This window comes from Pleurodeles waltl, chromosome 2_2 (assembly GCF_031143425.1).
Source record: "Pleurodeles waltl isolate 20211129_DDA chromosome 2_2, aPleWal1.hap1.20221129, whole genome shotgun sequence".
NCBI lineage: Eukaryota > Metazoa > Chordata > Amphibia > Caudata > Salamandridae > Pleurodeles > Pleurodeles waltl.
Genome location: NC_090439.1, coordinates 1,124,016,451 through 1,124,304,808, shown reverse-complemented (window position 1 = coordinate 1,124,304,808; position 288,358 = coordinate 1,124,016,451). Strand labels below are relative to the sequence as shown.

The window sequence follows — 288,358 nt, the reverse complement described above, 5'->3', positions numbered from 1 at the left end:
GTATATTTACATATATATGTGCTGTTTATAAATTGAAGCAGAATATTCTTTGTACATGTTCCTATTTCATTGCTGCAACCATTTTTAAATACGCACTTTCAGTTGTACACTTTTGACCTTTCCTTGCGAGCCTCAAGGAGTGGTTTAATAAATGTATTTCTCAGACTAAGAGTTGCATACCAGAAATTCTTTTCAGTGTGAGTGTTTCATCTCGGTCCATAGTGAAGCAAAACACATACCTACCTGTGTCATCCATAATGGACATAAATAGCTAGGTACTGGAACCAACTTAAAATCCTATATATCCCTGTCATATCCTACAGTTTGGAACAGTACAAATGCCAATGGTAACCTGTTGCACAGATACTTACTTATCACAGCAACTAATATTTAAAGCACACTGTGTCCTGCCTACATTAATTGTCACAGCTACACTAGACATCCTTCATCCTATGGCTAACACACCCTTTCCATTCTAAAGCAAACAGTACAGTTAATAAACTCTGTAACTCACCCCCTCGTGGCTGCTGTGCTGCCCTCAAGCGCACATCCAAATCCGGGTAGGCCACCGCCAGTATGGGGACCATAAGGGGGTCATGGTCCGACGGACACCCATTCCTCATTGGGAGGCCGTCCCCAACTGGGCCTCTGCGGTCTTCCGGGCCCAGCATCTTAGGTCCTCCCACCGCTTCCTGCAGTGGGTGCTCTGCCGGCTATGGACACCCAGGGTCTGCTCTTCCTTGGCGATAGCACGCCACAACCCTTTCTATTGATGGGCGCTGACCTGCATGGGAGACACAGAAGGAAAGGCACATTTATGTAGACCCACCAACCTACAACATTCTTAGGCCTACAAACTGTTCACATATCAGGAATGTACATTACTTCACACTTGCACAACATTCCTAGCAGTCATATCTGCAGCTACACCCTCCACTGGAATATCCTGCATACACATACTAACACACTTACATACCAATGTAGCGTCATAAATACTATAATGCGACCTACCTGCTGTTCTGGGGCCACATACAGCTTTGTGTACAGGGGTAGGACCCCATCCACAAGTTTCTGAAGTTCCTCCGTAGTGAAGGCGGGGGCCCTATCCCCTGTAACATGCGCCATCGTGGCTCTCAGGAACACGACACAGCAGCACACTCACTGGAGGTCTTGATGGCTGGAGACTCAGGCATCAAGTGAGATACACTGTAGAAAATGGCAATCACAGCCACAGCGGTCTGCACCGTCACCACCGCCGGTAATCGCCATTGGTCCCTGTATGCCATAGACATCAATGGTAACCAATGAGGAGTTGCACTGTGGTTCCAACTGCCTACCGCCATGACGGCATAAGCCGGCGGAATGAGCTCACTGACATCTGTCCCCTGCATGGAGGACAGGCAGCAGCCATTTTACACTGTTACTGTTACGAAAACATAACTTTCAATTTAAAGTGTCACTAATCATTTTCATCATGGACATGTCATAAGTTACAGTCTTGGATTGTGCACAATACAATCAGGCAGTATAAACTTTGAGAGTGCACAGAATCAGAAAATGACATTATGACTGATTGGAAAAAACTTACATAATGATGTTGACTGTACACTAGCAGTGGCAGACAACCATCTTTCTGATGTAATCCTTTGTAAAACCCACGTGCATTATACATGAGAATTATGACAGCTCTGCACTTGGAAGTCTGCTTTCTTTTGCAAAAAGTGGTAGCAGATGTGATTTTTTTTTAATGTTTAGTTATTGATTTATCAATGTTATTCGAGACATTACAGTAGATCATTTCACTGAGCGAACTGTCATCATCACAAACAGTGTCAATTCACATATAACTGGACATTGCATAGTCGGAGGTCTACCAAAGAGCATCCCTTGATATAAGCCTGTAAACAATTTTATAATCATCAAACATAACCATCATGTGAACAGCATAACATTACATTCGTGGGACTCTGTTGCAATGGGAAGAAAGCTCTGCTATTATTAGTGCAGGAAGAAGCATCCAGGGGCGAGGATTCTTGGGGGAAATGTGCAACGTAATCGGCCTTGGTGCATAAAGGGATTGGAGCAATTCTTGCTTCGATGGGCAACTTTCTTCTCAGGGCGGATGTAAATCATTTTTGGCATCCACGTTTAATACCAGAGGGTCCCAGGATTCCCCACCTTTACAGATAATTCCACAAATTTGAAGCCAACGAATATGATGTGCTTCTGCTTTGGCCCAAATTAGCAGGTCTTTTAACCATTGTGATATGGCCTAAGGGGCCGGGGATTTCCATGCCATAGCTATCCTATGTTTAAATAGTACAAAAGCCAAATCAATAAATCTGTGAAGGTATTTATCACCTCTCTTACGGGTGCGAAGACCCAAGAGACAAGAGGTAGGTGTGACAGGGAGAGGATGTGTGGTCAGGTCTGATACTATTTCAGTAACTGTGTGCCAGGTAGTTTGTAAAGCTGGACAATCCCATACCATGTGATAAAATTCTGCCAAGGGTAAGGTACAGCATGGGCAACCTGGGTTTTGTGCGGGAAACATACTTTGAATGCGATGAGGGTCCAGATAAGCATGATGTATACAATTAAATTGGGTGAAACTGAACCTAGCATTTCAGGATATCCCCTTTACAGTCTGCAAGGCCCCATTCCATTCCACGTCAGTCAGTGGTTGCTGCAACACTATGAGCCTGATTACAACTTTGGCGGAGGGGGTTAATCCGTCCCAAATGTGACGGATATCCCGCCCGCCGTATTACGAGTCCATTATATCCTATGGAACTCGTAATACAGTGGGCGGAATATCCGTCACATTTGGGATGGATTAACCCCCTCCACCAAAGTTGTAATCAGGCCCTATGTTCCACTTCTCACGCGCAGTCTGCATAAGGTTGGATTCAGGTGTATGTAGCGCAGTATATAAAGTGGTAATGGCATGGTGTGTTCCTTTGGTCAGCAAAATAGTGTGTAGTGCTGGTGATGTGGGTGGTTCTGTGTCCACTGTTTCCCAGAGGCCGCACATGACTTGCATTAATACATAGTAAGTGAGAATTTGCCCGTATCTAGTGATGATGTCTTAAAAACGACATAAGTGTGCCTTCCGAGAATAAATTTCCCAGCCGGGTAATCCCTTTTTCAGTCCATTGATCACGGTCAGAAGCTCGTGTTTTCCTTGTTATCCCGGGTATGTCCCAGACGGAAATCTCCAGTGAATATGGGATGTGTGAGCCTTTAAGATGTATGAAGTAGTGCCATCATATGTGTGCTACCTTCATTAGCTCCGTCATTGGTCTACGAGGGCAGCTAGAGTCTGTTAACCAAGTGTACAACGCAACATTTCCCAGTCGGGCCTGTATAGTGAGCGATTCCAGACATGTTGGTGAGAATAGCCAGGCCATCGGCCATTGCAGTTGAGCCGCTGCAAAATATAGCTCGAAATCTGGGGCACCCAGCCCACCCTGTGTCATTGGTCTCTGGAGTTTGGATAGGGCTACCCTACAGCGTCCATCCCGCTAGATCAAGTCAAGGAGCAAGCCATCAAGCGTTTTTTTTAAAAGACGCGTACTACCACCACAGGTAATGCTGAAAATAGATAAAGCAATCTGGGGAGGGTTAACATCTTGGATATCGCCACACGGCCAATCGGCGACAGTAGCAAAGAACGCCAGAAAGTGAGAAAATTACGGAGATTTGCAACTGTGAAAATTGTGTAAATTACCATCAAGAAGATCACGGGTCGTATGATAAACATTGACTCCTAAGTAATTGAAGGAGTCATAATTCCACTGCAAGTGTGAGTCAGCCATGATCTCTCTGTTGGCGGGAGGGTGTGAGGCCAGCAGAAATACACATGACTTGGGCCAATTAATCCGGAGACCCGAGGCCTCTCTGAAAGTCTCCAGGAGCTGTTCAAGCTCTTGAAGTGTGGTTCAGTCATCCTTGAGATAAATGAGAACATCATCTGCATAGAGAGACACAACATGGTACCCCCCCAAGTCTGGTATACCCCAGATCTCAGCTCAGTCACGCAGGTAACAGGCAAGGGGGTCCACGGTTAAGGCAAAGAGAAGCAGCGAGAGCGGGCAACCCTGTCATGTCCCCCTCTGTATAACAAAGCAATTAGAAATCACCTAACCCGTCTTCATCCTGGCTAGCGGTTCCGTGTACAACGTGTTGATCCATCTCAGAAGTCGCGGTCCGAATCCCATGGCTTCAATACTCGCAAAAAGGAAATCCCATCCCAGGGTATCAAAGGCTTTTTCTATCTCTAAGGAGACTGCCACCCGATCGAGGTCATCAGATGGGGTATTATGAATGATATGTAACAGGCACCGTATGTTAAGAAAAGTACTTTGGCCCGGAATGAAGCCTGACTGGTCATGATGGCCTAATTTCTGCATTAAAGGAAGTAATCGGTTAGCCAAGACCTTCCCCAATATCTTGCAGTCCAAATTTTGTAAAGATAGGGGTCGGTACGACCTAACATCTAAGGAATCTCGCCCCGGTTTAGGTAGCACCACTATTAAGGCCTCGAGTAGGGATTCTGGTAGGCGGCCCCGCTCAAATGCCTCATGACATACCTCTAAGAGTCACGGTGTAACAGCAGTGGAATAAGTAGCATAGTATTCGATTGGTAGGCCATCTGCGCCCGGTGTTTTTGTTATGAGCAATTTGCAAAATGGCTTCCTTGATCTCATCTAGCTGAATAGGTTCCTCCATAATATCCAGTTGAGTGTTGGAAAGCCTGGGGAGGGACACCCGCCTATAAACTCCTGCACACAACTCAGACTTGGGGTTGCAGGTTTCTCATAGAGCTTTTGATAATAATCCCAGAATGCATCGTTGATAGCCATTTGTGAAGTAACTATCTTGCCATCAGCTAGGTGAATCGCCATAGCCGGGGCACTATGGTGTTCTCCCCGGAAGAGCCAGGCAAGCAATTTGCCCGAGCAATCTCCCTGAGTATGTTGTAGAGCCAGCCGTGTACAAAAAATCATGATAGCCCAAGGTGGATTCGGCCTCGCTGCGGCGGAGACGATACTGACGAAGCCGCAAAGGTGACACAGTTCACCCAGTGACCTGTACTTATGTTTTACGGAGATCTCGCTCCACCGCAAAGAGGTCACGCAGCAGCTGCCGCCTAACCCCCCAGGTGGTCGCCATACAATGACCACAGATCACCACCTTATGTGCCTCCCTCTCAATGGCACGAGAGAAAGCAGAACCACGATTTGTTTCGAAGAAGTGTTGGATGCACTGTGATAGTGCAGCACTGAACGGGGGTCCAAAAGAGCCTCTGATTGGAGGCGCCAGTTGGGGATGACGGGTCATTGTGTGCCCCATGACAGAACTGCCACCAGAGGGTTATGGTCTGAGTCTGTTCGTGCTAGGTACTCCGACCGATTCAAAAGAGGGCCAGTGTGAGTGATGCCGAAATGGCTATCAATCCTGGTATGCAGGTCATGGACGGGAGGGTAGAACGAGTACTTGCATTCTTGTGGATGTCCCAGGCACCATATATCATGAAGATCCATATGGGTGCACCATCTTCTGAAGTGGTGGGAGATGCGGCTGCTTGTGGCAGAAGACAGCAGGGGATGGGAGCTGCAAGCCGAAGAGGCCTCCGATTCACATGTCTCGGATCCGGATGTTCACTTAATATCAGAGCGAAGAACAGAGAATGAGTTGGTTTGATGCTGTGCCACTGCCTCAACTGCTCAGGCCTGCTCCACAACTGCTTGATCACGATCACGGGCTTTCTGCGATGTTGTCGAGGTTCAGGTGTCACCCATGTATCTGCTTCCACCTCTGTTCCAAGTGTTGCAGCGAGACCCTTGGCGTACAGACTGGTCCACACATCCTCTGGTGTTTGAAAAACATGCGTCTTTTCATTGTCCATAACTTTAAGTTTTGCTAGGAAGATGGGAGAATATCTGATCTGCAATTCTCGCAACCGTTGTTTAACTTTGGTGTAAGAGCTAAGTCTGCATTGCACTTCCATAGTATAGTCTGGGTAGGCTGAGATTGTGGTGTTGTCAAAGTGCCAGGGACCATTAATGCGGAACAATTGAAGGATGAGATCACTGTCACGGAATTTCAATAGGTGAGCGATGAGGGTGTGGTGGCGCTCCCACCTTGGGAGGGTGTCCCAGGTTGCGGTGGGCTCTTTTAACGGAGAACGAGGGAGGTTTCTTATCTTTCAGCATGGTATGTAGGAGCCATACCTCCAGGAAAGGTTTGGCTCAGGGGAGCTCTGAACGTTTGGGGAAACCAATAAACCAAATGTTGTTATGCCACAAGCGTTCCCTCGCATCTTCCACCCTGCAGTGTAAAGGAGATATTTCTTCCTGCATGGTTGCTATTTTTGTTTCCATGGCCTGAAGAGTCGGTGGCAGAGTTTGTGTGACCAATTCTGCCTGGGTGACCATGTCCGCCAGCTTGTGATGGTCCGCTCCTAATAGGTTCACCTCCAGGGATACTGAGTAAATTTTGCCCTCCAGCAAGGTTTTGGTGCAGGATCTTTTCGAATTTCTCAGAGTTAAGTGTAGATTCAAGGTGTCGAAAGTGATCCACTTGTGGCAGTAGGTCTGATGTGGAGCTGTCTCCTGGCTGCAACATGTCCCCTGCCGCTTTGGTGGGACGTGTTTTACCCACGGCGTTTTTTCGGGTGGCGGAGAGCAATCGTCGATATGTCGTCACCACCAATTCGTTGTCAAGGTGCCTCTCTCCCTGATATGGGTATATTGAAGGGATAGCTCTGCCTCACAGTTCGTCCGTATTGTTCAAAGGAGCCCCACCAGGCTCTTGGGGTATGTGAGTTGGAAACCCACATGGCAGTGTTAGTTACTGTGAATCAGGACCATCTCAGCAAGGCAGGGTGGTAAACAAATGACTTTGAGTGCTTAGGTGCGCACATCCTCCGTATCACCTCAGTCACTGCAATGTCCCACGCATCATGAAGGATCTCCGGGTTAGGCAACCATCACTTCTACGGGCACCAGCATATCTCCTTAAGTGGTCATGCAACCTCATTCAATACACCAGGCACTCTCAATGTTCTCATCTCTGCTCCAGCGTCCCACTTCTGTCTCACACCATATTCCCCAACAAAGGCACTAGCCGCCTCCCAGGTCGTACGTTGTTTATATGGCTCCAATGAGTCACTGCTGCTGAAAGCGGCCGTGAGGCGTGACACACTCTGGAACTGTATTCCTCAAAGGGGGTGCTGATGGGCGTGCACTAACCTCCGTAGAAGCGTAATCCGTGTACACCGGCCATCACTGCACATAGCTCCTCCGATGGTCTACTTCTAATCTGCTGGCAGTCAGGCCCGCAGTACTATGCTTCCCTATGCAGTGCAGCCGTGACCCCTGGGCTCACGTAGAGCAACCGATGTCCCGCAATGGTCCAGTCCACCTTCACTGAGCCTTCAGCGGCCCCCCACCATCACTCTCGGGGCTCCACTGAACCCCGCACCACTCATGGGCTGCAGTGCAGATACTGCTGCACACGTGGTGTCCACAGCTCAAAGTCGAGCGAGCCCCGTTGTGCTGTTTTTGGCATCGCTGATGCCGTCAAAATATGGTTGGAGCTTATCTGGGTTCTATGGGTCTCCGCATTTCAATCACGGGACCCGTCAGTAACCATCAGCAGGATGACTACAGGGCCCAACGCGGAGCTCTCTAAGAAGCTTCCGACGCGGTTGCCATGTTGGCCACGCCCCGTGCCAAATGTGATGTTAATCCTTCATTTGTGACCATGTAGTAGGATGCATGAAATGTAATAGTTGTCCCTCTTGTGTTGACTGCCATATGTAGATACCGACCACTGTGGAGGGTGAGGCCTACACCTGTTGATTTAGCAATGATGGAAGAACGCCACATCCTCTACAACTATCGACTGAACCGTGCTACAATCAAGGACCTGTGCACCCAGTTGGAGTGTGATCTGCTGCCAGCCAATCAACAACCTACAGCCATTCCTCCAACTGTGCAGGTGCTATCCATCTTCCACTTCTTGGCCACGGGGTCATTCCAGGGGATAGTGGGAATGGGACCAGGCATGTCTCAACCAATGTTCAGCAATGTGTTGAGAGATGTCTTGTCTGCCTTAGTAAATCATATGGAAAGCTACATTCAATTTCCTGACACTGTAGATTTGCCCAGTGTGAAGGCTGGATTCTATTCAATGGGACGTATCCCTCATGTGATTGGGGCCATTGATGGCACCCACGTTGCATTAATACCACCCAAGGCTGATGAGCAAATGTACAGAAATCTTAAGTGCTTTCACTCAATCAATGTGCAGATGATCTGCTTAGCAGACCAGTAGATCTCCCAGGTGACTGCAATTTTTTCTGGGTCTGTACATGATTCATACATCCTCAGGAATAGCAATGTCCAACGGTGGATGGCGCTTCTACAAAGAGTGAGAGTCTACCTCATTGGTGACTATGATGAGTGTATGTGAAATTAGTGTTACCCTAGCCTTCCTACTCAGTCTGTATGTAACAAAGTGGATCGTAAATGTTAGTTTACTCTATCCACAGGTGATTCAGGTTATCCCAATCTCTCCTGGCTACAAACACTGGGGAGGAATCCAAGGACCAGGGCTGAAGAACAGTACAATGAGGCTCATGGGAGGACAACATTCGGTCTGTTGAAGGCAAGGTTCAGATGTCTACACATCTCTGGGAGTTACCTGCAGTACTCACCACAGCAGATGTGCCAGATTGTGGTGGCCTGCTGCATGCTCCATAATCTGGCACTTAGGAGGAATATCCCATTGCTGGAGGAGGAAGGAATTAGGGACAATCTGGTGGCAGAAGAGGGAGGGGATCTCAGTGACAAAGATGGGTATGAGGAAGATGTAGTCACAAGGACACACTTCAGCTAACATTCTGGGAGGTAGATCTTTACATTTCCCATTTCTCATTTTGGAGTAAAGGTTGGGTGTACTTCATTATCCATTTCTGGTATGAGTAGGTTTTGGTCTCATTTAGATATCAGATGAGGGCATGAAAGAAAGGTCTTTCAAGCAGCTCAACAATCCCACTGTGATGTGATCTAGTTCACCTGTCTGCGTTGCATATACTTCAGACATCCTATCTACTTATTTACACATTTGTGACTACTACATTCTGATATCATATGATCATATGCATAGGTGGCTGCTCATTGAAACTACAATTGATGTATATACTTTGCATCCAAAGGTGTGAGCTGTGTTGTACAACTACAATGAATGTGTATTACTCAGTTCATTACTGTTAGATGCATTGTTATTCTTGTTTCATATTACCTGAACAGGATTGGGGTCATATGATCAATAGCATTGGATAGTCTATCAATGTGTATACCTACATTGTAATTGGTTTAACCATCATAATTTGCAGGTACATACTGTTGCCAACTGTGCTATTTATATGTGATGTACCTTCTTTGTTATCGATTGGGGATGTGCTGTGGATGATGTGTGACTACTCTTCCCTCTCTGCTACCTAAGGACCAAGGGATGTGTGGGCAGTGACTTTGCAGCAGAGAACCGGATGTCAGGATGATACATTCACATCTTCACAGTGTATTAATACTCAATTTCTGTCACATGTCACACTTTTGTTGCACTGGTTGACTGACAACATTCTCAGTGACATCTTTGGATAACATGGATTGTTATTCACATCTACCTGATGTACTTTACAGGGGCTGCAAGATGAGTGCTATTTGTCATGCTTCAGTACTCAGGTGTAGTTATGAGGGGAATGTGCATTGTTAGGTGGCTAAAGGGTGATGCATTGTGAGAGTTGTTGTTGTACATGCATTAGGTGCATTTGGGTGTGCCGCATTTGGGATTAGTGTTAGTGGAATAGGGTGGGCATGCAGGGGATATGGATGCATGCATTACAGGCATAATTAATACAAGGGGATTATAGGTGACTTACCAGTTTCCAGTCCTCCGGAGATTCCAATGAGACCCTCAGGGTGCAGGATCGCCAAGACCTTCTCCTCCTATGATGTGATCTCAGGGGAGGAGGTGGGGGCCCACTGCGAGTTTTCATGATGGCGAGTTGCTGTCTGGATGCCATGGACCGAATCTTCCCTCTCAGGTCGTTCCACCTCTTCCGTATGTCCTCCTTTGTGCGTGGGTGGCTTCCCACTGAGTTCACCTTGTCAATGATCCTCTGGCATAACTCCATCTTCTTTGCCATGAACATTTGCTGGACTGTGCCCAAGACAACTGTGGCTCTACCCTGATGATTTCGTCCACTGTGGTCAATTCATCATCGGTGAAACGGGATGCTTTTGTCGGGACATGGTGAGTGTGATGTGTGTGTGCAGTACGATCTTCAGAGTGGTCGTGCAATGTATGGTAGTTGTTTGTCATAGCAAAGGATTGTGGGTGGTGTGTGTGTGTTTTATAGTGGTGTGGGGGGTATGGTGTCTGTATGTGTATCAGGTGTGGGGTATTCAAATTGACCAATGTGGTGGTGTGTTGTAGTGGAGGTTCCATTTCGCCCGCCGTGGTCCCGACAGCCCATAGATTACCGCTGTGCTCTGACCGCTGTGCTGATTTGTGGGTTGTATTGAGGAGCGCAGTCTTTTTCTGCCGTGGCAGTGTGGGTGGTGGGATCGCCTCTCTGCCGCCGTTGTTCAGCCTGGCGGTGTCGGATTTGTGGCTGTATTCTGGTGATTTTGTTTTTGTGTGTCGTAATAGAGCAGGTGGATTACGCCGCCACTGAGGTCTTTTGGTGGCCGCCAGAACGGCGTTCTTCAGGAAAGACCACCAATGTCATAATGAGGGCCTGTATGTTTCTTCATATAAAACACCTCAATAAAAACTAAGCTTATGTCAACATTTTGAACAATTTGCTAAAGAAAACTAGAACTCAGTTACAAATGCCGGTACACTTTGGGGAGCTGGCAAAGCAGTAATTAGAGGTATGATCATGAGAGACTCCTCTGTTTTCCAAAAACAATTAAGTACTGAGAGGTTATCCTTGGAAAAAGAGGTTATATCCCCTACGAACAGTTATAATAAAACAGAATCTCCCGAGATATTAAAGAAATTACTCTCAGTTAAACTTAAACTTAACAATCTATATACATTTTATGCTGAAAAATGTCTCTTTTTAATTCGCCAACGCAATTATGAAAGGGGGGAGAAAGCTGGAAATCTTTTAGCATATCAATTATGCCAACAAGAATCCTCCAGAACAATATCTGCAATTAAAAATTCTTCTGGTAGCTTATTTACTCTACACTCTGATATTTTTTTTAACTAAATGGCCTTTGGATCAAGATGGAAGCTTTGGTCATTGCAGGACACACTGAAGTGGACTTTGGCTGCTAGTAGGCAGATTTATGTAGAGGTTAACGGGCACTTTACGTCAGCATTTCTTAATATTTTTCATTACGCATTAATCGATTAATCGATCACATGTAAAAGCACAAAGAAGTAGCAATATTTCTTTGTTGCCAAAAAAATGTAAAGAGAAAATGTACAAATTCTGAATGTGCAGTAATTCTTCTATCAGACTCATACATGGAAACATTTTAAAGGTACTGTATCTGGTATGTATTCCATAATAATTGATAGATCCTTCTCAATCGATACGTCCGATAAATTCCAGATCTGTTATGAAACACTTTATACATTGTTACAGTGTACAGATACTAACGAGGAAGACAATTTTTTCATCAATTTAAATAGTCCAAGATTATCTCAAGAACAGAAAAATAGTCTTGAAGGGTAAATAACATTAGAATAAATTACAAAAGCTATTGATTGTTTAGCTACAAGTAATGTTCCCGGAGAAGATGGCTTTCCTAGTGAATTTTTTAAAATGAACAAAACCCACATAACCCCACTGTTACAAACTTTATTTAATGAAACATAAAAAAATGGACACTTCTCTTCAGAATTTTTGTGAGCACTTATCACTATTATTCTTAAGCCTGGCAAAGATCCACTAGAATGTTCTAGCTACAGACCTATTTCATTGTTAAATCCTGATATTAAATATTGGCAAAAATAATTGTGATTCATCTTAATTTAGTTATTACATCATATATTCATCCATCTCAAGTCGCTTTTGTCCCATCCCGTCCCTCTTCAAATTATCTTCAAACAATTTTACATTTACTCAGGCAACAAATAGAAGAAAATGTAATATTGTCCTTAGATGCAGAAAAGGCTTTTGATAGGGTGGAATGGTGATATTCATTCTGAACTATAGATAGAATGGCGTTTGCAACAGATTTTATTACTCTAACCAAAGGAATGTATCATTCTCTAACTGCTGCAATTATATGTAATGCATTTACATCTTCCTACTAAAAAAAAATCTGTGGTACCAGACAAGGATGTCTACTCTCTCCATTACTGTTTCTTCTTGCTTTAGAACCACTGGCTATTGAAATCAGACAAAATATCAATAAAAAAGGTATTGTAATCCCTACGGGAGAAGTAAAAGTTTTTTATTATGCCGACGATATATTACTGACACTTTCAGAACCAGATTCTTCAGCTAATACTCTGTTTTCCCTTCTGAATCACTTTTCGAAGTTTCCCGGGATAAAATTAATTGGTCTAAATGTGAAGCTCTACCAATGAATACAAGTACTACAATAGCCTCCCTAGGTAATTTTCCTTTTAAATGGAGATTACTCAACTTAAATATCTTGGGATTTTACTTAAGCCTGGGTTGAAGAATGTGGTGATGGACAACCTGAATCCTATTTAGATAAACTTAAACGGGATTTTATACAATGGTCACAGTTAAATCTTTCATTATGGGATAGAGTACAAATTATTATTAAAATGAATACAATTCCCAAATTTAACTATGTGTTCAACATGTTATCACTCCCTGTAACGTCCACTTTTTTCAAAAACACCTCGTCTTTGATATTTCATCTTATTTGGGGAGAAAATAAACCTCGCATAAGGAGCTCCAAACTACATTCATCCTCACTAAAAGGAGGCTTAAGACTTCCACATTTGGAAAATTATTGGGTGGCTTAACACCGCATTCAATATACATGTTATTCATGAATCGCAATACTCCTTTATAGATGAATTTTGAACAGTTTTTATTGAAAACTACTATTCCCATGGCCATATATTATACCAAAAATCCAAAATATTCACAATTTGCAAATCCAATTATTTATTCTTCTCAATTAGCATGGAAAAAAGCTCATAGAATAATAAAATGCAAGGCTTATATTCATTTCCACACTCCAATTTCAAATAATTCTGCTATTACGTACAAGGGTAAAGAGCTTAATTGGTACGTTTGGAGTAGCCGTAAAATAAGTATCACATCGGATTTATATACACAAAATAATTCCCTAAAATCATTCTCGCAACTGCAGGAAACATATTGGGGGTCATTCCGACCCTGGCGGTAATAGACCGCCAGGGCCGGGGACCGCGGATGCACCGCCAACAGGCTGGCGGTGCATCCCGGCCAATTCTACCGCCGCGGTCAGAAAAGGGAAACCGGCGGGCGGGCGGCCTTCTGGCGGTCGCCCGCCAGCCCAGCGGGAAACTCAGAATGACCGCCGCGGTCATTTGACCGCAGTGCGGTCATTCGGCGGCTCCCGCCAGGCGTGCGGTTACCGCCGCCGGCGGGAGTCAGAATGACCCCCATTGTCTTCCAAATTCCCCGATTAATCAATTTATTTTATTATCGTCCATTTTGAATTCTTTAACAGACTCATGTATGGACCTTATTATGCAATCATCTATTGCTCACTATATTCATACATGGAAACATTTTAAAGGTACTGTATCTGGTATATATTTCATAGTAATTGATAGATCCTTTTCAATCGATACGTCCGATAACTTAAAAACTTGGTGGTCCACACAACTCAATACTACCTTTGTGGACAAAGAATGGGCTAAACTTTTAGAAAATTATAATAAAGGCCTTCAAGACACACAATTTAAATGTAATTACTTTAAAATACTTTGGCCCTGATTCTAAGCTTGGCGGGCGGCGGAAGACCGTACCGCGGTCAAAAGACCGCGGCGGTCATTCTGGGTTTCCCACTGGGCTGGCGGGCGACCGCCAAAAGCCCGCCCACCAGCCCAGCGGGAAACACCCTTCCCACGAGGAAGCCGGCTCAGAATGGAGCCGGCGGAGTGGGAAGGTGCGACGGGTGCAGTTGCACCCGTCGCGAATTTCAGTGTCTGCAAAACAGACTCTGAAATTCTTTGTGGGGCCCCCAGGGGCCCCATGACACCCCATACCGCCATCCTGTTCCTGGCGGGTGAACCGCCAGGAACAGGATGGCGGTATGGGCTGTCAGAATCCCCATGGCGGCGCAGCAAGCTGCGCTGCCATGGCGGATTCTCATGGGCAGCGGAAAGTCGGCGTTACACCGCCGGCTTTCCGCTTCTGGCCGCGGCTGTACCGCCGCGGTCAGAATGCCCGGCGGAGCACCGCCAGCCTGTTTTTGCACCAGCTGGGTACCATATTTATGGAATGGTGCAAGCCGGTGCAAAGGGTAGGGTAGCGTAAAAAAAAAATGACGTTAGGAAGGTTAGAGTCAAAATAAATGACTCTAACCAGATTAGCGTAATTTTTTTACGCTAAGGGGCATATTTATACTCTGTTTGCACTGAATTAGCGTCATTTTTTTTACTCTAATTCGGTGCAAAACTAACTTCATATTTATATTTTGGTGCTAGACCCGTCTAGCGCCAAATTTATGGAGTTAAAGTCATTTTTTGGAAGAGGAAACCTACCTTGCCTTAATGAGATGCAAGGTAGGCGTTCCCGTGCAAAAAATGACTCTATGGCCTTAACGCCATATTTATACTCCCATGCAAAAATGGTGCAAGGGAGGGAGGAGGGGGCAAAAAATGATGCAAAGCTTCCTTTGTCCCATTTTTCAAAGCCTGGGTCATGGCAGGCGTTAGGGGACCTGTGGGCCTATTTCCATGGTGGAACACCATGGAATAAGCCCAAAGGTGAGCTCCCTAGGCCCCAGGGGCTCCCCTACCCACAACAGAGGGACTGCGGAGGATGGGGGACCCCATCCCAGGTAAGTACATGTAAGATTGCATCATTTTATTTTTGAAAGTGCCATAGGGGGCCCTGAAATGGGCCCCCATACATGGCACAGGGTGCAATGGCCATGCCCAGGGGACCCTTGTCCTCTGTGCTTGCCATTGGGGTGGTGGGCATGACTCCTGCCTTTTCTAAGGCAGGAGTCATGTGGCATGGTAGGTTTAGCACCATAAAATAACGCTAATCTGGTTAGAGTCATTTTTATTTTACTCTAACCTGCCTAAAGTCATTTTTTGGTGCTAAACCCCCTTCTTCTATACTGCCAGCCCCACCAGACTAAAGTATTTTTTTTTTACTCTAGCCTACCCTTTGCACCGGCTTGCACCATTCCATAAATATGGTGCCCGGCTGGTGCACAGAAATGGTGCAAGCTGGTGCTAAACTTTTTGGTGCAAAACTGAGTTAGTGCAGTTTTGCACCAAAAAGTATAAATAAGGGCCAATATTTTGTACGTTTGCGCCACTTTTGCATCAAAAAATGACGTTAATGCGGCGCAAAAAAAGTATAAATCAGGGCCTTGGTGCTAGACGGGTCTAGCACCAAAGTATAAATATGGAGTTAGTAACAAACTGATACATAATTTATTTAAAACTTGATTGAGTATTATTCTTTACTTTTGTACAATTAATATTTGCACAGGGTTTCGCCTTCTTTCTCCTTAATAATTATTTATTGTGACCTCTTATTTTCCCTTTTATTATTCAGCATCGAATGATTATGGACATTCATAATTGGTACAGTATGTTTTAATTATACGATGTGTGTTTTTTGCTTTAGTTAATATGTTTTTTGTATATTTGTTTTAAAAAATGTAATAAAGAATTGAAATACGAGGCTGTTGCATTAGAACGTTCATCTAGAATATCAAAAATTGTATAGTTATTTCAGGATACCCTGTACTAGTCACTGTATACAACATAAAGACAAGGTGTTCTAAAACATATCAATATACCTTTTGCATGTACACGTTCTCCCTTTCACTCCAAAATTACTTTCATGTGTCATATTTATACAATAATCAATTATTTCTCGTTCTCCTAAATTAACAAAAATCATTATCAATAATCTAATAGAAAGAGAGAATGTACTCGTACGTAAGATTAAATTGAACCTATCTAATAGCATCTAATAGCATCACTGCAGAATCCTTATAGTGGGTCATCTCAAAACAGGGCCATATATGCATTGATTATAAATATGATGCCTAACCTCATCTCACCAAATACTCTCCGAATACTAAAGACAACTGAAGCCATTCACCATCCTTAAATGTCTTCATGTAGGTCTATAGTAATTCGCATGTCCAACAAAGCTGCAGGATGTTAACAGTTTACAAATCAAAAAGCATGCACCTGTCTTTACAAACTTTCAACATGACTTTAATCATCTGAGAGTTGATCATGGGGGAATGCTGTAAACAAAGATGTTGGTGGACAAGAGGTCCAAGTAACTAAAGACCCATCAACAACAATCCCTCTTATTGTTAAAGTTGCCGCCCATGCTAAAAGAGTTAACGCAGTAACATGTAGCAATGCACTCTTGTTGTATTACATGGGCACCATCTTGAAGTATGTTTGTGGGTTGTCACAATCATTCTTTTATTGATTTTGAGTGTGCCACAGTGTAGACAAAGACTCTAGCATTATATTAAAAACTGCACCTCCCCACACAAGCCAATCCAACGTTCAAAAACTGAATTTACCCCCAACAGGTTACTGTACAACATTTAAACAAAAAGTCTTACACACACAACCGTCTAACGTACGGTAAACCCAGACAAAGCACATAGTGATAATGGACTCAAGTGAAACAAGCATTTGCAATGCAGTGGGTCTCGCATTTGCTCAAGTTAGAGCTATTAGCGTTGAAAATTCCTAACTGGACTTTTCTTGCCACATAAATTGAAAATAAAAAGTAAAACAGTTGACAGAAGGGAGCCGATTCAAAGCCCCACTGCCGCATGAGCGTGAGCGTAGGAGTCATTGGCTCCCTGTGTGAATTTCTAGAAAGGATCGCGGCTGGGATGAAAGGCAAACTGAAACCGGAGGAGGGGCCATCACACACTGTAACAGGAGGAAACGTGACGTAGCATGATGGCCAACAAAAATGTTCACTTAGTGAAGTCACCTGGGAGGGAACTCAGCACACAAAGGAGGGACATTTCACAAAATGCACCAATAAAAATGAAGCATTAAAGACAAGCACAACAAAGAATGAATAGCAAGAGTGGGTGTGGGTAAAAGCCCACAGAGAGATTACAACAGGCCAGAGCGCTTGTACGCTCGACCCTAAAAAGACAAAGAAAGAATGAAGGGAAGAGAAAAAAATAGTGAAAGAATGAATACCTCATTAAGAAAAATGAGAGGAACGAAAAAAGGAAAGAAATAATCACGTTTTTGCAAGTTTGATAGAGGAGGTAGCAAGAGGAAGAGGGAAATAAAAAAAGGAGAGGAGTAGAAATAAACAGTTGAAAGAAAGAGCAAAACTGTTAATGTGTGGATTTTAAGAGCTGGAAAGAGAAAAGTTGGGGAGAAAGAAAACATTGAGAGTAAACTGAGTAAAGGTAAGAACGGAGTGAGATAGGTGAAACAGACCCTCCCAAATAAAGATGGCAGCTAAAAATAGATTTAATTGGTTTCCCCACATCCTCAAACAGAAGTCAGAGTATGGAACAGCAGGGGGCACTGCAGAACAGCTTTAGGTGCATTAGCAGAGTTGTATGTGCACCCCAATACAGCAACACTGGGGCGCTTCAGATCAGGATGGGGGGGTATAAACAGAGGTGCGTCCCGGTCTAGTGCTGGAATAACAGGAAGGCAGCGGGTGAGGAAAGAGAAATGGAGCGCCGTGTCATTCCTGATATTGAAATAATGGGGCGCTGCAGGTTATGGGTGAGGTGCATTGACAGAGTTGTATGTGGGCTGCAGTACTAGAATAGTAACGAGCACACAAAGTCAGAAGTGAAGTATTTTAAAGGAGCTATGTGTGGAACCTAGTATTGGCATGCCAGTGCTCCCAAGTGTTAGCCTGGAGGTGTCCTGGTGAAGCAGCGAGTGGGGCCCAGCATGGGAGTGGCATTTCCTCTGAATCGCAGAAGCGAGGAGTCCTGAAGGGCGTGTGTGTGAGTCTTAGTACCAAGAAGAAATTTGCACTGAATGTTAGAATTGATGGATTCCGGCGGAGCTGTGGTGGTTCCCATCAATAGTGGCGTTGGATGTTAGACTTGAGGAACCCTGGCTGAGGTGTGTTTTGCTCTTTTGGGTCCAGTACTGGCTTGGCAGTGGGACTGAATATTAGAATTGAACTGCTGTAAAGGAACTGTATGTGAGTGAGGTCCAAGCATAGAAAAGGAAGTGACCTCACCAGGATAAAACTGAGGTGCACTGATAGAGCTGTGCCTGAGTCCCCAGTACTGGAATAGCAGACTGTACTGACTGGAAGAATCGAAGTGCTCCGGCAGACAGCGTGTGTGGGTTCCTGGCACTGGCACGGCTGAGGGATTGAAGCAAATACAGGTGATCCTCCATGCAGGCACACTTGGTATAGAAAATCCAAGCCAAGAAAGGGTGGGAACCAGGTAGCTGAAAGTGGGTGCAGAGAGCCCTTGAAGACCAAATGTGACCAAGATACCAGCCTGAGTTATAGCCTTGTTTACATCTAAGCGCAGAGCAAGAAGCTTCACTGGCCAGGAGCAGGAAACAAAGTTAAAAAAACGTCCCTACCAACCAGATAAACAGGACAAAGCATAATTATACAGTAGTTGGTCCCTGCTCCCACACAGAAGAACGAGGGACAAAGAGACATGCTGACCACTAGCAAGCAAGGATTTTTAAATGACACTAAAACTAACAAATGAAATAGCTGGAAGCCCACAGAAGAGGTAAACTTAAAAGTATACAAGAGGTCGTACGCTTATGCTCAACCTAAAAAATAAAGAGGCTTTTAAAATAACCTCATGAATTACTACGGTCATTCCCTATGATAGAAGTCGAGACGTCTTTCGTTAACGTTTCACATATTTAAAGAAGGGAGAGAGAAAAATAATATGAGATGAACCCTACATTGTTAGCATTTTATGTACTGTGAAGTAATAATGAATAATCCCAGGTAAAATTAAAATTACATCAGTGTAATTTGAGTAATTTTGGGCACTTCATGTTATGTTTATTTCAACAAACTCCTGAGATTATGCCACAGGTGTGTGTAAACAAAGAGAATGATTGGTAAGCGAGTGGCTGTTGTTCCCAGCACTTTTGTTTTTTTGTTGTCTGCGAAATGCACACATTTCTTCATAATGAATGATAGGATGCATTTTGCACTAAAATATAGCAATAATTGTCAGACTTGCATTTAGTGGAACTATGCATAACTTTCTTGAAATTTCACATACTTACACAAAAGCAAATGATGTGAATTTTGCACACCTCTATAATAAAGTAATAATCAGACAACAAACCACTCTAACATTCATTAGGTCATGATTATAGCTGTGAAGTTACCTGAAAGAAATGTGTTTGGGCTAAAACATAGCACTTTTGTACATGGGAGTTCAGATTTGTCCCCAGGTAGTCACTAGCTCTACAGGTCAGTGTACACTGCTGTCCTGTACCAGAACAGTGTGGTTCTTGTTTGGGTTACACTTCAAGGTAGCTGTGGGCCAAGAGCATGCACTGCTTGTATGGGCTTGTCCTGAGTGTTTTTATAGTATTTGTAGTTCACAATTATTTCTCACTGCTACTCTTCTCAGACTTTGAATGAGGCAATTTTCCAATGAAATGGAGTAACTTTGTGGCATTAGATCAAAGACATTAGCTCTGCCGGTACAGGTTGATAATGGGGCGTGGCACTGGCAACCGCTGCCCATATACCATATATTTCAGTGGAATCCTTTTAATAGCCCTGCATGGTGGGTGTTCTGCACCTGGGCATGCCTATTACTGTTGTTCTTATGCAAGTGGCATTTTGTCTAAATTGTCTTTTTCTCTTGTGTTTCTACACTGAAACATGGCAGCGTTTATTTTATGCCGATCCAATCGTACCTGCCCACGCCTTGTGGCTGGGCCCATATGTGGATTGAAAGATAACAGCACACAGCTGGTTTGGGAGATAAAGACCTTGGCTCAGCTGCACAGTGCCTCTAGTCACATGGTGCAGTGCCCTTCTCATCAACATCCTCTAAATCGTAAGTCCACATAACCTAGTGCGCATGGCCTTTGGTTGTGCATTGGGGGTACTGAGCCCTGCACATGGCCTTCTGCCATTCTCTGCACCCAGGCCCCAACCTCTAAAATAGCAGGCTGGTGGTGTGGGTGCTACAAATGCTGGAGTAGTTACACAAGGTCTTTGGCTGTTGGGAGCTGCCTTGTTTTGTTTTTCAATATCCCCATAATTGGATGTCCACTGTACCCACCCCAAATGGTCCCAAGTTTGGTCTTTACACTGAGTCAGAGTGTACGTTTTGGCCACACCCTGCACCTTGCCCCCATACATTTTAAACCTTGGGCCTGACATGATATCATATGTGATCTCAACTGTGTTTCCATCAATGATGTGAGATGTCACCACTGACATCATTAGTGAATGAGGACATGAGTAGCGTACAGCAGGGCTTGAGTTTTGGTATGCACAGTGTTGAAAATTGGGTTTTTGATTAGTTGGGGGGGGTGAAAACCCTTCTCAAACAACAACCACAATCCTTGCCAGGTTGGGCTACAAAAGTCACTACATTAACCTGTGATTAATGCTCTGGTAGATTGGCACAAAAGTGGACAGGCTTACCTTAGAGGCAATTGTGTTAAGTATTTATGGAGCACTCAAACAGTAATAAAGTGAAAAAACAACACAAGAAAAATCCCACACCGATTTAGAAACATATAGTAAAATTTAATAGATTAAATGAGACAAAAATGGGAACATTCTAATCAGGAGATGTGGATATATTCAATTTGAGAGGTTCAAGTAAAAATAGCGGCAAAGACTAAAAAGTGCTGACTGTGGGTATCTGATTGCACTAGACCAAACTCACAAGTTCAGGACCAGGTTAGTTCAGTTAAAAAAGTTACCTTCCCAAAATCTGGTGCGCAGAGTTCAAAACTTCAGGATTTCACAAGAGGAGCTCAACTGATGCCAGACAAGGGTCCAGGACATTGGGAGGCACCATTTGGGCACCAGGCACTCACTCCAGCAGAGCCCAGAGCATTGCTCCCTGCTCTCTGCTGCCCCTGTAATGACTCCAGAGGATCTACCCCTGCTCTCTGCTGTCCCTGCATGGACTCCAGAGCATGTACCCCGCTCTCTGCAGCCCCTGTAATGACTCCAGAGGATCTACCCCTGCTCTCTGCTGCCCCTGTATGGACTCCAGAGCATGTACCCGTGCATAGACTCCAGGGCGTGTACCCCTGCTCTTAGCTGCCCTTGCATGGACTCCAGAGCATGTAACCCCGCTCTCTGTAGCCCATGTATGGACTATGCACAGCATGAGCCCCTGTTCTCTGCTGCCCCTGTATAGACTCTGCACAGCATGAACCCCTGCGCTCTGCAGCCTCTGCATGGACTCCAGGGAAACTGTTTGAAGCCTGACAGCACCTTCCAGCCTTTCACTCTGGGACATGCCCAGATACAAGGGGCCTGATTCACATAGGGCCTCCGCACGCGTGTGGTAGTCTCCGCACTTGTGGGGGAGTCTCCGCACTTGGGGCAAAATGTCTGCAGTAAGAATTCTTCTTACGGGGATTCCACCCCAAGTGCAGAGACTCCCCCACGCCTGTGGGGCTTACGCCACGAGTGTGGAGGCCCTTTCTGAATCAGGCCCAAAGTGTCTTACATTGTATGGTGTAGATCACTCCAAAGATGGCAGGTGCCCACGTGAATCACTGCATCTTTCCACACACTTTTCTACTACACTCATGCATAGGTGCAGATGCTTGTTGTATTATTTGTACAGTCTGTGCAATTCACACAACACCAAAACACTTTACAACTAGCCTCCACTTGAGTCACACACCTTTTATCCACCCACACACCACCTTCAATGCTTAAGCATCCTGTCTGTGTGTCTATTGCTTGACATTCACGCATGGGCGCAGGAACAACACACAAAAAGAGCACAAATGTAAATCTGATGCATAACACCAAAGAAGTTGTACCCACACATTACAGACACACGGTGCCATCCATAGCCCTCCCCTGGAGCAGCGGGGAACACGTTTGCAGATGTACTTCTCCGCCTCATCAAAGCTAGCTCTAGATTATTACTTAAAGAAAGTTCTCTGCTCTCAATGCCTTAAACCTAAGCCTAAGATCAGATCTAGGCTATATAGACTTTTGGTATCATCAGAAGGCTGAGCTGAACTTTTATCTTTCAATAAACAAACTAGGCTTTCATGGGGCACAGCAAAGTATGCCAGCCCATGGCCTGTCCAGCTGACTGAACCCACCCTGAGCCCTGGGACCTTCTTCTTACCTGATCCAGCACTGAGATGCAACCACAAGGTTACAAATAGCACTTTACAAACCTACTGGATAAATAAACAAGAGGCTGTATGGTAAGCAAGACCCTTTCATGGGATACCATTTAATGAGCATTAGTCTATCAGAGGATGCCCTTTAATGAGCATGGGTGTATGATAAGGTGATCTTTAGTAAGCAGTAATCTACCATAAGATGATCTTTAATACGCACAATCCTGTCATAATGTGATATTTATTAAGCATTGGCCTATCATAAGATGCTATTTAAAAAGAAATAACATATCTAAGTATACTGTGTATTAGGCACGCGTCTATCATAAGATGATCTTTAGTAAGCATGAGCCTGTCATAAGATGCTATTTACTAAGTCTGTCAAAAGGTGATATTTATTAAGTATTTTCCTATCATTAGATGCTATTTAATAAACACTAGCCTATCATAAGATACTTCTTATTATGCATGAGCCTATCATAACATGCTATTTAATAAACATTAGCATATCATAAGATACTCTATATTAAGTGTAAGCCAATCATAACATGATCTTTAGTAAGCACAAACCTGTCAGAGGATATTTAATAAGCACATGCCTAGCATAAGATGCTTTTTATTAAGCATGAGCCTATCATAACGTGCTATTTACTAGGCACAAGCCTGTAATGAGATGATCTTTAGTAAGCATGAGCCTATCAACAGATGCTATTTACTAAGCATACATCTGTCATAAGATAATATTTATTAAGTACTAGCCTATCATAAGATGCTATTTAATAGGCACATGCCTAGCATAAGATACTTTTTATTGAGCACGAGCCTATCGTAACATGCTGTTTTCTAAGCACAAGCCTGCAATGAGATGATCTTTAATAAGCATGTGCCTATCAACAGATGCTCTTTACTAAGCATAAGTGTGTCATAAGACGATGTTTACTAAGTATTATCCTATCATAAGATGCTATTTAATAAGCACATGCATAGCATAAGATACTTTTTATTAAGCATGAGCCTATCATAACATGCTATTTTCTAAGCACACTCTTGACATGAGATGATCTTTAATAAGCAGAAGCCTATCATAAGATGATCTTTAATATGCATAATTGTATCGATTGATGCTGTTTAATAACACTTATTCTGTCATAAATTGCTCTTAAAGAATTATAAGCTCATTTCAACATGTTGAAGAACTATTGGTCTACATGCGCCCAAGCGTTAAAAAAAGGTGTAGCCTGTAGCAGCAGCTGTATATGAAGCACTTATCTGTGCTACAACAGCATGAGATTTAGGAATAATTATACTCTCTTAATAGCCTATGGTAGGGTGCTCTTGTTGAAGCATCAGCCCATCACACATCGCTCTTTAGGAAGCATCTGCCTATGGTAGGGTGCTCTTCTTGAAGCATCAGCCTATCAAGCATAGCTCTTTAATAAGCATCAGCGTATCGTAGGGTGCTCTTCTTGAATCATTAGCCTATCATGAATCGCTCTTTAAGAAGCATCTGCCTATCGTAGGGTTCTCTTCTTGAAGCATCAGCCTATCATGCATCGCTCTTTAATAAGCATCTGCCTATGGTAGGGTGCTCTTCTTCAAGCATCCGCCCATCACGCATCGCTCTTTAGGAAGCATCTGCCTATGGCAGGGTGCTCTTCTTGAAGCATCAGCCCATCACGCATCGCTCTTTAGGAAGCATCTGCCTATGGCAGGGTGCTCTTCTTGAAGCATCAGCCCATCACGCATCGCTCTTTAGGAAGCATCTGCCTATGGCAGGGTGCTCTTCTTGAAGCATCAGCCCATCACGCATCGCTCTTTAGGAAGCATCTGCCTATGGCAGGGTGCTCTTCTTCAAGCATCCGCCCATCACGCATCGCTCTTTAGGAAGCATCTGCCTATGGCAGGGTGCTCTTCTTGAAGCATCAGCCCATCACGCATCGCTCTTTAGGAAGCATCTGCCTATGGCAGGGTGCTCTTCTTGAAGCATCAGCCCATCACGCATCGCTCTTTAGGAAGCATCTGCCTATGGCAGGGTGCTCTTCTTGAAGCATCAGCCCATCACGCATCGCTCTTTAGGAAGCATCTGCCTATGGCAGGGTGCTCTTCTTGAAGCATCAGCCCATCACGCATCGCTCTTTAATAAGCATCTGCCTACGGCAGGGTGCTCTTCTTGAAGCATCAGCCCATCACGCATCGCTCTTTAGGAAGCATCTGCCTACGGTAGGGTGCTCTTCTTGAAGCATCAGCCCATCACACATCGCTCTTTAGGAAGCATCTGTCTATCGTAGGGTGCTCTTCTTAAAGCATTAGCCTATCACACATTTAAATGGTGTCTCCAGAATTGCCCTCAGTCTGGCTGCAGGGAAGACTGGTAATGGCAGCTCTCATGGGTAATGGGCTGACCTACCACATTTTCACGCATCACCATCAGCTTTTAAGAAGCGGGAAATGGCTTTGACAGTAGAGTGCTGGAATCTGACTCTTGGGTCGGTTTGTCTACAATGGTGTGTGTTTGTAGTGAATGCTTCTTGTGTGATGCTGAAACCTGCACTTGCACAGCTGCCCGCCTTTCTAAGCAGAGTTACATACAGAGGTATGAAATGTAGGTTGCGGTGGCCCGGAGCCAAGCCATACAATCAAATGCTGCATGGCACCTGCTCTCTGGACTTACGTTGGACAACCCTGATGGGATGGGGATATTTGTGAAGGCACAAAATGTGGGTTTATTATTTGTGAGTTCTAGTTAGATTTCCTTAATGTTTCCTGGATGTTTGGAAACAGTGTTTTTATCGGTGTTTATACGGCCCTCCCCAAAACAGCTGTGTAAAAAATGTTTCCTAGTGTATGTAAAACATGTTGCTATTTATTGCTAACCACGTTCAACAAGCATATTTTATTTTATTGTAGAATATACATTATTATAAGGTTGTTCTCTCCACTGCCAGCTTAAGCAATGGATTTCAGGCAGAGGTTGCTGAGCACAGTCCTGCGTTCTGCATGGATCTGTCCTTCTCACCTGGTGAAATGTTGTCACTATCAGCTGCTCACTGCTTCTCACTTTCTCACACACTTCCCCACACATGCTCACATCACCTCTGTCTCTCTCTGGACTCTGTTTTGCAACACGTTTTAATATACCTAGTTAAACATGAAATCAGGTACAAAAATACAATACAAACGTATTGCAATGAACAGATCTACCCCTATGTATTTCACTATCTACCGACCAAACAATTAGATTGTTAAAATCAACACCACACATTCCAGAAAGCAAAATGCTACTGTGTAAAACACAGGGCTACACATTGGGCCACCTGGGACCTATGAATGATGGTAAAATTCTACTTTGTCGTATGCATAGTGTTGTGTTACACTGTCAGTGCTCTACCAACCCACATGGCATTAACACAAATTCGACAGACGCACCCTTTTTCCACTGCGCGTTGAATGACTAATGGATGCATTATTTGGCATGTGTCCTGCTATTGACACTGACATGTGATGTCAGCTCTTGAGAATCCAGAGAGTTTGTGTCATCTGTTTACACTGGCAATGGCTAAATCCCTTTCGGTGGAGTTTTTCCAGCATTTCTGAGTTTAAACTGAAACCAGGGATGCCTAGATACAACCCAGTATGTGTTGTCATTGTTCCAGAGATTATAATCCTATTTTTGTTTCTGTCTGACACCATAATGAACCCCATAATGCTCGCCCAGGTGGATGATGCTGTAGGTAGCCATTGCAATGCATTAAAAAGAAGGGGCTTTAACAGCGGTGGCTCCTTGTCAGGGGCTACAGAGCACAGTACCCCTGCCTCGTCTGAGACCCCACATTCAGCACTTTGCCTCTCCAAGTCCCGACAGTCATTTCATTTGGCATTGTTCATTTTTTATGAACACTGCCAGTCAGCAGGCCAACCCCCCCAGCTGTCTCCAGGCTCGTGCTGAGAGGAAGAGGATTCCAGGGCGGTTGGGGCTGAGGCAGGATCCGGCTGCAGAGTGCTGTTAAAACACAACACTGCAGCTGGATGTCTGGACTGTGAATGTCTGAAGGGCGTGGTTCAACTACGGTCCCCTCGCATGGGCGGCTCCTCCATTAGGGCGGAGGAACGTCGCCCCTCCCCGCCAGCAGTGGAAAAACCTTTTCAGGAAAAAGATAATAAACTGTGTTTTTTATCTTTTTTTTTTAATGGGCAGGGCCACGTGGGTGAAGAGAACTTGAGGGGAGTGCACAGAGCACTCCCCTCAGAGTGCATGGTTGTTTGACCAGCCGTCTCGGGCCAGCCAAACACACATGCGCACAGGGCCCTCTTCAACCCAACAACACAGTTACCGGGCTGGAGAGAGCCTGCACAGACTCCCAGTCTGCCTGATTGGCTGGGCGCTCCCAGCCAATCCTGGCACTCCTCTGAGCAGCGTCAGGATTGGCCGCAGGGCAGGCTGTGAGCCTGTGCATGCAGCGAGGAGACGGAGGAGCAGTGGCAGAGCACGGCGTTCAGGTAAGTTTATTGTTATTTTAATTTTATTAATATTTTTCCCCTCCCGCCACCCCCCTTCTCCCCGCACGCGCTGCCCTGCCCCTATCAACACCCGCGAGCCGCCACTGCACATGGGCTCAATCCGTTTTATTTAGCAGACATACTAGACATGCCTCAGGCAGCACAGTACGTCTGCTAAAACGTGGCTGCCAGGGTGCATGTCATTGTCTCCCTGAGGCCAAAGAGAAGCCAAACGGACAGCAGGGACAGGAGCCTGAACACTGCCCCAGCTTCCTACAAGGGCTGTGCTTCCAGTCCTATCAAGAAGCTGGGAGAGGGACTGAGATGGGGCCTCCCCTTCAAACCTGACCCTGCTTCTCCCTCTGGCTCCTAGTTAGGTAGACAGTGCTGGTTCCAAAGTCTATCGCCGGATTCCAGTTCCACTGCTGCCATGGAACATCTGAGTTGCCAGCAAAAGAAGCAAGGTAAGTAAAAGAAAAAAATTGTTTCTCAGTTCATGTATGCATGTGTTTGTGAGTGTGTTTGAAAGGGAGTGAGTGATTGGAGATTTCGAGAGGAAGTGGAAGTGAGTCAGGGGTGTAGCTATCAATGGTGCAGCAAGTGCAGGGCCCAGAGGCAGTCGGTGAGTATGGGAGGGGAGTGTGTGTTAGTTTGTAAGTGAGAATGAGAACACGCAAGTATGAACACGTTTCTGTGTGAGCACCAGTGAGTGGAAGTGGTTGAGATTGAGCAAGTGAGAGAATGTGAGTAAGAATGAGTGAGGGGGAAGACAGTAACATTGAGAGAGAGTAAGAATGAGACAAATTTTGAAAAAATGGGTGAACTCCTGATTACGCCCCATTGCTTTCAAAGATCACCAATTGCCAACTAAACCTGGGTTTCCCCCTAAATAGGGCACTTGTGAATTAGGTAAAATCCTGGAGAGGAACTGAGACAGAAGATTCTAAATAGAGGTGTTGTTATGTAGGGGAAGTAAAGTGCCAAGGTACAGTGAGGAGCCACTAATTTCTTGCAGAAAACGTGCTGAGACTCTGAGGACCACCAAAGGAGAAACGACATAGGCAGAGAAACCATTTCGCACTAGTGCTGGGTAACTTTGCTCAATTTACACCAACTAGCTGGTGCAAAAAATCACATTTGCACAGGTCAATAGATGGAAACGAAGATTTTGCACATTCACGGTGCAAATGCTGGGCAAAATTACACAGTGCTGGACCAACATTGCCCAGCAGGGTGTCATTTATGTAACTCAGCAGTTTGGCTTCTAAGTCTGTGCTATGACTAGCCTGCTGTGACCTCCTGCCCCCTTTCAGGACATTCCATGGTACCCTCATTTTATTCTACGCTTTGACCTTGTATCTCAGGATCCCTGGGAGACGACCTACGTGTTATGGTATCCTTGACTCCTCTTCCCACCCTTACGCCCCCACCAGTGATATTCTATGTAGGAAGCGGGCTATGTAGTGTACCAAATGTAGGGGTATACTATGCAGATAGTACAGGCGACCCTTATTGGAGGACAGGGGTAAAAGTAATAATCGCAAAAGCTCTCTTTTGTGGTAGTGTGGGTGAGCAGTTAGGCTTTTCAGAGTGTAGAGCTAAGCATGTGTTGAACACACAGAATCAATAAATGAGGCACACACTTAAGAAGAAACTCGAGACAAATGTTTGTAGAAAAATGGTGTAGGAAGCTGACTCGGTATATACTATATCAAAATGAGAGATAGTGTGCACAGAGTCCAGGGGTTCCAGAGGCTTGACAGAGGCAATAATAGATCATACTAATGCTTTCTTTTGTGATAGTGTGGTCGAGCAGCTGGGCTTATCAGAGGGTAGTGCAAAGCATTTGCTGTACTCAGGCAATAAATGAGGCACACACTCAATGACTAACTCCAGGCCAATTGTTTTTATATAGCAAAAATATATTTTGTTACTTTATTTCTAGAACCAAAGGGGTCTTGTTGCAGGTAAGTACATTTGCAAGTAAGAATCAAGCATAAGTATCAAAGACACTTTGTTGAGATTTGGCAAAGAAACTGGTTTACAAGTAAGTAGCAATTTTCTATTTCAAAGGTTGACAGTGCAATTTTCAACACAGTCTTAGGGGGAGAAAAGTGTTAGTGTAGTTATGCGGTGAGTACTCGGCCTACAATTCCAGTTTCCGGGGGTTTGGATGTCAACAGGTCAAGGTTCAGGTTGACCACAAACGTACACCACCAGCAATATGGGGCCTGCCGGGTGCAGAGGTCAAAGTTGGTGTCGGATTTAGAATGGGATGCTAGGGAGACTGGGGGCACTCAGAAAAAGTTCTGCCAGCAGGTAAGTACCTGTGACTTCGGAGGGAAGACTTTGGGCTTTAGGGGAGCAACAGAGGGGCCACAGGTAAGCCCAAAAAACACACAACCTCAGCAGCACTGGGGCGGTCGGGTGCAGGGTGCAAACACAGCGTCGGGCTCCCAATGATTTTCAATAGAGGGACCCCGGGGCTCACAAAAGATTCTGCAGGCTGGGTCCAGGGAGTCGGTTCTGGAAAACCTCAGCCTGAACAAGGAGGAGGGCTGCCTGCTGAATGTTGCTGGACAAGTGGTCGGATTCCCCAAGGCCAGGGGCTGTGGGTGCAGGGGTACCTTTAGGCACCGGGAATCTTCGTCAGGTTCTCTCGCGGTCAGGAGGGGTCCTTCGGATGTAGGCTGCAGGCGCCATTGTGTTGGCCAGGAGGGGTCAATCCAGGGTGGACACTTTCTGTAGCAGGGTTTCTGAAGCTGCAGACAGGCTGGTAGGGCTTAGGCCAAGTCAGTTGGTGTCTGGGGTCTTCTCTAATGGGGGGTCGGCTTAGCAGCCCTTCGTCTTTCTTCTTGTCTTGAGGTCGCCAGGAATCTGATGAGCTAGGTTCAGGGGAGCCCTTAAATCCTAGATTTAGGGGCGTTACACAGGTCAGGGGGCAGTAGCCAATGGCTACTGTCCCTGAGGATGACTACATCCTTCTGGAGTCCACAGCCTTTGGGGAGGGGGACACAGTCCTAACCCAATTGGTTCCTGTCCTCCAAACCAGGAAGGAGGTTTCTGCAGGGAGGGGGTCACTTCAGCTCTCAGCTCTGGACACCTTCGGGTGGTCCTAGCTGGAGTGGTCACTCCTCCCTGTTTCACCTAATTTTCCCACCGGACTTGCCACCAAAAGTGGGGCTTTGTCCGGGGAGCAGATATCTCCACTAGCTAGAGTGCCCTGGTGCACTGTAACAACAGGCCTGAGCCTTTGAGTCTAATCTCCAAATGTTAGTTACTGCAGGTGGGTGTGAAGCACCTCCACCCAGAGCAGGCTTTGTTTCTGGCCTCAGACAGCACAAAGGCCCTCCCCTCATGAGGTCAGAATCTTGTCTGTTAGTGGCAGGGTGACACAGACTGGTCAGTCCTACACTAAAGTGATGGGTAAGATACAGGGGGCATCTCTAAGATACCCTCTGAGTGCATTTTACAATACATCTAACACTGGCATCAGTGTGGGTTTATTGTGCTGAGAAGTTTGATACCAAAGTTCCCAGACGTCAGTGAAGCCATCATGGAGCTGTGGAGTTCGTAATGTCAAACTCCCAGCCCATATACTCAACATGGCCACACTGCACTTACAATGTGTAAGAATGGATGTAGACACTGTAGGGGCATATTGCTCATGCAGCTATGCCCTCACCTTTGGTTTAGTGCACCCTGCCTTAGGGCTGTAAGGCCTACTAGAGGGGTGACTCACCTATGCCATAAGCAGTGGTTTGTGTGTATGGCACCCTGAGAGGGGTGCCATGTTGACTTTGCCTTTTTCTCCCCACCAGCACACACAGGCTGCAATGGCAGTGTGCATGTGTTTGGTGAGGGGTCCCTTAGGATGGCACAATACATGCTGCAGCCCTTGGGGACCCTCCCTGGTCACAGAGCCCTTGGTACCACTGGTACCTTTTATAAGCTGTGTGCTAGGGGTGTGCCAGTTGCGGAAACAATGGTACAGATTTCGGAAATAACATTGGTGCTGGGGCCTGGTTAGCAGGATCCCAGCACTCTTTCAGTCAAGTCAGCATCAATATCAGGCAAAAAGTAGGGGGTAACCATGCCAAAATGGGCACTTTCCTACAACTATTTCAACACCACAAAACTTAATGACTATAAGTACTGTTGCAATTGTATTGATTTAGCAAGTAAGTGACACTTTTATTCAAATGCGCGTTTACGCTGTAAAGGTTCCGAAGTACTTTTACTGCAAAGGAGTCCGTGCAAACAGTTCTCAGGGGGGTCCCCAGAGGATTGTAAAGTGCTAGTGGTGCAAGGTCACCAGCAAGACCAGCGTTATGGTTTTACCTGCCCTGGGACATCCAGGTGTAGTGGTGCTAGTCGAGTCGGGTGGCAGGCGCACCGCACAATTGGCAATAGAGGGCACCTAAAAAGGGAGTGCAAGGGAGGATTTGGGGACAAGTCCGGGAGCTCTCAATGAGGGTTCGCTCAGTGGGGGTCCTAGGAGGAAGGGAAAAGCCATTGGATGTTGTGGACCCAGGTGCTTCTGGTCTTTGTCGTTGGTACTCCTGAATCGAGATGCCCACTGCTGTTGGACGTATCTGCAAGAAGAATGACAAAACAGTGCTGCTGCCTGACTCTGGACAATGTCCTCTGCGATGCTGACATCCCTCGATGGCTGGTCTTTGGATGCAATGTTGGAATCCGGATTGGACTTCAACAAGCCTTGGTTGGCTCAAGAGGTCTGGTACCCCAGGTATTGGTGCAGCACAGCTCCAGTTGATCCTGATGTCTTTTCACTTGGTGGTGGGCAATGTTCCCTCTATTTTTTTTCTACTGTGTGCGGCAGTGTGAGGTCGATGTGCGCTGCAGCCAAGGATACGTGCGCCAAGAAATTGACCATTCACGCGAGTGCAGCGCATAACTAGCGAAGATCTTTGGCATTAGCCTCTCAATACCACTAAAGCAAAAAAGGGATATCATTGCTCCATGCAATAGGGCATCAAGGCAGTTTTGTGACCTGGTTGCACACCCCAAGGACATGACCTGTTACATGCCACCTACACCCCAGTTAGAGAAAACAGAAATCAGGAGGTTGAACCATTATGAAACTTTAATGAATAATCTCAGAGTGCTGCAGAGGACCCCGCACATCAAATACAGCCAGTTGTACAATTAGTTAACTTTTACAATTTGATGAACACACTGCTGATGAATGCCATGATGCCCCTGCCAAGATACAGGCTGAGAAATGTTCCTATCCCACCCACACATGTACTGTAGGAGGAGCCGCATCAGAGTTTAGACAAGTAGGGTGCCAACGTCTAAGTCAACCTTCCCATTTGAGAGGTAGGCCTTTGTCCTCATCAGCATATATAGGTGACTCTCCTCTAGTCTGTTTCTTAATTTGGACTTGATTGAGTTCATGAGGCTGAATCCTCGTTCGCAGTCTGCACTTGAAGCCTGGAAAGTTGCACAGATATCAACAAGCTGAGATACAACACTATATTGTGCAGCATTCCGCAGAGTGAAATTCACCATGTCTTGAAAGGGCCTAAACAATCCGTTTTTTATATGCGCTGCCGCCACATATTTATAATCTCTGTACTGCCAAACAACATCACCAGGGGTGTCACAATCACCCAGGACCAAGACCTTCTTATACTTCTCAACAAGTCTTTGTACATTCTCAGTCCCAAAATCAAACTGTGATTGTGTTGTTACTGTATGGAAATCAAAGCTTGTCCATTTCTTAAATTCATCTTCTGGGAACCTTTATTCCATGTGCTCACAAAGAAGTTTAATGAAAGATAATACCGGCTCACTATCATACTCCCGGTCCTCTCTGCACAAAGCCATCAGATCTCTTACTGTGTTGCTCCAAAAGACAGTGTCGCCCAAGTACTGTTCCTTTATTTGGGTAATTTTTACTCTTGCATACTGTACAGCTTCAATGGTGGTCAAAGAGCTTTTCTGAAACAACTTGCACAAAGATGCAAGTTCACCCAGAATGTCATTTAGTGCTGCAAAGGAAATATGGTAATTTGAGTCAGATAGTTTTTTGTAGCAATATTTAGCAATCAACTCTTTCATGATCAAATATTTGAGAGCAACCTCATAATTACGCAAGAGTGCACCAACAGCAAAATGCCTTGAAAGCCACCGCACCTCATTGAGTGGCCGAAAGGAGACCGCTTCACATTCAGTGACCAAAGCAATTTTGTCCAGATTGGACTTCCTTAAAGGTGAGCGGGAGAACACAGTGTAGAAAGTCCTCAGTAATGTTTCCATTTCCCTGATCATCAGCACTTTTTTCCAGGCATCATCAACTCCCAAATCTTCTCTGTGCGCAACACAGTGCTGCTCAACTAGATAGGGAATGGATTGTTTGAGGCGGGTAGCAACACCATTGTTCTTTCCCAGCATCACTGATGCACCATCTGATGTCAACATGACCATTTTCATAAGATCCAGTTTATTGGCAGTGTAGAAGTCTTTTACAGCTATGGTGATAGCCTCCGCATTGCTTTCACTCAGAGTTACAATTCCCCCAAACACTGTTTTGTGCTCTGTTGATGTTACAGATCGGAACGGAGGATGAGCATTTTTGTAATTGAAATATCTGTGCTCTCATCAATTATCAATGTGTGATACCGAGCACTGCGAAGTTCTGCCACTAAGTCAGAGCTTATAACGCTGTTGATGGCCTCCAAAAACTCAAAGACATAGTTCTTGCTCCTCCAGCTGTCTGGTATCTTCACATACAATGCGACCTGGTCATGGATGTCTTGAACAGATAACATTGATGTGTTCATTTTGACTGCTAGCAACACATTGTTGATGAGAATCTTTATCTCCTCAGGCAGGCATCTTTGACATTGAACCACTTCTAGTCTGTTTGCTGTGTCACTGGCGGTTTCCGTCAGCATGGTGCGACCTCCCAAACCCAGCCTGGCATTAGCACTTTTGTTTCTCAGTGTCACCAAAGCAGATTCACGAACTTTGCTACATAGATGGGGTTTCAAGTAGCCCAGCTTCCAGCCATCACTCCATTTCTTCCCAATAGAAAAGTCACCTGCGAGCTTTGCTTCTGCACATACTTTGCAAATCAGGCCTACTTCTGGATTGTATAGAAATAGCTCTCCCAGTTGTACGCAAACATTGCTCCTGGACTTCTGTGTCTCAGTCTCCACAATTTCTTTCAGCCATTCTTCTTTTAGCCCAAGACAGCATTTCTTCCTTTGTGGTGAAGCACTGCTCTCTGCAGAAGTCACAGCTTTGCGCTTGAACATTTTGGTGGCAATCAGTCTGAGCCTACTGAGCCGCAAAGCCTGCAAAAAAAAGGACATTATTTAAAGTGAGGAACATTATTTAAAGTTGGTTTTTATGCTATTGAATGCAATCTACCAGACAAGACTGAGCTATCTCGTGGAAAATGGAGCAAGTAATTACCTGGGCCTTTCTGTTTGATCTCACACCTGCCTGTAGATGTAACACTGTCTAAGATGTCTGCAATAGAAGAAAAGAAATTGTTACAGCATATGCTTGTGTTCAAGATGTACTACAAGGAGAAACAAATAAATATTTACCTGGTCTTTCTGCTTGTAGTAACGTCTGCCGTTTCTAACCAATGTTAGCACTGTCTAAGAAGCCTGCAAAAGAACAGAAAAAGGGTTGAAGAATGTTTTCATTTTATAATGTACTAGGTGCATCACAAGTGAAATCTACTAAATAATTACCTTGTCTTTCTGCTTGTACTCACATGCAACTTTTTGTAATATATGAGTAGTGCTGTCGGAGATGCCTGCAACAGAAGAAAAGGAGGGTAAGGTGGTTAAAGTAGGTTGTCAAATTCCACCTTACTAGGTGCACACAATAAAAATCTGCTACATTATTGCCTTGACTTTCTGCTTCTACTCACGTTTGCCTGTTCAAATTTGTGTAGCAGGGTCTAAGATGCCCGTACAAGAGGAAAAAATGATTAAAGAACCTGAATGTTTTATGTCTCAGTTGCACCATCAGGAAAAACTAGCAAATAATAACCTGCTCTTTCTGCTGCTACTCCGGTCTGCCCGTCCTCATCTATGACCAGTCCTGTCTGAGACGCCTGCAGCAAAAGAAAAGATGGTTAACAGTTGGTTACAGCATGTTGTCGTATTATAATGTGCCAGGTGACCCAGATGGGGGACCTACCAAATAATTACGTAGTCCTTATGCTTCTACACATGTCGGTCCATTCAAATCTATAACTTGCTTGGTCCGACAAACCTGTAATAGAAGCAAAGGTGTGGATCATGAACGTGATTTATGTAGAGACCCTTAATCCCACCTGGAACGTCTACAGAATTACCTGGTCTTCCGTGGTACTCACGCCTGGCCGTTCAAATCCAAATGTTGACCGGCTGTAATTGGAAAGAAGATATTTAGCATAGGTTACAGGAGTTACAAAAACATTATGCATGACAGTTCCAGAGCAATTGAGTAGTTACCTGGGCTTTCAGTTTAGATGAACTCTGGTTCCATTTTATCATCTGTTTGGAAACCTACATCATGCATAAGACCTTCGATGATGCGGCCTTTACAGGCCTCAAGTTATCTGCTCAGCCACTCGCTATGACTAATCGGATTTATAAGGGTGGGCCATTTTTAGTCCTACTGGCTCGTTCTGGCAAGCGGACAAAAAAAAGTGTTCTGTTCATTCAGACAGTGAATGAGCAATGAAGGTGCCTTTACGTCTTGTTGTTGTCTTGTCACATTTGCTGTGGGTTCAACGACAGAAGAAGCTTGTGTCTTCTTACAATTTGCTGCTTATTTTATCCTGGAGATTAATGGTTGCTTTTTTGCTCTGACTGCAACGTTAGAGGATTTAATAAAGTGTGCTGTGGAATTAAGTTTGCGACGAATTACCATAAAAAGAATCACTCCAATTCGGCACAGAGTCCTGCCTTTTACTTTTTTAATATACAGGCCCTGGGCACATGTAGTACACTTCACTAGGGACGTATAGGTAAATAAAATATGCCAATTGGGAATTAACCAAAGATACCATGATTAAGGGAGAGAGCATGTGAACTTTAGCACTGGTTAGCAGTGGGACTGTGCGCAGAGTCCTAAAACCAGCAAAAAAAGAGTAAAAAAAAGTGGAGGGAGGCAGGCAAAAAGTTGTGGGATGACCATCCGAAGGCTGTCAGGTCTAACATGTGTCCCCACCCCCCTCCCCCAGCTGAAAGTGGGGAGAGCTACCCGGCCCCCTGGGAGCTCTCATCACTAAGGCAGAAGAATCTGGTGGAACCATGAGCATTCACATTCTACATCCGTAAAGCTCTGACGTGAGTGACACTGCCTTCAGTTACATACCCGCAATAACACACCACCTTCTATTTTTTGCATTGATGACACACAACAATGTGATATAAAACACTGCAGTAATTAATGCTACTTCCAGATTCAATGTGCGTGGGCAGTAGAAGGTTAAAAACACAAATCTGGTTTCATTCTGAACAAATTGTCTCCCATGAAACCAGTGTAAAAAAAGATTAAATTCACATTACTCTACTTCTGCAGTCCATCCTCCACAAAACAATTATATGAAGAGGTTGGTGGTACTAATTAAATTGAGCAAGGGGGCGTTGCTACTGGGTGGAGTTAGAGACATGATGATACAAAGACATTTCTATAGAGTATTCATTTTGCCCTTCCATTGCCCTTGACCTGTGGGTGTAGTTTTTGCTATATCTTAAAGCTTAGTTTGCTAAAATGTGACAGGCGTCAAAGTATGAGGGCATGTTTATCACTTAAATAAATATGGCAATATACTATTTTATGACTCCATTTATTCTCAAAACACAAAATAAATATGAATAAATACCAATAAGATGGCCAAAAGCAAATATGTGAGTGTACCTATCTGAGTGTTATATGCCTTCACAGTTAGAAAGCAGTGCTTAATTTGTGCTTGTTGTTTCCAGTGCTGAGCACCGGCACTCATTTTTGGGGCCGGGACTTATTGTCCTGCCTCAAGCATTTGCTGCAAGCAAAAGACACATATGGGACAGACGCAGGAAAGGAAACAACAACCGCGTGTTTATTCTGCACAAGATGAGAACCCCTTCTGATGTGCAGTTCCCAGTTCACAGCGGGCTTCTTGTCCTTTTTAACTGTCGTTTTTCGTCCTGCTCAGCCGCAAAGAGTGACCCTGTTTTTGTGCTGTTTCTATTTTTTAAACGCAGCGCAGACGTCCTCTCTCCCACATGATGCAGGCAGCAACGTGACGTAGCAAAAATGTGCGCGCTTCACAAAGGGGCCTGCGCGGTGGGGCAAGGAAGGGTGCGCGTGCTCGCACCTTACAGGGAACATTGCTCATGGGTGATTTGCTGCGCTCTATAAATGTTTAATTGATTGATTGAGAAACACCCCACATCTTTTCACTGTCTTGTACATAGAACTTACTTGTTCTGTGTCTACCCATGATGCTGAAATGTGGAATTATATTTTATAGCACATAAATGAACATGTACATTTTCCAGACAACGATGACAATTCTCTCTAGCCTTGTCTTCACTATAATCGGAGAATGTTTGTGATTACAAGTAACAGAGGTCAGTATTTGTTAAAGTAACAAAGGCGTAATGTGTGGTAACTTTGCCAAAAGTGGGTCATTGAGAGGTGTAGGTTACAGCACAGTTTGAAGATCACATTGTGCATTAAGCTGTGAAACCGATTTCAAGAGGAAATTGGTACACTTCTTTAATTTGAAAAGGAGAGTACCTGCGCTTCTCAGTTCTGCTGCTATACAGTTCATGGGAAAGTACCAGCACTTCTCAGGAGCAAAAAGGTATTCTAAATAACGAGTACCTGCACTTCCATTTTTCAGTTTAAAGCACTGATACAGTGCTTACTACCCCTCCCCCGCTACCCCCCCCCCCCGCCTCAACCCCAGAAGTGGTTCGTGTTTACAGCTCTTTTAAAGAACAAACAGTTTTTTACTGTTTCATCTCATAAATAACGATGTGAAAATGTGTTCAGGGAGATGATTTTCTCCTTTGATGAAAATAAAAGTAGATGAAGGGACTAAACCTTTTAGCCAAACCATTATCTCTTTAAATAATTGCAGCACATTTTATATACTCCGATAAAAGGCAGTTTTTAAATGGATTTCCCCCAGGTACAATAATGTACATACTCTGAATCTTTTCTGCGCTAAAATTTGTATGTTAGTATCATACCAGTGATTTATTTTAAAAAAAATGAAGTCTGAAATGTTTTTTTCACGTATATATGTTGTCTGTATTTCCTTTGGCACCTTTGTGCAAAGCATTGAAGAAAGATAGCAGAGGCCGAGCGTGAAAGGTTGAGAAACAGCCTCATTATACTGGAAACCAGCACGAGATGGCAAACAGGTAATTATTTAAAAAAAATAGAGAGGCCAGACTGTGCAAGCTGTAAAATGAAAAATGGAATCCCAGAGGCCCTTTCTCCTCCCCTGAATCAATTTACATATATTTGCTTTAAATGTGTATCTCCACATTCTCCGTGGAAGCTGAATACTTGGCTTGCATATGAGAGATGCAATGGGGTTAGTTATGGTGTAAAATACGAGAAACCGCCGAAGGACTTGAAGATGATGTCACTCGCCTCCAGAGAGTTAGAGTTGGACACGACAGGGCCCTACAATAAAGGCCCATACGCCTAAAACATCCTGGAACACCACACTGAAACACTGCTGAGTCTCGTGTGCTCTCAGCACATTTTTCTTTCACAGATGCCTTCTGTGCCCCCGAGGCCCTCTAAATACACATAGACGTACCTGCTTAAATGCAGTGATCTATCCTCGGGTGGCTTCACTTTCGTTTTTCGTCCTGCTCAACAGAAGTCTTGGAAGATGTCCTTCCTGCTCGGCCGCGAAGAGTGACCCTGTCCTCGCGCTGTGTCTATTTTGTAAACGCAGCGCTGACTTCCTCTCTCCCGCATGATGCAGGGAGCGACTTGAGGTTGCAAGAACGTGGCAATGTGCGCGCTAGACAAAGGGGCCTGCGCGGTGGGGGAAGGAAGGGTGCGTGCGCGCTCGCGCACGCACCTCACAGGGAACATTGCTGGGGAGACGGGACTGGCTGCTTGGAACACAGTGACTTCCTCCTGGATGGCTGCTGCATCAGTGGACCCGGTGGTCAGCAGAACACTGAACCGGATGTTGCGGTCTGTGCCTGACCTCCAAGGGAGATGCTGATGGGCTGGTGAAGTGCTGGAGATGCTCCAAGGCTTTTGAAGTACCTGCAGCTGCAGGATGAGCCAGGATGTTGTGATTGTCGGGACAGAAGCAGGTAGGCAGGCAGGGTTTCACTCCAAAAGTCCACCAGTCAACCAAAGTTCTCATTTCTCCAGCTCTTCTTTGTCCTCTTTTTCTTGGTTCAGACAAATCTGTTCTTCTGGGGACAGGGGGCCACCTGAGTACTCAATTTAGGGGCATTTAGGGGAGTGTAGAGTAGTGGCCAATGGGCTACTTACCCTTGGGGTGACTGCAACCTCCAACCCTGTCCCAGAATTCCTAGTTCCACCAAAATCAAGATGGTGGAACCCTTCCTCGAGTGTCAACTTCGGGTAGCCCACCATAGGGGTGTGGCTAGCTCAAAGGTGGGACACGCCTACTCTCTCACTAATTTTCTCACCTGTCCTCGTGCCAAGTGAGTCTCAGGGCAGGGGAGCAGCCACTCCCAGGTCCAGGGAAGCGGGGTTGCATACCAAAGGTGGTAGGGTCTTTGAAGTCCCTGGCATGCAGATTCTCTAGCCATCCTGCTGGAGTAGGTGATAACACCTTCCTCCGTAGCAGGCATTGTTTCTGGCCTCTGAGAGCGTGGGCTCTCACCTCCAGGGAGTCAGATACATGTCTGTGGTGGCAGACCTGTGGAGCCCAGTCAGCCAGCACACTAGGCGTCTAGTAGGTTGCAGGGGGCACATCTAAGATACCCTCTGGGTGCATGTGATAGTAAACCCAAGGCTGGATTTATTAAGATGAGGTGTTTGATACCAAACACCATAGGTTTCAGTAAAGCCATTATGGAGCTGGTGATGACGAGCGTCCAGTACATACCTTGAGATGGCTTCCTTGTTCACTTCTAACATCCAGTAATCGAACTAGACATCACAGGGGCATATGTGCCCATGCAGATACGTCCTCACCTCAGATGTAATGCACCATGCCTTAGGGCCCCCTGGTCATGCTTGTGATGCTTGGCTTGTGTTTGCAGGCATGCTTAATAAATTCAGGCAAATCCGTGTCATGCTGTAGTTCTGGTTAAGGTTGTGACCCAACTGTTCCAAATGTATGGGTAGAACTGAACAACATACACGCCTATGAGAGGCCAGTGGAAGTAGGAGATGAGGGTGGGTGTTAGGGGGCGCAGGGATGGTCTTCGACAAGGATGGCAACAACTTGTCACCATGTTGGATGGGTGAGCATGAAGTGAGCTGCGGGAAACATGCCAAGCAGAGAGCCTGCGTCTCCAGCAAGCGGCTGGGGTATCTTCTCACCTCTTTCTGGCCTAGGGTTATAGTGAAGGCTTTAGTGGGATGAAAAAACTGGGGGCTCTCTCAAAGGGGCGTGGCCGATGTAATTAAGGGTGTGGCTTAAAAACACGTAAATTAAAAATCTGTGCTTAGCATAGTGTGCCACCCGACTGGGATTTTGCAGTGTCTTTCAGTCGTTGCATCCAGGTATATAAGACATGTAACATTACACCTACAACGAGCCAGAACCATTGGCTTTGTCAGTGGTTGTTGCCTAAGATAAATAAGACACAATGGCTTGTGTATAATACAGAAATGCTTCAGTTCTGAAATGATGAGACTCTGAAAGTACTGGAACAAGTCTCTTTGACGTTACATCCAAAGTAGTGAAGGGAATACTGCTGCAGAGTTAAGATTTTTTTCACCCCGAGGGTGAGGGCAAAATGGAGAGCCCGATAGGGACCCGTTTCAGTAACTGCTCTTTAGAACTGCCAATGCCGAGCACCGGCAGGACCCGGCCCACTTAAAGCCCTGGTAGTGAAGGCGGCCTTGCTTTCATTATAGTGCTGTTTTTGTTCCTATGTGAAGTGGAGGTCGGGTGGCAAGGGAGCCTTTACTCTAGTTTTGCATTTAGTTATATGCGGTATATAAAACTACCTCCAAACTACGATTAACCACAGACCTGACTGCCTGCACCTGCTGTGTTGGTTAGTTGTGGTCACTACACACTTGATGCACAATTGCTTTTGTCACTGTGTTTTCGTCATTGCCTCTGTATTTGCACACCCCCTTTACCCAGCGGTATTTCTCAACTACTGGAAACTAGCAAGTATTAGATTCCAATGGTGGTATTTTCATCCCCGGTGGTAATTACCAGTGGCAGATTTCACGGGCGGCCATGATGCGCGCGTGAAAGTGACATGGAATGTTTGCGGCCGCCGCAGTGATCTTGGCAGAGTGGTGAACGACATCCGGGCAAGGCACCATCATACCTCGAGTTTAGTGCCAGAGGCCGGTGGTGAGTGGCTTCCTCTGTCAGACACAGATCTTTTTATTACGCGTAATTATGACGTGTCTTCTTCGGTTCCGGTGGCAGTGCCATAGGGACATAGGCGGAGCGCCCTCGGTTGTGTCATAAGGTACTTTCATGCCCCTTCCTGCCACTCTTTCGCACAGGTGCACTTAATCTATGGAAAGATGAAACCTATAGCTACAAGGCACAGAGTCCTCGCTGACAGCGCTTTAAATATAAAAATAGAAGTGCAGGTACTCACTATTCAGAGTACCTCTCCGGTCCTGAGAAGTGCCGGTACTCTCCCATTAAATGTATTGCACCAGTGCTGAGAAGTGCAGGTACTCTCCCATTAAATGTATTGCAGCAGTGCTGAGAAGTGCCGGTACTCTCCCATTAAATGTATTGCAGCAGTGCTGAGAAGTGCTGGTACTCTCCCTGCCAAATTAAAGAAGTGCAGGTACTCAGTACCGGACAGTACCTGCACATTTAAAGCACTGCTCGCTGCCCACAAGCCACGTGCACCCGCAGAACTACCCCTCCAGCTTAGAAAAGTGCCAGTTACATGGTAATCAATATACACATGCTAAATGATTACAGGTAAACAATGATAATTAAAGGACATTATGATGAATACATTGGTTGGATTTTTTTTGCAGGCGCTCTAGCTCTTCGAAGTCGCCCTTGTCACAAGATGGCGCTATAAAAAATAAAAACATAAATAATCTCGTTCAAAACTGCCCTTTTAATCAAGACAAGGATGGCATGTTTCGACCCCACACAACAGACCGAGCCACTGGTAGACACCAGCCCGGTAGGAGTCAGTGCAGTGCTTACCCAAGAGGTAGGACCTGGCAAGGGGGCACTCACCCCCCCTGAAGGGACGCTCAAATAGAGAGGCCTGGTCATCGAGTGGACGTGAATCTATGCAGGAGTTCCTTCACAGCAGTAACAGACCACCAACCAGAGAACTAATCCACAGACGAACCAGAGTCTAAGAGACTATATGAGCGTGGTCTGAAGTTGAGGTTTCCCACTGAGTTGGGGAGGGATGTAGTGAGCCACCCCAGCCATCACTGTAGCTCGATGACCCGGATGTAATTTGCACGCACCCTTCGGCCAGGCGTGGCCAGAGGTTATAAATAAAAGGGTAGCAGACCGCTCGGGGTCTTTTTGGCATGTGTCACGTCATGTCTTTCTCCTGGTTTTGCACAGCGCACGTGGCAGGTCGTATCCTTGGGGCGAGCAGGGCCCCAAGTATTGGGCCGCAGTACAAGTAACACATTGCAGTACCCCCCTACTCTCAGCACCTCATTCAACCATAAACATGCGTGCACACGAGGACACTAGGACCGGCGGAGCTCCTCTAAGAGGGCCAGGACTATCAGCATACAATTGTTTCACCATTGACAAACTTTTCAAAGTTCTCAATTTTCTCCCCTTCGGCCTTTGTGAACTTTGCCCCAGCAGAGCTTTTCTGCACACAGATCATTTTCACTCTTATTAAACACTGCTAAACTGTAAAATGTATTGAGAACTTCCCTAGTGTACAATCTGAAGACTTTCTAATCAGAAGGTCCCCGTGCAACCAGTCTCCCCAACAGCCAGATTCACTGGGTGTCTCCAACGAGTAGCTCATGAGTTACTAGTAGCTCTTGAGCTACCCATAAGTAGCTCTCCTGTGTGCAGCACAGCATACAAAAACTGGAAAGTGTGCATTTAAAACTAACATGTAAACTTGTCTGATGTGGTTAGTATTCGAATAATATTCATAGTTCTGGATGATTTTCATTGAACATAAGTAGCTTTTACTACAGAAAGGACTGGAGACCCCTGCACTAGAGTCTTGCGCAGTTTCTTGCACAAGGCAATGCATAGGTACGTAAGGTGACGCAAATGATAGCGCTGATTACCTAAAGCGCACAAGAGTTTTTTTCTTTGTTGCACTGAAAATGACCAAAGCACGACCCAAGCTAAGGAGGCGTCTCTAAAAGGGGCGTGGCCTGTATAATTAAGGGCGTGTCTTAAAAACAAACTTTATTTTCGTGGGCGAAGGGCAAAACTTCACTTCCGTGCGTAAGAACATTTCTCAAGCAGGGGGATCCCTGAGGCTGGCACTAGGGTAAAGTTAAACCGGTGAACTCTGAGCTTTCTTACAACTGGTAATGTAGAAACACAAGTTTGGGACAATGGCGTCAGTGGCACGTGGCCAATCACGCGCGGAATCTTCACGCGCATTTTCGGAATTCTTCCAGGCCCGTGTGGGAGGGCCCAAAACACCACCAGGCACCTTCCAAAAAAGGCAACGCGCTTGAAAGAACGGCCTAACACTCGTAAACTCCCTGTGTCTTGAAGTACAGAGTTCATATTAAGCCGATGGCGTCGGCGCTTTAGAACCATCATATCTTCTCATCCGGCCAACACTTGGTTTACATTTCTTCCTGGTGCATCATTGGCCGGGCAGTGCTTCAGTTGTTAACAAAAACAATGCAGGAACCCAGAGTTTTTCAAAGGAGCTTCTCCTGCCGAGTGCTCACCTGCAGAAGTCACAGAAAGTTAAGGGGAGCAGACGTATACGCCCCCTTTTCAGGGTCTAGTGAAGGGTCTATTCACCTTGGGAGAACAGGGGGCCACATTTTTGGGGTTTGGTGTAGGGCAGCGATGCAAGTCATCTTGCTGTGCTCAACTACGTAAAGCGAGAGGGCAGAAATGCGCCATATTTATGCAATACGGTGCATTCGTGTCCTTTCCCCCTGCGCTGGTGCCGTGTTGGCAGCCTAGCACCAACGCAGGGTGCAAGGGCGCCCCCACTGCATGGAGCATTGGTTTTGTGCAGGAAGGAGCACAACCCCGAAAGTGTTTTTCCTCTTTTAATGTAGAAAGAGGAAAAAAACGAGGAGAAGAAAAAATATTTTTCCTCATTACGCCTCACCTGGGGTTTTGGCACTTCCCCAGGTTGATGTGATTTTGTAAAACTGGAGCAGCGTCAAACCCCATGAGTGTTGCGTAGGAAAAGCCACCACAGCACCCATGGCACACCTCCCTGGCGCAGGGAAACGCAACATAGCGACTTGCACTGCTTTGCATTATTCCATATCTATGAGGCCATGCAAAGCCACGCAAAGTGGCTCTGCATATCTTCATAGATATGAGTTTGTAGTCTGCGCAGCTGGAGCTAGATCGACGCAAACCAGTCATCTTTTTCAGGCCTAGCAGTGTGAAGTCAGCAGGATGGAGAGGTGGCAATCTGGTGGCAGACTCAAAGACTCAAAGCCGGATTCAGTTGTTTCATTGACTGAGGAGTCCTCAGGGAAAGATACAAAGGGCCTGATTTAAGGAAAGTGCCACTACACTGAGTGCAGCGCCACTTTCCTTGCGCCCCCTAAGTGCCCACTAATGCCACCATGTGTGCACCATATCTAAGATACTGTACACCATAGCAGTAGTTAGGGAACTAGCGTCAACATTTATGACACTAGTTCGGAGCTTTGCAGGTTTAGAGTAGAAAGTTTTGACGCTGATCCTGCAAAACCCATGGTGGCCCATTGTAAACAGTGGTGAGCCCCTTTTTAATGCCTGCTCTGAGGCTTTAAAAGTGCCAAAAAATGATGCAAAGAAATCTTTTAGTTTTTTTGTGCCATTTTTTGGCCCCCTAACGGGGGAGCGCCCCCTTTGCATACATTAAGCCTGGCGCAGGCATAATGTAGCACAAAGGGTTACAGAGTGGTGCAATGCATGCATTGCGGCACTTTGTAAATTTGCCGTGGTGATTTTGGGCTCGTTGGGCCACATTAGCGTTTATAAAATGGCGCTAATGTGGTGCAAGGAGGCGCTAGTGGCTCTTAAATCTGCTCCATTGTGTCCGTCAGTTGACTCGCAAGTTAAAAAAAGTTTATCCTTGGCTACATTTCCCCCTGATCTCTTTTCCTGTGACCCTAAACCCATCTCTGAAGCCCAAATTCAATGCCTGGGCTTCTTGTCCATCTCTTTAGCATGACAACCAGAAAAGCAAAGTATGTAGGACATTAGGCAAGAGTGCCTTTCTGCAAAAATGAATTGAAACCGAGTGGTCCATTGGTAGACAGTGGTGAGGGAGGGGTACTATTTATTAGATTCATTTGCTGCTCTTGATTTCATGTGGCATTGGCACTCTGGGTGGCATGGCAAGCCACGAAAGGAGCAGGCGTGCATTGTACTTGACTCTGCTGGGCTTCAAGTGCGGGTCCTCTCATCGCAAGCCCAACAGTTTCCGTTTCTGTCACCCTGGCCCAGGGAAGGGGCCTGAAAGGAATGATCCAGGTCTGATCCCAGTGCACACCTGGTTTTCCTGCCTTTAACATCCTGCGCTTGGTATCATACAGTACCGAGGGCATCACTCACATAATCTTAGGGGGCAGCAAACATATGAGATTGATAACACAATTTCAAGATTATCTCTAGGTTCATTTCCAATGATAGTTTTGCTGACATATTAAATCCCTTTAGTTAGTTTGTTGAGGACTTCTCAATATGTCCTCATGATCTCAGATTTCCTTTGTTTGGTACCTCTGCCTAGGAAGGTGAACACATCAACAAACAAACCCTTCCATACCTTTTATTTGTGTTTGCTAGATGCATGCCACACACACCAGTTACCCAGGCTTAGAAAGTAAGACGTACTCCCAAATACAGAGCTCAACTTCAGCATTTATTAGCTATGATTGGTGTTCCTTTGGGAGTCTTCTCTGTCACGGGCAGGGATATCTTAAGGTTTTTGGGGGCCCCGGTCAAACATATTTTGGGGGGCCCTGTTCAGAACAGCTTTGAATTTATAATCCAATTTCAGCTCGTTCATGCCCTCTTCGGCCAGGTCACTGACAGGTCACTGGTCCAAATTCTTAATCTGTTTACATCTAATATTCATGGATAGTGACGTGTGCTTTTGATATTGTAACACAGCAGCAGGTCAGTAATATTGCTGCAAATAATCTCTGCGACACCCTCAATTTTTTATATGTGAGGCCCTGTTTTGATCTAAAAGACATTTTTTGTGGATGTTGCATCAAACATAAACACATTTGTCTGCACAATGTCTGCAATAGGCTCACACATCACCCACATTAAAAATAAATTCAAGGAAGACAGTATTTTCAGCAGAGCTGTTTAATAATTTTTCAAGGTCGTCAGGACAAGACACTCTATAGAAAAGAGTTGGCTCTTTCAAGGGCCCCCCTGAAAGACTGGGGTCCTGAACCAGAGCCCAATTTATCCATGCATTAAAACGTCTCTGATCATGGGCAGGACCTGAGGATGGGTCCCCTCCAGTGTGACTGCCAAGGAGAAGGTGCGGGTGCCCAGTGATAGGACCTGGAGGAACAATGAGGGGCCCGATGTCTGCTATGTAAAGTGGGAAGGCCCCTTGCTAGACCCATCCATTGTATGGGGGTGGGAGATGTGGAGCTGGGCTAGGAACTGTTGGCTGGTGATGAGGTTTGCTCTCAGCCACACTCACATGGGTGAGCTCCTGAACTACTGGAACCTCTTTAGCAGGGTTAGATTAGGCACAAATTCTGGAGTGTGTGGTGCAGTTTGTTTACCCCTTTTGGAGTTGTGGGTCTTTGCTGTCAGATCATTGTCTTTTTGCTCCTAGCAATAAGCAAGCCAAATGTAAAAAAAGTAAATCACCTTGGTTAGTTGCGGACGTACTGGGACCCCAGCCCTGCTAGCAGGCATTCCTAGCACAGCAGTATACACAGGAAGCAAATCCCACAGTTCTCAATGTGAACACCTCACTCTAGGGCAAGTAGATTGTAAAATAAGGAACAATGTGAAACACCAAGGCTGATATTCCAAGTCCAAGTATTCTTTATTTCGGCTAAAAGCCATAAAAGTATCCAATAAGACAATATACCATATTCACAGAGTAAAATAAAGAAAAAGGATTAAAAAATTGCCATATAATACGGTGAGAGTCCCTACCACTTTCTTCTAAAATAAATTGTATGAGCACGTAAGTATAAAAACAGTGTGAAACAGTCAGTAAATTTTATAAAATTAGAAACCATTCTGCCTTAGTTCCACTTAAATATCTGCTTTGGCCAAGTGTCGTTTTAGGCTTTATCAATCAGTCAGCAAGGTTTTCTCTAGTTCTTATAACCCATGCACTTTGGAGATATCGTGCAACTGCAAAGACTATCTTGTTACTTGTATCGCCAGTATTCATAAGGATGTATTGTATTTCCTTATCCCCAGTGATCTACATAAAGGAATGATCCACTTCTTCCTAGGGACCAAATATCCAGGGCAGAAGAATACAAAGTGTGCAAGTGTCTCTGGTTGCTCGAGGCAGAAATGGCAGGAGCTCAAGTCATTATCCTCCTTACTCCACCTTGCGGTGAATGTCTTGAGCGGCAAAATCCCTAGTCTAAATTTAATAAAAAGGCTTTTAATGTGAGGAGGGTTTATATTGTCCATGTAGGCTTCAAACTTAGGGCTGCATTTATGGTCTAAAAACTGTAATGTCCTGCTACCTTGGTCCTTTTTGGACCAAGTCTGCACCAGAACCAACTCCCAGCAACACCGCCTTATGCGTATTTTTGCTTCCTTAGTTAGATAAAAAGGGTCTCTCCACACCTCCTCCATGTTAATGAATTGGCTCATATCTCTGATGTATTTAAACCAGGGAATTTTCAATGCGCCACCATTTGCTAGCAGCTCAGCTGCTGCTGCTTGATAGGTGGGCAGATGTTCAGATGTCCAAAGACAAACCCAATACATAAGTGGTCTCAGGACAATTTCATTGTGGATCTCATTTAGAGCTAAGTCAAATCTTAGGGGTGTGAGAGGAGTGCTCATCGGCAAATGCAAGAAGTTACGCATAAAGCGATTTTCTATTGTTGTCAAGCTTCTGGAGTTGCAGTGTTCCCATAACTCTACACCATAGATTGAGGCCACCACTGCCGCTGCCTTGTATACAGTAAAGGCAGGTGAGATTTCCCCTCCTGAGGTGTTTGCAATTTTCCTCTCTATCACTACTGACCTCTGCTGGAGGACAGACAGACTCTTTTCAATTTGTGCCGACCATTGTTGGTCGTCCGCTAGTCTGATCCCCAAATAATCAAATTGGTTAACTCTCTCTACCAATTGTCCTGCTATAGTCATTTTTCCCCTGAATGACTTGTGCGGACTAAAAGCCATAAACTTGGTCTTAGTTGGATTTATTTTAAGGCCCCTCTTGGCACAAAAGATAGAAAAGGCATCAAGTTCATTTTGGAGGCCCATTGGGGTTCTTGAAATCAGTAGAGTGTCGTCCGCAAACATGAGAATGGGGACCGGGACTCCTGCTAGCTTCGGGGCCTCATGGTTACAATGCGTCAGCTGATCTACCACACCGTTGATAAAGCGGTTTAAGAGAGTGGGAGCTAAGACACACCCCTGTCTGACCCCCCAGCAACGTGTATAGCTTCTGTCAGGTCTCCACCTTGAGACCAACGTACCTGGGCGTATGTTCCCTCATGGAGATGTTTTATCAGTCTCAGCAGTTCTTTATCAAGTTGATAGGACTCCAAGACATTCTACAACAAGTCCCGTGGGACCAGATCAAAGGCGGTCTTTAAATCAATAAAGGCCACATACAAGTGGCTCTTATTGAGTATCAGGTATTTCCAGCAGAGGAGGTTGAATCTAAACTCCTGGTCTATTGTGCTAACTCCTTTCCTGAATCCCACCTGGAAGTTGGAGAGGATCTGAAAATCTTCCATCCATGTCTGCAGTCTGGTCAGGACCTGCTTACAAAATACTTTTTGACTCACGTCAATTAAGCTTATTGGTCTGTAGTTAGTTGGTAATTCCCTTGTCCCCTTTTTAAACACAGGAACTATTATTGCTCCTTGCCATGTAGAGGGGAGCCCACCACCCCTCAAAATCACATTGCTCAGTGCATTTAGATATAAAGACCAAGTTCTGGGTCGGGATAGATACAGGTCACCTGGAATACCATCAAGACCAGGGGCCTTTCCTTTACGTAAAGTTTGAAGGGCCAGAGTAGTTTCTTTTATGGAAAAGGGGTCCAAATCAAAGTTGGATGAAGTAGCTACCCCGGAAGTTGGTGTATAGGAAGTAGAAGGCCCCTCTAGTGTTGATGAAGATACGTTGATGCAGCTAATCCGAACTGCTCTATACAGATTTCCAAAGTGTGACACCGAGGTTTCTGGCAAAATTGCTGGATAGCTCTCCACGTTTTGGGGATGTCTCTTTTCTGCCACCAGTTTCCAAAACAGTTTTGTATACCTCTCATGGAGAGCATCTACCAGGGCATTCCAATTTTTGGTTTCCCACTCTTTTTTAGCGTATTTCAATGTTATTTTATATGCAGTCCTAGTTGCTCTTATCTCCTGGAGACTCCCTACCTGTAGTGCCCCCAACAGCTGTAGTTTAGCCTTTCGGCAAGAACTAGAGAACCATCTCAGTGATCTATCCATGGTTTCTACCCATTTCCTTACTACCTGAAAGAATGGTCTTAACCGGTTGACCAAAATACCATGCAAATTAATCTGGTCAACCAGTGCAAAGTCAGTATGCTTCAGGGGAAGAAGAGTGGATATAACTACATTGTACATTGAAATTTGGAACTTCGCATCTTCCGCCACCGTTTCCCATCTCACATTTTTATAATCGTTTGTCGCTGTTAAAATATTATCCTTCACCCATTTAGTCAGTTTGCTACTGTTAAATGTGGAGGTTAAAAAGGATGTGCAGAGAGCCTGGTGGTCGCTATCGTCTCGTGGGGAGACAGCCATATCAATTAGAGAATTCCAGATAATTTTGTCTACTAGAATATAGTCTAAGTGGCTCGAATATAGTCCTTTTTTATATGTAGGCAAGGCCGGAGTATCCGACTTCGTATTCCCATTTACTACTCTTAGTCCAATAGTTTTTATTAGATTCTTGAATAGGACTAATGCTCCCCCTATTTTCTTTGTTATGACCTGGACCGGGCCTGATCTGTCCCAGGGGTCTGCAAACTGGGTTCCTACTTGCAGGTGATCATCCTTGTGACTCAACTGCATATTGCAATCCCCTGCAATGATTATGCATTAGGTAGGTGATTCAAAAGATCTGTGAGAGAATTCAGCAAAGCAATCTGTGTGCTTTGTGGGCCAGGTCTAATATAGATATTTACGATTACTATACGAGTAGGCCCCCTTGGACTGCTGAATTCCACCTCCACAGCTAGTATGTCCCTAGTGGGGCTAAATAGTTCCTTCACCTTGGGGAACAGATCGTGTTTTAGCCAAATTATCAATCCCCCTGATGCCCTCCCAGATGGCGAAGGGAGCGCAACCTTCTGAAAGGTCCAGTATCCTGCTCTATAAATCATTGAAGGGGCACATATCTCCTGTAAGAGAATGATGTGATGTTGATCTATAAAACTGCACCACTCTGGATTAGTTGTTTTTGATAGCACACCTACCACATTCCAGGATAAAAATGTGAATAGGGAATCATTGCCATCCCCTACATTTAACAATGTCTCATTAGCCTTTTTTATAGAGGATGCTACTTCACAGTCCCACCCTTCTGCTTGGCCACTACAATGTATTTCTACCTCTGCTCCCGCGATGCCCAATGACAGATTACTTGGGGCACAGGGTTCCATAACCCTTTTAATAGATACATTGTCCCTCCCTGCCTTCACTATGGGAGCTTTGCGTCAATCACCAGTTGAAATTGGACTACTCCTATGGCCCTGCCTTGAGGTACATGTACGTGGAAGCGGTATGTTGCTAGGGCTACCTCTAAAAAACAAATTAGCCATTAATGGCGGAATCGTTTGGGTAAGAGTTACTTGGGATAGGGTACCAGGTCTCAATCTTTGCTCAAGCGCTAGAAGACCCTTTATTCGACTCTGACTATTCAATTTCAACCCTATGAGGACCGTTTCTAGGCTGTCACTTGAATATCTCTGGACATTAACTATGTCGTCCCGTATAACGGACCTACATTTCTTTACTCCCCTTATCCAGTGGATTACTTTATTTTTGAGTGAATCCCCTTGTTCCTTAAGACCATGGTTTAACTTTGGAATGTTCATCATATATATATCATCCTGGCTGTGCTTAGTCTGGGTCAGCAAAATACTCCGTAGGGGGTGTCTATTGCTGCTGTCTAAGGGCTTGTTTCTGTGCGCCTCTTGGTTTACCCCTCTTATCATGTTGGCGTCACATTTGTTTGGGTTGGCCACTTCGGGGGCTACACAGCCTTCCGTTTGGCAATTTTGCAGTGCCACTCCAGCCCTCTTTCCCTTGAGTTTTCCTACAGTAGGTGTTTCAATTGACTGAGTTTGCATAGATAGAAAATTAAACTCAGGTTTGGGAGAGGATTTCCTTATGTCCCCAATTACAGCAGTTATACCGTCCAGCTTCTCATGTATCATACGACTCAAGGATTTAATATATTCTAGCAATTTCACTATTTCTACTCTTATTTGTGTTAGCTGGAACTCAACAGAGCGTTCCCCCTGGGTGACTAAGTGTGTTAATACCTCCTCAGCTTCCCTAGGTGCACTCTCATCTTTGCTAGGAGTTGTCAGAGAAACAAGGGGTAAGAAACAATTAAAACAGTATATAGGGTGTGACGTGCTGTCCTGCTGAATAGGCACGCTCAGTTCAGGGCACTCTACGGGGTAAGCAGGGGTTTCTGGTGTAGTAGACTCCAGGTGAGTCCCCCGTGGAGATTCTGACAGCAGCTCTCTGTTCGCGGGGATAAAGAAAGACTTTATGTCTTTGATTGCAACATCATTCCCTCTCTTGGAGGACTTGCAGGGTTTAGGGGCTAGAAAACTCTCTACTTCCTCTATTAGATGGTCAATTTGTTCCAATGTACAATTTTCAGCAGCATGTCAGGGTAGTTTCCTCGCCCCTCCCTTCCCAGTGGAATTACCACTAGCTTTCCTTTTCCCCATCCTAGTTGAATTAGATATAGTTTCTCAAAAATGGGTATGGGGAAGAAAAGGAAACCAAGAGAAAAGGCCCTGCCCTGTCTCTTCCTGTCAATGACGGGCAAAGGACGGGCCTGCCCTTGGCCTGGGCTTTGCCCGGGCACTGCCCGCGCGCGTCCCGCGAGGCGGGAGCGCGATTAAAGTTTTAAGGGGCTTAGGTCCCGCCCCCAGCCGCCACCAACAAGGTCCTGCGCTTTCCGCGAGGTGGGAGCGCGATGAAAGTTTTAAGGGACTTAGGTCCCACCCCCAGCCACCGCCAACAAGGTCCTGCGCTTCCCGCGAGGCGGGAGCGTGATGAAAGTTTTAAGCGGCTTAGGTCCCGCCCCCAGCCGCCGCCAGAGCTCGATGAAAGTTTTAAGGGGCTTAGGTCCCGCCCCCAGTCGTCACCAACAAGATCCTGTGCTTCCCGCGAGGCGGGAGTGCGATGAAAGTTTTAAGGGGCTTAGGTCCCGCCCCCAGACGCCGCCAACAAGGTCCTGCGCTTCCCCTGATATTCAGTACAGTAGAAAATTAGTTTCCATAAACACACAGGCCCTCATTATGACACTGGTGGTAAATTCCGCTTACTGCCATGGTGACGGCCACCAACATACCACTGTGGTGGCGAATATCCGTTCGCCATATTCTGACACACACACCAATCCGTCAGAATACGGCTACACACACAAATCCGCCAGCCGAAAGGTCAGTGTTAAACTGTCAGTACCAACACCCACACCGTTACGCTAACAAAACAACAGCCACTACATCATGACCCACAAATCACCACGGCGTACATTCAATGGCGGTAAACCATTGGCGGTACACACCGGCGCGCTCAGAATGGACACCCAAATACTAAACTGCACAACACTGGCCAATACCAAAAACACACACCTGACATTCATACACACACCACACCCTCCCACCCAAAGCACTATAAAGCACACACCCACATCACACACAACCCTTTACGAATACAAATTATTGCCACCAGACTGACACCAAGACCACTGTGACAACTAGACACACACACCACATATACCCATACATCCCTCATGCACCCCACTTCACACACCCAACCACAGTACCCAACACCCACACACTTAAACACACCACACACCACCCATGTCCCCACAACGGCACCCCTGTTTCACAGATGAGGACTTGCGAGTCATGGTGGAGGAAAAAGTCAGGGTAGAGCCACAGCTGTTTGGAGCACAGGTGCAGCAAATATCCATTGCCAGGAAGATGGAGCTATGGCGGAGAATCGTGGACAGAATGAACGCCGTGGGACAGCATCCAAGAACAAGGGACGATATCAGGAAGAGGTGGAACGACCTACGAGGGAAGATACGTTCTATAGCAGCAAGGCACCAGCTCGCCATATAGAGGACTGACGGTGGACCCCCACCTCCTCCCTCACAGCTCACAGCATGGGAGGAGCAAGTCTTGACAATACTGCATCCTGAGGGACTCACTGGAGTAGCCGGAGGACTGGACACTGGTGAGTTAACATTTACCACTTATCACCCCCCATACCTGCATGCCATCTCACCCCCTCTCCCTCACTCCCATCACTCAACTCCATCCCACTCACTGCACCTACACATATGACAAACCCCAATGCCCAGCCCTGCATGCTATACCAGTGCATGGACAGCCCTATCAGCCCTGCATGGACACCCATCACTAAAGCATGTGCAACATAGGGGAACTAACAATCCCACAATACATCAACATACACAAACCAAGGTGGCAGGACAACAGCAACGATAGAGGGGAAGCTAGGGATGTACAGTATGTCACAGGCATGAAGCATAATACATCACTTACATCCCCACAGGTGCCCCAGCCAATCTCAGCGGAGAGGAGATACCACGACAAACCAGTCCCCCAACAGATGATGCCCCCAGTGATGACAGTAACTCTGGACTTCAGGATCTGGATTAACAACTTGGCCCATCAGGGACCACTGGACAGACAGTCACCCCAGCCCACTCACAGTCCACCACAGAGCCTCCCCCATCAGTATCCAACACCACAGCACCCTCCCAGCATCCCCAGACCTTTGTCCCCAGGACACATCAATCAGCAGTGTGCCCACCTGTACAGGGACCCCAGTCCACACCTCACAGCCAAGACAATCAGGGTCCTGGGGTCAGTGGCAGTGGGCACACTGTTTAGGGGACAGAGGCACAGGGGAACAGGAACACCGGGAGGATGGCTATGCACCAGGGGGAGGACAGGCCCAGGGAACCAACTCTCTAGGAGGCACTCACCAGATCCTGGGTGCCTACCAACAATCCCAGGACACGATGGCCCAGATTCTTGACAACATGCAGGAGAACAAGCGGCTGCAGGAGGAACACCATCAGGAGATCAGGGAGGACTTGCAGGCTCTCACCTCCACCATGATCTCCATAGCAGGGGAACTGGCAGACATGACCAACATCATAAGGGAATCAACAGCACACCGGCGGGCCCCTACCACTAGCCAGTCTTTTGACCAGCCCTCCACTTCCACTGCAGTTAGTGGGCAGGGGGCCCCGTAACAGGACCCACAGGCTACCAGCACCCCTCCCCCTGCAGAAGGTGAACCACCCCGTAAATGCTCCCTGGGACCCAGACAAAAGCCAGAGACACTTGCCAAGACCAAGACTACCGCCAGGAAATGAGACTCTCCTGATTGCCCCCCTTGTGTCCCACCCTGTCACCTTGTCCACTTGGAACTGCTTTTGCTCCCCTTCCTATGGCCCCTTGGACACTGGACCGGTGCTACAAACAGACTGGAACAATACCCTGGACCTTCCTCTACCATCACCCCATTCCATTGCACTTTACCCTCAATTTTATAGCACTACAATAAACCCCCTTGAGCACAACTTGACTGATAGTACTTTGGCCCATATTTACACTCTTTTCATATCACCAACATCTGTAAAATGACAAGCCATAGGTGACAGTGAGTTGAGATGCAAAGGAAGCGAATGCCATCATGCTGCTGTCACACAGATGCAATCAATAGTCAGAACAATGATCAGTTCCACTGTCTCACCTGTGTCACTGGAAGTATTGACTTATAACTGTTCTGTTGTCCACATCCTCATACTCTGCCTCCTCGTCTTCACTGTCCTCAGGGTCCACTGCTTCCACAGGGGCATCTCCAGTCTCCTCCTCCTGCAGAAAAGGCACATGGCGTCTGAGGGCCAGGTTGTGCAACATGCAGCATGCCACTACTATTTGGCAGACATTCCCGGGTGAGGCTGAAGGTCTGCTCGATTATTCTTCTGGTTCGCCCATGTGCCTCATTATAACAGTTCTCAACCCCTGTTCTGGCATTCCTCACAGGGGTCAGGAGCCACAATAGGTTTGGGTATCCAGAGTCACCTGCAAGTATTGAAGGACTAACATTAGCCTTACACAATGGTATGGGGTTAACTCCTGAAGGCATACACTGACATACAGTGGGTGGGGACTCAGGCTCACCTATTAGCCACACCCTGTGCCTCTGTGGTTGGTCCATCACATTTGGGATGCTGCTATTCCTCAGGACAAAGACGTCACGCACCGACCCAGGATACTTGGCAGTGATGTGGGAGATGTACCGGTCCGCCAGGCACACCATTTGCACATTCAGTGAGTGCAACTCTTCTGATTCCTGAACACCTGTTCATTCTGTTCATTCTGGTGGGGGGGCGGCAAACACAATATGTGTACAGAGAATCGCCCCAATAGTATTGGGGATATGCCCCATTGCATAGAATCCTGCCTTCACAGTGGCCAAATCATCCTCCTGGGGGAAAACAATGTAGCTGCACATGTGTTTAACCAGGGCAGACAAAATCCTTGCCAGCACGATTGAGAACATTGGCTGTGACATTCCTGCTGCCAAACCCACTGTCACTTGGAAAGAACCAGTTGCCAGGAAATGGAGCACTGATAGCACTTTCACAAGAGGGGGGATCCCAGTGGGATGAAGGATGTCTGATATCAGGTCAGGCTCCAATTGGGCACACAGCTCTGTGATTGTGGCCCTGTCCCGTCTATAGGTGAGTATTATGTGCCTCTCCTCCAGTGTAGCCAAGTCCACAAGGGGTCTGTACATGGGGGTTGTCTTCTCCTCCTATTCATCTGCAACTGTAGGTATCTAAGGGACACAAGAGAGAGTAGGCTGTCACAATGTGAACAATGGAACCACCACCTCAGTGTACATACAGCATCAATGTGATGGGACAGTGGGAATGGCAATGTATGTCCAATTTTAGGCAATGACGCAGTTATGGTTTATCTGATCGTTGTCCACCACCATGAAATGGTGACCGTCTGTCCTGTATCTTGGGACAGGTGGAAGTGAGGTAATTCCGCCGACGTTGGGCCTTGTAGCGGAAGGCAGTCTTGCGCTGCCGTGCAATTCCTCATTGGCTAATATGAGGCTCTATGCAGTACAGTGGCCAATGGGGATCAGTGCCGGTGGTGACGGTGTACACCGCCGCAGACGTGACCGCCATTTCTAACTAAATCCTCACTTTTTTCCTGACTTTCCACAGGACAACACCTACACTGCATGTGCCTCTGTGACCTGTGTCTGGAACCTACCATGGCCGGTGTGACCAGGAAAAGGGCCGTTGCCTTCACTTCGGAGGAGTTGGAGCGACTAGTGGATGGGTTCCTACCCCAGTATGGACTTCTGTATGGGCCTCCGGACCAACAGGTGAGTACCCCCTCTGCACGATACTTGTGGGAAGGATGCATGGAAATGTGTGCGCAAGCATTGTGTAATCAGGGAGGAGGAATGTCTGGTGGTAGTGTACATGGTGGGCGCAGGACGATGTGTCTGCCAATGGTGATGGAAATGTAATTGGTGGGCTATGTGTGTGACAGGCTGGATTGTATGTGTAATGGTGTCCTCCTGTCTGCATTCCCTCTGCAGGTAAGCATCCATCAAAAGAAGGGATTATGGCATGCCATTGCCAAGGACGTGCGGACCCCAGGGGTCTACAGCAGGTGCAGCACCCACTGCAGGAAACGGTGGGAGGACCTGAGACGCTGGGCACGGAACACTGTGGAGGCCCAGCTGGGGAGGGCATCCCAACGAGGAAGGGGTGCCTGTTGGAACCTGATGGCCCGCATACTGGTGGTGGCCTACCCAGATCTGGATGGGTGCTTGAGGGCATTACAGCAGCCACAAGGGGGTGAGTACAGTGGGCGTTACTACAATAAGTGGTAGGTGGCATGGGATCCGGTTGGTGCATATGAGTCAGTGGGCGTCCCTTAATACCAGGCCTGGCATTGCAGCGTGATCCAGCTCAAGGGTAATGGGTGTATGGCAAATGCAGGTAACGTAGCTCATTTGCATTCCAAGTCAGTCAGGGCTTTTCTGGGTCCCAGGAGGTGTGCAGTTGGCAGTGTTTGGCCCTCATCTTGCTTTTGCATCTAGCCAAATCAGTGCCAGTGCAATGCATAGTGCTTAATCCTGATCCCTGTGTGTGATGGTGCTGTGTATGCCAACTGTGGTGTTGGTGTTGTAATTGACCCAGTGTTCCCTTTCTCTCTCTCTCTCCCCCTTTTTTCTTCTGTCATCCTGTCCATGTGTGCATTAGCATTATCTGGCAGAGGAGCAAGCACATAGGCGACAGAGGGAGCTGCATCCCACAGGACCCAGGAGGCAGAGGCATCCCACAGGACCCAGGAGGCAGAGGCCACCGACGCCGAGGGAACCAGTGGGATGGAGGGCGAGGGGAGCACCACGGCGGAGACAGGAGGTGACAACACAGATTCAGATACCACCTCCGATAGAAGCTCCCTGGTGGTGGCGGACACCTCTGTGACCACCCCAGCTGCAGGTACAGCCTCCACCCCTGTACCAGCCGCACCCTCCCAGTAGCCCCTCAGCGAGTTGCCCATGCCTGCTCACCCAGGAAGGTGGGCATCTCCTTCGCCCCAGGCACCTCAGGCCCTGCCCCAGTGAGCCCTGCTGCACTGAGTGAGGAGGCTATTGACCTCTTGAGATCCATCTCTGTAGGGCAGTCAACCATTGTGAATGCCAGCCAGGGGCTGGCATCCCAGATGCAGCAATGCAATACATTCTTGAGGGCATCCACAGTGGATTGGCACCCCAGCAGAAATTGATTCAGGCTCTAGCCTCCTCTCTGATGGCAGCCATTGTCCCTGTTCCTACCGTCCCACCTCCAACTACTACTTCCCAGTCCCAGTCTCCTCAACCCCAACCCATCCCATGCACACATACAGACGAGCATGCATACAAGACAACACACAAGAGTGGCACAGTCAAACACAGGCACCACACTTCAGTCCACAAGCACTCACGCAAACAACAGACAGTTGCACACAACCACATCCACTGTCTCCAATGTCTTCCCCTCCTCCTCCTCCACCTCCCTCACAGTCATGTCCACACTCACACCTGCATGCACTGGTTCAACAGCCACCAATAGCATCACCACACCAAGCAGCACACACACCTCACTGGCAGTCACCTCCACAACATCCCCTGTGTCCTCTCCCACCCTGTCTGTCCCCCCTCCTAAAGGACACAAACGCAGGCACTCAGACACCGAACAGCCATCCACCTCACATCAGCACACCACCCATGCACCCGCACCCAAATCCAGCAGACATACTCCTCCAACAACCACTCTCTCACCCTCCACTCCCATTCCTCCTCCCTCATCCTGCCCCACCGTCCATAAGAAGCTTTTCCTTGCCCAGCTAGACCTGTTCTCCCCCCCTTCCTCCCCCGTCCAGCCCGTAAGAGCAGGGTCCCAATTACCAAGCCCAGCACCTCAGCCAAACAGTCCACGGGGACAGTGGAGGCACCTCCTAGTCGTGGAGGCAAGACAGTGAAGGATCCCACTCGAACAGCCAGGAAGGGAAAGGATCACACTCTAGCAGCCAGGATGGGTAAGGATCCCACTCCACCAGCCAGGAAGGGGAAGGATCCCACTCCATCAAGCAGGAAGGGGAAGGAACCCTCACCTCCTGCCATGAAGGGGAAGAAGCCCTCACCTCCAGCTGAGGCACAGCAGCCCTCTCCTCCTACAGAGGCTGCCCAGGAGGCACCTTCCACAGCTGAGACACAGCAGCCCTCACCTCCTGCAGAAGCTGCCCAGGAGGCACATTCGCCAACTGAGACACTGCAGGCCTCAACTCCAGCAGAGGCTGGCAGGGTACCACCACCAGTGGTCATGGAGCCCTCACCTCCAGCTGAGAGGGTGCAGCCCTCACCTCCAGCAGCAGACATAACGGCCACCCTCCAAGGACTGCTGTACAAGGAGCCCCCTCCAGAACCATTGGGCAAGTTCCCCACCTCAGAGACTGTGACCTTGCACTCCCCAGCATTGGGAAATGGGCATGGAGCACCCTCCAGAACCAATGGGCAAGTTCCCCACCTCAGAGACTGTGACCTTGCACTCCCCAGCAAAGAGAAATGGGCATGGGTCCCCCTCCAGAACCAGTGGGCAAGTTCCCCACCTCAGAGACTGTGACCTTGTACCCCCCAGCAAAGAGAAATGGGCATGGAGCACCCTCCAGAACCAGTGGACAAGTCCCTGACTTCGGCTGAGGTGCACCCCCAACCCCCCTTCCCCCTCAGGTGCCTGCTCACTTCAATGATGATGCCCCTATACAGTTCTGTGAGGATGTTGTCAGGAAACAAGTTGGGCCTTGGACTGTGCCCTGTGGCCATGTGAGCCCGTAATACCTTGGAATGGGCATTGGCCCTTTGTGGTCAATTGTACATATATTTTTGTTTCCAAATTGGTTTATGTGGTGGCTTTTGCCTTGCCAATCATTTTCAGTACTTCCGTACTCTAGTCCTTGTATTATTATGCTGTGCTTCATGTGCCATTGGTTTTCCTCTGCAGCTGGTTGTGTGTATGGTGTGTGTCACTCTTCATTTCCTCCCGCCCTCCCTTGTGTGCTAGGCAGCTCTATTCACCATCGTCGTCTTCGTCAGCGTTGGTGTTCCAGGTGAAGCATGGCGTAGAAGAGCATCGGGAAGACTTGCAATTCTGGTTCCACGGCGGCGTTCTTCTCTGTGTCTCTGATGGTGAGTCTTTGATCTTCTGTGCAGTGTTTCCGCCAGGCTTTTGATGATGTTGGTTCTGCCCCGGAAATTGAGGCGGATTGCAGTGTCATGATATGGTGGGTGATACCTTGTCTTCCGCCTGGCTGTTGATGGCTACCGCCGTGGTGCGTGGTGTTAATGCCCTGACGGATGGTGTGGTACATTGGCTGTCTATGGGAGTTATCACCTCCATGGTCATAATTTGGCGGTAATTACCGCCAGCCTTTTGGCAGTATTTACGCCACTTTATCACTCACCGCCAATGTCATAATGACCACCACAGTCTGCAAGTCAAACATACACAGATAACCAATATAAAACACTGGCCATTCTGACTATGCACCTGCAGGCATTCCACCCCCTAAATAAAGAGAGCTAAAAAACACTATGCTTTCCCATCAGTAGATCGACCAGACTCTCCCACTCAAAAGAAGCACTGCATTGACTTTGCCGATGTTGTGCAGCACCAGTCAAAAAATAAAAGAAGTTGTGATGATGCAGCAGCCCTGCTGATGGCTGTGTCGCTTTGTAAGCGCAACCATGAGTGATGGTGGGTGCATATGCATGCGTCGCCACGCGTACACACACCTACAAAGTGACACAGGTATCTTTTTTTTATATATATATTGATCCAAGATGGATTAGTAAATGTAAAAACAGTAAATCTGATTAGCGTGAAAGTGCATTTGTAAGGTGGAGTGGCCCAGCAGCACATGAGGACTAGCGCTAGAAACACATGCGCTTTGATAGAGTGCTGAAAAAAAAAAAAAAAGTAGTTCCCTAAATGCAAGCAGTACAAGGATGCAAGTAAACCAATCAACAGGACAGTAAAGAGGGTATGCTCCAGGGGAGGGACAACCAGAAGAAGAGGACTTGAGTTAGAATTGTATATTTTACCCCATTATATATATTTGTTTTTCCCAATGTCAGTTGAATTGGAGTTAGAATGGTAAATCTGAACCCTACCCCCCCAAATAGATGTACAGTAACCAATTTTGGCTGAATGTGTGTTTAAATAGTAAACCTTACCTTTCCCTACAAAAATATATCATATTTTACTGGAAATTAAGGTTTATTTTAACCATTTGGTTTACAGTTTGATGGATGCATAAGACATTATTTCATATTTTTACAGTTTTTTAAATAAACATTATTGTTAAGCTATTTAATTTCCTTTTTAGTTTCAGATAAAGAGATACTTTAAAAATATTGCTATTTTTTAAAATTGATCTATGTTTTGTAAATTAAATATTTTTAATGTGAAAGGTTACATTATTTTTGTTTATTTGTAATTTAGAATGCATATATATTTTTTAAATAATTCAGAATAAATTAATGGTATTTATGTAAAATAAATTTAACAAGTGTTGCAACTTTTTAAAATGTAAAACTAAAGTTAATTGTAATTAAATATATTCAGTTCGATTATAGATGTGTTTACACTATATTTAGGTTTTTGATATTTTGTATTAATTCTAATGTTAATTTTAAAAGAGGATATTATTATAATCTATATATTTGTTTCAGATTTTTTCAACTTTAGTTATTTCTGTAGGACAATATTTTTGGAGCTGGTGTTATTTTAAGTATAAGCATTTTAGAAATCAATAGTTTGACCTCTTTATGTTGATAAGTTGATATTTTTGTAATCAATATTCTCTACAATCAGACTCAAGTTGCACTGCAGGAGCATTGACATTTAAAGACAGGAAGACAGGAAAAGATTTGTAGTATTTCTATGGTATGAGTCTTGTATTTAATATTGTGAACAATATACCTGCTGACACTCTCTATGTTTCCAACTCTCTGTTCTTGAGTGAAACATAAGAATATTCCGAAACTGAAACATAATTAAAATTGATAGGATAACTCCAAACAGCCCTCTGTTATTAGAAGTTATTTGCTAAAGGGAGCTACCATCAATATTATGTGATAACATTCTGTTACTATGATTGCATTCAATGCAACTGGTTAATAACTGTAAAATGGAATGTGTTAATTACATAAAGTTTGCCTACATAACCATCAATTAAGTACTCATTCCACTTAATATCTTCATATATATGTGTTCTAATAACAATATAAAATCTGTGTGATAGAAGATCCACTGACTCCTCTTGTAAAAACAAAGTAAGTGCAATATTCTATATCCTTAAATGGGTGTTGCTCTAGAGTCCATCTTTGTCTCCAGAGATATATTTTGTTGACCTACAATAATAACAGGTTGCAAGGATTGAAACTTCTAAACCACAGGTCTCTGCTACAGCAACTACGTATCCCAACTGCATAGCAAGGATACTAAGGTGCAAGAGGAACTTATACTCCAATCATTCAAGACATCTGCAACAATGTGCAAGTTTCATAAAAGTCCTGTGGTTCAAAGGGACATGTACTCTTTCTTGCCTACTCTGAGGTGTTTAGCGTTAACACCTCCATCTGGGACACATGGCTTCTGTCCAGGCCGTGTACCCCAGCACCCGCTTCTGAAGATGCTCATGTTGAGGATATTCGGAGTAGCACGTCTCCACATGCAGATAGATAAGGGAATCTGAGCACAGGCATGGTGGAGGATCAGCCACCATTCAGTGTCACTCATCTACCACTATGTCTGGCAGAGTCATCTCCATGAAAAACCAACATGGGTATGGTGGCAGGCTTTCATGGATTGGAAATTATGCTGTCTCTAACATAATGGAAACATGTCCCCAGAATATGAGAAAGAACACTTTGGTAGGTATTGCTAATGCAGTTTGGAAATACATCTATTGAGCAGACATTTGATGACTGACATTCTGCCAGCAGTGACAAGAATTGCAAGATTTTCCACCACAGGTGTTGGAAATGGCCTCTTTGCAGGGTCATCCCCAAACTTTTCGCCTTCTTCCTCTTCTTTCTCTGACCTCATTTTTGCTGGCTTTAGGATTCTGAACATTTTACCACTGCTAACCAGTGCTAAAGTGCATGTGCTCGCTCCCTAAAAACATGGTAACATTGGCTCATATCCAACTGGCATATTTGAGTTTCTTGTAAGTCCTTAGTAAAGTGCATTACATGTGCCCAGGGCCTGTAAATTGAATGCTTCTTGTGGGCTGCAGCACTGGTTGTGCATCCCACATAAGCAGGCCCCTTAATTATGTCTCAGGCCTGCCATTGCAAGGCCTGTGGGTGCAGTTTCACAGCCACTTCGACTTGGCATTTAAAAGTACTTGCCAAGCCTTAAACTCACCTTTTCCTACATGAAAGTCACCCCTAAGGTGGGTCCTAGGTAACCCATAGGGCAGGGTGTTATATAAGTAAGAGGCAGGACATGTACCTCTGTGTACTATATGACCTGGTAGTGGAAAACTCCTAAATTTGTTTTCCACTACTGTGAGGCCTGCAACTTTCATAGGATAGCATTAAGGCTACGCCCATATACTAGCTGAAGGTAGATTCTGATCAGAAAGGGGTAAATAGGTAATGTTTTGTATGGCTAGAATAGTAATAGAAAATCCTGCTTACTGGTGAAGTTGGATTTTATATTACTATTTTAGAAATGCCACTTTTAAAAAGTGAGCATTTCTGAGCACCTAAAATTAATCTGTGCCTTACAGCCTGCCTTAACACAATGGACTGCCAATCCCCCTACTGGGTCCCTGGCAGACAGACCTGTACTGAACGGGGAACTTCAAAACCACTCTTTGAAGTCTCCCCCACTTCAAAGGCATTTTTTGGTATATAAACTGGGTCCCTGACCCCACCAACTCAGACACTTCTGGATCTGAACCTGCAACCTGTCAAGAGGAACTGCCTGGCTGCCCAAAGGACTCATCTGGACTGGTTTGCTGTGTCGGACTGCTGCCTTCCTGTTGCCCTGCTGCCCTGCTTCCCTGCTGCCCTCTGACTTTGCTGAGAAGTGCTCTCCAAGGACTTGGATTGAGCTTGCCTCCTGTTTTCTGAAGTCTCAGGACCAAAAAGAGTTCATCTCTTCAAGGAAACTACTTGAGTGCTGAAAATCGACATACAGCCTGCCGGAAACGATGCACAGCCTGCCCTGTGATGAGGAAATCGCAACACGGCCAAACCGGAACGATGCAGCCGGACTTCCCGAGTGAAGATCGATGCAGCGCCTGCGTTGCGACCGGAAATTCGACGCACATCCCTGTCGGATCGACGCACAGCCGAGCCGGAATGAAGCAGCCTGACTTCCTGAGTGAGGAATCGACACAGCGCCTGCCGTGCACCAGAAAATTCAACGAATCACCTACTGGATCGATACATCGCCTGTGACTTTGTACTGCACGCCCAGGATTTTCCCCGCATCGTCCCTGGGCATCAAAAGATCCCCGCATCGCAGTGAGGAACCAAGACTGCTCACAGGAAATCGGCGCAAAGCCCCTTGCAGCGTGGATAGAAATGACGCACCGTCTGTGTCGTGCCAAAAATCCAACGCGCACCCTATTTTTCCACGCATCCCCTCCTCTGCAGTCTCTGCGCATGTTAATTTTGACGCAAAGCAGGTACTTTGTGAAACCAAGAGGCAACTGTTGATTTCTAAGATTTAACACTATTTTTAATCTTGCAAAAGTGATATCTCAACTTGTGCCTATTGAATCTTTATTGTTTTGATCTTAATTTAACCAGATAAATATTGTATATTTTTCTGAACCTGTGTGGTGTATTTTTGTGGTGTTTTCACTGTGTTGTTGCATGATTTATTGCAAAAATACTTTACACATTCCCTTTTAAGTAAAGCCTGACTGCTCAGTGCCAAACTACCAGAGGGTGGGCACAGGATAATTTGGATTGTGTGTGACTTACCCTGACTAGGACTGTAGTCCCTATTTGGACAAAGGTGAATACCTCTGCCAACTAGAGACCCCATTTCTAACAACAGGTTTCTCCCCAAAGTTGCGTTTCCAAAAGAGGATACTGTAAATTTTGTGTGGACACCTCCTCTGCCATGATGGAACATTCTAGATATGGTGGATTTTATACTATCACCTTGGAGGAGGCGGTGACTCCTCTATATTGGTGAACAGAAGGTCGAAAGTCAAATTATAATTCAGAACATAAGTAGGGAGGCAACAAAGACACATGCTGTTTCCTAGAGGTTGCAAGACTTCAACATTCAGCCAATCAGCAATCAGGGCACCAATTTTTGAAAATGATTTATAACACCACAGAAAGCCTGTTGTTTCCACAGATTTCAATGGTGGGATTTTTTGCTCTTTCCATAAAAATCAATTGTATGATTGATTGATCTGGCTTCAGAATCTTTGACAGACGGTCTCTGCCCCACAAGCCTGAGCGCTGGATCCTTTGCAGGGACTTCTGTTTATTTGTTTTAATATCGATAACTTTGGCAACCCGCCAGGGGTAGAGATATTAATGCCCCACTATCACCAACACCTCCGAGCTGGAACCTTTGCAGAGAATCTGTTTTCCTAATATTTCTCATATTCCCCCCTACGCTGCTTAAGTAGGTGAGTGTAAAATAATTCTGCTGCTCTTGTGAAGTTGGAAAGTTTGCAACGTCGCACGCATTTGTTGGAGATTTTTCGATTCTTCTGCAAAAAGTCATTTTGCATGGCTCTTTTCTCCCTCAAACATGTTTTGGGGTGTTTTTGCTCTTTGAAAAACAAAGTTCACTAACTTTGTGAAGACACAAAAGTTAGCACATCTTTAAACATATGCCCTAAAGATGTCAAGGTTTCACCCTCCTCTTAGGAAAGGCCTTACACACAGCCACACACTCTAGGGATGAGAGTTACTTGATAGCTGTGGCAAGCAGTTGTATTCCAACTCATTTCCTTGACCCTAAATTCATTTTTTTCGTACTTTTAAGGCCCTCCTGGGCCTGCTGTTTATGGGTGCAGAAGCGCTTTCCTGCAACATCCCTTGGTGCACTCGTTTAAGAAGCAAAATATACAGGAGAAAAGTTCCCAGACAAAGCAACGCTGCTGAAAGGAGTTTAAGTTGCATAATGGCAGAAAGTGTGTTTTTCCGATTTAAATCACTCTAACGTGTAGCCCTTCGCCCTGCTCCTTGTTGTACAAACACCTTGATTGACGGATTGCTAGTAAAAGCCGCTAAAGCAAACACTGTCCTGGGGCAGCCATCAGTGTCTGTACAGGAGCTAAGCACAGGGAGCAGCTGACACCCAGCTGCACTCTGCCTCCAGCCACTCCCTCTTCTGCTCACTGGCTGCAGTGACACACAGACGTGCAGTGCTCAGCAAGCCTTTGACACTTGAACTACCGCACCTGCAAAGTTTCTTAATGGCATTGCCAGTTAGCTGAGCCGATTCATGAAAAAGTATCGATATTACGTTTACGTGGATTTTTCATGTACAGAGAGTACAAGTACAATGGAGTGTGCCCTATTTGTACTTTTACTAATACACAGTTGGATGTTTTGGCTTTGACACATAAAGCTATATAAGGTCATAGTAGTACTCCAGTAGTACTCCTGTAGTACTCCTATAGAACTCCTATAGTCCTCCTGTAGAACTTCTGGAAAACTCCTAAAATACTCCTGTAGAACTTCTATAGTACTCCTATGGTATTCATATACAACTCCTATAGTTCTCCTATAGTGCTCCTGTAGAACTCCTGTAGAACTCCAGCAGAACTCCTGTACAACTCTTATAGTACTACTGTAGTACTCCTGTAGTGCTCCTATAGAACTCCCTTAGTACTCCTGTTGGACTCCTGTAGAACTCCTATAGTACTCCTGTAGTACTCCTGTGGAACTCCTATAGTATTCCTGTAGTGCTCCTGTGAAACTCTTGTAGAAGTCCTGTAGTACTCCTGAAGTACTCCTATAGCACTCTTGTACCACACCTGTAGTACTCAGAAAGGCTTTTGTGGCGCGGACCCTATGAGTTCAACTGCATGAGATTGTACGTCAGTGTGTGGTTAGTTTGTAATTGACACAACACAGGTGGTTATGAGGGTGATGAAGGGAAGGGCACCCTGCTTCTGAGGAGCTCCTGCATGTATCAGGGTCTAACGAAACTAAGGCCCTCATTACGACCCTGGCGGTCTTAAGACCACCAGGGTGGCAGTCGGACTGCGCCAATGCGGCTGTCCGACCGTCACATTACGACCACGGAGGTAGTGCCTCGGTCAGACCGCCATCACCACCACTTTACCTCCATAGGACGGTGTGGCTGTGCTGGTGGTCCTAATCTGCCAGGGCACCGCTGCCCTGGAGATTACGACTCCCTTCTCTGGCAGCGGTTTCATGGCGGTAGCACCGCAATGAAACGGCTGGCAGAGATGGGGTGCAGGGGGCCCCAGAGGGTGGCCTGCACTGCCCATGTACTTGGCCTGGGCAATGCAGGGGCCTCCTTGGCCAAAGCTGTTTTGCAAACCGTGAACTTTGCGACGGGTGCTGGTGCACCCTATGCACTGCAGCATTGCCGCCAGCTCGATTACGAGTAGGTGACAATGCTGTAGGCCGTTTTCTGCTGAACCTGCGGGAAACTCGTAATGGGGCCGGCGGGAAGGCGGCCGCACTGGCAGCAACCTACCTGTCGGGACTTCGGCAGACGGGCTTTTCTGTCCACCGAAGTCGTAATGACCCCTTAAGGCTTGATTAGCCGATCCACTCAATAGTAAAATCCGGTCAGGTCTTCTGGATATCCACAATTAACATGTATGAAATAAATTTGCATATGATGAATTTTAAATGAGATAGTTTTCTCATTCGCTGGCCACTCTGAAAGCTTGACTGTACTATACCCATTGGTCAACTGACCCCATGTAATGAGGAAACGCCCCCTTGGGGATCGCTCCGGAGCACGTTCATGTCACATGGAGGCAGCACAAGTGTCTGTGGCCCCATCTGCAATCATCCGGGACACTTATAATTTGGCTCCTGGTCCCCTTTTTAAAGATGCACATTTATTTTAGTACTAGGAGAAAAATAAGCTTTGGACATGTACCACGTGATATTAACTGGAAGGAGCTTCTGTTTAGAAAGTAGTGGCTGACTGTTGATGCTCTTTGGCGACCTTGGACCAGTCTCAGTTGGGCAGCAGTGATCTCTTTTGGAAAGTGAGAATCTTTTGACCACCACATAAAGAGGGCTGGAAGCACCAGAAACCAAGGGTCTATATTGTCAATAACCCGAAAAGCACAAAAGCCATTAGGTGTTGAGATGAGTGAAGGCTTCAGCACCGTGTGCTTGGGACTTTTTTGTATCAATTATTTTATGAGGCTTTAACACGTTATTGCAGCACAAAACACTTCACGTAGCCCATTTCAGAACCAACAACATACAAATTAAAAAAAACAAGCATTGGCAAACCCAATAGTTCGTGCCTTAGTGACCTATTGGTCTTGTCAATGATTTTGGGCCATGCTGCACAGGACCCCTGATGCTATGCAGCATGACTAAAGTTAAAAAAAAAATAGTAACTCTTTTACACGAGTGCTACCTCATTTTGTAGGTGCGTGCACCATGCATGCAGGTGCACTGTTTTTTTTTCTTTTTTAGTACCAATCCGAGTTGGATTCGTAACTAAACATAAAATAAATCAAGTAAAGTGTTTTTTAAAGCATGCACAGGGTGGGAAATGAGGAAGCAACCTGTGGGAGGGCGGGGACAGCTGAAAGCCAAAGTAACACGGTTAGCCAGAGCAGCGCTGGGGATGGCGGGAGGGATGGGAAAGCAACACAGAGGGTGTGGGTGGGGGGGAAAGGACACAGTGTGTGGGGCGGCAACAGGGAGAGGGACACGGCAAACTCAATAGGTACAGGACAGGGAGAAGCACTTGTGTAACAGGGAGCAAGGGGAGTGCAGGGGGGAATACACAAAGGAAACGAATCAAAAACATGCACTCTCATGGTGTGCTTAGCACAACAGAAGAAAAAAAGAGCTTGAAAGCAAGCAGTGGAAGCAGAGATGCTAGCCAATCAAAGTGACGGTAAAGAAGCAATGCTTCGTAGGACAGACAACCACAAGATTGCCAATTGGAACACGAATAAGAAGCAGTCAAATGAGAGTGACAAGGAAAGCAACCAGTGGTAAGCAAGAAACAAGCACCAAGCCCCTCTATGTTAATGGCAAGCCACAGTATGCCTAAAACTCACAGCGCATGGCTATCTGGTCAGCTCATCCTAAAATGACAACATATAATACAACTTTGGAAACTGCTGCAAACTGATAACACCAATGATGTTGTGATGTTTTTCTCTTTGAGTCATAATATGTGTGGAAGTTGGTTATGTTGCTGAGGCATAGTGGGGGCACAGGAGTCACTGATCGGAACTCATAATAGAAAACCTCTCAGCAGCATCATCCCCTTCAAATAACAGTAGTCTACCTTGCATTGTAACTCTCTGTTGTCTTCAGCTGTCATTGGATATTTCACAAAATTGTAGCCAGTAGGAAGGGTCTTCAGACAGCTCTTTTCATGAAACTAGAGGAACTGGCCGAATTAGACCTCTTCTCTTGGCGCACTTTAGACTTTGGGAACTGTATTTTCATATTTTCAATAAACTGCATCTCAGGGAAAACAAGGTTTTGCCCTCATACAGTACCTTGACTTTGTCTGACTGCATCACACCTGCACTTCTATGTCTGTTTGCTCTTTGTGCAGTGCCTGACACTGCCACATCCTCTTCCATTTCCAGATTATTTTCAGGGAACTGCAGAACCTTCTGATCTTAAGACCGCCAGACTCGCGGTGGCAGTGGACGGCCACACTCCAAGCGGTCCGACTACCAGGGTCGTCATTTCTGCCAGGGGACCACCGCCACCACACCAGGAACATGGTTCCCGACGGGGTGATGGGGGGCGGAGTCACGGTCAGCCAGGGCGGAGCTGAGTTCAGCGCCGCTATGCTGATCATGAATCCACATTCCACCAGCCTTTTCATGGCAGGAAAGCCAGTGCTGAGGGCCCCCCACCCAGTACCCTCGGAATGCACACTGTCTGCCATAGCAGACAGTGTGCATTCTGAGGGTGCTAAGAGCACTCTCTGTGCGACGGCAGTGGCCTCAGTTTCATGAGGAGCCAAGGCCAATCCCGGCGCATGGTTTCCACTGGGCTGACCAGCAGAAACCTCAGATTTCTGAGTTTTCCGCTGGTCAGCCGGTTGGAAAACTTGTAATAGGGCCAAGGTGAGACCACCTGCTATGTGGCAGTCTCCTCCCACAGGGTTGGCAGGCCTGCAGTCAGCCCCCCAACCTCGTAAGGATGCCCTGAGTTTACTGTTGATCTTCTTTATTTTGCCAATCCACTTTTTTCGGTCTTTGCTGTTACCACCCGGTGTAACTAGTGTCTTTTCTGCCTTTGCCATTGTAGGGCCACTTCAAAGACACCATCTTCTTTCCAAGGGTGCTTGATGTCCTATTAGGAGCCTCCAAGGAAGGCATAAACATGCTTCCTCCTTTCTATGGTTAAACAGCTCACCTCATCATCTACAGTTTGGCACCAGTTAATATAACATTTTGGGCCACATTTACAGACACTTTGCATCAGGTTTCTTTTTTAACACAAAGCCGACGTAAAGTGTTGGGCTGTTATTTACAATCCAACGCAAATCATGATCTGCGTTGGATTCTAACTGAAAGTAATGCTACTCAGCTCAGTGCGCTGCCTTACGTTACTTGGTGTCAAGAGCATGGGCATTCCTGTGCACCCACCAATGGATTTTGATGTAAATCCACATCTACAAAGGTTTTTAGACATGGATTTGTGTATGATGATGTAAAATATTTTTATTTTTCCTTGTTTTTGCCTCTTTGCATGCTCCATGGCATAGCAGCCTACAGTGTGCCAGTTCAGGAGGAGAGCAAAACAGCAGCAGTTCTTTGTAGATATGATACTGTTCTGCTCTATGTGGTATTGTGTATATTGTTTTGTGTGTCTTGTGTTTATGTTATGTTCATTTATTTATTGTGTTTGTATTGGTATGTTCCTTATCCCCCACCCCCATCATTGTGCTGTTTCAGTAGAATGGATGGTCCTGGGCATTCCATTCTGAGAGAGCATCTGTGGGGGCAGGAGCTTGGACACTGTCTTTGTGCATGGAGTTTCTTTCTTCTGGATTTAAGCTGTAATAAACCTGTTACAGTTTCAGTTTACGGACTTCGCTTCTTTTTTCCTTCTGTGGATTAATGATTCCCACCACACTCTATCATGTTCACACAAAGCAGTGCAGCAGCTTCACTTGCTGTGCTGTGTTATGTGATTTATTTTTAAGTCTGGGCCTCTATCTTTTCTGTGTACTCGTAACGCCTGTTAGGTGTCTTCACAGAACGCAATATTTGGAATGCTCATGGGAGAACTTGAAAGTGGACGGTCACTTGCTGAACGGATTTCTAGTGCTTACCTAGAAATACAACTATCTCCCTTGATTCGTGTGGATGGACAGTTGCCACATCATGAAATTAATTATACGGACCAGAGGTGCAAATTATAATTGACATGGGAGCATGGTACACTATCATTTTAAAAAATGCACATAAGAAATTACACAAGTTGGATGACCAGCTACACTGATCACTTTGGCAATTATGTGATTCTGCTGCTGCAGTGTTTTCTACACAATCTTGGATTATTAACATTTGCCACATAATTGAGCAGATGCTGCCTGATTTGCTGATTTTCCTATAAACATTTTTTTTTAGCTCAAACAAATCAAAAGTTGCCTAACAAAAAATGCCCCATGTAGTTCTGAGCAGAGACAGATCCTTTACAAGGGTTAAAAGAACATCTTCCAGGTGTTGATTGGAGCATTCAGGTGGTAAACTGGCAATGAAGAGATGGCAAAATAACAAAGTTATAGATTGTGCCATATTATGCTGCATAACTTGTCTTTTCTTGCCACTTAATTCATGTTATCCATGGTGCATAAATTGGTACTCTACAGTATCCCTGGTTGAGTGCTAAATTTGAGTATAGAAGAAGAAAGTGAGAGGTGAAAGTATGTGATACGAAGAAGTATTGGGTTGGCTGCAACTGATGTGGTGACCTATCAAGCCGGACTATGTGCAAATCTTTCTGTGAGCTCAGTGAGTGGAAGTTGGGAGTTGAATGCGTCGCAGATTAAGAAAAAAATCAATAGTGGATTTTAGTGGAAAACTAGGCGGGTAAGATTTCATAGGAAATCACATTGGAGGAGTGGAGCAATGCAGGCAAGATACCACATTAAACCATAGAGTTGGTTAACTCCAGTCATTTTAGTGTGTAAGGAGAATGGTGAATTGAGGTTGTACATGGACCTGAACAGTTCTCCTTTATTGAACGTGCAAAGACGCTTTCTATGTTGGCAAGTGCCATCATGTTTGTCACCCTTGTTTTAGCTAGAGCATACCACAGGTAGTATCAAATGAGAAGTCAAGACTTTTGACACGGGGATCATCACATCTAGAGAATACGAACAAATCAAATCCACATCATGCTAAATCTACTAAGATACCACAAAGAGATTGTTTCATTCCAGGAAAACATTCAGGTTATTACAATGCTTTAGGTGAGTTTACGCATGAAAAAGATTAGTTTTACACAAATGGTCACCTCAGAATACTGAATTTAGGAAACAGAAAAGAATTTATAAAGACAAATGCTGGGGAGATCTGTTGGGAGTAATAGAAACAAGAAATATGAAGACATTTTGGAAGTTAATACAGGAAGGTTTGGGTAGGGCACAGTGGACTATGAACTGTGTGGTGGAAGAAGATGCTTGGGAAAAACGTTTGGAAGAAATATATGGAAAAAGGGTATAAATGGTAAAGAAGAGAACATTCCCTTGGCCTGGTTTAAAAAAGCAGTTTGGGTCCCTCTTCGCAGCAAGTAACATCAGATGGATCACAGCGAGCTTAATATTGATTAGAGTAGCTGGCCCGGATAATCTCTATGCTGTAGTAACACAGACCCGGACAAACTGATGGGCTGAATTTTTTGCTTAAATGTTTGACGGCATTTTAGACACAGGTGATTTTCCAGAAAAGTGGAAAGGAGCTATCATTAGGCCCATTTATAAATGGGGGGAAATGCAATCCCCTAACAATTATAGAACAGTGTGGTTTTAAGGAGGGTCATTCTACCATTGATCACTACTTTTCCCTCTGGACTATTGCGCAGAAGTCAGTAGAGCAGAGGGGTAGTTTGCATTGTTGCTTTGTTGACTTCCGGTTGACGTTTGATCTAGTTGATCGGAAATGTTTATGGGTAATCCTGATGAAATATGGTATACCTAGGATCTTTTAGCTATGATTCAAGAACTTCCTCGCCATAACTGGGTTCAGGTTATTATAGACACAGAGGGGACCCTAACAAAGAAAATATACATCGAAAATGGGTTGAGACAGGGGTGTGTATTGGCACCCCTATTGTTTTCCATATTTATAGCAGATCTACCATCAGTTTTGGTGGTGGATAGCTGTGCAAGTTAAATATATATGTTGCTAAAAGTGAGCTCAGGATAATGAGCAAGGGATTGTCTCGGAAGTATGGTCAACAATATTTCGAGGGGAAAAAAATCTGTCCATATTATGCCCACCTCATGGCAGAATGAAACTTGGTTTGCGCATGCAGATATTCTACCGACTTGCCAGCTTAGAAGTAAATTGTTACGGCTAAGGATCGGAATTAACCCCTGTCACATTAATGAGAAAATGCAAATGACGATGATAAATCCAGGAGGGATTTGTACATGTGAGTTAAATACTAAATGTGATATCTTGCACATTTTATTGGACTGTCTAAAGGTTTTAACTTTACGCAAAATTATTTTACGTCCAATTTTTGTACAGTATGATATTCAACACTGCATGCAAGCACTTGAATTGTTAACGGAAATGCACACCTTGGATATTGCGTGCGCTATTGGGAGGTTTATAATTGCAGTAAAAAATGCCTTTATGTATACAGAAGCTAACAGGTTTTATGATACATGTATTTATATATCCTACTTTTAGTCTCTGTTTGTAAAATCTTTTAAAGTAGTGGGTTATTTTATATACTTATTTATGTTATTGGTTTAATGGGCAAAAGTCTAAATAAATTTATTTTTGACTGACTTACAAAATACTGAATCTCAAAGAAAGGGTGCAAGATGGCTTTTTCTGGATGGTTAGAGGTTGAGATGTGGATTTGGAAATATAAAGGATGTAGGAGGAGCCACAAGTCAGTGAATCCAAAAACAACTCCTCTAAAACCAGTGGCATTTCCCTCAGTTCCTCTACAAATGTAGGACATCTATATAATATAATTAGGCTATTTACTTGTTACTAACTGTTACAAATGAGGTCTCTAGTTGGCAGTGGTTTGCACCCTGTCCAAGTAGCAACCCTCACACTAGTCAGGGTAAGGGAGCCACACACCTAAGATAACCACTGCTCACACCCTTGGTAGCTTGGCACAAGCAGTCAGGTTTATCTCCGAGGCAATGTGTAAAGTATTCGTACACAACCAGAGTAACACAGTGAAAACACCACAAAAATACTTCACACCAGTTTAGAAAAATAGCCAATATTTATCTGAGTAAAACATGACCAAACTGGCAAGAATCCAACATACACAAGCAAGGATATGAATTTTCAAAGATTAAATCTTAGTAAAGCGCTTAGAAACACAATAGCTCCAACTGGGGCTATCACAACGTCTTGACAGTCTGATCACAGAGTCGTCCGGACCCCAGTTACAGTACCTTGAAAAATGAGAAAACAAAGACTTTGTACAGAGTTGGGGAGGTGAAGCATCCTTGGAGCCGACGTGGCATTGGTTCCTTACTGCTACCAGGGAGGTGAGGCATTGTTTCCTTACTGCTAGGCAAGGGAGATGAGGCGTCAGTTCCTTACAGTTGCAGGGAAGTTGATACGGTGTCGGGCGCAAGGCATCTGTTCCTTTCGACAAGGTGGGGTCAATGAATCCAGCAGGTCAAGAAGCGAGACGTCAACTTTGCGGTGTCACGATCACACTACGGGGCCACAGGTGCTGCAGCGGAGTCTGATGTCATGGACATCGATGACAGGGCACTCAGAACTCACGCTTTGGTGGGACAGCTGCACCGGTTCTGAAATCGCTCTGGAGTTGATGTGCTTGATTGTTCTTGGTTACACCAGAACTCACTCCCAAGGGCCCAGGAACTGGATTTGGCACCACTTGGCAAGTCATGACTCTCAGCAAGAGCGCCCAGGTGCTGGCAGACGAAGTCTTTGATGTCACTGAGACTTCTTAACAGGAGCCAAGCTCAGTCCAAGCCTTTGGAAAACCTTTGGAAGTAGGATGTAGAAAGCAAAGTCCAGTCCTTTCACTCGCAGGACAGAAGCAGCAAGCAGCAGGCCAGCACAGCAAAGCAACAGGCAGAGTGGCAGTCCCTTCTATGCATCCAGCTCTTCTTCCTGGCAGGATGTCCTCAGTCCAGAAGGATTCTAACTATGTGGTATCGGAAGCCCAGTACTTATAACAATTTCTGTCTTTGAATTAGGCAAACTTCAAAGAGAAGTCTCTGTAATGCACTGGGACCAGACACACTCCAGGTGGTTGGAGGCTGCTTTGTGTAAGAACAGGCACAGCCCTATTCAGTTGCAAATGTCAGCTCCTCCCACCACTGTAGCTCAGGAAGACCCATCAGGAAATGCAGGGCACACCTCAACTCCCTTTGTGTGACTGTCTAGAGTGAATTCACAAACAACCCAACTATCATCCTGACCAAGCGTGTATTCCACAGACTGGCAGAGGCACAGGATGGTTAAGTAAGAAAATGTCCACTTTCTAAAAGTGTCATTTTCAAACTTACAATTTAAAAGCCAACTTCACCAAAATATATATTTTTTAATTGTGAGACCCCAAACTCCATATTTCTATCTGCTCCCAATGGGGAATTACACTACATTTCAAGGCAATCCCCGTGTTACCCTATGGGAGAGATAGTCCTTGCAATAGTATAAACTGAATTTAGCAGTATTTCACTAACAGGAAAGATAGTCCTTACAATAGTGCAAACTGAATTTTTCACAATTTCACTATCAGGACATGTAAAAAACACCAGTACATGTCTTACCTTCTAATTGCATTGCACTCTGTCCATGGGGCTGCCTTGGGCTTACCTTAGAGGTGACACATGTAGTAAAAGTGAAGGTATGGGCCTGGCAAGTGGGTGCACATGCCAGGTCGAAATGGCAGTTGAAAACTTCCCACACAGACACTACAGTGGCAGGTCTGAGACATGTTTACACTGCTACTCATTTGGGTGGCACAATCAGTGCTGCAGGCCCACTAGTACCATTTGATTTACAGGCCCTGGTCACACATGGTGCACTAAACTAGGGACTTACTAGCGAATCAAAATATGCCAAACATGGATAAACTAATCACCAATACATTTTAGAGAAAGAGCATATGCACTTTAGCACTGGTTAGCAGTGGTAAAGTGCCCAGAGTCCTAAAGCCTACGAAAACAGGTCAGAAAAAATACTAGAAAGTAGGCAAAAGTTTGGGGATAACCCTTCAAAAAGGGCCAGGTCCAACACTAACAAAATTGTAGGTATGCTGTAGGATTGTTAGCAGGGTGGCCTTCCCCATCGGGTCATTACAGACACTGTTTCCAGTTCTAGGCCTTTGTGTCATAGCCTAATGCATTCTGGGTGTTGTAATTGTTTTTAGTTTCCATTGAACTAATTAGACCAGGGATACTCAAAGTACGGCCCTTAGTTGCAGCCCCCTGGTAAACAGCAGTACTGGGCTGCTGTTCACTTGACAAAGCAGGAACATTCAGAAAGTTGTGAAATGGCCATATTTTATTGATATGTTCAACTAAATAGCCTAGACAACTTATCATTAGGAACACCTTTAGTTTTAAAGACCTCTTGCACTAAACATTTAAAAGCGTGATAAACTCTGTAAACTTCAAAAAAGTGTATTTTATTAACATGGATGAGCATTTTACCTTACTAGATCAGATTATATCAGTGCATTGAGAGGCATTAATTAGAAGTGATCAGTTTCAAACATGAACTTAGAAACATTCACGCCACCCCTATTAAAAAAACAATGCCATCAGTCAACTAAGAAGGTTTTGTACAGCACACATCCCGCCCTTGTGTATTTCAAGGGGCTCCTATGTGTGAAGGAAAAAGGAAGCAAAGTGAAATTAACCAATTGCTAGGATCACACAGTTTGCTCAAATGGGAAGCCAGGACTAATTTTGCAGTTCAGTCACTAGGTGAGTATCGCTTTCCCTCTCATGTTTTGTTGTCCACACCATGCATCTGCTTTGCGCCCCTACACCTACCTTTCATCACCCTGAACATCACCCTGCTGGCATTGGTGCGGCCCTCAGGCATGCCACAGACAGTATTTTGTGGCCCCCAGGGAAATGTTTGCGAATATCCATGAATTTGACTAACACACTTTAAATCAATGATTTGTAGATGAAATGTTCATGACTGCAGTAGAGGGTATGTGAATTTCACACAATTTTCTTAGAATAATTATGCAAAATTTTGGGGGAAAGTATGAGAAGTTGCATGAACAAATCCATCATGTAGTGCTATATTGTAGCGCAAAATGCTCCCTTATGTCCATTTTTTACATGAGGATACGTTTCATACTAAACAAATAGAGCAAGAAAGAAAAGTGGCATGAACAACAGCTGCTCTAATTCTTTGTGCTGTCCCTGCACACCTGTGCTAGTATTTTGAAACAAATGGCAGTGTAATAACACAATGTGATATAATGGCGTAGTTTCATAGGTTTGTGTAACAAGGGTAAATTCCTGAAATTACTTGAATGACAGTATAATTTAAGTTTTGCCCGTGCCTAGACTGGAGACAGTGGCTGTAATGACCTGAAATAAAGTGGTCACCCTAATTTGGTAGATTATTTCTCCAAGTGTCTGGAGGTCAGGTCTGGAAGAAAGAATTTTGTACCAGAATAGACGCTGGGTTTCAAGAAAATGTGTTGTGTGTGGCATGGAAGGGTAACATTATATCATCCTGAATTGAATGGCCAAGTTGAAAGTATGAACAGAGTACTTACGGAAGCTCTTCAGTAGTCTGTAGAAGCTTGAGTATGTAGGAGAAGGATGTTGCAAATACACTTAAATAGACTGTAGGACTAGAGCGTCAACTTTTTAATTATTGAGAGGAAGGGGTGGCGCAATAATTTTGTGTGTGTTCGTGTGAGCATGTACGTGTCTGTGTGTAGGAAGCAGGTTTTTCTATTTGTAGGTGTGGCAGGATGCAGGCACTTTTGTGTCTCGAGGTGGAGAAAGGCACTTCTCTCTGTGAGTACTTAAGTGAGGCAGAAGGTAGGCACTGCTCTATGGGTGAGTGCTCTTTTGGTGTGCATATGTGTCTGTGTGATAGTAGGCAGGTTTTGGTCTCTGTGGGTAAGGTAGTGACCTTCTAGAACAGACTGCGACCTATGGGTGTGTTGATGTAGGAGGTTGGCACTGCTTGCTGTGGTTGTGTGCGGTTACAGGACACAGGCACTGCTCTGTGTGTGTTTAGCATAATTTGGTAGAAGGCACTGCTCTGTGAGTGTCAGCATGTGTGATAGGAGGCAGGTAGTGCTCTGTTGGTGTTTGAGTGTGGTCGGAATTAGAAGACAGAAACTGCTTTTTATGGGTGTGTTGATGGAAGATGCTGGCAGTGCACTCTGTGGTTGTTTTTCTGCCTCCTATTACTCTTCAGCACCTGAGGAAAGAAGTTTGAGTGACACCTTTCCTGCCCTTTCCTGCAGCTGCTGCTTTATTAGATGACACTGCGAGGCAGAGATCACAGTAAAGTTGGAGTGTTTGGCCATTTGTTAACGTTTTAAGACTCTGCAAAGGCCCAGCCGTGATATATAATTCGTGTAAAATAGTTGCTTTCATCATTAACAAAGCCTTTCTGTTTTTGTGTTTTTAATTCTCAGGTCGGTCACCGGGCACTGTATTACACATTTTAAAGTGCCTTCTCCTAATATTTAATGGTTTAAGTCGGAAACAGAAACTTTATGAGCTTAGGTGATTTCCTACAGGGACATGAACATCCCATCTTAGCCTAATAGCATCCCTTGTGATTACTGCAGCATTAAAGGGACAATGAAAGTGGAGGTGGATGGTGGATGGTAAGGGGCTGGGCCAAGGCCAACTGAGAGATTGGGCACATGAGAGAGCAATGGCAGCAACATGGATAATCAGGGCTGGAAGGGGGTGAGTTGCAGAATGTCTGGTTAGGTGGAGCTGGTAATGGAGAGCATCCCTCTCTAAAGACTGTCACAGATGTATCCCGAACAGTGTTCCTCACCTGATACTCCCACCTCAGAAATATTCTCTTGACATTAAAAGGGGAACATCAGTTTTTTTTAGATTACCATTTAGGAAGAGACTTGGAAAAGAGCACATCTTACAAGACCCTGTAAAGCTCAGGAGAGACAAGGAGGCCCCCGACACAGGCCCGGCTGGACACATGGGCCCAGCTCTAGAGGTGGGTGAGACAACGAATTCGGTGGAAGAGCCAAGTGTTTCGCTTGCCTCTAGGAGCCTGGGAATGAGCGCAGTCCTGAAACGTTTGTCATCCAAACTCTGCAACAAATCTCATGTAAGATGAGACAAAGGGGGTTATTCCAACTTTGGAGGAGGTGTTAATCCCTCCCAAAAGTGACGGAAAAGTGACGGATTTACCACCAGCCGTATTACGACTCCATTATATCCTATGGAACTCGTAATACGGCTGGTGGTATATCCGTCACTTTACCGTCACTTTTGGGACGGATTAACACCTCCTCCAAAGTTGGAATAACCCCCAAAATCTCTTTGACACAAAAAATGTGCCTTTCTTTAACTTAGTACACCAGATTATATCACTGGACTGAGAGACATTTATTAAAAGTGATACTTTTTCAATATCAACAGAAACTTTCATGCCCTCAATTGTTATGTGGGCCCTATGTGTGGCTTAGATTCTTAGTACAGGTGGAGCACCATTATAGTAAACTAAATCAAAGAGAGAAAGTTTTTGTATAGTACACAACGTGTATTTGAAGGTGCCCTCTGATGTGATCACGAAAAAAAGAGGCTCAGGGAATAAATATTCATTTAGGCTCACACAGTTCGGTCAAGCAGGGAAGTGGGGACTGATCCCAGGTGTTCTCGTTTCACATTGTGCTATTCTGCCACTAGATGGGTATCTCATTCTCCTGTGGTGCATGAAAGCTTAATGTTCTGTCTTCCATTCTTGGCAAATGACATTGTACCATGGGCACAGGCAGAAGCCAAATGAAAGTTCTGCTTGTTTTGGGAGGAACTTGAGCTGAGCCAGACATCTGGCTGGAGCCCTCAGTGGCTGTCCACCTTCACCAATGTCCTGCTGAAGGCAGCCCTCGCCCTCCAAGAGCAGGTCTCTATTGGCCCCAGGCTCACCTCTTGGTGGGGAAATGCCCAAAGAGATAACTGGCCGGTCTGCTCCGCTACCAGGTACAGAAGGTGAGGGCCAGCCTTTATCTCATCTAGTCAGAACTTCCCAGGTTTCAGTGCAGGCCAGTAGAAGCGCTGGCATTAGTGTGTATCTGCTCTCCCCGGGCACCCATGTGGGCGCTGGCACAGTCCATCTCCAGGGCGGTCAACCAGACACTCAGGGTAGAGGAGGAATGCGCACAAGTATTGCTTTAGGTTGATGGGATGAGGAAAGCTTAGCAAAGGGAGTAGACAGGAAGTTAAAATACCCTTCAAGTCTACGTGCAATGTATGCACAGATGGTATCCTTTGAACCATGGTGCAGACATGTTGAAGCCAATATGATGCCATCTGGGGCTTGTAGGCCACCTCCGAAGCCACGAACTGGGCCTGCAGCGGCCCACCCGAGTGCACTGGTGGCCCGTCCAAATCACAACAGCTGGGTGTGGGTAGTGTGTAGGAGGCCGCGTTGTGAGTGAGTGTATAGGAAGCAGCGTTGTGAGTGAGTGTGTAGGAGGCAGCGTTCCGAGTGAGTGTGTAGGAGGCAGCGTTCCGAGTGAGTGTGGTAGGAGGCCGCGTTGTGAGTGAGTGTGGTAGGAGGCCGCGTTGTGAGTGAGTGTGTAGGAGGCAGCGTTGTGAGTGAGTGTGGTAGTCGGCAGCGTTGTGAGTGAGTGTGTAGGAGGCAGCGTTGTGAGTGAGTGTGGTAGTAGGCAGCGTTGTGAGTGAGTGTGTAGGAGGCAGCGTTGTGAGTGAGTGTGGTAGGAGGCCGCGTTGTGAGTGAGTGTGTAGGAGGCAGCGATGTGAGTGAGTGTGGTGAGAGGCCTGCACTGTTCTGTTGGTGTTTGTGTGTGTCAGGTGGCAGAAAGCAGGCGGTTAAGAGACAGGCACTGCTCCCTGTGGTGTGTGTTCTGTTGATGTCTGTGGGTGTGTGTTCGGTTGGTGTCTGTGGGTGTGTGTTCTGTTGGTGTCTGTGTGCGTCAGGCGGTGCAGAGGCAGGCACTGCTCCTGCGGGTGTGTGTTCTGTTGGTGTCTGTGTGCGTCAGGCGGTGCAGAGGCAGGCACTGCTCCCTGCGGGTGTGTGTTCTGTTGGTGTTTGTGTGTATCAGGCGGTGCAGAGGTGGCACTGCTCTCTGTGGGTGTGTGTCAGGCGGTACAGAGGCAGGCACTGCTCCCTGTGGTGTGTGTTCTGTTGGTGTTTGTGTGTGTCAGGCGGTGAAGAGGCGGGCACTGCTCCCTGCGGGTGTGTGTTCTGTTGGTGTTTGTGTGTGTCAGGGGGTGCAGAGGCGGGCACTGCTCCCTGCGGGTGTGTGTTCTGTTGGTGTCTGTGTGCGTCAGGCGGTGCAGAGGCGGGCACTGCTCTCTGTGGGTGTGTGTCAGGCGGTACAGAGGCAGGCACTGCTCCCTGTGGTGTGTGTTCTGTTGGTGTTTGTGTGTGTCAGGCGGTGCAGAGGCAGGCACTGCTCCCTGCGGTGTGTGTTCGGTTGGTGTTTGTGTGTGTCAGGCGGTGCAGAGGCAGGCACTGCTCCCTGCGGGTGTGTGTTCTGTTGGTGTTTGTGTATGTCAGGCGGTGCAGAGGCAGGCACTGCTCCCTGTGGGTGTGTGTCGTGTGCTCTGTTGGTGTGCGTATGTTTGTGGTAGGAAGCAGCTCTGCTCCCCGCGGACACTGGAGGGGCAGCCATTACTCTATTAGACTGGCACTACTATCTGGGTGTGGAGAAGCCAGGCACTGCATTCTGTGACTCTGAATAGAGGCAATGTAGTCATATTCACGGTGGCCAGACATAGACTGCTTGACACGGGCTGCTTTTCGTTCGCGATTACAGAGAACTTTGCTTCTGACGTGAACGGTGGTGGTTTTCGCGACATTAGAAGGATGAAATGCTAAGTCGTCCCTGGCTTCCCGCAAGTGGCCCGTAACGTGTGGAGCGATGTCAGTGCCATGCTTTGCTCGGAAGAAGTAAGCGCTGCAGAAACAGGCACTGCCCCCTGGGTGTGGTCACAGGCAGGAGCAGGCGCTTCTGCTTGGAGATGCAGGGAGTTTGGGGTGTGTGGGTGGGAGGGTCCGGCCCGTCTGGGAGGGGTGTGGGAGCTGCCGGTGATATTTAAGGGCGGGAGAAGGGAAGGGGCTGGTGCATTGCCCCAGAGCACACAGTCTGGTCGCGCTGCAGCCGAGGATCCCTGGGACCGGGCACGGGACACCTGCAGAGCTCGGTAAGGGGGTGTGTGGCGGGCCGGGGGCACTATTGTCACTGCGGGTGCACCAGGAGGCGTGCTTGTGAGGGATGGGAGCGGTTCTTCTACAGCCTAAGCGGCTTCACACTGTATTTCGTTCTGTTTCGTTTTTTTAACTCCGTGTTCTTCTCAGTTTCACCTTTTCCTACTTTATTTCTTCCTTCTTCTGATTCGTTCTTTCTTTCTAATTCTTTATCTCCTTTCTTGCTTGCTTTTTTCACTTTATTTGCATCCCTCTTTAATTCTGTATTCTTTCTTTCGATCTCGCCTCTATTTTCTCCCGTTTCTTTCTTTCATCCCACGCCTTATTTATTCTCTCTGCATCCTGAGCGGATAGCGCCGGCTGGTGACGTCTCTTGGGGGATTCCCCACCAGTATGAACGGACCCCAGAGCCCCCTGAGAGGTGGTTCCTGTTTAGCGCCGGCTGGTAATGGGTTAGTCTTGGATGAACATTGTCCTGGTTGGTGTTGGATCAGTACTGTCAGGTGATGGTCCTGGCTGGTGATGGATTAGTCTTGGCTGCTTGATTAGTACTACCTGGTGATTGGCAGTCCCAGCAGGTGATGAGATAGTCTTGGCTGGTGATGGGCTAGTCCTGGCTGGTGATGGGTTAGTCCTGGCTGGTGATGGGTTAGTCCTGGCTCGTGATAGTGATGAGTTACACCTGCCTGGTGATGGGTTAGGCCTGGCTGGTGATTGGTTTAGGCCTGGTTGGTGAAGGATTAGGTCTGGCTGGTTATGGGCTAGGCCAGGTTGGTGATGGGTTTTGGCCTGGTTGGTGGTGATTGTTTTAGGCATGGTCGGTGGTGATGGGTTTAGGCCTGGTTGGTTTTGGTGCGTTTAGGCCTGGCTTGTGATGGATTAGACCAGGCTGGTGATGGGCTAGGCCTGTCTGATGATGGGTTAGCCTGGCTGTGATCGGCTAATCCTGGCTGGTGATTGGCTAGTGATGGCTAGTGATGGGTTAGTCCTAGTTGGTGAAGAGTTACTCCTGGCTGGTGATGGGATAGTCCTGGCTAGTGATGGGCTAGTCATAGCTGATGACAGATGAGTCCTGGTTGATGATGGGTTAGTCCTGGTTGGTGATGGGATAGTCCTGTCTGGTGAAAGGTTAGTCCTGACAGGGACAGGTGATGAGATGGTCGTGGGTGATCCTGCAGTAGTTCTGGTTGTCAGTTTGGTAGGTCTGGCTGGTGATGGGCTTGTCCTGGCTGGTGATGGGCTAGGCCTGGCTGGTGATGGGATAGACCTGGCCGGTGACGGGTTAGTCCTGATTGGTGATACATTAGTCTTGGTTGGTGATGGGCTAGTTCCGGTTGGGGTGATGGGTTTAGGCCTGGCTGGTGATGAGTAAGCTCTGGCCGGTAATGGGTTAGTCCTGAGTGGTGATGGGCTCGTACTGTCTGGTGAAAGGTTAGTCCTGGCAGGTGATGGGGCAGCCCTAGTTGGTGACGGGATAGGGCTAGCTGCTGCTGAATTGGTTCTGGCTGGTGTTGTTATTCCTCCCTTGTAATGTTAGTCCTGGCTGGTGATGGGTTAGACCTGGCTGGTGATGTGATACCCCTTGTTGACTGTAGTTCTGGGTGGTGATAGGTTAGACATTGCTAGTGACTGACTGAGTTACAACCCGTATGTTTAACCAGTCTCTAGTTGTGAACAGCACGCACCATAGGCTGTTTTTATTTTTAAGAGTAGCTTCACTATCTCAGAAAACAGCACAGCAACAAATGAAGACTATATTTGCTTAGATACAGCACCGTATGTGTCTTTGCTTACAAACTGCACTGTAATCGTTGTTCACAACAGCAGTACAGCCTGTCTATACTAACAGGCAGCACTGTAGTATGTGTCTGTTTACACACTGCACTGTGCTTACAAACAGCACGTGCAGTCTCTGCTAACATGCAGCACTGCAGTATGTGTCTATTTACACACTGCACTGTGCTTACTTACAAACAGCACATGCGGCCTGTCTCTACTAACATGCAGCACTGTAGTATGTGTCTATTTACACACTGCACTGTGCTTACAAACAGCACGCGCAGCCTGTCTCTGCTAACACCCAGCACTGCATTATGTGTCTATTTACACACTGCACTGTGTTTACAAACAGCACGCGCAGCCTGCCTCTGCTAACCTGCAGAACTGCAGTATGTGTCTATTTACACACTGCACTGCGCTTACTTACAAACCGCACGTGCAGCCTGCCTCTGCTAACATGCCGCACTGCAGTATGTCTCTATTTACACACTGCACTATGCTTACTTACAAACAGCACATGCAGCGTGTCTCTGCTAGCATGCAGCACTACAGTCCCTGTCTCTGATTACAAGCCGCAGTGCAGTCAGTCCTTGCTAACAAACAGCGTGAGTAGTTTGTTTCTGCTTATGAACAGCACTACAGCCTCTCCCTGCTAACATACAGCACTGGAGTCGGTCTCTATTTACAAACAGCATGAGTAGTTTGTCTCTGCCTGCACTATCCTTCCTAACAAACAGCGCATGCAGTGTTTCTTTGCTTACAGACAACGTGTAACGTTCCCTTCGTGCAGACAGCAGGTGCAGTCTGTCTCTCCTTACAAACAGCACTTCAACCCGTTTATAACAGCACCTGTAGTCTTTGCTTACAAATAGGACATGCGGCGGTGCTTGCTTACAAACGGCGCAGGCAGTCTGTATCTGCTTACAAACAGCACAGGAAGTCTGTCTCTGCTTACAAACAGCACAGGAAGTCCGTCCCTGCTAACAAACAGCACAGGCAGTCCGTCCCTGCTAACAAACAGCACAGGCAGTCTGTCTCTGCTTACAAACAGCACAGGCAGTCTGTCTCAGCACAGGCAGTCAGTCTCTGCTTACAAACAGCACAGGCAGTCTGTGTCTGCTTACAAACAGCACAGGCAGTGTGTCTCAGCACAGGCAGTCAGTCTCTGCTTACAAACAGCACAGGCAGTCTGTGTCTGCTTACAAACAGCACAGGCAGTCTGTGTCTGCTTACAAACAGCACAGGCAGTCTGTGTCTACTTACAAACAGCACAGGTAGTCTGTCTCAGCACAGGCAGTCTGTCCCTGCTTACAAACAGCACAGGCGGTCTGCGTCTGCTTACAAACAGCACAGGCAGTCTGTCTCAGCACAGGCAGTCAGTCTCTGCTTACAAACAGCACAGGCCGTCTGTGTCTGCTTACAAACAGCACAGGCCGTCTGTGTCTGCTTACAAACAGCACAGGCATTCTGTGTCTGCTTAAAAACAGCACAGGCAGTGTGTGTCTGCTTACAAACAGCACAGGCAGTGTGTCTCAGCACAGGCAGTCAGTCTCTGCTTAAAAACAGCACAGGCAGTCTGTGTCTGCTTACAAACAGCACAGGCAGTCTGTGTCTACTTACAAACAGCACAAGCAGTCTGCGTCTGCTTACAAACAGCACAGGCAGTCTGTCTCAGCACAGGCAGTCAGTCTCTGCTTACAAACAGCACAGGCCGTCTGTGTCTGCTTACAAACAGCACAGGCATTCTGTGTCTGCTTAAAAACAGCACAGGCAGTGTGTGTCTGCTTACAAACAGCACAGGCAGTGTGTCTCAGCACAGGCAGTCAGTCTCTGCTTAAAAACAGCACAGGCAGTCTGTGTCTGCTTACAAACAGCACAGGCAGTCTGTGTCTACTTACAAACAGCACAAGCAGTCTGTGTCTACTTACAAACAGCACAGGCAGTCTGTCCCTGCTTACAAACAGCACAGGAGGTCTGCGTCTGCTTACAAACAGCACAGGCAGTCTGTCCTAGCACAGGCAGTCTGTGTCTGCTTACAAACAGCACAGAAGTCTTTATCTTCTTACAAACAGCACAGGCAGTCTGTGTCTGCTTACAAACAGCACAGGCGGTCTGTGTCTGCTTACAAACAGCACAGGTGGTCTGCGTCTGCTTACAAACCGCACAGGCAGTCTGTCCCTGCTTACAAACAGCACAGGCAGTCTGTGTCTGCTTACAAACAACACAGGGATCATGTCTCTGCTTACAAACAGAACATGCACAGTGCCTCTGCTTAGACACAGCACCCAGGCCGTGACAGGTGGCCCGCTCGTGCTTCCCATCCACTTTTTGGCCCCTCCACTGACGCCGACGGACGTGCCCCGGCTGCACACAGTACATGCACCGTCATGCAGACACGCTTTCAACGCTCTTAGAAGATTCTCTGATTGGCGCTTGCTTCGCCTGCAGCGTCTGCAGGTCGATTTTCGGGGCTTCCTTTAATTTCGTTTCCTCTGCGTGAAACTCCAGCCCAGGCCCTGTCGGCAGCCTCGCCTTCAGGTATGGCCTCATTGGCAAGTAGACCCTGCCCCGCAATGCCAGGGCATGATGTACCCACTCAGCCCCACCGCTGCACCGGAAATACAAACCTGCCCTGTCCAAATGTCCACACCAGCCCCCACTGCAGGAGGCCGCAACAAGAACTAGAGCAAGGGGGGCTCAACTTGCTAGCAAGGAGCCCACAGCCTGTGGCACATCGGGAAATGCCAGGGTGGCCGAGTGGTCCTCGGCCCGGCAGCTCCTAGTTTATAAGCACACTCCAAGAATGAGGAATACACGAAGGCATGCCCCCACATGATCAGGGGCTCCCCATCGCCCCCAAACACACACTTCTGAGATTTATCACTCTCAAAGCCTTCTTATTTAATGGCTTGTGATTGCTTTATTTCCCCCATCGTGAGTTTGTCCCTCCCCTGGAGCATGGACGTGTCACTGTGGCCCTACACTACTCATTTTTTTGGCGCTACTTTTTTACTTTAATTAAGCACTCTATGAAAGTGTGTGTGTTTTCCAGCTGTTTCTATCATGTGCTTCTTTGCTCCCTCGTCTCCGTGTTGCTGTGTCTTGTCATCTGCATCTGTGTTCCCTTGGTCTCCGTTTTTCTCTACCTTTACTTGTGCTTCTCTGCCCTCATTCCCCATCCCTGGTCTCTGTGTTGCTCTGTCTCACTGTGCGCTTCTCTGCCCGACCTGTGTTGCTCGCCTCTTCTCTGTGTTGCTCTGTCTCACTGTGCGCTTCTCTGCCCGACCTGTGTTGCTCACCTCTTCTCTGTGTTGCTGTCTCACTGTGCGCTTCTCTGCCCCGACCTGTTGCTCACCACTTCTCTGTGTTGCTGTCTCACTGTGCGCTTCTCTGCCCGACCTGTGTTGCTTGCCTCTTCTCTGTGTTGCTCTGTCTCACTGTGCGCTTCTCTGCCCTGACCTGTGTTGCTTGCCTCTTCTCTGTGTTGCTGTCTCACTGTGCGCTTCTCTGCCCGACCTGTGTTGCTTGCCTCTTCTCTGTGTTGCTCTGTCTCACTGTGCGCTTCTCTGCCCTGACCTGTGTTGCTTGCCTCTTCTCTGTGTTGCTGTCTCACTGTGCGCTTCTCTGCCCGACCTGTGTTGCTTGCCTCTTCTCTGTGTTGCTCTGTCTCACTGTGCGCTTCTCTGCCCTGACCTGTGTTGCTTGCCTCTTCTCTGTGTTGCTGTCTCACTGTGCGCTTCTCTGCCCGACCTGTGTTGCTCACCTCTTCTCTGTGTTGCTGTCTCACTGTGCGCTTCTCTGCCCGACCTGTGTTGCTCGCCTCTTCTCTGTGTTGCTCTGTCTCACTGTGCGCTTCTCTGCCCGACCTGTGTTGCTCACCTCTTCTCTGTGTTGCTGTCTCACTGTGCGCTTCTCTGCCCCGACCTGTTGCTCACCACTTCTCTGTGTTGCTGTCTCACTGTGCGCTTCTCTGCCCGACCTGTGTTGCTTGCCTCTTCTCTGTGTTGCTCTGTCTCACTGTGCGCTTCTCTGCCCTGACCTGTGTTGCTTGCCTCTTCTCTGTGTTGCTGTCTCACTGTGCGCTTCTCTGCCCGACCTGTGTTGCTTGCCTCTTCTCTGTGTTGCTCTGTCTCACTGTGCGCTTCTCTGCCCTGACCTGTGTTGCTTGCCTCTTCTCTGTGTTGCTGTCTCACTGTGCGCTTCTCTGCCCGACCTGTGTTGCTTGCCTCTTCTCTGTGTTGCTCTGTCTCACTGTGCGCTTCTCTGCCCTGACCTGTGTTGCTTGCCTCTTCTCTGTGTTGCTGTCTCACTGTGCGCTTCTCTGCCCCGACCTGTTGCTCACCACTTCTCTGTGTTGCTGTCTCACTGTGCGCTTCTCTGCCCTGACCTGTGTTGCTTGCCTCTTCTCTGTGTTGCTCTGTCTCACTGTGCGCTTCTCTGCCCTGACCTGTGTTGCTTCCCTCTTCTCTGTGTTGCTGTCTCACTGTGTTCTTCTCTGCCCTGACCTGTGTTGCTTGCCTCTTCTCTGTGTTGCTCTGTCTCACTGTGCGCTTCTCTGCCCTGATCTGTGTTGCTTGCCTCTTCTCTGTGTTGCTCTGTCTCACTGTGCGCTTCTCTGCCCTGACCTGTGTTGCTTGCCTCTTCTCTGTGTTGCTCTGTCTCACTGTGCGCTTCTCTGCCCGACCTGTGTTGCTTGCCTCTTCTCTGTGTTGCTCTGTCTCACTGTGCGCTTCTCTGCCCTGACCTGTGTTGCTCGCCTCTTCTCTGTGTTGCTGTCTCACTGTGCGCTTCTCTGCCCTGACCTGTGTTGCTTGCCTCTTCTCTGTGTTGCTGTCTCACTGTGCGCTTCTCTGCCCTGATCTGTGTTGCTCACCTCTTCTCTGTGTTGCTGTCTCACTGTGCGCTTCTCTGCCCCGACCTGTTGCTCACCTCTTCTCTGTGTTGCTGTCTCACTGTGCGCTTCTCTGCCCTGATCTGTGTTGCTTGCCTCTTCTCTGTGTTGCTGTCTCACTGTGCGCTTCTCTGCCCCGACCTGTGTTGCTTCCCTCTTCTCTGTGTTGCTCTGTCTCACTGTGCGCTTCTCTGCCCTGATCTGTGTTGCTTGCCTCTTCTCTGTGTTGCTGTCTCACTGTGCGCTTCTCTGCCCCGACCTGTGTTGCTTCCCTCTTCTCTGTGTTGCTCTGTCTCACTGTGCGCTTCTCTGCCCTGATCTGTGTTGCTTGCCTCTTCTCTGTGTTGCTCTGTCTCACTGTGCGCTTCTCTGCCCTGATCTGTGTTGCTTGCCTCTTCTCTGTGTTGCTGTCTCACTGTGCGCTTCTCTGCCCTGATCTGTGTTGCTTGCCTCTTCTCTGTGTTGCTGTCTCACTGTGTTCTTCTCTGCCCTGACCTGTGTTGCTTCCCTCTTCTCTGTGTTGCTTTGTCCCTCCATGCGCTTCTGTGCTCCCTGTCTCCATTCTGCTCTGTTTTGCTCTGTGCTTCTGTGCTCCACCCTGTGTTGCTTCCCCCACCTTCGTCCTCTGTTTTGCTTCCGCACCCCTCAATGGCCTTTTTTTGTTTTTAGTTACAGATCCAACTCGGATCAGTAACTAAAGCCTTTGAACTCTTGTTGGCGCATCCATGCCAGGTGCCTGCATCAGGGATGCTGGGCAGGGTGGCTAAAACCCTTTGTCAAAGCCAATTGTTGTCAAAGGTGAGATGCACTGACTTAGCCAATGCTTGTTTGTTTATTGTTGCAAAAGGATATTCTCCCCCCAGGCCTGACTGTTCCATTGAAAATTCTTGAAGGCATTACCTTGAGATAACCAAACACTGCCAAGTCCCACTTCCTGAGACACATCCGAAGATACAAAATGAGAGTACAAGGAAATGATCTCACAGATACCACCTTCTAGAATATTCATCCATGCTATTACAACATCCTGATTCAGTAATTGTGCACTTCCAGCCTCCGAAACCAGCTGCCTCTCAATCACACACTGACTGCATCGTGGCCTTTGACCCTGTGCTTTGCTCTGCTCCCTTTTGGCCAGGTTTAGGCTTGATAAATATGACCTACATTGTTTGCTTGGAGTACTTGCCAAGCAATGTCACTCTGGTTGGCTGGTGAAGCATTATTACATCACAACTGCTAGAAGTCTTCATTAGCAGTGATGGCCTATCTGTAAGCATTCTGATTGGCCAGGACATAGGTGGCTTGCTCTGATTGGTGACTGACATTTCTGGATGGCAGCAGGTTTTTCAAACTTTACCAGCTCAACCCCCAGACGCTGGTGCAAGAAGAGGAGCACCAGGACACCCTTTAATGGGAAGTTGCACACATTATAAATTATTTTCATTCATTCTTAAACTCGGCCACCAGAACCCCACTCTTGCGTCATCTGGTGGGGTGCAATCTATATAGCGCCGTCTATGCTCAAAAGAATCAACCATTTGGAATTCTAATATATTGTGGACAGACTTTAGCAAATACAGAAAAGCCCCGAAGACAATTTCTTCCTCTAAGTCAGTTGACTGAAAGTAAGAGTGTGCAAAAACCTTTTTTCTCCAGCAACGTTCCTGATTGATTTTTGCCATTAGCAAAGTTTGAAACGAATTCTGGTTTTTGCCATTAGCAAGGGTTGCAACGAATCCTGGTTTATCCTCACGGTCTCACCTGGGTAAATAGTTTTTCATCATCCTGAGATCATTGGAACCCAGCTGAGCTGGAAAATATATCCATAATTTTTCTCCGCAAGCTTACCTTCTGCACAGCTTTTCTATGTACAGTGGCAAATATTTTTGTTATATGTTTACTTTTTACAAAGCTTTTCAATACACGACTGTGCACCAAAAGAACACTGTTCTCACGAAAAGTAAATGCAAACACATGTTGCAGGTAAATAGTAATATAGGAAATATAATCTGTTACAAAAGTGGTGATTTTCACATGGACGTTGCAGCACAAAAAGCTCGCAAGCTTCACAAAGTTGCATAATTTTCGATAGACCTTTGCAAAGAATAATTTGCAAATTCACACAACCCCGTCTAAAAAATGTCTAATTGCCTAGGATTCTCATCCTCCGCTTTCACTTCCAGGTGCTTCTCCAAAAGTACTCTAAAACTGTTGAAACACACTGTAAGCGAAATACATATCCAATAAATAAAATTAACTATAAACAAGACAGATGTACAATACCAACAAGCATTGGTAATGCCAACATGTCTGGCTTAAAAGGAATCTTGCATGGTAATGTGAAGCATAACAGGTAGATAACATAGGAATGGATATACACTTGTGTCGGGGCAAAGAACTGATGATTCTCAAATAATTGTCTGGTGACAGCTGCACTGTCAAGCCGGGCCATAAAAATCAGACATTTTGGTTGGTCCCTAGCTGGTAAATATCTACCAATCAGAATAGCAGATGGAAGAATATGTGAGCTTCATCATGGTCCAAACTCACATATCACTACGCCTTATTTACATAGCATCTGACTGTGAAGATCCAACATGCCGGATTCAAATAACAAACTGCTTCGGTAGCATATGTTTTTCAAACCAAAATATGCAATATCTATTGCTTTTTTGGACCACTTTGCCCACATCCATAATTTTCTTGAAAGAAATTAAAAGGAAAGACTGTTTTCTCCCAAACACCCTGCATCATATCATGGAAGGGGATAAAACAATTTGACGTGATGAAAGAACCTTAGGATAGATTACAATTCCTAAAATCGGTGCTGTGTCACCAATAAATAATTTAGGGCCGGATGTATCATGCATTTTTGCATTCACAAGCGCAAAAATGCATTTTGCTATGTATGAAGTCCAATTTGCGATTCGGTAACTTGTTACTGAATCGCAAATTGGAATTGCAACTACATACCGATTCAGTATTAGGAAGGGGCGTGTCAAGGGCGTCCCTTCCTAATACCAAATCTCAGCGGTATGTAGGAATGTTTTGTGACCTAAATGCAGTTGCAAATTATTTGCATTTTACCACATACGTGAAGTAGGTGGTAACCCATTCGCAAACAGGAAGGGGTCCCTAAGGGACCCCTTCCCCTTTGTGAATGCATGCAAAAACATTTTTTAGAAGCAGACAGTGGTCCCACGCGTGGCCGGCTTTAGCGCTGGTGGCGCCCTGTGTGACAGTCTTTTTTGGTGCCCTCATCCACATGACCACCTCCTCAGATTTCCTCACTATCACCCTGCAAATGTGCCCCTCATCTCTCCAAAGGCCCCCTTTCACATAAATTAATTTGTTTGTTAAAGGGCTTGTAAAGGCTATCCACATAAATTATAATTCTGTTCTTTGCAGCAGGAATATTAACCCTCTACGCTACTTTATGGCGAGTCAAAGCTGCCATTAGACAAAACTCCTATCTCTCTCCCTAGCAGGAACATTAATCACAAGAGGTACCTTGAAATGTTAAATGCTTCCTGAAGGCTGGACGCACAAGTCCCAAGTTTGGTAAGTTATTGCTAAACACAGGGCCCCCCAGTCCAGGTCAGCACCTGGTGCGGCCGCACTGCCTTAAAGCTAGCCCTGGTCCCATGGACCACTGCCTACTCTTACAAAATGAAAAGAAAACTTTTCATTTTTCTTTTTTAAATGCATCCTGTTTTCCTTTAAGGAAAACGGGCTGCACTTAAAAAAAAAGATTGCTTTATTTTAAAAAAAGCAATCACAGACATGTTGGTCTCCGGAGCCCAGCAGGCCAGCATCCCTGTGATTATAGCCATTCGCAATGGGTCGCAAATTGTGACCTACCGCGTGAATATTAATGAGGTAGGTCAATTTGCGAGCCATTGGGAATCTCTAAAAGAAACTCCTGGGGTTTCATACATTCAAATAGGGATTACGTAATTGCGATTCGCAGATAATCGCAATTACGTAATCACTATTTGGAAAAATGATACATCTGGCCCCTAATTTGCACCTGAAAGAAGTCCTCACTTGTTCACATGCTCACTTTATGTTCAGCCTTTCAACCACAGTCATCCCGTCCAATGGACAATGGATAGTTTATGTCGCAGGAGCGTTCTTTTTTGTCATTGTTACTGCTGAAACTAGGAGAAAAATAATGGCGGCAACCTTAGCACCAAAAAAAATTAAGCCTGGTTTCTTTCATGTAGCGCTCCCCAAATCTAGTACCATGAAAAAACACAACTGAAAAAAATAATTGGAAATACTACCAACATGTCAAGGGTCTGCACTCTCAGAGCAGTGATATCTAAATGAGGTGGCCCTCCTCAGCAGTTATTAACAGGGATGGATTAGGGCCCTTTGACTCAAATTTAGTCAGTAACTACGGGTAAGAGCCCTTCCCTCTGGTTAATATTGCTCATGTAACATTAAAAGGTTTGTCAGCCTTAGTGGTCTCTGTGACTCATGGGCTTCTTACCTTTTAATCTCCATGCTCTGTAAATACAAAGAGCATCTCTTGACCACTGTAACATTTTCTTCTGGTCAGCAGGATTATGGTACAACCACTTACCCTCTTTGGTCAGTGGGACAAGCGGGTTGGAGCCAGGGGAGGGAATGAAGGGGTGTCTGCTGGGAGAAGGCATTTTTGTAAGGATGAGTGGAGCTTTCTGCCATTTCACAAATGCTTCTGAAAAGCAAATCAGTTCACCCATGTACCTTGTAAAATCTCATATGTGAACATCACTGCTTAGTTATATATGTTACATATGCTAACATGCGCATTGAAAAGGTAATAATAATCCTTTTTACTGCCCAAAACTCCCTGAACAAATTATACTCCATTTTGCCAAAGTCCTATTGGTTCCAGCTTTCAGTCCTGCAACATGACATAAGCGAGCTGATTCAAAGCGCCACGGCCGCAGTGAGCGTGGGCACGAAGGAGAGACACAAAAGGAAAAAGAAGTTCGCTCGCAGTCAAATGTTTTGGCAAAAGTGCAATTATCCATGTGACAGGGCAGTCTGCAAGGCGGTAACAAAACCACCCCAAGGAGGGACATACGTAAAGCATTTACCAATGATAACAAAGGATTTTTGAAAGGCAAGCCCATGAACGAGCGAAAGTGATGGGTGCGCAGTGGGCGTGGTTAAAAGCCCACAATACAACAGGGCAAAGCGCTTGCCCGCTCCACCTAAAAAAGGGGCACCCTACACAGGTTTGGGATTTTTCAAGATTCCTGACCATTCCCCCTATTTGCTGAGAATAAGATCAGAGGGCAGATCATTCTCTTTTAAAGCCAGGAGACTCTGGCATGTCCTCTCTACAAGTCTCTCTGTTAAATCTGAGTCCGCCTCGCCTTCTCTACACAGTTGAGCCAGACTGTTGTCCACACTACACGAGACCTAACACCACCTGCGTGGTCTCCTGCTGTTTCTTAGTATGGTGGTGGGAGAAACTTCAGCAGGGGCATAAATGAAAAATACTTTTAAAGTGTAGACATTTTCGCGGGTGGAATAAACACGTTGTCGTTCGCTTATTTTAAAAAATTACCACCGACCTGAAAACCGGGTTTATGGGCTTCAGATCGGCATCTTCTGCGGGGGGTGCGTATATAACAATAGGTGGCATGTGGGGTTGGGTCAGTTCGCCCTACCCCACCCACCCACCACACCCAGCAGGGACAAGTGGAAGCCCCGAGGCCCCCCCCCCCCGATAGGGAAGGGTCATTAAGGACAGGTTCTCCGTCCTTATTTACAGGTATCTCTAAGATCTGCCCGCCAAGAAACAGGGCGGGCATCAATGAGGGGTCAGGAACCTCGCCCTGCCTCGGATCACACGGCAACTACACGTATTCGTCATTAAATGGTGCCTTCGCGGACAACCTATGCTCAGGTGAGGGGAACTTATATGGTTTTAAAGGGCCAGGCCGGGTCTGAGCCTGTAACACAGGAATGCGCCTTGACGCAGTGGGGCGAGGCGTGTCCGAGGAAAGCACTTGATGGCGAACACATACCATGTTAATGAGATTAATTCACCCCTCGGCAGGTTAAATAACATAGTCATTAGAGAGAGGAAACTCTGAGAGGGCGTCTGTGAATGTGGGGGTGTGACGACACCCCGACACCGGCCTTTAAAAGACAGACCGGCTGTGATGATAAAACCTCACCCCCATGGGTCCTGTCAATCAAAAAGGGGGCGGGGGAGGTAAGCGCTGAAATGTTGGAGCTGAAAGGTCATGACAAAACACAGACTCAAAGCTTCAGATAAGATAAGCACCGCCCGACAAGAGTAACCCCCCTGCACCCAGGGCCGGGGTTACGCACTTGTCACAGCGGGAGGGGGGGGGGGGGTATGGGTTAAAGCTGGAACTGTAAATTGCTCCCCCTATCATCTCAGCGTGATAGTTTTGCAGCCCGCAGCTGAGGGCCATACCGGTTCTTAAATGCCCTCTCCCTGAATATTAGACGTTACCCCGCAAACTTTTATTCTGCCTTTAATCCAAGGACTTTACTCCTCCGACATTTATTCCGCAGTTTGATTTAAAAGAAAGATAACTGCCCTTACAACACACGTCTTTACCGGTCATTATAGACCCTGTGCGTTAATGGACCTGTCACCATTTGTAATGCAGTGAACATATGGAGTTTCTCTTCTTATGACCGAGCTCATCCCATCAACCTCAGAAGGATAAAGATCTGAGCTGGGTCCCACCAGACCAGATCTGTGAGCTAGGAAAGAAGTAACTGTGCGGTGCAGCGGGGCCATTATCCCTAAAGCGGACACCCCTCAGCATCCCGGCGGTGGGGCCTCAGTGAAACCTGGAGAGGTCAGAGAGCTGGCTGCCTCCTCAGACCTCAGCCCGGACTGGTCGGTGGTGGCAGAGGTCCAGACCAGTGATGCTGGTGCACCTTCATGGAAACTTCCGGGCCCTGCAGCCAAGGCCCGAGGGACGCTTGTGTAACGGGATCTGTGCTCACGACACACACAACCATTATTAGTAAGCGTCTTAAGTGAGGGAGACCTTGTCTGGTCGCATCCTCCGTGACTTGCTCCAGCACCGAGACATCTCTCTTCCGGTACGACATGTCGTGACAGGTGTGTGCTCCCTTCTGGGCTCAGAGTGCGGTGGATCTCACACTACTGGTTTCAGGGACGTAAGATCACATCAACATTTGCCCCAATTTCTTTCAATCTAGGAATATACCTCACATAGCCCCTAGAAGCCTTCGATGCTGGTGGGTTTTTAAGTCTACATATCCTAATATCTGGAATGCGCCTCCTCTGAGAGGGCGGTCGGAGTACACGCCCTGGTACTCAGTGCCTGTTCAGACTCCCCCCCCCCCCCTTATCTTCCTGCAAACCTGTATTGATTCGGGTAAAGCGCTGCCCCTCGGCTCGCCCTTCCTCCTGTTTGGACTCCCAGCATCTGTGTACCTGTTATGTCTACAATAACTTCTCACTGGTTTCCCGTCTGTGAAGCGCCCCCACTTTCCGGTAACCTGACATGAGGTCTGCACGAGCAGTGGAGGGAGGGCCGGAGGCTGATCCGCTGGTGTGATGGGACAGGGGGCCTTTGTTAAACCTCACTCTGACGTCACTGCACTGAAGTGTTCTTACTGATACTTCCCAATGACATGCCTTGACAAGCGGCACAGGGATGTCTACGAGGCTTTCCGAATGTCGTACACCTGGAGGAGTGACCACCGGACTCTGACTGCCTTACAGCTGGAGGAGTGACCACAGGACTCTGTCTCACACCTGGAGCAGTGACCCCAGGACTCTGTCTGTCTTACACCTGGAGGAGTGACCACAGGACTCTGTCTCACACCTGCAGGAGTGACCACAGGACTCTGTCTCACACCTGCAGGAGTGACCACAGGACTCTGCCTCACACCTGGAGGAGTGACCACAGGACTCTGTCTCACACCTGCAGGAGTGACCACAGGACTCTTAGTTATGGCACACCCATGGTGGCATCAGGGAGGCGCTGAGGGGCACCAGAAAAGTAGTGCTTCACTGGGTGCAGTGCCACTTTTGTTAAATCTGGCCCTGACTGTCTTACTCCAGGGGACAGTGCGGCAGGACTCAGCGGGTGTCTTACTCCAGGGGACAGTGCAGGGCTCACTGGGTGCCTTACTCTAGGGAACGGTGTAGCAGGACTCACTGGGTGCCTTACTTCAGGGTGCAGTGCTGCAGGACTCACTGGGTCTCTTGCTCCAGGTAACAGTGCAGCAGGACTCACTGACTGTCTTACTCCAGCTAACAGAACTCACTGTCTTACTCCAGGGGACAGTGCAACAGGATTCACTGTGTTACTTCAAGTAACAGTGCAGCAGGGCTCACTGTCTTACGCCAGGTAACAGTGCGGCAGGTCTCACTGGGTGTCTTACTCCAGGGGACAGCGCGGCAGGACTCACTGGGTGTCTTACTCCAGGGGACAGTGCAGCAGGACTCACTGGGTGTCTTACTCCAGGGGACACTGCAGCAGGTCTCACTGGGTGTCTTACTCCAGGGTGTCTTACTCCAGGGGACAGGGCAGCAGGACTCACTGGGTGTCTCACTCCAGGGGACAGTGCAGCAGGACTCACTGAGGGACAGTGCAGCAGGACTCACTGGGTGTCTTTTTCCAGGGGACAGTGCAGCAGGTCTCACTGGGTGCCTTACTCCAGGGGACAGTGCGGCAGGACTCACTGGGTGTCTTACTCCAGGGAACAGTGCAGCAGGACTCATGGGTGTCTTACTCCAGGAGACAGTGCTGCAGGTCTCACTGGGTGTCTCACTCCAGGGGACAGTGCAGCAGGACTCACTGGGGGACAGTGCAGCAGGACTCACTGGGTGTCTTACTCCAGGGGACAATGCAGCAGGTCTCACTGGGTGTTTACTCCAGGGAACAGTGCAGCAGGACTCACTGGGTGTCTTACTCCAGGGGACAATGCAGCAGGTCTCACTGGGTGTTTACTCCAGGGGACAGTGCAGCAGGACTCACTGGGTGTCTTGCTCCAGGGAACAGTGCAGCAGGTCTCACTGGGTGTCTTACTCCAGGGTGTCTTACTCCAGGGGACAGTGCGGCAGGTCTCACTGGGTGTCTTACTCCAGGGGACAGTGCGGCAGGTCTCACTGGGTGTCTCACTCCAGGGGACAGTGCAGCAGGACTCACTGGGGGACAGTGCAGCAGGACTCACTGGGAGTCTTACTCCAGGGGACAGTGCTGCAGGACTCACTGGGTGTCTTACTCCAGGGGACAGTACAGCAGGACTCACTGGGTGTCTTACTCCAGGGGACAGTGCAGCAGGACTCACTGGGTGTCTTACTCCAGTGAACAGTGCAGCAGGTCTCACTGGGTGTCTTACTCCAGGGGACAGTGCAGCAGGACTCACTGGGTGTCTTAGTGCAGGGGACAGTGCAGCAGGTCTCACTGGGTGTCTTACTCCAGGGTGTCTTACTCCAGGGGACAGTGCGGCAGGTCTCACTGGGTGTCTTACTCTAGGGGACAGTGCAGCAGGTCTCACTGGGTGTCTTACTCCAGGCTGTCTTACTCCAGGGGACAGTGCAGCAGGTCTCACTGGGTGTCTTACTCCAGGGGACAGTGCGGCAGGTCTCACTGGGTGTCTTTCTCCAGGGGACAGTGTAGCAGGACTCACTGGGTGTCTTACTCCAGGGGGACAGTGTAGCAGGACTCACTGGGTGTCTTACTCCAGGGGACAGTGCAGCAGGACTCACTGGGTGTCTTACTCCAGGGAACAGTGCAGCAAGACTCACTGGGTGTCTTACTCCAGGGAACAGTGCAGCAGGACTCACTGGGTCTCTTACTCCAGGGAACAGTGCAGCAGGACTCACTGGGTGTACCTACTCCAGGGGACAGTGCTGCAGGATTCACTGGGTGTCTTACTCCAGGGGACAGCGTGGCAGGACTCACTGGGTGTCTTACTCCAAGGGACAGTACATGACTCACTGGGTGTCTCACTCCAGGGGACAGTGCATGACTCACTGGGTGCCTTACTCCAGGGAGCAGTGCTGCAGGACTCACTGGGTGTCTTACTCCAGGACTCACTGGGTGTCTTACGCCAGGGGACAGTGCAGCAGGACTCACTGGGTGTCTTACTCCAGGGAGCAGTGCTGCAGGACTCACTGGGTGTCTTACTCCAGGGTGCAGTGCTGCAGGACTCCCTGGGTGTCTTATGCCAGAGGACAGTGTGGCAGGACTCACTGGGTGTCTTACTCCAGGGTGCAGTGCTGCAGGACTCATTGGGTGTCTTACTCTAGGGAACGGTGCAGCAGGTCTCACTGGGTGTCTTACTCCAGGGGACAGTGCAGCAGGGCTCACTGGGTGTCTTACTCCAGGTAACAGTGCTGCAGGACTCACTGGGTGTCTCACTCCAGGGGACAGTGCAGCAGGACTCACTGGGTGTCTTACTCCAGTGGACAGTGCAGCAGGTCTCACTGGGGGTCTTACTCCAGGGGACAGTGCAGCAGGACTCACTGGGTGTCTTACTCCAGGTAACAGTGCTGCAGGACTCACTGGGTGTCTCACTCCAGGGGACAGTGCAGCAGGACTCACTGGGTGTCTTACTCCAGGGGACAGTGCAGCGGGACTCACTGGGTGTCTTACTCCAGGGGACAGTGCAGCAGGTCTCACTGGGTGTCTTACTCCAATCAATCAATCAATCAAGGCATTTATAGAGCGCGCTACTCACCCATGAGGGTCTCAAGGCGCTGGGGGGGGGGAGGGGGTTACTGCTGCTCGAAGAACCAGGTCTTGAGGCGCTTCCTGAAGGCGAGGTGGTCCTGGGTAGTCCTGAGGTGGACAGGAAGGGAGTTCCATGTCTTTGCTGCCCGGTAGGAGAAGGGTTTACCTCCAGCGGTGGTTCTGCGGATGCGAGGGACGGTGGCGAGAGCGAGGCTGGTTGAGTGAAGTTGACGGGTGGGCGTGTAGAAGGCGAGGCGACTGTTGAGGTATTCGGACCCTTATTGTGGAGGGCTTTGTGTGCGTGGGTGAGGAGCCTGAAGGTGATCATTTTGTTGACGGGGAGCCAGTGCAGGTGTTTCAGGTGGGCGGATATGTGGCTGTGGCGGGGTACGTCAAGGATGAGGCGTGCAGAGGCGTTTTGAATGCGCTGAAGACGTTTCTGAAGTTTTGCGGTGGTTCCTGCGTATAGGGTGTTCCCGTAGTCCAGGCGGCTTGTGACGAGGGCATGGGTAACAGTTTTTCTGGTATCGGCGGGGATCCAGCGGAAGATCTTTCGGAGCATTCGAAGGGTGTGGAAGCAAGAAGACGAGATGGCGTTGACTTGCTTGGTCATGGTGAGAAGGGGGTCCAGGATGAATCCGAGGTTGCGTGCGTGGTCTGAGGGGGTTGGTGCGGTGCCCAGGGCCGTAGGCCACCAAGAGTCGTCCCAGGCGGACAGGGAGTTTCCGAGGATGAGGACCTCCGTCTTGTCTGAGTTCAGTTTCAGGCGGCTGAGCTTCATCCATTGTGCAACGTCTTTCATTCCATCCTGCAGGTTGGCTTTGGCGGTGGCTGGGTCTTTGGTGAGGGAGAGTATCAGGTGGGTGTCGTAGGCGTAGGAGATGATGTTGATGTTGTGTTTGCAAGCGATGTTGGCGAGGGGGCTCATGTAGATATTGAAGAGCGTAGGGCTGAGCGAGGAGCCTTGTGGGACGCTGCAGATGATCTCGGTGGGTTCTGAGCGGAAGGGCGGGAGGTAGACTCTTTGGGTTCGGTCCGAGAGGAACAAGATGATGCAGTTCAGGGCCTATCCTTGGATACCATTGGAGCGGAGGCGGGTTATTAGGGTACGTGGCAGACGGTGTCGAAGGCAGCCGAGAGGTCAAGGAGGATGAGGGCGGTTGTTTCTCCGTTGTCCATCAGGGTTCTGATGTCGTCGGTGACTGCGATGAGGGCGGTTTCCGTGCTGTGGTTGGCCCGAAAGCCAGACTGGGAGGGGTCGAGCAAGTTGTTGTCTTCGAGGAAGTTGGTCAGTTGCTTGTTGACGGCCTTCTCGATGACCTTGGCCGGGAAGGGGAGGAGCGAGATGGGGCGGAAGTCCTTCAGGTCGTTGGGGTCCGCCGTAGGTTTTTTCAGGAGAGCGTTGACTTCCGTGAGTTTCCAGCTCTCGGGGAAGGTGGCAGAGGCAAACGGGCTGTTGATGATGCTCTGGAGGTAGGGGGCGATGATGGCATCAGCTTTGTTGAAGATGTGATGGGGGCACGGGTCCGATGGGGCGCCGGAGTGGATGGTGTTCATGGTGGTTCTCGTCTCTTCGGAGCTGATGGGGGTCCAGGTGTTGAGGGTGATGGTTGGGGCTGTGAGTTCAGTGGTGGTCGTCGGGATCTGGGGTCCGAAGCTGTCGTGTAGGTCGGTGATCTTTCGAAGGAAGAAAGTAGCGAGGGAGTTGCAGAGATCTTGAGAGGGCGTGATGGTGTTGGAGCTGGCGTTAGGATTGGAGAGCTCTTTGACGATGTTGAAGAGTTCTTTGCTGTTGTGGGTGTTCTTGTCCAGTCTCTCTTTGAAAGATGCCCTTTTGGTGGAGGGGATCAGCTGGTGGTGTTCACGGGTGGCGATCTTGAGGGCTGACATGTTCTCTGCAGTGTGTTCTTTGCGCCAGGTTTTTTCGAGGGTGCAGCAGGTTTTTTCGGATTCTTTGAGGGCGTCTGTGAACCAAGGAGGTTTCCTGATGTCGGTCTGTCTTGGGAGGTTTCTGAGGGGGCGAGGTTGTCGGCGCAGTTGGTGATCCACTGTGTGAGGTTGAGGGCTGCGTTGTTGGCATCAGGGGTGATGGCAGGTTGGTTATGGTTGAGAGTGGAAAGTAGCTGTTCTGTGGAGATTTTGTTCCAGGGTCTGCGGTGCTAAGTTGTGTGCGAAGGTGGTGGGTCTTGCGTCTGAAGGTGAAGTAGACACATCTGTGGTTGGTCAAGTGTATCTCGGAGAAGTGGTTGAAGGATACGTGGTTGCTGGCGGAGAAGATGGGGTTGAGCGTGTGGCCGGCGGTGTAGGTGGGGGTGTTCACCAGTTGCTTGAGTCCAAGGTAGGCGAGGTTGTCGAGCAAGGTGGCGGTGTTGGCGTCGTTGTTCTTCTCCAGGTGGAAGTTCAGGTCCCCGAGGAGGACGTAGTCAGGCGAGGCTAGGGCGTGCGGGGTGATGAAGTCTGTGATGGATTCGCTGAAAAGGGCGCGTGGGCCAGGGGGCCTGTAGACGAGAGTGCCTCTGAGGGTGGTCCTGGGGTCGGTGTGGATCTGGAAGTGCATGTGTTCGGCGGCGAGGAGGGTGTCTTCGGTGGAGGTGGTGACGTTGATGGAGCTTTTGTAGATGATGGAGATTCCTCCTCCGATTTGGTTGGCGCGGTCTTTCCTGGCAATCTTGTAGCCATCTGTGATGGCTAGGGCGATGTCGGGAGCCGATGAGGCGTTCATCCAGGTTTCTGTGATGAAGGCGACGTCGGGTGCGGTTGAGTCCAAGAGGTCCCATAGTTCAATGGCGTGCTTGTGGACGGAGCATGCGTTGAGGAGGATGCACTTGACGTGGTTGTTGGAGCGTAGGCCGGTGGACGGATTGTAGGCGCGGTGGAAGGTATACTTGCAGGTTTGACAGGCGAAGGGTCCATGAGTGGGTTTGGGGCTGGCTTGGTAGCAGGTGGTAGTTCGTCCGGGGTTGAGTGCGTGGAGGGAGGCAGCGTCGTATCTGAGCTGGGGTTTTGGGAGCACTGGGGGCCAGGGGTTCTGGCACTGGGCGCGGTCCATGCGCGGACGGGCGCAGACGGGCTCGCCTTTGGCGCGCCCACTGTGCGCGTCTGCTGCGCGCCATAAGAGGGAAAGGGGGAGGAGGGGTCAGCTGGGAGGCGGGAGGGAGAGTAGCGAATGGAAGCGGGGCGGGGCCGCAAGGGAAGCAGCGGCGGGAAAGCGGGAAGGCAGGAGGCGGGAGAGCGGGGGGCAGGGAAGCATCTGGAGAGCGGAACGGGAGGGAAAAAAGAAAAAAGAGAGTGCAACAGGAGAGCCAAAAGAGAGAAAGCGCAGCAGGAGGGGCACAGGAGAAAGCGGTCACAACAGGAGAGGCAAAGGAGAAGAACAACGCACAACAGGAGAGGCAAAGGAGAGAAAGTGGAGTCACAACAGGAGAGGCAGAGGTGAAAAACAAAGCGGATTCACAACAGGAGAGGCAGAGGTGAAAAACAAAGTGGATTCACAACAGGAGAGGCAGAGGAGAAAAGAACGGAGTCACAATGGGTGATGCAAAGGAGAAAAACAAAGCACAGCAGGAGAGGCAAAGGAGGAAGGAGCGAAAAAGGAGAAGGACGAGAGCGGAGCAGAACAAAAGAACCTAGGACTTACCAGAAAAGTGTCAGGGGCCTGGGCAGGTGGAGCTGCAGCGGCGGGGAAGCGACCTACCCGAGGGTCAAGGGTCGGAGCAGTGCTGCAGGGCTCACTGGGTGTCTTACTCCAGGGGACAGTGCAGCAGGTCTCACTGGGTGTCCTACTCCAGAGGACAGTGCAGCAGGTCTCACTGGGTGTCCTACTCCAGAGGACAGTGCAGCAGGGCTCACTGGGTGTCTTACTCCAGGGGACAGTGCAGCAGGACTCACTGGGTGTCTTACTCCAGGGGACAGTGCAGCAGGACTCACTGGGAGTCTTACTCCAGGGGACAGTGCAGCAGGTCTCACTGGGTGTCTTACTCCAGGGGACAGTGCAGCAGGGCTCACTGGGTGTCTTACTCCAGGGGACAGTGCAGCAGGACTCACTGGGTGTCTTACTCCAGGGGACAGTGCAGCAGGTCTCACTGGGTGTCCTACTCCAGGGGACAGTGCAGCAGGGCTCACTGGGTGTCTTACTCCAGGGGGCAGTGCAGCAGGGCTCACTGGGTGTCTTACTCCAGGGGACAGTGCAGCAGGTCTCACTGGGTGTCTTACTCCAGGGTGCAGTGCTGCAGGACTCACTGGGAGTCTTACTCCAGGGGACAGTGCAGCAGGTCTCACTGGGTGTCCTACTCCAGGGGACAGTGCAGGAGGGCTCACTGGGTGTCTTACTCCAGGGGACAGTGCAGCAGGACTCACTGGGTGTCTTAGTGCAGGGGACAGTGCAGCAGGACTCACTGGGTGTCTTACTCCAGGGTGTCTTACTCCAGGGGACAGTGTGGCAGGTCTCCCCGGGTGTCTTACTCCAGGGGACAGTGTAGCAGGACTCACTGGGTGTCTTACTCCAGGGGACAGTGCAGCAGGACTCACTGGGTGTCTTACTCCAGGGTGTCTTACTCCAGGGAACAGTGCAGAAAGACTCACTGGGTGTCTTACTCCAGGGGACAGTGCAGCAGGACTCACTGGGTGTCCTACTCTAGGGGACAGTGCAGCAGGACTCACTGGGTGTCTTAGTGCAGGGGACAGTGCAGCAGGACTCACTGGGTGTCCTACTCTAGGGGACAGTGCAGCAGGACTCACTGGGTGTCTTAGTGCAGGGGACAGTGCAGCAGGACTCACTGGGTGTCTTACTCCAGGGTGTCTTACTCCAGGGGACAGTGTGGCAGGACTCACTGGGTGTCTTACTCCAGGGTGCAGTGCTGCAGGTCTCACTGGTGTCTTACTCCAGGGTGCCGTGCTGCAGGTCTCACTGGGTGTCTTACTCCAGGGGACAGTGCAGCAGGACTCACTGGGTGTTTTACTCCAGGGGACAGTGCGGCAGGACTCACTGGGTGTCTTACTCCAGGGTGCCGTGCTGCAGGTCTCACTGGGTGTCTTACTCCAGGGGACAGTGCAGCAGGACTCACTGGGTGTTTTACTCCAGGGGACAGTGCGGCAGGACTCACTGAGTGTCTCACTCCAAGGGACAGTGCTGCAGGTCTCACTGGGTGTCTTACTCCAGGGGACAGTGTGGCAGGCCTCACTGGGTGTCTTACTCCAGGGAGCAGTGCTGCAGGTCTCACTGGGTGTCTCACTCCAGGGGACAGTGTAGCAGGACTCACTGGGTGTCTCACTCCAGGGGACAGTGCAGCAGGGCTCACTGGGTGTCTTACTCCAGGGGACAGTGCAGCAGGACTCACTGGGTGTCTTACTCCAGGGTGCCGTGCTGCAGGTCTCACTGGTGTCTTACTCCAAGGGACAGTGCAGCAGGACTCACTGGATGTTTTACTCCAGGGTGCCGTGCTGCAGGACTCACTGGGTGTCTCACTCCAAGGGACAGTGCTGCAGGACTCACTGGGTGTCTTACTCCAGGGTGCCGTGCTGCAGGACTCACTGGGTGTCTCACTCCAAGGGACAGTGCAGCAGGACTCACTGGGTGTTTTACTCCAGGGGACAGTGCAGCAGGGCTCACTGGGTGTCTTACTCCAGGGGACAGTGTAGCAGGGCTCACTGGTGTCTTACTCCAGGGTGCCGTGCTGCAGGACTCACTGGGTGTCTCACTCCAAGGGACAGTGCAGCAGGACTCACTGGGTGTTTTACTCCAAGGCGCGGTCACTAACGTACACGGGGGGGAGCAGAAACCTCTGCAGCCCAGTGGACAGTGGGGACTGGTCACTCACCCTTGACCCCAGCCAATTGCAAATTTTGAGAACCATTAAATTGATTAATTTGCTGCAAAAGAGAGCGCCCAGTTCCTCTGGCTGCACGCATCATGCAAACAGCGATAGTTTACCAGCTCCAGCATTCCATGTTCGCTGTGTTTAAGCAGCATTTTGGGGATTTACATTCCGAGATCATGGTTCCGCAGTTAAGCGGCTCCTCGCTGCTGACACGTCGGGGTCAGAGGGTCATACAGCAATATATGTCTCCCATCACCTGCAGGAGACGGAAGAACGAGAGCCCAGAGGCAGGTGTCTCTGAGGCTGGAGATGAAAACGTCCCGGGCGAACTCAGGTCAGATTGTGTTTAACATCGATCATTTCTGTACTCTAAATGTTCGAACCTCGGCAGGGAAAAGGAGTCCTTAATTTGGTTCAAAAGGTTTGTAACTAAAGTGAGTTCTCGGGGAGAGGCGACATTCCTCTATAGTATGCCCTTCTGAAGGACCAGTTGAAACTGGAGATTGGAGAATAGTCCATCACTCCAGTTGGGCCCAGTTTACAGGCCACACCCACCTGCCCGCCTCGGCCCCACCCCCATGAGTGCTGTCACCTTTCGCAGACAAGAACCCCGGCCTATAGTTTGTCTGGAATCTTCTTAATTATTTTAACAGGGCGCCTCTGTCTCGGAGCTATATAACTCCGAGGGAATCGTTTAGACAAATGAAAACATTTCAGATGTTTTCGTCTCGTAATTACTACATTACGTTTATGTTTCAGGGGAGGAGAGGTATCCGGATTTTGATGTTTTTCCTGTTCTTTAAGGTATCTTGGCAGGCACATACCAGTGAGACCAGTAAAATACTGGTCAGGTGGCAACCAAAGCCCAACTCTGTCTTCAGCACATGGCTGACACCGCCCCAGCCAGCCCAGATGGTTTCTCAGAGGCAACACCCAGTCAGAGAATCCCCGATTTCTAGGGGGACCAGGCGTCCCGGATTTGCCGGGACAGTCCCGGTTTGGCCGTCCGTCCCCGCATTTTTCGCTAAATTCAGCGTTTGTCTCGGCTTTTGGAGATGTGTGACTTAACAAGATTTGATGTATCCTAGTGAAAGATTATGGTACCAGCCTTTTCAGAAATCAATTTAATTAGCACTTATAATATTAAGGCCCAGATTCTGAGAGGTGACACGGAGGGAGCAGGAGAACGCCATGTTTACAGAGATATGTCTCTCTCCTCCCATCTCCCTAGCACCGGCGCTGATTTCAGCTCCCGTGCATCACGCACAAGTCTCAGCGCTATAGTGCTAGCGTGTATGCTTGAGTCTGGCATAGCTTTTGTTTAGGAAGAGTATCCTTGCTTTGTAAAATACTATGCTTAGACCAGTGAAAAAGCTTTTCCTACTTTGTATGCGTGCTGTACAGTGCAACGCGCATGCAAAGTCGGAAAAGCATGCAGAAATGAAAACATTTCACAGTTTAACGCCTGCTTTTCAGCTGCATTAATTATTAGTGCTAAACACTTTCTACTGATATTTGAGAATAGGGTTTAGCATCAAAAGCATGGGTGGTAGCACGGGTACTCCTATGTACCACCCATGTAACGCCCCTTGACACAAAGTAATGGAAATCAGTGTTTTATGCTGTTTTGCGTTAGTGTTCCATTCAAACTGACACAAATCGGTTTATCATTACAAAAGTAACGCTAACATAACCCTAAGCCTTTTGAGAATCTGAGCCTTAGTGTAAAAGTTGTATTTAATTTGTTCCCACTTAGCGTCTCGATGTCTGTGTTTTCTAACTCAGTGAACTGAATCTTTTAAGTTAGTCTGTGCCTCTCGGTCGTTGAGACGTTGTAGTCCTGTCTCTAATTTTGTGAAGTGTCCAAGTTTTTTTATTTAGAAATCTAGGGACCACCCTGCATATCTGCCAGAGCAAACCGTGAGAAGCAGACATACAAGGGGGGGATTTAGTAACATTTTGCGCTGGGTTTGCGTCCTGAAATGACGCAAATCATTACAAAATGTTTTTTTTTTATTATTTACCGTGCTGGAAAATGACTAAAAGTAACCCCAACTAGTGCAAAACAAACCCTGCTTTGTATTATTTAGCATCAAGGCGGTGTTACATGGGCGTTCCCATGCCGCCACTGACCCTTCTTGATGCAACATGTGAGGCAGGGTTTTACTTGAAAAAATAATGCCTTTTAAAACCAGGTGTTAAATGTTGTCATTTCTCCTTTCTTCTCCTACTTTGTATGCAAGCTGAACTGTGCAGCACACATATGCAGGAAACGTTTTAAAGTGTGTCTAAGCATAGCATTGTGTACCAGAAGGGAACCCCTTTTTATAAAACCAATGCTAGACTCGCGCACACGCCCTCGCACTGTGCCACTGTGCGCTAAAGTGTGTGTCCGGCGCCAAGGAGAGGGGAGGAGATATCTCTGTAGAGAAGGCGCTCTCTCACTCCCTGTCTCGCATCAAAGCGCTGCATTTTTGGCTCTGCCTGACAGGTTGCTACATCTGCCCCAGAGAATCTCAAAAGTGATAACGAAACTGGCAGAAAGTGCGGGAGCATGGGAGGCAGCCGCACGCCCCCCCAGTGTGGGTGTGGAGATCTTCCTGCAGCTCCCAGGGTACAGCTGCAGCTATCTAACCCGCCTCTGATAAGGGATGGGGCGGGCCTGGCTGGAAGGGGGGGCCAGACCGGGTCTGGACAGGTTTAAACTACTTGGAAGGCGTGCACACCCCGGTGGAAAGACGTGTTGCAGGGCCTGATGTGTTCGGCCCCATGGTTACTGTACACAAAACACATGCCACGGACTGCGAGCTGCACCTTGGCCCCGGCAGGGAGGGCCCGGCCCAGATATCTGGGGAGTGCGCCCGCCGGGCAGTTCAAAGTTTGCTGTGAAAAGAGGGCGCGGGGACGACCTTTGCTGTAGTTTTGTGCTTCATCAGCGATCAAGTATCTTCCCACGAAAACTTTGGTTTTAAAAATGAAGGTTCCCGGATGGCGACGAGGAAGTGTTTACTGCAATGACATTTTCTGAATTTCCTGCCATTTTAAAATGTATTCTAATGTCTATAAAACTTGAAACATGCCACAGGGCTACCCGAGAGCTGTACAACTTTTATTTCTTCTAAGATACAAAACAATGCAAATCTCCAAAATAAAACAAGCACATTAAAATTAATCCAGAACGAAACCGTTTAAAACAGAGCTAAACGCGTGGTAGGCATTTCTTTTAACCCCTATGGTGTTTTGCTTATGGATACCGGCCAGCGCAGGCTTCTTTGCATGTGATTGGCTCTTCGGCTGTTGACGCAGATGGCTATAAAACTATGGAATGGAATGCTACCCAGAGGTGCGCCCAGTGGGTAAAAGGGTTGGCTCAAGTATTTATGTGCATACCGTTTTAGCTTCTTGATGAACAAGGTACTAAACTGACAGCAGAGACGGCATCATCCCTCTCGTCTCCGTTCATTCCATCAACATGGGAAGGATGAAACGCCAAGCCGGCTCTAGCGAATTCCAAACCTGTAATGTTTAAGTTACATGCTGTGTGCTGCAGTAGGTGCATTAACCCAGTGAGCCATCAAGCTCCTGCCTTTAACTGAAGCATGTACTTGTGGCCTGAGGACATACAGCAAGGCGCCTTGTGATCGCCCACATGCTAAAATACCGTCCGATGCAGGTCAGTGACAGGTTTCATCGGTGTAGTCTCCAAGCTGAAGGGGGTGTAAGACACTGCACCATGCACCGAAGTTGGAAAATAAATTTATTATTGAACTATTATGTAAATCTGCATTTGGGAGTGATATTACAATACGTACGGAGGCCTGAGAAACCACAGGTGCAAGGGTCAGTCTAAAAGGTAACCTATTTTGGTGCCCTAATTCCTCTGCAGCCATCCAGGGAGATCTAGGTAGGCCACCTCACCAACTGATAGTCGTGGCATGCTTCATCATAGGTGATCTATCCATGCCAAGGTTAAGTGAGGATCACACTGGTGAACTCCACTGCTAGTCTGGAGTTCAGATAAAGTATGCTGGATATAGAAGGGATCCGGATATTAGTGTAAAAATATCTCAGAGTATTCCCATCAGCCATTCCTTTTAATAACTAGGTACCCTAGATATAATGAAAAAAAACATAAAAAGAGATAACTGTGGATGTGGGATCAATTCCAGTGTCTTATCCATCCACTTCTATCTCGCCAACATGTTTCGGCCTTACTCTCTGTCAGTACTCCTCATCGTCCTTCGTCAGGGCTTCTCTAGATAAGTATCCCTGCCTAGTAAACATTCATCCCTTGCATCATGCTAAGGAATGTGAACATTGAACCTACCTAGTTTTGGTTACTACCCCAACACTGCACCCTGGACATGATGAGGGGGCACCACCGGGTAGTCACACACTCGTCAAGGGTATGCAACGCCCGTACACCCACTGGTACTCTTCTGTCCGTTAGTACCCAAGATCTAGGTGCACAAGCAAAACACCTTTCAGTGGAAGCAAGGGCTCATTAGCGAGAGTATTTAAATCTAAACAATAAATAGGTACTGATATACAGTACTGCTTGCAACTGTACAGTGCTCATACCGAATGGGCACTCACAGCACATTTTAGGCAAATTTTAATGTTCTGCGTGCAATTTTGCCACAACATTTGCCATCTGCTTCCCTCGCTGAGTTCCCGCCCCAGTGCTTTAAATGGAAATATAAAAGTGCAGGTACTCACTATTTAAAGTACCTCTGCTTCTGAGAAGTGCCTGTACTTCCCAAATAAATGTATTGCAGCAATGCTGAGAAGTGCACTTACTCTCCTTTTCAAATTAAAGAAGTGCAAGTACTCAGTACTGGAGAGTACCTGCCCATTTAAAGCACTGCCCACACCGCCTCCATAGCAAGCAGGAGGTGTGGAGCGCCGGGACTTCTCACAACTGTGACCCGTATACTTCAGCCGTGTAGCCAGCGCGCTGTACATGTTTCAGCAAACCACGGACTTGATTCACAAAGGTAAACTTCCACTTTTGTGTAAGTTTACACTTGCTGTTGTAACTTTACCACTATTTTAGTATTCACAAACAAGAAGGGTGCAACATTGCACCAATCAAACCCACGTTGGACACGGCCTGCGGCCCGCGGCTAGGCTCTTCACCCAACCCTCTATAATCACCCAACCCTGAGTCCTCTACCCCTCAGTTTCTGCCTTTCTGCTCATTTTTTTGCGTTCTGTTTGTCCATCTCTGCCCACTTCTTGCCTCTATTGCCACTTCAGCTGAAGTGTCATTCTGCAAGTCTCCTGTGTTGTGAAATCGAGTGAGTAGCAGTCAGCTTAACAATAAACCGGCCATCTTGCCAGGGTGCCTGCTTGCCTGAAAGACATCAAAGGCGCACAACTGGTTAATCTGCAAATGTAAAGGGGGCTTGAGAGCCCATGCTGGTCTAATTGATCAAATCACATGAAGTTTTATGATGACAAAGATTTATTATTTTCCAGCTGTAGTGCAATAGAGTTTCCAGCTGAGGTGAGAAGTGTGCGCTTTTCCTGGCAGTAATATAAAAATAAATGATCACCTACAGTTTGGGTTTTACTAAAATTTATTTTTGGAAGTACCATTTCACTTGAAACCTTGTTGCACATTTGGTAGCAGTATATCTTATACTGTGTGTATCGCAAGTTTAACATGATGGCTTACATGTTCTCAGTGCTTTCTGTCAAAGGCTGAGCCCTGGAAGCACTAACAATATACAAGCCACTATTTTCGACTGCACCAACCAATATTTTATTCTGTGGCTTTCTGGATACACATACTGACCTCTGCATTATGAGGTTTCACAATGTACAGTAGTGCACTGACCACTGATTAATTTAACATTTTTAGCTGAATTTTTGATTTACTCTGTGAGTTATTTGATATGTATGTACTTGGAGGTGAAAGACCAAAAAACGTATAGAATTTTTTTCAGCCACACCATTGCCATGCCCCCATTGCAGGCAGCATCACATTTCCACACTTTGCCTACTAATTGTAGCCCTTTTGGACTATCTGGGTCCGCGGGGAGAGCCTCAAGGCACTTCCCCTTGGTCCCAGCCAGCTCCTGCCTCCTACGGGAGCTGGCATTGCCCCAGGAAGCAGGGAGCTGCTTTAAATAGCAGCTCCCTGCTTGCTAGAGCAATGTTTTCATCTGTCTTCCCTACACGCTTATTTGCATGCAGGGAAGGCAGGTGAAAACTCCAGTTTCTGACAGCAGGAAATGTTTGACAGGTCCTGCTGTCAGAAAGTGCACTTTGTTTGCTTTTGCTTAGTGGAGGTAGTCAGCTCCCACCAAGCAAAAGCAAACAGCTATGTCCCGGGGGCGGGCACCCTGAGACATAGCAGGAGCCGGCCCTGGGGGGTGGCAGTCCCCAGGGCCATCAGTGGCTCAATGAAGATGTTCACGCAGCCCCTCCAACATGTGTTGCCCCGGGGAGGTGGTGGTCCCCGAGGCCGCAGGGGGTCCAAAATGTACCCCCTTTCTATTTTTTTAGAATATTTGCCCCAGGGAGGTGATGGTCTCCATGGCTGTGGGAGGTGGGTGCACATATTTCAAGAAATGCCCTGGAAAGCGTAATCTGCATACCGACAGCTAGCTTTCTGCCAAATTTGGTGCAATCTCATCAAGCAATTCGGGCTGTAGTCATGCTCAAAATTCCTACGGGAATTAACATGGGAAACACAACTTTTTTGACCCTCCCTTTTTCTCGGTCCCCGCTTGATGAATCACCCAGAGACTTTTCATGCACAAAAAGAATTACTGAGGCACTTCTTTAGGAAAATTTTGTGAAGATTCGTCAAACACTGCAAAGATATAGGCAAGTCAAAAAATGTTTTTTGTATGGAAACAAGGCCCTAATATATATTTATATATATGTTTCTGATTAAAAGCCTTCCTTCTTCTCCACCTTCACAAGTCGCTGGCGGTCAAGCGGGCGCAGGACCTGCTAATCCACTACCAAACTTCTCGACTGTATCTGCCTCCAAGAAAAGGGCCTGCATTCCAGGATGTTGCTTTTCGCAAATCTTTCTTACAGCTCACACATCATCCTTGTAGCATTCCTCAGAGCCACATACTGTGTGAAACAAACTCAGTGACCTTTAGAAAACACACCGAGCGTGTTGTGAACATAGAAAAAATACTAAATTGCTATCCATACTTCCACGCGTGAAAATTCATAATATATTTACTGTGACAAAAATATCAATATAATGTACAATTAAAAGTTATTCATAACACAAAATGCATATGTGTCATATTCATAAACAATACCAAGTGGCAGAAGAAACACATAAAAGAAATTAGTATGATAAGTAAATTGTGGAAAACCGACGGGAAAAGGAATGTAATCAAAATTTCATAAGTCCAGCGATCTAAGGTAAATTACTTGAGCAGTAATCAGAAAAAACATTGAAAATTCATCTTTGTGGCACCAAGACCCCAATACTAAAAACTTTTTTGAGAAGCAAATCTCTGTTGAAATCAAATGCCAAACAACTTCTTAATATTCAAGATGGACACTAACATTAATTATTGCCAATAACAATGAATAGTTCAATTACCCAGACAAAATTGTACAATCAGGGTGTCTATAAGATAATAGGCATATGAAACATATATTATGAAAACATTTGAGCATCAATCCAAAGACCATTCAAGTCAACCTATATGGACATTTAGTTCCTTCTCCATGCTGAGGCCGCCAGGATGTTTACTGCCAAGTCTGATTATGTACTCTGATTCCAGCTGTCTCAAGGTGCGTTCTCTGTCCCCTCTTCTTGGATTCAGGGGAACCCTGTCAATGCCTAAAATTGAAATATTTTCATTACTAGGCTCATGGAACCTGTGCCAATGTCTAGTATATATACATCTCTCTCTCTCTCTCTCTCTCTCTCTCTCTCTCTCTCTCTCTCTCTCTCTCTCTCTCTCTCTATATATATATATATATATATATATATCACAAAAGAACAGTCCTGTGTTTCTTCCAGCGCTTGACTATCGAGGTTGGTGCTCAGTAAATGGGCACAGGACCCATTTCATATCCACTCCAAAAGAAATTAAAACTCTGGCACTCCATGCAAATTACTGGCCTTTGTTTATTCCAAAAATTCCATTGAACCAAACATAGGGCGACACGTTTCAACCATCACGGTCTTCTTCCTTGGCCCTTTTTACAAACATACAACAAAAGATGTGGCCCCTCCTACTTTCTATATATCCACTAGTCCATAAACATAGAAAAAAATCATTTTTTTTGTTTTTTGTAACTATAACAAAATTCATGATTATAATATTATATTTTTAGATATCCATCACACATAACCTAACCCATTTGAGTAATACTAATATGTAATAAACAGTATTACAAATAATTGGATGAGCCACTCTATAAACCAATAAATCATCAAATTAGAATTAATTTAGGCCTTTTAAAATAAAAAATAACCTAATCTGAAACTGTTACAATTTTCACATGCCTTTATACCATCTGACTAACCAATGTGAATAAAAAGTTCTTCATCCTTGTTCAATCCCCAAGGATGGCGGCTATTCAGCTGAATAATGTATTCTGACTCCAATCTCCTTAATTGTTTTTCTCTGTCCCCTCCTCTTGGAGTACCCAGAACCCTGTCAATACCAAAGAATTTCATCTTTTCTACTTTGCCCTCATGCTTCAGATTGCAGTGTCGCGCTACTGGATAAGCAGCATCTTTATTCAATATTGCTCTCCAGTGCTCAAGGATACGTTTTTTCAGAGGAAAGATTGTGATTCCAACATACTGCAATCCATATGGACATTCTATTATATAAATAGGGAAGTCTGAGCTGCAATTTATATATTTATTTATATTTACTCTCCTACCCGTAGGTAGCTCATATTGCTTACGATTTGAACTATATCTGCACGCTTTGCACTTGGCACATTTATAGAAACCTTGATGTTTATCTAAGAAGGTTCCTTTTGTCTTCCTTATATAACTATGTACGAGAATATCTCTCAGAGAGCTGCTTCTTTTGTAAGTTATCATTGGAGTAGGACTGACTAGCTGACCAATTATTCTGTCAGCCTTAATGAGGTGCCAATATTTCATAAGGATCTTTTTAACTTCTGAAGAATATGCATTAAATATTGTCACAAATCTCGGGGTATTGATGCCCTTTCCTCTCTTTCTTGGAACCAATAATTCGGCCCTTTGAAATTCTTCTGTCTTACGGCATGCATTCTTCACTATTTTATGTGGATATCCTCTGGATCTAAATCTCTGTATCATTGTCAATTATTCTCTTTCAAAACTTTGTGGGGTACTACAGTTTCTCTTGGCTCTTAACAATTCCCCATAGGGTATACTCCATTTGACATTGGGTGGGTGGTGACTTGAGGCGTGTAGAATACTATTCCCAGATGTACTTTTTCTGAACAGTTTAGAGTGAAGCGTACCATTCTCTACACTAACCTCTACATCTAAAAATTCCATCACCTGTTTATGTGTTTTGTACGAAAAATGCAAATTCAGATCCTTGTTTGGTAACGAATTCAGGAAATCATATAATATTGATTCTGGACCTTCCCATATCATAAATATATCATCAATATATCGTGTCCAAAAAATAATATGTTGGAACCATTTCACATTTTCATCTGACATCACCAATTGTGTTTCCCACCACCCCATAAATAGACAGGCATAACTGGGAGCAAAGCAGCTTCCCATCGCCGTCCCAGTTGTTTGTCTATACCATTGATCCTCATATATAAAGAAATTGTTTTCCAGACAAAACCTTAACATACTCAGAAGCAGTTCAGAGTGTTCCAAAAATCTAATCGGTTTATCCCTGAAAAAGTGTCGACATGCCTGCATTCCCTTCTCATGTGGGATACAGGTATATAACGATACTACATCTATAGTTACCATGATATAATTAGTTTGCCAAGGAATGTCCTGTATTTTTGTCAGAAAATCTGTAGTATCTCTGCAATATGAATTTAAATTAAATACATATGAACTCAAAAAGTAATCTAAATAAATGGAAGCCTTCTCCAATAAGCTACCTCTTGCTGACATTATGGGTCGACCTGGAGGGTTTTCAATATCCTTGTGAATCTTAGGTAACAAATAGAAGCAAGGTGCTACTGGTTTCCGTACCAGTAAAAACTTGTACTCATCATCTAAAAGCAGACCTCTGCTGACTCCTTCAAAGAGCAAATCATGGAACCTATTTATAGAATGTCGGTAACCTAACATTGTAGATACCTCATAACAGCCTGGATTGAGCAATTGTCTCTTAGCTTCCTGTTGATATTTGGTAGCGTCCCACAACACTACATTGCCCCCCTGATCCGCTGGTTTTATAACAAATGAGGTTGCTTTTTTAAGGGATGCTAATGCAGTTGGTTGGCCTGCTGTTAAATTTTGTGCAAAAACATCCTTTGTCCTCTTCCACAATTTAAACAACTCGAAGGTCACTGCTTCATGAAAAGCGTTGATGTTATCATGCGGTAAAACTGGATTACATCTCGATTTAGCTTTAAAACTACTACCACTGGCACAGTCTGTTTGTAAGTCTACATCATCTAATAATTCAATATCTGTTGCCCATGTCCTCTCTCCTATTTCCAATTCTCGTAGGGCAGCTAAACCTTCTATATCACTGATCGTTAGTACCAGAGCAACCTCTGAAATGTCCACTTCTATTGTATGTATTACGGTTCCATCCTTCTGTTGTGCAAAGATTTCCATTAACTTCAATTTTCTTATTAGATGAAAAATATAAATTCGTGTTTTTATATAATTGAAGTTGGCTGTCGGGCAGAACGATAACCCGAATTCCAATACCGATTGTTCATCCTGTGATAAAGTATGAGATGAAATGTTGACTACTGTCAACTCTCTATCCTTCATTATTTCTTCCTCCTGTTCTGTCGTACATTTTTGCCAGCCAACTTTTTGCTTTCTTGTTGACCTACCCCCTCTCCTGGTCTTTTGTTTCTCCGCTTTCGCCCCTGAACTTTTTATTCACATTGGTTAGTAAGATGGTATAAAGGCATGTGAAAATTGTAACAGTTTCAGATTAGGTTATTTTTTTATTTTAAAAGGCCTAAATTAATTCTAATTTGATGATTTATTGGTTTATAGAGTGGTTCATCCAATTATTTGTAATACTGTTTATTACATATTAGTATTACTCAAATGGGTTAGGTTATGTGTGACGGATATCTAAAAATATAATATTATAATCATGAATTTTGTTATAGTTACAAAAAAAAGAACTTTTTCTATGTTTATGGACTAGTGGATATATAGAAAGTAGGAGGGGCCACATCTTTTGTTGTATGTTTGTAAGAAGGGCCAAGGAAGAAGACCGTGATGGTTGAAACGTGTCACCCTATGTTTGGTTCAATGGAATTTTTGGAATAAACAAAGGCCAGTAATTTGCATGGAGTGCCAGAGTTTGAATTTATTTTGGAGTGGATATATATATATATATATATATATATATATATATATATATATATATATATATATATATATAGCGGTCGCCACTAGGTAGTTATAGTTGGGACCTAGTTTCTATAGAAAAAGCATTTTTTGTTTTGCCAATAATTTTCAAAATGTATACTTTGCTAAATTCAGCTTCTGTCTAAAAAGTTTCATGGTGATCCATCTAGCGAGGGCCGAGAAAAAGGGGGGGGGTCCCAAAACACTTTTTCCACGTTCATTTTTTCATAGGCCATTTAGACACGCCTACAGTCCGAACCGCTGAATGGAATTACACCAAATTTGGCACAAAGCTAGATTCTCTTCCGCAGATCACGCTTTTTGTGATTTGGTGCTAATCCGATATATAGGGATGCAGATCCTCCTCGGATCCAGACCTGTGATTCCATCTTCAGATTTGCGAATCCAGGGGAAAAGCCGTTATTAGTATTTGTAACCCGAGATTGTTAAAATGGTATTGTAACCTCGGGTTACAAATACTAATAACGGACGCTCTCGACTTATCAAGGTCGGCTTCTCACTGCATACTACATGCTTTGCATTCGATGTGTATTTGGCACCATAATTTATTTGGAGGACATAGGAAACCTACATTGAAGTGCATTGACTGGGCGCTTAGGATTATGGAATTGACCTTGAGGAAGTCTTATTGACGAAACACGTGTCGGCTGTACTCTCATTTGAAGATATACGAAAGCGAACACATTAAACAACCTTCTTGATGAACCTATCTGCAGTGCCATTCGTTTCTGTACAAGATAACAAAGGAGGCCCTTTGATTAAAATGCGTGTGTCACTTTAACACCTCCATTGAGCAGGCTTTAAAAATGACGCAAAAAAAGGAGCAGTGAAATCTTGTAAATTTCACTGCGCCATTTTTGCGGGCTTCCTAACCCCGGAACACCCCCTTTGCACACATTATGCCTGGCGCAGGCATAATGGGGCGCAAGGGGTTGCATAGTAGTGCAATGCATTTGTAAATGTGGCGTGGCAAAAATTGCTTCCTTGAGCCACAGCAACGTAAAAAAATGACGCTAATGTGGCTTAAGGAGGCGCTAGGGTCTTGTAAATCTGGCCTCAGGTTTGGAAAAAGTATTTCGAGGAGATAGTGGTGAATTGTTTAATTTATTGTGTTTTTCACCGTTTAAAGTAAATGTGCCTGACTTCGGCGCTGTTATCTGTGTTGCTTGACTCTGTATAAACCCGAGGGTGCACAGGTGCTTTCCGTGTTCTTTAAACATCCTGAAAATACCATAAAAAGAAACAAGCGTTTTTTTTAGATTCAGTGTGTCTTTTTCAAGGAGATGGCCAGCGTACGGTTACCAGATGGCTTCATGGCACTAGGCCACAATGTCTCCAGCCATAAAATGTTTTTTTTTTTCAAACCTTTGTTTTCAGGTGTTGGGGCTTAAATGAACTGAACCAAGACTACATCTCCCAGAAAGCACTGTTTTGTAAATTGAACTCTCTAACATAGCGTCATATGCTAGCCCTAATTTTTGGGAAGCTAATGGTTTGCAGCAAAGATGACTATTTCAGAGCAGATTTGCTCTAAATCATCACCATGTAGATTTTTTGTTAAAATACTGTAACTCCACGCGTGTTGTAAAGTGCTCACTCACTTACAGGTTTTGTGGCGCTGTACAACAGCGGTTTATTGTTACTCAGCTGTGTAGTACTTTTAAAGTCGCATGCGCGCCACATACCGTATCAGGCTTAGGTGCCATGTGGCCCAATGCCAGGAGGGACACTTTCACCCAGTGCTGAACTTTATCCAATAGCGCTTTGCTCTCTGGGATTTGTAGTCTCCAGTGCTCTCAAGCTTCTCAGGCCTTCCACGATAAACCTACCCAGCCAATATGTTTGCTTTGCATTCTGGGGCTGGTAGTCCTGATTTTATAACGGTATAATCAGGACAAGTTGCAGAATTAAAAGCAAAACTTGGGCTTTTTCGAGTTATTCACTCATGGCCCTGGGAAACATCAGGGGCCATATTTATACTTTTTGACGCAAAACTGCGCTAACGCAGTTTTGCGTCAAAAAAATTAGCGCTGGCTAACGCCATTCTGAAGCGCCATGCGGGCGCCGTATTTAATCAATGACGTTAGCCAGCGTTAACCGCCGGCGCTGCCTGGTGTGCGTGGAAAAAAACGACGTACACCAGGCAGCGCCGGCGTAGGGGGATATGGGGCTTGGGCGTCAAGAAATGGGGCAAGTCAGGTTGAGGCAATTTTTTCGCCTCAACCCGATTTGTGCCATTTTTTTTCACTCCCAACCCCCATGCCCAATGGCCATGCCCAGGGGACTTCTGTCCCCTGGGCATGGTCATTGGGCATAGTATAGTGGCATGTAGGGGGGCACAAATCAGGCCCCCCTATGCCACAAAAAAAAACAAAAAAAAAACACTTACCTGAACTTACCTTAATGTCCCTGGGATGGGTCCCTCCAGCCTTGGGTGTCCTCCTGGGGTGGGCAAGGGTGACAGGGGGTGTCCCTGGGGGCATGGGAGGGCACCTCTGGGCTCCTTCCGAGCCCACAGGTCCCTTAACGCCTGCCTTTTGCAGGCGCTAAAAAACGGCGCAAAAGCGGCCGTACGTCATTTTTTTTGACCCGCCCACTCCCGGGTGTGAATTTTGCCCGGGAGTATAAATCCGACGCACATGCCTCGGAGTCGATTTTTTAGACGTGAACGCCTACCTTGCATCTCATTAACGCAAAGTAGGTGTCCACGCTAAAAAAGGACGCAAACTCCATGGACTTTGGCGCTAGACGCGTCTAACGCCAAAGTATAAATATGGAGTTAGTTTTGCGTCGAAATTGCGTCAAAAAAAACCACGCAATTCCGGCGCAAACGGAGTATAAATATGCCCCCAGGACTCTGAGTTCCACCTTTATAATTATAATAATAGATTTCAAATCCAGCATGCTTGGTGCAGTTGGCTGAAAGCGAGGCCGTTGGACTCACCCCGCACCTCACTGAAGGTTGCCTGTATTACCATCAGAAGCATCTTTCCTGACGGTTCCAGGTGGACAGTTGGAAAGGAGCAGGGCCAAGGTTCAGTTGCATAAACTGATGGGCTCTCTAAAGGGGGATAGGGGTAAAAAAAAACATGGAGTGGATTGTGGACAAAAAAGAGGACTGGAGTGCAGTCCGAGTAAGTACCGTTGGTTGACATGAATTCAGGCATTCCCTCACCACTTTTTTAGCTTGTGTAAGCAAAAGCTGGGACTGGCAGGGTATGCCACTTGGCAGCCATGACCAGGGCTCTGAAAGCTGGTACCGAATGCAAAACAAGCAGAGGTTACATTAGGACAAGTTAGCAGACTAGATTTAACCACTGTGGTGGAAGCCAAGGAAACAGATCGGAAGACAATAGGCGACGACTTAATTAAATGGACTGACGTATTTCATTATTCCGTGGTGTTATATAGCACCACGTAACATCGTGGCCTTTACGCAGCGCTTCCAAAGAAATACACACTAAACAGAATTACAGGAAGTCTGAGGAGGGTGTGCAGCCGGTTGTGGGGACTTGTCTGAAAACGGCATTCTTCTGCGACACACCACGCAGTGGTCTGTGCTATTATATTACACACGTTGGAGATTTGGAGAGGTCTGTGTCTAGTGGCACACACCTCGGAGAGGTCTGTATCTGTGACACACACCAAGGAGAGGTCTGTATCTGTGACACACACCTCGGAGAGGTCTGTGTCTGTGACACACACCAAGGAGAGGTCTGTGTCTCATTAAAGACACGCTGGAGAGGTCTGTGTCTAGTGACACACACCTCGGAGAGGTCTGTGCCTAGTGACACGCTGGAGAGGTCTGTGTCTAGTGGCACACACCTCGGAGAGGTCTGTGACTAGTGGCACCCTCCTCGGAGAGGTCTGTATCTGTGACACACACCTCGGAGAGGTCTGTATCTGTGACACACCTCGGAGAGGTCTGTGTCTGTGACACACCTCGGAGAGGTCTGTATCTGTGACACACACCTCGGAGAGGTCTGTGTCTCATTAAACACACGTTGGAGAGGTCTGTGTCTAGCGGCACACACCTCGGAGAGGTCTGTATCTGTGACACACACCTCGGAGAGGTCTGTATCTGTGACACACCTCGGAGAGGTCTGTATCTGTGACACACACCTCGGAGAGGTCTGTGTCTCATTAAACACACGTTGGAGAGGTCTGTGTCTAGTGGCACACACCTCGGAGAGGTCTGTGCCTAGTGACACGCTGGAGAGGTCTGTGTCTAGTGGCACACACCTCGGAGAGGTCTGTGACTAGGGGCACACACCTCGGAGAGGTCTGTGACTAGTGACACACACATTGGAGAGGTCTGTATCTCATTAAACACACCTCGGAGAGGTCTGTATCTGTGACACACACCTTGGAGAGGTCTGTGCCTAGTGACACGCACCTCGGAGAGGTCTGTGCCTAGTGACACGCGGGAGAGGTCTGTGTCTAGTAGCACACAGCTTGGAGAGGTCTGTATCTCATTAAACACACCTCGGAGAGGTCTGTATCTGTGACACACATCTTGGAGAGGTCTGTGCCTAGTGACACGCACCTCGGAGAGGTCTGTGTCTAGTGACACGCGGGAGAGGTCTGTGTCTAGTGGCACACAGCTCGGAGAGGTCTGTATCTCATTAAACACACCTCAGAGAGGTCTGTATTATGACACACACCTTGGAGAGGTTTGTGTCTAGTGACACGAGGGAGAGGTCTGTGACTAGTGGCACACAGCTCGGAGAGGTCTGTGACTAGTGACACACACCTCGGAGAGGTCTGTGTCTCATTAAACACACGTTGGAGAGGTCTGTGACTAGTGACACGCACCTCGGAGAGGTCTGTGGTTCTGCTGACTGCTCAGTATTCAAGAGTTGGTCTGAACTGAAGGGAGTTGAAATGTAGCAAAGCTGGAGACTTATGCGTTCCAGAGTTTGGTGCCCCGTACCCCGAGTTTCTGCGTCCATGTTTGAGTCTTTTGAAGAGGCTCAGTGTGGGTAGATGGGTGGAGGGTGGCCCTTAGTACCTAACTGGTAGTAAAATTAACTCAAGGTTGGTGTGGGCGACCTGCAGGCCTCGAGGGAATGCAATGAGAAGGAATGAATAAGTGAGGGGGATACTCTGGACTCTTTAGTCCCCTGTGGGACTCTATTTGTGAACTACTAGTCCTATGCAGAGTTATCTTCTGAATTATGAGATTATTTTTTTTCTTTTGTTCTGTAACTCTTTTTAGAGGTGATGATGATGGTGGATCGATACCACACAATTGTGGGCCATTGTCTTTGACATCATAAGTATAAACTATTTTTTTGTTTATTTGCTTTTATCCAGCAGGGTGACTACCTATACATGTGTCCTGACGAATGCCCAGAACCACTTGATAGAATCAAAAAGTGGGCCGAAACGTGTTCACCTGGTTCCTTAATTTGATTAAAGTTATTCACTCCACTATGAGTTCTAATCTGCCTAATGGGGACATGTAATAAAACTCTCTATCAGTCCACCGTAAGGTAGTTTTATACCCTTTCCCCACAATCAATGCACACTCAGCGCACCCCATCCATACCCAGCTCTCAAAGTGATAGGTACTGCCTCTGTTTTACAAAACACTGCTAAGAGCTCCTCCCTTCTCCGGCAGCTTGCTTGCAGAAGGAAGTGACTCTCAGTCAGCGGAGGGACCCAGTGATGAAGCATGCCACATAAGGGTGGATGAGGGTCTTCGTTCTAAAAAGAAAATGTTTTTTATTCTAATATGACTTACAGAAACTAACCACCTTTACGACTGATAACATTTTTGACCATGCACAACCTTTTAGTTTTTTTTGCATAGTTGTTTTGGGATAGTAATGCACATTTTGGAGTTTAAACTTCCCCTCACACCCTCAAGAGCAGATTCTTCCCCTTTAGTCACCTCTTGGGTTCCCATGTGTGGGCCTTTGTGTAGAGTTACTGCCCTGCCTGTGTCAAATAACTGCACTGTCGTATTCAGCCACACCTGCGTGGGTCACTGCAGGAATCCCAAACATATTTTGGATACACCCAGGCTGTCCCCTCCCCATGAAAACACGCAGAATGCTCTGTGTCAATGCCTCAGGGTGGTGAAAACACTGAGCTCTGTGGGTGGGTGGTATCTGGGCTGGCGGGCCCATCTGTGTTTTCTTTCTCCCTGTTTGATTTTGCTGCAGTTGGGTGTTTTAGCTGGAGGTGGGCTGCTGACAGATTCCACAGACCAGCATGCCACAGAAGCATTCAGCACATTAAGGGCAGAGGCTAGTGTCAGAGGGGGTGCTTGGGGTGTGACACTCCCCAAATAAATGCGTTATTGGATTCCTAGTTGGGTCTGGGAATCTCTGAGTCGTATCTGCTATGTCTGTGTTGGTTTTTCTGGTCATCCTGATTTCACTAAGAGGTTTTAACTTGTCCATTTGTTTGGATCAGGAACTTAAATATATAGTGACAGGCTTACTAAAGAAATAGCTAATCTGCACCCATAGAAGTACTTGTTGAATGGAAGTTTACTACTTTTGGCTGTCGGAGGCTTGGAAAGCTGCACCAGTCTCAGGTTGCCAGGGGTACCAGGCATAATGTATGCAAAGGGGCGTTCCCCAATCTATGAGATTTCCTTACGCCAATTTCTATGGCACTTTTAACGCCTGCTCAAGAGCAGGCATTAAAAGGGGGCTTCCATTCTTTAGAATGGGGCCAAATGTACTCTGCAGGAGTGGCGCCAATATTATGGCTCCTGCAGAGTACATCAATAGTGTCATGAAAAATGATGCTATTGCCCCCTTCCCTGCGCTGTGGTGCACTGTATTTTAAATACGTGCACACATGGGGGCGATAGGAGGGTGCTAAGGGGCGCAGGAAAAGTGGCACTGCACTTGGTGGTAAACTTTTTCACGCAAAACTGCATTAGCGCAGTTTTGCGTGAAAAAGTATAAATCTGGGCCTCGGGTTTCTTCTTTCAGTGCATGGCCAATCCAAGCACATCTCCCGGGGGGCAGGGACATGTGAATAAACTGAAGGACAGCATACATTAAATGTGATTACACTGGACTGCATCTACCGTCATGCACCGGAGGGGGGACACGCTTTGTCTTCACTGCAGTCACATAAGAACCCCCTACGGAAGGAATAGATATTCTTTTATGGTGAATGGCAAAACCACGAAACACGTGTCAGGGGATTCCAAGACTGACTCAGAAAGTACCTAAATGCTAAAACAATTGAATTGTGAGTAAACCGAACAGCAAAAAAAATGAATTGTGAGTGATCCCAACTGCGTGGACCAAAATGCGTTACGTGGGGGCTGGTGCAGTACGTCAGAGTGTGAACCACACCCCTGAAATCCGAGGTGCACACTTACACACTCAGGGGAGTTTGTTTACCGCGCCAGAAACAGGCACTTTCTTCCTCTCAGGTCTAGAACTCCCGTTAACTTAACAGGTTTGTGTTTCAAAGTTTTTCCTGTGTACACCTCTGGAATCTTTTTTTATTTTTTCCAAAATTTCAGATTTAGTAAACTTTGCAAAGTTTATATCGTGAGAAAGATATGCTGCAAAAGGAGGTTTTGCGGGAAAACTTAACAAAAAACAATTTCTCAGGAGAAAATTAGGTGGCAGAAAAAAGGTTTTGAAAGAAATAAGAACTTTTTGACAAGACTGTTTACTCACACAGGCAACATTTTGTGCAGTGTGCAAAGCATTAAAAAAATTTCAGACTAAATATTAAAAAGTCATATTATGCCACGGCCATGTTTTTGAAGTCTAAATATTTCCCTGCTGAAAACGGAAGCCCAACTGACAGGGCCCTGACTTCACATCAGAGAGATCAGTGCACCCGATCACCAGCACCAAGAATGGATTGGGAAGGGTCCTTTACAGTGAATTATCTAAATCAGGCCCATGTGTTTGTGCTTTAGGCCACGTCATAAAATGAGTTATTCGGTTAATTAATTGGCCTCCCCTCCTGTCTTTTCCATTTCCAGAAACCCGCCCTCGAAGTTCTCGGTGCCTTCCGAGTCTGCAGGGGAGCTCCTTTGATTGCGGCGCAGCACCAGGTACATCATCTCATCAAGCGCCAAGAAGCCTGGAGGTGGCACCCAGTGATTCCATCTGTCGATCACAAGACAAGAGAAGCCACAACGAAAAGGTGAGGCAAAGGGCTGGAGAGTGCGTAGGAGATGGTAGTTTAAGGTGTCGTGGAGTGTGGCACCAAAACTGAGGTGAAAGAACCATCCAAGGCAGTGGCTGCTGTCATCAGCACCAAACACCAGTGCTAAGCATCAGCACCAAACATCAGGGGTAAGAATCAGCACCAAACACCAAGGCTAAGCATCAGCACCAAACATCAGCGCTAAGAATCAGCACCAAACACCAGTGCTAAGCATCAGCACCAAACACCAGAACTGAGCATCAGTACCGAGCATCAGCGCTAAGCATCATCACCAAACATCAGTACAAAGAATCAGCACCAAACACCAGAACTGAGCATCAGCACCAAACATCAGCGCTAAGCATCATCACCAAACATCAGCGCTAAGCATCAATACCAAACACTCGGGCTAAGAATCAGCACCAAACACCAGAACTGAGCATCAATACCGAGCATCAGCGCTAAGCATCATCACCAAACATCAGTACAAAGAATCAGCACCAAACACCAGAACTGAGCATCAGTACCAATCATCAGCGCTCAGCATAATCACCAAACATCAGTACAAAGAATCAGCATCAAACATCAGCGCTAAGAATCAGCACCAAACATCAGCTCTAAGCATCAATACCAAACACTAGGGCTGAGAATCAGCACCGAACATCTGTGCTAAGAATCAGGACCAAACACCAGTGCTGAGCATCAGCGCTAAGCATCAGCATCAAACACCAGTGCTAAGAATCAGCACCAAACATCAGCGCTAAGAATCAGCACCAAACATCAGCGCTAAGCATCAATACCAAACACTAGGGCTAACAATCAGCACTGAACATCTGTGCAAAGAATCAGGACAAAACACCAGTGCTGAGCATCAGCGCAAAGCATCAGCATCAAACACCAGTGCTAAGAATCAGCACCAAACACCAGTGCCAAGCATCAGCATTGAACACCAGTGCTGAGCATCAGCACCGAACATCAGTGCTAAGCACCAGCACCAAACATCAGTGCAAAGCACCAGCACCACGCATCAGTGCAAAGCACCAGCACCACACATCAGTGCAAAGCACCAGCACCACACATCAGTGCAAAGCACCAGCACCACACATCAGTGCTAAGCATCAGCACCAAACACCAAGGCTAAGCATCAGCACCAAACACCAAAACTAAGCATCAGCACCAAACATCAGTGCTAAGCATCAGCACTAAACACCAGTGCCAAGCATCGAACACCAGTGCTGAGCATCAGCACCCACGAAACATCAGTGCTAAGCACCAGCACCAAACATCAGTGCAAAGCACCAGCACCACACATCAGTGCTAAGCATCAGCACCAAACACCAAGGCTAAGCATCAGCACCAAACATCAGTGCTAAGCATCAGCACTAAACGTTAGTGCTAAGCATCAGTGCCAAACATCAGTGCTAAGCATCAGCACTAAACGTTAGTGTTAAGCATCAGTGCCAAACATCAGTGCTAAGCACCAGCCCCAAGCACCAAGGCTCAGCATCAGCACCAAATATCAGTGCTATGCATCAGCATCAAATAGTGCTAGGCATCAGCACCCACCAAACATCAGCGCTAAGCATCCACATCAAACACCAGGGCTAACCATCAGCACCAAACATCAATGCTAAGTAGCAGCACCAAATATCAATGCTAAGCACCAGCCCCAAACACCAAGGCTCAGCATCAGCACCAAATATCAATGCTAAGCACCAGCCCCAAACACCAAGGCTCAGCATCAGCACCAAATATCAGTGCTACGCATCAGCATCAAACACTAGTGCTAGGCATCAGCACCCACCAAACATCAATGCTAAGCATCCACATCAAACACCAGAGCTAATCATCAGCACCAAACTTCAATGCTAAGCATCAGCATCAAACACTAGGGCTAAGCATCAGCATCAAACAAAGCAAGACAGCATTAGCACAAAACATCACAGCTACGCATGTGTGTTAAACATAATGAATACTAACAACTCAACACTAAAACCAACATTAGAACAATCAGACAACGCAAAGCATCAACACTGCACAAAGCAAGTCAACAGTAACACAACATGTCCCAACTAAGCATCAAGACTATACATCAGCACTAAGCATCAGCAACGCACATCAGCACTAAGCATCAGCAATGCACATCAGTACTAAGCATCAGCAACGCACATCAGTACTAAGCATCAGTAACGCACATCAGTACTAAGCATCAGCATGTAACAAAGCATTAGCACAACACATCACAACTAAACATCGGCACTATACATCCTAAGTAAGAATCAACACTAACAAAACCAGTGCGCATTTGTGCAATCAAAACTAACAATCATCACCAAGCACAGATGCTATGCATAAGGCATATACATAAGCACTAAACACTATGAAGCAAAACTGAGCACAACACTAAACATCAGTGCTTAGCATGAGCACCAAACATTATCACAAAATCATTAGTACTAAACATAGCTGTTAAGCACCAGCATTAAACACAAGCATTAGGCCAGTGCGATGACTAAAGGGTTGAATCATAAGACATTTAAAAGCTATTCTTCTGCACGCCTAGCTACAATTATCGTTCACGTCAAGCCTCCCTGTGACTATTTTTGGTTTGTTTCGCACTCGAGGATGATTATACTATTAGAACTAAGTATTGATAAACAGAAGAACTGACTTCCCTGACTTGGCTCATTTTTGACAGCCAAGAGGTAAAGGATGAGACTGGGCATCTCAGTGCCAGATTTTCCTCCTGCATGCCTTGTGCTATCAGCCGGCCACGGTAAGGGAGCTATGTAGTAATAGGGTCTGCTCCGTTCCTCTCTTTCCTTTCTACTTTGATGAACTCCTCTCGCTATTCCACTTCCTTTCTTTAGTTCCTCCTTTGGGGTATCCCTTTCCTATAACCGCTTACATCTCTTCTAAATTGCTCCTGTGCACTTGCTTTTCTCCTTCCTCTATCAGGCATCTGTTCTTCTGTTCCATTCAGCGTCAGACTTTCCACTGCTTATATCATTCTGCCTTTTATCACATTACTTTTTTACTCCTTTGTCATTTCTCAGTCCCAACTCTATATAATCTCCCCTGAATCTCTTCTCTGGCCCCTTCACACCTTCAAGCATCCCACCTCTACTCTGCTTGTATTTCCTCTTTCCATTCTCCAGGTCTTCTCTGCAGTTACTGCCACGCCTGATCTCCTGCGAGAAACGTTGCTTCCTTCTGCTCCCCACTAGTCGTGTCTTATGGCTCACTTTCCAACCTGCCCTAACTTGTCGCTCTTTGGCACAAACTCCCCATGCGTGCAGACCCGAAAACTAGGGGAACAAGATGGATGGACAGAACGCTGGTGCACTGCATACTGTGCAAGACTGGGCAGGATGATTTCACCTCATGTTATTAGCAGGTTGGAGGCCAGGCGGGCAGGGGTATCAGGTCATCTTGCTCATCACCAGCTCTGACCTTTCTCTTAGCTGGGTGAGCAAGCTGTGAATGGGCTCAGAGTCTCTGACTCTGACAGACAGGCTCTTACTTGGCCGTTCCCCCTCCCAAACTGAAGGACTGCCCGGCTGTTCCACTCGCAGACCAGACAAGGTGGCTTTATCTGATAATTTCACTCCCAGACACTCACTGAAAACATCCAGACCCCTGGGGGTTCTGCTTGACATGGTGATGGTTGGGTTAGAGGTGGTGTAAGTATCCTCCAGGCATAACATGCTGGTTGTTTCAGGTGAGACAGGATATTCTCAGACATGAACAGGCACAACCATGGAGATAGCCTGGAGGGAAAGAGTGAAAATGTGGAATGACGCCTTGAAAGGCACCTTTCAATTAATGCTCCCAAGCTTTGCAATTCACTCACAATCAATGTTAGCTCAGTCCCTAAACCAAATGCATTGAACAAACAGTTGGACATGTAATTCTTACATAGTGTCTTCATTGACTTGTCGGTCTCCTCTCTCTTTGCTTCTTTCTCACCTGGGATCTTGTGAGGTCCACAGTAGGAATGGGCAAACTCCAAACTTAGCAGAGTTGAACTTCATACTTTGCACATTTTTGCAAATTCTGTGGACTTTAAAAACTTAATCTACAAAAAACTATCTTGCAAAAACTGTCTTTCCAAGATAATTTTCCTCCGAAACATAGTTGTTTTGAAGAATGTTCTAAAAAAACTACTTTTAGTGGAAGTTGTTCCCTGCTTTTCTTTTTGTCTAACTTAGCAAACTTCGCGAAGTTCACAAACATTAAAACGTTTTAACCAACTTTCTGAAGTTGCAGAGGAAAAGCCTTTGATTCATATCATTCATATCCTCTCCAGAATGTGTATTTCACAGCTCTTAAAGCATCCCCTGCCTCCCGGCCTAGCCTACTACATATACAGACATATGAAACTAAATGAGTAAATGAAACTTATTCATCCTTCTTCCTGTCACACTGTTTCTAAGAAACAGCTAAAAAGACTAATTTAGGACAAATTGAAAATAATTGTAATGACTGACACCTTGGATTCCAAAATGAAGAGCTCTGATATAATGAAAATGGATTAGGGCTACCCAAGCCCTTTCCCACTGAAGGCAAACATATGGCAAAGCATATGAACTACCAAGTTCATAATGCAATGGGAAATGACAAGACAAAAAGGATAATTGAAATCCATCCCTACCAGAGGTGCACAGCAGAAAGATCCTCGAGTGTGCTGATTTGAGGGAATGCACACTCACATTTTAATACTTTTTTCTTTGTATTCTGGATCTTGTAGTTTTATTTTTAAAAGCAAGACCACCAGTGCCACAGTCATAATTAAATAACAGGACTGGAAGGTCACCTCCCACTACACATGGGGCAACTTCAAGCCAACACAAAGCCAGGTTTGGCTCATGCCTCAAGTGGGGAACCTTGAGGCAAAACTAGGGCTAGATGAGGCACTTATGTTTCCTTATTCAAGGCTGCAATAGAAATTATAAAATACAGCACCCGAGACACTTCCAGTGTGGTGAAAAGAATTGATTGTATTCAAAATGAGTAGCTGACTCCAGCGCCAAGCTGAGACACCCCCTTCGCTTTGGAGCATGGCGACGGATCAGCTACACAGACGGAATATGAATATATATATATATATATATATATATCCTACTGGTGGTTGCCACTAGGTGGTTATAGTTAGAACCATTTTTACCGTAGGCGGACAGTTTATTATTTTGTCAATAACTTTGGCGCCACATGATGAATCTTCACAAAATTTACAACACTTATACTTTGGTCAGTTCGGCTGACATCTAGAAAGTTTTGGGGTGATCTATCAAAAAAATGGGGGTTCCAAAACAATTTTCCCCCATTCTATGTCAATGGAATTTTTCACATTTTTGAACACGACTACAGGCCGAACGAACAGCTGAACGGAATTACACCAAATTGTGCAGAAAGCTACATCTTGGTTCCAAAAGAACGCTTTTTGTGATTTGGTGTAAATTTGTTCAGTAGTTTTGGAAAAATTAAGAGTTTAAAAAATACGGATACATAGGGACGTGGATCCTCCGCGGTTCCAACTTTCCCCATGCTGATGTCTGATTGGCTGCCAGCACTTCAAGCAGGAAGTGCTGGCAGCCACTTGGGACTCAGCTTCAGCCGAGCAGCAGAAAAAAAGTTAAAAAGAGAAAAAGGGCCAGGGTAGGGACACCCTGACCCCTTGGCTTTAGTGTTGGGGACCCTAAGGTTTTTTTAAAAACATCGGAAAACCAGCAGATCTGGAGCCACAGATTTTTCCGATGTTTTTTTTTTTTACAAAAACGTCAGCTTCCCGGTCGAGGTCCTGGGGTCATGCAAAAAAAATAAGGAAAGAGGTGCACAGCGCTCCCCTCCTGGGCTTGGGACTGCCACCTCCCTGAGGCGATTATTAGATTGCATGCAGGGGGTTCATGCACCCCCCCCTATGCCCCGGGGACTACCACCTCCTCTGGGCAAAATGCTTTAGTTAATTGCGGGGGGCCCACATACACCCCGGTGACCACCATCTCCTAGGGCCAAATTTCAGTAATATTTGGGGGCGAGCGGCCCCTGCTGCAGCCCTGAGGACTGCCACCTCCCCGGGGCACAATAGTAATGACATGTTGGGGTCAGCCCAGTCTCCCTGCAGCCACAGGGACCACCACCTCCCCGGGGTAAAGATTTAGTTGTTTGCGGGGGCTGGCAGCCCCTCCCCACAGCCCCAGGGACCACCACCTCCCCAGGGCTCTACTAAATGTAATGCGGGGGCCGCCTGCATGCCCCCCCCCTGCATCCCTGGGAACCGCCACCTCCCGAGACTTCTACCACATGTAATGGGGAGGGGCTGCCTGGTCCCCCTGTAGACCCAGGGACCACCACTTCCCTGGGCTCAAATTAAATTTAATGCGGGGGCCACCATCCGTCCCGCAGCCCTGGGACCACCACCTCCCCGGGGCTTCAATCAAATGTAATGCAGGGGGGCCGTCTGGGCCTCCCAGGGACCACCACCTCCCCTGGGCTTAAATTAAATGTAATGCAGTGGGCCACCTGGGCCGGCCAACACCCTGAGGACTGCCACTTCCCCTGGGCTCTAACAAAATGTAATGTGGGGGACCATCCGACCACCCCTCACCCTCAGCAGCACCGCGGATCACCACCTCCTTTCAGGTTGCGGCTGGATATCTATATTTCTTTCTCCTTTAATATCTCCGAAAATACTGAATATATTTATACCAAATTACAGAAAGCACAAGTTCTGGACCAAGATCTAGCTTTCTGACAAATTTGGTGTAATTCTGTCTAGCGGTTTAGGCTGCAGTCGTGTCTAAAATACCCATGGAAAACTGAATGGGGTAACATGTTTTGGTAGCCCCTCTTTTTCTTGGACCTGGCTGACAAATCACCCTGAAGCTTTCAAGACAGCAGCTGATGTGAGTAGCGTACAAATTTTAAAAAATTTGTGAAGATTCCTTAAACAGTGCCAAAGTTATTAGAAAAACAAAAATTGTGTTACCTCAGAAACTAGAGTGACTGACTGTTCCCACCCTTTTCTATGTGCAGTTCTTTCACGAACTCTGTAAACTATATTCCTTTTGTTGTTCTGTTTGTGTATCTGTGTTACATTGTATCGTTGGCACATTGAGCAAGGACAGGTCAGCAGGTTCAGGGGTCACACAGCAGGATGAAGGGGATGGCAGCCCCCAGGTGCCCAGGTGCTGGGGCAGCCACAGTGTCGGGCACCAGAGGCCTTGGCCACGCAGGCGTGCCTCTGTGTTCACAAAAAGCATGAGAAGACCATGTCCAGGGTGTGGACAGGGCTCGGTGTGTAAACACAGCCCGGGCTAGGTCTTTTCATGCAGTGCCAAGAGGCCTGGCACCTCCCCTGCCAGCTGGTGCATGAGGGGAGCTGACTTACCCCTGCAGGTGTACACCTACATGCACAATACATGTTGTACTTTTATGTAATTCACCAAGAATCTCAGAGGTACTCCAGGCTCCACAATACCTGGGGGTCTCCTATCTTTTCTTACTATGTTCTGTAGAAATGTTAGTCCAGCTCCTCTGGCAGAGAGCATGGCAAGGCAGGGGTGTGATACATGCCTTCCACCTGCTTGTGTGCCAAACATCTCACAAAATGGCCTCTCCACTCTCATGGGATGGAACAAAAGCAATGAAAGCTGAGTGCACTTATTTCTGAACCTGGTGAATAGGAGAACGAATTCTATTGTGGGTTCTTCATTCCTGCACTTTTTGGCACCTGGGTGTGTCTCTTTGCAACAAGGAAGCAGAAAAGAAAAATGTGCCATAAGTGTTTGTTGTGACTTGCTCGGGTTGCTGCCGTGCTCACAGGCAGAAGATGTTATGCGGTAAACATATGATGGTGATGCTAACCCGCACAAACATATTTTATATTTACTGGGCAGTTTTTATAGCAGGACTCCAGTTACCCTATCACTCAGGGTGACATCCAGAACTGTGTTGTGTTGAGAGTCTTTTATCCTAAGAGACACAAGATGATGTTTGGAAATCACAAAAGGTGCAGCACCTGAAAGCAGCCATTTCTGGTGTGGGATGTCATGGTGAACTTGTACCTCTAGCTTCCCTGAGTGGTGTTAGGTACAGTGACCAGAAATAGGTATTTACCTGTAACATTAGTTCTGCAGCATTTCAACATGGCCGGCTGGTCGGTGGAGACATGGGACACTGTCCTCCACAAGGGCCAATAACAGACCATACAAGGCTTTGAAACAGAAGGGTCGCACACTAATGTGGGAAAAGTTGCCTTCCTGGAACAATATGTGCCTTGCCTGAGGAACCTTCCCTGATTCAGTCTTCTTGGGTACGCCCAGCAGTCAGGATGGATCTCGGGTTTAACCTTCCCCAGCTCTAGGTTGGGAAATACTTCATTGCTGCTAATCCGAGGTGGAATCGATTTCCTGAGAAGTGAAAGCCACTTGCCTCTAAAGTATAGATCTTCTGTGATGTGATATTTCTGGGACTGATAGCTCTTGAAGTTTGTCTCTTCTGGCTTCGGGATGTGATGAGAAGCGTAGCAATACTTTGATTCTTAAATAGATCTTGTGTAGGAACACGGTGGCTTGGGGGCATTTCTCAGATTTAGGCCTTTTGAATATTCAAAACCATTGGGGACATTGAAATCCCCATTCCTCGCTGGCATCAAGAAATATTGAAGAGCTATACGTTGTGAAGGAATCTTTGAGGGGGACAGGGGAAAGAAAGGGGACATTACATGTTGTAGCAATAATTTGTACACGTGGCCGTGCCCAGAGTTACAGTTTTTGAATAGTTGCTTTCTGGCTCTCTGAGGTCTTAAGCCCTGCTTGACCGTAGAGAAGACGGGTGAAGAGGAAATAGGCAAAGGAGCCCATGTAGAAGGAAAGGAAAGTAAATAATGTATTCATGCGAATCTATACATGCGAATCTATTTGCAGATTCACAGCTATTAAGTGTTACCAGTATCTGGCTCAAAGATGCCATGGGGCATTCCAGAGCTGTACATTGTAAGGAACCCTTGGATGGGGATGGGACAGTTACTTCCCTGTAGCAATAGCTCTCAGGCAGAGCTGTTCTCCGATATGTATCGCTTGATTATTTCCTATTGTGTGTCTCACTCAGGTCAAGGACCTGTCTGACCACACGCACTACCCAAGAGCTCAAACCAGGTAATGGAACTTATGGTGTGGGAAAGGAAAGTTATTTACATATAACAATCACTTTCAGGCATGGATCTGCTCTTCAGAGTAACAAGGGCTGGATTATTTCACACAGCCTTGCTCACAAACTTCTGGACAGTGCTTGGTGGCAATGAATATCAGAGGTCTGTTAATTAATGGAGGAACTAAAACACCAGGAAACAGAAACTGAAGGTAAGTAATGTAGCTTTCAGGAGAAGAACTCTTCTCAGCTTGAAGAACTCTTCTGAGGTTGAAGATCTCTTCTCATCTTGAAGATCTCTTCTCAGCTTGAAGATGAAGATCTCTTCTCATCTTGAAGATCTCTTCTCAGCTTGAAGAACTCTTCTCAGCTTGAAGAACTCTTGAAAGGTTCGTGCTGTCCAGGTCACCAAGGTCTGGTGCCAGCAGCTTAGAACAGGTGAAGAAACCCATGGAGAGGAAATCAACAGTTACTTACCTCTAACAACATATTTATTTATATTTAGTTGTATATTTATAGAATTTAGATAGTGACTCACAAACGCAGAGGGCTAAATGTATATATGAACTTGCATGAATGAGGGTACTTTTCAACGAGTCAATATAAACGGGGACAGAAGTAATTGAATTCAATAGACAGGGTAGTGTAGTCAGGGGCGCATCTTCAGGGGAATGTTTGGGGTGTTACACCCCCTAATAAATGTATTTTCTGGTAAATAGCTGGGTTCGGGTGCTTTCAGTCAGCTACAGTGAGGTGTCTGTCGGATTTCACCAGGAAGTTTTACATAAACACAGGCAAAACACACACTCTCTCTCCCTGTTTTGAAAGCCTTCAAAAAATGTGGTTTATTTAATAAAATATTGTGTTTTCTCTCTTAGTTCCCCCACCAATCCGCACTCCTCTCCCTTTGCTCTGTTCCTTAAGCCCCTCTAATGTGTTCTGTGTGCCATATAATGCATTTTAACATTATATGCCAGCGTGATTGTTGGAAAATCTGCAGCTCACATACCCCCCCTCAAGTCTTACTGACCAAGCTGCGCCCCAGAGTGTAATCCTAAATTCACAGCTCTCGACTGTTCCACCCCCCAGGATGGAATCTCCCCGCTCAGTGGCCTGCCCCCCTGGACGCGTCCCCGGCCGCCCCCCAGCTGTCCCCACGCACTGGGACAGAGTTCAGCCAGAGAGAGAGAGAGGTGCCTTTCCTCTGGGCAAACAAGCCTCAGTTTGCTCGGGCCGAGTAACACGATTTGTTTCACGCTGGATGCAAGATGACTGCGACCTCTGAACCGCCGGGGTTAACCACTTCCTGCCTGGAAAACGCAGAGCGAATGGCACGCGTTTTAGGACTTTTAGATGGAATTTGGGAGGAAGAGAGGGTGCGGCAGATTTCCCGACATTACATCCTTGCCAAGCAATGTGCAAAGCGCACAGGATCGCTTGGAATTCATAAAGGAGGTGAAACTATCACCCCAGACTACATGTCCTGGCAAACAGCGTCACCCACAGCCTCCCACCGGCACATGCGTGGCTATCACCGGCTGTAGCTAGCTGCTGACTATGACACATACCGACAACTTACCTGGGCCAGAAACACCTGTCCTCCCTCCTACTACCAAGTAGCTCTAACAATCCATCACCTCCAACTACGATATACGAGATAAAGTATCCCCTGTTGTACATTTTAAAGATATTGCAGGTCACCGAGGAGCTCCATGACTATATAGAGGAACAAGGCTGAAGAGGGAGTTCCTTTGAAAGGTTATGGAACTCCGAGGTGACTTGTAATATCCTTATTGTGTACGCCAGGGGGTACTTTATTCCAGATAATACATGGTACACCATCACATTTCCCACAAACCAATTGAACCCTTGGTTCGTAGCTCTTTTATATGAAAGAGACAGCGTGTTTACAAGCATGAGGAATACAAATAGAAACTCTAGTGAAAGATCAAACACATCAAAAACCTTTTAGATATTTGTTGGAAAAAGATATTAGAAACAGTTCAGTACAAATCATTTAAAAAAAAAAAAAGCTGCAGTAGCTCGGAATTTGTAGAAAAGTTTCTAACTTTGCTATAATTATCTAAGAAGTGCAAAAAATGAACATGTTCTTTCTGCTTGTCACTGTTAGACAAATAGATCAGAAGAAAGAAAAACAACACCCATCTGTAGGATGTAATCAATCAGTCCACTATAACTATCTCATATCAATCGGACATGCATGTAATGTGTATAGAGGTCTGCTGCACATGCCTTGTGGCTAACATATTCCTTGCCTGCAGGTCCGTGCCTGACCATTACCTGACAACATATGCTTGAGAATCTATATTGAGGATCACACGTGGAAGGTCTGTGACTCAGTCCATTCTGAGAGATCTCAGTCTCTCAGCTGTCTGTTTATGCCACAGATCCCCCAAAATCCATTTGAACTCCGAGTTGACCATCTGCTACAGCCAAGCATATACATTTGGACCCAGAATATAAAAAAATGATAACGATAATGGTAGAACCCATGGATTGCATCATAGATTCCAGCATACAACATACATGATCTGTGCATCTGTCTCTCAGCCCTCTCCATCCATCAGTCTGTCCCAAGATAAGGTCAGAGCACCTTGCTGGTCACTCATGCACAACACAAAAGTGCTCTCCGCCTAGGTTCAACACAAAGACAATACACTTCTAACCACCCACTCAGTGTGGGGTTCTACTAGTGTGTGTAAGTGCCTCAGTATCCCACATTGATGGAGTAAGCGCTATACAAATGCTGCAATTCAATGCAATACATGGATTGGTTAGCAACTCACTTGGATTCACACCACCCAGGTACCATACTGCCTGCCCCATCAGTGTCAGTCCACACCCCCCCCGTCTCCGTGAAAGAAGATGTCCATGGATAAGAAACAGGCAACTTTCAAGCAAACCATCATTGCTACAGCAGATGGAGCCCACTGGAGTTCAGGCAGATATTGCTTCATGTCTGGTAGTGCTTTGGTGTCGAATGTGCATGCGTGGCTCGTGCATGCACACGTGTCCATGCAACCAGTTCATGTTTATGCAAGTGAGATGACGAGCAATCTTAAGGCCTCTCTCCGGTCCATCCACTCTGCAAGGTTTGTTGCGTGAGATGAACACCTTAGACCTTTATGGTCCCCAGCTTTCCCCGTGACCGTCACGCCCCTCTATGTCTTCCTCCTCTACCTTTCAGCTCTGTGTGCCCTCGTGTAGATGGGAAGGTGGATAGCAGTTAGCCTCTTAGGTAGAGTACGGAGTTGACATAGCTGCCAATGGGTCCAAACCATGTGTGGCATGCTCAGCCACTCCTGGCCTTTGCTCCAAAGTCAGTGTGGAGTCTAAAGTGAAACATCAGTGGCCAGTGCAAAATATGTATGTACCTGTGTCACGATGAAAGCATCAAAGGATAACAACGGAGTCCTTGGGTCCAAGGCAGGAGTTAAGTATTGAAATATGGTCTCCACCTGCTGGACCTGTGACCCTGAGAGCTGGACCACTGTGGTCTAGTCGGAGAAAGAGCTGAAGCGTCCTGGCAGCGGATTCTGGAGGATCGATGGAGGTGGGACCTAAATGAGAGGTGAGGCTCCCCAGCTAAGAAGCACCCCGGAAGCAATGTTCTTAGCAGAGGAGAGGGGAATACCAAGAGAAGACAAGTACCTCGCCACCCTTCCATCCTCAGCCTTTGAGGACAGAGACTGCAGAAGAAGAGACAGGATCACGAAGGAAAAAATTGTCCAGATCATCCGGCATCAGAAGACAGACATCCTCTGATGTAAGAAACAGAAACCCTCTCCGCAAAAATTACAGTTAGACCAGGATAGGAGGTAAGAGATCCTGCAAGCGAAGAAAGGACCACAACTAGAAAATAAATTAATAAACGTTATAGGAGATGGACCCCTTCATCAGGGAATGATATGATGACAGCGACGAGAGGAAGCCAACGTGATTCCAACATGAAGCCTTCCTCGGCTAGCACAGGTAAATGTCCTTGTCTTGGATTCTTGGTTTGGGTCTACTCCTGTTTTAGTATATGGGGGCAACAGATAGATGTCCATCCCCAGGGATTCATATACTGAAGAAAGAACAGTGAACACCTACGATGAGTGAGGAATCTTATGTGTTATTGGCAACAAATGTCCTGCCTCAGGGACTTCCATGCCGGGAGATGGCTGGAATACATTTTTTATGACTCGTGGGGAAATACCAGCATGATTGAGATAGCAGAAGGTTTGTGATAAACCCAGCCAGACTGTCCCCCAAAGTTATGTGGGACATTGTTAGCATCCAGGCATCATGAACCTGCTCTTCACTAGACAACAGGAATAAATGATGAAGAGATGAACTCCTTGAATGAAATCTTGGAAGACGGAGCCTGGGTGGAGAAGCGGGCTTTATGTCCTCCCACGGCTACCGGGATCCTTGACCAGCTTTGAGCCTACGTTGAGGATTCTTACCCAGAAGATGCCTAGATACAGCACATGCTCTTTAACAGATGTCCCAGAGAGCACAGGAAACTATACTGGCCTCACTGTGGGCTATGAATACTCTGTAGAAATAGTCCCATTTATTAAATTCTTCTATTGCTGAATTTAGGACAACCAATCATTGATCAGTCATGCGTGTGCAGTCTCCTTGTCTCCAGCCTGCGCAGCAGTTTCTGGCCTGGATTTCTAGCACGCGAGCCAGGTATGGTTGGTCCACAAAGATCAGTCCTTCCTGCACCAGTTTCTGTACATGTGTGAACCTGAGTCAATCTCTTTAAATGAACCATGCAGTAAATATAGGGCTTGTACAAAGCGTAGAGTAAATATAGAGATTGGCTGAAGCTTTGAGTAAATATATGGTGCAACAGAGGCAGCCACTAGCCATTCAGCACTCACCTGACACCTGATAGGTTCTCTGGGTCAAGGAAGGGTCCCTGCTACACCTGGAGTAGATTTCCCTGCAGAGTTGCCAAGCGCATGAGCCTCAGTGCAGAGAGCACCAAGGTCTGAAATGCTGAGAGTCCTGAAGTAAAACTACTACATGGCTTACAGAATCCCACTGTGTTGGAGATAACACCACCTGACTGCTAATAAGGAATTCCTGCAGGATATCTTACTTCAGCATGAATTTCTGCTCATCGCTTCTTGGCCGGTGCCTTGGAATTCCTGCAGAAGCTTGCAGGGAAGGCAGAGACCACCCTTCCATTCCAGCAGTTACTGCAGGATCTCACATTGGATGGATGAACACTTCTGATACGTGCCAATTATTACTAACACACTGTATGGGAAGTACTTGTAGGACTCCAAAGCGCAGGAATGACACTGCGGACCTGCTATGCTTCGAAGGTACATTTCTGCGGGTTTCTCCTGGATATTGAAGCACACGAGGCAACACAGATAGATTTCTGTGTTCCTGCAGAATCTCAGAAGGTGTAAGGAGATCTACTTCAAATAGGGGTATCTACAGATTATAAAGCCTCACCATATAAAAGGAACTGAAAACCCTATTCCCGTAGCGCAGGATTCTGTGGGTCTCTCCAGGGCCTCATGGAGCACATGACAACAACTCCCATACTTTCAAGGGCTCCTTTAGAATCTCACACACACAATGTGATGGCAGCAATGCTTGCAAATACTCTAAGCTACTGGTAATTGCTCTAGGTAGCATTCCAAACCATGCTTTTTCACCCACTGTGCCACTCTAGACAGAGACCCATCTTATGTATATCAAGATACACCGTGCTCTTCATGGGGACAGTCCAGTCCAGACTGATTTTGGTCATGTTAGGCCTCACCAGTGAGGTCCAGCATGGACCCTTTGCCACAGCGAGCAAGGGACCCAGGTCTGGGCATTCGCATGGCTACTTAGGGAGTTACATAAACACACAGAAGGTGATGGGACGCATGCTTGCACCGGCAGTCACTCTGTGCACTATTCTAACCCTTCCTTTTTCAGAGTGCAGACTGGGTGAAATCCCTATCCTGCTGTCCTATTACTTAAAGGGCCCGCTCTTCCGCAGTGCCACAACTATGCCAGGGGTCATATGAGATGTGGGGAACATTCTACAGAATCTGGTGCCCACATCGGTCCTGTTGCACAGTTCAATCTGTAGCACAGGAGCGTGCCAACATCCACACGTGCTGTGCCAGGAAGTGTCGCAAGCCCTTGTCGAGCAAATTTCTTCGCACGCCCTGTGTCCAGTCACTGGTGAGACAGGGTGTGCGATGCCATCCTCCGTGCGAAGCCAGTGCTTGCTTTTAATTGTGTAATGGGAGTGAGATCATAGCTGGCAATGCAGCCTAGGGTGTGGAAAGAACAAAACATATCTGCTTCCCACTAGCACCAAGGAGCCTGGGCGTAGTGTTAAGGTCGCTGGCCCCTGGTTTCGCGTCAGTGGACCTGAATTTACATTACAGCGCACTTGGCAAAAAGGTACAACACCTCTGTATACTACTCAACTCTCAGTTGTGGCTTTCTACAAATTCTCTGCTGTGAATATCTAGTCTAGTCTTGTCCACTCCTGGGAGATGCTCTGCAGTGGTCGAGATGATTTATGACAATCCTATTCGTCACAGAAGGTAAGCCGTCAGAGACAAGGCCCCAGAATGGGACCATCTTCTCTTGCTCTGGTAGTACACTGATGGTATGTTGTTGGTCTGCTGTACATCTCTCTTATTGCCCTTCATTGACAGAATAGGTGAAGGACATTATTACCTGAGGGGCCTGATGTCCAACATGTTCAAATTTCTTCCGTGACCATAAGCCTACATTAACACTGTCTCTGCAAATGTCCCTCTTGTCTTCAAGAGATACATCTTCCAAAGTCCATAGACAGTCAACCCTCATGGTCTCCGGACCCAACCTCCATGGTGTACATGACGCAGCACGCCACTGCTTCATTGCTAGGCTTTGCTCTAGATAAGTCCTGGTTCATACGTGAGTCCATTGTCTGAAAATGAAAGATCTCACACGGAACGCCCCAAAAACATCTTCTCTGAGAGCATGCTATTAAAATTATCCCAATAATGCAATGACCTGGGAGAAAACACTTCTCAGATCTTCACAAATTCCTTTAATTTTCAAAGAGGGTTTAGGAAGCACTCACATGCGGACACATATACAGGAGGCCATCAGACGCAGCTGCTTCTGGCATCCAGACTACACTGCTCCTTGCTTGTTAGTTACTGGACTCTGTCTTCTAAAGGACCACCATCGTCTTATGCTGGTGATTGTATCTGAAGCTCCACACACACATATATATATATATATATATATACACACACACACATATATATATATATATATATATATATATATACACAATGCCAGAATGTGCTCCAAAAATGGACCCGCTCCCCGAGGAGGGTGGAACGTTAACCGACGGAGCGTGCGCGTAATAATTCCAAATCCATGCAAACAAAATTATGCTCACTCAGGAACAAAGATGCAAAGATTTTATCAACCAGACGCGTTTCAGCCGTCACCGTGATCAAGGCCACGATGATGGCCAAAGCGCGTCTGGTTTATACACCACAGTGCTCCTGCAAGCACTGCACAGCCACAGCCCACATCTGTGTCCCCCAAAACAGCACCACCTGCAGGTCCAGGCTGACAAGTTGCCTTTCTGTGTTGGCATTATCTGCAATTCCCGAGCTTTTCCCCAGAACCATGAGTAGAAGCAAGCCCTGGTAAATGGCGTGGGGCATATTTACAAGCCCTCGCGCCACCGGTGCTTCACTTTTTGTGACGCACCAGCAGCCCAGCGTGCAGACCCATATCTACAATGCCATGGAAAGCCACTTTGTGAGGATTTTCATGGCCTTGTAGATATTGTGTAAGGCAACACAGCACAAGTCACTGTGTTGCCTTACACCGTGTCAGGGAGATGTACCATGGGCGTTGTGGTGGGTGTTCCCACGCAACACCCATGGATTTTTACGCATTCCCAGTTTAACAAGAATCTGTAAACCTGGGAATGCGTCAAAACTGTGCGCCTCCCCGGGACAGGCGTAACAAGGAGAAATATCTTTATTTCTCCTTGTTTATTACTCTTTCCATGTGTGCTGCAGAATGGAAAATGCCACTCTGGGTTGTTTTTGTGCAGGAAATTGTCTCTTCCTGCACAAAAACAATCCTGCTGACAATGCAGACACCGTTGCACGATGGTGCAAGGTTCCCTGCGTTGGCGCTAGGCAACAATTTGTGCGCCAGCGCGGGGAGAAGGACAGAAAAGCACCATAACTTGTAAATACAGTACATTTCTGCCCTGCGTCACGATGCTTGTTAATATACCACTGTGTCTTTAAAAGGGGCGTTGGCCAGAGGTTACACACATTGCCTGCAATTACTGAGTACATATTATTTCTAGATACACAGAAGTTTGGAAGCTATGGCATTTCCAGCTGTGTGAAAGAAGACACCTGCTGTAGCCACACAGGCCCCGCCCTAGGATGTTATTGTTTGTTCCACACAGGTCTCCTGGACACAGAAGAGGGCTGGGCTGTCCAGTGTGATACACCGTACCAGTACCCAGCCCTACAAATATTTCCCATCTTAAAACACACACGTAATACAATGAGATAGAGGGGTCATCTGTTTGTCTGCTGTTGTGCCAGGAAACGACCGGTTAGTTTTTATGCAACAACTAAACAGTTTTTAGATTTAGCCTACAGACATCTCCAGCAGCCTGTTGTCGGAAGACTTGTGGACAAAACCAATCCTTAGAGTGTGCTTTGGGTAAGCCCATTGCTTATCATTGGTTGAGTTTCTTGCCAAACTCATTTGCTTGCGTTATATTCAATGGTTTTCCTTCATCTTTTTGTGTTTGTCCCTCCGGTGGAGCATAGTTTCTTCACCGTCCTTTTGGTTGGATGACTTGTATCCTTCCACTGCTTACATTCGGGGAACTATTTTTAACTTTGCTTTTAGCACTCCAAGGCAATGGTTGTGTTTTCTCATTCGCTCCCCGTCCTCTGTTTGCTGCTTCCCCATTTACTCCCCTGCGCACAGACTGGGCATTCTCAGTGTTGCTGTCCCACCTCACAGCTCGTCGGTTGCTTACCTTACCCTCCTTAGTCTTCCCCGCTCAGCTTTTTTTTTGTAATAATCCTCCTCTATTTCTCCCATGCTCCTCCGCTTCATCATCGCCCTAATCACCCTCATTTGCAGCAATTATAGGACCTCACCACCTCCACTCCTCCGTTGTCCCACTCACCTCAAGGTCCTGTTTCCCACTCAACTTTATTTTTTCAATTTATTACTCCAGGATGAGCATCCATAGTAACCAGAACTGTTCAGCAACAGCTTTTTTCCCTTTTTTTGATGCTGAATAACATTGGCGAAAAGCACTGCCAAAGCCAAATAGTCTGCATTGACAAAGTAAAAAAGCGAGACCTGTTGGCTTTGCCAGTGCTTGTCTTTGGCTGGTGTTATTTATGAACATAGATGTTGAATCTCCAGAATAAAATGGGTAGCAGAAGTGACATCATACCATATTTGACCCTTTGTCTTGCCCTGAGCCCCTTGTATGCTGCTGAAGGGCTAAGAGAAATGTAACTGATTACAAGTGGGACCCTTGCTTGCATTGCCCCTCTTTGTAACCCCTTGCACCACTTTATGCCTGCGCCAGGTATAACGTATGCAAGGCGGGCATCCAGCACTAGGGGCGCGAAAAAATGGCGCAAACAAATCTAAGAGATTTCTTTGCATCATTTTTATTTGCATTTTTTAACGCCTGCTAAGGGCAGGCGTTAAAATGACCCTCCCATTGTGTTTAATGGGCCTCTGGGTGCTTTGCAGGATTAGCGTCATTATTTTTACGCTAATCCTGCAAAGCGCCGAACTAGCGTAAAAAATGATGACGCTAGTTCCCATGACTACCGCCATGGTGTGCCGTATTTTAAATACGGGGTGCACATGGTGGCGTTAGGGGGGCGCTAAGGGGCGCAAGAAAAGTGGCTCTGCGCTTTTCATTATTCTGCCCCTAGATCTGCGGAGGTACTGCCGAGCCTGTCATTCCAGAGTGGCCGGTAGCAGGTTCGTGCACAGTGAACGGACAATAGGAACACATGGAGGCAGGAAGCCTGGTGGGGTGGGCAGGGTTAAAGACCGGAGACTGGTAGCTAATCAAGCGAAGATGAAAAGGGGAATAAATAACGTGATCTGAACCAAAGTCAGAATTGTGTGAAATGACTGTGCCACGTTGTGTGTAGATGCAAACCTGTGTATCATAGAGACCATATCAATAGCAGATGCCCTCTATGCAGACGATGGTCAGACAGCATTGGTGTTCAGTGCTCTCAAGCTCAGGCAGACCGCATCACTGAAGCAGTTCAGGAAGGACCTCAAGACCTGGCTCTTCGACTGAGCGGCACGCCCACCTACAGCGCCTTGAGACCCTATGGGTGATTAGCAGCACTACACAAATCCTTGATTGATTGATTGAGGGCATATTCCCTCCCTGAGTAGGCCTTTTACACTCTAAAGAGGGAAGCACCTTGAATCCAGTTCTATATATACCACTAAATTATATTTAATTATATTCCAAGTGGCCCTCCCCTAATTCTGCCATCATAAAACTGCATGACAGGGAAACAATGTGTTGTTGGAGAGCATGTTTACATGGGAGGGGTATTTACTGATGGAACCAGAAAAATACTGGAGGTAATGTCATTCAGTCATACATATAGCACCTTTACTCGTCTGTGCTACTGCTGTGTGCAGTCACGTTTACCTTTTATTGTCATAGTATTTGTGTTATGTAAACATGCCAATATTGTACAGAGTATTTTATGGTATGAATTATAAGTTTTTGTGCAGTGCACCACTGCTTTGGGGACCTAAGTTCATGGGTAACAGTGACATACGCTCTCTACCCTGCAGTGGTTTGGTGTGTTTTCAATTTTAATAGAAAACCATTGATCCAGTCTCCCTTTGGGATCCGGGCATCGTGTTGCATTTTTGTCTTCTGTATACTTTGGGGTGTAAGATTTACTTTACTACCATTTAATCCTAGAAAGAGAAATAAAGTAGAATGGAACATATGGAGGACATAGGACGGATGAAGGACCGATTCATAAACTGCATCGTGCAGTACGTAAAGTATTACTACAGCAGTACTACTCATGTACTACAAAATACTATTCACAAACCTACAGCTGGAGAGTTCTGCTTCACCTCTCCTTTCTGGTTGGAGATCTTCGTCAAGGTGGCGGAATTTTCCGCACCACACTTAGACATTTGTTTTTAGATTTATGTCTATTCCGCACACTTAGATACATGTTTTAAGATGTATGTTTTGTCCGCACACTTAGATACATGTTTTGGTAGTAAATGTGGGAGGGAGACAGGGGAATGATTGGGAAATGGGAGATATTTACTACCAGACTTAAGGATCAGAAAATGAGCCACTTCACGGTGCTTCTAAAAGTTTAAGAGCTCTTGTTTATTAGTAAAGGACTACAGATCCCAGCGTGCAAAGTGCTACTAAGTAAAATAAAAACACACAGGACATGCTGAAGGAGTAACAGATGATAAGAGGCCCACGCAGCAAGGAAGCAATGGTTTTAAAATGGAAATAAAAAGGCAGTGGCCTCAGGTGGAGGTTGGCGTGTGAGACAGGAGGAACCCTAAGTGTGCCAGCCTGCACGGGCAATGCTGATGTAAACTCATCACTACACGTCCTTGGAGGGTTGGGAAAATGTAGTCATAAATGACAAGAACAACAATAATAATAATCATCTTTCATATAGCGCTTCATCGCCCACAGCTGTTGCTTCTAAGCTCTGTAAATGTGATAGAATGAATTACCCAATGCAATGACAACACTGGCACGTCTCCCTATTTCCAGTGCCCCTTAAGCACTCCCATGTCCTGTTCCTTATGTGATGTGTTTTAACAAGATGTCCCAGCTGATTGTTGGGAAATCAGAAGCTCACACCCCCTCTGCCCCCCATTCACCCCAAACATGCTGACCGAGCTACACTCCTGAGGAGAAGGAGCAAATCACAAACAAATGAAATGATGAGGGCAGAGGCCATCAAATGAAACCCACAAGCAAGACATTTCTGCGCCGTGGAGACTTCCAGATGTCCCACCGGACCTGTGGAGGAGGGGGAGGGGCAGGTCAGACATTAAATTGTTGGCACAGTGGGGAGGGGCCTGGTTCCAAAATAGAAGTTTATCTTAAAAAATGCAAGGCTTGGCCTCGTGCGGAGGCGAGACATTCTGACAGCATTTAAGAGCGCAAAGAGAAACATTCTTTCACATAAGCGAACATTTTAAAAAAAGGGCATGATCGTGAATTGTAGCCGGATATAAAGACAGCAGGGTGTGGGTGAGGCTGTACTGAGGGTTGCATGCTAAAGCTGGAGATCACGCGAGGCTTCAAGGAGCTATGCATGCCTTGGTGACAGATCCCCGTTCTGTGGACTGTTTCACCGCCAGGCCCTGCTTCGACCTCGGTGTTAAAAGGAGTGCAGTACTGGTCATTGACGCTCTAGAATTTCGTGGTACAAGAATATTGAAAGGTCAGGTCATATAGGGAAGTATAGATTTAATATTCTTAACTCTGCATCTACGTATCTTGAAGGTACGTGTACACCATAGGTACATATATCTGGCGTTAGATATAGAAAATGCGGTAAATATATCTTGCGTCAGGTTTAGAAAATCTAGACTTATTTATCTGTGGATATTTTTTTCGATATGTTGTCCCCGATATTGTGTCCCATTGGTACTCTGGGGTCGATACCCAGGGTGCACACCGCTAGGATGCTTTAGCAGACCTGGGGATGCTCGCTTCCCAAGCCATGCCAGCCACCTCCAGGCTTCAGCCTTCTTCAGTGGTGGAAAATCCAGTTGATCACTGTAAGAAAGTAGCCTCTTTCTAGCCTTGTTACCCCCACTTTTGGCCTGTTTGTGAGTATATGTCAGGGTGTTTTCACTGTCTCACTGGGATCCTGCTAGCCAGGGCCCAGTGCTCATAGTGAAAACCCTATGCTGTCAGTGTGTTTGTTATGTGTCACTGGGACCCTGCTAGCCAGGACCCCAGTGCTCATAGGTTTGTGGCCTATATGTGTTCGCTGTGTGATGCCTAACTGTCTCACTGAGGCTCTGCTAACCAGAACCTCAGTGTTTATGCTCTCTCTGTCTTTAAAATTGTCACTGCAGGCTAGTGACTAATTTTACCAATTCTGATTGACACACTGGAACACCCTTATAATTCCCTAGTATATGGTGCCTAGGTACCCAGGGTATTGGGGTTCCAGGAGATCCCTATGGGCTGCAGCATTTCTTTTGCCACCCATAGGGAGCTCAGACAATTCTTACACAGGCCTGCCAGTGCAGCCTGAGTGAAATAATGTCCACATTATTTCACAGCCATTTTACACTGCACTTAAGTAACTTATAAGTCACCTTAGTGAAGGTTAGGTGCAAAGTTACTTAGTGTGAGGGCACCCTGGCACTAGCCAAGGTGCCCCTCACATCGTTCAGGGCAAATTCCCCGGACTTTGTGAGTGCGGGGACACCATTGCACGCGTGCACTACACATAGGTCAATACCTATGTGTAGCTTCACAATGGTAACTCCGAACATGGCCATGTAACATGTCTAAGATCATGGAATTGTCACCCCAGTACCATTCTGGTATTGGGGGGACAATTCCATGATCCCCCGGGCCTCTAGCACAGAACCCGGGTACTGCCAAACTGCCTTTTAGGGGTCTCCACTGCAGCTGCTGCTGCCAACCCCTCAGACAGGTTTCTGCCCTCCTGGGATCTGGGAAGCCCAGTCCCAGGAAGGCAGAACAAAGGATTTCCTCTGAGAGAGGGTGTTACACCCTCTCCCTTTGGAAATAGGTGTGAAGGGCTGGGGAGGAGTAGCCTCCCCCAGCCTCTGGAATTGCTTTGATGGGCACAGATGGTGCCCATCTCTGCATAAGCCAGTCTACAACAGTTCAGGGATCCCCCAGCCCTGCTCTGGCACGAAACTGGACAAAGGAAAGGGGAGTGACCACTCCCCTGACCTGCACCTCCCAGGGGAGATGCCCAGAGCTCCTCCATTGTGTCCCAGACCTCTGCCATCTTGGATTCAGAGGTGCTGGGGCACAAGGGAATGCTCTGAGTGGCTAGTGCCAGCAGGTGACGTCAGAGACCTCCTCTGATAGGCTCTTACCTCTCTTGGTAGCCAAACCTCCTGTCTTGGTAGCCAAACCTCTTTTTCTGGCTATTTAGGGTCTCTCCTCTGGGGTATTCTTCAGATAACGAATGCTAGAGCTCACCAGAGTTCCTCTGCACTTCCCTCTTCGACTTCTACCAAGGATCGACCGCTGACTGCTCCAGGGCGCCTGCAAAACAGCAACAAAGTAGCACGACGACTACCAGCAACCTTGTAGCGCCTAATCCTGCCGACTTTCTCGACTGCTTCCTGGTGGTACATGCTCTGAGGGCTGTCTGCCTTCACCCTGCACTGGAAATCCCGAAGAAATCTCCTGTGGGTTGACGGAGTCTTCCCCCTGCTCAAGCAGGCACCAAACTTCTGCATCACCAGTCCTCTGGGTCCTCTCTCATCGTGACAAGCGTGGTCCCTGGCACACAGGAGCTGCATCCAAGAGACTCTCACAGTCCAGTGATTCTTCAGTCCAAGTTTGGTGGAGGTAAGTCCTTGCCTCCCCACGCCAGACGACATTCCTGTGTTCTGCATGATCTGCAGCTGCTCCGGCTTCTATGCACTTTTCCAAGACTTCCTTGGTGCACAGCCTAGCCTGGGTCCCCACCACTCCGTCCTGCAGTGCCCAGCTCCCTGAGTTGGCATCCGACATCGTGGGACCCTCTTTTTTAACTCTGATTCCTCTCTGGTTCACAAGTCTTCTAAGTGCCTGCTCCGGTACTTCTGCAGGCACTGCCTGCTCCTGTGGGGGCTCTCTGAGTTGCTGAGTGCCCCCTCTGTCTCCTCCTCCAAGTGGCGATATCCTGGTCCCTCCTGGGCCCCTGCAGCACCCAAAAACCTCTACCGCGAGCTTTGCAGCTAGCAAGGCTTGTTTGCGGTATTTCTGCATGGGAACACATCTGCAATCTTCAGCGTACTGTGGGACATCTTCCATCCAAAGGAGAAGTTCCTAGCTCTCTTCGTTGTTGCAGAATTCCAAGCTTCTTCCATCTGGAGGCAGCTTCCTTGTTTCTGTGTTTCCATTGGGAGGAACTCCAAGGTTTTCCTTAGAAACCGGATCAGAGAGAAGCTAGTTCCTGCCACAGATACAATCCAGAGGCAGAAACTTTATTGTCAGATTTTAGCCCCAGATTTTTAACTACTGTAGCAAGTTTGGGTGCCTGAGACAGTTTTCTTGGCCACAAATCCTTAGACCGGCCTTCTATAGCTTGTCCAGATAATAGCACCTGTGTTTTGTCTGCATTCCATTTCCAGCAGCTCTTCTTCATTCACTCAACCACAGGGAGCATGAAGCCATTTCTGGCTTTAGAGCACGTAACTGATGGCACCCCACCTTGCACCGAGCTCAGGGAGGGGCGCTGCATTTTAAAAAAACGTATGGGTTTTAGAGCACCTGCTGCAGAGCTCCTTGTGTATCCAGCAATTTTCAGGCAACAATAAAAATGTCAAGATAACTCTGGTGATTAATGTACCTGCTGAAACAAAGCAGGAGTTTTTTCTGGTATCAAATGATGTGCACCATGGAGATGACAGAATTGTACTTTATGTAGATAGCTCAGTGGGTTACTGATTTAGTAGAGAGATCCTGTTGTTACTTGCAGTTCACAGGTTACAATCCGTCTAGTATAGCAGAGTGAAGTAGAAACTCTCATCAAAGCTGTGCATGCAAAGTGCCCAGCACATGTTTAGAACTTTATGCTTTTCCCAGCCTTTTGTTATCCTAATGTTTCTAAAAAAGGGTTTGTTTGGGTAGAAATAAAATCTTATTAGTAAAACAAACTCCAACCACTGTGTAATCTTGTGAATCCAGAGGTTATACTTCTCCAGAACAAGCACTCATTAAATATACTGCCTATCAGTATAGATGGCAAGAGACCTTGTAGTCCTGTTTGTCGCATGCAACATCTGCTATACATTGATTTCCCCACTTGTATGAATCATTGCCTCTGTATAATGTGTGTGTAATATGAAGTGCTCTGACACCTTACACTTGTAGGTGTAGTGCTGTAAAGGAAAATAAATACATGTGAGAGAGGGGAAATGAGAGAAAGGAGCTATGGACAGATGAGGGCACCACTGGAGGGCGATAGTGAGGGAATCCTTGGAGAAGGAGGTCACGGTGGGGACACATCAAAAATTGTCAAATCATACACCACCAGCGTTGAAGGTAGCTCTTGCAGGTGAGTTGGTCGACTCCGGCCTTCCTCTTCAAGGAAAGGATGCGCTTGGTATCATCGGCATACTACACTGGCTGCATGCCGTAAGATTCAATATGGATGCTACTGGGGCACATTACAAATCATAGCGCTTGATGAGTGTCTGCGGAACACCATAATAAGTGCTTTGGGTGCCGATATGAAAGGTTCAAGGTATACAGACTGCTCTCCGTCCGACAGGAACAACTGAGCCCATTGCAGAGCTCATCCGCGAACCCCATCCTCCGCCGGCCGCCGAAGTGCCAACGGGAAACCGCTTCAAAGGCTAAACATCTAAAAACCACTGACAAAGCCAACAGTCCTGGATGGTTTAGGTGCATGGCCACCGTTGTGTTGTACATCTGGATGCAATACCAGAATGCTCAGAGAGGAACCAGAATAACGGGCCATTGTTTTTTTTTTTCTTCTCTGCTTTATCCCTTTCTCCCTATTTTTCCATCTTCCTCTTCTTCTGTTTTTAGGTCGAGCGCGCAAGCACTGCTTTTCCGATGTGTTGTTTTCTATTTAGGCTTTTAACCACGCCCACTGCACGCCCATCACTATCGCTCGTTCATGGGCTTGCCTTTCAAAAATCCTTTGTTGTCATTGGTAATTGCTTGACTTTTGTCCCTCCTTGGGGGGGTTTTGTTACCACCTTGGACACTGACCCTGTTACATAGACAATTGCACTTTTTCTGATACGTTTAACTGTAAGCGAACTTCTTTTTCCTTTTGTGTGTCTCCTTCACGCTCATTGTAGCTGTGGCGCTTTGAATCGGCTTGCTTATGTGAAACTGTTTTACTTTTCATCTTCAATTTATGTGGCAAAAAAAGTCCGGTTAGGAGTTTACAACGATAATTATTAGCTCTAACTCGAGCAAATGAAAAACCCATTGCATTGCAAATGCTTGTTTACCCCTGGTGTGTTTTTCTCCCTCTTGAACTAGATTAAAGTTTGATGAGGAAAAATAAGTGCTAGTCCCCAAAAAAAGAGTGCTGTGTGCGCCAACAGCAAACATCGGGTCAAATTAAGCACTGCCCCCGGGGTTGGGTATTTGTTGCATGCAAGCTCTGTCCCTTTAGAGACGAGTGCTTACTCAGGCCTCTTAGAGTTGAGTGCAGCCGCCACCCCTCAGAGATGTACGCTGAGTCTGCCCCCATGTGGCGGGTGCAGGTTTTGTCCACTAGGGCTAGGCACAGTGTCTGTCCCCCTATTGTGCGGTGACTCTGTCCCCTGAGTGTTGTATGCTGACTCTGTCCCCTAAGAGTTGGTTGCGGGCCGTCCCTCTAAGAGCTGGGTGCAGACTCTGTCCTCTAAGCGCTTGAGCTGAGCTACAGATATCACACACTGGCGTTGTCCTAGCCTGTGGGTGACATCACCTAGGCAGCTCAGTCTTGTACAATTGGCACTCTGCTGCCAAGATTTACAGCCCTCCTGGCCCTGACATGATGTATCCTTCACACATGTGTGATGTGATCTGTGACCCGTGGGGCCAGGCCAAGCCGGAGGGGACACCCTGCCTTACTGTTGCCCCTAGCTGAGGCATGCCTACCTCTGCCCCCCCTGAGAGCACCATATATACAGGAGCAGCCCTACGGAGCGGTTGGACTGCACCCCTGCAGGCAACGAGCTGTCCCCCAGGAGTGAGCACACTGTACAGAGGAAGGCCTGGCAACCAGAGAAGGGGTTCGTCTCGAGATTCAAGGGGCGCAACCGAGGTAAGTCCACACTAGGGGGGAAGAAAGGATCATCCCAGTGGGTGAGTTCCCTATGGCCGCATTGATCAGGGACTTTATATTAGTTCACTGGACCATATGTTTTCTTTCAGTAAACGAGTGCATTCTGGGCGTTGTAGTCTTTGTTTCAGTACTATCTCTGGCATCTATGCAGCGATGTGACAGCCCTACAGGGGGCAGATATCTGTGTGTCACTTTTAGGTGGGTTTGTCGTGGTGGGAGGACCATTTTTCGTCTTTCATCCTTCTGAAGTTGATAACACCAGTACCAGTGAATTAGGTGATACTAATGACTTAGTCACTTTGAAAGTGGTGCTATATGACATATTTGTAAAAGTTAAGACTTCGTAGAACAAAGTATTGCAGCCTTTAAGAACTCTAATAACAAATTAAGAGTTGATGTTTGGAAAATAATCAAATGTTAATTTCCTTTCACATTGAAAATCTTAGTCTGGCCAAATACAAAATAGTTTTAATAAAAGGATATTTAGACAAAATAAGTTGATCAAAACATGCCTGACGTTCCCAAAAGACATTAGGTAAACACTTTAAAAGGTAAAACTCTTAATCCTCCAGTTTATTGATCCTTCAAATCCAAGGCAGCTCCGAAGGCACCTGTAAAAATTAATTTGGCTGGCTCTAATTTGTTAGTATGTGTAGGCTTCAGTTCCTGTTGTTGGGTTTGCCCCTACCCTTTGTCCCGCCCCAGGAGTATGGGCTCATTACTTGTGTCTTTCTGCTGCTCCATTTTCAGGCACTACTTTTTTCTTCTTATTTCAGCACGCTACAAGAGTGCATGTGTTTTCCAGCTGCCTCCCACGTGTACACCTCCCTCTCTGCTACGCTCTCTTGTGTTGCCCCTTGTGCTTCCCCCAGTCCTCGTGTGCTCATCCCACCCTTTTGCGTTGCTTTCTCTCTCGCTTGCTCCTCCCCCCACCTGCACTCTATCTCTCTCTCTCTCTCTGTTTGCTCTCCCTCTGTGTTCCTTCTAGCACCCTCTGTCTTTCTTCCCCCACCTTCTCCTGTACCCCCGCCACTTGTGTTGCCTCCCCCTTCAGTGTTGCACCCTTTCATTGCCTCCACCTCCCATGTGTTGCTTCCTCCCACCTGTGATACTTTTTCTGTCTATTAGTCCAACTTGGATTGGCAAACAGAAAAAGGCCTGTGTGTCAGTTGGTATGCTTAGTGCGCCCACCTACAGAAAGATGCCTGTCACATATAGCTTTTTTTCTTTTTTTAAAACCATGCTGTGCAGCACTGGGATACTGTACAGCATGGCTAGAAACCATTGGCAAAGTAAATAGGTCCCAAAGGTGAGACCTATTGCATTTGCCCATGCTTGTTCCTTACTTGTTTATCCTTTCCAGGATCAATCCTGAGTTGCTTTTGATATTCCCCTTGCCTTGCTATTCTTTTCTCTTTCCCTTCCCTCATAGTTCCCCCAAGTGCCCAATAGGAGACATGGAAATACATAATAAAACTCTGTAAATAAATAAATGTACTCTTAAAAACATTCGTATTGAGAACATATTGCAGGCAGGCGTGCTATTCCAACAGTTAGTACGCAACATGAGGTGGTTAAATCAGGGAGAGAGGTGGGGGCAGGTTATCACTACTAATGTCCTATGAACTGTACAAAGGACTAGTTTCTCTTGAAGGGAGTTTAGTGGGGACACAAGTCTGGGTGAGCCTTACAAACCTCTCTGGTATGGGTAAGTTCTAGGGCGGGTAAAAAGATTACACTCCACCGGAGGAGTTTGCAGAGTTTTGCCCATTCGCGTTCTGCTTGGAGTACAGAGTTCAGGCAAAACTCTGCCGAGCGTCATGTGGAGAATTTTTTTCTGGGTCATGGTTCACCAGTGTTAAGTTGCTGAGCATGAACGAAAATTTGCGTCCCCTAGCGCAATTTTTGAACGCTTCCCGGTGAGATTGCTCAACATAGGCAGTTGCGGCAGTTCAGGGCCGTTCCCGTTGAGAAAGCTGCCGCTCGAGTAGAAAATCTATTCCAACAGCAGAAGGAAGCGGCGCCCCCTGGCATGCCGCGTGGTGCAGTTTGAACAGATTTTACTGCGCGGTACAAGTTTCTGGTGCTAAATAGCATTAGCAGCATGATGTGCCCGATTGCGCCCTCTCGCGTACTCTCTGTGTAACTTTGCAGAACTCCGAGGAGTGAAACTCCGTGAGTTCCGCCCAGGCCTCTTGAGTTCTTATTAGCATGAGTTTCTTTTATTTAGGGGTCAGGCGTCTGCAGTAGCACAGGGGGTAAGTAAGCGTAAGCCGCCGCGTGGAGGGGTGCATTGGCACTTCTGATGGTGGGTCTGTGGATGGGCGAGTCCCTGCTCAGCCGGCTGTGAACTATGAACAGCTGGGAGGAAGGAATACTCTGTTCTGCCTGGAGCTTGCTGACAGTACTAAAGTACAGCGTGGCCTGGAGCAACCATAAAATCATGCTACTGTGAATATTGTCATTATAAGATATACACAGTTTATCTTTTACACGCTTTTAGGTCTGGCTTGACAGCACAGCTGTCGACAACATGTATTAGAATTCCTTTAAAGTAAACAAAGAGCGCCTTTGGCTGCCATGCTTCTCTCGCCTCATGATCCTGGCTCTTTGTTATGACCTTTCACCTGCCAGGAAATGCTTCTGTTGCAATGCATCTGAAGGTATGTGCAATTCTCACGCTGTTTGTCACTTCAGTTCTTTATCTGCTATATGCAGGGCCACTGGACTTACACAGCATGAGGGCCAAATTATGCATCAGGGTTGGGTAAATTATGCAGCAGGAAAAGGCAAATATTAGGGCTTCATGCGGCACATTTATTGAGAGTATTACTTCATTCTTCTGTTATTTTTAAGATTGTAAACACTATCTAGGCATTGGTTGCACCTCAGTAGCACCAGTTTAACATTCAAATATATCAAAAAGCAACAGAAAGGTGAACAGTCAACCTTTACAAAGTGCCTTCCACTGCGTTTTTAGTAACTTTTCAACCGTTTGATCTAGAAACAATTTTTTTGTTAAAATCTGCAGATTATGTGGCAGGTGCAGGATTATGTGGCAAACGTGGCAAATCTATAATTATTTGAAAAATACTGCAGTCGCAAATTCACCTAATTCCAGTGGCTCTGCCTGTATGCTTTCTGTACAAAAAGCAATCCTTGTTTTTTCCGAGCATTGACAAAGCGAATAAGGCAGGATTTAATACGATAAACAGCATCTGTGCATGCAGCTTGCATGAATAGCATTATTGAATGCCTGTGTTTACCTACATTGGCACGTCAAATCCAGACCTATTGGCTTTGCTAAAGATTGTTTCTATTGTGTTGCTATTTATAGACCAGGACATCTGTGAGAGATTAATGGAGGGCTGTACAACAAGGCGAGGAAACAATATGAGATTGCGTACAAAACCTTTACAGCAGAGCAAGGTGAATCACATCTGAATGGGGAGGGGGCAATGCCTGATTTGTAAAAAAAATAAAAAAATTATCCGGGCCCTCATCAGGAGGCTACTATAGCTCACCCCACCCATTGCCCCTGCCAGTGGATGCTGCACTGAGCTCCCGAACTCACTCATATTTCAGGTGCTCACTGGGCTGTGCCGGCAGAAAGCACAGATATTACAATAGTTTGCAAGCTGACTGAGTTAATTGAACTGCAGCAGGGAATGTTCACAGGGACCAGAAATGCAGGGCGGTGCCTTGATTTTTAGAGAATGCGAGGCCCCCAAGGCGAGCTGTCAATCAAACAGGGTTAAAGGGCGCGCGAGAAATGGTAAAAATGCACTTTGGAAACTTGTCACCTGAGCGCCCCCTGGTGTCTTCGCTGTGTATAGTTTAGTTGTCCCAAGTACTAACCCTCCAGCAGCAGGAGTGAGAAGAGGGGCGGGGCTGATGGGGGTGTCGAGAACCCCCTTTCCGGTGGAGTTCATTCTTTCCAACACAGTCAGGCAGCACACACGACCCCTGTCTTATGATGGCGGTTTAGGGAGATTTAAGGGTCCGTCCCTTGGGTTTTCTGTCAGACTATCCTACGAAGCACTATGCAGGGGCGGAGCATGGCCGGTAAGGGGGTGGGTGTGAGATTCGGAGTTTCCCAACAATCATGCTGGCATAAAATGTTAAAGTAAATTACACCAGAAGCAGGATGCAAGTGAAGGGCTAAAGGGGCAGTGGGAAGGGACAGGAATGCGGATTGGTAGGAGTAGAAGAGAGAAAACACAATATTTTGAAAAATAACCAACATTTTTGAGGACTTCCAGAACAGGGTGTGTGAGAGCGTGTGTGTGTGTTGGTCTCCATTTATGTATAAATTCCTGGTGAAATCTGACCGACACCTCACCGTACCGATTGTAAGCAGCTGTACCCAACTATTTATCAGAAAGAACATTTATTAGGGGGGATGTAACACCCCAAACAGACCTGGAAGCTACATCCCTGGCAATAAAGGTTACATAAATACATCCCACTGGGTGTAGCTTTTTTATTATTAATTTCAGTGACACACCATTTTTCTAAACGATATTTAGGATCCAATATTTATGTCAACCTCTACTCACGCATAGCCTATGTCTGGGGTGTACTCTTGGTGAACCCTCGACCCACAGTCAGGGGTGGTTCTAGGATTTTTATGGGCCTGGGCAGAAAGGGCATGTGTGTGACCCCTCTAATTTGCATAAAATGTGACACATTCAGGCTGCTTGCATTTCAAGAGGCGACCCTGCTCCAGTAGCTGTTTTGTACAAACCCTCCTGGGCTACAGCCCTCCCCCTCAACCTCTTACAAGAACCCCTTTTACTACTCATAAAGGGCTGAAGGGGTGAGAGTTATTTATCACCTGAGAGGAATACATCTTTTGGGGCATTAAACTGCTGGACCATGAGTGTCCCCTGGTGCCTCTGTAAGGGCAGCAGATTAGGAGGCCTGGTTGCAGGAGATACCTGAAGAATGTGTCTCTGTCAAGTGGGACCACAGGTTTGGGGCCCCTCCTCTAGGCCTGACTCCCTACACCATAGCAACAAGGCCCAGGGGATGCCCCCCCCTCCTGTGGGCACAACTGCAACAAGACATGTTGCCGACATATACATGAGCATGTGGACCAGTATGCTGTGGCATGGCTGTGGTGTACTGGTGTGGGGCCCCATGTTTGTGGGCTGAGTGTGGGCCCTGGGCAGCTGCCTGCACTGCTCATCCATAGTGCCTTCCGTGCCCGCAGAGGTGCTCAACTTTAGCCCACGAGGACTACATCCTTGCCACATTATCAGGGTAGCCACTATGTCGATAACTCTCACTTGGTTTCTTTGCTAGTAAATTCATTCCATGTGGATATCCTGAAACCCTGGCATGGATTCGCCCCTCAGGAAGCAAAGCAACATACCCTGGAAGGGATCGCTCAATACCTAATGTCTAAATGAAGGAGGTGCACCTCCTGGCTACGCACCCTATATGCAGTTACTTAACTTATTTTTATGCCCTTCTTACATGAGTAAGTTAAAAGGATAAGGCGGGGGTTCTCAAAATACATTGTCATAATCTGCCCCCCCCAGATAAACTCAAATTTACTCCCCTATTTTAAATTTATAAGATGAAGCCAACAAAATCTTTCCTCATTCCAGACTATGTAAAAAAGATCAAATAGTGGAAAATCAGTTGTGCTCAATTTTTGCCCAGCTCCAACTCATTACGTAACACCGACTACATTACGTTTGGAGCTAAACCGATTTTCTCAATTCTATAATGAATTTGCTCTATTTGGAACTGGGGTAAAACTGATGTAACCAATATCTGTTGCTGTTTCAGCAGAGAGGCCTGGGGTTAAACTTCTCATGGTGGGTTGGATCTGGGTTAGGAAGCTTGAACTTGCACCAATATCTAAACCTGGGCCTGATTTATATATTGTTGAAGGGGTTACTCCATCACAACAGTGACGGATATCGCGTCCGCCAAAATCTAAATCCCACTGGATATAATTCTACAGCACAACTCATCAGGTCTCCTGTTGCTGGGCAGAGTGATCTGTATGAATACTTGTGCTTTGAGGCATAAAAGTGAGACTCCTTGAGGCCCAGCCGGCAGCTCACAGATCTCTGGGCAGGAATGTCTCAGCTTCTTGGCGCAGACCATCTCTCACCACATTCGCTTTCTAAACCCAGGGCTGAACTTCTAACTCCTGTCAAAGGGGCTTTGTTACACAGTGTGTTCTAATTCCAGCGGGGAAATGTCAGGCCTGTTTGGGTCCAGTCACTTTTTAATTAAAAAGATTATTAAGCGCTTAGTGACGGGAGGAGAGGGAGCGAGCATGGTGTCCCTGCTGCCAGCCCTGCTCTCCCTCATGGTTCTGTCTCAGAAGAACCATGTAAGGGCTACAAGGCACTGTTTGGCATCGGTCCATTCCTGGGTCTTAATTTGAGCAAGAACAACCAGAGCTCATAGTGCTTTGAGGTGAAGGTGGTGTGTACAGCCACATATGCTGCTGAAGGTGGCTGGGTAAGGTCCTCCACGCACATAGCTGAGGCCGCAAAGGCCTAATAAAAAGTCAAAAACATACTATTCTGAAAAATAACGGAATGTTTGCCTCCATGGTGGGTATGTAGACACCATTTTGTGGGCAGAGCTTTGCAGATGACATCACATGGGTAGACTTTTCTCCCACCAGAGTAGGGTAATGGAAGTGAGGGTCTCTAAAAGAGGTGTGGCCACAGAAGCATAACTAATCACTTTTTCTAAAAAGGTAAGGCCTATGTAATTAAAATGTGACTTAAAACATCTAAACTAAATTCTGCACTTCATCCAGCATGTCAACCAACCAGTATTTGAGTGCCACTCTGAGTTTTCTGATATTTCATTCAAACATATTGCACAACTGACATGGCCTAAAACAAGTCAGACCTATTGGCTTTGCCAATGCTTTTTTAGCAGTGTCCAATAAATTAATAATTATGATTATGTTGTGAATAATTAGGATTGAAAATGCTTCAATTGTACAAACAGTAGGCTGTGAAGTAAACATTCCTAAGATCTGTGGAAAGTTTAGTGCCTCAATCACTTTAGTCATGTGGTTCACTCCACTTTCCTCTGCAGTTTGTCACTCTGTTAGACACACCCTTTAAGCACTACATTTTCTGCTCCTTTGGCACTGTCCATATTTTGACATCTGTACACCTCATTCACTCGCTTTCTCTGCAAATCACAATTACAATTGCTGTTTATGTGGCCACCGTACTGTGCACTCTGCAGAGAGGCCAAGGATTGGATGTGCATGTAGTCAGATTTCTTTTATGAGCCACTGACATTCACTGTGGGAAATTCGCACTGATCAAACTCAACTCCAGAGCGCCCCACGGTGCTCAGTCGCGAAAAACCCACCCTCAACCAAAAGTCACCCACCCGCCGCCTCGAGTCACATGTTCCTTTAAAAAAAAACTTCAGAATCAAAATATCTTGAAACTTCAGAATCAAAATATCTTGAAAAACAAACACTTTTATGTCATGCAAGATGTGTGAAAGGAAAACAGGAGCTGCATCGCTGATGTCGATTGCATTAAGGGTTTTTTACAATCCTTGTTGAGACCTCGAAAACTGTTTTTGTCTTTTCAAGTTAGAAATAAGATATGTTTTGAAGTCAGTTTTTAAGTTCTGCCTGGTCTCAGACACGTCCCAATCAAAGCCCTGCTTGGATTTCTTAGGACTGCTACTGTAAGCGAGGAAGGGCTCTGTAACTGTGATGTCACCAGCCACATTACACCCACAAAGTGACTGCCACATACACACTGAAAGCCCTAAAACGTTCTCTGTGATGTGTTGCAGTTTGCTGAGCGCTGGGCCCGGGTGGTGGTCATGTGTGTGGGCCTTCGCTGTGAAGATTACATCTGAAGCCTATTACGTCTAGATGTATGTGTATGCAGGGACGTAGCTTGTTAAGTAAGACTGGAGGTGTGGGGGGTGAGTTTCAGATTTTCCAACAATCAGACTGGCATATAATGTTAAAATACATTATAAGTCAAGCAGGGTGCGCCAGAGGTGCTTTAGGTGCATAAGGAGAGGACTGTGGATAGTGGGATTTCTGATAAAACACAGTATTTTGTAAAATACATCTCATTTTTGAAGAGTTTCAAAACAGAGAGGGAGAGAACGTGCGTGTGTGTGTTTGTCTGTGTGTATGTAAAAACATCCTGGTGAAATCCTACTGACCCTCACCATACCCGACTGAAAGCACTGCACCCAACTATTTACCAGAAAATACATTTATTAGGGGGTGTAACACCCCAGAAGCTCCCTCGAAGCCAAGCCCCTGTGAATATAGTATTACTGTAACACAAACCTAAGCAAAACGTAGCAGAGTTTAAGAATGTCTCAACTTTAAAGGAATTTGTCAAGGGGTTTAACAGTGCAGTTTCTTGGTACATATTTAGGGAGAAATGTTGTTATAGTCTAGTGTCAACTGTGTGACCAGAGAACCTAAAATGCAAGCACAGTTACCTCGACTTGAGCAAACTGTAATCTTGGGAAAATCTCAACGTAGCACTATGCTGGCATTACCTTCTACTAAAGTTGGAAATACTTCAGGCATAAACATCTAGTGTTAAAAGGGAGGCATATACACATAGACAGGAGTAAAAACTGTATTACTTGTGGCATTGCCTTTTAAAATTTCAGCTATCTTCTCTTTTTGAGCCACAAATACAGATTGCCTCAGATCACACGGCTGGACTAGCAACACGATGCTAAGATGCACGATTGTAGGAGGCTGGCCTGGCTTGTAGTGGGTACCAGAGGTACTTACACCTTGGGCCAGGTCCAGTTATCCCTTATTAGTGTAGAAGAGGTGTTTCTAGCAGCTTAGACTGATAGAAGGTAGCTATGGCAAAGCAGCTTATGCTGAACTAGGAGACATGTAAAGCTCCTACTATACCACTGGTGTCATATGCACAATATCATAAGAAAACACAATACACAGAGTTACTAAAAATAAAGGTACTTTATTTTTATGACAATATGCCACAAGTATCTCAGTGAGTACCCTCAGTAAGAAGATAAGTTATATACGCAAGATATATGTACACAAACCAAACTTATGCAGGTAATAGCAAGAAAAGTAATGCAAGCAGTGTAAAGTTACAATAGATTGCAAGAGGAGCACATAGGTATAGGGGCAACACAAACCATATACTCCAAAAGTGGAATGCGAATCACAAATGGACCCCAAACCTATGTGAGCTTGTAGAGGGTCGCTAGGACTGTAAGAAAACAGCGAGGGTTAGAAAAATAGCCCACCCCAAGACCCTGAAAGGTAGGTGTAAAGTGCACCTACTACCCCTAGAGAGCACAGAAGTCGTGATAGGGAGTTTCTGCAGGAAGAACAAACGCCAGCAATGCAACAGCAGTGGATTTCCGGACCTGAGTACCTGTAAGACAAGGGGTCCAAGTCCAATAGTCGCGACAGTGTCGAGAGTGGGCAGGAGCCCAGGAAATGCCAGCTGAGGGTGCAAGGAAGCTGCCACCTGTTCGAAGAAGCTTGGAGTTCTGCAAGAAAGAAGAGAGCTAGAAACTTTTCCTTTGGAGGATGGATGTCCCACATCGCGATGAAGCTTGCAGAGGTGTTCCCACACAGAAAGACCGAAAACAAGCCTTGCTAGCTGCAAGGGTCACAGTAGAGGTTTTTGGGTGCTGCTGTGGCCCAGGAGGGACCAGGATGTCGCCACTTGGAGGAGGAGAGAGAGGAGGCACCCAGGAAGTCAGGTAGACCTCACAGAAGCAGGCAGCACCCTCAGAAGTACCTCAACAGGCACTTGGAAGAAGAGTGAACCGGAGTCCACGCGAAGTCACAAAAGGGAGTCCCACGACGCCGGAGGACAACTTAGAAGGTTGTGCACTGCAGGTTAGAGTGCTGGGGACCCAGGCTTGGCTGTGCACAAAGAAAATACTGGAAGAGTGCACAGGAGCCGAAGCAGCTGCAAATCACGCGGTACCCAGCAATGCAGTCTAGCGTGGGGAGGCAAGGACTTACCTCCACCAAACTTGGACTGAAGAGTCACTGGACTGTGGTAGTCACTTGGACAGAGTTGCTGAGTTCCAGGGACCACGCTCGTCGTGCTGAGAGGGGACCCAGAGGACCAGTGATGCAGTCTTTTGGTGCCTGCGGTTGCAGGGGGAAGATTCCGTCGACCCACGGGAGATTTCTTCAGAGCTCCTGGTGCAGAGAGGAGGCAGGCTACCCCCAGAGCATGCACCACCTGGAAACAGTCGAGAAAGCTGTCAGGATGAAGCGATACAAGGTTGCTAGCAGTTGTCTTGCTACTTTGTTGCGGTTTTGCAGGCGTCCTGAGCAGTCAGCGGTCGATCCTTTGGCAGAAGGTGAAGAGGGAGATGCAGAGGAACTCTGATGAGCTCTTGCATTCGTTATCTGGTGAGATCCCCAAAGCAGAGACCCTACATAGCCAGAAAAGGAGGTTTGGCTACCTAGGAAGGAGGATTGGCTACCAAGAGAGGTAAGAGCCTATCAGAAGGAGCCTCTGACGTCACCTGCTGGCACTGGCCACTCAGAGCAGTCCAGTGTGCCACAGACACCTCTGTTTCCAAGATGGCTGAGGTCTGGGACACACTGGAGGAGCTCTGGGCACCTCCCATGGGAGGTGCAGGTCAGGGGAGTGGTCACTCCCCTTTCCTTTGTCCAGTTTCGCGCCATAGCACGGCTGGGGGATCCCTGAACAGGTGTAGACTGGCTTATGCAGAGATGGGCACCATCTGTGCCCATCAAAGCATTTCCAGAGGCTGGGGGAGGCTACTCCTCCCCAGCCCTCACACCTATTTCCAAAGGGAGAGGGTGTTACAGCCTCTCTCAGAGGAAGTCCTTTGTTCTGCCTTCCTGGGCCAGGGCTGCCTGGACCCCAGGAGGGCAGAAACCTGTCTGAGGGGTTGGCAGCAGCAGCAGCTGCAGTGGAGACCCCGGAAAGGCAGTTTGGCAGTACCCGGGTTCTGTGCTAGAGACCCGGGGGATCATGGAATTGTCCCCCCAATGCCAGAATGGCATTGGGGTGACAATTCCATGATCTTAGACATGTTACATGGCCATGTTCGGAGTTACCATTGTGACGCTGTACATAGGTAGTGACCTATGTACAGTGCACGCGTGTAATGGTGTCCCCGCACTCACAAAGTCCGGGGAATTTGCCCTGAGCGATGTGGGGGCACCTTGGCTAGTGCCAGGGTGCCTGCACACTAAGTAACTTTGCACCCAACTTTCACTTCACCAGGAGAAGGTTAGACATATAGGTGACGTATAAGTTACTTAAGTGCATTGGTAAATGGCTGTGAAATATCGTGGATGTTATTTCACTCAGGCTGCACTGGCAGGCCTGTGTAAGACTTGTCAGAGCTCCCTATGGGTGGCAAAAGAAATGCTACAGCCCATAGGGATCTCCTGGAACCCGAATTCCCTGGGTACCTCAGTACCATATACTAGGGAATTATATGGGTGTACCAGTATGCCAATGTGAATTGGTAAATTTAGTCACTAGCCTGTTAGTGACAAATTTGGAAAGCAGAGAGAGCATAACCACTGAGGTTCTGGTTAGCAGTGCCTCAGTGAGACAGTTAGGCATCACACAGGGAACACATACAAGGCACATACTTATGAGTACTGGGGCCCTGTCTGGCAGGGTCCCAGTGACACATAGACTAAAACAACATATATACAGTGAAATATGGGGGTAACATGCCAGGCAAGATGGTACTTTCCTACAACGACTGCCCTCCTGCTCGTGCTTCGACACACAGAAGTTGTAATATTGAACACTCTAGGGGCCAGGAGGTTAGGATGACCAGATTTTGAGGAGCAAAAACCAGGACAGGTCAGACATAAAAGAAGGACTAAAGACGTTACTCTCATTAGGGTCGAGCCTGTGTAGCATGCGCTTGCGTATCGCTTGCGTGACGCTGTAGTAGTTAGAAAAGGGCTTGGAGCCCCGCCCATGTCACATCAGTGTCTTTCATTGGTTCGTGGGTTTGCCTTTTAAAATCTGCTTGCTTTCATTAGTGGAAGGCATGCATTTGTCATGCCTTTTCCGGTGGTTAGCCCTCCTCGAGCACAGCGACCAAGTACTGAAAACATACGAGGCTCGCTGTTTTCCGTCCGGTTTTTGGACTACTTTTTCTCTTTTTTCACAGCGCAATCTCGCTTGTGTAGCAGCGTTTTTTTTCTATTTAATGAGGCAAGAAAAGTCCGGTTGGGAGTTTGCAACAGCTAATAGCTCTAACTCGGAGAAATGCGAGACCAGTTGCATTGCAAATGCTTGTTTTTATATGTGGCCGTTTTTTTGCGTAGCTTTGTGAATGTGTGCCTAATATGTGTGTGTTTATTGATATATATAAAAATACACACACACATACATACATACACACATTTACAAGACTACATATATAAAATTAGCTATGGCTTGACCTCCCACCCTTCACCCCCAACCCACGCCCACCAACCTCTCTTTGCTCCCCACTCAGTCTCTCTGCTGGGAGCAGGCAAGGGACTGTGTTGCCTGACAGAAACAGATACATTACTTTAATTATTTCATACTTTGTAATGCGTCCTTCACCTATGCTTCCCTAGATGATCTGACCTTTGTCCCAAAAACCGGGACATTTATTTAATAATCTGGCCTTTGTCCCAAAAACCGGGACATTTATTTAAAATTAAGAGAAGCTTCAGGACACCGGGACAGTCCTCTAAAAACCGGGACTGTCCGGGGAAATCCGGGACGTCTGGTCACCCTACAGGAGGTCGAACTTCATAAAGCGACTAAAGGAAGTTACAAAATGGCCGTCCTTGTTCTGAGTGAGGTCAAAAAGGCTCTGAGGTGTGATCCATCCTCTATGCCTCGCATGAACTTCAGGAAAATGTTTTTTATCTTGCTTGATCTTAATTCTAGTGGGTCAGATTCTCTAGTTTACTAAGCCCAACTTTGAAAGACACAGATGTTCAAGATCACACTATGTGGTTCATTGGAGAAGCCAGGATTCTGGGCCCAAAGCTAATAATTTTGCCACTAGACCTCTAATCTGACTAGTAATCTCTCACGTGACCCAGCTAGATATCAGACGTGTCTCATTTCCTGTGATAGTTGTGCAACCCGCGGCCCACAGCATCTTCATATTGTTCACTGCTTGTGTTGTGTAACCTGCCAAGCCCTATCGTGGGAATTTAAACAAGCACACATTGCCTTCCAGTGCTTCAGGCATTAGTTTGACAGCTCAACTCCACTGGAGACTTTGTGCCATTAAAAACACTGCTTTACCCTGTAATGCCACTGGGTAGTGATAGTTAGGTCTGTGTTTCCATAGGAAAAGCATTTTTGTTTTCATAATAATTATAGATCCGTTTCACAAAACTTTCCAGAAAAAAGTCGAATCCACCTCAGCTACTTCCTAGTAGGTTTCGGGGTGATTCGTCAAGCGGGGGCTTGTTAAAAGGGGGGTCCCAAAACATGCTTTCCCCATTAAAGTTTTCCATCAGAAAATTGAACAGCAAAACCGCAAAAACTCTTGAACGGAATTGCATCAAATTTGGCAGAAAGTTAGAGCTTTGTCCAGAAAGCATGCTTTTGTGATTTGGTATAAATCTGCTCAGTAGCTTTTGATCAATTAAGGTTAAAAAACTTTGTTATTTCACGTTGCGGAGGATGGGGCGGCAGCCATCTTGGGACTCGGGACTCAGCCCAGAGTCCTACAACTTTAACAATAAAAATAAGGGGGCAGGGTATGGATACCCCTGCCCCTCTAGTCCTGGTTGGAGGTCAAAATGTTCTTTTTTTTACACAAATTTGCAGAGGATCACAAATATGTGGCACAATAAAAATAAATCTTTGCAGGTTAGTGAGCTGCAAAAATAAAATCTCCCCAGAGTGGCCCAGGCCATGAGTGGTGGTGCAACTGACAATTTAAGGGAGGGGGGACTCTTGACCCTCCTCCCCGAGCCCCTTGTAGGCTCCGGGAACCCCATTCCCAGGGGCTGACATAATTAGAAAGGGAAGGAGAAGTGGGGCTCCGACCTTGGAGCCTGAAAAGGCCCCAGACACCCAATCCCCCAGAGTCAGCTCACTAATAGTGTCCCAGGAGCCCACTCCCAGGACACAGTAGTTTCAGCTACTCCTGGGAAATCCGGGACATCTGGTCACCCTACAGGAGGTCGAACTTCATAAAGCGACTAAAGGAAGTTACAAAATGGCCGTCCTCATTCTGAGTGAGGTCAGAAAGGCTCTGAGGTGTGATCCATTCTCTATGCCTCGCATGAACTTCGGGAAAATGTTTTTTATTTTGCTTGAGCTTAATTCTAGCAGGTCAAATTCTCTTGTTTACTAAGCCCAACTTTGAAAGACACAGATGTTCAAGATCACCCTATGGGGTCCATTGGAGAAGCCAGGATTCTGGGCCCAAAGCTGATAATTTTGCCACTAGACCTCTAATCTGACTAGTAATCTCTCATGTGACCCAGCTAGATATCAGACGTGTCTCGTTTCCTGTGATAGTTGTGCAACCCGCGGCCCAAAGCATCTTCATATTGTTCACTGCTTGTGTTGTGTAACTTGCCAAGCCCTATCGTGGGAATTTAAACAAGCACACATTGCCTTCCAGTAGGAGCTTTAAAAATGCTCCTGGTGGGAGGGAGCAGACATATGTTTCCCTGCTTATGCTCTTGCGGGCAGGGAAACTCGGATTGCTCCAACCTAGTGGGAGCAAGCTAAAACAGCTGCTCCCGCTGGGCAGGTGCAGTGCTGGCTCCCGCTGCACCCAGGTTGGAGCAGCGGGATATATTTATACTATTAGGAGCAGCAGGAGTATATTTATACTTTTTAGCGCTGCATTTGTGCCGTTTTTTTACGTAAAATCTGCGCAAACTTACAAAATACAATTGTATTTTGTAAGTTTGCGCTGATTTTGCATAAAAAAACAACATAAATGCGGCGCTAAAAAAGTATAAATATGGGCCATAGTGTTTTGTGCATGCCCTTGGTGGGCACTGGGGTACCCACATAAGGCCTTGGGGCATGGGGTCCCTGGGGCCTCCAGAGGCTTGGGGGGGGCACATTCCATCTCCCCTTAGTTGATTAAAATGGCCCTAAAGAAGTGGTCCCCAGGGCCCGCAAAGGCTTGGGGTGGGGAGCTGCATGCTGCCAGGGATTGTCAGGTCCTGAGCAGCAGAGATGGAGGGTGAGAAATGAGACTACTGAGACATGGGCAACAGAAAAGAGTGTGCTGGTCACTTGGCAAGGCACAGCCAGAGATGTTTTTTCCAAGCGAAAACACAGACTGAAACAGGCACTGTCCAAGCAAATAGGTCTGGGATAGTTTGCAAGTGTAGGAAGCTGGCTCGGTATATACTATATCTGTAGGAAGTTGGCTCTGTATATACTATCTCAAAGGGAGAGATAGTGTGCACAGAGTCCAAGGGCTCCCCTTAGAGGTAAGATAGTGGCAAAATTAAATAATTCTAATGCTCTATTTTGTGGTAGTGTGGTCGAGCAGTAGGCTTATCAGAGGGTAGTGTTAAGCATTTGTTGTACACACACAGGCAATAAGTGAGGAACACACACTCAAGGACTTAACTCCAGGCCAATTGTTTTTATATAGAAAAATATATTTTCTTAATTTATTTTTAGAACCACAAGTTCAAGATTTGAAGTAAATACATAAAATGCAAGGTACTCCACACAGGTAAGTTAGGAACTGTGAATTAGAGCAATAGCATAGACAGTTTTAGTAAAAATAGCAATAAGCTATTTTAAAAGTGGACACAGTGCAAAAATAAACAGTTCCTGGGAGAGGTAAGTAATGGTTAGTTTGTTAGGTAAGTAAGACACTTACAAGTCTAAGTTCCTGGGCATAGGCAGCCCAACATTGGGGGTTCAAGGCAACCTCAAAGTTTCCACACCAGCAGCACAGGGCCGGTCCGGTGCAGAGGTCAAAGAGGAGCCCAAAACACATAGGCGCCTATGAGGAACAGGGGGGCTCCGGTAACCATGCCAAGGACGCATTTCCTTACAATATCAAAATGAGATATAGGGGGTCATTACGACCCTGGCGGCCGGCGGTATGTTGGCGGTAACACCGCCAACAGGCTGGTGGTGTTCCGCCAGCAATTATGACCGTGGCAGAATTGCCACGGCCATACCGCCGGCCCCTCCATTTTCCCGCCAGGATTCCGCCTGGCGGTCATAATCCCCAGGGCAGCGGTGCAAGCACCGCTGCCCTGGGGATTATGAGTCCCCGACCGCCGGCCTGTCCGTGGCGGTACACACCGCCATTGAAAGGCCGGCGGTAAGGGGACTTGGGGTGCCCCTGGGGGCCCCTGCACTGCCCATGCACTTGGCATGGGCAGTGCAGGGGCCCCCAGGCATAGCCCCATCGCGCATTTCACTGCCCGAAATCGGGCAGTGAAATGTGCGACGGGTGCTACTGCACCCGCTGCACATCAGCATTGCCGCCGGCTCTATTACGAGCCGGCTGCAATGTTGATGTGACATTTCCGCTGGGCCAGCGGACAGTAACACTGTTACCGTCCCCTGGGCCAGTGGAAATGTCATAATAGGGAGACAGGAATACCGCCGGCAATGGCAGTATTCTGTCTTCCGCGGCCTCAGCGGTCTTTTCAAAAGACCGCCAAGGTCGTAATGACCCCCATAGTGTGCACAGAGTCCAGGGGTTCCCCAAGAGGCTTGACAGAGGCATTAATAGATAATACTGATGCTCTATTTGTGGTAGTGTGGTCGAGCAGTTAGGCTTATCAGAGGGTAGTGTTAAGCATTTGTTGTATACACACAGGCAATAAGTGAGAACACACACTCAGGCCCGTATTTATACTTTTTGACGCTAAACTGCGCTAACGCAGTTTAGCATCAAAAAATTTTGCGCCGGCTAACGCCATTCTGAAGCGCCATGCGGGCGCCGTATTTATTGAATGGCGTTAGCCGGCGCAAGCAGACCGGCGCTGCCTGGTGTGCGTGGAAAAAAACCACGTACACCAGGCAGCGCCGGCGTTGGGAAAAATGGCGCTAGGGCGTCTTAAAAATGGTGCAAGTCAGGTTGACGCAAAAAATCGCCTCCACCCGATTTGCGCCATTTTTAACGACGCCCAGACGCCATTTACATGGCTCCTGTCTTAGTAAAGACAGGAGTCATGCCCCCTTGCCCAATGGCCATGCCCAGGGGACTTATGTCCCCTGGGCATGGTCATTGGGCATTGAGGCATGTAGGGGGGCACAAATCAGGCCCCCCTATGCCAAAAAAATAAATAAATAAATAAAAAATTATACTTACCTGAATGTCCCTGGGGTGGATCCCTCCATCCTTGGGTGTCCTCCTGGGGTGGGCAAGGGTGGCAGGGGGGGTCCCTGGGGGCATGGGAGGGCAGCTGTGGGCTCATTTTGAGCCCACAGGTCCCTTAACGCCTGCCCTGACCCAGGCGCAAAAATCCGGTGCAAATGCGGGGTTTTTTGCCCCGCCCACTCCCGGGCGTCATTTTTGCCCGGGAGTATAAATACGACGCATTTGCGGCGCAGTCATTTTTTTAGACGGGAACGCCTACCTTGCATCTCATTAACGCAAGGAAGGCGTTCACACAAAAAAATGACGCTCTTTCCTCATACTTTGGCGCTAGACGCGTCTAACGCCAAAGTATAAATATGGCGTTAGTTTTGCGCCGAATTTGCGTCGAAAAAAACGACGCTAATTCGGCGCAAACGGAGTATAAATATGCCCCTCAATGACTTAACTCCAGGCCAATAGGTTTTTATATAGAAAAATATTATTTTCTTAATTTATTTTAGAACCACAAGATTCAGATTGCAGGTAAGTACATTAAATGTAAGGTATTTTGCATAGGTATAGTTGGAACTTTGAATCAAAACAGTAATGTACACAGTTATTCATAAAATGGCAATAAGCTATTTTAAAAGTGGACACTGCAATTTCAACAGTTCATGGGGGAGTTAAGAACAGTTTGGTTAACACGGTAAGTAAAGCACTTACAAGTTCAGTCTCTGGGACATAGGTAGCCCACCGTTGGGGGTTCAAGGCAACCCCAAACACCCAGCAACGGCAACACAGGGCCGTTCAGGTGCAGAGGTCAAAGAGGAGCCAAAATAACATGGGCGCCTATGGAGACAGGGGGTGCTCCGGTTCCAGTCTGCTGTCAGGTAAGTACCCACGTCCTCGGAGAGCAGACCAGGGTTGTTTAGTAGAGCACTGGGGGGGGGGGGCAAGTAGGCACACTATGCACACCCTCAGAGGCACAGGGGCCGCCGGGTGCAATGTGCAACCAGGGCGTCAGGTTTGTAATAGGATTTAATGGAGGGACCCAGGGGTCACGCAGACATTGCAGGCAGGGCACGGGGGCTTCTCGGGCCAGCCACCAACTGGGCAAGAGTGAGGGCTACCTACTGGTCACTGCTGCACTGGTGGTCGGTTTCTCACGGGCCTGGGGGCTGTGGGTGCAGTGCTTCTCCAGGCTTCGGATATCATCGTCCTGGGCAGTCGCGGTCAGGGGGGTCCTCTGGGTTCCCTCTGCAGGCATCGTCGTAGGGGTGCAGAGAGGTTGTCCCCGGGTGGACACGTCATCGGAGTCACCTGGGGATCCTCTCTGGGTTATTGGTTTCTCTGGACACCGGCCAGGGGCGTCGGGTGCAGAGTGGTGGGGACTCACGCTTCTGGAGTAAGGTGCGAGTCCCCTTTAAAGATGGATTCTTCTTTCTTGGTTGGACAGGTCTGCTGTCCACAGGAGTTCTTGATCCTTCTTAGGTGCAGGGGAGTCTTCTGAGTCAGCAGAGGTCACTGGGCCCGCAGGATGCATCACTGGTGCAGGTTCTCTGAAGTTTGAGACAGGCCGGTAGGGCTGGGGCAAAGCAGTTGGCGTCTTCCTTCTTCTCTGCGGGTTTTTCAGCTAGGCAGTCCTCCTTCTTTGTAGGTCATCAGGAATCTGAAGACCTGGGTTCAGGGTCGCCCCTAAATACTGAATTTAGGGCTGTGTTAGGGCCACAGGGCAGTAGCCAATAGCTACTGTCCGTGAGGGTGGCTACACCCTCCTTGTGCTCCCTCCCTTTGGGGAGGGGAGCACATCCCCTATCCCTATTGGGCTAAATCATCCCAAACAAGATGGAGGATTTTCCAAGGACGTGGTCACTTCAACTCTGGTCACCTTAGGGGTGGACCTGGCTGAGGGGGTGACTCCTCCTTGTTTTTCTCATTATCCCTCTGGACTTGCCGCCAAAAGTGGGGGGTTGTCCAGGGGGTGGGCATATCCACTGGCTGGTGTGCCCTGGGGCATTGTAACACCAGGCCTGAGCCTTTAAGGCCCACCACCAGGTGTTACAGTTCCTGCAGGGGGGAGGTGTGAAGCACCTCCACCCAGTGCGGGCTTTGTTTCTGGTCTCAGAGAGCACAAAGGCTCTCACCGCATGGGGTCAGAAACTCATCTCTCAGTGGCAGGCTGGCACAGACCAGTCAGTTCTGCACTGAAGGATTGAGTTAAATACAGGGGGCATCTCTAAGAAGCCCTCTGTGTGCATTTTTTAATCAATCAAACACTGGCATCAGTGTGGGTTTATTATTCTGAGAAGTTTGATACCAAACTTCCCAGTGTTCAGTGCAGCCATTATGGAGCTGTGGAGTTTGTTTTGACAAACTCCCAGACCATATACTTAATATGTCCACACTGTACTTACAATGTCTAAGAATAGACTTAGACACTGTAGGGGCATAGTGCTCATACAGCCATGCCCTCACCTGTGGTATAGTGCACCCTGCCTTAGGGCTGTAAGGCCTGCTAGGGGGGTGACTTACCTATGCCATAGGCAGCATTTTGTGTGCACACTCTCAGTCAAGTCAGCATCAATATCAGACAAAAAGTGGGGGGGTAACTGCAACAGGGAGCCATTTTCCTACAGCAAGCCTTTTAGCTTTGCATATACTTGTCATTTGGCAAGACACAGCTAGAGATGCTATCTCCATGCAAAAACAAGGACTGAAACAAGCATTGACAAAGCCAATACCTCTGGCATGGGTCACCAGCCTTTTGATTTTGTCAATGCTTGTTTTGTTTTATCATGGTATTGCAAAACGTTATTGTTGGGGGAAAGTGCCAGGCCCCAATCATTTTTTTTTCCAATGACTGAAAGCAGAAATATTTTTGGCCCCAAAAAGTACACAGGCAGAGGTGCAGACGCCTTCAGGAGTCGCTTCAGACACCTTCAGGAGTCGCCTTCGCCCACTGAGCCACAAATAGGTGACAGACAGTCAGTGTGCACTCTCCCCCTGAGTGCAGCCCTCTGTAGGAGGCAGAGAGTCCCACGGACACCCCCATGCTTCATGGGGCAGGTTGGTATGGTCTCTCACTGCTTCCGCCTGCAGGGGATCTCTGCCCCCCTTGACAGGGCCGGCCTGGGGCCGCGTGCACCGAAAGGTAGCCGCTCGTCTTGCACTGATGCGTTGCTTCCAGGGCACGCGTGAGTCCCGAGGGCAGTGCTTAGATGGTGATGGGGCTTACAACCCCGGTCTGTGCCAGGAGCACCTTGATAAAAATGCGCCCTTATCACAATACGCCCTCAGGTATTCCAATAAGTGAGTTATTTCTCTGACCCACATGGTAAAGGTGTCCGTGGCACACTGGCACAGGTAAAGGAACCGGGCCTGGACTCCATCTGCGCTCTGAGCAGCTCTTGTCCCACGATCTTCCGCCGCACGTATTGTGCAGATAAAGACCTCGGAGCCTTCCCAAAGACATAGGTATACATCTCCCCGACCAGTCCAGCCCCTACCTGGGACATGGTGGACTGGAAGGCATGCGTCTGTTATGGTCCAATCACTTCCGGGGTAAACCGGTCTTGTTTACATGTGTTGCCCCTCTGAGTAGGCCAAAATTGCAAAAACAGGGAGCTCTGCCAAGCTGCCCAGGTCCATGCGTGACGTGCTGCTCCATTCCAGGTTTTTTCTTTGAATACTAGGAATTGTATTCTTGTTTTCCCAGGAATAGAACTCCCAGAATGCATAAAAATCCTGGAGTGGAGCAGCCCATAATGATCTGGGAAACCTGTCAGATATAAACAAGCACTGTGTTGTATTGCAAAATGGCATTGGCGTTGTAGAAATAGAAATGGGCTGCCTGCCTGCTCTGGGTGTTAATGACAACCCCTGTTATAGGCAGAGGGCTGAGCCAGGGACAGTCACAAAAGACCCTCTGACAGGAACAAGAGTCTTAGCCCGGAGCTAAGAACAGCAGGCCCAACCCAAGACTGGTGTGGAGAAGTTGGACAAACTCCTTCTGACGCAAACTCTACAAAGTACTGGATCGCATTGTAAACCCCAGGGTGAGGGAAATTACTGCAAACCACTGGCAAACAAAACCAACTGTTCAAACACAGCACAGGTATGGAAGCCATCCCACTGCCTCATTGGCCCATGAGTATATTCACCAGCCAATCAGGGGTGGCGGCGCCTCCGGTGCCCACGCGGCGGTTCAGCCATCATGCCTGGCGTGGGTGTTTGTGTTGGCAACCCTGTGGCAGCGCTCCCTGCCAGCCGCTGGTGTTTGCCCGGGTACTCACAACTGTATGTGTTGGCCCGGATCCAGACCCTTCTCCCTGGCACTGGTGTTGGTAAAACCCAGTGAAGGGCAAGTGTCCCAGTTTGGAGGCCCCAAGACCCATCATCTCAGAGGAGCCCCAAGTCCCTGGCATTGACTCTCGTGTTATATGAAAGGATATTTTGTTCTCAGGGGTGCCACGCCTGTGACGACGGATGTTCTTTTCACATTATAACAAGCACGTTCTAATCTCACGGCTGATGTTTTGTAACCACACTCGTGAGTCAGGTTGTGCTATTTCCACAATAACAGAAACCTTAAAGCACCCTAAGTGACGTAAATTACATCGAGATGTAGAAAAGTACAATTTACCGGCAAATGGCGCCGGCACTTCGTCTGCCAGTTTCCTTAAGCACTTGATGCACACGTTCTATATGGTCCCCGGTTTTATCGTTTCCTATACAGATCTGTGATTTCCCGATCATTGTCTGTTCTTTGCCTGCATTGATTGTGTTACTTTGTTCTGTTTGTGCACCCTTCGATGCCGCCCCCCCTCCCCCCCTATCCAACCTCCTTGCCTAAGTCCCACTTCGTGGCCTGGGACTCTAAGAGCATGTTTCGCCTCTAAGTGCTTTTCTGCTGGAGTCACATGTATGTGAGCATTTTTATCTTTCGAACTCACCTCTGCTCCCCCTTTCAGGCGGGACCTCCTCTCCTCACAAGGCCTCAGTTTGTCTTGGATCCTCTCGGATCAAGAGACGCAGACACACAGAGAGACAGAAACAGAGACAGAAGGGGGTACATGTTGGGAGCCCAATAATGCAATGATTGGGTCTGACGTGAAAATAAGCAGAACCCAGTCTTTTTGTAAATATCACTAATTTGATAAAGTTCTGTAAAAAATATTTTTCCCCAAAACTTTTTTCAAGCACTTAGTTAAATACTTGGCTTGTGCTATTTTGTTTCCTGCAATAGAAAAGACCAATATTATTCATGATTGTTGAGAAGATTGGGGATCCTTTTATTGCGCTAACGGAAGAGATTTGTTAAGCTGCTGTCTGCAAGGTGCAGCCGATACTGGCCTCTGATTGGCAGCTGGAAAGTTCAGTTTCTGTTTACATTTGCTTACCTTTCATAAATAGGATGCTAATTAAACGCAGGGAATACATGAAGCCCGGCAGCATCGTCTTATGCTATCATTGTCTAAATAACTGAGGTGCTTAGAGGCTAACTAGCTGGTAGAAATACATTAGACTTAGAAGGCTAAGAATTAAACATGTGGGCATGAGGTATGGGAAAAAATATGGGTTTTTAGTGCAGTGGAATCAATCTCTAAACATCCTCTGTCTACACCTTCCCACCGAAGCTCGACTTGGACATGTATGCATCCAAAAACACATGCACACACGTACACATAGAGCGTGCATGAGCATGCCTGCATGCGCACAGATCGATGTTCACTTGCACATACACATATTCACACACGCATGGATATGCTCACCCAGGCAAATGCACACACATGCAGGACACCTCAGTTGGAACCACGGAGAAAAGACAAGGCACGCAAGTAATTTTTATTGGATAAGCGTAATCTCGCGTAGACCCCCCTAATATTGGCATACCGGTAAATCTTGCGACAAATACTTGCACTCTGGAGAAAAAAGACTACTTGACTTCTCGCACCTGTAGAAAGGACTAAAACTCAGGCTTGCAGGCTCCAAGGTTCATGATAACTTGCGGTGTCCCATGCACTGTAATAATATATCAAGGAGTCCTATACAAGGAGCTAGTTTTTAGGTTTGGGTTAGCAGTACAGCTGTCAAACAGACCTTACAACATACATTCCGTGGGCTTTGGGTCCTCATCTCTTAACCAATGGCTTTCTTCAACAAGCCTCTTTCAGCCATTGGCTTGAGACATTGAAAACACTTCTTGACTCACCCAGTGTAGTATTTACTTCTCACCTCATGCCATTGGCTGTTTGGATGTATCCTTCTGCGCCCACTGGAGAACTTACATTGAACTACAGAGAAACTACTTTACAACAACACACCTACGTAGCTGCTGGTTTCCCATGCGTAACTCCAGAGCAATGGTTTTGCCAATGCAAGTTTTCTGTCAGCCTTCCTAAAACAGCCCTTGGGCGGCATGAGGAACTACTTTACAGCAACATATCTACATAGCTGCTGGTTCCCCATGTGTAACTCCAGAGCTATGGTTTTGCCAATCCTTGTTTTATACCTTCCTAAAACATCCCTTGGTCGGCAGGGTAATACTACCTGTGGGACCTTTTGGTGACCACTTCTACAAATCCTGCAGAAACTTCTCGAACCCAGGAGTCAGGCCAGCATAGCTGGATGGCGCTTTATCCACCCTCAATGTTGCTGTGATTGTGGAACAAGCCTCAGCTTGGCCTGGGTCAGCCGAGGTACCTGAGTCTGCCAGGAACACAGAGTCCTTGAGCCCAGGATGACTGCTGGGTGACAGGAGCCGCCATGCCGGCCCCGGGGCCTGATTGCCTCACTGGTTCTTGTTCGAGCCAGCGCTCCCTGCTTGGTATTGTGTGTGGGGGGTGCCATCAGAGGGCCTGTCTCACGTCTCGGTCTGTCCTACACCCCATCCCTCCCTCAGGCGCCTCGCATTCCTGGGCCTGCGGCTTCTAGCCGCTGTCACTCCAGGCGTCGAGAGAGCGCTTCCTGCAGCGGGCGGTGGCCCCGCACCTGCCCACTCCTGCATTCCAAGCCGCGCTTACGCGCTGATGGAGGATGCCGCGCCCCGGGGAGGGCGTGACTCGGTGGGGTACCCTTCACTCGCTGTCGTCAGCACTGAATGTGGAGGCCTGCCAAGACTCACACAACCCACAACCACACACACTCCAGGCAGAGCCGCAGGAAGGGCGCCCAACACAGCTCCTTGTCAGGGAGCTGGGAGGGTCATGGGGGAACAGGGCTCCCCTACTTGCAGGGTGGGAAGCCAAGGGCTGTACCCCCGTCCAGGCACAGGGGATGGCCTGTTGATACCCAGTGACGTCCTTGGAAGACAGCCCTGGGCTTCATCATGCGTGGGGGTCACGCCACACTCCTTGGCTAAGAGCTGGCGCTTTGACCTCTGACGCACTACCTCAAATGACCTTTTACAGCTATGGGACCATGAATGCTTCAAGGGCAGCCTGGCCCCTCTGCTGGTGGTGCCCGAGGCAGCTGCATAGCATTGACTGGCGTGGAACCGGCCCTGGACAGTGGGTGTCACTCATTGCTAGAGTGACACGCTTGGATGGCTCCGGATGCACTCATGGCCAATGGGTCTCACTCACAACGTTTGTTTCTCTCCCTAGTGAACATCACAGTTTCACAAGTGGTTGCAAAGCTGTCAGAGGAAATCCGTTAGACCCTCTTTCTAACGGTACATTTTTCGCTCATTTACAGGCTGTCTCTTTCATGGGCTACGGGTCTCACTCACTTGAAAGCAGTCCCTTCACTGCGAGGGGAGACAACACATGAAATAACTGTCACTGAACAAATCCCTCACTCGATAGGACACGTCATTTTCATGGGTGTGTTCAGAGCTTAATTTGTGCTTGTTGTTTCCGGTGCTGAGCACCTGCACTTATTTTTGAGGGCCGGGGCTTATTCTTCTGCCTCAAGCATTTGCTGCGAGCAAAATACACATATGGGAAAGACGGAGGAAGGAAAAAACGAAAAAGCATCACAATGAGAGAAAGTAGAAAGCTGCAAGAGTGAGCTGAAAGGCAGGGAGTGGCTGTAAATGGATTAAAGAGGCCCAATATGGCTTCAGGATTACGCTGCCTCAGTATTCCGTGATCGCACATTTAATTGCAGCAGCCGCATGTTTAAGAGGAGGGCTTTGGGCACCCGCACATTTTCATTTACAAATTAAGCACTGTGTGTAATACACGTCTTGCGCACCTGAAGGCAGCCATATCTGCTGTATTGGCAATTGTCAGTTCCACTGTAAGGCAATGTTTTTATTAGGCATTTCTGTCTCACACATTGGAGGCGGCTGTTTATCGTTTTTAATTGGAAGATTGTTCAATGCACAGATTTTGCTATTTAAAAGAGGCATCCAGCGTCGATGGAGCCACATTGGATGCCTGCATACTGCAGCACACTTCCTGCACAAAAACAATCCTGCCTGTAACTCACGCACTCTTGCCCCCTGGCATAAGAGTGCCTGCGTTGGCGCTAGGCAGCCACCAGTTCGCCAACGCAGACAGACAGCAGGAATATAACATCACAAAATAAAATGAAGGACGGAGTGTTGAAAACCCCCAGTTACAGATCTGGGTTAAATCCATCATTCTTTTGCTCTCCTTGTCATCCCAGTTTGGACCCAGCCATATGCAAATCAGTCTTGACCTTGCTCCCCATGGGAACAGTCCAGCCTGAACTGCCAGGCCAGGTCCTCCCGAAACTCAAACCAATCAACCAGGGACCGGTTTTGGGGTACCATCCTTCATCAGGCAGGCTAGCTTGAATCCAGTGGCATAGTGACCCCAGAACCCCCATCTGGGCAATCCCGTCGCACTTAGGGTAACAAAAACAAACAAACACAAACAATGGAAGGAATGCAGAACTAATCAAACATTCACCCCCCAGTCACGGATCTGGGTTTAATCCATCAATTCTTTTGCTTACCACACCACCCCAGTTTGGACCCAGCCAAATGCAAATCAGTCTTGACCCTGTTCCCTATGGGAGCAATCTAGTCCAAACTGCCAGGCCAGGTCCTCCCTGGACCAGAAACAAGCATCCTGGGACCGGTTTCGGGGTATCACCCCTCATCAGCCAGGCTAGCTTGAATCTGGTGGTGCATCGAGCAAGGGACCCACGTCTGGGCATACCCTTGCCACTTAGGGCGCACAAAGCAACATCACAAAATAAAGCACATATCTGTGACTGGAGGTGAGTGTTTGAAAACATTCAGAACTCTGCCCATCATCCTTTTGTGTTGCTTGAGAGCAGGAATGCGCCATATCACGGTAAAGATGCTGCATTCCTGCCCTCTCCATTTGACGCAGAAAGTTGTCTTGCTGTGTTGAGTCAAACTTCGATAAATCTGGAACTTTATTTCCTGAAGGATATTGAAATAAAATGTATGCAGAGAATACTTATTTACCCCTAGACCGCGGGTTGCAGGGCAAGAGCCACATTACATCAGAGCTTGAGGGACATTTCAAAGGAAACTCAGGGCAAGAAAACCACATCAACAAAACATGGAGCAAGGCCTCTACAGTATTCTAGCATGTGAGAATCTCTTTATAGAGTACTAGTCAGTTCCATCTCCCACCTGTCAGTCACAGCCCTCCTAACACCCAATGGTGGTCTACAAAATATTTACATTTTTCAGAGGTGGCCTGCATAGATTTCAGGGTCACCTTCATGAACAGTTCATAGCTGATCAATGAAAAATCAAGAGCAATCTTATCCAGTCTTGCCCAGGACTTTTGTACCTATAAGGTGCAATACTGAGACTTCAAATTCTGTCACCAGCAACTCTATTTCTTTAGTCTCAATTTTAAAATACTCTGACAGGTCTTGACAATTCTTTTATGTTTTGCTCATCGCTTCCTGATAACATTTGTGATCCTTTTCTGACTCTTGTTTTTTCAACATACATTTGAACCGTAAACACATCGGACCTGATTTGTAGTTTGGATTACGCTATTTACTTCGCCAGGGCGATGGAGTAAAATACTCCGTCGCCCTGACTGAATAACTGTGCTCCCAGTCTATGCATGGCTCCTCTTAAGATTGGCAGGAACCGCCGTCACAGCAGTTCCTGTCCATACATTAAAAGGTTGACGGATCGCTGCGTCAACACGACGGTACTGTCCATCGAACTTTTAACATGTTTTTGTATTTTCAAAAATAAAACCCCAAAGCAGCATTTTGTTTTGGAATACAAACTAATGGCCACCTTAGAATTAGAGTTGACTCCCGTAGCCCGAGCACCATTTTGCGGCCAGGTTCTATCCGGTAGTGACAGACAGTGGAAACTGGCAATTCGACTGCCCTTTCTAAATCAGATGAGGGGTCGAATGGCCAAACCTCCAGTGGCCCTCACTCTGTCGGGCCATCGTCAGAGTATGTCAGTGATGGAGACACAATAGTCTCTGTCACTGACAAACTTAAAATCTGCTGTTGCAACAGAGTACTCTCTCCACTAAACTCTAAATCAGCCACACTGTCTAGTGGATTGTTGAAAAACTGTTTTTTATTGGTGCAGTTTCTCACTCACTGAATGGCAGTGTCTATCGGCGACTGAGGTTTTAACTAACCTTTTTCATCCATTGAAGGACAGTCCCTTTATTTCAGTTCCTGTCTCTCTCATTGAAAGACAATTTAATCTGTGGGTGCCGGTGCATTGCACCGGCTGCACCAATGGTAGCTACACCTCTGAATATTTGTTGGGACGAGCTTCATCACGGGTGCTTGTGGGGAATAGTTTTATCACAGTCTACGTTTGTTGGGAGTAGTTTTATCATAGTGTGCAGTTGCTGGTAGCATTTTTATATTAGTGTGTGTTTGTAGAGAGTAATTTTATAATGGTGTGTTTGTGGGGTGTGTTTTTTTTGGGAGTAGTTTTATCACAGTCTCTGTATTTGTTGGGAATAGTTTTATCACAGTGTGTCTTTGTGCGGAGTAGTTTTATCACAGTGTGTCTTTGTGCGGAGTAGTTTTATCACAGTGTGTTTTTTGGGAGTAGTTTTATCACATTGTGTTTTTTGGGAGTAGTTTTATCACGGTCTCTGTATTTGTTGGGAACAGTTTTATCACAGTGTGTTTTTTGGGAGCAGTTTTATCACGGTCACTGTATTTGTTGGGAATAGTTTTATCACAGTGTATGTTTTTTGGGAGTAGTTTTATCACGGTCACTGTATTTGTTGGGAATAGTTTTATCACAGTGTATGTGTTTTGGGAGTAGTTTTATCACAGTCTCTGTATTTGTTGGGAATAGTTTTATCACAGTGTGTGTTTGTGCGGAATAGTTTTATCACAGTGTGTTTTTTGGGAGTAGTTTTATCACGGTCACTGTATTTGTTGGGAATAGTCTTATTACAGTATGTTTGTTGGGAGTAGTTTTATCACAGTGTGTGTTGTATAGGAGTAGTTTTATCACGGTCTCTGTATTTGTTGGGAATCGTTTTATCACAGTGTGTGTTTGTTGGGAGTAGTTTTATCACATCGTTTGTTGGGAGTAGTTTTACAACTGTGTGCGTTTGTGGGGAGTAGTTTCATCTCAGTGTGTGTTTTTTGGTGGTAGTTTTATCACATTGTTTGTTGGGAGTAGTTTTATAACTGTGTGCGTTTGTGGGGAGTAGTTTTATCTCAGCGTGTGTTTTTTGGTGGTAGTTTTATCTCAGCGTGTGTTTTTTGGTGGTAGTTTTATCACAGCGTGGGTTTGTGGGGAACACAGTCTTTCTCTTTGTGTCATTCATTAGATATCTGACTTATGCAATGCAACCTTCCTCATTGGGCAGCACACCATCTTCTTTCCATGGGTATGTGTCACGCTTAGTGAAAGTCATTCTGTTGCGCTACATGTCTGTCACTATCAATAATATCTTCGCCTATCGTTCTCTGTGAACGCCAGCATCTTCGATAGGCCTGGGAGAAATTTGTGCAAATGAAATTTAGTGAAGCGCTCAAACAGTTACACAAAATTATGAGTTGGCTTCAACATTTTGCACTATGTTCTAGCTTTTTGTCCATTTTTGGTCAAAGGGTGCGTTTCACTCTAAAAAAGTGCAAAGTTGTGTGTGATGCGAATAGCTGCTGGTCTTTCGTTTGTTTGCATTCTTCCTGTGCTCTCATGATTGGATTTTTACCCACACAAAGGGCCTTATTTAGAGTTTGGTGAACGGGTTACTCCATCACGAAAGTGACTGATATCCTGTCTGGTTGTTTACGATCTCCATAGGCAATAATGGGATCGTGAGACGGTAAATGGGATTTCAGTCATGTTTGACAAAGTAACCCTCTCCGTCAAACTCTAAATCAGGCCCAAAGTCTTAATTATGCGACAAGGTATAATGACATAACCTCATGCCAACAATTGTAATGTGAAATACCCAAAATTACACAGGTTACATCGGGGTGATTTAATTTTGCCCAGGCTTAATTTTAAATGTCTACCTCAGAATAATCAGGTTTTCTTTTATTAGGTATTTGTGTAACTCAGTGAACGCCAGTCTGTGTTCACTGTATGTGTGTCTCACTCATTTCAAATCAGTCTGTCAATGGTGATCACTTTCGCTCAAGAAAATTCAACACTTTTATTCTCTCTGTGACTCAGTCAGCAAACAGCGCCTTCTTTCTTGGATGTGTCTCACTGAGTGAAAGTCAGTCTCCTTAATTAGATTGTGTGTCTCCCTTTTTGGAAGGTGATTATCCGACTACTTATTGAAAAGGGGTTGATAATATTGAGTGGCTCGCTCACGGTAAATCAGTTTATTAACTGAGAGTCTCCTTCACGTTCAATCTCTTTCTTCAGTCATCTGTGTCATTTGAAGTCAGGCTTTTTTAGGCATGTCTCTCACTCATCATGGAGAGATAGCCTCTTTTATGAATATTTCTCATAAAAAGCACATCCAAATACAATATCATTGGCAAATGGCCATTTTAGTGAGAAAAGGCAAGCATGTTTTTTCAGTAATTTTGGACATGCTTTTATAAGTAGATATTTTGAAATGATGAGAAGGTCATTACAGGTGCAGCTCCCGCAAGAGAAAAGGGGCGGGGTGGCGTGGCGCATGGCGGGGAGGGCGGGGAAAAAAGAAATTAAATAAAAATGAAACGTACATTTTTTACGCGCCACTCCATCTCCTCTGCTCTCTTCCGTCTCGTTGTAGGCACAGGCTCCCAGTCTGCACTTCAGCCAATCCTGACGCTGCTCAAAGCAGCATCAGGATTGGCTGGGAGCACCCAGCTAGGGCACAGCTGGGCTGGAGAGAGCCTGCACAGGATCCCAGTCTGCCTGGGAGCTCCCAGCCAATCAACACAGTGCCGGGATGGAGACAGCCTACTGCACATGTGTGTTTGGCCGGCCCAAGAAGGCCGCTCATCTGCTCATCGTTTTTCAACAAATATTCCAAGGGGCACAATAGTGGTGACTCCCTGGATACTGAATGCAGGTTCTGACATATCTGTCAGTTTTCTGGTTCCATCCAAACCACCAAAAGTCAGTTCCTCGAGCTTCCTCTTCGTATCTGTCGTACCACTTTTTAGGTCTCTTCTACACAGCGTATGCTCTGTGCTGTGAGACGTATTGTTTACAATTCAGCAGGCTTACCAACTGCCCACAGCATACCATTAGCTGTATTCTCTGTCGCTCTCATTTGTAGTCTTTCAATTGTTTAGCTCCCATAGGCTTCCCTTCTTTTCGTGTGTTAGCTCCTCCCTAGAGCATGGACCAAGTATATGTGTCCTTACTCGTCTTTGTTCTTCTTCATCTTTTTGAAATGCACTTTTTTTTTATACACATTTCAGTAGTATTCCTGGACGTGCAATGTAATTCCCTACTTTTAACACAGGTGTAACAATCAAAGATTGATCCTCGGTAGGCAGATAACGTAGGTTTTATGATGAAGTTTATTTGAAGAATAAAGTCTTAGTTGCAGGTTAAAGGTGATGTATCAATGCTATATCAATGCCCAACTTGGATCAGTATTCTGCCACTCAGCCCACTCTCGCCAACTGATCTCTCCAGGTACACATAAACATTCTAGGACATCACACGTACCCTGGCTGTGCAGCAGGTATCAGGGAAACTAGGGGGAGAGAATGCATTATACCTAAATCAGGATGTAACATATCTCCCCCCTTGGAAAATAATAAAAATACATAATGTGTATCTTTGAACACCCATCAAAGAAGTAAGCAAAGGGTCTCTTCCAACCCAACAGCATCTTGCCCATAATAGAGTATCTTTCAACCCTCACTACAGTAGGCAAAGTAACCTACAAGTATCCACACTCATGCCCGCAACACATGGCATCTTGTGACCATAGAGAAGGGTCCCTTTCACCCCACACTCACCCCCGAAACACAGGGCATCTTGGGTACTCAGGTAGCGATTCCTAAAAGGGTCTTTTTGCAGCCACACTCACAAATAACAACAGTAGGCAAAGGGTATCTTCCAACCCTCATTCATCCTTGCACCACAGGATATTACAGAACATTAGACCCAACCCACAATCACTAATACCAAATGGGCATCTTACCACCCTCACTCACGCAAACAAAAGTAGGCAAGGGGTAATTTCAACCCTTGTTCATCCCAAACAACAGGATACTACATAAAATTGAACTCCGGGGTGTCTTTCCCTCACCCTCACTCAAACAATAGGCAAGGATATCTCTCAACCCCCTACATTATATAACACGCAGGACCAGGGACACTACACTTACACACATCCTCTCCCGCATATGCAAATTCATCATGACATTAATAAAAATATACAACGGTAACTAATTCCGAAATTATTGAAAAGGCAACCAATTCAGCATGACATTATATAAACACATACCCATAGCACGTAACAGAGTATTCCCTTCACTGGTGAGCAGCCTCTCACCCGAACATACAAATATTCTCCCTTTTATATATCCAATTCCAGCTGCAGCACACCAGTTTTCTATAGTTCCGCCAGTGTTATTTTTTTCTCCTCCCTCCTTGCTTCAGTTTGTACCTTATAAAGTGCGTTAACCCACTGAGGAAAGCTGAAACATTTGTTCAAGTCTTTAAATACCCACACACTTGCAGTTAAAACGAAGACCATAGATCGTGACAAAATGTTACTCCTCCTCACACTCCCGACGTGGTTTGCATACCGCTTACTGCTCCCTTAGGCACAGCAGTGCACCTTCTAGCATTCAAGCTGTTACGTCAGCAAGTCGTGCTCAAGTTTTTGTGCGTGGCATGACGCACGCAGTGCCTCTTTCTCAGTGCTTCTGTTACTATTGTATTAGGGGCCTCAAGAACACGGCACCAGCACCCACGCGCATGCACAGTCACTCCATCTTCGCTCCACTGATTGTCGGTAATGGCGCATGACAGCCTCGCGACCATCACCATGGCTACGCCTCTCTTGGACAACCATTACAGTAACATGCGGTGTCATTGTGAAAAATAACACTCGAAGAAGCACGCGGTCGGGAAAGCACACACTTCTTCGCCCCTAAACGTGCATTCTCATCGTCACTTGATGCTGAAAGCGTAGTGCAACTTAGCTGTAGTACAAAGTGCACTGTATTAACCACTCTTCGGATCATGTTTAAATGCTGACACCAATTTTTCCTCCAACTGGCTTTACACTAGGTTGCCAAATGTTCAGTGCTGTACATTTTTAACTCTATACACATGCAGTTCAACAGATCATTTCCTCAGTATACCCAGTCCATTCAAGCAGGTACAAGAGGTCTGGCTCCGTTCACAGCTGAGCAGACCACCTTCTCAATATGCAGGCCACTGCACTCCTTGTTCACTGCACACCTAGTAGATTAAACAACTTGCCTTGAAGTTAAACAGGTCACATGCTTTCAGGGCATTTCTCTTTTTTACAGGCTTCACTCTCTCTTCTCTTACTTTTTTTCATAGGTCAAGTTATCTTCATCTCTTTGCTCTTTGTTTCTTATAAACTTTGTTTCTGTCTTCCATTTCCTACCACCCTTCACTCCCTTCACGCGAAGGTTAGTTTCCACTCGTTGACATTGTAACAATCAAAGATTGATCCTCGGTAGCCAGGTAACGTGGGTTTTGTGATGACGTTTATTTGAAGAATAAAGTATTAGTTACAGGTTAAAGGTGATGTATCAATGCTGTATCAATGCCCAACCTGGAGCAGCATCCTGCCTCTCAGCCCACTCTCTCCAACTGATATCTCCAGGTACACATAAACTTTCAGTGACATCAGACACTGGCTGAGCAGCAGGTATCAGGGGAACTAGTGAGAGAGAATGCATTATACCTAAATCAGGATGTCACAACAGGCTTACGGCTTCTGTTGCTTTCACGCTATCTGATGTCTGTAATGATGCTTTCATTATTTACACTCACAACTGTATGACTCTATGCCACTCTAAACTACGCCACTTACTCAACACCACTCCCCTCTAGACCATTCAACTCCTCTCTACACCACTACACTCCACTCCATGACACTCAACTCCACGCTACTACATGCACTCTGCACGACTCCACTCTAGTCTATGTCACTCCACACCACTCCACTCCACACAATGCCACTCGACAGCACTCCACAAAACCTCCCTTTACAGCACTCAATTCTACGCCACTCAATTCTACGCCACTCCATTCCACACTATGCCATTCTATTCCATTCTAATCCATGCTACTCCACTGTACTCTACACCACTCTACTCCATGCCACTCTACTCCACTTCACCCCAATCTGTGCCACTCTACTCTCTGCCACTGTATGCCGCTCTGTCACTCTACTCTGTGCCACTCCATTCTGCGCTACTCTATCCCACTCCACTCTATGCCAGTCTTTTCTACTTCACTGCACTCTACACCACTCCACTCCACTCAATGCCACTCTAAAGCACTCTATGCCATACAACTCTACGCCACTCTACTCTACTCCACAACATTCCAAGCCATTCTACTTCATGCCATCTATGCCACTCCATCCCACTCTATTCTATGTCACTCTACACCACTCCACAGTATGCCATTCTACACCACTTCACTCTGTACCAAACTACTCTACGCCCCTCTTCTCTACACCACTCAGCTCTGCTCCATGCCACTCTATGCCACTCTACCCCACTCTGTGCCACTCTACTCTGTGCCACACTACTGAATGCCACTCTACTTCACACTATGCCATTCTCTGCTACTTCATTCCACCCTACACCATGCCACTCTAAGCCACTCCATGCCACTCTAGTGTGGCTACTTTACTGTACACCACTGTACCATTCACCACTCCACTCTGCTCTACCCCACTCTACTTTATGCCACTACACTCTACACCAGTCTGCTCTACGCCACTTCACTCTGGCACTCCATCCCACACAATGCCACGCTGCAGCACTCTACACCACTCCACTCAGTCACTCAACCCTAATGTATGCCAATCTACACCACTCTACCCTACCCCACTCCATTCCACTCTACACCACTCTATGCCATACTACTCTACGCCCCTCTACTCTACACCACTCAATTCCACTCCTCACCATTCCAAGCCATTCTACTTCATGCCACTCTATGCTACTCCATCCCACTCTATTCTATGTCACTCTACACCACTCCACAGTATGCCATTCTATGCCACTTCACTCTGTACCAAACTACTCTATGCCCTTCTTCTCTACACCACTCAACTCTTCTCTATGCCACTCTACCCCACTCTGTGCCTCTCTATTCTATGTTACACTACTGTATGCCACTTCACACTATGCCATTCTGTTCATCTCCATTCCACCCTAGGCCACTCCACTCTAAGCCACTCCACTCTATGCAACTTTATTCTACGCTACTTTACTGTACACCACTGTACTCTATGCTACTCGTCTGTATGCCATTAGGGACTACACCACTCCACTCTACTCAACTCCACCCTACTCCTTTCTCCTCTACACCATGCTCCTCTAAGCCATGCCACTAATTTTTAACCATGATGAATAGGAGCCATGCTGCTGTCTGACATTGTTAAAAGACATTGGCAAACCCAATAGCTCTCACATAGATGAAATCTATTTCCTTTGTCAGTGCTTGTTCCTTAATTTTATGCTTCAATTACCCTTGCCCTTCTGCCACAACTAGCGCATAACCCCTTCTCACAACTTCCTTTTCATTGGGCAATTCTGACCAAACTATACCCTAACTTTCTACAACAGCCAACTTTTCCACCTTCTAAGGCAAACCATTGGCAATTTACCAGTCACATTGTTCAGCTCTTCATCTTGTTTATTCCTCTCCAGCCATTCCTTCTCACCTGTTATCTTACACGCCACACTCATCACTAACATTCATCACCTTATCCCTTTTTTCCTCTAACGGTTCATAGGACATGTAATCTGCATTCATGTTCCTCACTACTAGAACATGATTTACTACAAAGTTATAGTCTTGAAGTTTACACATTCATCTTGTAGTACACAGCCGTGCTAGACCTGCTCCTTTTGTGGTGAAAATGTCCACCAATAGTTTATGTTGACTATAGACTTCAAATTCCATGACCCACACCTAGATTCTAGAATGTTCATTGTCAGTGGTAATTATATTCAGCCCCTTTTTAACTTTCAACTACAGAGGTAATCTCATGAGTGTTACCATCTTTCACCAGCAACACAGCAGCCACAACACCACTGCATCTGTCAGAATCACTGTCATCTCCTTGTTGTCATGTGAATTTAATCCATTGGCTTCTTATATGTATTTTCACACCTTGACATGCTTCTGTACACATACCGACCTCACATACTCCAATACCTTTTCAATGAATTCCCTTAAGACTCCAGATGATAATGTCATCTTGAAAATGCATCACATTGTCAACTTTTTAAATGCTTCTGTATATCCGGCTGAAAAAATGCAGAAGCCACTGCTAAATCAGATAGCATCCTAAGAAGTTGATAAGCCTCCGCATATGTAAGAAAGGATGTCAGCTGGCATTGTTCTGGATGCAGAGTGATTTGATAGCACACACTCAACCTTTCCGGGGTGCAGAACACCTTTACCTCACCCAATAAAACCAACATTTATGCTTGGTAGTGTCGCGTGGGCTCTCATTATCCTAAATGAGACTACTGGATTTCTAGGTAGCAGGATCGTTCCTGGTGTGGGGGACTGAGTCTGACCCACTTAGAAGGACCTCTGTCACACTCAATCCTGTTTTGCTCCGGCTAACTAGCAGTGCCTCATCTCTCCCAAGGGGAAGGGATGATTAGGCAGCCGAGCGCATGACATCTATAGAACTTCTCAGGGAAGTCGTGGTCACTCAGGTCCCAACCAGCTCTCTCATTTACCGCATGATCTCATATACAAATGACAAAGACAATTTAAGTTTTATAGATTGTTTTTAATAAAACGACTGTATTTTAGATATTAAGTCATGAGCCGCAATAACCAGAACCACACAACACAGTAGGATTACAATAGTCACTATGAGAGTGAAACATAAAAACAGTGCTATCATGGTGTTAATAGATTCCATTCTCTCTCAATAGATTATATTTAGAGCAAAGCATGTTAAGCTATTAGCTTGCCTTTTAGATTCCCTGGGAAACCATAAACCCTCATACCTGAGCAAAGACCTGTGATCTGGTTCAGCATCTGCAACGAGGCAGTCAGCGTCTAGTTGTGGTTCCCTGGTCGGAATCTCCCTCTTACGTAAACTAGGACTAGGAAGTGTTTTTATAACTACCACGCCGGTGTTCTAAGAAACGTCCCTACGTAAGAATGTATACTTTCTACGAACCCTAAAGACTAAACTCCTACCACGTCTATCGGCAATGTACCAGACTGTATCCTTGACTGAAGCACAGAGCGAACAAGAATGTATTGTTTGAGAACTCCGGTGCTGAAGAAAGCTAAACAGTGTGATAGAAAAAAATAAAACAAGACCGTAGAACTGGCTATTTGAACAATAAAAGTACGAAGCTGAATAAAAAGCATTTAGAGCAAAGTGCACAGAGGCTGTATGCTGCGAGCAAAGAAATAAAATACATCCAGGGCAAAGTGTACGAAGGCCTAAAGCCCAAAGCTAACGCGCAAAGGATACATGAAACTGACCACACTACAGTAGATGATGTCTGTCTGCTGAAATACATCACTAGGATCCCGCAGATCCATACATATTTGAATCCAGCCATTAGACTTGAATGCTAAAACAACTGAAGTCAACCGCTCAAAGGCTTCTATTGCTTGAATTATAGTGCCCATACACAATCTGTTTAACACTGCTTTAAATGCCTTTCTCAATATTAAAGGCACATTCCTTGCTTTTACATCAGGAGCAAGGAATTATCTTTGACGACAATGGGATTGGTGAACCCTTTCAAATATCCCAACTTACCATAAAAGCGTTAGTTAACTCCCTCTCTAGCTGCATTCATCATTTAAATTTGTGGCCAAGACTTAAAAATTATATTATGGATCTAACTTGATGCTTGATCTTTGCTGCTCTTTTCAGTCATACAACATGCTTACACTATCCCATCACATTTCATACCATATATACTTCTGTCCTTGAATCGCAACTCAGATACAAAATATCTGAACTTTGGCATTCAGACTTCACAAGACACTTCAATGCTGTAATGCCAATTTTTTTGAGGATTTCACTATCATAGCACATGGTTTAGAGTATGAGAAACCCAAATCATACATCTACTCTTACACCATGATCTATACTAAGCAGCATGGAGAGCTCTAAAGTCCCACTTTATTACACACATTGTTATCATCACTCCCACTCTGCTAGTCACCTTGATCTGTTTTCTCTGCTCACTTTCCTAAATGAACCCTTAGACATGATGCCCAATTCCTTTACACATGTTCTATTGTAAGTATAATGTTGGACAAATTGTAGATACTGCTAAATGTTTATTACTACCACACCATTAGCAATGCACATTCCTATCCTGGTGTTCTTCCTGCGCCAACCCTTATCTACCCTTTATCTTTTCCTTGTTATCAGAATCACTTTATTCACATCTGACTTTACATCATTCTTCCTTCCCTCTCATTTCCATTCAGTTCCTTTGGGCATTTATTTTTTAAACAATTTTTCTTGTATCTTTAAGTTACACAAGCGACTGATCTCCAACTATTGTCTCTGACTTTGCCAAGGTACCCATTGCTGCCACATAGTATTCAATATTTACACTACCCTATGATGCCAGTGTGTAACCATCATCACTCTCATCTTTTTGATGTATTGCTTCATCTTTCTCAGTGGCAGGTGTGGGGGTGTTGACATATGCCTCTAAATGTTATGCCATTCCACCCTCACACTATACTCCTGGAGGGTCAGCTGCATTCGATCCACAAACATGCTTCACCCATTGCCTCTAAACAATGCCTGAACCACTCCTTTCAGTCCACTCACAGCAGGACTGGTTATCTTGGACTCTGGATGAAAGCCGGAGAAGCTACAGACTTTAATCCACAAACAATATCTATCATGTTGTCCGTAAAGTATGACCCAGAAGTGAAACAACATACAATTTTCAAAAATAACAATCATGGCCATTGTGGTCTGCAGCAGTCAAAGCAACAAATATATTTAGCAGGTCTGCATTGGCGAACGTGACTATAGCACATTTGCAGCTACTAATCATACACATCATAACACATAGTTTCCCAACATATAACAATGGGATACAATGAGTTATAGGTATAATTGGGGAGTGTCAGAGTATATACTAGGAGGCCATTTATGCCCCTCATGTCACAGAATTTGTGCGTATACATGTATGGAATTTAGTAGCATGATCCTAGCTTACAAATTTGGCGATTGCAACAATAGAGGTGGTTATGTGGGAGAAGAGGTTTTTTCAGGGTGCTGCCTACATCAAAGTGATAAAAGACGAGAGCTTGTATAGAAGCTCTGAAGGCCTCTTTTGGAAGGGAAGATTTTGCTTTCCAGAGATGAGATACTTGCTTCCAAGTAGTTTTTACGGGCGAGCGCAAAGCGCTCCGTCCCCTGCAGTAATCTCTCTTTGGGCTTCTAACCACGCCCATGTCACGTCAGTCACTTTCATTGGTTTGTGGGCTTTCCTTTTGAAATCCGCTTGCTTTCATTTGTGAAAGGCATGCATACGTCATGCCTTTTCCTGTGTGTAGCCCACCTACACAGCACCGGTAAACTACTGAAAACATACGAGGCTCCATGTTTTCAGCATGGTTTCCGGACTACTTTATCCTTTTATTTTCCATGCAGCGTGATCCGCTGGGGTTACATAGCGCAATCGCACTCTGTTTTTCCGTTTTCAATTTCAGTGCGATCGCGCTGCATTTTACATAGCATAATCACGCTTCGTTTTTTTCTTTTAATTTGTGGGGCAAGAAACGTCCGGTTAGGAGTTTACAATGCTAAAAGCTCTAACTCGAGCAAATGCGGGACCCGTTGCATTGCAAATGCTTGTTTTATTTCTGAATGATGTGGATCTTGAAGCTGAGGGACATGTCTATGTGAAAGGTAAGCACAATAAGTCAGTGGGATGCAAAAACCCATCTTGATTCAATGATGAGCACCAAAGTTGAATTTGTTGTTGTTTAGGCTCAAATACAATATGGATGAATTCAGGGGTGTCTTTGGGGTAAGCTTTAGACATCCAGATTTTGTATACCACCAGGCACCTTTGCATGCTTTATGAATATTCATGTATTGTAAACTCGTCTTAGTATAGAAGGATGCATGCAGAGGTAGAAGATGATCAGAGGACTAGGTCCTGTTGCACACCACAGGTGATGTTGATGGGTTACATTCATAAGGTGTCCATCTGGATGAACCAAACTCTGTTAGCTAGTTATGGTTTGAATCCCTGCAGAATGCATCATGTAAAGTCTATTGTGGTGATTAGGATGCTGAATGAGGCTTGGAGGTCGATGTAACTGCTGATTGTTGAGAAATCAAGATAAACGAGGAAACTCGGGTTGCCATTGCTTGTTATGGGGTGTGCATTGCAACCACTCTGGTGGCTGTTTATGTGCTACGCTGTTGCCTCAATCCAGATTGGTAGTCTTGTGGGAGGTTGTTGGTCCTGAGTTTCTTGTTTAATTGTTGGCAATGGCCTTTCAGTGATTTTCGCCAAAAAGGGAAGGCAGGTGATTAGCAGTCGTCAGCTAGCTCATCTGCATCCACACTGAGTTTCTTCACCACCGGCAGAATTTACCCAGTCCTGCCTTGCGTGAAGAGGCCTTGCTTGAGAGACACACTGATTATGTTGAGAAGAGGGATCAGTTTGTCACCAGTGATCACTTTCTGTCGGTTATTTCAATGTTGTACTAAGTCAAAGAATTTCACTGTCTTCGACCAGAGTTTCAATGGCATGTAGTTGTCTGCGGAGGGTGTGATTGGAGTTGAGGGGGACTGTCTTTCATGTTGTATGTAGGCTTGGAAGTGGTGGGCAGCACTGGGAGGCTTTTGTGCAGTGTGCTGGCTTCAACTTTCTTAAATGATATTAAGAGGATATTAGTGGACTTCTGTATTCCATAGTTTGTTTCTTGAGATGTGGTGAAGGTCAAAGACAATGGCTACATGGTGGGACCAGTCCACTTGCCAAGGATGGTGGCAAATAAGGTTGGTCATGTTGAAGCAAGCTAAGTTCAGGCAGTTTCATTTGGGGTGCATCGGGACAGTGGCACGTTGGATGATATCAGCAGTCCTCAGCATAAAGTCTAGGGTGGTCTTTATTGCGCCTGTTGCATCTCTTTAGAGCCTGAACTCACGAGGTAGAATGTTGGTGAAAGACATGGAGGATTTAATAGCAGAAATTAATACAATGGGTACTTAATATATAAGCAAAATTGATTCAGAGCTAAAATGCTTATTCATAATTCTAAAATGTAACATATGCAAGTTTTGAGTCATCAATGGTAATCATTGGTTGATAATGGTTTTATGGATACCACTGTAAATTCACAAACATTAACCAGGAAATGTATTTGTTATCAATAATGAACATAGGTTTTTATAAGTTTACTACATGGGGGCAGGGCAGACTATGGATGAATGAGTTATTGTAGAGACCTACAGATAAATATCATTGAATGCAACATTTACTACAGCAAAGGGAAGTATCAAGTAAATGGTTACTAATCAACTATACATTTACAAATTTATGAAACAATGTGTATGGGTCTGTAGAACTGTCAATCCTGTGCATGAACATTGCTAAGGGATAAGTAGATGGTGCTATGTTAAAATGTATGTATTAGATTCATTCCAAGGTGTAACCTTTTGATTTGGCATGTTTGTTTTCAATAGGATTTTTTCAGAATTAAGAATTGTGACTTTGGAAGAATTAAATAATGAAACTCAACCACATATGAAAGAAAGCAAGAGCACTCTTCAATTTGAGAAGGCTGGCGATTAACAGGCAGTTGGCTTAGAGCAATCACGTCTGAATCGTACGAAAATCAGATTTTTTTGCGCCAATTATAAAATATTGCTGGGAGTAGTTGAAAAGCGTAGATAGGATACAGAGGATATAAAAATATTTAGAATCAATGACATGAAAAATTTTCAGCGATGGAGGAATGGGGGTTGGTTTCAAAATAACATGATATACATATATTTTCTAGTGATGTCACTATGCATTCTATGGGGGATGCGGCAGAGTAGTATACAAGAGAGTAGTTTTGTTGTGGTTCCTCTTCCACTGATAATTCTTACATTGTATTTTCACTCTATTCATCATTGTTTGTTCCAATAGGCCACTATAAGGAAGCGTGTGGTTTCATACGTCGTTCAGAGGATGCGTTATTTAGCAGCACACTTAACGTATAAGAATACATATAGGTATAGTGAGGCATAACTACATGTTCATGAATGATGAATCAATGACTTATTGCAGCTTACTTATGTATTGTTTGTATTCTTTTTTCCAGAGAAAGATTAACATCTGAAATAGAAGAGTCCCAATCGGAGGAAGAAAAGTGAAATCTGTCCAAGAAAATATCTGCTGATTGATAAAAAGCGGAATATACTTTCCGCGTTGATGATGACAGAAGAAAAGATGGCAGACGCACAAAGAAAAATGGCAACACAGGAGATAGGAGCAAGGGGTGGCTTTGCCAGTGAGGAGGATTTAAAGAACGCCCTAGAATCAATCAAGGTTCAGGTCAATGTCGGAGAGTTCAAAGGGAAACATGTTTCTGTTTGGGACCTTTTGCACTCTAGCTATATCAATGAGGGGAAACGGCAGGAGTTGTTGAAAAACTACAGATTGACTGTCAAAGAAATAATCACGATTGTCACTAGAACAATTGATGACGTGGCAAAGACAGAAATTCACTTAGATGAAGAACATATCAACAAATTTAAATCTGTCACTGTTGAAGTCCGTGTAGGAGAATACAAAGAGCAAAAAGTAACCTTGTGGGAATTGCTCAACTCAAAGTACATATCCGAGAAAAAAAGAAAGGAGCTCCTGAAGAGGTTCCAAGCAGGAGAGATGAGTGAATCTGAACTCATCAAAATCATCACCACCATCATCGTGGAGACAGAAGAGAGAAGCAGCAAGCTGAAGTTCAAAGGTCTGAGAAGACAGGTCACTGCCTCAGAGCTGCTGACTTCAGAAATCATTGACCAGAAGACGCTCACTGAACTGACCCAGGGCAGTAAAACTGTGGAAGAGGTGACTCAAATGGATGTAGTGAAGAGATACCTGGAAGGAACAAGCTGTATCGCTGGAGTGTTTGTGCCATCCAAGACAGACCCAGGGAAGAAGGAGAAAATGAGTATATACAAGGCCATGAGCAAAAGATTTCTGAGGCCAGGAACTGCCCTAGTGCTGCTCGAGGCACAGGCTGCCACCGGATTCATTATAGACCCCTTGAACAACAAAAAACTCTCAGTAGATGAAGCATTAGCAGCTGAGGTCATTGACAAAAGTCTTTACCCTAAACTTCTATCTGCTGAAAGGGGAGTGACGGGCTACACAGATCCCTACACCGGACAAAAGATCTCTCTGTTCCAGGCTATGAACAAAGAACTGATTGTGAAAGACCATGGAATCCGTCTTTTAGAGGCCCAGATTGCCACAGGAGGCATCATTGATCCTGTTCACAGTCACCGCGTCCCCGTGGAGGTTGCATATAAGAGGGGATATTTTGATGAAGAGATGAACCAAATCCTCTCCGACCCCAGTGATGACACCAAAGGTTTCTTTGATCCCAACACTCATGAAAACCTCACGTACATGCAGCTGCTCGAGAGGTGTGTTCGGGATTCTGAGACTGGACTGTACATGCTTGATGTCGTGCAAAAAGGAGCTCCCAAAAACGAAGGAGGCATAAAAAGTCAAATGTTTCTGAAGAACAAGTTTACTCATATCACTTCAGGTCACTTCCAAGGGAAACAGGTATCCGTGTGGGAACTTATCAACTACTACTACACCTCAGAGGAGAAACGACAAGAGATCCTAAAAAGATATGAATCAGGAACGTTAACCATTGATGAACTCACCACAAACATCCTAACGATTATTAGAGAAACTGAAAACAAGAGTAACTCCCAGAATTTGAATGGCACCACCATAGATGGCGTGGTCTCCAATGAGAATGAGGCTGGAAACACCCAAAAGAATATTACTTCCACCACCGTTATTATCCAACAGAATCAGGTTGATGGGGAAAAGAAAGACACATCTGTCGAAAAGACTGCACCACAGTTCGATGAGAAAGATCAAATCAACCGAGCATTACAGTTCATCAACATTGACATCACTGCCGGCGACTTTCAAGGGCAGAGAAAAACTGTGTGGGATCTGCTGCACTCTACGTACACACCTGAAGACAAGCGAAACGATCACCTGAAGAGGCACAAAACAGCAGTGGAAGAAATAATTAACTCTCTCATTACCACAATTGAAAAAAAAGAAGAGGTAAATGAAATAATAAAACAAGACCAGCAGGAGTGTACAAGTGCACATCCAACAAATAAAGAAGATGTGCCTCAGGTAGGAGACATTGAGAAGGCCTTACGGTCCATCACTGTTGACGTAAAAGTGGGACGATATAAAGGGCAGAAAGTTACAGTGTGGGAGCTTCTGCACTCTGAATACATTACAGATGGACAAAGGGAAGAGATGCTAAAGAATTACAAATTGACTGTCAAAGAAATCATAGACATTATAACAAGAACTGTCAAAGATGAGACTGACTCTTTCTTCGTAGATCAAGAAACGACAAACACTTTGACGTCTCTCACAACCGACATCAGTGTAGGTGAATATAAGGGGCAGAAAGTAAGCGTGTGGGTATTGCTCAACTCAAAGTACATATCCGATAAAAAAAGAAAGGAGCTCCTGAAGAGGTTCCAAGCAGGAGAGATGAGTGAATCTGAACTCATCAAAATCATCACCACCATCATCGTGGAGACAGAAGAGAGAAGCAGCAAGCTGAAGTTCAAAGGTCTGAGAAGACAGGTCACTGCCTCAGAGCTGCTGACTTCAGAAATCATTGACCAGAAGACGCTCACTGAACTGACCCAGGGCAGTAAAACTGTGGAAGAGGTGACTCAAATGGATGTAGTGAAGAGATACCTGGAAGGAACGAGCTGCATCGCTGGAGTTTTTGTGCCATCCAAGACAGACCCAGGGAAGAAGGAGAAAATGAGCATCTATCAGGCCATGTGGAAAGGATTTCTGAGGCCGGGAACTGCCCTAGTGCTGCTCGAGGCACAGGCTGCCACCGGATTCATTATAGACCCCTTGAACAACAGAAAACTCTCAGTAGATGAAGCATTAGCAGCTGAGGTCATTGACCAAAGTCTTTATCCTAAACTTCTATCTGCTGAAAGGGGAGTGACGGGCTACACAGATCCCTACAGTGGACAAAAAATCTCTCTGTTCCAGGCTATGAACAAAGAACTAATTGTGAAAGACCATGGGATCCGTCTTTTAGAGGCCCAGATTGCCACAGGAGGCATCATTGATCCTGTTCACAGTCACCGTGTCCCTGTGGAGGTTGCGTATAAGAGGGGGTATTTTGATGAAGAGATTAACCAAATCCTCTCCGACCCCAGTGATGACACCAAAGGTTTCTTTGACCCCAACAGTCATGAAAACCTCACCTACATGCAGCTGCTCGAGAGGTGTGTTCGGGATTCTGAGACTGGACTTTACCTGCTCGACGTCTTGGGAAAAGGAGCTCCCAAATATGAAGCCGGCTCAAAAAGTCTAACATTTTTGAAGAACGAGTTTACTCATATCACTTCAGGTCACTTCCAAGGGAAACAGGTGTCTGTGTGGGAACTTATCAACTACTACTACACCTCAGAGGAGAAACGGCAAGAGATCCTAAAAAGATATGAATCAGGAACATTAACCATTGATGAGCTCATCACAAGCATCCTCATAATTATTAAAGAAACAGAAAACAAGAGTGACTCCCAGAATTTGAATGGCACCACCATAGATGGCGTGGTCTCCAATGAGAATGAGGCTGGAAACACCCATAAGAATATTACTTCCACCACCGTTATTATCCAACAGAATCAGGTTGATGGGGAAAAGAAAGACACATCTGTCAAAAAGACTGCACCACAGTTCGATGAGAAAGATCAAATCAACCGAGCATTACAGTTCATCAACATTGACATCAGTGCCGGCGACTTTCAAGGACAGAGGAAAACTGTGTGGGATCTGCTGCACTCTAAGTACACACCTGAAGACAAGCGAAATGATCACCTGAAGAGGCACAAAACAGCAGTGGAAGAAATAATTAACTCTCTCATTACCACAATTGAAAAGAAAGAAGAGGTAAATGAAATAATAAAACAAGACCAGCAGGAGGGTACAAGTGCACATCCAACAAATAAAGAAGATGTGCCTCAGGTAGGAGACATTGAGAAGGCCTTACGGTCCATCACTGTTGACGTAAAAGTGGGACGATATAAAGGGCAGAAAGTTACAGTGTGGGACCTTCTGCACTCTGAATACATTACAGATGGACAAAGGGAAGAGATGCTAAAGAATTACAAATTGACTGTCAAAGAAATCATAGACATTATAACAAGAACTGTCAATGATGAGACTGACTCTTTCTTCATAGATCAAGAAACGTCAAACACTTTGACGTCTCTCACAACCGACATCAGTGTAGGTGAATATAAGGGGCAGAAAGTAAGCGTGTGGGTATTGCTCAACTCAAAGTACATATCCGAGAAAAAAAGAAAGGAGCTCCTGAAGAGGTTCCAAGCAGGAGAGATGAGTGAATCTGAAATCATTAAAATCATCACCACCATCATCGTGGAGACAGAAGAGAGAAGCAGCAAGCTAAAGTTCAAAGGTCTGAGAAGACAGGTCACTGCCTCAGAGCTGCTGACTTCAGAAATCATTGACCAGAAGACGCTCACTGAACTGACCCAGGGCAGTAAAACTGTGGAAGAGGTGACTCAAATGGATGTAGTGAAGAGATACCTGGAAGGAACGAGCTGCATCGCTGGAGTGTTTGTGCCATCCAAGACAGACCCAGGGAAGAAGGAGAAAATGAGCATATACAAGGCCATGAGCAAAAGATTTTTGAGGCCAGGAACTGCCCTAGTGCTGCTCGAGGCACAGGCTGCCACCGGATTCATTATAGACCCCTTGAACAACAAAAAACTCTCAGTAGATGAAGCATTAGCAGCTGATGTCATTGACCAAAGTCTTTACCCTAAACTTCTATCTGCTGAAAGGGGAGTGACTGGCTACACAGATCCCTACAGTGGACAAAAAATCTCTCTGTTCCAGGCTATGAACAAAGAACTAATTGTGAAAGACCATGGAATCCGTCTTTTAGAGGCCCAGATTGCCACAGGAGGCATCATTGATCCTGTTCACAGTCACCGCGTCCCTGTGGAGGTTGCGTATAAGAGGGGATATTTTGATGAAGAGATGAACCAAATCCTCTCTGACCCCAGTGATGACACCAAAGGTTTCTTTGACCCCAACACTCATGAAAACCTCACCTACATGCAGCTGCTCGAGAGGTGTGTCCTGGATTCTGAGACTGGACTGTACATGCTTGATGTCGTCGAAAAAGGAGCTCCCAAATACAAAGGAGGCATAAAAAGTCTAATGTTTCTGAAGAACAAGTTTACTCAAATCACTTCAGGTCACTTCCAAGGGAAACAGGTGTCTGTGTGGGAACTTATCAACTACTACTACACCTCAGAGGAGAAACGACAAGAGATCCTAAAAAGATATGAATCAGGAACGTTAACCATTGATGAACTCATCACAAACATCCTAACGATTATTAGAGAAACTGAAAACAAGAGTGACTCCCAGAATTTGAATGGCACCACCATAGATGGCGTGGTCTCCAATGAGAATGAGGCTGGAAACACCCAAAAGAATATTACTTCCACCACCGTTATTATCCAGCAGAATCAGGTTGATGGGGAAAAGAAAGCCACATCTGTCAAAAAGACTGCACCACAGTTCGATGATAAAGATCAAATCAACCGAGCATTACAGTTCATCAACATTGACATCACTGCTGGCGACTTTCAAGGACAGAGGAAAACTGTGTGGGATCTGCTGCACTCTACGTACACACCTGAAGACAAGCGAAACGATCACCTGAAGAGGCACAAAACAGCAGTGGAAGAAATAATTAACTCTCTCATTACCACAATTGAAAAGAAAGAAGAGGTAAATGAAATAATAAAACAAGACCAGCAGGAGGGTACAAGTGCACATCCAACAAATAAAGAAGATGTGCCTCAGGTAGGAGACATTGAGAAGGCCTTACTGTCCATCACTGTTGACGTAAAAGTGGGACGATATAAAGGGCAGAAAGTTACAGTGTGGGACCTTCTGCACTCTGAATACATTACAGATGGACAAAGGGAAGAGATGCTAAAGAATTACAAATTGACTGTCAAAGAAATCATAGACATTATAACAAGAACTGTCAATGATGAGACTGACTCTTTCTTCGTAGATCAAGAAAAGACAAACACTTTGACGTCTCTCACAACCGACATCAGTGTAGGTGAATATAAGGGGCAGAAAGTAAGCGTGTGGGTATTGCTCAACTCAAAGTACATATCCGATAAAAAAAGAAAGGAGCTCCTGAAGAGGTTCCAAGCAGGAGAGATGAGTGAATCTGAACTCATCAAAATCATCACCACCATCATCGTGGAGACAGAAGAGAGAAGCAGCAAGCTGAAGTTCAAAGGTCTGAGAAGACAGGTCACTGCCTCAGAGCTGCTGACTTCAGAAATCATTGACCAGAAGACGCTCACTGAACTGACCCAGGGCAGTAAAACTGTGGAAGAGGTGACTCAAATGGATGTAGTGAAGAGATACCTGGAAGGAACGAGCTGCATCGCTGGAGTGTTTGTGCCATCCAAGACAGACCCAGGGAAGAAGGAGATAATGAGTATATACAAGGCCATGAGCAAAAGATTTTTGAGGCCAGGAACTGCCCTAGTGCTGCTCGAGGCACAGGCTGCCACCGGATTCATTATAGACCCCTTGAACAACAAAAAACTCTCAGTAGATGAAGCATTAGCAGCTGAGGTCATTGACCAAAGTCTTTACCCTAAACTTCTATCTGCTGAAAGGGGAGTGACGGGCTACACAGATCCCTACAGTGGACAAAAAATCTCTCTGTTCCAGGCTATGAACAAAGAACTAATTGTGAAAGACCATGGAATCCGTCTTTTAGAGGCCCAGATTGCCACAGGAGGCATCATTGATCCTGTTCACAGTCACCGCGTCCCTGTGGAGGTTGCGTATAAGAGGGGATATTTTGATGAAGAGATGAACCAAATCCTCTCCGACCCCAGTGACGACACCAAAGGTTTCTTTGACCCCAACACTCATGAAAACCTCACCTACATGCAGCTGCTCGAGAGGTGTGTCCTGGATTCTGAGACTGGACTGTACATGCTTGATGTCGTGGAAAAAGGAGCTCCCAAATACGAAGGAGGCATAAAAAGTCTAATGTTTCTGAAGAACAAGTTCACTCATATCACTTCAGGTCACTTCCAAGGGAAACAGGTGTCTGTGTGGGAACTTATCAACTACTACTACACCTCAGAGGAGAAACGACAAGAGATCCTAAAAAGATATGAATCAGGAACGTTAACCATTGATGAACTCATCACAAACATCCTCACGATTATTAAAGAAACAGGAAACAAGAGTGACTCCCAGAATTTGAATGGCACCACCATAGATGGCGTGGTCTCCAATGAGAATGAGGCTGGAAACACCCAAAAGAATATTACTTCCACCACCGTTATTATCCAACAGAATCAGGTTGATGGGGAAAAGAAAGACACATCTGTCAAAAAGACTGCACCACAGTTTGATGAGAAAGATCAAATCAACCGAGCATTACAGTTCATCAACATTGACATCAGTGCCGGCGACTTTCAAGGACAGAGGAAAACTGTGTGGGATCTGCTGCACTCTAAGTACACACCTGAAGACAAGCGAAATGATCACCTGAAGAGGCACAAAACAGCAGTGGAAGAAATAATTAACTCTCTCATTACCACAATTGAAAAGAAAGAAGAGGTAAATGAAATAATAAAACAAGACCAGCAGGAGGGTACAAGTGCACATCCAACAAATAAAGAAGATGTGCCTCAGGTAGGAGACATTGAGAAGGCCTTACGGTCCATCACTGTTGACGTAAAAGTGGGACGATATAAAGGGCAGAAAGTTACAGTGTGGGACCTTCTGCACTCTGAATACATTACAGATGGACAAAGGGAAGAGATGCTAAAGAATTACAAATTGACTGTCAAAGAAATCATAGATATTATAACAAGAACTGTCAAAGATGAGACTGACTCTTTCTTCGTAGATCAAGAAACGACAAACACTTTGACGTCTCTCACAACCGACATCAGTGTAGGTGAATATAAGGGGCAGAAAGTAAGCGTGTGGGTATTGCTCAACTCAAAGTACATATCCGATAAAAAAAGAAAGGAGCTCCTGAAGAGGTTCCAAGCAGGAGAGATGAGTGAATCTGAACTCATCAAAATCATCACCACCATCATCGTGGAGACAGAAGAGAGAAGCAGCAAGCTAAAGTTCAAAGGTCTGAGAAGACAGGTCACTGCCTCAGAGCTGCTGACTTCAGAAATCATTGACCAGAAGACGCTCACTGAACTGACCCAGGGCAGTAAAACTGTGGAAGAGGTGACTCAAATGGATGTAGTGAAGAGATACCTGGAAGGAACGAGCTGCATCGCTGGAGTGTTTGTGCCATCCAAGACAGACCCCGGGAAGAAGGAGAAAATGAGCATATACAAGGCCATGAGCAAAAGATTTTTGAGGCCAGGAACTGCCCTAGTGCTGCTCGAGGCACAGGCTGCCACCGGATTCATTATAGACCCCTTGAACAACAAAAAACTCTCAGTAGATGAAGCATTAGCAGCTGATGTCATTGACCAAAGTCTTTACCCTAAACTTCTATCTGCTGAAAGGGGAGTGACGGGCTACACAGATCCCTACAGTGGACAAAAAATCTCTCTGTTCCAGGCTATGAACAAAGAACTAATTGTGAAAGACCATGGAATCCGTCTTTTAGAGGCCCAGATTGCCACAGGAGGCATCATTGATCCTGTTCACAGTCACCGCGTCCCTGTGGAGGTTGCGTATAAGAGGGGATATTTTGATGAAGAGATGAACCAAATCCTCTCCGACCCCAGTGACGACACCAAAGGTTTCTTTGACCCCAACACTCATGAAAACCTCACCTACATGCAGCTGCTCGAGAGGTGTGTCCTGGATTCTGAGACTGGACTGTACATGCTTGATGTCGTGGAAAAAGGAGCTCCCAAATACGAAGGAGGCATAAAAAGTCTAATGTTTCTGAAGAACAAGTTCACTCATATCACTTCAGGTCACTTCCAAGGGAAACAGGTATCTGTGTGGGAACTTATCAACTACTACTACACCTCAGAGGAGAAACGACAAGAGATCCTAAAAAGATATGAATCAGGAACGTTAATCATTGATGAACTCATCACAAACATCCTCACGATTATTAAAGAAACAGGAAACAAGAGTGACTCCCAGAATTTGAATGGCACCACCATAGATGGCGTGGTCTCCAATGAGAATGAGGCTGGAAACACCCAAAAGAATATTACTTCCACCACCGTTATTATCCAACAGAATCAGGTTGATGGGGAACAGAAAGCCACATCTGTCAAAAAGACTGCACCACAGTTCGATGAGAAAGATCAAATCAACCGAGCATTACAGTTCATCAACATTGACATCACTGCCGGCGACTTTCAAGGACAGAGGAAAACTGTGTGGGATCTGCTGCACTCTAAGTACACACCTGAAGACAAGCAAAACGATCACCTGAAGAGGCACAAAACAGCAGTGGAAGAAATAATTAACTCTCTCATTACCACAATTGAAAAGAAAGAAGAGGTAAATGAAATAATAAAACAAGACCAGCAGGAGGGTACAAGTGCACATCCAACAAATAAAAAAGATGTGCCTCAGGTAGGAGACATTGAGAAGGCCTTACGGTCCATCACTGTTGACGTAAAAGTGGGACGATATAAAGGGCAGAAAGTTACAGTGTGGGACCTTCTGCACTCTGAATACATTACAGATGGACAAAGGGAAGAGCTGCTAAAGAATTACAAATTGACTGTCAAAGAAATCATAGATATTATAACAAGAACTGTCAAAGATGAGACTGACTCTTTCTTCGTAGATCAAGAAACGACAAACACTTTGACGTCTCTCACAACCGACATCAGTGTAGGTGAATATAAGGGGCAGAAAGTAAGCGTGTGGGTATTGCTCAACTCAAAGTACATATCCGATAAAAAAAGAAAGGAGCTCCTGAAGAGGTTCCAAGCAGGAGAGATGAGTGAATCTGAACTCATCAAAATCATCACCACCATCATCGTGGAGACAGAAGAGAGAAGCAGCAAGCTAAAGTTCAAAGGTCTGAGAAGACAGGTCACTGCCTCAGAGCTGCTGACTTCAGAAATCATTGACCAGAAGACGCTCACTGAACTGACCCAGGGCAGTAAAACTGTGGAAGAGGTGACTCAAATGGATGTAGTGAAGAGATACCTGGAAGGAACGAGCTGCATCGCTGGAGTGTTTGTGCCATCCAAGACAGACCCAGGGAAGAAGGAGAAAATGAGCATATACAAGGCCATGAGCAAAAGATTTTTGAGGCCAGGAACTGCCCTAGTGCTGCTCGAGGCACAGGCTGCCACCGGATTCATTATAGACCCCTTGAACAACAAAAAACTCTCAGTAGATGAAGCATTAGCAGCTGAGGTCATTGACCAAAGTCTTTACCCTAAACTTCTATCTGCTGAAAGGGGAGTGACGGGCTACACAGATCCCTACAGTGGACAAAAAATCTCTCTGTTCCAGGCTATGAACAAAGAACTAATTGTGAAAGACCATGGAATCCGTCTTTTAGAGGCCCAGATTGCCACAGGAGGCATCATTGATCCTGTTCACAGTCACCGCGTCCCTGTGGAGGTTGCGTATAAGAGGGGATATTTTGATGAAGAGATGAACCAAATCCTCTCCGACCCCAGTGACGACACCAAAGGTTTCTTTGACCCCAACACTCATGAAAACCTCACCTACATGCAGCTGCTCGAGAGGTGTGTCCTGGATTCTGAGACTGGACTGTACATGCTTGATGTCGTGGAAAAAGGAGCTCCCAAATACGAAGGAGGCATAAAAAGTCTAATGTTTCTGAAGAACAAGTTCACTCATATCACTTCCGGTCACTATCAAGGGAAACAGGTGTCTGTGTGGGAACTTATCAACTACTACTACACCTCAGAGGAGAAACGACAAGAGATCCTAAAAAGATATGAATCAGGAACGTTAACCATTGATGAACTCATCACAAACATCCTCACGATTATTAAAGAAACAGAAAACAAGAGTGACTCCCAGAATTTGAATGGCACCACCATAGATGGCGTGGTCTCCAATGAGAATGAGGCTGGAAACACCCAAAAGAATATTACTTCCACCACCGTTATTATCCAACAGAATCAGGTTGATGGGGAAAAGAAAGCCACATCTGTTGAAAAGACTGCACCACAGTTCGATGATAAAGATCAAATCAACCGAGCATTACAGTTCATCAACATTGACATCACTGCCGGCGACTTTCAAGGGCAGAGGAAAACTGTGTGGGATCTGCTGCACTCTAAGTACACACCTGAAGACAAGCGAAACGATCACCTGAAGAGGCACAAAACAGCAGTGGAAGAAATAATTAACTCTCTCATTACCACAATTGAAAAGAAAGAAGAGGTAAATGAAATAATAAAACAAGACCAGCAGGAGTGTACAAGTGCACATCCAACAAATAAAGAAGATGTGCCTCAGGTAGGAGACATTGAGAAGGCCTTACGGTCCATCACTGTTGACGTAAAAGTGGGACGATATAAAGGGCAGAAAGTTACAGTGTGGGACCTTCTGCACTCTGAATACATTACAGATGGACAAAGGGAAGAGATGCTAAAGAATTACAAATTGACTGTCAAAGAAATCATAGACATTATAACAAGAACTGTCAATGATGAGACTGACTCTTTCTTCGTAGATCAAGAAAAGACAAACACTTTGACGTCTCTCACAACCGACATCAGTGTAGGTGAATATAAGGGGCAGAAAGTAAGCGTGTGGGTATTGCTCAACTCAAAGTACATATCCGATAAAAAAAGAAAGGAGCTCCTGAAGAGGTTCCAAGCAGGAGAGATGAGTGAATCTGAACTCATCAAAATCATCACCACCATCATCGTGGAGACAGAAGAGAGAAGCAGCAAGCTAAAGTTCAAAGGTCTGAGAAGACAGGTCACTGCCTCAGAGCTGCTGACTTCAGAAATCATTGACCAGAAGACGCTCACTGAACTGACCCAGGGCAGTAAAACTGTGGAAGAGGTGACTCAAATGGATGTAGTGAAGAGATACCTGGAAGGAACGAGCTGCATCGCTGGAGTGTTTGTGCCATCCAAGACAGACCCAGGGAAGAAGGAGAAAATGAGCATATACAAGGCCATGAGCAAAAGATTTTTGAGGCCAGGAACTGCCCTAGTGCTGCTCGAGGCACAGGCTGCCACCGGATTCATTATAGACCCCTTGAACAACAAAAAACTCTCAGTAGATGAAGCATTAGCAGCTGAGGTCATTGACCAAAGTCTTTACCCTAAACTTTTATCTGCTGAAAGGGGAGTGACGGGCTACACAGATCCCTACAGTGGACAAAAAATCTCTCTGTTCCAGGCTATGAACAAAGAACTAATTGTGAAAGACCATGGAATCCGTCTTTTAGAGGCCCAGATTGCCACAGGAGGCATCATTGATCCTGTTCACAGTCACCGCGTCCCTGTGGAGGTTGCGTATAAGAGGGGATATTTTGATGAAGAGATGAACCAAATCCTCTCCGACCCCAGTGACGACACCAAAGGTTTCTTTGACCCCAACACTCATGAAAACCTCACCTACATGCAGCTGCTCGAGAGGTGTGTCCTGGATTCTGAGACTGGACTGTACATGCTTGATGTCGTGGAAAAAGGAGCTCCCAAATACGAAGGAGCCATAAAAAGTCTAATGTTTCTGAAGAACAAGTTCACTCATATCACTTCAGGTCACTATCAAGGGAAACAGGTGTCTGTGTGGGAACTTATCAACTACTACTACACCTCAGAGGAGAAACGACAAGAGATCCTAAAAAGATATGAATCAGGAACGTTAACCATTGATGAACTCATCACAAACATCCTCACGATTATTAAAGAAACAGGAAACAAGAGTGACTCCCAGAATTTGAATGGCACCACCATAGATGGCGTGGTCTCCAATGAGAATGAGGCTGGAAACACCCAAAAGAATATTACTTCCACCACCGTTATTATCCAACAGAATCAGGTTGATGGGGAAAAGAAAGCCACATCTGTCGAAAAGACTGCACCACAGTTCGATGATAAAGATCAAATCAACCGAGCATTACAGTTCATCAACATTGACATCACTGCCGGCGACTTTCAAGGACAGAGGAAAACTGTGTGGGATCTGCTGCACTCTAAGTACACACCTGAAGACAAGCGAAACGATCACCTGAAGAGGCACAAAACAGCAGTGGAAGAAATAATTAACTCTCTCATTACCACAATTGAAAAGAAAGAAGAGGTAAATGAAATAATAAAACAAGACCAGCAGGAGTGTACAAGTGCACATCCAACAAATAAAGAAGATGTGCCTCAGGTAGGAGACATTGAGAAGGCCTTACGGTCCATCACTGTTGACGTAAAAGTGGGACGATATAAAGGGCAGAAAGTTACAGTGTGGGACCTTCTGCACTCTGAATACATTACAGATGGACAAAGGGAAGAGATGCTAAAGAATTACAAATTGACTGTCAAAGAAATCATAGACATTATAACAAGAACTGTCAATGATGAGACTGACTCTTTCTTCGTAGATCAAGAAACGACAAACACTTTGACGTCTCTCACAACCGACATCAGTGTAGGTGAATATAAGGGGCAGAAAGTAAGCGTGTGGGTATTGCTCAACTCAAAGTACATATCCGATAAAAAAAGAAAGGAGCTCCTGAAGAGGTTCCAAGCAGGAGGGATGAGTGAATCTGAACTCATCAAAATCATCACCACCATCATCGTGGAGACAGAAGAGAGAAGCAGCAAGCTAAAGTTCAAAGGTCTGAGAAGACAGGTCACTGCCTCAGAGCTGCTGACTTTAGAAATCATTGACCAGAAGACACTCACTGAACTGACCCAGGGCAGTAAAACTGTGGAAGAGGTGACTCAAATGGATGTAGTGAAGAGATACCTGGAAGGAACGAGCTGCATCGCTGGAGTGTTTGTGCCATCCAAGACAGACCCAGGGAAGAAGGAGAAAATGAGCATCTATGAGGCCATGTGGAAAGGATTTCTGAGGCCGGGAACTGCCCTAGTGCTGCTCGAGGCACAGGCTGCCACCGGATTCATTATAGACCCCTTGAACAACAGAAAACTCTCAGTAGATGAAGCATTAGCAGCTGATGTCATTGACCAAAGTCTTTATCCTAAACTTCTATCTGCTGAAAGGGGAGTGACGGGCTACACAGATCCCTACAGTGGACAAAAAATCTCTCTGTTCCAGGCTATGAACAAAGAACTAATTGTGAAAGACCATGGAATCCGTCTTTTAGAGGCCCAGATTGCCACAGGAGGCATCATTGATCCTGTTCACAGTCACCGCGTCCCTGTGGAGGTTGCGTATAAGAGGGGATATTTTGATGAAGAGATGAACCAAATCCTCTCTGACCCCAGTGATGACACCAAAGGTTTCTTTGACCCCAACACTCATGAAAACCTCACCTACATGCAGCTGCTCGAGAGGTGTGTCCTGGATTCCGAGACTGGACTTTACCTGCTCGACGTCTTGGGAAAAGGAGCTCCCAAATACGAAGGCGGCTTAAAAAGTCTAACATTTTTGAAGAACAAGTTCACTCATATCACTTCAGGTCACTTCCAAGGGAAACAGGTGTCTGTGTGGGAACTTATCAACTACTACTACACCTCAGAGGAGAAACGACAAGAGATCCTAAAAAGATATGAATCAGGAACATTAACCATTGATGAGCTCATCACAAACATCCTCACGATTATTAAAGAAACAGAACAAAAGAATGTCTCTCAAACTGTTAATGGCACCACTGTAGGGGGCATGAGCTCCAATAAAAATGAGGCTGGAAACACCCAAAAGAATATTAAATCCACCGTCTTTATCAACCAGCAAGCTCAACATAATGGGAAAAAGGAAGACCCAAGTGTTGACAAGACTGGACCACAGTCCAATGAGAAAGATCAAATCAACAGAGCATTACAGTTCATCAACGTTGACATCACTGCCGGTGACTTTCAAGGGCAGAGGAAAACTGTCTGGGATCTTCTGCATTCCACATACATGCAAACAGATATAAGGCACAACCTTCTGAATAAGCACAAAGCAACTGTGGAGAAAATACAAAGTGTTCTCTCTCCCACACTTTTGGCAGCTGAAGAGGGGAGAGGCATAAGTGAAGAAACCCAACATGCCCTGGAGTCCAAACTCATTGACATCTCTCTAGGTGAATTTAGAGGTCAGAAACTTTCTCTGTGGGAACTTCTTAACTCCAACTACATCGCAGAAGAAAAAAGGAAAGACCTGCTTGAGAAATACCAGTCAGGAACTATTACTTTGGAGCAACTAGTTACAATCATTATCACCATCATCGAGGAGTCTTATCCAACAGAGGAAGCTCTAAGAAACGCTTTGCAGGATATCAAAATCAATGTCACAGAAGGGCAAATTCAAGGTCAAATGTGTTCTGTCTGGGATCTTCTACATTCTGGAGCCATCGCTAAGGACAAACGACACGAACTTCTGGACAAGTGCAGACTGACTGTAAGAGAAATTGCAACAGCTGTTTCCAATGTCATTAATGAATGGGGAGCCAGAAAAGAGGGTTTGGATTTGAATGATGCATTGATGATCTCCCAGTTGGGTGAAGCTGATTCTTGGCAAGTAGATGAAAAAACACAAAGCCATTTACAGGATACCCTGGTTGAGATACCCCTGGGGCAGTTCAAAGGTCAGAAAATGTCTCTGTGGGATATTTTGGAGTCTACATATGTATCAAAGTTAAAAAAGAGTGAAATTCTACAGAAGTACAAATCAGGGGAATTGACTTTACAAGAAATGACCAAGACTCTGGTCACCATAATTGAAAAAACAGAGGAGAGACGCAGTATGCTGATGTTCAAAGGCCTCAGGAGACAAGTCTCTGCCGCAGAGCTGTTCACTTCCGAAATTATTGACAAGAAGACACTAGATGAACTCACCCAAGGCAGTAAGACTTTGGAGCAAGTTAATCAAATAGATTCTGTAAAGAGATACCTGGAAGGCACAAGCTGCATTGCTGGAGTTTTGCTGCCACTTAAAAAAGGCCAATCCAAGAGAGAAAAGATGAGCATACATCAGGCTATGCAGAAAAACATCCTAAGACCCGGGACTGCTCTGGTGCTTCTTGAGGCACAGGCTGCCACTGGCTTCATCATTGACCCTGTGCAAAACAAGAAGCTCTCTGTAGATGAAGCTGTTTCTGCTGGCGTGGTGGGACAAGATCTCCACACCAAACTTCTTTCTGCTGAACGAGCAGTGACTGGCTACAGAGATCCCTACACTGAGAAACAAATCTCCCTTTTCCAGGCCATGAAGAAAGACCTGATTGTGAAAGATCATGGCATCCGTCTTCTGGAGGCTCAGATTGCCACGGGAGGCATCATTGACCCGGTGCATAGTCACCGTGTCCCTGTAGAAGTTGCCTACAAGAGAGGTTATTTTGATGAAGAGATGAACCACATCCTCTCTGACCCCAGCGATGACACAAAAGGGTTCTTTGACCCCAACACTCATGAAAATCTAACGTACATGCAACTGCTTGAGAGGTGTGTCCAGGATCCAGAAACAAGGCTCTACATGCTCGACGTTGCTGAAAAAGGCACATCATGGTTCCAGATAGACAAGCAGCTGAAAGGTTTAATGCAATCAGCTTTAGCCGAAGCTCCTCTTGGGATGTTTAGCAGGGAGAACATTTCCATCTGGGATTTATTCTTCTCTCGATACATAACAGAGGGGCAAAGGCAGGAACTCTTGCATGGGTTTAAGTCAGGGAAGTTAACATTCGAGCAGCTCAAAACTGTTCTGGTCACCTCGATCGAGGAAAATAAAGGCAAAGTCAGTAGTAAAAAAAAGGACATTGAAGACACTGAACAAAGGACAGAAATTACATTTTCATCAAAATCTGGCAATGCTGATACCCGTATCAGCAAAGGTAAATATGATGGTCATTCAGAGAGTGATCAAGATGGACATAGGAAGTCAGAGGAAGAAATTAAAAACACTTTAAAATATTTCCATGTCAATATCCCTCAACTTGAAAGTCATACTTTTTCTTTGTGGACTGTTCTTTGTTCTAAACACTACCCCAAGGAAAGAAAACAGATTCTCTTCAAAAGATATACATCAGCGATAGAAGACGTAATAACTATACTCACGAGTACCCTTAAAGAAACAGAGACTGAGCATAGCTCTTTAGACCAGAAGGACACTGCAAAGGGAGCCTCAGATGAAAGTGACTCACAGACCAGAGAGGTGCTGGAGGGTGTAAATGTCAAAATCACTGCTGGTGAGTTTAAAGGCCAAGCTCTTTCTGTGTGGGAGCTCCTTCACTCTAAATATATTTCTGAAGAGAAAAGGAGCGAGCTTCTCAGAAAATATAAATCAGGAGAATTAACTTTAGAGGAACTTATCAGAATTGTCACCACCACAATCGAGGAGTTTGAGGAGCGAAGCAGCAAGCTGAAGTTTAAGGGTCTCAGGAGACAAGTCACGGCTTCCGAACTGCTCAGCTCAGAAATTATCGACACAAAGACTCTGACCGATCTCACACAGGGCAAAAAGACTTTGGAGGAAGTCACACAAATGGACTCTGTGAGACGATACCTGGAAGGAACCAACTGCATCGCTGGTGTGTTTGTGGCCTCTAAGAAAGACCCTACAAAGATGGAGAAGATGAGCATCTATGAGGCCATGGGCAGACGGATTCTGAGACCCGGAACTGCCTTGGTCCTTCTTGAGGCTCAAGCCGCCACTGGATTCATGATTAACCCTGTGACCAACGAGAAACTTTCTGTAGATGAAGCTGTGTCCGCTGGAGTGATCGGGCAGGAACTCCATGCTAAGCTCCTGTCTGCAGAAAAAGCAGTGACTGGTTACACAGATCCATACACTGGGCAGAAAATCTCCCTCTTCCAGGCCATGAATAAAGACCTGATTGTGAAAGACCACGGCATCCGCCTTCTGGAGGCACAGATTGCCACAGGAGGCATCATCGACCCGGTGCAGAGTCACCGTGTGCCTGTGGCGGTTGCATACAAGAGGGGCTACTTCGACGAAGAGATGAATCAGATCCTTTCTGACCCCAGCGACGACACCAAAGGATTCTTTGACCCCAACACCCATGAGAACCTCACATACATGCAGCTTCTAGAAAGAGGCATCCAGGACCCAGAAACTGGACTATGCTTGCTTTCTGTGAATTATAAGTAGGGTCTAAACTGCCCAATGACACTGTTTACACTTTAACATCTCTTTTAACAACAAGGCTTGCCAATTCTCAAAGTCACTGGGATTCTAATCATCACCCCCTTTAAAAGAACATTGTGAGGAGATGATCCTTGGTGGTCTTTTGTGATGTAACATAAAGAATCCAGAAAGTTTACTAGGAGAAACAAAACTGTGATCCCCTATTGTTACAAAGATTATATTAATGTCCTTCTTCTGCAAGGTCTCGCTTCTTTTGTCTATATAGAGTGGTATACCAGTCAAAGCGGTTTCACATATTTAATGACTTGTGCCATCAGCGAATAAATGAATGTTTTTTTTAAGGTTTGTTGTGCTTGTCCGTTATTTCCTTTGCACTGCTAGACACTTCTGTCCGCTTGTGTTTGTACCGACCAAATTGCATAAAAAATAGCAAATGTACTACAAATTCAAAAATTTGCAGCCCTAAATTCCAAGATTAGATTATGCAATGAATTGATTCAAAAACAGAATTCCAGATGGCTGATTAAAACAGAGCAGGAATTCTAAATGCAACATTTGAAAAAGTCATAAGGCTGTACTGCGGTGGCCAATATTGTTTTAATACACAATTCATAGAGTAGATTTATTTGATTATTTATAATTTTAGATAGTGTGTGTTAGAAATTGGGTCTATAGTTGGCAGTCAGTTTGGACCCTGTCCAAGAAGGGACCCTCACTCTAGTCAGGATAAGGGAGTCACACACCTAAGATAACCCCTGCTCACCCCTTTGGTAGCTTGGCACAAGCAGTCAGGCTTATCTCAGAGACATTGTGTAAAGTTTTTGTACACACACACAGTAACACAGTGAAAACACCACAAAAGTACTCAACACCAGTTTAGAAAAATAGTGTAGGAAAGTGCCACTTTTGGCATGGTTACCCCCCTACGTTTTGCCTCATATTAAGGCTGATTTGACCGAGAGTGTGCTGGGATGCTGCTAACCAGGCCCCAGCATCAGTGTTCTTTCCCAAAAGTGTAGCATTGTTTCCACCATTGGCACACTCCTGGCACACAGCTAAGTCCCTTGTAAAAGGTATCAGTAGTTGTAGGAAGTTGCCTCTGTATATACTATCTCAAAGTAAGAGATAGTGTGCGCAGAGTCCAAGGGTTCCCCTTAGAGGTAAGATAGTGGCAAAATTAGATAATTCTAATGCTCTATTTTGTGGTAGTGCGGTTGAGCAGTAGGCTCATCAGAGGGTTGTGTTAAGCCTTTGTTGTACACACACAGGCAATAAATAAGGAACACACACTCAAAGACGTACCTCCAGGCCAATAGTTTTTATATAGAAAAATATATTTTCTTAATTTATTTTAGATCCACCAGATTCAAGATTTGAAGTAAATACTAAAAATGCAAGGTACTCCACACAGGTAAGTTAGGAACTTTGAATTAGAGCAGTACCATACACAGTTTTAGTTAAAATGGCAATAAGCTATTTTAAAAGTGGACACAGTGCAAAAATCAACAGTTCTTGGGGAGGTAAGTAATGGTTAGTTTATCAGGTAAGTAAGGCATTTACAAGTTCATGTTCCTGGGCATAGGCAACCCACTGTTGGGCGTTCAAGGCAACCCCAAAGTCACTGCACCAGCAACACAGGGCCGGTCAGGTGCAGAGGTCAAAGGAGGGCCAAAACACACAGGTGCCTATGAAGAACAGCGGTGCTCCGGTTCCAGTTTGCCAGCAGGTAAGTACCTGCGTCTTCAGAGAGCAGAGCAGGGGGGTTTTGTAGAGCACTAGGGGGCAAACAAGTAGGCACACAAAACACACCCTCAGCTGCACAGGGGCGAGCGGGTGCAGTGTGCAAAGCAGGTGTCGGGTTTTGAATAGGAATCAATGGAGGGACTACCGACTGGGCTAGGCAGAGGGTCCCCTGGTGGTCACTCCTGTACTGAGGTTCGGTCCTTCTGGTCCTGGGGGCTGCGGGTGCAGTGCTTGGTCCAGGCGTCGGGTTCCTTGTTACAGGCAGTCATGGTCAGGGGAGAGCCTCTGGATTCTCTCTGCATGCGTCGCTTTGGGAGTCCAGGGGGGGTCGTCTTGGGCTACTCACGAGGTCGCAGTCGCCTGAGAGTCCTCCCTGTAGTGTTGGTTTTCTGGAGATCGAGCCAGGGGCGTCGGGTGCAGAGGGTGAAGTCTTGCGCTTCCGGCGGGAAGAGTGAAGTCTTTAAAAGTTGCAAAGTTGTTGCTGTGGTTGAACAGAGCCGCTGTTCATGGGAGTTTCTTGGTCCTTTGGTTCAGGGCAGTCCTTTGAGGCTTCAGAGGTCGCTGGTCCCTGTCGGATGCGTCGCTGTTGCAGTTTTCTTCGAGTCAGTAGACAGGCCGGTAGGGCTGGGGCCAAATCAGTTGTCGTCTCCGTCGTCTCTGCAGGGCTCTCAGGTCAGCAGTCCTTCTTATTGTTTCAGGTTGCAGGAATCTGTTTTCCTGGGTTCTGAGGTTCCCCTAAATACTGAATTTAGGGGTTTGTTTAGGTCAATCAATCAATCAATCAATCACAGATATTTATAGAGCGCACTACATACCCGTTAGGGTTCCAAGGCGCTGGGGGGGGGGGAGGACTGCTACTGCTCGAAGAGCCAGGTCTTGAGTAGTCTTCTGAAGGCGAGTAGGTCTTGGGTCTGTCGGAGGTAGGTAGGGAGTGTGTTCCAAGTCTTGGCGGCGAGGTAGGTGAAGGATCTGCCGCCGGAGGAGGTTCGTTGGATGCGGGGGACGTTGGCGAGGGCGAGGCTCGCGGAACGCAGTTGGCGGGTTGGAGTGTAGAAGTTGAGTCTGTCGTTGAGGTAGGAGGGGCCGGCGTTGTGAAGTGCCTTGTGTGCGTGGGTGAGGAACTTGAAGGTGACCCTTTTGTTGACGGGGAGCCAGTGGAGTCCTTTGAGGTGAGGGGTGATGTGGCTGTGGCGGGGTGCGTTGGTGATGAGTCGGGCTGAGGCGTTTTGGATGCGTTGGCGGCGTTGTAGGTGTTTCGCTGGGATTCCTGCATAGAGTGCGTTGCCGTAGTCCAGTCTGCTGCTGACGAGGGCGTGGGTTACTGTCTTCCTGGTGTCGGTCGGGATCCACTTGTAGATCCTGCGGAGGGTGTTGTAGCAGGAGGAGGTGACGGCGTTGACTTGTCTGTCCATGGAGAGTGCAGAGTCGAGGATGAATCCCAAGTTGCGGGCGTGGTCGGTGGGCGTCAGAGGGGTTCCGAGGGAGGTGGGCCACCATGAGTCGTTCCAGGCGGAGGGGGAGGTCCCGAGGATGAGGATTTCTGTCTTGTCGGTGTTGAGCTTCAGGCGGCTATCTCTCATCCAGTCGGCGACTGCCTTCATACCCTCGTGGAGGTTGGCTTTGGTGGTGGCAGGGTCGTTGGTGAGGGAGAGGATGAGCTGGGTGTCGTCGGCGTAGGTGATGATGTTGAGGTCGAAACGGCGGGCCACTTGTGCGAGGGGGGCCATGTAAATGTTGAACAGCGTTGGGCTCAGGGAGAAGCCCTGGGAGACGCCGCAGATGAGGTTGTTGGCTTCTGAGCGGAAGGGTGGGAGGCGAACGATCTGTGTTCTGCCAGAGAGGAAGGATGAGGTCCAGGCTAGGGCTTTTTCCTGGATTCTGGCTTCTTGGAGGCGTGACAGTAGGGTGTGGTGGCAGACTGTGTCGAAGGCCGCTGAGAGGTCTAGGAGAATGAGGGCGGAGGTCTTGCCGCGGTCGAGTTGGCGTCTGATGTCATCTGTCGCGGCGATGAGGGCGGTCTCGGTGCTGTGGTTGCGTCTGAATCCGGTTTGTGAGGGGTCGAGAACATTGTTGTCTTCTATGTGGCATGTCAGCTGAAGGTTGACGATCTTTTCTGCGACTTTGGCTGGGTAGGGGAGGAGGGAGATGGGGCGGAAGTTCTTGAGGTCCTTGGGGTCGGCTTTTGGTTTCTTGAGGAGGGCGTTGATGTCTGCGTGCTTCCAGTTTTCTGGGAAGGTGCCTGCTTCGAAGGAGGCGTTGATAATCTTGCAGAGCTGAGGCGCGATGATAGAGTCGGCTTTGTTGAAGATGTGGTGGGGGCAGGGGTCGGTCGGTGATCCGGAGTGGATGGAGTTCATGATTGTGCGAGTTGTGTCGTCGTCGACGTTGGACCAGGTGGTGATGGGGTTGGCGATGCTAGGGTACGAGGTGGTGACTGAGGAGGGTGCGGTCGGGGTGTTGAAGCTGCTGTGGATGTCGGCGATCTTGTATAAGAAGGCGGCGAGGGAGTCGCAGAGTTCCTGGGAGGGCGGGATGTCGTTGACGTTGGTGCTGGGGGTGGATAGTTCCTTCACAATGCGGAAGAGCTCTTTGCTGTCATGAGCGTTGTTGTCTAGGCGGTCTTTGAAGGAGGACCTCTTGGTGGTCCTGATGAGGTGGTGGTGTCGGCGGGTTGTGTCTTTGAGGGCATCCTGATTGACCGGTGTGCGTTCTTGGAGCCATTTCTTTTCTAGTTTCCTGCAGGTGCGTTTGGAGGCCAGGAGTTCGTCTGTGAACCAGGAGGCTTTCTTGCTGGTGGGGTTGTTGGGGGGTTTCTTCAGTGGGGCGAGGATGTTGGCGCAGTCGTTGATCCACTGTCTGAAGTTGTAGGCCGCGGTGTCTGGGTCGGTGGGCTCGTTCGGTGGGTTCTGGGAGAGGGTGCTGAGGAGTTGTTCTTTGGTGACTTTGCCCCAGTTGCGGCGGGGGAGTTGGCGACTGTGGAGGTGTGCGGTGTTTTTGTTGTAGGTGAAATGGATGCAGTGGTGGTCGGTCCAGTAGGGTTCGGTGGTGTCGTTGAAGGTAACGTGGTCGCTGGTGGAAAATATGGCGTCCAGAGTGTGTCCGGCGGCATGGGTTGTTGACGTGACAAGTTGTCTGAGTCCGAGGTTTGCAAGGTTGTTGATCAGCGTGGTGGAGTTGTGGTCGTTGTTGTTCTCGAGGTGAAAGTTGAGGTCCCCGAGGAGTATGTAGTCCGTGGAGGCGAGTGCATGGGTGCTTGCGAGGTCGGCGATGGAGTCGCAGAACTGGGCCCGTGGTCCGGGGGGCCGGTAGACGAGTGTACCTCTGAGAGTCGTGTTGGGGTCGGTGTGGATCCGGAAGTGTAGAAGCTCTGCAGTGTTGAAATGGTCGTCGGTGTGGGTGGTGACCTTGAGGGAGGATTTGTGGATGATGGCGAGTCCTCCTCCGTAGCCGTTGGTGTGGTCCCTGCGGGAGATCTTGTATCCGTCTGGGATGGCGATGTCTGGCACGGATGATTCGTTCCACCATGTCTCGGTCAGGAAGGCTACGTCCGGGGCGGTGCTGTCGAGCAGGTCCCAGAGTTCTACGGCGTGTTTGCGTGCGGAGCGGGTGTTGAGGAGTATGCAGCGGAGGAGGTTCGGTCTGGTGGTCGTTGGTTTGGAGGTTCGGTCGCAGGAGAAATGGCAGTTGCGGCAGGTGAACGGGCCGTGGGTGTACTTCGGTGCGGCTTGGTAGCAGTGTTGGTTTTGGTTTCGGCCGTTGTTGAGTGCGTGGAGGGACGTAGCATCGTAGCTGAGCCTGGGCGGGGTGAGGAGCGGTGGGCGAGGACCAGGGGTTCTGGCGCTGGACGCGGTCCGGGCGCGGACGGGCGCAGACGGGCTTGCCTCTGGCGCACCATTGGCGCGCCCACTGCGCGTGCCCGCTGCGCAGTTGCGCAGCGACCTGCATTAAGAGGTTGGAAAATAACGCTGGGGAACTAGAGGGGAGGGGGAGGTGGGAGGGCAGGGGGAGTACAGAAGAGTAAAAAAACAGGGAAGCGGGCGGATGGCGATGGATTGGGGGTGGGAGGGTCAGAGGAGGAGAGAGACGCGCGGGGTCAAGCACACAGATAAAACAAAAACAGTAAACAATAGAGTAATAGAGTAACAGAGATACAAATTACAGATACCGATACAGAGTACAAGAACTAATGGACACAGTGGGCACAACAGGGACAGTAACAACAGCAACACAACAGAGACAGCAATGAGGAGACAAACGAGGAGAAAAACAGACACACGACAGAAGCAAACCTTACTGCCCACCACTGGGCCACCAGGGATGAGGCGCAGGCGAGGGCTTGCGGGTGGAGGAGGGCCTCGAACAGGGGCAGCAGCGGCAATCAGAGAACAGGGCACCTGCAGGGTGCGCTGCGCGGCGGGGGGAGCGTCCTGGCCTGACAACGAGGTCAGAGAACGCACCCTCGGAGCGCAGCGACCTGCATTAAGAGGGGGTGGCGGGAGGGAGGAGGAGCTGGGGGCGGGAGGGGGGCGGGCCGAAGCGGCGGGAAAAAAGGGCGAGGGAGTGGCGAGGGTGGAGGGGGGTTGGAAAATAACGCTGGGGAACTAGAGGGGAGGGGGAGGTGGGAGGGCAGGGGGAGTACAGAAGAGTAAAAAAACAGGGAAGCGGGCGGATGACGATGGATTGTGGGTGGGGGTCAGAGGAGGAGAGAGACGCGCGGGGTCAAGCGCACAGATAAAACAAAAACAGTAAACAGTAGAGTAATAGAGTAACAGAGATACATATTACAGATACAGAGTACAAGAACTAATGGACACAGTGGGCACAACAGGGACAGTAACAACAGCAACACAACAGAGACAGCAACGAGGAGACAAACGATGAGAAAAACAGACACACGACAGAAGCAAACCTTACTGCCCACCACTGGGCCACCAGGGATGAGGCGCAGGCGAGGGCCTGCGGGTGGAGGAGGGCCTCGAACAGGGGCAGCAGCGGCAATCAGGGAACAGGGCACCTGCAGGGTGCGCTGCGCGGCGGGGGGAGCGTCCTGGCCTGACAACGAGGCCTGACAATGGCTACTGTCCTGGAGGGTGGCTACACCCTCTTTGTGCCTCCTCCCTGAGGGGAGGGGGGAACATCCCTAATTCTATTGGGGGAATCCTCCAATCACAAGATGGAGGATTACTAAAGGCAGGGGTCACCTCAGCTCAGGACACCTTAAGGGCTGTCCTGACTGGTGGGTGACTCCTCCTTGTTTTTCTCATTATCTCCTCCAGCTTTGCCGCCAAAAGTGGGGGTAGTGGCTGGAGGGGCGGGCATCTTATCTCCATAAGAGCCCATTTTAAATCTTGCAGCAACTTTGACCTCTGCGCCCATCCGGCCCCGCTTTGCTGGTGGTGGGTGTTTGGGGTTAACTTAAACCCCAACCTGTGGACATCATAACCCCCAGAGACTGAAACTTTAAGTCTTGTACTTACCTCAAAACTGTACTAACTTTTCTTCCACCCTAGAACTGTGTTTGAAAATTGCACTGTCAACTTTTAAAACCGATTATTGCTATTTATTTGAAAATCGTTTAACTTGCCAAATTGAAACAAAGTGGTGTTGATATATATGCTTGCTACTTACTTGCAAATGTACTTACCTGCAATCAGAATCGTGTGGTTCTAGGAATAAAGTAACAAAATCTATTTTTGCTATATAAAAAACATTGGCCTGTAGTTAGTGATTGAGTGTGTGTTTCCTTTATTGCCTGTGTGTGTAGAACAAATGCTTTGCACTACCCTCTGATAAGCCTAACTGCTCGACGACACTACTGCTAAAAAGAGCATTAGTATTATCTACGTTAGTCTCTGTTAAGCCTCTGGGGAACCCCTGGACTCTGTGCACACTGTGGGGGTGATTCTAACCCTGACGGGCGGCGGAGGCCGCCCGCCAGAGTTCCCCCCTCCAGAACACCACTCTGCGGTCATAAGACCGCTGCGGTGATTCTGGGTTTTCCACTGGGCTGGCGGGCGACCGCCAGAAGGCCGCCCGCCAGCCCAGTGGAAAACAACCTTCCCACGAGGACGCCGGCTCTGAATGGAGACAGTGAAATTCAATGTGGGGCCCTCTTACGGGGGCCCCTGCAGTGCCCATGCCATTGGCATGGGCACTGCAGGGGCCCCCAGGGGCCCCACGACACCCCATACCGCCATCCTGTTGCCGCCAGGAACAGGATGGCGGTATGGGGTGTCAGAATCCCCATGGCGGCGCAGCGAGCTGCGCCGCCATGGAGGATTCTTTTGGGCAGCGGAAAACCGGCGGAAGACCGCCGGTTTTCCTCTTCTGACCGCGGCCAAACCGCCGCGGTCAGAATGCCCTGCGGGGCACCGCCAGCCTGTTGGCGGTGCTCCCGCCAACCCTGGCCCCGGCGGTCCATGACCGCCGGGGTCAGAATGACCCCCTATATCTCATTTTGCTATAGTATATACAGAGCCAACTTCCTACAAATAGCCAATATTTATCTGAGTAAAACCAGACCAAAACGACAAAAATCCAACATACACAAGCAAAGTTATTACTTTTTAAAGATTTAAAAATCTTAATCCTGAAAAATCAGTGGTTGTATCCTTATAACACATTGCACCATGGGTGCGTCAAGACAAAGATGATGCAGGCCACAAAGGAGGTGATGCATCGCAAAAGCAATCAATGCGTCAATTATTTTCACGCTGGACAGGTGATGCGTGGATTCTTTTCCTGCCCAGCTGACGATGCGTGGATTTATTTTCCTCCCCGCCTGGCGATGAGCAATTCTTTTCCTGCTGGACTAGAGATGCACCAATTTCTGGTTGCGGAGCACTGTCAATGTAGAGAAATGACGCCCTGGGATGATGCATGGAAAATCTAGACACACAGCAACTATGAATCTGCGCTGAGCTGGCGATGAGTTGATTTCACCAGCGCTGCATTGATTTTTCAGACCCAGTGCAGGCGCTGCAGCAATTTTTCTGCTGCAATGTCCTCGGTACGTGGATTTTCACTCAGGTTACCAGCTTCTACTTCTAAGGCTCCAAGGGCTGGATTTGGCACCACTTAGCAAGTCAGGACTGGCAGATGAAGTCTTTGCTGTCCCTGAGCTCAGTTCAAGCCCTTGGGGAACCTTGGAAAACAGGATCTAGAAAGCAACGTCCAGTCCATTCACTCCTAGGACAGAAGCAGCAAGCAGCAGGCCAGCACAGCAAAGCAACAGGCAGAGTGGCAGTTCTACAGCATCCAGCTCTTCCTGGCAGAATGTCCTCAGTGCAGAAGTGCTCTGAAGTTGTGGGGTCAGCAGTCCAATGCTTATACTCATTTCTGCCTTTGAAGTAGGCAGACTTCAAAGGAAAGTCTTTGTAGTGCACAAGAACCTGCATCTTCCTTGCCTTGCCCCAGACACACTGTAGGGGGCTAAAGATTGTATTGTATGAGGGCAGGCACAGCCCTTTCATATGCAGGTTTCAGCTCCTCTCTCCCACTTTAGCCAAGGAAGACTCATCAGGATATGCAGGACACAACTCAGCTCCCTTTGTGCCACTGTCTAGAGTGAATTCACAACCAGCCCAACTGTCAGTCTGACCCAGACGTATATTCTGCAGCCAGGCAGAGGCACAGAATGGTTAAGCAAGAAAATGCCTACTTTCTAAAAGTGGCATTTTCAAACAGACAATATAAAAAACAGCTTTCCCAAAAGATGTATTTTTACACTGTGAGTTCTGAGACCCCAAACTCTAAATCTCTATCTGCTTCCAATGGGAAACTGCACTTAAAATATATGTAAAGGCAATCACCCTGTTAAACTATGGGAGAGATAGGCTTTACAACAGTGAAAACCTAATTTAGCAGTATTTCACTATCAGGACATGTGAAACACCAGTCCATATCCTACCTATTAAATACACTGCACCCTGACCATGGAGCTAACTAGGGCCTACGTCAAGGGTGCCTTACATGTACTAAAAGGGAAGGTTTGGGCCTGGCAGTACAAAACTGCACACACAGACACTGCAGTGGCAGGTCTGAGACATGTTTACAGGGCTACTCAGGTGGGTGGCACAATCAGTGCTGTAGGCCCACTAGTATCATTTGATTTCAAGGCCCTGGGCACCTCTGGTGCACTTTACTAGGGACTTACTAGTAAATCAAATATGCCAATCATGCATAAACCAATTTCCAATCCAATTTAAACAGATAACACCTGCACTGGTCAGCAGTGGTAAAGTGCCCAGAGTCCTATAACCACCAAAACCAAAGCTCAGCACAGGATCATAACAGGAGTCCAAAAGCAAAAAAGTACAAGGGAAACCACACCAAGAGCTGACAAGTCTAACAGTAGGACCTAGGCCCATGTGGGTAACAGAGAGCTTTACTGTAGTTACAAGACAGAGGTGGCAGGTCACACGTTACAAGACACAGGATTGCAAGAAATCTGATTGTAACTGCATTAGAATGCAGTTAAAAGTGATAAAAATGCAGGTTTCTGGGGAAATACATTATGTCACTGGAGGGAAAACATGGGTAAGATAGAAAGCTTTAGGGACACAGGTTTAAAATAAACGTGCTAAGTCATAATTACTTGTCTCAATTAGCGAGCCCCACTACACGAAAACATAGGCAATACGTAAGACCAAAAAGTGTGTTTAAGGAATAACCAAGATATCTTCATACATCTGGATTGTTTAAACGTACAGATGAAATGTGGAAGTGCCACTGACATGACCAGTTTTTGTGCTAGATAGTTCAGTGCAACAGAGTGGAAACTTTTAAGGACAATGGATACCATTATAAGTACACTCCAGGCCTCAAAAGTGAGCCACTTGAATACAGTGGAGATTGGAGTATAGTTGTCATGCTTCCCAGTTCTAGATCCAGAGACCAGCCAGCAACTGGTGCTTCAACAGGTGCCTGAAGAGGAACATGGCGTATCTTGGGATTGCAAGAAGTAAGAAGTTACTAATATCTAATCTTTGGTAGAGTATAGGTAGTTTGTAGGAGTCAGGTTTGAAAATTTGCCCCTTTCTCTAAGGAGCTTACGTGGATCTGGAGGCTGAGATTCATGTCCTGTCGGAAGTGCAAGGATTTGGCGCACTCAAAAAGGGTTAGGTGACCTTCCAGTAAATTAAGGACATTAAGCCAACAGTTGTAAGTGCATAGAGCAGTTAGATGCAGACCTCGGTAAGCATGCTGATTCTCATAGCTTTAATGGATGGAGAGTTGTGATTTTATTAAAGGCAAGGAAAGGACGCTAGCTTATGCATGAACTTTTGTTCACTACTTCCAAGTAGCAAACACTTAAAAGTTTCAAAATAAGAACATCACATGATTCATAATAAAAATAACAGAAAATTCTGTCTATAAAACTCTGCAACATTCTCCTCAGCTTGCTTTGAATCCAAAATTGTTCCTTGTGCAACAAAATCAAATCAAGTAACATATCTGTACAGGCAAAAAAGCACTCATTTATCACCCAATGCTATATCAACCCTTTCCATAAATATTTTCTTTCTACCACATTTAGACTTAATTTCAATGGATTTTCACAATTGCTTACCTTTCTTTACCAATTCTCCCCACTCTCTCCCAATCTTTTCTTATATTCCTGGGAGGGGAGGGAGGGGTAATGCTAGCTTCCTTGTCTTTGATAGAATCATGATTCTCCAGCCACTAAAGCTATGAGAATCAGCATTTTATGGCAAGACAGGGGACTAGCATATTGCACGTTCAAAGCCTCTAAATGCGTAACTTGAAACATGCGCTGCAGGTTTAAAACAGAATTTTAAGAAAACTTCTGCATTTGACCAGTCTGCCACTTTCATCACCTCCTGTAAACCTGCTCCTGCTGTAAAAACCCTAGAAGCCACCGTGCCTCTAACAGAATGTGACTTAAATCTTTCAACGTTCAGACCAGACTCCTCCATGACCTCCCTTACCTATACTGCAATTGTAGCCACAGACACTGCTTTATAAGGTTTTACATAGGAGACCAACAATTGACTTGCACCATCACTCCTGAATTCCTGCACTTGTGACTCATGCTCTTTCAAACAGTCTACCGTGCAAAGTTTCGGGTGACTCTCAAATCTTGGATAAAAAACTTGATTCTGACCGTCTTTATCCATCTCCAGACTTCAAAATATACTCCTTCTGACTGGTAAATTCTATTAGAAATATCCAATGCCCGAACATCAGATACTCTCCTGAAAGAAACTAAACAAAGCAACGTTGCTAAATTCCATGTCAATTCCCATGATCCTAAATATCTATTCAATGGCCAGGACTCAAACATCTTCAAAATCACATTAACATCTCAGACACTTTCATAAGGAGTCCTGAGAGGTCTCTTCAGGCAAATACCTTTCAGAATTAAGCAAATCAAAAGCCTTTTCAACAAAGATGAACACAACGCAACAACGAATGACCTGCTGCAATAGCTGATCTATAACAATTAACTGCCCTGTATGCCCTAAATTAACTACTCTATATGCCCTAAGTTCTCTGTCCTATATGTTTTGAAAACAACCCTGCCAAAAAATTGCAACCCCTACCTCCTCAGCCTCCGCAGGATCCAAGTCCCTTTCCATGCACCAAAACACCCAGACATTCCATGTCCTGTTATATTTCTTCTTCGTTCCTGTGCCCATGACTTATTGAGAAGGTCTCCATCAAATCTTCCTGATCTCCTGATATCTTCCAGACTGGAAGGTTGAGCAAACCTGACTCTACCAGCGGATGCTACTCTCCTCCATACTTACCAACATCTCTTTGCAAGACTGAATCAAATAAGGCACTTCTACAGCCAACTCCATCACTGACGGAAACCAATCTTGCAATACCCAAAAGGGTGTCACCAGTGCTATCTGAGACCTCTACCTCCTCACCTAGACTAATACCCTCTGTATTATTGCAAATGGAGAGAAAGCATAACCTTTCAGATGTGCCCAGGATTTACTAAATACATCCCCTGCCATTTCCCCTAGATCTGGACGCTGGCTGAAATATTTCTCCTTCTACAATATTAAAAGGGGGAGCAAACAAATCCACTCTATTGGCCCTAGACTCTATCTTCTGAAAGAATTCTCTCATCCATATCCGCTTGCTGAAGTCTCTGAAGTTGTGTAAATCCCAATCCACCACTATATTCTCCTTCCCTGGAAAGTACTGATCTAACACATGAATATTGTTCTCCTGACACAACTCCCATACCTCCTTCACAATCTCCGATAGTTTCTTTGATCTGCTTCCTCCTAACTTGTTTATATAGGTTGCGCTGTAACATTGTCCATTTTCGATATAACAAACCTTCCATTGCAACTTGCCCTTGAAACCGCAAAGAGCAGATATTTCTGCAGACATTTCCAACAGTTTATATGCCCTACCTTCTCCCTCCCACTCCATTTCCCTCCAGTTTCCTGACCCGTACACATTGTACCCCCTCCTAACTTCTTGCATCTGATTCCACCACAAAATCTGGAACTGACCCAAAAAATGCTCGATCATTCCAAGCATCCAAGTTTTTGCTAACAACCAGGTCAACTTCCTACCTCATCTCCACCTTGTCTGCGTACCACAGACCCGTGTTAATCCAACTTTTTTGAAGCACTGCATAGCCCTTTAATGCAGCAGGCCTGGAAAAACTGCATGTATTGAAGATTAAATAAGATCAATGACACAAATAAGATCTCTTAAAGTCACTGCCTTCTTTTTTCTCAATTGACATCCCTCTCTTTTTATCATACTTATCTTTCTCTCCGGCAACTGCAGTAGAACCTTTACTGGAACTAAAACAAGCCCCAAACAATCCATTGTTTGCAAAGGTAAAGAATAATTTTCTCTTGATTGACAACGAAACCCAATCCTGCCAACAGGTTCTTCACCATAGACAAATGCTCCTGTAACATCTCCACATTCTGACTCTTGATAAGAATGTCATCCAAATATGTAATCATTCTCACACCTTGTTCCCATAAAAATCCTACAACCAGTTTTAAGCTTTTTGCGAAGCACCACGGTGCTGACAAAAGACCTAATTGAACACACTGATTCTAGAACAACTGACCTTCTCACATGAAATTAAAACAACACTGACTCCCTCTGTTGATTGGTACTGAAAAATAGGCATCCTTAAGCTCAAACTTCAGCATCCAATCCAATTCTTGCAACATGTCTCTAATCATATGCACTCCCTCATTTTGAAATGCAGATAAGTTGCAAAACTATTTGGGTTCATCAAACTTATTACTGGTCTCCAACCCTTGTCCTTCTTCAACCCTAAAAAAGGGTACTCACAAAACTCTTTTTCTCTTCCACCATCTTTATAATCACCTCTTTTTCTAGTAATAGACTTTTTTCTTTCATTCCGACCTGTTTCTGATCTTCATTGAACCCCAATTCTCTTGGTTCTCTTCCCTGAAATGGCACTTTCTCGAATTCTATTACATATCCTTTTATTGCAGCACTCACCCAAGTATCTTGATTAATTATGCTCCACTCCTCTGCAAAGTGTCTCAACATTCCTCTCACCTTTTCCTGGATAGAATCAGTAATACTCGATATACTCACCTTGTGGTGCTGAGGTTTGCTGACCTCTCCCTCTTGAGGCCCTTGTTCTTCTGCCCCTACTTTCTGTATACAATCCTCCACCTGACTGGTAAGCTCTATAAACTCCTCCTTAGGTTCACTGGGCTCTTAACTTCCCTCTACGGAAAGTGTGCCCTCTCCTTCTGTCCTTACCACATGAAAAATTTCTACTGAAAACTTTCCTCATCGATGATTGTGCTATGTTCAAAGTGGTAAAAGTTGAGACAAATTTTCCTAGGGATTTTACCATCCCTTCCCCAAACAACAGACCTTTAGCATCCTGTGAGGATTCTTTCTGAGCTAAATTGCCCAACTTTGGGCTGATGCACATTAAAACTGACTTTCCCCTCTCTGCAATCAGACTAGTGCCTGCATTCCCCAGAAAGCAAACAGCCCTCTTACTCCATCCACTCAGTAGCTCAATATTCATGTCATTTCCATTGACAAAGGCTCCTTCTACTAAATCAAAAATATGTGCCAACAGTCCCGGCACATCCAATAGCCTATCTTCACATTGCTTTAAAGCACACTCAAATCCTTTACTTGGATCCCTTCCAACTTTAAATAAATAGGTTATTAATTCAGGATCCCAATTGGGAGTCATAGTCCCTTTTCTCCAATAATTTGTCTTGAGCATTCTGCCCTCATAACATTTCTCTCATCTCGCTCTAGAGGTCTCCGGATTTTCTGTTTAAAGTAATCTGCCACATGTTTAATCGGGCACCAATCTGAGTTGCTCGGGTGTCTCACATCCTTTGCGTCCAACAGGTCCTTACTTGACTTACCAGGGTCAAACATAATGTCATCTAATTCTCCAAATTAATTTCCTGATAAATTGTCAGTCTCTAAATCAAATACATATTCATCCCAATCTCTGTTTCTTTTCTCTGTATTGGTACGTTCCAATACTCCATCATTTGCAGGGATATCCTGCCTTTTCCCAATGCCGCTAAGGGCACCTTTCCTTACAAGTCAATTAGGAATCTACACTAGATTCCTCTTCCACTGATATGTGTTTCTTTTTCTTAAGACACTTTCACTCTAGTCCTTTAATCATGTAATCCTCTTTCTCAGAGAATGGCCAAAACTCTTACTTTTCATGTCCTACAACTCTTCTTTTCCTGCTGCCTTTGAAAATCAATTTCACAATTTCCTGCACTGATTCTTTAATTTCCTGTCTCACAATCTCCCATAGTTAATCCTCCTCATGAGTCTCTTACTCCTCAGTCATGCTGACCAAAACTACCTGTATGTCTTAATTTCTATAAACACTCCTTAAAGATAACCTGAAAATCGCTAATCCCAATTCAATGTCAGGAATGGAGGCGAGGATTATGAATTTCTTTCTTCACTCTTTATTAACAGCAGGTTCAAAGTTCAAAGAAAAAACACAAAGACTACATATCCCATGACCCAAAGGACACTGTCCATAGCAACTATCAACCAATCCACATGCAGTCCACAAGTTCATATATATTCATGGCTCCCAAAGTCCTTCCTCTTTCTTCACTACTGTATCAGTTCGGTCCCACACTTTCCTTAATGCCTGTAAAACGCAGTTTTTTTTGGGGGGTGGGTGTTTTCTTCTGCATCGTTTCCACTATGTTCTGTTTGCGATTAACATACTGTATTTGATTATTTACATTGCTCTGCTCATATCTTGCGCAGTAGGCAATGGCCTGAGTGCATTATTTGGTACCGCATGGGCGCCATATGGTGCTCTTCCACGCCGACAGTGGTGTCTGTGAGGCATGTTACGGTCCGCTGTGAAGCGCACATCGGAACAAAGTGCTCCACAGATTAGTACCGTGCACTAGGGAGACACAGTGGGTTTTTCCTGGTTCTCCAGGGAATCCAAGGGCCATATTTATACTTTTCGACGCAAAACTGCGCTAACGCAGTTTTGAGTCAAAATAATTTGCGCCGGCTAACGCCATTCTGAAGCACCATGCGGGTGCCGTATTTAATCAATGACGTTAGCCGGCGTTAGCCGCCGGCGCTGCCTGGTGTGCGTGGAAAAAAACGACGTACACCAGGCAGCGCCGGCGTAGGGGGATATGGAGCCTGGGCGCCAAAAAATGGGGCAAGTCAGGCTGAGGCGAATTTTTCGCCTCAACCCGATTTGCGCCATTTTTTTAGACTCCCAACCCCCATAGAAATGACTCCTGTCTTAGCAAAGACAGGAGTCATGCCCCCTTGCCCAATGGCCATGCCCAGGGGACTTCTGTCCCCTGGGCATGGTCATTGGGCATAGTGGCATGTAGGGGGGCACAAATCAGGCCCCCCTATGCCACACAAAAACAAAAACAAAAAAACCTACCTGAACTTACCTTAATGTCCCTGGGATGGGTCTCTCCAACCTTTGGGTGTCCTCCTGGGGTGGGCAAGGGTGACAGGGGGTGTCCCTGGGGGCATGGGAGAGCACCTCTGGGCTCCTTCAGAGCCCACAGGTCCCTTAACGCCTGCCTTTTCCAGGCGCTAAAAAACGGCGCAAAAGCGGCCGTACGTCATTTTTTTTGACCCGCCCACTCCCGGGCGTGAATTTTGCCCGGGAGTGTAAATACGGCGCACATGCCTCGGAGTCAATTTTTTAGACGGGAACGCCTACCTTGCATCTCATTAACGCAAAGTAGGTGTCCACGCTAAAAAATGACGCAAACTCCATGGACTTTGGCGCTAGACGCGTCTAACGCCAAAGTATAAATATGGAGTTAGTTTTGCGTCGGAATTGCGTCAAAAAAACGACGCAATTCCGGCGCAAACAGAGTATAAATATGCCCACAATTGTCCTCTCCATACCAACCGTCGCATACACCACAATAGCGGTAATTTGACTCGGGCCTCAAAGCCTTATATCATTATCTCAGCCAATGCCACCTGGTGGTTGTACAATAAATATATATACATTCTGCTAAAGTGTAACACAGACGAGGAGGCTGCGCTTTCAAAATATTTCAGGGCGATTAATTTTTCGGGTGCTCCCACCCTCATCCGCATAGAGTTCTATCAGGACCACGAGGAAAGTGTGTCCAAGTTGACTGCCTAGATTTCTGATGAGGAGACATGGCTGCGGGTCCTAGTGGCCTTAACATTTCTGCTCCCAAGAAGACACATAAAAGTAACGAGGTGCACCTTGAAGGCTTCGACCGTTTGAAAGAAGCCTTCCGTAAGAGTGCGCGCAATTTGAAAAATGCACTCTACTGGGAAGAGGTCTTGCCCAGAGAGACTGGCGACAAGGTATCCCCAGAACCTGACCCTGATGTAGGGTTGCCCAAAAAAGGGGAGGGTGAGATTGATGACAATGGCGGTCATTCTGACCGTGGCGGGCGGAGGTAGCCGCCCGCCATGCGGTCACCGCCATTTGGCCGCACCGCGGTCATAAGACCGCGGAGGCCATTCTGGCTTTCCCGCTGGGCCGGCGGGCGCCCACCAAAGGAGCGCCCGCCGGCCCAGCGGGAAAGGCCCTGCAACATGGAAGCCGGCTCCGAATGGAGCCGGCGGTGTTGCAGGGCTGCGACGGGTGCAGTTGCACCCGTCGCGATTTTCACTGTCTGCTCAGCAGACAGTGAAAATCATGCTGGGGCCCTGTTAGGGCCCCACGACACCCGTTCCCGCCATCCTGTTCCTGGCGGTAAAAACCGCCAGAAACAGGGTGGCGGGAAGGGGGTCGGAATCTCCATGGCGGCGCTGCTTGCAGCGCCGCCATGGAGATTCAGCCCAGACAGGGGAAATCCGGCGGGAAACCGCCGGATCCCCTTTTCTGACCGCGGCTTTACCGCCGCGGTCAGAATGGGCAGGGAAGCGCCACCAGCATGTTGGCGGTGCTTCCGTGGTCCGACCGCCAGGGTTGGAATGACCCCCAATGTCTCTTCTGATGAGGACCACGACTCTGGTAGACATTGGCGCCGGCTTCGGCTGCTTAAGACCCCTATGAGGTGGAATCTAACAAGTCAGAGTGTTTGAACCGGAGCTACTTTACCACCCTAGGTTCTCGGAGTGGTGCTCAGACCAAAAAGTTGCTGATTACATAGCCAGCAAAATCCACCAACCCCTTGATAAGTTGGTCCATGCCCACCCTGTGGGCTGAATGCCCTAGACCCACACTAGACGGCAAGGTCACAGTGACCCCTGATATTGACCCCCAAATGTTCACTTTTTTGCCAAATACACAAGGGATCCAAAGAAAGGTATTGGCTGCTCCTAGAGGGTGTGTCAGGATAAACTACTGCATGTTCTGGGGCCCCTTACTTAGCAGACAGGGAAACCTCTCCCCACTGACATTGTAGCGGGATGGGCACAGAGGGTGGTGTGCATATTGGGAAATGACAACTACGCCCTCTCCTCAGAGAGGCATCGCTCACTGCTAATAAAAATCAACCCTTAGGCCAGTTGTTCAACTCTGAAACAGGGGAGGCCGCACATTGTAACTTGTTTGGGGAACCCTTTGTCAAGGAGTTAGGGAATGGTCCGGCTACCTTTTAGGCACTGGATAAGGCGTGGACTTCCATCAGAACAATCTTCTCTGGAAAGGCTGGAAGAGGTAGGGGTCGCTCCTCTGGCCACTCCAATTTCCAAGACACCAACAGAGGTCAGATGAGGAGCAATAATGGATGGCATGACAGCTGCCAGGGAGTGTTCTTCCCCAACAGAAGAAGTGGGCATGGCAGGAACACCTACAACGCCCATGGCAGTGCTAACGCACTGGGAGGATCTAACGGTAAGCAATACCCTTTCTTTTCCTTAACAATTGGTGGGGAGGCTGAGGCTATTTGCACACAAGTGGGCGGATATCACGTCAGACCCTTGGGTCTTACAAACAGTAAACTGATTCCACATAAAATTTTATGGATCCCGAGTTCAGGTGGTAAAACCAAAACCGCTCTTCTTTTCAGAAACAGACATGACCTTGATCGATGCAGAGGTACAAGAGCTCCTTAGGAAAGGAGCAATTCGCAGGTCAATATTACACCCTTGGGGATCTTTGAGAAATCTATTCTTAGTAGAGAAGAAGGACAAAGAGTTTCACCCTGGTCATAAACTTGCGAGCCTTCAACGAATGGGTGATTTATCGCCATTTCAAAATGCAAGGCATTCACCTCCCCAGGGATCTTCTGTTTCAGGAGGATTGGATGGTGCAGCTAGACCTCAAGCATGCATTCTTCACAGTCCCTATCTTTCTGCCACACTGCCGCTTCCTGAAATTCATGTGGAGACATCAGGTCATCGAGTTCCACTTTGTCCCATTCGTACTTTAGTCAGCACCTCAGTGCTTCACGAAACTCCTCAAGCAAGTGTTCGAAATCCTTAGAACGAAAGGGATCAGACTGATAATTTACTCAGACGACATCCTCTTGATGGATCAGTCTTGTTCCTAACTTCTGTCTCTTTTGACCACGACTATTGTCTTTTATCAATACCAGTGTCTTTTCATAAACTAACAGAAAACAGAACTGGTATGAGCCCAGAACATGAACTTCCTGGGGTTTCTGATAGGCTTCATTGAGGTCACAATCAGTCTTCTGGAATCAAAGGTAACTAAGATCAAGAAAGAGTTGAAAAAGGTACTGGATTTCCCTCAGACACCTGGCCAGGATAGTGGGATTATTATCCACTTCTATCCAGGCCATCTTTCTGGGCCTGCTCCACTAGAGGGCTTTACAGCGTCTGAAGGTATCCCACCTAGGGAGGGGCCTCACATACTCGGGACTGATCTCTCTGACCTCGGAGGCCTAGACGGAGCAGCAATGGTGGATAGACTACATAGAAGCATGGAATGGTAGAGCGATATTCAGATCGTTTTCAGACCTGATCATAGAGTCAGAAGACAGCTGACATGGCTGGGGCGCCAGGACACAGGAGGAATTAAACCTACATATCACTGCCTGGAACTTCTGGTAGGATCATTTGCGATCAGAGCTCTGACTCGGGACAGTGTATCCTATTGCATCCTGCTCAGAAGGAACAATGTGTTGGCGGTCCAGTACATAAACCGACTGGGTGAGACACGCTCGAGGGCATTAGCGGAACTGGCAAAGGACTTTTGGCATTAATGCTTCCAACACCAGATTTCGATGGAATACCTGCCGGGGTCTCAGAATACAATAGCAGTTTGGAACTCAAGGTACATTAAAGATTCCAGCGATTGGCAACTGGACAGATCGATCTTCCTGGCCCTCATGGATCGATGGGGCCCATGCATGGTGGATCTGTTTGCTTCCCGACTGAATGCTCAACTCCAGAGATATGTCAGTTGGTGTCCAGACCCGGGAGCTGTGGCAGTGGATGATTTCCTTCAGGAATGGGATACTGTTGGACACCTTGGGCCATCCACAGCCACTTGTATTACTGGGACATCTAAACCTCATAGCGTGGAAGATTTCCAGGGACAGAGGGAAGACATCAGACTTTCGAAGGAGGCTGAAAAGTTCATTCAACAGGCCTGGGCCCCAGGGACAAGCAAGAGATACGGATTAGCCTTGGGCAGATGGGTTTGTTGGTGTGTGGAGAGACACCTGGATCCAATGGGGTCATAAGTTACAGATATCCTGAATTTCCTAGATGAATTGGCAGGTTCAGGTCTGGCCTATTGCACAGTGAATTCCTACAGATCAGTGATCTCAGCTAGCCACCTGCCCATCAACAATGCTCATGTGGGGGAACATCTTTAGGTATAGAAGTTGCTCAAAGGCATCAAGATGTTGAAACCCCCTGAACCCAGATATTCTGGTTTGTGGGACATCAATCTGGTTTCTTAGTTTGTCAGAATTGCAAGATAACCAATATCTCTCTAGGAAAGAGATTTCAGCAAAATTCTCCATGCTGCTTTGCCTAATTTCTTGTAAGAGAGTCTCAGATGTCACAGCTTTGGACGTCACAGAAAGGGTGTTCACCCCGGAGGGGGTTACATTCTAGGAGAACAAAATCCAACACGAGGTCAGTAACATATCCAGCCTTTGAGGTGGCTCCCAAATTGTGTGTGTTCAGATGTCTTAAGGCCTATGAGGAGATGATGACGGATATCATACTGCCAGGAAAGCAACAATTATGGGTTGCCATCAAAAACCCTATAATGCAGTTTTGGCCCCCTCCATTGCCAGGTGGGCAAGATAGATTATGGCAGAAGCCGGAGTTAAGACCCATGTGTTTGGAGCTCTTTTAACGAGAGGCCATTCAGGTAGGTGACAGACTAGAGGACATTATGAACGCAGCAGACTGGTCTTCGGAATCTACTTTCAAAAGGTTTTACTTCAAATCTACCTATGAAGTGTTCACACTTGTGGTGAGTACGCTTTAAGCATGCATAATCCTCGCCTCCGGTCCTGAAATAGAATGAGAAATTTCCTAGATAATGAGAAAGAAAGTTTCAATTCTATTATGGACACAAAAGCGAGGATTATCCCTCCCGACTCATTGCTGATATGTCACCCACCTAATTTTGGAGATAACAGTAAGTACTCAATGTAGGAGGGTACCCTCTTTTTGGCATGGTTACCCCCACATTTTGCCTGCTGTCAGTGTGTTTTGACTGTGTTCACTGGGATCCTGCTACCCAGGACCCCAGTAACTGTGCTCTATCCCTTTGGACTTAGCACACCCCAAAATTGGCATACTGGTGCCCCCATATAAGTCCCTAGTATATGGTGCTTAGGTACCCAGGGCATTGGGGCACCTGGGGTTCCCCATGAACTGCAGCATGTATTGTGCCACCCATGGGAGCCCGTGCAAAATGTGTCTGCAAGCCTGCCATTGCAGCCTGCGTGAAAGGATGCATGCACCCTTTCACTACAGGTCACTGCACCAGGTCACTGTAAGTTACCCGTATGGCAGGCCCTCCTAGCCCAGAGGGCAGGGTGCAGGTACCTGTGTGTGAGGGCACCTCTGCATGAACAGAGGTGCCCCTAAGAACTCCAGCTCCATTTCCCTGGACTTCGTAAGTGCGGGGAAGCCATTTTACCAGTGTACTGGACACAGGTCACTACTGGGGTCCAGCTACATAATGGTAACTCCAAACCTGGGCAAGTTTGGTATCAAACATGTGAGAATCAAACCTCAATACTGCTGCCAGTATTGGTTGTATGATTCCATACACTATGGGTGCTCCTTAGTGGGCCTCCAGCATTACATGTACCAGTGTACTGGGGTTTTCCGGGCATCTTGCACTGCTGCCACTCCTCAGAGAGGTTTCTGCCCTCCTGCTGCTTGACCAGCTCAAGCAGAGGAAGGCAGAACAAAGGATTTCCTTTGGGAGAGGGAGGCAGCACCCTCTCCCTTTGGAAATAGGTGTTACATGGCTAGTATGGGTAGCCTCCCCAAGCCACTGGTATGCTTTGAAGGGCACATTTGGTGCCCTCCTTGCATAACCCAGTTTGTACCAGTCCAGGGTCCCATTGTCCCTGCTCTAGTGCAAAACTTTACAATGGAAAACGGAGTGACCACTCCCCTGTCCATCACTCCCCTAGGGGTGGCGCTCAGAGCTCCTCCAGGTGGCCACTTGATTCTGCCATCTTGAATCCAAGGTGGGCAGAGGCCCCTGGGATCATCTGAGTGGCCCGGTCAGGCAGGTGACATCACAGCCCCCTACTGATTGGTGGTCACCCTGCTAGGTGACCAATCCCCCTTCCTGGGTTATTTAGGGTCTCCCTCCCGAGTGGGTCCTCAGATTCAACATGCAAGATTCCAGCAGGACCCCTCTGCATCATTTACTTCATTTTCTGGCCACCGGTACTGCAACTGGACCCTCCAGGAACAGACAATCTGCAACTCCACCAACGACTCTGCTCAGCAACATTGTTTCTCCGGCTCCTTCCAGCAACTGCAATATTTCTCTGGCTGTGCATCCTCTGAGGGTGATGAATCTTCAGCTTGCACAAGAAGTAAGAAGGAATCTCCCTTGGAGTGAAGGAGTCACTCCCCTGCATCCACAGGCACCACCTGCAATGATGACCAGCTGCGTGGATTCCTTCTCCTCCGAAACTGCATGGATCCTGCATCACAGGTGGTGGACTGGAGCTGTGGGACAATATCCCTGTGCACCATGACTCTTGCAGCTACCAAGAAGATCTTCTCCAAGAGATCTTTAGGCTCCGTGTAGCCCCGGCCTCCAGCAATCTTCCCTGCAAAGCACAGTCTCCTGCCAGCTGCTCCAGCAACGTGGGACTGCTCTCCAGGTGTGCTGAATGGGCCTCACTGCGCCTCCTGTGCCTGCTGCCTGTGGGTTGCCTGTGGGGGCTGTCTCCTCATTTTGTGACTCTCCCAGGTGCTGAGGGTCACCTAAGACTCCCCTCCTTGGGTCGAGTCCCCTGGACCTTGCTAGTCCTCTTTGGCCTTGCAAAATCTTCTTCTCCGACTCTTGCATTTGCCAAGGCTTGTTGGTGGTTTTCCAGCACCACTGACTGACTGCATCATGAAGGCCAACATAGGACATCACTTGCATCACTTCTGGAACTCCTCTTCTGCTCCTGTGCTACCTTCTTGGTCTACTGTTGACGTGGTCCTGCATCCACAGAAGGGGGAGTAGTGGCTCCTGCAATAGCCGGACACTCCAACTCAAACTGGACTTAGTCCCTTTCTTTGGCAGGTCCTCTTCTGTCAGGATACACCTTTGGTTTCTTCCAGCCTTGTCTGGGTCATGCACAGTTCTCCTATGGGTTTGGGGAAAAAACAGGTATTTACCTCTTCTCTCCTGGTCGCTGGGGGGCACCCTGAAACTTACCTTTTTGGGGTTCCTAGTTCCTCCAAATGCCCTCTACTGATTCCACTTCCTTGGGTAGGGGACTGCCTTCCACATTCCACTTACTTAGTATATGGTTTGGTCTCCCCCTACGGCCTTCACTATTTTCTATTGTTTTTACTATTTGCTATTGCTTTCTATACTAATCACTGACTTCTAATGTGTTCATATTAGTGTGTTTACTCACCTCCTAATGGAGTATTGCCTATACAGTAATTGAGTATTTGTGTTACTATAATAAGTCTTGGCTGTTCATTCACAGCTATCTCTAAAGAGCCCTGGCTTACTAAATACTGTCTACACCTTACTAAAACGGGATACCTGGACGTGGTATAAGGTGATAACACCATAGGTGCTCACCACACACCAGGTCAGCTTCCTACAATCAATAGACATTACAAGATGGTATCATATATTTTTTTCATTTGATTAAGAAAAGTGTGTTTTTGTTCTCTCAAATGTACATTACGAACAAGTAGAATGATGGTTGTATTATGTAGGACTTAACGGTGTGTGTTACTAAATTACACAGTAGTGATTGAGGGTCTGTTTTGTTATTGGACAGTAGTAATACGTATATTACATATATGGGGATGGATTTCCCAGTCGATAGTTGCTATCTACACTGTCCTTTGGGTCATGGGATATGTAGTCTTTGTGTTTTTTCTTTTGAACTTTGAACCTGCTGCTAATAAAGAGTGAAGAATACATGCATAATCCTCACTTCTGTGTCCTTAATAGAATTGAACTTTCCTTCTCATTAGCTAGCAAATGTCTGAATGTATTCTCTCTCTTGAAATTGAAGCCTCAAACTGACCTCACTGTGTCGAAAACACGTTCCTCAGTGCATTCTTTAATTGAACTGCTAATGTTTTTCTGATCTTGTTCCATAATTTAGGGATCTTTCCTCTAACATCTATGATGATGTTTAATAAACTATGGTCTATTTCTTTTTGAAATAGTGCTCAATGTGGAGCATGCCCTTAGTAAAGATGGCCTTCCGCTTTCAGCTTCTGCTGAAGCACAAATGGGCAGAATTGCCCTAACTTTACTACGCAAGCAGAGTCAGCGCACAACATACATTTAAAAATATACCTTGCAACGGATTTATTTATTTAACAATCGTGAATCCATACGAATTCCCAGGTATCTTGACCTATTTTATAACAATATTGTCACAAAGTAAGTCCTTTTCAAACACTTACCTGAAACACATTTATCAGATAGCCAATACTATATAATATATAATATATATATATATCAACTAATATTCTATGTCATTATCTTTTGTCACATAACCAACCAAACATTCACTTTCTTCCAAAAATCCATAAATTGGATTTACTTTGCAATAAAAGATACAATCTACACAAAACTCAACCTGAGACAAATGTATATTTGAATATACTTATCTGCTCAGAAGCAGCAAACAAAAGAGAGAGACGAGGAATTGTTGCAGAGTTTTATAGACAGAATGTTCTGGATATTTATCATGAGTTATGCAATATTTTAATTTTGGAACCTTAAAGTGCTGCTTGGAAGTAGTAATTAAAAGTTAATGCATAATGCTAGCCTCCTGTCTTGCCATAGAACTCTAATTGATCTGAATTTGAAGGAATGGTGAGTCCTCCTCAACCAGAATCTGTTACAGGAATAAGATGCTCTGTAAGATGTGGAACCTGAATATTGAGTAGGAAATATCATTATGCCTTAATATTTTAGCCAAAATAATGAGGAAAGAAATTTCGACAGGTAAGTAATACGTTTTCCATACCTAACTCCACACCTATACACCTGGACGATATATATATCTTCAAGGTACGTAGATGTGCAGTTAGGAATAGTAAATATACTTTAATATATGCACTTACCCTTCAATATTTTGGCTCTGATATGAAGGTGTCACAATATTCCTGTACTCAATATTCCAGACTTCACCCTTGTCTCGTGAGGAGACTTTCAAAGAGAGCTAACTCTCAAGCCAAAGACGCAGAAGAGGTATTAGATGTTGGAATTTTTTGAAGGGAGCCAAAATGTTCTATTTACAAACTGACGTGTCAAGTATACAACTGAACCCTGAGGTACTCCTTGTAGGAGAATGAAAGTGTAAGAGAGATAGACTGTTATGTCATAGCATCAGTTATCCAGGTGTGATATGGATAATTTAGGTTCAGGAGCACAGTATCTTGTGCTCCTGAAGCACGGGCACCATATATTTGGATGGCTGATCATGGACTGACACTATACTGAACATCAGCTATTTACTGAACCTTCAGCCTTTGAACTGGAGCGCTTTGATGCATACTCCTTTCAAATTCTACTACCTTTGACATATCATTCCGCTTCGCTGACAAAATATTTAATTTTGTACCATTCAATAAGTCAACAATATGTAAACGATGCTGTAACGAAGTACTACATGAACAAATAACATTTTTTTTCAACTGTACTTGTTATTCACCCTACCATTTGTTCTCAGCCTTGATAAAGTCCAATAGAACAAAATACGTCAGCTGCCCTTATAATTTTATGTCATCACCTGTTCTTCGACAACGACTACATAAGTGTTAGTCTCAAATGGTGGGATTTATCCAGTGATTTTACAAAATGCGGGGCTCATCCATTTGACATGTTCCTTGATCAACATGATAATATAGCTTTATAAGAACTTACCTCAAGAATATTCGAATAGCCTTGAGAAAGCCCCAGGTTTATGAACCAATAGGGGCGAAACACGTGTCCGCGTTGGTCTGTCATCTATGTATGTCATAGTGATGCTTTGTTTTTCATCTATGTACCTCCAAATAAATCTTCACTGGGTCTACTGACCTGGCTGGACATGCTAATTCAATAACAAGAATTTTGATGTGAAGACATAAACTAATTATTTGGAATATGGGTTTACCAATACCTTGTTGCTGGACTGCATAAGTGTGACCACATGCAATGAAGAAAAAATAAACTGAAATTGATGCACCAAACTACATGCCTATCATATCAAGATAATCTAACTGCTTTCTGGGAGCTGATACCATTGAGACATACTTGAGCGCACGAGCTGCGGGGGAAGGAGATGACGTTCCTTCTGCTGCACAAGTGACAGATTAAAGAGAGGATGTGCCTGAGGTCTGAGTGGCTTCTGCTCAGGGCTACTGAGTGTTGTGCATTGCTTGGGTACTCCTAATGGCATGGCCAGTGTTACGTTTAGAGGATCCAGACCTGTTTAGTTTGTTGAGTGACCTTTTCACACCCATTCCCTCCCTCTTTCTGTTGTGCATTTCATGTTCTCGTAGGGAGTAAATTTTAGCATGATGTGGCAATTAGCTATGCAATATATTGTCATATATGAATCCTGCTGCCATATGCAATCATCGGGTACTGCAATGCCAGTGTTTCTCCCCATTTTTGTATCTGTTTCTAAAATACCAATTAACAAATCTCAGCCATTTTCTCAAGGTAAATTAGACACTGGACAGAGACTCCTATGTCTTTGGGGGTTGCCCACAGGTCACCTTACCTACACTTAGGCAGTCTTGGATAATTTTTAGAGCAAGTGAGGCATTAATCAAGTTAACTCAGAAAGCTATTAAGGAAGAAGTGATATATTTAAAAAGAGAGTGTAACAAGGGAGCTCTAAAGTGAGTATATGGTCTACTCTTTGAAATGATTTTGCACAAATCAGTTTGAGAATCTCCTCTTAACTCTGACCAGGTGATATTGGTTTTCAGTATTGGTTCCGATTACGGGTGCAGCCTGGGAACCTTTGAGAGGGAGAGCTAAATCTTGTTAAATTCACCTTTAAAGAATATGTAACATTTTTCAGAGGAATGATTACTAGGCACAAGGTTAGCAGAACAATTGGTCTGATCTACTTTTTAACAATATTGACCAGTTTTTAGGAATGCTTTTACTGTTACTTTCAAGTTATGATAAACCCCCACTGACGTCAAAGATAAAGCCTTTTTGTATTGTTGTCTGCCTTAAGACAATGTTTTCCCAGGTTATCTACAGAGGGAGTTAGATGTTAGATCATTTTGGTGACTCTAAAGGATTTTTCCCTCGTTTTATTATATTAAGAACCATTGGACTGATATTGTAATTTTCTGTTGTTCTAGTTTTTGAGGGCATTAGAAAATGGGTTTCTGGTTGTCAGAGTGTGCACCCTGTACAAGCAGGAACCATCACTCTAGTCAGGGTAAGCTAGATACACACTTAAAGATATCCTGCGCTCACCTTCTGTTAGCTTGGCACAGAGCAGTCAGGCTTATCTAAAGAGGCAATGTGTAAAGTATTCGTGCAACTCACACACACACAGAGTAATACAATGAAAAGACCACAAAATGTACTCTGCACAGAGTTGAAAAATAGATCATAATGTTATGAGTAAAACAATATAAAAATTTCAAAAATCATCCAATAAGGAGAAGCAGAGTTATGTAGTTTTGAAGAATAACCCAGAAGTGGTGGTAGAAAGTCAATAGCGCTAAAACGTTACTTGAGGTGGCACTAGACCTGGGTAAATCCAAAAATTCAGGCCGACCACAATGGAGGGAAGACCAGCTACAGGACCCACGCAGGGCCTGCTGCAAATGTACATTGGATGGAAAAAGCATCAGCATTGAGGGCTCAATGAGTGGAGCAGAGGAGGAGATGCGTTGCTGTCGATCGATGCGCCAGATCCGAGCTGCACAGCGTCGAGGATGCATCAAAGATCAAGCAGTGTTGGGCCTCAATGCAGTGCATCATCATGAAACCACTGGGCTGGAGGCAATAATTTCAGCATGAAGCGATACATCAGTGCCCAGCCGCGCAAAGTCAAAGATGTGTTGGAGTCCGGGTACAATGCGTTGCACTGTCGGCAATGTGGTATCCGTGTCTTGGACAGCAGCTGCAATGTGTTGACGTCAAGTGGAAATGCGCTGGTTCCGGTCAGAGCAACGTCGTCCATGTGTTAATTTTCTAGGGTTGCAGCACAAATACTCACTTCAAGGGCCCAGGACTGGATTGTCACAACTTGGCAGAGCAGGACTCACAGCAGACAGAGTCCAGGTGCTGGTTGTAGGCAGATCTTGATGTTCCTGAGACTGTAGGAGAACAGGGAGCAAGTCAACAAGCCCTTGGAGTCACTCTGGGTTCAGATGAGAGGTGTCCAGTCCTTCCTCAGCAGGGCAGAGATCAGCAGGGTAACTCATCAAAGCAGAGAGCCGTCTTTCTTGGAAAGCAGTCCAGCAGAGTGACACTCCATGTATCACAGCAGTCTTTACTCCTGTCACAGTTCTTCACAGATCCAATAGTGTATTCTCTTGGTAGGGTCAGAGGTCCAGTACGTATACCTAGTTCAGCCCTTGAACTGGAGGTGACTTCAAAGAAGGGCCTTTGAAGTACACAGAGGTCCTTTCTTCTTAGCCCTGTCTCCAGACTATCAGTAGGGGGTAATCAGACCTCTGTGTGGGGACAGACACTCCCTATTTAGGTGTAAGTATCACCCCTTCCTGCTCAGGAAGAGCTATCAGAATGCAGATGAATGCTCAGTCACACTTATTTGTCCTTTGTTTGTGGCTATCTAGAGGGAATGCACAACGTGTAGCTGTCACCCCACCCAGAAGTGTATTGGAGACAGGCTACAGGCACAGAGAGCTGTAAGAGCAGAGAAATGCCCACCTTCTAAAAGTGACATTTCTAAATATTACTGTTAAATCCATCTTTACTAGTAAAGAGGATTCATCATTACCATTCCAGTGATATGAAACATGATATAACTACTCCTTCTCAATCAGGAATTACATCTTAGAAGTGTAATAAGGGATTCCCAATGTTAACCTTTGAGAGGGATAGGCTCACTGCAGTGAAAAACGACTTTGGGAGTGTTTCACTACCAGGACATGCAAAACTTAAATGCACAGGTCTTACCTTTCAGGTATAAAGCACCCTGCCCTATGGGCTATCTAGGGCCTACCTTAGGGGTGACTTATATGTAAAAAAGGGGGAGTTTAAGGCTGGGGAAAGGGTTTTAGGTGCCAAGTCGAAGTGACAGTCAAATTGCACACACAGGCTCTGCAGTGCAAGGACTGAGACTTGTTTAAAGGGCTACTTCAGTGGGTAGCACAATCAGTGCTGCATGCCTACTAGTAGCATTTAATTGGCAGGCCCTGGGAATATGGTATACCATTTTACAAGGGACTTACAAGTAAATTACATATGCCGATTGGTTATGCACCAATAGTAATATGTTTAGGAGAGAAGCACATACACTTTAGCACTAGTCAGTGTTAATGCTGAAATATTACTAATAAATATTCGTGTATTCTGAAAGTTAAATCTACATAGAAAATGACTCAATAGAGAGAAATAATACACAACTTTGAAAATGTGCCTACTTGAGTGACCGTCAGTAATCATGAAGTGTCCTTATTAACTGCTTACTAATGTAAAATGTTGTGCTTATGTTTGGATTAATGTAGTAGTATGTTATATTAATGGTCATGTATTATGTATTTGCTTTATTAATCATAGGCCTTAAATTAGCGAGGTCTTGGGCCTAGCTGCACAGCCTCCTGTCAAGTTGCATTGCTTGAACGAGTCACAAAATGGCTCCTTAGAGAAATAGGCTTGTAATTTTCCACTGTGTTGACCGAATGTTAGTAGCTAAATTTATTTCCCATGAGAACTGCTTGCTAGAATATGTTGTACTAGCTATTGATACTTTGTAGAATTGAGTGTGTGTAAAGGCAATGTTCCCAGGAACTAACAATGGATGCACTGACTGGAGTATAAGGTGATACAAAATTGTTACCTGACAAGCTCAACGACAGGAACAGGAGAAGAGGAGCCAATCATCGACATGTGAAAGACAGTGTAGTTATATCTTAGATTTGAGGTTCTGTTTTCATTGGACTAAATGTAAACGTATGATTCTTTGACCAATAGCAACCTGGGAAGAAGTTCTAGGGAATCTAACTTAGCCAGACGGTACCGAGAGGAGAGATACACTTTTTTCCTAACTGCACCGAGAGGAGACATTCTCACTTTTTCCTAAATCTTTACCGAGAAGTACCCTTCCTATTTTGCCCGTTCCTGAGACATTTCTATCTTGAACTTTATTGCTGAGTCCCGATGACATGCTGACCGAACAGATGTCCAATTGATGAAGACTGTCGCAGCTTGCTGAACCACACTGAGGCAAGGTATAAGACTATGTTACTGATTGCCATGTCTATTTGCTTTTGTCTTTAGGTACCAACCGCTAATTCTGATAGAGCCATAGTTAGATATTTTTCCAAATTTGTGTTGACTAACTTGTTTTGAATGAAGGCCAAACATGCTATTCCAATCAGAAGTTTAGTTAGGAGACTCACTAGAGAGGCTTGCTAAATATTAACAACAGTTGATGTATTTTCTTTGCTGAATCAAAATGTATGCTATTTCTATTGCGGAGTTACTCTTGTTATTAATTTGTACTGTAATGCTGGAATGTGTAGTGATCCACGCTTTGATTAACTTGAGATTCTTTAGAAGATTCGGTGAACCAGTATTGTTTCTGTATGTGTATCATTTGATTTTGAGATTAAGTTACGTGATATTAGCATTGTTACTATAGAGAAATAAACGCCTTGAGACCCTTACGGGTGAGTAGCTGCACTACATAAACTCTGATTGATTGATTGATTGATTGATAAACATTCTAACTTTTACATAAAGGCGTGGTTATTCATGGCCAAAGTGTCATGGTGCATGGAAATCACAGACTCCCAAGATTATTGATCCTGTTGATTGGTATTGTTATTGATTGTTATTGAAACTGAGTCATATGGTAGGAACTACTCTAAGCGCAGTCAAAAGGTCCATCGAACCTGCAACACGTCCCTTATAAACTAATGAGAAGAAACCATTTAAGGTCCGAGGCGCTAACATCGGCAGTGCTAAAGTACACAGAGATCCAAGGCAAACAAAAAATTAGGTCAGGAAAAGAGGAAGGCAAAAAGTTTGGGGGTGACCCTTCAGAGAGGGCCATTTTCCAACAGAGGGGCCATCTTAGCAATGTTTCAGTATGTTTTCTGCATATAGAGTGTTCATTATGGTAACCACCTGCGCAAATGGGATATGGGATTGGGTCTTGAAAGTAATCAAGATTCTAGTGTATTTAAATTATTATCATTGTACTCCGACCCTTTATTTGGGTTTCCTCAGTTGATTGTTGGTCACTCCCATGGGGAAAGGAGGGAGACCAAGGAAGTGATCCAACCAGTCAATGGAATTTGAAGTCTCAAACATAAATGAGCTCATGCTAGCAATTAAGAGGCCAAGACAGATCCTCTTCTGTGTGGGACTAGTGGAATACCTGGACAAGTCCATGCCTGCATAACAATTATTTTGAACAAATGGGGCAACCCAGTACCCTGGGACCTGGGTAAGTGAATAAAATAACAAAAAAATGTGTTGGGTCCTCTGGGGGAATGATATGAATTAACCTCCATGACAGTGGTTGTACCATAAAGAACTTTCTGTACTGATAAGGTTTGTGAGTAATATATCACATTTATTAGAAACTTAACTTCAACAATTTAAAGTAAAGTAACTGAGGTGCTCCTGTATAACAGTGCAGTGTGAGTGAATTATGTGTTAGTATACGTGTTGCAGTGCTATTTACAGGAAAACTAAAACCGAACTGTGGTTAAAAGCATCAGGTCTCAAATAAGTACCATAACCTTAGGTACTGTGAGCCTGCTGAATTTTTCAAAAGTCAATCCACAATTTCTAATACAATGTCGACGTTTCGACCCCAATCAAAGAAATTAATTCAGGCGGGTCATCATCAGGACAGAATATTGAAATAGGCAGGCACCTGTCCATGCCAGCTACTGTATGTAGGAAAAACCACACAAAAAGGGAAATGTAGAACTCTCCAACATAGAAGTAGGATAAAATGGGGGACCATTGTAGCACCTCTTGTGGAACATTACCAGAGCCTACAGCATAACAAAGATGACATAAAGCGGCAAGTGATTGAACATGTTAGGATGGGACCAAGAGGAGGCGACATTGACGTTCTTCTATCCAACAGAGAGCTGTACTGGATGGACAGGTGCAACACAATTTCACGAGGATTGGACATATTAGAGGATTGGAGACAAGCTTCTGCTGCATAACAGGGTCATAGACTTTATCACCTTGGCTTGTGAGAAGAGCTTTGACGGTATTTCGGTTAATGTACCACTGCTTTTGACTTTATTAAGTATAACAGAAGGTATGAATTCATATAATATGAACATACATACACCTCTTTTGGAGGGTTCTATTATGGGAACTAGGAATACAATATTTCAATCAGGACTGCATTGGCAATTCAAGGGCTCTGTTTATTTAGCATCATTTGATAGCAAATACTCACATACACTGTGAACTAAGTATATGTCCACGTCTACTACATGATGGGACTTTTCATATGAGTTTTCAAGCCAAAAATATCAACAATTAACCTGGTCTTAGGGTAACTATTAGCTGTCACAAACATATTATTAAGAACCATCACAGCTTGGATGAAACTACAGTCAGTAATTAATACAGACAAAACCTTAAGATGCATTCATGAAAATGGTTCAGTATAGAATCATAACCTGGATTTACATGGAGGGTTTTGTTCTGTCACTACATAATTTTAGTTTTGCTTCCACTGTGTTTTTGGCCCAAGTAATACAATTCTTATTTTGTTTTTCGTAGACTAGCAAAAGAATAGCCATTATAACACTAGACTTTTCTTAATTAAAATAGGAACAATCTATTTTTTGGGCCAGTAGATGGCAGCAGAGGATAGCCTGTTTCATCATCCATAAATAGAACGAGGCAGGCAGCAGGCTCTAATAGATTCATCGTACTGCTGAACTACCAGCTAGTAAGTAGATCAAATCAACAGGATTGCTGCAATTCTTAGCAGGCAGAGACTCATTTATCTGACTTCATTATATGTTGTTTACTTTCTTCCCAAAACTAGAGCATTTAACCTGCTTAAATGAGGGCGGCAGATCCTTAACTTTAACAAAGGACCACACTAACAAGTTTTAAAAAGCACTTTAAACAATTGGCTCATTTTCATGGAATGATCTAAGACTTCCCTGAAGCCACTGGGTAACTATAACGCAATTTTCAGGTTTATTTTCAAACCCTATACAGTAGCCTCGACCTTGGAAACAACAATAAGACAATTAATTATATTTATATATTTTTTCTCTCGATGGCAAAGTAAAAAAGTGGTATTATTAACAACACACCAGGGCTACATGAGATGGAAGGCAAATTGCTATAGTTTTACTGTAAACATGATTAGGATGTGTCTGAGTACAATCAAATAGTGGTAAGTCTTCAAATTGTTTTATTTGTTAATAATTAGGTACATTTTGTTTCTATCTCTTAAGAGGTCGACTAACTATCACATAAAGAAGTAGGGACCTCAGGTTAAATGTGGATTTGATAATATAACCATACAATATGTTGTACTGTTGAATTAATAGATGCTGACCAGATGGAGGGCAAAGTACCGATACATGCTTTCTGTATTGTATTCTAGGTGCTTCCTATTTCAATATTCTGTCCTGATGATGACCTGAATTAATTTCTTTGATTGGGGTCAAAAGGTCGACATTGTATTTCAAATTGTGGATTGACTTTTGAAAAATTCAGCGGGCTCACAGTACCTAAGGTTATAGGTGCTTATTTGAGACCTCATGCTTTCAACCACTGTTCGGTTTTAGTTTTCATGTGAACAAAACTGCAACACTTATACTAACACATAATTCACTCGCACTGAGCTGTTATACAGGAGCACCTCAATTACTTTACTTTAAATTGTTGAATTTAAGTTTCTAATAAATGTGATATATTCCTCAGAAACCTCATCGGTACAGAAAGTTCTTTATGATACAACCACTGTCGTGGAGGTTAATTCATATCCTTCCCCCAGATGTATAACAATTAAGCCAGGTGTGAGATGCATGATTCACTTTGTCCTCACCAATGCAAAATTAGGTCCCCAAGAAAGAGCATTGGATGATGATATCTGTTTTTCTAGGATGAGTTTAGTAATCTGTCTGTTGAGAGGTGCTGGAAGGTGGGGAATTGATCATGCTTTAGCCTCTTGCATTAAACAACTGAATCAAGTTGGATGATTGAGTAATCTGACAGGACGAGTAGATCCATCATAAATTGGGATGAGCAGATTAGTTAGTTAGGGACAAGAGGTCCAGATTGCTAGAAGATATCACGTCTGCCATCTCTTCTCTATGTTTTGCAATAGTTGTGTAAGGGTAATTTAAAAGAGAATTATTTCTCATAATGGCCGATACTGTCTTGAATTTGAAGATTTTACTACAGAATATAGAAGGCAGAATATAGACTGGGTAGAATATCATTACAAGAATATCGAGGGAAGAAATACCAAAGAAGTAAGAGCACGGAGGGAGATTTACTATTCTTAACTCCACACGTGCATGCGTTAAAGATATATGTACCACCGAGACATGTAGACATGGAGTTAGGTATATAAATTCTACACAAATTTACCTTACCTTACCTTTTTCTCTCAATAATCTTGTTATGATGCTCTGTCATCAACAATACTTTGCCTGCGATATTCACAACTGACTCCAACTTTTATCAGGTTACCCGGACCGAACCCTGTCCCTGGTATATGCAGCCAAAAGTAATGGATTTTTTTAGCCTTTATCTGACTATTGAATTCCCTGATTTAATGAGCTCATAGAAGATCCGCAATAGTTTTCCCAGATATGTATGTTGGCATCTTACTACACTGCATACAGAGTCCACTAGGAGAGAGATCAGAGATGTGCAAAGAAAGGCAGAAGTGAGCATCTTGCCTCTATGCGCTAACATTAACGATGCTCTAAACCAAAAGGGTACGTTAGAAAGACCATATTGACCAGGGCAAAGAAACAAAAATGGTTTTGGGCAGCACTTCCTATCCCTTGTGGGATTAAGTAATAGCAACAGCTGAAAAGAAAACTAACATTGTGCTGGTCCCCGCTGTCTTCACCCAGGGTTTATGTGTGTCTGCAACAGATACCTCAGTGAAGTGTCTGCTCTGAATAGGTACAGCACGTGTTACAGCCATGTTACTAGTGCTCCATGTATTTTTATACATGTAAATATATGATTTACAATGTCTGTTTGCATAAGGAAGTCACACGTTCTTGTACAACTACATATCACTGCAAAGCAGCGCATGTTTGAGGCAAAACACAAGCCTATATTTAACAGCAGTCATCTATAAACATACAGTTGCACCACCTATGCAATAAACACAAACTAGGGAAGGCAAATGTTTTCGAAAGTTATCAACTGTGTTATTATTTTTATATGGAACTCAAATGTCAGTGATTATCAAGTAAAATCCACGTACTTGTGGCACAGCATAGAACGTGTACATGCTATACATGAGAGCTGTTTATGTTGGTTATGTGATGTTATTAGTGCTCTGAAGCATCCTCCTGGCTTCGCAAGTGCTGCAAAAATGCAGTAATAAACTGCATATCAATCACAAAACTAAATGTGAAAAGAACACCTAAAGGTTTTGATACACATTATCAATTACATGCATGTTCTCAACATATTAACAGGTTGATGACTTTCTAAATCACACGACAGCATTTTAAAACATGCATTGACAATCTGTACTTATGTGTATCTTTGACTTCCCCCAGTGGCCACTAGATATTCTACTGACTCTGACACCTGGTGAGTGAGAAAGCAGTCCTGCCAGGACCCCCAGTCGTACTACCATGTCTTGTTCAGCTGCCTCCTCCCCTTGGTGTCGGACTGGCCCTTCAGGCAGTTTGGCTCTTGAAAGGGCCATTGCATGGGCCCTGTGGGCCAATATAGGACCTAACAAGTATTGGCAAAGCCAATAGGTATCGGCAATCCGAGAGCTATAGGTGTTAGCAATGTTAATGCACTTGTGTACGGCGATGGGGCTGGTTATATTGATATACAGGTTCTCAGCCGAAGAACGGTCCCATAGGTGGTGATAGTCGTTATGTCACCATCGAGCGTCGCATAGCACTCATCAGTGTTACTGGTATAAAGTCAGTACTCTTGATGTTTTCACAATCCTGCCTTGGAATCTTTCTTCCATGTGCATGACCCAGACAATTTTACAGTAGACATGGAGCAGTTCACTTTTGTGTTGCAGGAATCATTTTAATGCATCTGCTGCAGGAACATCCCTAGCACTGGAAGAGTTTGTTGTAAAACATGCATAGCAAATGTCACAAGAGTCGCACATTAGTGACCATGTGCTAATCCTGCGTGCATCTTGCTATCCGAAGTCCATTAGCATTCTCTATGTTTACTGTTTTGCATACTTCAAAAAACTTTAAAAACAGACCAGTCCACATGTTCCTGAATGTTAGTCATTTTTATGCACAGCTTTTCGTATGCAGCATGCTTCATTCACAGATGCCAGTTCTACTAAGTAAATGAAACTGCGAGTGGGAAGCATGTCAGTCATCGAGATACGGGTGCCACGTTCATTAAACCACTTGCTAAATAATGTATACCAATGGACTACCTTTTCCATTGCCCATTATGTGTTCTAGTAAATGAAACCCGGGAATCCTTTGTTACAAGTGGTCATGCACAAAGCAAGCGGCGATAAGGGAGGCTGTTGGGAGATGCGCAAGCAACACTGGAATGCACAGCAATGTGATTGGATAAGAACACAATTTACAGGCCTGTGTAGAGAAATGCTAGGAGCCAATGTAAACACGAGTGCTTGTAAAAAGCGCTGTTAACCAAAGAAAAAGTAGTCCCAAACACATTTCCTAAAATGGCCACTGTGTATGTTATTAGTAATTGGTCCCTGCTCTCTGGGTGGGCTGAACACAGGAAAAGGTATGACCCATGCATGCCATAGACAAATGGGGATAAAGAATAGAAAAACAACAATTGAAACAAAAGATGGGAAGCCTACGGGCAGGCTGAAGCCCACAAAGTAGATACAACATGTCTCTTTCGAGGCAGCGCATGTGTAGTCTAGAGTTGAGACCTAAAAACATCCTACACACAGACCTTTTCAAGCTGGCCCATCTGACAGTGCCAAGATGTACAAAAGACCTGTCCAACATTTCCCCTTTCTGCTTGCAGTTACTGGGACACATTTCTGCTTCTTCCCTCAACCTCACACCAGTCTGACTAGAATAAACAATGAATCAGTCTGGGGATGACCCTTTGGTTTCAACAAGAAATTACTGACAGGCCCAGCCCCCAGCCCATTATAATCTGGGGCTTATGACCAATAGTTCACCAAATTGAACTCATGTTTGCTGTGCAGATACATCCTCTACTTCTCTGAGGTTGTGCTGTAGTGTGAGACTCGGGCTACAGTTACCTGGTCCTCTTGCTCATCCTCCACTTGTTCCCATGCAGGATGGACTGAGGTAGAGTTTGTGGGAAGATAACTGTCTCACTCCTTGTTATCACGGGTGAATTTTACATTCCTGGGCTTTTAACCTGCAAGTCATCACTATTATGTGGTTCAAGCAAGCTAATAGTATTACTTAGACCTTGGAGGATGGCATGGCTGGTCCCCCAGGAGAACGGAGGCCATAGTCTCTCCCACATTGGCAAAGGACTACATGCCCTATTGAGAGATTCTTGCCTGCCTGATGGCCATCCATGTGCTGGGAAGGGAGCTGGCGCCTTCATGGCTCCCTTCACAACACTGCAAGTTTCCCTATCATGTGCCATATCTAAAGCCACCACTTGGCAAACTTTTTGGTTCAGGGAAAACAAACTCTCAAAGTGGGAGTTTGTATTATTTGAACAAAAAATAAATGGTCATGATGTGCAGTGAGGTTTTTCACTACATGTGAAGCCATTCTGCACTTTCCCTGGTTGTATCTGCTATGCCTTGCGTGGGGGCACAGGCAGAAAAAAAGAGTGATGCATGCCCATCTTGGCTGGGGTTGGAGGGATGGGGTGACTGCTACTGTGACCTGGCTGCCCCTTGGTGGAGGGACCATAGGTCAGAGATTACACTGCCAGAGAAAGCTCTTCCGGTGTAAACCTGACACTTCCCCTGACTCTAAATAAAGCGGGGAACAGTGAGTTTGGAGGGACAGCACCTGAGCTTAGGTTTAAATTAGGCCTTAAGATTATATTACCCACTAACCATTAGGTTCCCCATGAAAGTCAGGTAACATTGTTCGTGAGGACCACCTGGTGCTACACTTTGCAGTAAAACCTCCAGAGCCAGTCCGTCTTGTTATTTAGACAGGGTTTTCTTTCTATTTTTGTCTATTTCTGCATCCCTTCTTCACAACAACACATGAGGCAATAAAGACCCAACACATCTCCCTTCCTTACAACAACACATGAGTCAATAAAGACCCAACACATCTTCCTTACTCACAACAACACATGAGTCAATAAAGACCTAACACATCTCCTTTCTTCACAACAGATGAGCCAATAAAGACTCAACTTATCTCCCTTCTTCACAACACATGAGGCAATAATGACCCAACACATCTCCCTTCCTCACGACAACACATGAGTCAATAAGGACCCAACACATCTCCCTTCTTAACAACAACACATGAGCCAATAAAGACTCAACTTATCTCCCTTCTTCACAACACATGAGGCAATAATAACCCAACACATCTCCCTTCCTCACAACAGCAGGAGTCAATAAAGACCCAACACATCTCCCTTCTTCACAACAACACATGAAGCAATAAAGAATCAATAGTTCTCCCTTCCTCACAACAACACATGAGGCAAGAAAGACCCAACACATCTCCATTCTGCAGAACAACACAGAGGACACGTAAGGGAACTAAGATCTAGGGTGGCTACCAGACTCCTTTTTGTCACATAAGTTTTCTGGTCATGGGCTTTCAACCTACAAATACTTGCCACTGCCTTATTGCATGCTACACTGCCTCCGGTATTTGCTCCTGCAAAAATGCTTATGTATAGGCTTTGAAAACGACCTTAACGCAGAGGGATGCCCTTGAATTTATCATTTGTACTACCTTATACTATATACTGTTCCTGCTTACGTTAACCCTTTGCAGGTACTGATCTTTTGAACCCTGCTCAGTTTACAACATTCATTCTGTCTCTCTGGCTATGACACTTCTGTTAAATTAATTGACTGATTGATAATTTAAATATCTGTCATCCCCTGAAGAAGCAGATGTATTTCAACCGCAAAACACATGAACATCATACCATCCAAGCTGATATGCCCGGGGCTAAGAAAACACATCTGTTCTGTTTAAAATAATATACACACACAGATGAGAAGATCTGTGGATCTGGATACATTTTTCATCAATTTTGATTTTTGATATACTGTTTGTATGTCATTCTTGTGTTGATGGGTAAATTGTTAAATATATGTGTGTTAATCAGAAAACTTTTTTTACTAGAAATGTGGAAGCCAAACCCCAACAGTGTCCTGAACCCCAATATTTGAACATCCCAATTGTTACCAAAATAATTTGGCTCCAGTGTCTCTGTGTGATCTAGCAGTTAGAGACTACACTCCTCACCAGGAAAACACAATTTAGCAGAGTCAAATATAATAATATATTGGAAGCATAACAGTCTGAGTGCCTGATTTAGATCCGAGAAGTCTGCCAAGTCGCAGTCTTCCGTCTGCCGTATTTAGATGTTACAGTTCTACAGGCAGATTGACAGGCGGCAGATAGACAACACAACTAGACACTCAGCTATACAAACTCACACACGCACAACTACATACATCAGAAATAATGTCCACCACACAACAACCACACTAACCTGAATGTTACTCCCGGCAACACAACATACACAACAACATCAGTCTCACATGCAAGTGACACACATACAGACACAACTACATAACCCACTCCCACTCCCAGCCAATCGCATCGCATACACAGATACACGTACTAACTCACACACACAGCTTGCAGCACAACATGACAGGTACAGGTTCCCTGGTAATGTGCACACATTAACACAGTTGAGAGGTGTGAATGTACTGTCATTGTGGTGCCAGCATTCATTTGCAATAAATACTGGCACCATATTGACAGTTGTTTATGTGTGTGATATGTGTTGTGTACCAGTGTGTCCCCATCCGTGTCTGACCTACTGCATGTCAGAGTGATAAAAAAAAATTACTGTGACATGTACATGTCTCCAGTGGTCCGACCTTCCTTACAGTGCTCATCCAACGTACCCTGGCAGTGCTACGTCTCTACCTTGAAGTCTGGCAATGGGTGGGGGGCTGTTTGTGTTTTCTCCGTGGCTCGCTGGCAGCAGCGATGGCAGGTGTTGTCCAGTCGAATACGCGGGTGGAATGTGGAAAAAACGCAAGTCCCCCCCAGTTCCTCCCTAATCCGCCAAAAGAGAAGTGGATGTTGGATCGCTACTTTTTTCTTGGTTATAAGACACATCCAAATCTGCACAGCAGGAAGGGTGGCTGCAGCCTGACAGCATAAACTTTTCCCTTTTCCACCATTGAGGGGAGTGATGTTTCTTGGCAGAGACGTCATTTTGAATGCGGTCTTTCCTCTATGGGACTGCGCAACAACTAAGTGCAGCGGGTGGACCGTCGTAGGAGCGGATGGGTTTTCAGTCAAACATTTGACAGTGGGACTGTTACTGCCAACATCTAAAACAGGCCCTGAGTTCTAGATCAAAAATAGGGCAAAGAGTTAAATTATTACAGAATAGTCAAAATGCAGTACAGAGAAAAATGCATGAAATGCTACAAAGGCCCAATTACAGAAGTACTGATCAATTCAAAATCATAAAACTTAATAGTCTCCAGTAAAGCAGACTCTAATTAAAAATTCTAAGTGTCAAACTCATAAAGAGTACTGTCAGCAATTTAAGGCAGAAAAGGAGCATGACAAGTCACTATGAGGAAAATAGTAATGCAATCCCATGAAAGACAGAAACCTAAAGGTTTTATGGACAAATCATGCAAGCTATTAATAGATTCTGTAAACTGAGCATGGTATGATCATGGTTAGGGTCACGTTGGCAAATGAGAAACAATAACGCAATATTCTGTGGGGCAGATTTATGAAAAGTGGCGCTGCCCCAAGTGCAGTGCCACATTCCCTGCGGCCCTTAGCACCCCCCTACTGCCACTATGTGTGCGCCATATTTAAAATACGGCGCACCACGGCGCAGGGTAGGGGCAATAGTGTCATTATTCATGACGCTCTTTATGTACGCTGCAAGAGTAGCACCAAAATAATGGCGCTACTCCTGCAGAGCACACAGGGCTCCATTCTTAAGCATGGAAGCCCCTTTTAACAGCTGGGGTAAAAAGTGCAGTCAAAAATGGCTTAAGGAAATCTAATAGATTTCCGTACGCCATTTTTCCGGCTCCCCTAATGGGGGAACGCCCCTTTGCAAACATTATGCCTGGCGCATGCATAATGTAGGGCAAAGCGTTACAGAGTGGCGCAATGCATGCATTGCACCACTCTGTAAATAAGGCACGGGGATTTCGGCCACGTTGGGCCACATTAACGTCAAAAACAATTACATTAATGCGGCGCAAGGTGGCACTAGGGCACTATAAATATGCCCCTAAATCTTCAGTGCTAACCCATTATTGTGAATCCATTTTAGTTTGCTTGGGTACAGGAGTTTAGCTTAGCCTCAGCTTGCAGGCCTGTGCCCTTTTACCTAGATAAACATGCTCTGCTTTATTGTTCATCTTTTATTCATTTTAACAGTACTTGCAGTTCTTGCATTTAATAAGGAATGTTTTTATGTTATAATCAGCTGCCATTCTGTGAAAGCATCATTATCAGTAATGTGCGTATTGAACTGTCATCATGTCCTTCTGCTTCACAGAAAATGAACGTGTCAGGCATTCTGGTTATGGTATTGACCATCCAAGTTTGCTCAAACAATCTGACACTGAGGTACACACCCACGTCAGGATGTCTGCACGAAGAATAACATGGGCCTTATATAAACACTCTGTGAGACCAAGATCATTAGAGGGGGTTGCACCCACGATCACCCATCTACATTGCATGTCAATGTGCAGCAGACCTCAGCCTTTGCGTCTCTCCATCACTTAATTTGGGGAATGGAGTCCAACCATGTTCCAAGGTAACAGGGCTGGGGCGCTTCTCATGGACATGGTTTGGGCAGATTAGGTTTATCATACCGTGCTCTGTTTAGGGTAGAGAATACGCTTTAGGGAGGAGTTTGTGTATTCATGTTTATTGCAAAATGTTAGGATTGTTCATATTCACATTGCTTATTTTTGCAATCCTGATTTTGGGCCTCATTATGAGTTTGGCAGGCGGCAGAGGCCGCCCCCCAAACTCAATCCTCCATCAGGCCACACAACACGCCGGCCCTAATAAGAGTTCACCGCAGTGTTCCCGCCGGCCGGCCCTATGGTGAACAGGGCCTTAACATTGGAGCCGGCGCCAATGTAGTGGTGCAACAGGTGCAGCAGCACCCGTCGCGCATTCCACTGCCCATGGAATGCGCATCGGGGCTGTGCATGGGGCATTTTACATATTTCTAAAACGCTACCACTTTATTTCTGTAACATATTTCTGACGGATGACATATTTTTTGCAAACTTCATCCCTTTGGTAGTGTTGTTAATATAACTGATACTGTGTCTCTTCCCCAGTTTCATTATAGAAATGTAGTATGTGTTTACAATCATTTACTGAGGCTTGTAGGGTTGGCAACTAACAGGGAAGCACTGGTATAAGGTAATTTTCCCTCATCCTTTAACGATCCCTTATCATCCTTAATTTGAACCTTTATGGAACAGCGAAGGACATCAGCTTCTTAATATTGCTATTACCACTAGTCTTAAACCAAGCGCAAGTCTCACGCAGGAATGCTGTTATGTCATAGCCCCTGATATATCATTATAGAATGTATAATATCTGTGTTGGCTGTTGTTCTGTGTAGCGCTCTGCGACCTGGGTGCTCTGGCGGTCCCCTCTCGTCCTATCTCCTAAAATAAAGTGTGACCAGGACTCACCTGGCTTCATCTTTGGAGTACGCTGCATAAGAAGACTGCCAATGACCTTCTGAACCCACCGCCATCTTCTGGAGTCATCCATGTGTACAAAGGTACCTACCCCTTCATCTTGTTTTTTTTTTTTTTTTGCAGTTTTGATATAGCGCGGACTCGCCCCGAAGGTACTGGGCGCTTTACATGAGCACCAGTCTGGCCACCAGTTACATTACACAAGGGCATACGTTTATTTTGAAAAGGCATGGGGAGATTAAGGGGGTCATTACGACCTTGGCGGGCGGCTGAGATCTGACCGCCGTGCGGCCGCCAATGCAGCCACACCCCGCCGCGGCCATTTGGAGATCCCCATTGGGCCGGCGGGGATCACGGCCACAACATAGGAGCCGGCCGTGCGACGGGTGCAGTTGCACCCGTCGCGCTTTTCACTGTCTGCATAGCAGACAGTGAAAAGCTGCATGGGGCCCTGTCAGGGGGCCCCTGCACTGCCCATACCAGTGGCATGGGCAGTGCAGGGGCCCCGAGGGGCCCCACGATTCCCCGTCCCGTCAGCCTTTTCCTGGCGGTGCAAACCGCCAGAAAAAGGCTGGCGGTTGGGGACTCGTAATCCCCTGGGCAGCGCTGCAAGCAGCGCTTCCCAGGCGGATTAACACCGCCGGGGCAAAAGTGGCGGAATACCGCCGGCCCCGGCAGTGCGACCGCAGCGCTTCAGCCGCGGTCGTAATACGCCTGGAAGCACCGCCAGCCTGTTGGCGGTGCTTCCGTCGTTTTAGCCCTGGCGGTCCCGAACCGCCAGGGTCAAAATGACCCCCTAAGTGATTTGCCCAGAATCACAGGATGTTGAGAGATCGAACGTAGTTCCGTTCAGGAGAAGTTCCAAGTTACTTGGCAATGCAACACAAAAGACTCCATTACCTTCTGAAACACAACACGCACTTTCCTCAGTGCTTTTACATACTCGGTCAGGGTTATATTCCTCCTCAGGCCAGGCCCGACATCTGTTAGCAGGACTTTAAGTGACATGAAAAAACTCGAGGGTCTCTCAAAGGGGTGCGGCACAACATAATTAAGGGCGTGGCTTAAACATGCAAGTTAAAAATCTGCATTTACCATAGCGTGCCACCCTGCTATTCTGAGTCAGGACAGGAGGCTCCGATTATGCTTCTCTTTCTGTGCTTTAATTTTTCAACAAATGCAAAAACAACAGATAATGGCCAGAATGCAGAACAAATTAAACATTCACCCCCAGTCACAGATCTGGGTTTAATCCATTAGTTTAATTTGCTTGCCATGCCATTCCAGGTTGGACCCAGCCATATGCAAATCAGTCTTGACTCTGTTCCCCATGCAATCAGCCTCGCAACCTCTGAAAGTCCTCATCAGAAATATTATACATCCTAGGTCGTCCTCCTGGACCCCTCCGGCATAAGTGGCAGAATATGTGCAAGCCCACATTCGTCATAGTTTTGACAAAGATGTTCGATCCCGGCTGAGATAAGAATGTTCCAGACCTGATTTCTCTTCCATGGTCACCGAGACCCCTGAGATAAAACCCACTCTGGTGACCTATCTGAAGAAATTTTCTAAAGATCCTAAGAAGGGCATTGACCGTGCTTAGCGCGGTTTTCAAGACAAGCTCTTAGATGTGTCGGTCTCTCTCCCAAAAATTCTGGAGTTAGGCTTTCAGACCAAGGAATCTGGTACTCCAATTAATCCCAAAGTCCTAGTGGGATGCGCTCAGCAGGCTTTATTCTTTCTGGGGAACCCTAACATCGTCATTTCTAGTAAAAGGCATCTTTCCATTCTGAATAAAATGGACCTAAAATTAATGACATAGCTTCTTCAGAATCTGGAACCTTGGCTCAAGGGTTACGCTTTGGAGCTCCTTTTCTTAAGGAATTGTTGAAATTTGCTGTCACTTATGTGAAACCTGGATAAAGCCCAGGGGTCCATTAAAAAGGTTCTTTGCCCTCTTTTTACCAAGGCCGGTCACTTTTAGAGCTACTATCATCAATCCAGAGGGGATTAGCAGGATTCCTCCTCCACCTTCTACCCCTCTCTGCCTGAGCGGGTCACAATTGTTTCCGAAGATGGAAATCCAGAGGCTCTCAAGCCTCCTATCAGGACGCCAGTTCTACAGGTGAGCCTAATTTCCATTTCAGATGTGGTTTTGGGGGGCAGGATGGCATTGTTTTTCACAATTAGCAAAAGATTACTCAGGAGTCCTGGGTCCTAGAAGCGATTCAGGGTTTCAAGTTGGAATTTTACAATTCCCCAATAGAGTGTTTTCCCTCCAGAGATGTATTTTTCCCGACAAGATCGGGAGTTCATCTTCTTCAAAGTTTCAGATCTTCTTGCCAAAGGGGCAATAGTGCAAGCTCCTCCTAATCCTCGCAGTTTCCTCATTCCCATCTTCCTAGTGGAGAAGACATGCAGCGGGTCTCATTTGGTTTTGAACCTAAAGGATTTCAATGGCTGGATCATTTATTGCCATTTCAAGATGGAGGGCATCCACTTGTTAAGAAATATCCTATAAGAAAAGGATTGGATGGTCCACATATATAAAAAAAAAGCTTACTTGACCATTCCTATTTTTCCTCCTCATCAGAGATTCCTGCAATTCCTTTGGCAGGACCGCTGCTAAGAGTACAAGGTTCTCCCCTTTGGCCTGTCTTCGGCCCATTGGGGCTTCACAAAGGTGATGCATCTGATAGCGGAATCGCTTTGAGCCAGAGGCAGTTGTCTGATAATCTATCTGGACGATATCATCATCATGGCCCAATGCTCCCTAATCCCGACTCACCTGGAGTGGGCAATTTCTCTTCTTCAGGACCTGGGCTTCATTATCAACAGTCAGAAGTCCATTTTGATTCCTTCCCAGCAGATAGAGTTTCTGGGATTTCAGGTGGATTCTGTTCTAGCCCCGTTGCTTCTTCCCCCTCTCAAGATCCGCAACATAAAGACAGAGCTGCAATTGATGTTGTCCAAGCAGACGGTATCTTTGAGGTGCATAGCCTGTACGGTGGGCCTGCTTTCCTCATGGATTCATCTATTTTCCAGGTACCTCTCCATTACTGGGCCCTTCAATGTCTAATGATCTCCCATCTTCAGAAAGGTCTCAGTTACTTGACCCTCATTCCCTTGTCATCAGAGGCCAAGACAGAGATCTGCTGGTGGCTAGCACACATGGATGCCTGGAATGGCAGAGCGATCTTTGGTTAGCCTCCAGAGATCTTGATCGAGTCTGATGCCAGCCATTCGGGTTGGGGAACCCAGTGTGGCCCGATATCCACAGGGCCGTTGGTCCAGAGCAGAACTGGACCTTCCTATCAATTGCTTGGAACTCTTGGCAGGCTCTTTTGCGATCTGCAGCCTTTCCCCGGAGAAATCAAACTGTTGCATCCTCCTTCGGATGGACAACATCTCCGCGGTGCAGTATGTCAACAGACTGGGCGTGACGAAGTCTTGCCTCCTTGGGGAGATTGCCACAAACTTCTGGCACTTTTGCCTCCATCATCGGATATCTGTGGTGGTGGAATATCTCTCAGGCCAGAACAACTCGATGGCGAATTGGCAATCTCGCCACCTTCGAGAATTCAGCTATTGGAGTCTTCACCTGAAAATCTTCCATTTCCTCCAACGCCTTTGGGGCCCCTTCTTGATGGATCTCTTTGCCTCTCAGCTCAACTCTCAGCTGAAACTGTTTTTCAGCTGGCGTCCAGATCCAGAGGTGTTGGTGACCAATGCTTTTCTGCAGGACTGGTCTCCATTCCTGGGGTATACATTTCCACCGTGAATGATGATCCCCAGAGACCTGGCTTAATCTCATCATCAGAGAGCAAAATTGGTCCTAGTGACCCCCCCTCACCCCTCCGGAAGGCTCAGGCTTGGTTTCCGCTGGTTCTGGAGATGAGTTGCTTCCCTCTGGTCCTTCTCCCGCACCGATGGAATCTGCTTCTGGACCCCTTGGGTCTTGCTCATCCTCTGGTGCAATCACACAATCTGTCCTTCGTGGCATGGCGAATTTCAGGGAACGATGGTCCCTCCCAGGACTGTTGCACAAGTCTACTGACTTCATCGCCCATGCCTGGTAATCTAGCACGCAAAAGCAGTACTCTTCCGCTTGGAAGCGCTGGTGTAATTGGTGCGGTGAACGGGGTGCTGATCCATCTTCAGCAGATTGTTCTTTAATTCAAAATGTTTTGTGTTCATTGGCAGCCTCTGGTGTAGCCGATAGATCTGTGAACAACTACAGGTCAGCCATTTCTGCGGGTTATTTGCCTATTCATGGCAAACCTGTGGGCGAACTTCCTATTGCAGTGGTTCCTAGCCTTTTGACTTATGTGGACCCCCACATTATCAGTACTGGAACCCGGGGACCTCCACTGAATTATTACTGGAATCCGGGGACCCCACCAATAAGTCATTACTGAAAGCTGGGGGCCTAATCCATTAATATTATTACATTTTCTAACCAGTCACGCACCCCCTGAGGAGGCTTCGCAGACCCCCACGGGTCATCGGACCACAGGTTGGGAACCACTGCCCTATTGTGTGCAAACTGTTACGGGGGATTCAGTTTTCCAATCCCCCCTCTGCAGCGCTATTCTTCCCTGTCGGATGTAAGTATTGTGTTGTTTCATGGACTCATGGCTGGCAAATGGATATCTTTCTAGGAAGCAGCTTTCTGCTAAGCGTACTATGCTTTTGTGTCTGATATCTTGTAAGCGGGTTTCTGACATGAAAGCCTTGGATCTGTCAGGTAGAGTTTTTTCTCCTGATGGGGTGTCCTTTATTATATCTCACGATACCAAAGGTAATACTAGGTCAGGTTCCTATCCTAGTTTTCCAGATAGTTCCTAATAATGTGTGTTGCAATGTTTAAAAGAGTACAAGGTGAGTACTGCTGAATTTCGTTCTGACATGAATGGTCAGTTGTTGATTTCTTTACAGGACCTTTTCACCCAGTCTCTTCAGCCACATTGGCCGGATGGCTGCTGAGTGAGTCAGGTATTGATACATCTCAGTTTGGGGCTCATCCTACGAGGGGAGCTATGGCATCTAAGACTTTTTCTTTGGGCTCCTGTCTTGAATACATTTTGAAGGCAGCTGATATGTCGTCCAAATCCACATTTAAATCTTTTTACTATAAGCCTACTTTGGATATCGCTTCTGTGGTTATTGATCAGCTTTAAACTAGCATAATCTGAGCCTCCAGTCCTGACATATAATTAAAAAATTCTAGCATTCGCATGAAGAATTGTTTAATTCTATTAAGGACACAGAGGCAAGGATCATCCCACCCTTCTGTATGCCCTTTTGAAAGGTGATTTATGTGCTGTATCATATGATGTTTATTCTTTCGATATTATTGAATTTATTGTTCATTCTTTACCCTCGCTGATGAAGTTATGTTGAGGTTTTGAAGTTTTTTAGACCAGCGTTTACTGATAGGTTTATTCTTTCTTCGTAGGAAATGAAGATAAGTGAGCCGGGTTTTCCTGGATGTTTCCGGCAGATCTGCCTCAACTGTCTTCTGGGATTGCTGTCCCTCTTCAGAGTCTTTCATGATTCTTTGCCCTGGCTTGGATCTTCTGCGCTCCCGTTAGAGCTCCAGTTTGGTTTGCAGTTTATCCTGTTCCTTCGGGGTTTTCTTGAGGCTATTTAGGTGGACTTACCAAATAAAAAGGAGGTGTTAGGTCTTATATAGGGCTGGGGCTCGATGGGTGGTTGGTCATGTACATGGGATGAACTGTTGTTTATAAACTTTGTTTTGATTGGCTGCTGAAAAATGAAAGCATAGAAAGAGAAGAATAATCCCCGCCTCCATGGCCTTAATAGAATTGCAAAATTCTTGACGCGAATGCTAGAATTTATTTTTATTTTGCTGCCTGTTTCTGTTATTGCATCCAGATATGTAATACCCTCAACTTCTTCTGTTCCCTGTGAACTTCAGATGACTAACAACAAAAAAAAGACTCTTAGAAGGTCCCTCATGGGCGGTACTGCTTGCGACATAAGATTATTTTTTTCACGCTTAGGGCGAAATAGAGAGCCCGTTAAGGACTCATTTCAGCACCTGGTTTTTAGAACTGCCGGTGATAGGCACCGGCGGGATCCGTCCCACTTAAAGCCCTGATTGTTAGGAACTGATAATCCGTGTGCACTCCATCTTCCCTCTGTGCACTTATGTCAGTGGTATACGCTTCCTTATGTCCAAGCAAGCTAGAACGCGTCCAACAGGATACTGGAATGCAATGTTAAAGCAGTGGCGTAACGAAACTGGGAGCTCCCCCTGCAGAACACATGGAGGGGGGGCTTCCAGATCCACTCAGGTCAGGTGCTGTGCTGAGGGGGTCCCCCTAGAGCTTGGGGGCCCCTGGCACCGCAGGGGCCTTTGTTGCACCACTGTAATAAAGACGACAGCCATGTATATTTGTGCCTCGTTGTCATTCCACACTTTTTTTCTACCTACATGGAATGATGATTTTTTTGTTTTCGCTTCTCTGTTGTGCTGGGCTTTTCGAGGTGAATCAATGTATTCATCAACAGGAATTTTTCAACGTTTCTTGCTCAGGACGCTTCTCAAAGCGGCAATGTACATTGTGCGTACGCAAGTATTTACACTTTCATTGTAATCTTTCATTCTTTACACAATGTCGCAAAACCTTTATTCAAGACTTTGGCAAATCTTTCTTTATCAACACAATGTTGCAAAACTCTTATCCAAAACGTTGGCACTTAGCGTACTATGGTGATAAGCACACCAATCAAAATTCATTATTATCTTTTACTGTTACCATTGAACAGTTTTGTGACAGTGTCCCTTTTCTTCAACAGACTCTGCTGAGGTTGTATCAGTATCCATGCATCAGTGATACGCGCACCATTCTAATTTCTCCAGTGATGTTCTTTGACCACTATACGATGGTGATACGGACACTACTCAAAACGTGCTTTACTACCAATCAGTGCATTCACTGGCCTCCCGTTCTATATATCTGCTCTTGATATTTACTTATTTTATTTCCAGATTTGCATCTATTATGTATTTTATATTCATACTTATATTGGTTATCTGGTTTTGTCTCATTCTTACCAAACTAATATGCAGTCAGTAAATCCACCTCATTCTTACATAGAATTTCCTGGAGAAGTGCCTTTCCAAGGAGGACACATTTTGGCTTAATTGGTGCATCAAGCTTTTGTCACAGGACAAAAAAAAAATATGTTATTACACTTGTTAGGTTTCCCAGGGAGGGCTGTTTTCAAACACCTTCCCAATCTTGCCTAAGAAGAGGCTGAAATATTGAATGAGTACATGGAGGCTATTAAAAAAAAAGAAATACATTTTGATGTGCAACCAAGCTTAGTTGTTGTAAAGAGAGGACAGAAGACAGGTGAAAACATTGACATTTCTGCATTAAGGAGGCTCAGTTCAGATAGTGAATTTTACAAATGAACTAGTTTGTAATCGATTCACTTGCAGATGTGCTGGTAAATGGATTTAAAAAAACTTCTCTCAAAGGCAAACTCATCTTTAGAAGAAACCATAAGAAACGCTAAAAGCATAGACGTGTCTCAATCTTCCATCAAAGAATTAGAGGATAAGCAGGTTGACTTGGTCATTAGTGTAAAGACTAAAGATGACAAGAGCCTAAAAGACTTTCACAGTGGACCCCAAGTATTAGTTTAAACAATCCAACATATGTTTCACATGTGGAAACCCAGCCCATGTCAAAGACTGAAGAGTGTGTCCCACATAAGATGTATGTAAAAGTGGGTCACTTCGCAAAAAGTGGGTCACTCTGGGAAACGAGGCGTGAACAATGTTGTCAATAATGTGGCAGAAAGTCAAGTGGCATGCTATTTGACAACTATCCAAGAGGATTAAAAAAATATGGTGATGGTTGTTAGAGTATAGGATTGTGCTGTGCAAGGTAACCTATATAACTATCTTGATCCCTATATGGATGTGGGAGTTGGTGACAAAAGCATAGACTTACAATGACTCAGAGGCTCAGGATAAAAGTATGACACAAGATCTCCTCAATGAAACTTGGTCTGGAAGGATTTTAGAACTTCCTGATCATTAACCTGTGTCTGATGGAGGAAAAAAGACTGAGTTGTCAGTGTGGATGATTTGAAATTCAGAGGAAACAAATGTTTGGTAACATTTCTGTGGCAGTGAAAGGAGCATGTGTCTTGGGGTGCTTCCATCAAGGTTTATATCACATGGATTTGAAACCAGGTACCAAATATAAAGTGTAAGTGGCAGCCACTCTTGTTGGCACTGATGATATGGTAAAAAGCAAAACATCTGTATTTACACAGGAGTTAGGAATCATCAAGGGATTCAAGTACAAACCCAAAGCTAAGAAAAGTGTGATTCCCATTAATCATCAACTGCACAGTGTCCCATTCTATGTAAGAGAAGACCTTGAAAAAGAATTGCTAGATCTCTGCAAAAAAAGTGCTATTGAGCTGACTGAATCATTCTTACCGCAATCTCCTTCGGTAGTAGCGAGCAAGCACAGCAGGGATTTGAGTTTGTGTGTTGACCTAAACAGCCTTAATAAGGTACTTAGGGGTGATTCACATTCTCTGCCCAAGATCATTAAATTACTAGCTATGACAGAGAGTTAAAAATGGTTTACAAAATTTGATTTGTCTGCTAAAAACTATCAGATGGTGTTGGAGCCCGAGCTGAGGCATTGCACAGCTTTTATGTTTATGATTGGTTCACGTCAGTATTCTTAGCACAAAAGGAGAGACGGAGGAAAGATCCCCCAAGCATGTGCTCTTATATAAACTATACTTCACAAAAATGTGCTTGGCTCTGTGTCCTATCATTGTTGAAGCTCACATAAAGGTCCTTAACAGTGTCCTAAATCAAACAAGATATTTGAGGGGGCACCCCACCCAATTTCTCATGGAATGCTTCATCATAGGCAGCCCCCCACAATCAAGTAGGACAATGCCACTTCTGTGGACTCAACCGCGAAGGGATTTCTTATTTGTTATTTTACGCAGGACAATGCAGGGTCCAGGAGAGGTTTACAAATATCTAAGGATATACCCCGAAGTATAATTTTATTCACAGGTATTATTGATGTGATTAAAAGATCATGCTTATTGGTACTGTTTTTTCTGACAGCAATGAGTCAGCCAACCATTCCTATAGTCTGTATGTTTTGACTGAATTGTATTGCCTATGACAGTCTTCTTCAGGGCTGCAAAACTCCCAGCCTAGCTAGAGTGCGGAATTCATGTAGAAAAAGTGTAGAGTAATTCTCTCATATCTGTTTGTCCGTACTCAATGTGAGCTTTCCAATCTTGAAAAGCTCAATACAATATAGTCTGGATAGGGAGAAGCCTCCACTCCAGCCACACATTTGTCAAGGGGAAGAATAAGTCCATTCACATACAAAGCCCCCTATTGCCTTATAGAAGACATTACAGAATACATATCCGTATTGCCACATGATGGTTGGGCTGGCCTCAGAGGCTTCAGTTTTTCAGAAAATTATGTACCAGGCATTCATAGAAATAAAAGAAATAGTGGTTTTCCAAGATTATGTTCTTGTGCATGCCACAACAAGACAGGAACATGACAACATACACAAGAAGGTGTTAGAAACAATGAGGAGGCATTGTTTGGTATTGAAGGCTGAAAAGTTTGAAGGCATAGTTCGGTAGTGAAGGCTGAAAAGTGTGAGTGTTTCAAAGACAGGATGGAGTACTTCAGACACCTGGTTTCAAGTGTTAGCATTGAGCCTAGGTCTGGCCTTTTAGGACTGATTGTTGATGCTCCTCTTCATTCAGACACAAAATGGACTTAAATCATTAATTGGCCCCTGCAAATTTTATGCACATTTTATTCTGGGCTATGCCACAGTTACCACACTAGTAACAGCCTTTCTAAACACAAATGCACAATTTGCTTGGGATAAGTGATGCCAGGACACTTTTGAGTGGATAACAAAAACAGTTTGTAAACTCCAGTGCTCTTAAGTTGTACAACCCCAATCCCTAAGGTTGCGTCACAGTAGGAGCCTCAAAAGAAAGGTAGAAGTACAAAATTCTTTATGCATAATGTGTGTTATGGAATTACAATTCTCTGTTATAGAGAAGGTACTACGTGCTTGTTGGTGGACCATCCGGAATTTTCAACCTTACATTTGGAGAGGACGATTTCCGGTGCAAACTGATCACAAACCACTAGTTTTGATACTTGGAGGTGGCAAAATAAATGATCAAACACCAAGGATTGTCAAGTTGATGACCAGATTATTGCAATATAATTTTGATATCATTCATATTCATGGTTGTAAAAATGTAAAGACCGGCTATTTGATCTGGTTCCCGTCAAATGATCATGTAATCTTCTGATATGATCACATGATCATATCAGAAACACAGATGATGGAGACAATGAGAGATGTCTGATCGCATCTGTGGATTTAGACCCATGAGTGCTGCTTCTGAAACTGAATGGAGAACTGTGATCTAATAAGATCCCACTTTGACCAATGTGCAGAGTAGAGTGACGTAGAGTGCAGTGGGGTAGAATAGAGTGGAGCAGAGTAGAGTGGCACAATGTTCAGTGGTGCAGAGAGCAGTGGCGTAGAGTACGGTGGTGCTGAGTAATATAGAGTGGCGTAGAGTGCAGTGACTTAGAGCGCAATGGTGCAGAGTGGAGTACCATGCAATGGTGCAGCGTGCAGTCGCTTAGAGTGCAGTGGTGCAGATTATAGTGGCGTTGAGTTCAGTGGCAGAGAGTACAGTCTTGCAGAGTAGAGTGGAGCTGGTTAGAGTGGTGCAGAGGGCAGCGATGTGGAGTACAGTGGTGTAGAGTAGAATAGAGTGGCTTACCGTGCAACGGCATAGCATGCAGTGGTGTAGAGTGCAGTAGCATAGAGTATTGCAGAGTAGAGTATAGTACCAAATAGTGCAGTGGTGCAGAGTAGTTGGCGTGGAGTGCAGGGGCTTAGAGTGCATTTGTTTTGAGTAAAGTAGTGTTTAGTGCATTGGCGTAGAGTGCAGTGGTTTACAGTAGAGTGGTGTAGAGGGCAGTGACAGAGTAGAGTGGCACAGAGCGCTGCAGCATAGAATGCAGTGGCGTAGAGTACGGTGGTGGTGAGTAATATAGAGTGGCGTAGAGTGCAGTGACTTAGAGCGCAATGGTGCAGAGTGGAGTAGCATGCAATGGCGCAGCGTGCAGTCGCTTAGAGTGCAGTGGTGCAGATTATAGTGGCGTTGAGTTCAGTGGCAGAGAGTACAGTCTTGCAGAGTAGAGTGGAGCTGGTTAGAGTGGTGCAGAGGGCAGCGATGTGGAGTACAGTGGTGTAGAGTAGAATAGAGTGGCTTACCGTGCAACGGCATAGCATGCAGTGGTGTAGAGTGCAGTAGCATAGAGTGTTGCAGAGTAGAGTATAGTACCAAATAGTGCAGTGGTGCAGAGTAGTTGGCGTGGAGTGCAGGGGCTTAGAGTGCATTTGTTTTGAGTAAAGTAGTGTTTAGTGCATTGGCGTAGAGTGCAGTGGTTTACAGTAGAGTGGTGTAGAGGGCAGTGACAGAGTAGAGTGGCACAGAGCGCTGCAGCATAGAATGCAGTGGCGTAGAGTACGGTGGTGGTGAGTAATATAGAGTGGCGTAGAGTGCAGTGACTTAGAGCGCAATGGTGCAGAGTGGAGTAGCATGCAATGGCGCAGCGTGCAGTCGCTTAGAGTGCAGTGGTGCAGATTATAGTGGCGTTGAGTTCAGTGGCAGAGAGTACAGTCTTGCAGAGTAGAGTGGAGCTGGTTAGAGTGGTGCAGAGGGCAGCGATGTGGAGTACAGTGGTGTAGAGTAGAATAGAGTGGCTTACCGTGCAATGGCATAGCATGCAGTGGTGTAGAGTGCAGTAGCATAGAGTGTTGCAGAGTAGAGTATAGTACCAAATACTGCAGTGGTGCAGAGTAGTTGGCGTGGAGTGCAGGGGCTTAGAGTGCATTCGTTTTGAGTAAAGTAGTGTTTAGTGCATTGGCGTAGAGTGCAGTGGTTTACAGTAGAGTGGTGTAGAGGGCAGTGACAGAGTAGAGTGGCACAGAGCGCTGCAGCATAGAATGCAGTGGCGTAGAGTTCAGTGGCAGAGAGTACAGTGCTGCAGAGTAGACTGTTGTAGAGTGCAGTAACGTAGAGTGCATTGTCATGGAGTGCAGTGGTGTAGAGTGATGAAGAGCGTATGGTGGTGCAGAGTAGAATGGAGTGGCACATAGTGCAGTGATATAGAGTACAATGGTGTAGAGAGCAGTGACATAAAGTGTTGCAGAGTAGAGTATAGTGGTGGTGCAGAGTAGACTGGCAAAGGGTCCAGTAGTGCAGAGTGCATTGGTTTTGAGTAAAGTGGTGTATAGGGCATTGGCGTAGAGTGTAGTGGCGCAGAGTAGAGTGCAGTGGCGCTTAGTGCAATGGTGCTGAGTGTAGTGAGGCTGAGTAGATTGTTTCAGAGTAGAGTGGAGTGGTGCACGTTAGAGTACAGTGGCATAAATTAGAGTGGGATGGAGTGGATTGGCATAGAGTGCACTGGGATAGAGTGGAGTGATACATAATAGAGTGCTTTGGCGTAGAGTGCATTGGCATAGAGTGCAGTGTTGCAGAGTGAAGTGGAGCAGAGTGGTGTAGCGTAGAGTGGCAAAGAGCACAATGGTGCATAGTAGAGTGTTGTGGATAGAATGCATTGGCACTGAGTAGTGTAGAGTGAAGTTGCATAGAGTGGAGTGGTGCATAGTGCAGTGATGCAGTGTGGAGTGGAGTGCAGTGGTGCAGAGTGCAGTCATGCAGTGTGGAGTGGAGTGCAGTGGTGCAGAGTAAAGTGGGGTGGAATAGTGTGGAGTATGCATGGTATGGTGGCATACAGCTGTTACGTACAACACATCTTCAATTGAAATGACCATTACATTTGCACAGACATACAGTTTTACTGATAAAAGTATACAGCAGACAAACGATAATGTGTGTAAATGTCATCACCTAGTGTATTGATTTGTTTTGATCATATTAAAATATTTGCTTCCACCACACTTCAGAATTACCAAAAAATGTGCTTCAAGTGTGCTTTTCTAATTCTGATATATTCTGAAATATCTGCATAGTTCATTTACAGAGAAGTACATTTTTGTAGTGTTCTAGAACAAAAATAACATTGTACAGCCTTCCTAAAGCACTCCCACGAACCAGCACGATTGTCACATAAATCCTCTCACTTTGAAGTCAGTGAAAGAAAATTAAATGCCAGGCTCTCTGGAAGAGAGACCCTGTTACTTGATCTCTGTCATTGAATGCAAAACAAATGTGATGAGATAAGAACAAGGTTTTCTAGTGACACATCAGGTTTAAAGGCCTGTTTACAGAAAGTGAGTTCATAGAAGAATACAGTAACCAAGGTTTGGGCAACGGGAGGGACATACTCAAATAGACAGCCGAAAGCCAATACAGCCAGCAAATAGAAAACCAGAAAATGTAAGTTACGAACCACGAAGCCAATGGTAAGCAACAGGTACAACGCATTCCAAGGTCAGCTTTCTGAATGTCCACAAGATGTCTTTAGCAAAACAGACAGCTGTGCAATCTGGTAGGCTGCGACCTAACAAATGGAATAACCGTGGAGGCAGGGAGAGGCAACACAGATAGCTGGGAGATTTCAGAGGAGTTGCAGCACACGAGAGTGAGAGAGCAAGAATACGCATGCACTACTATGGAGTGGTAGAACTAAAAAAAATAGTGGTTCCATGAATGGGAACCATGGAAGGGCAAAAGTCATCCAATCATAACACAGTAAACAAGAAATGCTGCAGAGGCAGGACAAACAAGGAATACACAGGAAAGACATTCAATAATAGCAGAGAAATGAGGTAGGCAAGAAATATATCTGATCTAGAACAAGGGGCTGACCCATAGTCCACAATATGTATATGTTTTAATGTACTAAAGACAAAAGGTCTTTGACAACAAATAGTTTAAGAGGTCTGTAGGTGAGACCCCAAAAAGCAATTGTCTTAGCCATCTGCATCCTAGTTAGCAATTCCTTCGTCCACTTCCAAACACAGGGCAAGCTAGTTCCTAGTACGGCCAGCGACCTCTTCTGACCACAAATCGTGTTATTCAGGACTATGGACAGTCCTGCCACCACCCGCCTCTCCCAGGTCATCGCTCCTGTATATTTTCACACCTACATCATTCATTCGCCTAACAGCACCTTCACAAAGGTGGCCACAATGGGGTGGTTTAGACCTGTGGTGGGCCATCTGGCCCTTGCTTCTGACCTAGGGACTTTAGCACATACCCCTGTGTCCAGATGTGGCCAACGGGGGTAATAAAGGATGCATGACGCGAGTGCTCTCACTCTAGTCACGCGACAAACTGTGCCCTGTGCTAGGGGGACCAGATTTTGAGAAGCAAAAAGTGTGGCAGGTCAGACATAAAAGAGGATTAAAGTATTTTGTGTTACTTTTATGTTCGGCCTGTCCCGGTTTTTGCATTCACACGCATTTACAGGGCTACTTTATATAACTCTAGCTGTGGCAGGACCTCCTCTCCACTCTGTCTTCCATCTGCTGTCAGAATGCAGCCGACCTCCTCCTGTGCTGCCTGGAAGAAACAGATAATTCATTAAATCGCTTTAAAGGAGTCCTCTGAAAACTGGGACTGTCTGGGGAAATCCGGAACATCTGGTCACCCAACCCTGTGCAATATTGCTGCTGGGGGGCTGGGACAGTAAAGGACCCTGTCCCACGCTTACAGTGGGCCACCACCAGATGCTGCAATTCCGATGGGTTCTTACTCTTTTGTGCTTTCAGTAGACCTGCATTTAGTCATTTGGACACAGGGGTAGGGGTTGGGAGGGTGGAAGGAGAGCTCTGCTGCAGTCTCTAATGTCCTGGTGAAGGCACATCTCTGCCCTACTTCCATGTCTGTGACGTGAGGAGGAGCAGACCATGACCTGCACATATGGTTGCCACCAAGTCAATATTTTACCAACATGGCCAGTATTTTGGAAGTTGAGGCTGCTAAAAACTGGGATAATCAGCAAAAGTCGATATTTTTCCCTTTGAAATATAAACTTTAAATTACAATAAATAAAAGAAGAAATCCCTTGAAAACCAGGGGCGGCCCCTCTGCAATGACGAAGGAGCTTCGCCCCACTGGCTAAGAGCCAGCAGCTGAAAAATAAAACAATATTTAATTATAATTTTATTTTTCAGCTGCTGGCTCAGCCAGCGTGTGCAAGGAGGGGTGGGGTTGGGCCATGGTGGACGAAGGAGTGGAGTGGAATGCACCTAAGTGCGCATGTTAGTTTGGCTGGCTGTCATAGGCCGGCCAGACTGACATGCACACTTAGATTTCTCTAACGTGGCTGTGTTGCACAGCCAGGCTAGAGAAACTGCACAGACTATCATGCAGTGTCTGAGCAGCAGACCAAACCGCTCAGGCCAATCCTGGCACTGATCTCATGCTAGGCAGCGACATGATTACATGGGGAGCCTGTGCTGGTGTCCCAGAGACTGCTGGGACACCATCAGGAGAGCAGAGGAGTGAGGCGGCGGCGGGAACAGTATGGCCCTCATTATATCCCTGGTGTGGCGGTAGTAACGCCAACAGGCTGGCGGTACATACTGCCACATTATGAGATTGGTGGGTTGGATGCAGCCAACCTGTCAATTTACCATTGATACTGCCATGGCGTATAAGCCGCTGGGCCGGGGATGTGAATCCCTAGCCCGGCGCCGACAGAGTACCGCCCCTGGCATTCTGAGCCAGCCTACTGCCATGTTTTCCAGGGCGTTAGCAACGCCACGAAAACCATGGCGGTAGGCCCTACGGGTGACAGGGAATTCCTTCCCTGTAACCAGTAGGTGGCTCCCTCACCCCCCCCCAACACTCACCTAACCGCCTCACACCCCCTGTATCCAAACTCAGCCCCCCACCCACCCCCTATACACACACTAACCCCTCCACCCCGACATACAGACACATCTCCCCACTTCCCCATACACATACTAAGCCCCCACCCCCTCTGATTCATCCACACAGCCCCCCATACACGCACACAGACACCGACACACATCACGCATACACCCATTCACTTACAGTCATCCATAAACGCGGTCATACACACACTGGCATACACGCATTGATACACGCATTCTTCCAGGCACACACACACACACGCACAACATCCCCCCTCCCCTGTCGGACGATCACCTTACCTGCTCCGGGGAGGTCTTCTGGCAGGGAAGGGGCGCTGCTACCGCCAGCAGTGCCTGCCAGCTGAACACCGCCAGGCCTTATCACAGGTCATGATACGGCTGGCGCCGTTCAACTGGCGTGGCGGTGCTGGTGGTAGCAGCGCCAGCTTACCACCATCCGCCAGTCTGATCACTGCCGGATTTCTGCCTTATTGTGGCGGAAGTCCGGCAGTGCTCATAAACTGGCGGACGGATGGTAGCTGCGGTGGCGGTATTTTTTCCGCCAATGTCTAAATGACTACCAATGTTTTTTCTTTTATTATTAAAGTGTTTCCCGCGTTTCCCCCCCAACCACACCTCCAAAATCTAAAGAAAAAAAAAATGACGGGTATTTTTCACTGAAAAAAGTTGACAAGCCTAGGCTGCACACAGGAGCTTGGCAGCCTGGGTCTGACCGCTCTTTCCAGTACTGAAGCTAGTGCTCTCCTGAAATAAACACCTGTCTTTGTCTCCTACAGTTCCAAAGGATCCAGGACTCTGCATGGCTTTGGTAGCTATGCATGGATCTCTGTAGCATGAGAGGCAAGAGAGGGCTTGAATTCCAGTCCTGCTAACAAAGGTCTTTCTTTGCAATGTTAAACTAGTGAGTGCAACATGTTGTGAGAAACACCAGCCCCTCCAAAGCAAAGGCAGCTCTTTGTCATACTGTATGATAGCATTTGTACAGCACTTACTACCCCTATGTGGAGCGTGGAAACAGTTACCCATGTGGATAGCAAGCTTCACCTCATTCGGTGTGTGGTTGCAAGCTACACCACGTAGGGTGTGTGGTTGCAAGCTTCACCTCATAGGGTGTATGGTTGCAAGCTACACCACGTAGGGTGTGTGGTTGCAAGCTTCACCTCATAGGGTGTGTGGTTTCAAGCTACACAACGTAGGGTGTGTGGTTTCAAGCTACACAACGTAGGATGTGTTGTTGCAAGCTTCACCTCATTGAGTATGTGGATGCAAGCTTCACCTCATTGGGTGTGTGGTTACAAGCTTCACGTCATAGGGTGTGTGATTGCAAGCTTCACCTCATTGGGTGTGTGGTTTTAATCTTCATCTCATAAGGTATGTGTTTCAAGATTCACCTCACAGGGTGTGTGGTTGATTGCAAGCTTTACCTCATAGTGTGTGTTTGTGGTTGGAAGCTTCACCTCATAGGGTGTGTGGTTGCAAGCTTCATTTCATAAGGTACGTGGTTTCAAGATTAACCGCATTGGGTGTGCGGTTGCAAGCTACACCACGTAGGGTGTGTGGTTGCAAGCTACACCTCATAGGGTGTGTGGTTGCAAGCTACACCTCATAGGGTGTGTGGTTGCAAGCTTCACCTCATAGGGTGTGTGGTTGCAAGCTGCACCACGTAGGGTGTGTGGTTTTAAACTACACCTCATAGGGTGTGTGGTTTCAAGCTACACCTCATAGGGTGTGTGGTTCCAAGCTTCATCTCATAAGGTATGTGGTTTCAAGCTACACCTGATAGGGTGTGTGGTTTCAAGCTACACCTCATATGGTGTGTGGTTGCAAGCTACACCTCATAGGGTGTGTGGTTGCAAGCTACACCTCATAGGGTGTGTGGTTGCAAGCTACACCACGTAGGGTGTGTGGTTGCAAGCTACACCACGTAGGGTGTGTGGTTGCAAGCTACACCACGTAGGGTGTGTGGTTGCAAGCTTCACCTCATAGGGTGTGTGGTAGCGTGTGTGGTTGTAAGCTACACCATGTAGGGTGTGTGGTTACAAGCTTCACCTCATAGGGCGTGTGGTTGCAAGCTACACCTCATAGGGTGTGTGGTTGCAAGCTTCATCTCATAGGGTATGTGGTCTCAAGCTTCACCTCATAGGATGTGTGGTTGGAAGCTTCACCTCATAGGGTGTGTGGTTCCAAGCTTCATCTCATAAGGTATGTGGTTTCAAGATTAACCGCATTGGGGGTGTGGTTGCAAGCTACACCACGTAGGGTGTGTGGTTGCAAGCTTCAGCTCATAGGGTGTGTGGTTGGAAGGGTGCTTCTTTTGTTTAAGCCTATGGTGGAAGTGTTTTTCATGACATTCAGTGCGACAACCAAGGTGTGGTTATCGTGTTATGGGACGCAGCTCCTGGTGGTGCAGTCAGAGAGGGTATTTGAGAGATAGGTGGGAAAATTACAAATGTAATAAGGACTAACCAATTTAGCCAGAGGGGCTGCCGGATGCTGTGGCTTGTACACCAAAAAGGGGAGAGAACTCAGAGAAGGCAGAGATGATGCCAAATGACCAAAAGGTCACAAAAGGGGAAGAGAGAGAACTAGTGACATAAGCAGCAGCCATGCACCATTTCATTTTATGTTTTTGTTGAGTTATTTATTCATGTAATTAAAGGCAAGGATGCTGCCTGTTTCTGCATAAATACACCACATGAAGGAGGAAAGAAACAGACAAGGAATCAAGGCTGGTGAACTGAACAGAAGCTTAAGAGACCCAGACTCCACCTTCTCCTACTAGGGTGAAAGAAGCCAAATTTTTGAGCAAAGGTTTGTACCCCAAGCCCCTCTCAAACTCCCAAAGGCAAGCGAGGGCAGTCACTTAATCCCTAGTACAGCTGTGCCGCAAACGCCAGCCAGACTGGCACCTAGGGTTGCCACCTGGCCATTTTTAATGGCATGACCAGAATTTTAATGTCAGAGTCAGGAAAAAAATTAAGAAAACACCAATAGCAGGTATTTCCTATTCTCATCATTGCGCACTTTAAACAGTAAATATAAGAAGACATCACTTTAAAATATGCCCTAGAGCCCCCTTAATGACCCCTGACTCCATAAAAGGACATAAAGACACAAAAGCCATGCAAAAAATGCACACAGACAACTTTATAGAAAGTTGTATTTATGTATCATGTCCAGGCCTTTGCAGAATCAGAAAATGCTGTATTTTTCACTGGCAAAGGTGGCAACCTTACTGCCTCTGTGCACATGCCAGGGTGATAGATGAAGCGCTTGGTGGGTTACTGTCCTCGCAGGGCAAGAGTGAAACGGGCGGCTTCATTTAAGCCTTCTGCCACCCCCCCCCCCCCCCCACACCCACACACACACACACACACACCTTCATTTACGCCCAGTACAGCTCTTCGCTCCCAGAGGCCCTGGTACTCTCTGGTTTGCATAAAGGCAACTCCTCATTCCGTTCTATTAGTAAGTAGTGAATGACATTTCTGGGTAAAAAAGGAATGATTTGGGGGAATGAGGCTCAGTTCTGCTCCCATTGTTTCAGCAGGAACAGAAGAATGGAACAGATTTGGCAGTTCTCATTTTGCTCAGTCTTAGCCCAGATCTACTCTCGACCTGGGAGCCTTGTGAAGAACCTTTCTATATATGTCTCCACAATGTCCCCTCCCTTCCAATGCCCTGGGTCAGGCCCCTTCCAACTCTACACCCTCCCGCCCCTGTTAACGCTGCTCTCACCTGTAGCCAGTGGCCTCTGAAGTAACCCAAAGCAGCCAAGGGTGTGGATTTCTGTCCTGGTCAAGGCCTAGTCCAACCTCTGAAACTAAAGGAATGCATTTCAGCACACAAAGGTTAACCGATAATGCACAAATCAGCAAACAGGGCAGCTGTGTTTTTAAACCCATATGTAGCAGCTACTCAGGTGCACAAAACCTCTCACTATTTACAGAAAAAGACATGCGCTATGTTGTTGTAAAAAAAGAGACAACACTGAAGCTCCTCGGCGATCACCTTCTTAAAGGAAAATCCCAATTTTTGAAGCCAAAATGGCCTCATTTTAGCTCACCCCGCCTACAATTGCCTCTGCTTTAATATAAGTCATTGGAAAAAATACGTTCCTTCCATCTTTTTTCCCCAAAATCTCCCACTTTCCAGTTTTACAATGTTGGCGTGTACGCGCTGCCTATTTTAGATCCTGAAAGAATTTGGCTGTAGAGATGTTTTAGGGCATTAGCAATAGCCCAGGACCCCACCTTCTGAAGCTCCCCCTGGGAAGTGATTCTCCTCTCTATCCCCCCCCCCCCCCCCCCGCTCTGTCCATTTCTCTATCTCACATTCCCCCACCCTCTCTATCTCTCTCAGAGTCAATGTCGAGATTTTTCGAGCAAACACAAGACATAGTTCAGTTGAGTGTTTTGTGACCTTGTTCCTAAAAGTACAACAAATCATTAGTACAACAAATCATTTAGTACTGTTTGTCATCATTTACTCTTAAAATAGTAGAAAATGTGTAATAAAATGTAAAATTATTCCAAGCAGGGGCCTCCAAAGAATATCTTGGCCAGAGCCCCATAAATCCTCCAGATGCCTTTGGCTGTAAGGTGGGAAAGGGCTGTGCTGGGATGGAAGGCGGCTTCTGCTACCCCTGCCGCCGCTAAAGTCTCAACAAGGCACTGGCATGGATGCTGAGGCCAGATCAAGGTCGGAGACTCATGATTTGTAACGCACAACTGGCTTTAAAGTAGCTTTCTTCTGCCTGAAATTGCTTCCACCTCAATGCAAGTCAATGGGAACCTCCCCGCCCCCCGGTCCCAATTATTTTTATTTTTGAATCTGCCGCTTTCTGCTTTGCCAGTGTTGGCATACATGCACCACCGCCGCTGTCTAGGCGGTTTGGTTACATCTCATCATAGCAGGTGGGGGTGCTCTGCGGATGCACTTGACGCGTCCACACTACACTTCTTCTGGTACAACGAGGGACAGGGTGTACATTTATTCCCTTCCCTCCCGCCCCCCTTCACACTTGAACTTCTAAACTTATGGCTTCGTCCATAACGAAAACCTAACTGATGAATGATTATCTGTCTTAATGTTAACTCTTGATTCCCACCTGGGATGTTCCCTAGGATGTTCCCTCCAATGATGTATACCCACACATTTAAGCTGCTTATTGGTTCTATTAAGTTGTTCTTTAAAGTGCAGAGATACTAAGTATTTTTCTAACCTTTCCTGTTATTCAAATTGAGTTCCATAATGCATCCTTTTAATGGCCTAATGGTAGTACCTACATTTTGCAGCCACGAGGGTATTCAATCATAAATAATATAAGTACTCTTGCAATTAATGAATGATTTGTGGAAAATTTGCTGCTATTACTGTGCTTGACCCGTTCACATTTGGCAGCGATAACTTAATACTACAATCCACGCAACAGTAAAAGCCCTCATGAGTCAACTAGTTCCTCATTTCCATTGGAACATTTGGTATCGATAGACTACTCGGTATTGATTGACTACTTTGTATCGATAGACTACTCGGTATTGATTGACTACTCTGTATCGACTGACTACTCGGTATCGATAGACTACTCGGTATTGATAGACTACTCGGTATTGATTGACTACTCTGTAATGATTGACTACTCTGTATTGATTGACTACTCAGTATCGATAGACTACTCGGTATCGATTGACTAATCGGTATCAATAGACTACTTGTGACTTTGTCTCATAGATTCGCAGCTCTTAGGAATGCAATATCAGGTTTTGAGGTACTAGTGTATTTGAAGTTAGGTAGTTAAACAAGTTGTGGCTTACAGCTTTGACAAGCATTAAAGTTTAGAAGTTTGGCTATAATGCTCCAAAGAAGGCCTCCAGTATGCTGCTCCAGAGGCTGCCTCATCAATTAAATGCAATACTTCACATGTGATGTCAACAACTGGACATAAACCTCCAGGCATGGCCTTCAGAACTGTACACAGTATTTAAGATCTGGTCTCCAGGACTGGAAGCAATACCTCAAATGTTTCAAGAAATGGACCGAAATCTCAAAAATATGTCCACAAAACTGAGGAAAAATCCAAATAAAATCCTCAGCTTCTAAGTCAACATTCTAGATGTGACTTCCATAATGAAACACAACACTTGCAGAAAATGCATCCAGAACTGAGCAAAACATGCCAGATGTGCCCCAAAAATGGTCACAAAAACTCTAAAGGAGGGTGCCAGACCTGGACTCAATACTCCACAGGGGAACCCCCTACTCAATACTTCAAATATGGGCTCCACGCTTCAGATGTGGCTCCACAGCATAGTACACCATATGCAGTTTTTAGAAACTGACACAATACGCTGTTGTAGAACCCTAGAACTGGACATAATGCTCTGGAAGTGGTCTCCACAACTGGACACAAATATTCAAGATGCTGTCACCACAGCTAGACACGTAATGCCAGATATGGCCTCCACAGATGTGACTGCCACTACCAAACTTAATATATCAGATGTGACCTCCACAACTGGATGCAATGCTACAGATGTGGCCTCTAGAACCTGCCACATGAGTCGAGTCATCCGCGGAGCACCACAGCTCTGCGTTGATGAGATGTAAGTAGATCACCTGGCCAGATGCGGTCACTAGAATTGGATACTGTTTTCTAAATCCATGGTTCTCATCCTGTGATCTGAGGACCCCTAGGGAGTCTGCAATACCTGTTCAAGGGGCCCACAACTGAATAGAGAATTAAATAATCTTAAGGATTAATAAAGTGTATGTAAATAAAGAAGTAACATGTGAAATTGAACATTTTAAAACTTTCTGTAAATGTGAAGAACTTTGAAGCTAAAACTGAAGATGATATCCTCAGATTGATTTGTGGGAGCTGTACACATGCAACAAACAAAACATAGAACGGGTGATGGGTGACCTCAATTGAATTTAGAAAAGCTCCAACCTTCCCATTAAAATTAAAATGCATTTGTGTATTTGTTTGATGAATGCTAGCTCTGTATTTTTGTGAATGGTTTTGTAGCTCAAATCATTGAAATTGATTAGGCCGGGGTCCCTGGCATCCCCTCAGTGGGAGCCTCCGGTTCCAATCATGATTCAGTGGGGGTCCCTGGATTCCAGTGATGATTCAGTGGGGGTCCCTGGATTCCAGTGATGATTCAGTGGGGGTCCCTGGATTCCAGTGATGATTCAGTGGGGGTCCCTGGATTCCAGTGATGATTCAGTGGGGGTCCCTGGATTCCAGTGATGATTCAGTGGGGGGTCCACAGAAGTCAAAAGGATAAGAACCACTGTTATAAATGTTTCCTTTAGAGCTGGACAGAGTACAAGAGATACCATCTCCTCCAGCCAACTTTGTTGAGCTAGCCTCGCTCAGAGGCCCTACGAGGCCAGTTGGAGTCTACCTTGTTTCTCTACAGGTAAAGTTACCACCTGGCCAGTGTTTTACCAATGTGACCATCATTCCTACATTAATACAGACTGAAAACATCTAACACAGCAAGAAATAACTTCATCTACTTTAGAGATACTCAAACTATGCTTACATCATTATTAAAGTGAACCGAGGAAGAGTTCCCATTAAACAAAAAGAATAAAGAGGATTTTACAAAAAATCGTATTCATGTGCTCCTGGCCCTCTCACAATCTCAAAATATAAACACACGGCTGCTACTTTCATCTGAGAGAGATGGCAATGGCAGTAATTTGTTGATGCTATCATCACCACGAGTGCCATCTTAAAGATTCTGGGGTCCCCGGACAAGAAATATTTTGGGGGCCCCTCTTTAGAAAAACTTTGAATTTTATTGCGATTTTCTGTTAATTCAAGGCTTTTTTGCCTAACACTGAATGATAGGTTAAAGGTTAAAATACAGAAATACATAGAAGTGAGCCAGAGAGAAATCTCATTATCCTGGGGTGGGGGTACTCTGAAAGGTAGGGACCTAGGACAATCGTCACGCTTTAAAACATCACTGCCTCTGCTTATAAGGCTTTCGGATGTATTAACTAACCCCAACTAACAGGGACACACCACCACCACTGAGTAAAGCAATTTACTACCCCCTCTTATATCCACTTTCATCATTCTATCCCTACTCTAAACACACAAGAAATCAAGAGCACAAACCTAGCACAACTACTGCAAAAGGAAAAACATGTATTTCTAACCCAGTATTGCCCAGCGGCGGCTCCTCCGCTAAGGAGGAGCGTCGCCCCACTACAGTTAGTCAAAGGAAAAATTAAATGATAATAAAATGTTATCATCATTTTATTTCTCATTGCAAGCCAGGTTAGGGAGGCGGGGCTGGGCTGGAGGGGGCTGGAGGAGGAGGGTATGTGCACCATAAATGCGAGTGGGCCGACCAAACAGACATGCGCACTTTGCATTTCCCCCCCACCCCCCCCCCCCCCGCTGTATTGCACGGACTGGAGGAGAAAGTGCACCATCCTTCACTCCCTGTGTGACCTCCGAACCAGGCCGCTCCCACCAATCACGATGCTGCTGTCATGCTGGTGAAAGCAGCCTCATGATTGGCTGAGGGAAGTCTGGAGCCTGTGTGCTTTGGGGAAGAGGACGGAGGAGAGACAAACGCGTTTCCCAAAGATGTTTTTAAATATTTTTACCCCGCCACTCCCGTTCAGTGGCAGCCACCACTGCTATTACCTTCTATTGTTGGGTTCCAGAGTAGGGTGCTACTCGCTGCAAAGCGCTTCAATGCCTCTACAGTGTAAACAGCCAGAACTGCCAACATTGGCACTAGGGATCCAGCCTCGATTCCAGGCGTCCTCTGAACATCCTGCGATTCAGTTCATCTCCCTAAGCCCAGTGCCTGAAAAAAACAAAATCTGACCTTGTGCAATCTCATTTGGTGCTCATGTAAAGCGCTCCAGTGTCCCGAGATTGCGCTTTATAAAACTTCAAAAAGTAAATAAATAAACCTCTGCATGAATAAATGTCACCCGATGGTCTCCGTCCCGCGCGCACCTTCCGCTGTCACCGACTGTAAAGTAACCGGATTAGAAAAACTGACCCGAAACTGTTATTGCGCTCTACCGCCACCCAGTGGTGTTTTTCTGTACGCCATGATGAGTAGAAAATAAGTCCGGGTTGTTACCAGTGAAGTTTACAAAAATAAATAAAAATAGGCATTTTACATAACAAGGTAGGAGGGTACGAGCTCAGAACTGGGCTCTATGTTACAATTTCGGAGCCGTTTATTTTGGGTGCGTTTTTTTAGGATTTGTGATTTTATCTACCTTTATTTCAACTTTTCTTACTATTTCAAATCAAATCAAATCAAATCATTAACATTTATAAAGCGCGCTACTCACCCATGCGGGTCTCAAGGCGCTAGGGGAAAGAGGGGATTACTGCTGCTCGAAAAGCCAGGTTTTTAGGAGTCTCCGGAAAGCGGAGTGGTCCTGGGTGGTCCTGAGGCTGGTGGGGAGGGAGTTCCAGGTCTTGGCCGCCAGGAAGGAGAAAGATCTCCCACCCGCCGTGGAGCGGCGGATGCGAGGGACGGAAGCGAGTGCGAGGCCAGAGGAACGGAGGAGGCGGGTGGGGACGTAGAAGCTGAGGTGTCGGTTGAGGTATTCCGGTCCCTTGTCGTGGAGGGCTTTGTGTGCGTGGGTGAGACGTCGAAAGGTGATCCTTTTGCTGACTGGGAGCCAATGCAGGTGTCTCAGGTGTGCGGAGATGTGGCTGTTGCGGGGCACGTCGAGGATGAGGCGGGCCGAGGCGTTTTGAATGCGTTGCAGGCGATTTTGGAGTTTGGCTGTGGTCCCAGCGTAGAGGGTGTTGCCGTAGTCCAGGCGGCTCGTGACGAGGGCGTGGGTCACGGTTTTTCTAGTGTCGGCGGGGATCCAGCGGAAGATCTTGCGGAACATGCGGAGGGTGAGGAAGCAGGCGGAGGACACGGCGTTGACTTGCTTGGTCATGGTGAGAAGAGGGTCCAAGATGAAGCCGAGGTTGCGGGCGTGGTCTGCGGGGGCCGGTGCGGTGCCGAGGGCCGTGGGCCACCAGGAGTCATCCCAGGCGGACGGGGTGTTGCCGAGGATGAGGACTTCTGTTTTTTCAGAGTTCAGGTTTAGGCGGCTGAGCCTCATCCAATCTGCGACGTCCTTCTTACCCTCTTGTAGGTTTGTCTTGGCGCTGGCGGGGTCCTTGGTGAGGGAGAGTATAAGTTGGGTGTCGTCGGCGTAGGAGGTGATGATGATGTCGTGCTTGCGTACGATGTCGGCGAGGGGGCTCATGTAGACATTGAAGAGTGTCGGGCTGAGTGATGAGCCTTGAGGTATGCCGCAGATGATCTCGGTGGGTACTGAGCGAAACGGAGGGAGGTAAACTCTTTGGGAACGGTTTGAGAGGAAGGAGGCGATCCAGTCCAGGGCCTGGCCTTGGATCCCGGTGGAGCGGAGGCGGGTGATTAGGGTGCGGTGACAGACGGTGTCGAAGGCAGCCGAAAGGTCGAGGAGAATGAGGGCGACTGTTTCACCGTTGTCCATCAGGGTTCTGATGTCGTCTGTGACTGAGATGAGGGCGGTTTCCGTGCTGTGGTTGGTTCGGAATCCGGTTTGTGAAGGGTCGAGCAGGTTGTTGTTTTCCAGGAAGGTGGTCAGCTGTTTGTTGACGGTCTTCTCTATTACCTTGGCTGGGAAAGGCAGGAGAGAGATGGGGCGGAAGTTTTTCAGGTCGCTCGGGTCAGCCGTAGGTTTCTTTAGTAGGGCGTTGACTTCGGCGTGTTTCCAGCATTCGGGGAAGGTAGCAGAAGAAAAAGAAGAGTTGATGACGGCCTGGAGGTGCGGGGCGATGATGTTGTCGGCTTTGTTAAAGATGAAGTGAGGGCAGGCGTCCGAAGGGGCACCGGAGTGGATAGAGTTCATGGTGGATTTGGTTTCTTTAGTGTTGATGTGGGTCCAGTTGTTGAGGGTGATGGCCGGGGGTGCGGGTTCGGTGGTGTTTAGTTTGGGTCTGGTGTCCGAAGCTGTCGTGGAGGTCGCTGATCTTGCGATGGAAGAAGGTGGCGAGGGATTCGCACAAATCCTGTGAGGGCGTGACGGCGTTGGCGTTGGGGTTGGAGAATTCCTTGGCGATGCTGAAGAGTTCTCTGCTGTTGTGGCTGTTTTTGTCCAGTCTGTTGGTGAAAAAGTTCCTTTTAGCAGCGCGGATCAGGTGGTGGTGTTCACGGGTAGCGTTCTTGAGGGCGGTCATGTTGTCAGCGGTGTGGTCCTTGCGCCAGGCCTTCTCGAGGGCGCGACAAGTTTTCTTTGATTCTTTGAGGGTGTCAGAGAACCAGAGAGGTTTTTTGGTGTTGGTCTGTCGATGCGTGCGTTTGAGGGGAGCAAGGTTGTCTGCGCAGTTGGAGATCCAGTTTGTGAGGCTGAGGGCTGCGTCGTTGGGGTCGGTGGTGAGGGTGGGTTGGTTGGCGGCGAGTGCGGAGAAGAGTTGCTCTTCGGGGATCTTGTTGCACTGTCGACGAGGGATGGGTATTTCGGAGAAAACTGAAAGTAGTTTAATTTTGTTCGTTTGGACTGCTACTTTGAACGGGTAAACAATTTGTAAACATTGATCAGGAAAGACTTTAGTCCTCTGCTTCCATTTCTAAACACTGTGCGCCTGTACGAGGTCTCGGGGTGTTTTAAACCTTCCCTCTAGCTGATATCTGCCCCTTTATTTAAGAGAAGCCCAGCATGGAGTTCTCTTTGAGTTTCTTATATGAGGTGTGCACTCTGAATATCCACCCAGAATATCGAAGGGACACAATATCTAGGTAGGGTTCCATCTGGGTGGTTTTCTACCGGCACAGTCGGTACTTTGAAGTCCCGGCAGGTACAAAAATACGCAAAATCACCTAAAGCCGGTATTTTCAGTCCTTATCTGTATATCCTTCAAACAGCAAATTTAAATCGAAAGCGCTTTTAAATGTGCTCTAGAGCTAAGTTAATGACTAAAAATTAAGGCGAACGAAGACAGAAAAGCCATGTTAAAAATGAATGCATACAATTTTGTTTAAAGTCCTATTTCGTATCACGTCCGGGTCTTCGCAGACTCTTAAAAAAAGAACAAATCACCAGTATTTTCTTTTGAAAAGGTGACAGCCTTATATCCAGGACAAAATATTTAAAAAAAATATTGATAGTTGAGTGAGTCTAAATTTTCTATACCTAACTCTAAATATATTTATCCAGTGCTTAATTTGTGCTTATTTTTCCGGTGCTGAGCACCAGCACTTATTTTTGAGGGCCGACGCTTATTCTTCTGCCTCAAGCATTTGCTGCGAGCAAAAGACACACACGGGAAAGACGGAGGAAGAGAAAAATGAAAAAGGTCACAAAGGTAAAAAGCAGAAAGCTGCCAGAGTGAGCTAAAGGGGCATGGAGTGGCTGTAAATGGATTGAAGAGGCCCGAGATGGCTTCAGGATTACGCTGTCTCGGGATTCCGTGCTGGCAAATTTTATTGCAGCAGCCGCATGTTTAAGAGAAGAGCTTTGGGTACCAGCACATTTTTATTTACAAATTAAGCACTGTTTATCTACACGGTACATACATCTTTAAGATACATAGATGTGGAGTCCGGAATAGTAAATCTATACTTCCATATATGCACTTACCTTTCAATATTTTGTCCCTCAATATTTTGTACCACAATATTCTGAGGGTCAGTATTCAGCAGTACAATCTTTATATGGGAACTAACAAGGAACTTCACATCATTTACCTTTCTATCACCTAAAGAACTGCAAATGTATAGTGTTTTTGTACTCTGAAGCTAGACAAAAAAAAAACATAAAGCAAACAATGCATGAACAGAAAATCTATTTAAAATAAAAAAATCACCATGCCTATTTTGTTTACCCTTTAACGTTTGCTTAAAAGAGTGTCCCTCACTTCTCTAAGCTCAATTACATACTGAAAGAAATGTAGAAAACATTCATTTTATTTATAAAAAGGTAAAACCAAAAAATGATCTTGCACATTTTTACTTGAGTGTATTAACTTGCTGTTTATAAAGTAATTCTGAGCCACATTACAGGTGAAGAATATCATAGGTGCATGTATTTACTTATTATGGCGTCACTTCCTGTGACATTATTGTAATTTGCATATGCTAATTAGCCCCCTCAATATTTGTCTTAGGACTTGTTCCCTGTATCTCACCATTATAAAGAAATTCAAAAGACATTCATCTATGAAACACTGCTTAGTCAGAGGAAAGGCTGCTGATGGGAAGCTTCTGCCTGAGCTGCCATTGACAACAGGGTCTGCTACCCACATTCTATGGTATGTATAAAAGAAATCAAGCTATCGGACATTTCAAAATACTTTTGCAAACCATCAAATAAGTCATACATTTTCTCCCATTTTTATACAAAATTAAACAATCCAGGAGCTACGGCAAAACCATAGTTTGTGACAAAATTCTTCATATACTTCTTATAAATATCAAAAGAAATTGCAGAATAACTTAAAAGTAACCTTTTATCTTATTACTTGTGACGTAAATGTAACTCTAATTAAAATTCCAAAAAATGAAGAACAGTGGATTACAGTTAAAAGTACAAGTATCAGGACTAAAGGCATCACTTACAAACTGTTTTAACAGTTGAAAACCCTCAAATATGGTCATTCGGAGGCTTGGGACTGCTAAAACTCTTTTTGAATGTACTAAACCAGTTAACTATCCGGAAAAGGTTTTCCGAATCAATAAATGGGTTAAGCAAACAATACGACTTTGGTATTTCAAAGAGGTGTATTTAGAGAGTCCCTGCTAAATACAGTTTTTTATGCCATGTATGAATGTTTTGCAACCGAAATCCGGTCATGAAAAATGAATATTTTACTACCAACTCAAAGGAGATGGTAAACCATTCCCAAATGGACGGGATCCCCAAGCAACCCCTTCCCCTTTGTGAACAGTAAGGACATACCATTTTCTATGGTCACCCACAGGATTTTGGACTCTGGGAGTGCACTGAGGCCTGCTAACCAGACCTCAGTGCCTGTCCCCCTCCCCTTAAACACATATGTCGAATTGGCTCATACCTAATTGGCTAAGCTAACTTACCTATAAGTCCCTAGTAAAGGGTACCAATGGCATGCAAGTTAGAGAGTCCCTTCCAGGGATTGCCGCACTGGTTGTGCCACTTTGGTTGTGACACGAGTAAAACGAGACCCCCAGCCAGCCCTTTGCAGGCTGAAAGAACAGTGTAAACTGCACGCCTGATTTTGCCACTTAAAGCAATGGCAAAGCCAGAATTCCACCTTGTATATGTGCAGGTCATCCCTATGGTAGGCCTATCAAGTCCTAGGGGAGGATGCAGCATATCTCATGAGCAGAACACTGTAATTTTACATTTTCTGATAGTAAAAACACGAAACTGTTGTTTTTACTGTGGGAAGGTTTATACTGTGGAAACTCGCCTTACTGGAAAGGACAGAGTTACAGACTGACCCCTCAGCTGTGCTAACTGTGGGACAATTAAATAATTGTGCTCAAACAAATCCAGCTATAAAAGGAACAAGTCCATTAACTTAATTTAACAAAATA

The 288,358-nt window shown here is 46.1% G+C and overlaps 1 protein-coding gene across 1 annotated transcript; it reads left to right on the top strand.

Moving 5' to 3' along the window:
* The first annotated feature begins 83,117 nt into the window (after positions 1–83,117).
* On the top strand, positions 83,118–214,062 carry EPPK1 (epiplakin 1). The gene is made up of 3 exons (XM_069220970.1): positions 83,118–83,197; positions 125,902–126,065; positions 195,495–214,062. The coding sequence occupies exon 3, from the start codon at positions 195,605–195,607 to the stop codon at positions 213,722–213,724; it is 18,120 nt and encodes a 6,039-aa protein (XP_069077071.1). The 5' UTR covers positions 83,118–83,197; positions 125,902–126,065; positions 195,495–195,604; the 3' UTR covers positions 213,725–214,062.
* The last annotated feature ends 74,296 nt before the right edge of the window (positions 214,063–288,358 follow it).

Excerpts from the sequence above, each read along its gene's own strand:
- EPPK1 (XM_069220970.1), top strand. The coding sequence starts at position 195,605 with ATGATGACAGAAGAAAAGATGGCAGACGCACAAAGAAAAATGGCAACA.